At 40.9% G+C, this 211,598-nt stretch overlaps 4 protein-coding genes and 1 non-coding gene across 5 annotated transcripts; 3 read left to right on the forward strand and 2 right to left on the reverse strand.

Moving 5' to 3' along the window:
- Positions 1-8,020: 8,020 nt before the first annotated feature.
- Positions 8,021-35,126, forward strand: LOC134679256 (transmembrane channel-like protein). The gene is made up of 15 exons (XM_063538145.1): positions 8,021-8,143; positions 12,691-12,756; positions 22,577-22,721; positions 25,967-26,132; positions 26,801-26,939; positions 27,292-27,396; positions 27,922-28,110; positions 29,004-29,134; positions 29,544-29,645; positions 29,987-30,178; positions 30,592-30,834; positions 31,010-32,459; positions 33,030-33,626; positions 33,829-34,042; positions 34,511-35,126. Exons 1-15 carry the CDS (start codon positions 8,021-8,023, stop codon positions 35,083-35,085), a joined length of 4,437 nt encoding a protein of 1,478 aa, XP_063394215.1. The 3' UTR covers positions 35,086-35,126.
- Positions 35,127-41,148: 6,022 nt separating this feature from the next.
- On the forward strand, positions 41,149-144,801 carry LOC134679257 (laminin subunit alpha). Its single transcript, XM_063538146.1, has 69 exons — positions 41,149-41,340; positions 53,449-53,595; positions 62,742-62,869; positions 64,060-64,168; positions 66,921-67,091; positions 67,652-67,862; positions 68,582-68,791; positions 69,271-69,379; positions 69,995-70,079; positions 70,372-70,447; positions 70,732-70,869; positions 71,210-71,321; positions 71,632-71,807; positions 73,222-73,398; positions 74,848-74,970; positions 75,723-75,881; positions 76,446-76,699; positions 77,158-77,294; positions 77,940-78,078; positions 78,410-78,598; positions 78,917-79,252; positions 80,026-80,175; positions 82,079-82,217; positions 82,861-83,015; positions 83,210-83,369; positions 84,341-84,481; positions 87,446-87,538; positions 92,191-92,353; positions 92,805-92,967; positions 93,072-93,135; positions 93,189-93,349; positions 93,445-93,567; positions 95,411-95,585; positions 95,790-95,924; positions 96,627-96,795; positions 97,644-97,878; positions 99,286-99,404; positions 99,752-99,876; positions 100,935-101,108; positions 102,699-102,900; positions 103,812-103,891; positions 104,743-104,854; positions 105,019-105,133; positions 105,920-106,081; positions 108,253-108,472; positions 108,807-108,916; positions 109,812-109,933; positions 110,433-110,706; positions 111,245-111,403; positions 111,643-111,830; positions 113,730-113,926; positions 114,060-114,193; positions 114,836-115,033; positions 115,949-116,097; positions 117,500-117,609; positions 122,520-122,688; positions 124,257-124,467; positions 125,083-125,238; positions 126,622-126,792; positions 128,312-128,495; positions 129,999-130,131; positions 131,757-131,983; positions 134,976-135,089; positions 136,052-136,213; positions 137,700-137,872; positions 138,286-138,522; positions 139,215-139,376; positions 140,069-140,303; positions 144,535-144,801. Exons 1-69 carry the CDS (start codon positions 41,161-41,163, stop codon positions 144,795-144,797), a joined length of 11,139 nt encoding a protein of 3,712 aa, XP_063394216.1. The 5' UTR covers positions 41,149-41,160; the 3' UTR covers positions 144,798-144,801.
- On the reverse strand, positions 141,560-141,631 carry Trnam-cau (transfer RNA methionine (anticodon CAU)). Its single transcript has one exon. It is a non-coding gene; the product is annotated as a tRNA-Met (tRNA).
- A 3,380-nt stretch (positions 144,802-148,181) lies between the features above and the next one.
- On the forward strand, positions 148,182-187,730 carry LOC134679273 (protein lava lamp-like). The gene is made up of 23 exons (XM_063538167.1): positions 148,182-148,257; positions 148,824-148,907; positions 149,586-149,675; positions 150,981-150,993; positions 152,674-152,777; positions 154,025-154,247; positions 155,450-155,556; positions 156,729-156,814; positions 158,949-159,066; positions 160,500-160,538; positions 161,762-161,836; positions 165,752-165,886; positions 166,816-166,851; positions 167,377-167,427; positions 168,880-168,960; positions 169,762-169,926; positions 173,656-173,769; positions 174,169-174,279; positions 174,602-174,754; positions 175,452-175,606; positions 176,726-176,887; positions 186,999-187,086; positions 187,545-187,730. The coding sequence occupies exons 1-23, from the start codon at positions 148,252-148,254 to the stop codon at positions 187,728-187,730; spliced, it is 2,382 nt and encodes a 793-aa protein (XP_063394237.1). The 5' UTR covers positions 148,182-148,251.
- Positions 187,731-190,911: 3,181 nt separating this feature from the next.
- LOC134679507 (SET and MYND domain-containing protein 4) lies at positions 190,912-209,341 on the reverse strand. The gene is made up of 13 exons (XM_063538467.1): positions 209,150-209,341; positions 208,269-208,455; positions 205,647-205,826; positions 202,728-202,880; positions 202,010-202,089; positions 200,361-200,482; positions 199,869-200,002; positions 199,061-199,314; positions 198,294-198,432; positions 197,207-197,408; positions 194,169-194,384; positions 193,208-193,358; positions 190,912-191,258 (listed from the first exon to the last, which is right to left on the reverse strand). Exons 1-13 carry the CDS (start codon positions 209,339-209,341, stop codon positions 191,046-191,048), a joined length of 2,223 nt encoding a protein of 740 aa, XP_063394537.1. The 3' UTR covers positions 190,912-191,045.
- Between the last annotated feature and the right edge of the window lie 2,257 nt (positions 209,342-211,598).

Consider the following 211,598-nt stretch of genomic DNA (forward strand, 5'->3'; position numbering starts at 1 on the left):
TGAATATTAAGAAATAAACGTGTTATAATGATGAAGAGGCAAGTAATTAAATATGAAATATGTAATATTTTTCGTATTCTTACATTAACGGTAGGTTTTTATGCTGATTACGACGTTTAAAGGAAACTAATATTAACACTCATCAATAAGTATTAGTCGTGAATTGGAACAAGTATAAATTTAAAAAAATTGGAAAAGTAAAAAGCACTAGTTCGAGATAACCAACTTTCCGCACGCTAAACAGCTACGTAAAGTAGCACTTTTTGAGCAACTGTATTAAAATAGTACATTTCGATGCTAGTGCGGAAGGTATGTCATTAGTAATGACTCATTACTTCACGAGTACCGAGATATCTTGCCACGAGCCGCAGGCGGGCATTTCTCAGGAGGGCCATTTTTACGTGTCCGGGGCAGTAATTGATTGAATTTACTGTTCAATAAATCTGAATTAATTTAGGCATGATCTTCAGCTTATATTCTGTCTGGGACACTATCAAATTATTTATTTATTATTTATATAATACAAGAAAAAGAAATTCAAATGCCAAAAATGATGTTCGGTGGGCGTGTCCCGCACCCAGATGTTATGAAACAAAAAATTATTACTCAAGATGGAGCATTAGATCGGAGTTATTATGGGTATTCACGCATAGGGTATTAGTTAGCTTATCATATTCTTTATATCACAATAATGTGTTTGCTCAACACATTGAATAAAACCAAATTTACGATGTGTCCCGGGCTAGTGACTGATATCGGTGTAATTTGCAAAACATGTCAGTACTCCTTCAAAGTTGTAGACCAGGAACTCAGTGTCTCAAACATAGTATGCTTTTGTTGTGCCTTAACCGTTGAATAAAGTAGAGGTACAGTCACAGTACAATAAAGTGATTTTTTAAACGTTTCTCCGTCCTTCGCTGGGTTTGGTCCTATGTTTTTTTTGAGATCGGTGGTGCAATTTACTTCGAAAGTTTTAGTGCAATTATCGTTATGTAAGTGATTAAGAAGTCATCGAAAGTACGTAAATCCACCATTATTACATCTCCTCTGTATCGTTCATGCTATTTCTGTAATTGCTAAAAAGCGATTAATTTTGATATCGCTGGTGTTGATTTCCCTGGTTTCGGTGGATTTTTTGACCACCGATATCAAAAAAGTGATCACTGAATTCAAATCCTGCTTTGTAAACTAGTTTGTTGTACTAATTTATCATGTCTAAAAAGTGAAAGATACGTTGTACAAACGTAAAATTATGTTTGTAAGTAAATTATATCATAGTAGGTACACAAAATCACTAGTTCACTATGAGTAGTTTTTTAAACCAGACGTATAGACCCAATGTTTCTTTCTCTGTCTTGATATTCTTTTCCAACCAATTAAGTAAATTATGTTCGTTATCCTATGTATCACCAGAGGCCCTACACCTCGATACCTTTAAACATGTCAGCCATGTTAAATAAATGTAGTCAATTAGATCCCACTTCTTTTAAAATAACTTGTGTATGTAAGTACTATGCAAGGTGAACCCAAGGGACAGGATGTACAGAACAAAGGATTAAAAATAAAATAGCATTCTAATGTCGAGATCGCTTCAAAGGCACTGAGCGTACCTACTGATCGATATTTCTAAAGGATAGCCATAGACACAAATTGAACACAGCAAATGTTTTAACAATCCTCAATGTCTTATGTCTTTGTCAACAACTTTGTTACAATTTAGCTCAAGTGTTTGAGGGTGCTGGAGATCATAATTAATTGGTAATTGGATCTTCAAGCATTACTCGACTACTTCAAATATTATAGTTTTAAACTGACGGAGTTCACGCTTTTAAACTCATTTATTAAAAAAATACTTTTTGTCCGTATTGCATCACATTGCTTTATAAGTACATTAAATATTTAATGAGCATTGAACACCACTCAAGAGTGTATTGTTTATCGGGTGCAGGTAACATAAGTTTTTTTTAGATGCGTGTGCGGTCGGATTGCGTGAAACAAACATCTTCTCCTTCATGGATATAATAATGCAATGAATAAATGATTATAATTGTTACATCGCTTATCAACAAATAGGATTGAAAAATATGATTAAAATAATTAAATAATTGAGATATAAAACCTAAATGTGATTTTGGTGTAAGCATTATTGAATTCGGTGACGCAAATTGATTTCAGTGCCTGCACATGATTCCGGTGTTTTTTAAATCTCAAATATCTTGAAAACTATAAGGTTCTAATGGAGGCCTCCACTACCAATATTTTTTATATTAAGGGTAGATTTTAGGAAATAAACTCGCATATTATATAAGTAAAAAAAAAAATTTGGCACCGAAGTCAGGCACCGAATGTCATCTCTGAGAATCGCCCAGGCGAGTGGCAAGACTCGGGACGAGTGAAGAATGACATTTCCGCACGTGTATCGAACGACGTTTTTTAATACAGTTGCGAAAAAATAAGAAAAACATTGTTAATCGTACACTAAACAAAAGTGGTAACAGTGACAGCTCGGTTAGACGTCGTCTTTAAGTATATTATATCTATGGGCGCTTGGCAGCTATTCCGTTCCATTCAGTAAACTTATTAAGAACGGAATTTTCAATATTGAATATTAAAAAATAAACGTGTTATAATGATGAAGAGGTAAGTAATTAAATATGAAATATGTAATATTTTTCGTATTCTTACATTAACGGTAGGTTTTTATGCTGATTACGACGTTTAAAGGAAACTAATATTAACACACATCAATAAGTAGTCGTGAATTGGAACAAGTATAAATTTAAAAAAATTGGAAAAGTAAAAAGCACTAGTTCGAGATAACCAACTTTCCGCACGCTAAACAGCTACGTAAAGTAGCACTTTTTGAGCAACTGTATTAAAATAGTACATTTCGATGCTAGTGCGGAAGGTATGTCATTACTTCACGAGTACCGAGATATCTTGCCACGAGCCGCAGGCGAGTGGCAAGACTCGGGACGAGTGAAGAATGACATTTCCGCACGTGTATCGAACGACGTTTTTTAATACAGTTGCGAAAAAATAAGAAAAACATTGTTAATCGTACACTAAACAAAAGTGGTAACAGTGACAGCTCGGTTAGACGTCGTCTTTAAGTATATTATATCTATGGGCGTTTGGCAGCTATTCCGTTCCATTCAGTCAACTTATTAAGAACGGAATTTTCAATATTGAATATTAAAAAATAAACGTGTTATAATGATGAAGAGGTAAGTAATTAAATATGAAATATGTAATATTTTTCGTATTCTTACATTAACGGTAGGTTTTTATGCTGATTACGACGTTTAAAGGAAACTAATATTAACACTCATCAATAAGTAGTCGTGAATTGGAACAAGTATAAATTTAAAAAAATTGGAAAAGTAAAAAGCACTAGTTCGAGATAACCAACTTTCCGCACGCTAAACAGCTACGTAAAGTAGCACTTTTTGAGCAACTGTATTAAAAAATATTTTATTTTAAATACAGTCAAATACCCTATTGTAGTAAGAATGCGTTGTTTTGCCTCGTGTTCCCTTTTACCATAACAGCTCCATCTACCCGTAAAACAGTAGCGTGCCTAGGGTTTTGGAGTAGGGCAAGCCGAAAGATATGTTTTCGTAATAACTGTCCAATCTTCACTCTTCGGGGTCAAATGCATCTGCTAGCGTGACGAGGCGAGCTAATCATAGCGCACGTCTGCTACGGAATGAATAATGTCATTTTGTATTTTGTTAGACAAATAGCTCGAGCTTGGTTTGTCGCTTTGAACATGTTTTTCTAGAACGCCGTCATATTTTGATAGCAACGATACAAGTTCCAAAAAATTGCCCCTATTTAATGAAGTGCTTGACTCATCGTGTCCTCTAAAAGGAAGTTCTTGCTGTGCTAAATGGCACACAATATCGACTAACCTCTGAAAAACACTACGATTGTTGTCAACACGCATGTTATGTTTTGATATTTCTTCTGATAATTGTCGCGACAAAGAGGCCTCGATCCTTTGTTTCCCAAAATTGCTAAAAGAAATCACTGCACACATATGTTTACCGGAATTCATGTGCCTCTTTATTGCTCCAGATAAATTATTTAAATCGTTATAGCCAGAAGTATTCCAAACGTTAATATCGTTCGAAAAAAATATGCAACACCAGCAATACATCTTATTTGTATGGGAACAACCAACAATCCAATGAGTTTTGTAGACGGCCCTACAGAAATTTCTCTTACGCGACTGACTTGACTGAGAAATACACAAGTCGGGTGTTGGTTTTGCCGCGGAAATTAGGTCCCGTTTTTCGACAAAGGTCAAAGACTTTACCTTGTTTTGGTTGACTAAAACGTGGACGCATTTCAAACCGTCACAAGGAACCACTTCTTGATCCATTGTTAACACTTATTAAACTAAGCGCCACAACGATGAACAAATTCACATTCACTATTTAATCAAATTCACTTAAACAAACTTTCGTTACTTTCGACTCGACCACTGACTCGGCTCAACTAAATAATAATACACTTGAAGTAAACGCGAACGCGCGCTGTGCGAACTTATGCAGCTAACTTCACACAAAATCCAAGCATAAATCGTCTTATAAAATTGCTATACATACCAACAAATAGTTACATCGTTCTTTGACGGTTTGTAGGCTGATAGTGCCCAGAGCGGGACGAAAAAGCAAGCACGGTTGCAAGCCAACGAGTGCGAGTTCGAGCAGGATAGCTAGAACATCCTCCGCCTGATTTAGTTCGCGCGGACGAGGCGCCACGCCGCGGCATAATTTTGCAACACGCTCGTGCCGCGGTTCGAGGCCGCTGTGGCTTGAATTTAATAATACGGGTTCGTTTGGCGCGCGATTTTCAAAATAATCTTTATTGATCTTATCACTACGTAATTTCGGTAAGGCAATTAGTTGCCTTAGGGCAAGCCCGGCTTTTGGGCTTGTATGGAAGTCCCGCCACTGCCGTAAAACCGTGGAACTTGGATAAGGGTGTTTTGTTAAGGGTTGTTTCGTTGTATAAGCAAGTTTTTAAATCAAGCTGTCGCCGCAAGAGGTCGTTAGGCAAACTAGTAGCTCCTGCCAGAAATGTCTGAACGTAATTGGGATGTTTCCTCTTCTTAAAATAAATTATTTCATAGCAGGTACCTATTTTAGCAGCTATAATTTTCGGTACAAAATAGTCTACCGTTTTTTGTGGGGGAGGGGCACATCAAATGTATATGCAACGTCAACATAGCCATGTCAGATAAACGTCAGTCCATACATGTGTTTGGCATGTGGTTGACCATTGGCCGCCTATTTTCGACAGAGGGGACGCCTGTTAATGACCACTCCGTTGGTTATATTCTCTAAGTCTGCGACACAGGAACTTCGTATCGAAAAAAATCTATACAGCTACGTTTAACCCCTAGCCGCCCAGAGACCTATAAAAAGGTCTCCTGTTCCATTCTAATTTCAACTTTGTGTTGACAAAATAAAATTTAATTTTGCTTGGCAAGGTTTGACGTCTGGGCGGCTAGAGGTTATACTCACACTACATTTTGCGATGATAAATTTTTTCACACACAGATTTGGGACTATCTGCCATAGTAAAAGTAGTAGAACTTAGAATAAGCTATCCAGTGACATATTGCTTGTCCTTATTGGTCATATAGGCCAATTTGCCCACCCTCCTTTACATTTTTATTTCAAAGTAGGGTAAGTGCTTGGCCGTAGAAAAAGTATTTTATGCAACGTTGTTTAACTGAGTGCAAAAATACTCGTGGCGTCTTAATTAACAATTTTCGGCTTCGCGTCAAATTGTTCACGCCACTCGCCTTATTTGGACCTCTCTTAAACAACGGTTGCATAAAATTCTATATTAATAATCGTAGTAGGTACCTATGTTATAAGATTACGTTATCGTTATAAATTAAACTTAAATATTTTTTTCCGGGTAACCTCGCTTTCAAAATCTCTTGTTTATAATTTTGGGTGTTCCTCTTTCGAGATGTTGTCACGGACCAGGGTTCATTGACCCCTGTTATCAGTTTGGTGATGACTTCCGACACTTTGGTTTAAGATGCATGGCTGTAATCTGGGTAAAGTTGAATTACGACATCTATACCCTTACCACGAGAACACTCATGAGATGTTATTATGAAACGAGCTAAAAGCGAGTGCTGAGAGTAAAGTAGGTAACACTTAAGGGGCCCACTGATTAACAGTCCGCCGGACGGTATCGGCCTGTCAGTTGATCGGAACTGTCAAAATTTTGTTCTAACTGACAGACCGATACCGTCCGGCGGACTGTTAATCAGTGGGCCCCTTTAGGGTCGGTTGCACCAAACTGTTCGTATCGTTAAAGAGTTCGCTAAATTTTTATGTACATATGGAAAGTTTCATGGTAAAGCGCCGGGGCGCGCCGGCTGACGTTGATCAGTCTGTCAAATGTGGTTAGTGCAACTGCTTCTCTTATTTATTGCCTTTCATTAGTAGCAGTCACATACCGGGTGTGGCCTGTAATATGAGCAAAAAATTAAACTGTAGGCTGTACTCCTCATACTAACCAACATTTGTTCAGCAACTTTTAAAAATAACTGTTGGTTTGATTTTTAATACACTTTAAAGTTTATTCTAAGACGCAATGTATTGCGAATTCTGTTATGTTTAAGGCGTGGCAAGCAACGTCAATCACAATGATATGGCGTGGCAATGGCGTCCATTGAAGATAATATTTATTTTGTATGAAAAATAAGGAGTCTAAATACTTCATAATTTTTAAAAGTTGTTGAACAAAAGTGTCACCGTTTAAGGAGTACAGTTATGTTTTAATTATTTGCTCATGTTACAAGCCACACCCGGTATATTACGCTACGTATTGCAAAGTATTATTTAGTGTAAGTAGCGAACTGTGCAGTCGGCATCAGATATATTACCTACCGGAGTGGCCGAGATGCTCAAAAGTATCTGATCGTGTAATTTACTGCCTTGACAATAGAGGCGTGCACTGATATTTGTGAGCACTTCGCCCGCTTCGATCAGGCGGTCTAGCATAATTTTAGTACTCGCGCGCGAGTCCATACTTGAAGTCGCGCGCGAGAACGCAACTCATGCTAGGCCGTCTGACGGCGACTGTACCTGTCTACAGGGTGTTACTGACCATCGGGCTTTAAATCCAGGGCTCGATTCTACTAGCTAAACTGAGCTACTTTTATTATGGCACCAACCCCGAAATTCCAGAATTTATTTTTTTACGTTTTCATACATTTTGTTTGATCAGATGTCGACGTTTTCTATGGAAAAGCCAAAAAAAAATCCCCGATTTTAGGGTTGGTCCCATAGTAAAAGTAGCTCAGTTTAGCGAGTAAAATCAAGCCCTGGAATTAAAGCCCCATGGTCGGACACATTCTGTATAAATACACTTATTATAGTGTACGACTATATACACTAGAACAGAAGAGACACTGAAGCGTCGGTCTCATAGGAAATGTTTGCATTTCAATTAGAATAAAGTGCAGTAAACATAACCAGCTCGGGCTAAAGGACCTAAGTGCTATGCACTAGATCTGGACTCGAGTTAAGTGGCCCACTGATTAACAGTCCGCCGGACAGTAATATCGGCCTGTCAGTTAGAAGAAATTTTTGACAGTTCCAAACACTCGATACTGTAAAGATTAGGAAACTGCAATAGGTCCTTTGGTCATACAGTGTGTGTCTGACCATGGGGCTTTAAATCCAGGGCTCGATTCTACTCGCTAAACTGAGCTACTTTTATTATGGCACCAACCCCGAAATCCCGATTTTTTTTTTACTTTTTCATACATTTTGGCTGATCAGATGTTGACGTTTTCTATGGAAAAGCCAAAAAAAATTCCCCGATTTTAGGGTTGGTCCCATTGCAAAAGTAGCTCAATTTATCGAGTAAAATCAAGCTCTGGATTTAAAGCCCCATGGCCAGACACATCATGTATATTACGAAATGACAAATACCACCTCCTCCAGCTGATAATACAGGGGAAAATCCAGGGTAAACGAAAATGTGGAAGAAGACGAACCTCGTGGCTCAAAAACCTCAGGTGCTGGTTCAAGATGAGCACCAGATCGCTGTTTCGAGCTGCAGCGGCAAAAGTGAAAATAGCCCTAATGATAGCCAACATCCGGCAGGAGACGGCACCATAAAGGGGGCCACTGATTAACAGTCCGCCGGACGGTATCGGCCTGTCAGTTAGAACAAAATTTTGACAGTTCCGAACAACTGACAGGCCAATGGCCAGTGGGCCCCTTAAGAAGAAGAAAAAACTGATAGGCCGATACCGTCCGGCGGACTGATCAGTGGGCGTTTAGGCTTCGTGTAATAGTAGTTATGAATAATCTCAGGTGAATTTTTCGGGCTCGGACCCTAATCTGTTAAACATAAGATATTGTTTCCTTTATGCAGTGGTTACAATGCTTACTGCTAATAGCCCCGACGTAAGTAACGGGAACAAACCCATTTAAAAAGCAAATTTACCATTCTAATTATATGGTTCAAATTCTTGAATCAGCCCATTCGGAGAAAACACGTTTTTGTTATCTTAAAAAACAAGACCATTAATTTTGTCATATGAATTTGAACCTAAATACTATCACGATAGTTGCTTTTTAAACGACATGGTTGCTTTGGCACGTGGCTGTAGACCGCTCTTAAAAGAAACAAAGGCTTTTGTTTAACGAATTAGCACCCGAACTCGAAAAAATCATCTGAGATAATTCATACTATAGCTCACAAGAGACTTGCACAGGTCTAGAGTGTACAAGATTGCCTGTCAAAAATCAAAACTGCGAACAACATCGGTATGATTTCAAGTGTCATTATATATGTATGTGCCCGTACCACGAGTCCATAGACTAGGAATCCTCTAGACCGAGTTTAGAGCAATTATTTCGTGCAACCGATGATGCTAGTAGTGATTCCTATTCTTGTGCTCATTATGCTATTATCACAAAAACATGTTTTTTAAACTTTTTTTATTAAGTCGGTTAAAAACTGCCAAAATAGAACCATTATCACTTTAGTTACCCGAGATCGTTATTTAACCCGCTAAAAGCGCGTTATGCAGGATGCCCAATTCACCGATATATACAGGGTGACTGTGCCGATGGGGGTCTGTGGCGTTCCTACCCATAAATGGGTGGCGTAAACGAGCTCACCCCTTTTAACGGCTCGCTTTGCTTAGCACTCAGTAATTACGAGAAACGGTGAGAAAGGGTGTAACTGAGAAAACTATGTTATTGGTTATTTTGTTATAAGTAGCAAAAAAAAAATTATTATGTTACCTACTTGGGTGTTCATGTTAAAATTAAATGTTATGTTATCACAGAATGACGTTTAAAGCGTATATATTTATGAGAGCGTAATTTCGTATGGATGGCGGCTAGGTTCATGTCAATCAAGCCATTTACCCCGACCAAGTGTTCATAACACCGCTTTATTTATTTATATTTTGTAGTGTCTAATCTACTACCTTTAAACGAGGAATTCATTTTATATATATTTCGTTGATTTTTGCTACATAGGGGTTTTCGGAGTCGAAAAATCGATCTAGTTAGGTCCTATCTCTAACACACGGTAATAGAAATACCTACGTCATCTGTGAAAATTTCAACTGTCTAGCTATCACGGTTCATGAGATACAGCCTGGTGACAGACAGACAGACATACAGATAGACAGACAAACGGACAGACGAGTCTTAGTAATAGGGTCCCGTTTTTACCCTTCGGGTACGGAACCCTAGAAAGTAAAGAGTAGAGGAGCATTAACTTTCACACATACAGAATCATGAGCAAAGACGAGTACACAAAACACACCATTCAATTACAAAAAACCCTTAATTACTCAAAATGTATATAAATCAAGGTACACATTTAGCTTAGAGGCGGTAATTAAAATAGTTGAGTTACGCGGTTTTCCCACGTGGGTCGCAGTTGGCGTTAGTCTGCGGACTCGACACCATGGACAAGGTATTTTTTTTACAAGCTTTTATTTAACTTGTACTGTGAAATCTCGATAATCCGGCACTTTGATGGTCCGGTATACCCAGTAATCCGGCACTAAAATTTGGCTACAAATATTAATTCTATGTCCTATTTACTATCATTTATCTGAATAGACCACTTATGCATATCTTATCTGCATCGATATTATGCATTACAAATTGCGTTTATTTAATATCAGAACGCATTCGTTCAGCGGGCGTGCCAATTTATTTAAAATTTGAAAATAGAACACTTATTAACTTTTACCCAAAAGAAATAATCTTTGCATCCAGGAAAATGGCTACCATTTTGAACATTTACTGAAATAAAATAATTATCTTATTGTTAGGTTTTTCTTTTAATTACTTAAACAATATTGAAAATGTGTTCCTTGTGACTTAAGATTCGAACGATAAACAATAACAACGAAAAAACTTGCAGTTTTTATACCTAACATTGTTTACAGAGACTTCGACTAGGTTCGATTCCCGGTTATGTTATTATTAAAATATATATATATACATATATATATATATGTATGAGAGTTAAAAAAAAGTGTGAATGTCATTATTATTAAATCTAAAATCGAAGCCATGGTTCCTAAGAACAGATATCGCTATCTCTTATAGTTTCTGACTTCTCCCTACTGACCCATTTGGATAGATCACTCTGTATATTATATATTATTTGTCGTCTAGTACCAACAGCATAAACCTTATTGAGCTTACTGTGGAATAAGATCTATCTGTGTAAAGTTTGTCATATAATATTTGAAATGAAATGAATGAATGAATGATTTACTAGCGACCCGCCCCGGCATCCCACGGGTTACACAAAACCTTAATAAATTATACACCTAAACCTTCCTCAAGAATCACTCTATTGATAGGTGAAAACCGCATGAAAATTCGTGCAGTAGTTTTCGAGTTTATAACGAACATACACACAAACAGACAGACGCGGCGGGGGACTTTGTTTCATAAGGTGTAGTAATTTATAATATTCCGAGTCGTTCCTTGTGCAAAGGCTGTCCGTGGTGATCCAGCGTGGAAATGCTGCGAGCATCATGGGCACCTTTGCACCGGGAACGGCAGGGAGTGGTTTGTTTTCTTAAATTTATTGTTTTAATTTTTATTTGTGCTAGTTGTAATTTGTATGCCATACTATTAAATAATGCTTAAACATAAAAAAAAAAAATTATATTATATATTACGTTTATAGTACAGTCATTATATCCAAAAAATCGACCCTACCCGTGAATAATTAGTTCTTGGATTTTTTTTTCGTAGGTCCCTCGGGGGCGTCACTGGGAGTGTAAATTCAAAAAGTAGGCTTAATCAGGCTCCTGCGTATATTCGAAAAATGGTTTTTTTCCAAAAAAACGATTTATCTTCAATAACTCGGCCATTTTTGATTTTACAGTAAAACCGTAAGGACAAAAATTGTAGGAAATTTGATTCTCTACAAGTTAGTCCAGTCATTATATCCAAAAAACCGACCCTTCCCGTGAATAATCAGTTCTTGGATTTTTTTTTTCGTACGGCCCTCGGGGGAATCACTGGGAGTGTAAATTCAAAAAGTAGACTGAATCAGGGTCCTTTGTATATTCGAAAAACGGTTTTTCTTGAATAACTCGGTCATTTTTGATTTTACAGTAAAACCGTGAGGACAAAAATTGTTCAGAATTTGATTCTCTACAACTTCGTTTCCATTCATTTATGCCGTAAAGCGTGGAACATAGGAGATAATGATAATATTTTGAATTTGTCGCGTTTTTCAGGTTTAATTTCTAAAATATCGATTTTGGGGGAAAGAAGGTAAGAACCAAAATTGTTCAAAATTTGATTCTCTACAACAGTGGTTCTTAACCTAGGGGTAATTACCCCCGTGGGGGTAAAACTGGTATTTTACGGGGGTAATAAGCTAACCTAATATAACAATACAACAAACGTACACGTTTTAATTTTTATTACCATTGGGAGGAGGGGTAATATCAGGTTCCCTAGTTAGTCATAGGGGTGACCGGACTGAAAAGGTTAAGAACCACTGCTCTACAAGTTTAGTCCTCTTCATTTATGTCGTAAAGTTGAAAATAAACGAGATATTGAAAATATTTTGAATTTGTCGCTTTTTTCAAATTTTATTTCCAAACTATCGATCCTAGAAGAAAAATTGTGAGGACCAAACTTGTAGAGAATCAAATATTCTAAAATTTTTGTCCTCACGGTTTTACTGTAAAATCAAAAATGACCGAGTTATTCAAGAAAAACCGTTTTTGGAATATACACAGGACCCTGATTCAGTCTACTTTTTTAATTTACACTCCCAGTGATTCCCCCGAGGGACGTACGAAAAAAAAATCCAAGAACTGATTATTCACGAGAAGGGTCGGTTTTTTGGATATAATGACTGGACTAACTTGTAGAGAATCAAATTTCCTACAATTTTTGTCCTTACGGTTTTACTGTAAAATCAAAAATGGCCGAGTTATTGAAGAAAACCCGTTTTTTTGGAAAAAAAACCATTTTTTGAATATACGCAGGAGCCTGATTAAGCCTACTTTTTGAATTTACACTCCCAGTGACCCCCCCGAGGGCCCTACGAAAAAAAAATCCAAGAACTAATTATTCACGGGTCAAAATCTATAATGACTGTCCTATTATATTAATAGTTTATTATTTCCAATGACAGGGCAAAGAAAGAGGTATTTTGAAGTTGGAACCAAAAACATGGGAGCGCAGCGAGCTAACACCACAGGTACAGTCAGTTTATTTCACCGTTATGGCTCCTCTACACGATGGACCAACGCCGGCCACTCCAAGGGACGCATTTATACGTTAGAGGGAGCAAGTGATATCGCTTTCACATTCTACCGCATGGCTGCGTCCCTTGTAGTGGCCGGCGTTGGCCCATCGTGTAGAGGTAGAGGAGCCATTACATGCTTAGGGCCACTTGCACCATTCACTAACCCGGGGTTAACAGGTTAAACCTGGAGTGTCACCATGGTTACCAGTACAATTTGACACTGAGTTAACGGTTTAACCGGTTAACCCCGGGGTAGTGGGATGGTGCAAGTGGGCCTTAAGGGGCTCCCCCACGCCAATGACCTTCGATCTGAATCCCTTATTTTCTAATGTTTTTTGTAGCTTATCATATTAACAGCAACGGCTTTAAGCAATATAGTATCCCGAGATATTCCGAGATATTTGGCACCAAAGTTGAACAATTTTAGGCCAAGAAACTGGTTTTCTGGCCATAACTTATGTGTTAACTAGTTTATCAAGACGTCAAAGACGAACCCAAATATGTAGATTTCGCATATTTAAGATCCTCCACAGCAATCTAGATACGAAATAAGTTTTTTTGTCTGGACAATGTTTAAAAAAATTATAAAAAAATAAGTATTAATTTCTTTCAAAAACTGGTGGACTAAAATGGAAATAAAAGATTGAAGAACCGATGCCCGTTTGTTTTATAATTTTATATGTAGTGCAAAAGTAGGAGATACCTACAATACAAAAGTTTTCAAAAATCGATGAATGCCGGGTAGCCGCTAAACATTTTTCTTAACTTTACCACAAGGAATTTCGTACAACGATCGACGTGTTGCTACCTCTTTTGCACGCGCATAATTACATTGCTGTCCCGCTTGCACAGTGACATTGACAGCCGTCATCATGGGCGGGACAGCTATACCTATAATTACGCTATAGGAACAAACAAGCAAGTCAATGTACGAAATTCCTCGTGCCAAGCGTCCTTTCTTTAGTAATAAAAGTAAATGTGCAAATGTAGGAAAGTCCCTACTGATAATTAAAATAATGTATGTGATTTTCACTTGGTCGTGTTTTAATTAAAGTCATTTAATTGGTTCTATTGCGTGTTGTAATGACGTCACCGGACAGTTAGTAGAACTAGAAAGTATAAGCCACTGAGAGCCACTTGAACAATCCCACTAACCCGGGGTTAAGCGGTTAAACTGTTAACCCAGTGTCAAATTGTACTGGTAACCATGTTAACTCTAGGTTTAACCGGCTAACCCCGGGTTAGTGGTATCGTGCAAGTGGCGCCTATGCACGTACGGTCAGCCAAGAAAGTGGCCTACCACTTTTCGACTCTATCAATCTGATGAATAGAGTCGAAAAGTGGTAGACCACTTTCTTGGCTGACTGTACAAACAGCAACACTCTTCTGTCCATCGGTGGACCTTAATGAATGAATGAATGAATTTGAATAAATGAATGAATGAATTTTACCTATTTGATTTGCGGAATACGGGTTACATCTTATCAGCCAGAGGACGTCCGCTGCTGGACATTTTGGATTTTTAGGGTTCCGTACCCAAAGGGTAAAACGGGACCCTATTACTAAGACTTCGCTGTCCGTCCGTCCGTCCGTCTGTCACCGGGCTGTATCTCACGAACCGTGATAGCCAGACAGTTGAAATTTTCACAGATGATGTATTTTTGTTGCCGCTATAACAACAAATACTAAAAACAGAATAAAATAAAGATTTAAATGGGGCTCCCATACAACAAACGTGATTTTTGACCGAAAATAAGCAACGTCGGGCGGGGTCAGTACTTGGATGGGTGACCGTTTTTTTTTGCCGTTTTTTGCATTATGGTACGGAACCCTTCGTGCGCGAGTCCGACTCGCACTTGCCCGGTTTTTCATTTGTATGACTGGGCCTTAGGAGGTTAACTAATAATATGTATCTTTCAGTAGGAGTAGCAGCGAAAGCGCTATTGTTTGTCCTTGTCACAGTCTCACATTATTTTTATTCCCCACCGTAAATTTAGTATGGATTATCATCATCATCTCAGCCATAAGACGTCTACTGCTGAACATAGGCCTCCCCCTTGGACCTCCATACGTGCCGGATGGGGGGTGAATGCCATAATCGCCACGCTTGGCAGGCGGGTTGGCGATCGCAGTTGAGTACACCGAATTTGAGGGACGCTGCTGCCCGTCCAACGGTGGCCTTGGATGTAGTTTAGGGACATACCCGGGTCCCAGTATGGATTATGGTGGGCAACAAATAAATTCGACCAATCATAGTGTAACTATGTTTTGTCCCTCACCGTGGCACGCGTATAGCATATATACAGGATCCTGCCATCTATGCGTCTAAACTACTGAGCTGATTTCGATAAACGTGATGTCAAACGATGTATTCAAAGCACTACCAAACTGGTAAAGGTTCTATGAATGAATGAATGAATTAATCATATTTATGATGGGTATGTATTTTTTTTTCTGTATTTTATCCAGATATACATTTTGTTATATTTTTATGTAAGTAACCTATTTTATATAAATAAATAAAAAACAATACGTCGTGATTACCTATGACCCAAATAACAGTAACATCTACAAAAACTTACATATTAAAGAGCATAAGTACCCATTATCTTCCATTGTAATTTCAACCCAATGCGCGTGAAAATACGGTCTAAAATATAATTACTCGCTGTTATAGTTAATTTCGATCAAGATATCCAAATCACTAGTTAATTATAAGTAATATAGCGATACTGGGTTGGGATTTAATGGAATTAGCCGTCAGGGTTGTCAATTTCGGTTGCAACATTTTGAGGAGTTATTTTTGAAGTGAAAACTTCTTTAGCGGCGCTGTGCACTTTATGAGGTGGGGAAAAAATGATAAACTCGAGACAGCGTAAGGCGTAATGCGTAACCGTCTCTTTCTACCGCGCGGCGAAAATGTATGCCTGAGCCTGCTGTTTCGTTTTTATTCACCAAAGAACGTTAGTCAAAATGTATCATAATCAGGTCAATTATTTAATACTGGACTTTTATATTAAGCAATAAAGCTCAATGTTCTAATCTTGTACGGGCTGAAATACGAGAATCTCACAGTTACATTCTAACTTTATAGAACTCAGACATAATTCAATAAAACTAGCTACATCTTGATGAAATAGCTAATAAAAGTGAACTCTAGTACTGGTGAATAAAACTCAAAATATCATGACCAAATATATTTAGATGCGAGGTCTGCAAGGTAACTTTACAATTTCTATTCGATTTTTAAACAATGAATGCTACAAGTTTGAATTTCGAATTTTAAACAATTAATGCTACAAGTTTGAATTTCGAATTTGAAACAATTAATGCTACAAGTTTTAATTTCGAATTTTAAACAAGCTCACTGACCAGCAATTTCGGAACTAAAGTTTTTCTATAAATATTTCTATAAAGGAGGATGGGTCAATTTTATTGTAGTGCTGCAAACATTTTGGACTAGTCATTGAGTTTTCACTTCTGTCGGCACACCCGGAGTGCAACCCGTTGTTTTTTTACATTATAGGGTATTTGACTGTATTTAAAATAGTTTATTTTACACCATGGATGAAATAAGGCACCAGGAGATTAATAGAGAAACGTAGACACCAGTTATTTTTAGGCGTAATTTCTATTTTAAAACCCGAAAAAAACTATTTAAAGTGTTTCATATAAATTTCATACTAGCAAAATCGCTATGACAGTTCGAAAAAAGAACTGATTTGATGAGTATTGAGTAGTCAAATAAGGTAGAAGTACTAGTGCTCGACGCTACACTAGTATTCGACATGGGCACTTTATGTCAAAGTGACAAGGATTAAATTTGAATACCAGAAAAATCTTCGCCGTTCAAATTTAACTTTATGGGTGGGGGTGAGTTCAAGTCTCACTTATTCTAAGCTTAAAGCATTTCGCAGACGTTTCTGCTTGTTAAAAATTAAAAAAAAACCGGGCAATTGCGAGTCGGACTCGCGCACGAAGGGTTCCGTACCACAATGCAAAAAAACAAAAAAAAGAAAAAAAACGGTCACCCATCCAAGTACTGACCACTCCCGACGTTGCTTAACTTTGGTCAAAAATCACGTTTGTTGTATGGGAGCCCCATTTAAATGTTTATTTTATTCTGTTTTTAGTATTTGTTGTTATAGCGGCAACAGAAATACATCATCTGTGAAAATTTCAACTGTCTAGCTATCACGGTTCGTGAGATACAGCCTGGTGACAGACGGACGGACGGACGGACGGACGGACAGCGAAGTCTTAGTAATAGGGTCCCGTTTTACCCTTTGGGTACGGAACCCTAATAATAAACCTCCTTCGGCAGTCGGGTAAACTAATTAAAGGGGCAGCCCTAACCAGGACAGTTAATCAAGGCGTCGATTGGCATCCATTGGCGGAGACATTACCGCCCGCCGACACGACAGAGGTGGAGTCCGACTGGCTACGTGCGGCGCTGACTTAAATGCTAAGCACATGGAATTACCGCTTCTCACGGCGGCAGACTGACAAAACTTTTTTAAAATATTGTAAATAAGAGTAAACAATCAGTATTGGCTATGTGTACGCAGTGGCGCCAACCTGGTGGCTATTTAATGGTTGACAGGTGCTTATTTAATAATGTAATCTCACGCAAAATCGTTTCTTTTATTTTTTGCCATTTTATTTATTTTGACCTTTTTTGCCACTTTTGTGTTATTTCTAGTCGGAAACGCGAGCCCTTTTCATCCTTATAGGAGAAAAAAAGTGTCCTAAAATTTCCAAACATTTTTCATACTTTCCTTTTTGTTACCGCGATACAAAGTATATGGGGAAATGGTAACACAATACGAAAAAACTCTAGGATTTTTTTTATCTCATTAGGATCGAAAGAGCTCGTAATTCTGAGTAGAAATAACACAAAAGTGGCAAAAAAGGTAAAAATAAATAAAATGGCAAAAAATAAAAGAAACGCTCTTGTGTGAGATTACATTATTAAATAAGCACCTGTCAACCATTAAATAGCCACCAGGTTGGCGCCACTGCGTACACATAGCCAATACTGATTGTTTACTCTTATTTACAATGTTTTAAAAAAGTTTTGTGTATAAAACTGGTATAAAATAAAAGAAACGCTGACAAGATTATATTTTTGCTACGTCGAGTGCGATTGTAAAATCTAGTTCCCTCACCACGCTCATAGCGAATTCATTTTGGTAGCCACAGCGACATAGCGTGATAAAGAGAATTTAATCATCTTGGACAGACAGGCACGAAAGTTTTAGAGATAGGTTACCTATAAAAACATTTTTTTTAATAGCCTATATTGTGTCCCACTGCTGGGCAAAGGCCTCCCCTGTCTTTCGCCACTCGTCACGGCTTTGTGCATGCTCCCGCCAGTTGCCACAAAATGAGTCCAGGTCGTTTCGCCATCTCATCTTTGGTCTGCCTCTACCTCGAAAAAACAAAATAATAGAAAAATAACCGACTTCTTACAACAGTTTGAAATGCCATATAAATTATTGGCTGGCATTTAACTGATCACCAGATGTAGTAATCCACATCGTCACCTTTTTCTGGTAGCATTTCGTTTATGTAAGGGTCCCTAGTGACTATAATTAACAAGGTACGCAATGGTACTGAAATTAAATTCTTTGACAGTATCTATTTCATCATTTTGAAAACACGTAAGAAAACGCTCGTTTTTCTCACTAGTAGAATGATGACGTTTGTTTTCCGTTCCGGGCGCGAGTGTACACAATTCGACGTTATTTCTCGCCACGCCACGAATGGCGACGCTCTGTATTCATTTCCGATAATAAGGGGCGACGTACATGTAAACACTTATATAATAGAACACTACAAATAGAATAATAGCAGTTTATGTGACTGATACATAATGAAAGGTGACTCGCTTTCTGCTTGTTTCATAAACCCCCACTCGTGTTTTAATTCTAATAATACGCTGAGAAAAAAAAACGTTTAAAACAATTGAAATTGCAATATGAGCCTATTGAACCAAGCAGTAAACTTTACTTTTTGTACAGTCGCCATCAGATATATCGGAGCAGCTAAGGCGCTCACAAATATCTGAACACGCCTGTATAGTCAAGGCGTTAGAGTGCGTGTTCAGATATTGTGAACACCTTGGCCGCTCCGATATATCTGATGGCGACTGTACGTTACGTACGAATGAACGTACATTAGTTGATATTGTAAAAACAGTTAATCTTAATGAAATAATTTTGATGTGTGCTCGATAGCTCATATTTTTTTCAGTGTATACGGTTTTAAATACTGCTTTTTGTTCAAAATTAATATAAACCAATCCTTTTATTATATAACGTTTACTTTAAGTTACAACAGGTGGAAGAGGGGTGTTCTCTAAACACAAGTATTTATACTTAAAAAAAACAACAGGTTGCACTCCGGAAGTGCCGACAGAAGTGAAAACTCAATGACTAGTCCAAAATGTCTGCAGCACTATGTACTTATAATTGACCCATCCTCCTTTCTATTGAAAAACTTTAGTTACGAAATTGATGGTCAGTGAGCTTGTTTAAAATACGAAATTCAAATTTGTAGCGTTAATTGTTTAAAATTCGAATAGAAATTGTAAAGTTACCTTGCAGACCTCGCATCTAAATATCATGTCAGGTCATGATATTTTGAGTTTTATTCACCAGTACTAGAGTTCACTTATATTAGCGATTTCATCAAGATGTAGCTTTATTGAATTATATTTGAGTGATATAAAGTTAGAATGTAACTGTGAGATCCTCGTATCGTCGTTTCAACCCGTACAAGATTAGACTCTTTTTCATGTAATGTCATTTAGTTTTTCTTTATTGATTTAAATGCCATCTAAATGAGTGGCTATCTAAACGTTACGGTCACGTGATCGCGTTACGCTGTCTCGAGCTTATCATTTTTTCCTTACCTCAAAAAGTGCCCAGCGCCGCTAAAGAAGTTTTCACTTCAAAAAGAGGCACCAGATCAGACATTGTAATTTAATTAAGGTTGGTGGTGCGCTGAGGGTAAGTTCTTCCTCTGGGAGCTGGGTCGTCGCCTGCTTGAAAGGGGCCTTGACCCCCGCTCCGGGTTCTCCCTGATGGTTGTCCATCGCAATTCAACGCGGCAACGCAGCGAACGTGATGGGCACCTGTGCGTCGGGGACAGCCCGGGACGGGCTTCAGTAGTTCATTTATTTTATACATATTTAGTTTATATTTATATTTAAGTTTAGTTTGTGTTATTTTAATTATGAAATAAATTTCAAAATAGATATTCAAGTATTAAGATACTGAATAAATCATTTTTATTTTATTTTTTCTACCTACACACTTTGTATAAGCTCTCTATAATATAAATTCAGGAACGGCATGTTACGACCACCATTAAGGCATTTAGAACAAACATCTCGATCGATAGAGATCAAATCAAATGCCGTTGTTTTTAAAGATGTTTGAAATTTGAATATCATTACCCAAAGGGTAAAAATGGGACCCTATTACTAAGACTCCACTGTCCGTCTGTCTATCCATCTGTCTGTCTCCAGGCCGACAGCTGGACAATTGATATTTTTACAGATTATGTATTTCTGTTGTGCCGCTATAACAACAAATACTAAACAGTATACAGTACTAAACAATAAACAGTATAAAATAAATATTCTCTCTTTATTGAAAAGCTTACAACAATTAAAGAAAAACCTCGCGTTTCGTCAGCGGCCGCAAAGCGCTCCATTTCCTCATTAATACCGTCTAATCGTGATCACGGCAGTAAATAGTCTAATTTATGTGTCAATGTGCGTCGGTCCTCAGTCTTTAGTCGCCCCTGCAGCCCACCGGGTGGAAAGTTGCAGATTGTTGGAGTGTTTTTAGAACGTAAAAGTGCATTATTGGATGAGCAGGTTAACTTTTTATTGAATATGATTTGGAATTTTATTTATATAGGTACCTTATATTGGACAGATTGGCTTCTAAAGTAATTTATGTTTTAAAGTGATTTTTGATACATCGATTTTTGAATGATCCTAATCGTGTGTGTAACGGTGTGTGGTGGTCAAAAATGGGGGGTTCAAACCTCGGTTGTGCTTTAGGTAAAAAGCTACAGAAAAAATCTTTTCTGAAAAATGCAAAAATATGCAAAAAAAATCGGTCAGGATCCTAATCCTCTTATCAATACACAGACTATTCGAGATAGACTAGATTTTTTTTTAAGCTCAATATCTTTCATAATTGATACGTGTTATTTAAGGATAAAGATCTACAGAGTGATGTTCTCTACGGATATGATGGTCGTTCTTATCTACGTGACGGCGTGATAAAACGGCGTCCGTCACTTTCTATCCCACGGTGTTAAAAAGTGACAGATATTTTATCACGTGGATAAAGATGGATAAATCTATCCATAATACGCCGGCTGATGTTTATATCTGACCATTCTCTGACGGGTGAATATGTACAGTCAGCAGCAGAAGTAGCTAAGCGGGCCAGGTGTTCAAAATAATCTAGACGCGACTTTATTGTTAATAGTATAAGAGCGTGTCAAGGTAATTTTGAACACCTCACCTGCTTAGCAACTTCTGCTGCTGACTGTAGGTAGGTCATACTGAACAACTTTACTATGGGGCCAAAACTGTACACTTTGAAAAAACCTGTGTCATACATTTCGGCGAATCATAATGTCAATCTGTTGTTATCTGGAAAAGATCCCTCTTAGGGATAAGTTCGCCCTTGTACTATATTTATGTTCTATCTGATGTATTCCTCTCTTCCGTACAATAATGTGTTACTTACTTACTTAATGTTTTCTATAGAACAACAGATTTGTTTTGCGATTTCGGGGTTGGCCCCATAGTGATAGTTGTTCAGTATGACCTACATATATGACTGCAAGTAACTCTGTGTCTGTCTGTACCTCTTAAAGGCTTAAACCGATTTAGACGACATTTGGTGCCTATGGAGATAGTTTAATGAGGAGGAAGGACGAAGGATAGTACGAGGATAAAATCGCAGGCAGAAACTAGTGAAAAAATAAATAATGAAAACTCTCACTATCATGTTACCATTATGAAACACATTCCCTAAGTAAAATACCACTAAAAGTGATTAAAATCCTAATAATGGCTTAAGTGAAAATGATTACAGTGGCAAGCAATTGGCAAATGGAACAGTAATTAAACTACATATAATGAATATGTTTCGTTCACACGCACCTTTTTTTTACACCACGTCGGTGGCAAACAGGCATACGGCCCGTCTGACGGTAAGCAGTCACCGTTACAATCAATATGAAAGTTGCTAGGGACCTCATGGTATTGTCACTGTGACAAGATATAAATGGTAATGAAATTAAATTAATTAACATTACTAGAGTTATTAGACCAAGATAAGTCTGCAACGATTTTGATAGCATACGCAGTGCAAGTGTTAATATAGAAGTTTGAAGTGTGCTATCAAAATAACACTTGCACTGCGTGTGCTATTAAAATCGTTGCAGACTTATCTTGGTCTAACTACTACTACTGTAACTGATGTGCCGTCGGGAATCTTGCAATATTTTGCAAAAACTTCTCATCAGTAATACATCTTTAGGAATTAATATTTTCTATTTCCAAAACAAAAGTTTCCCTTGCTTCCTGTGAAAGGTTCCTGAAATTTCCGACTGCTACATTTATAACTTTCCGGTAACTTTCCTAAACACACCTTTTCACAGATACCTATTCAAGTTTCGGTAAAGCTAACGGTAGGTTAATCGCCTTTAAAATTGACTCCGATAATATTGTTCCCAGGGTTCATACGAACGCGTCCCATCCTCGCCCCAGCCTTCAGTGGACCGTCTCTCCGTGACTTGGGACCCCAGCATGACTTCCGGGGCCAACCTGTTCCACCTGCCAGAGGCAACGTCCAATGCTGAAGTGAAGTTCACTGCTGGAGGTATGATAAAGGGACCGGTATTAGTCATCAGCCTTCTTACGAAATTTCCATGTTCAAGATTGTTTAATCTGCTTCGGAGTGTATGTCTTATTTTAGAATTGAATATAATAAGTTTTTGAAGTGAAAACTTCTTTAGCGGCGCTGAGCACTTTTCAAGGTGGGGAAAAAATGATAAACTCGAGACAGCGTAACGCGTAACGCGCTGAGGTCCTGTGTGACGGACGATGTTATTCACCAAAGAACTTTAGTCATAACGTATCATAATCAGGCCAATTATTTAAACTTTTATATTAAGCAATAAAGATCAATGTTCTAATCTTGTACGGGCTGAAATACGAGGATCTCACAGTTACATTCTAACTTTATATTTATATCAATCCAATCTAATTCAATAAAGCTACATCTTGATGAAATCGCTAATAAAAGTGAACTCTAGTACTGGTGAATACAACTCAAAATATCATGACCAAATATATTTAGATGCGAGGTCTGCAAGGTAACTTTACAATTTCTATTCGAATTTATACAATGAACGCTACAAATTTCTAATTTTTAACAACTGACCAGCAATTTCGGAACTAAAGTTTTTCAATAGAAAGGAGGATTGGCCATACATAGTGCTGCAGAAATTTTGGACTAGTCATTGAGTTTTCACTTCTGTCGGCACTCCCGGAGTGCAACCCGTTCTTTTTTTTATTCGTTAACACACAGATAATAGACATACATAGAAAAAACATAATAAAGTGTCACGAAATGGCCCCATCTCAGCATGTTGCTGGCGACTTCCAGCGCTGATCTTCCGATGACACACCATCAAGTGAGAAATAATCAAGGAAGGTAACAGAAAAAAAAGAAACATAAAGGAAATAATTTTATCACTACATCTTATATAAAACAAAGTCCCCTGCCGCGTCTGGCTAAGTATTTGTGTGTATGTATGTTCGCATTCAACTCAAACACTACTGAACGGATTTTAGAATAGAGTGATTTTAGAGTTCTAGGTGAACCCATGCGAAGATGGGGTCGCCAGTATCTAAATATACCGTAAATGGGGTGAGTAGGGATTGCGAGTGCAGTTGGGTTATGAATGGGGTGAGGAGGGATGGTACGGGGTTAGATGGTATTTTTATTTAAATTGTATTTTTCTTAATTACTCGTAATGCATGTTAATTATAAGATGTAATAATGTTTTGAAAAGATGTGTCCCGCCGAGTTTGTTGCCGGTCCCATATTGGGATACCCTCCTCCAATTGAGGGGGGATTTAAATCTTCTCGGGGCAGAGGTGTACGGTTGGAGCCGGTAAAGGTTTATTTGACGTTCATAAGCGCATTGTAATATGCCTACTTGAATAAACTATTTTTTATCTTTATCTTATACCAGATTTGTCATATTGTTACGTAATATTGTGTAAATTCTAGCAATTGTCCCATCTCACTCATTTCCTATCCCCCATAACCCCAACTACGGGGTGAGCTGGGATTTCCCTCTATACAGTGTTTAATTGTTGAATTTATGAAATGAAACGACGGATTATATTATAATTATTTGACGACCACTCTGGCCTAGTGGGTAGTGACCCTGCCTATGAAGCCGATGGTCCCGGGTTCGAATCCTGGTAAGGGCATTTATTTGTATGATGATACAGATATTTGTTCCTGAGTCATGGTTGTTTTCTATGTATTTAAGTATTTATATATTATATATATCGTTGTCTGAGTACCTACAACACAAGCCTTCTTGAGCTTAACGTGGGGCTTAGTCAATTTGTGTAAAAAATGTCCTATAATATTTATTTATTTATTTATTATCATTAAAAACCGGATTACTTTTCAAGTAGGTATATAAATCATATTAAAATAAACTTTTTTTGAGGTTTGATCTCCGGATTTGTCCCAACCTCTCATTTTACGGTAACTATAAAAGTGACATTCCATTTCCAACTGCAGCTGCAATACTGTTCATTTTCTATGGAAATTGACACTGACAGCGACGCGTTTCCATAGTAAAATGAACAGTATTGCAGCTGCAGTTGGAAATGGAATGTCACTCTTATCCTCTATTATATGTAAGTGAAGTAAAATGAAAACGGAATCAGCCAATACTTCTTATAATAGCTTCCATTTCGCGCCTCCCGTGGCGTGTTCAAGTGCAATTATTTTCCCGTATTCGATTTGTCTGCCAAAGCGAATGTTCCAGTTGACCCGATTTCTGCATAGCTAATTATTTCATTATATTGCTAAGCGAACTAATCCGATGATTTCTATTCTAGATTTTTCTTGATTATTCAAATGGTGCCCTTTACATGCCTTTACGGTGGTTATCAAAATCTGAAAAAGTGTAAGGGGTCTTATTCGCAATGCCCTTTGTAATCTTTATACTTAGCTCGTCTAGGATACCTAAGGCAACACCCCGATTGTTCTTTAAGTAGTTGCCATCAGATATTTATTATATCTGAGCGGCCGAGGTGCTCACAAATATCTGAACACGCCTCTATCGTCAAGCCGTTAGCGCGTGCGTGTGATATTTTTGAGCACCTTGACCGCTCCGATATATCTGATGGCGACTGTACTTATATGTTTTGTCAAGTGTTGGGCGCACTTTAAATAGTCTACTGAATGCCATTTAATGACAAATTACGTGGTATTGGGCCACAACAGAAAAAGCAAGAGCGAATCGCCTAGCGTGGTACGGGCATGTGATGCGGAGGGATGAAAGATGAAAGTCATGTGACGAGAAAGGTATTACGAATGGATGTGGAGGGAATTAACGGGAGAGGAGAACCGAGGAAAAGGTGGATGGACTATGTGAGAGATGATATGAAACGAACGCAAGTGAATGATGAAATGACGGGCGAGGGAGAGGTATGGAAGAAAAAGACATGCTGCGCCGACCCAAAATGAATGGGATAAGGGCAAGCGAATGATGATGATGACGTGGTATTGGGCCTGATTTCTTATGGCTCCTCTACACGATGGGCCAACGCCGGCCTCTCCAAGGGACGCATTTATGTGTTAGAGGGAGCAAGTGATATTGTTATCTCATTCTACAGCATGGCTGCGTCCCTTGGAATGGCCGGCGTTGGCCCATCGTGTAGAGGAGCCATTAAAATAAGTATTTATTTATAAGATCGTCTGTAATGACTGTAATAGTCTGATGTTCATGTTTGCGGCGGTAATCGCTTACCATCAGGTGATCCCCTCATTGTCACTGCGATGTCTATAACAACAACATACCTTCTCCACAGACGGCTCCGAAGACGAGGACTACTCCAGCATCAGCGCAGTTCTTCGCCAACGGCGATGCAGCGTCCGACGGTCGCGGAAAGGCCGTCGTCGTACCTCCTCGCCGTTCCTGCCGGATGAGAGTCGCTCGCGACGGAGGAGTTCCGTGTTTACCACCAGCTCTGGAGAGTAAGGAATTTTGTTATTCATCATCCTTCTTAGGCTAGGGTTTTTATAATATGAATATAAAAGTAAAATATGATACACACAAAACAATACAAAACATATATAAAACCTAACCTAGGGTGCCGTCAGCAGTGGCGCAAGGCCCAAGCTGCCGGTGATCAGGGCCGCAGAGTGAGGAACCGGCGTACTATACGCACCGTGTCTAACACGTGTATTACAGAACGGATTTCCATGCGGTTTTCACCTATCATTAGAGTGATTCTTGAGGAAGGTTTAAGTGTATAATTTGTTAAGGGTAAACCCTGCGAAGCCAGGCGGGTCACTAAACTAGTAATAACAAGTCAATGCTTTAGGCCTAATTTAGACGGCGCGCGAACTCGCATGCGATTTTACTTACATTGCGGACTGTTGGTTACGTCCAATTCAACCGACCGATCAAAAACCGCAATGTGATGAAACCATAGGCGTACCCACGGTGGGGCAAGGTGGGGCAGTTGCCCCACCCTGGTCTCTGACCATAAGCTAAGAATTTCTGTTTTGACCGTACCCTGTTACAACGTACCCAGCCTCCCATACTTCTGCCCCACCCCTTAAAAATATGCTGCGTACGCCCATGGATGAAACTCGCATGCGAGTTTTCGCATCGTCTAAATGAGCCCTTATCTTTGCAGAACGGCGATCTCAATGGACGACCAAGGCGCGGTGACCCAAGAGGAGATCTTCAAGAACATCCGTATGCACAAGGAGGTCCTCAGTTCCGTGAAACAACAGCCATTAGATCTACGGAGGAAACTGAAACTCGTTCATTTGGTAGTGATTATTTTGGAGAATTTACTACGGGGTTTACCTACCAGACATTATATTTGCCTTAGATTTATCATCAAAAAGTTGAACGATTTGAGACAACTCACGATTTCTAGTTATGTTCGAGGTTCATGGTTCATGTTCTTTTTTACCACACCAACTGGTAAAATGATTGTTCAAAAACGAATGAGAATGTTGCATTTTCTATGGAAAACACCTCATATAGCAAATTTCATCGAAATCTTTAGAGCCGTTTCCGAGATCCGCGAAATATATAATATAAATAAATAAACAAGAATTGCTCGTTTAAAGGTAAATTTGTTTAAAAGTATAGATAAGATAAATGTTTTGGTCGCAGGCAAAACGCTACATCAAGTGTCACGAAGGGCAGCTGCAGGAACGTCTGGCGCAGTCCAAGAGCACCAGAGACATCTACGCGAGGTTCAACATCCTGCTGGCTGCGGTAAAGATACTCGCCACTAAAGGTTGTCTGGAAGAGATCGCTCGTTAGCGATAATACCACCTGTTTTCTGTCTCTACCCTTAATCTATTGTATTTTTTCCCTCGAGTTGTATCTTTTTATTTTTATTGGGGTGTGCAAATAATACTGATACCGATACTGATACTTGGGGTACTTAGCCCCAGCAAATCTTGCAGCTGCAGAGACTACGAGAGGGAGGCAAAGTTGAGGCAAAATAGCACTATGACATCTAATCCATATCGTTTCTAGATCTACTAACAAACGTATCTTAAAGTTACAATTGGGCCGTCAGTACGTTTTGTACCGAGGCTGGCCGAAATAGCAAGAAACGTTACGAATGTTTCCGTGAAAATACGATGGAAAATAATATTGCACAACATCTGTACGGCTTTACTTAGATCCAAGATACATAATTAGATACAGATTTATTAGAGAGATAGAACACGTCACTTGCATATAAAAGTGGATCACAAGCTAAGTTTTTCTGCTTATATCTTTTTATTTCAGAAATGGCACCAGCTAAAACGGGAGGCCGCCAACACTTCAAACCTCCTCATCCCCTGGGAGCTCCGTATCAAGGAGATAGAGTCCCACTTCGGCTCCGTGGTGGCCTCTTACTTCACGTTCCTGCGCTGGCTGTTCTGGGTCAATCTGGTCATTGGTTTCATCTTACTGGTCTTCGTAATAGTTCCCGAGGTGAACTTTTATAATTCTAATTTCTTTCTTCCCTTTCTTCCTTCCTTCGTCCGTTCCCTCCCTTCTCTCTTCCTTCCTTTCTGACTTTCTTTCTTCCTTTCTTGCTTCCTCCCTTCTTTCCTTCATTCATTCCTTCCTTCATTTCTTTCTTCTGTTAATTTAAAACCATTAGGTACTAGTGGCTCTTTACGCCGCCATTGGCCTCGCGAGTCCATATTCGCAAAATCCGCATGGACTAAAAAACCGTACCTATAACTATATCGAACTTGCTCACAGGATTGCATAGAGTTCTTCTGCATAAGACTGAAACTACTAAGACTGACCATTAAAAAATCATACCTTTGTGAACTATCAACATTTTCCAGTGTTAAAAATAATAAGTTTTTGGCAAAAATTTCATTTTTGGTACAAGCTTTTATCGCTGACTGTACTTTTCTTACGACAGACAAATAATACTCATCGAGACAATTCTAAAAACCCCTAACACAATTAGGTTGCGTTGTTTCATCACAGAGTTCCTATGCCCACCTCCTGTCTCCATCATCAGATCAGTTCGACAGTACCATATTATGGTATTGTCATCGAAACTACATACAGCTGCCAATTTTCATGTGGCTACGATCCTTGGAAGATGGTTAAATTAGTTTCCTTAGATTCCATTACATAGTTACATACAGGTCGAGGGTTCCTATGGCCACCTCCTGTCTCCATCATCAGATCAGGTCGACAGTACCATATTATTGTATTGTCATCAGAACTACATACAGCTGCCAATTTTCATGACGCTACGATCCTTGGAAGATGTTTAAATTAGTTACCTTAGATTCCATTACATAGTTAGTTACATACAGGTCGACCTAATAAAAGCTTGTTAAAAATATTATTAATTGTAGTATCTAACGGCTAACAAAAACGAAGATGGCGAAAGGAAGAGAATAACAGATGAAGAGAAGAAGAATGCAACTAATCTGCTCACTCTATGGGAATTCGAAGGGTTCTTAAGGGTGTCGCCAATCTTTTACGGGTAAGTTTCGTAAATTTTAATTTTTTTTCGAAAATCCATAAACTTTTAGATTGTTCAGAATCACGAGGAATATCGATTTAAAAACGAGAACAGTGTTCGAAATAAATGACCATTTTGAGACGCTTTGTCACACACGTTTTTGTGATTTGTACTCTGTGTAGCTGCAAGCCTATTATGGATCCTTTTATCCACATTTATCCACGTGATAAAACAAATATCACTTTTTTACTCTGCGAGATAGAAAGAGACAGACACCGTTTTATCACACTGTCACGTAGACAAATACGACCATCATATCCGTACTGGTTGCGTAATTAACTAATTATTCTCCTCAACGACCTCAATTCTGCTGGCGATAACGATATCTTATTATATTGAAATTATTAATGGCTATCAATTCAATCCATAGGTACTACAGCAGCATAGAACGTTCACAATACAGAATGCCTCTAGCATACTTCCTCACTGGCGTAGCGGTGTACATTTATGCGTTCGTCGCCATATTGAGAAAGTAAGTGTACAGTAGAAAAAAAATAGCAACACACTTTTATTCCTGACTTTATTTTCTCTCCTTTGCATATCTATCAAGTACTTGTCGAGACCTTTCTAAGTTTCTAATGAGTATAAACTTAATAAAATATTATTATGTTTGTTTTTTTCTTCCTTGTTCCTTTGACTTCCTTCTGATTGCATCATCAGATATCAGCTCCAAATTTAGCATATTATTACGGAAATGAGAAAGTATGACAAATTTCAACTGAAATAAACAAACCAATTTTATAACAAGCAGACTCGTCTGCGAGCAATACTTTAATATAAAAAGGTCAATCAACAATTATTTCTATTTTGCAGAATGGCCGAAAACTCCAGAATGTCGAAACTCTCAGAGAAAGAAGACGAGTGCATATTCTCATGGAAACTATTCACCGGTTGGGACTTCATGATAGGCAATACGGAGACCGCTCAGAACCGGACGGCCTCCGTCATTCTTGGGTTTAAAGAGGCCTTGCTAGAGGAAGCTGAGAAGAAGAAGGATGTCAGAAAGTAAGGCCTTGATAACAGTTGACTCTACTAATGTGCCGTTAATTTTTTTTCCAAAATTGAGAAAATTCCACATGTAAAATTTCGAAATCTTTTAACATTTTCGTATGGGAATTGTAATTATTTCATTTCCAAAATGAAAGTTTCCTTTGTTTCATGTGAAATTTTCGACAACTTTTCCAGATTTTTGGAAACTTGCCGCTATACGGCACACCTATGTTAAGAGCTAGACCCAGAAGCCTAGCTAAGATTATCATTTCTAACTTCTTACACCTTTTTTACAATCGGTCTCATATAAATTAACAGATCCTAACAAAACACTATTGATTTTACTACAATAAATTACAAACTTGATAGAAGGCCCACATCCTAAAGCCAGAAATTAAATGAAACTACAAAAAACCTTCAATTTCCAGCTGGCGCATAATCGCTCGCCGCGTCTTCGTCAACCTTGCCGTGCTTATCCTCCTCGCTCTGTCCGTCTTTGCTGTGCTCGAGGTAGTCTCTAGCGATACGAAGAAATCTGGCAGCTGGTGGCATGATAACTCCACTACGATCGTGGTCACCTTCGTGTCTCTTGTGTTCCCTGTGTTCTTTGAGCTCCTGGGCTATATGGAGAAATATCATCCTAGGACGCAGCTTCGATGGCAATTGTTCAGGTAGGATTAGTCATGTAACAAATAATATACAGGACATTATTACACAAATTGGCACGCCCAGTTAGGTCCAATAAGGCTTGTTTTGTGGGAACCTACTTATTGAAATTTCTTTCATTTAATTGAGAAATGCAAAATGTCTAAATTTTGCTAACATATCATTATCTACTTGTTTCAGGATCATGTTGTTAAATCTACTAAACTTATTCTCGCTTATATTTGGTTTATTCTACAAAATCCAAGGCATGTCCAAAGACTTGGAGTATTTGAAACCAAACGCAACTATAAACCCTAACATAACCGCTGTTAATAGTACCTTTGATGTTAACGAGATCATTTTTATAACGGAAGAGGTTAATTGTTCAGACGTTCAAGCTTGTCTGTCATGTGACATTTGCGTTATGCCTAGCGCAGCTGCTATGATGGCAGTAGCATCAACTATAGCACAAAATCTTAGAAGAGATAACAAGACACATACGAAAGTAGATAATATACCGCTACAACCTAAAATCGACTTAAATAATAAAACTACTTTATATACTACTAACAGTACAAGCAAAACTAGTACAGGAAGTGTTCTAACTGAAAACCTTATACTTGATGTTCCATCAAGTACGAGCCAATGGGATTTAATACTGTCTCTTTCAAAACAAACAAACGAAAGCGAAGAGATTGTTTACGATGATGACGATTATAATATTTACGACGATGCAACAACTGAATCATTTACAAGAACGCAGAGCACAGAAAATAGTGTGATAAATATGCGATCAACTACTGAAATTGTACAAGAAAACACCGATGAAATATCTACTGCACATGCTACCGACGTAACTGATAGTCGTTTTAATTACGACAATACAGAAATAGATTGGACTTTTAAAGACATTTTAGATTGGGATAATAAAAACGATGTGAGCACTACAATACAAGATGACGTAATGACATATGTGACAAATGGCACAGTTGACATGTCATCATATGAGACAACCGCTTCAATCGTTGAAAGCACAACTGACTCTAAAGAAATGAGTGCATCTACTACTCATTCAGAATCTGACTCTACAAATATTTATACTAATACTGACATTATTAACATAACCACTAACATTCTTGACAAAAATACTGATATTACTGACAAAGAAACGGAGACCGCCACAACTGCATATTCCAGTGATGATAAGACAACTGCAATTACCACAGAAACAACTCCAATAACAACAGAGACAACGCAAATGACCATTGAAACTACACCAATGACCTCTGAAACAACTACTGAGTTAACTCCCAGTAAATCAACAGGAGCAGTGTCGTACTGTCCTTTTTATATGGTAAACTGTACAACTATTTGCGGAGAAACTAACGTTACACAAGTGATAATAGTTTCAAACTGCCGAGTTGCTGCTGCAAAATGTTATATTACCAGACGCATCTCGATTAAGACTTTAAATCTCAAAAACGAAACTCTAAGAGCAAATATGACGAACTCTTCAGAAGTAGACATTGTATATTTCAAAAACAACTTGAAGATGTACAACTTGACAACGGAAACGAGATCAAAGCTGACGAAACTGTGTTGGGAGACAATGCTTGGTCAGGAGATGGTGAAGCTTACTATGATGGATTTGGTAATATTTTATATTTATGTATGTACTTCTGTTATTATGAAAACAACATAGGCAGGAACATAAATATCATTATAGGGTCGTATGTACTGCTCTTAAAAGTCATCAAGAACTTAGAACCTTAAATATGTTATTATATATGAACCATATCTGCCTGCATACAGTACTTGCATTGCAGTCTTGGCATTCATCGACATTGTATCATTTGTATCTATTTATTTATATTAACACAGTTTTAGTTTTAATGTTCGTTTTACGTGTGTGTGTGTGTGTGTCTTTTTTTAAATTATGTTTTTGACATGTACGTTTAAACCGTATTAAACGATCTGAATTTGAATCACAATTTCATCAATAATAGTCGCAAGAACATCATACATAAAGTAAGGACGCTAAGCACGAACAATTTTGGACATTGACACGCTATTTCTTATCTCTCCTAATCGCATACCTAATTATATTGTTGTCGACGGATATCAGCGGTCAATGCTACTATGCGGACGGGACAGCAATATAATTATAACATATACGTATAGTAATAGGAATAGCATTATCATCTCAAAACTTACTTTTCAGGTGTTCCTATTGCTCGGCACCCTCTTCATGGACTTCTTCCGCGCTCTCTTTGTCCGCTACATGAACCGCTGCTGGTGCTGGGATCTCGAGAAAACCTTCCCTGAATACGGGGACTTTAAAATAGCCGAGAACATTCTGCATTTAATCAACAACCAAGGCCAAGTGTGGATGGGCATGTTCTTCTCGCCCGGTCTCGTCTTATTAAACGTCTTCAAACTCATGATCATGATGTATTTACGCTCTTGGGCGGTGATGACGTGCAATGTACCCCATGAGGTGGTCTTCCGAGTTTCCAAAAGTAACAACTTTTATTTAGGACTATTGCTAACTATGTTGTTCCTTTGCGTTCTGCCGGTTGGCTATTCTATAGTCTGGGTCAGACCGTCATGGCATTGCGGTCCTTTTTCTGAATACGGGAAGATATACGAGATAGTTACAAAAAATCTCTCCAAACTATTGCCCCCTTCGCTGAATTTTGCTGTTAAATATATAGCATCACCAGCCATTGTAATTCCTTTGCTTGTTTTACTAATACTTATTATTTATTATTTGATATCGCTGACAAATTCACTGAGAGAAGCAAATAATGACTTGAAGGTAAGAATTTGAGAATATTGTATGATCTCTTGTCTTTGTATGATAAGGATCCTGGCCGAAATTTTAGTCATCATTTTGCATTTCATCCTATTAAGAACGGTTTAGATATTGCGCGTGTTCAGATATTGTGAACACTTTGACCGCTCCGATATATCTGATGGCGACTGTACATAATAAGTTTGTGATAAAAATACAATTACAGATCCAACTCCGCCGAGAGCGGACAGAAGAGAGACGGAAGATGTTCCAACTTGCTGACACTAGGCGAAAAGGGACGGCCATGGACAACACGCCCTTCGCCAGGTGGAAGAAAGCGCTGCCAGGTTTTCCTCTCGGCAAGTCTATTGACTCGGATGACAGGAAGACGGCCACTGAAGACGATGGGAAAGCGCCGATTAAACCACTGAAGAAGAAAGGTATGCAATATAAATATACAAACAGCAACACTCCTAACTGTACATCGGCGGACCTTATTTCAAAAGGCATAAGGCCCACTGATGTACAGTTGACAGTGTGGATGGTAGTACTCCCGTCGACCACGAACGCTGTAAAGGGTGCGAAACGTCGGGATGCATTTTAAATTCATTATACGCGATATAATCCATTTATAACGTTTTGTTTCAAGGAAGGTATGGATCTTTATATTAGGTTAAAATATATATAAAATCCCCGAATTGAACAACATCATTTATTAGTACCTACACTATCACTATATCACTGCGACACCCGGGATCATTAAATTACCTAATACTTGCCATAACATACAATTTGTACGAGTTTTTCTTCGATTAAAATCTAAACTAATTGCCAACCAAAGGTGAAGAATGGACAATAGTGCTGTTATGTGTACATATGTATAATTATTGATCTGTTTTTTAACACAGGTAACATCTTTGCCAAGATCGTCGGACAAGCTGTCGATAAGAAATCTGATCTCTCCGAAATCGACAACGACCCATCCATCTCTCCTAACAACGATGACGAAACTGACACAGATTTCCACGAAACCCTACCAAGAGACGTACTGAAAGCTAAAGATATAACTATAGTAAAAAGTGACAAGAAAATTGTAGAATTCAAAACGCAAGCGAGCGATGAAAATAAACTCAAAGTTAAAGTTGACAAAGAAGATCGCACAGATAAAGCTGCCGTTGAGAAAAGAAACAACGAAACTAAATCACGATTTGTTACCACACAAGTCGATGAAGTGAATGAAAAGACAAGCAAGAAAGATGCACTAGAAAGAAAACAGTCTGAAGTCTCAGTAATTCCTGTTATAACTATAAGTACAACGGAAAGTGATGAAGAATTGAAACGAGAAAACAAAAAGAGTGGAGATTCAAGTAAAAAACAGCAAGATTTAAGGTCGCTTAGGAGACAAAGCAGCGTCGATAGTGTGAAAGAGAAGACTGAGAAAAAGAAACCGGAGGATGGACATAAATATCAATATTCACTTTAAGATGAATGTTGTTGTATTCAAGCCGTATTGTAAAGGCGAGATTCCACTAGTGTTACCACATATTGTAGCACATATTCAGTACAAAATGCTAGTGCCGCACAGTGCCGTACACTAGTGGAATCTCGCCTTAACCGTTACATTACAAACATAAAAGGGAAATAGTACGCTACATTACAAACATAAAAGGGAAATAGTACGCTACATTACAAACATAAAAGAGAAATAGTACGTTACATTACAAACATAAAAGTGAAATAGTACGTTACATTACAAACATAAAAGGGAAATAGTACGTTACATTACAAACATAAAAGTGAAATAGTACGTTACATTACAAACATAAAAGGGAAATAGTACGTTACGATACAAGTGCGAAAAATACAAATAATTGACAACTAGTGATAAAATTAAACACGACCGAAGGCAATATTGGTTGTTTAAGTTTATTTTTTCTGCAGAATCAATAGATAGTGTCGCTTACGTAACGCTGCCAATATTGTCGGTATAAATTAATATATTGTTCAAATATTACTAAGTACTGTCTATAATATTAAAAAAATATAAAATATATTCGTTTTAAATTAACTACTTGTGTTGTTAAGCTTAGAATAAATTTAAAAGTGGAAAAATTACTGTCTTGGTTGAGACTTGAACTCCCGTAGCCGTTTAAGAAGTGTAACACTCTTACGGTAGATGTCGCTAAGGGTCCCCTTGACCTATAATATGGTGGAAAGATTTGCTGGCTAGAGATGAGGTCTTGGTGGCTCAGATGGCAGAGCGCTGGAGTATCGATCCAGAGGCCGTGATTTCAAGTCTCACCCAAGACAGTAATTTTTCCACTTTTAAATTTATTCTAAGCTTCATAGCATCGTTCGCAGACGTTTCTGCTTGTTAAAAATTCCAGCACGCGTCACGCAATAAGCAGTGTGCCGTCTCTTATAAGGGTCTGTAGATTACAACGCGCAAGTGCGTCTACGCGCACGCATCCGGTGTGCTCAGACATTTAAATTCGTCTCAGGAGGCTCTGATCTAATTGTAACAACAGGCCCCTATTTCACCACGGTGACAGGTGGGACAGTTCGACATATGTCTCTGTGCTGACGTCATCCACGGGCTACGGTTACCGCTTACCATCGGGCGGGTCGTATTCCTGTTTGTCACCATCATTGTATTATTTGAAAAACTTTATCGGCAAAAAACAGGTATTTCTCTTGCGATGTTTATGATGATGATGATAACAATTGTCAGGAGATTTAAAAGACCTTTTGGTAATTCTTGGCAGGAAATGAATTCTGTGTCGGAATTTCCTGACAATTTGTCGTGTTTCTTATGACAATAAAATTATCATTAGCTGCGCAAAATAAGTACTTATTTATTGGCGATATAACGGAGTTTTTTATTTTATTATACGTTGGTGGCAAACAATCACACCGCCTATTCGATGGTAAGCTGTTACCGTAGTCTATGGAGGCCTGTGACGTCAGTAACAGTGATGTCGACAGTTGTCGCACCTGTCACCGTGGTGGAATAGGGGCCAGGTTATAAAGATCTGGATATTTTATGGTCATACATCGCAGACTTTTGTGGCAACTAACCCCGGCTACTCACGTAACGATAAATCGTTGCGATAAAACTGTGCAGTCCGACTGTGCAGATAAATCGAACCGTGTGTATGACAAATCGTTACGATAATCGACATACACACGGTTCGATTTATCTGCACAGTCGGACTGCACAGTTTTATCGCAACGATTTATCGTTAATACGTGAGTAGCCGGGGTAAGGATGACCCACGCCCGGGTCGGGCCGCGTTCTCTATGGAAAGCACCACGTGTTCGCCAATCAGCCCTCATAAAAAATAAAACCGGGCAAGTGCGAGTCGGACTCGCGCACGAAGGGTTCCGTACCATAATGCAAAAAAAAGCAATAAAAAAACGGTCACCCATCCAAGTACTGACCACTCCCGACGTTGCTTAACTTTGGTCAAAAATCACGTTTGTTGTATGGGAGCCCCATTTAAATCTTTATTTTATTCTGTTTTTAGTATTTGGTGTTATAGCGGCAACAGAAATACATCATCTGTGAAAATTTCAACTGTCTAGCTATCACGGTTCGTGAGATACAGCCTGGTGACAGACGGACGGACGGACGGACAGCGAAGTCTTAGTAATAGGGTCCCGTTTTACCCTTTGGGTACGGAACCCTAATGACACGTCGGACGCCTTGGTCCGGGCCCGGCCGCCCCGGTCTAGCGTGTCTCATCCTTTAAGCAGCGCTAGTGATATATGAGACACATTTTTAACAACGAATAGAGAGAAAAGGCTGGTAAAGAGGTAGTGCATAATCTTATAATCATATTTCTGTGTGCATAATGTTTTCCATCGTATTTCCTCGGAAACGTTCGTATTTGTCATGTCAGTACCGAGGCATTATGAATAGCATGACTCGTTAAGGATTATGCACCATAGACTAGGTATCCTCTAGACCGAGTTTAGAGCAATTATTTCATGCAAGCGATGATGCCAAAAATGCGAGTGTGCGCGGGACGAGGTGAGCGAAGTCCCGTGTCGTGACTCGTGACTGGTCCGTTCAAAGAGACGGACGTCACACAAAGACACTTTCGACTCGAACATGGAGGAAAATTACCGTATGCGTGGCAGATGGGGTAGCGCGACTATGCTCAGTCTGGAGGATGTTTTTTCTGTGTTATGCACTAAATCTATAAATGTGACGTTCCACGCCAAAAGGTACCTTATGGCTGCTGGCGCTTACGTCGCATAGCGCCGCAATAATATTGGAGCGGCGTTAATAATAGCGTAAGCGCCAACACCCATAAGGTACCTTTACCCGTGGGACGTCACAAATCTAAGACACGTTCGTAAGCAGTTCGTACGTTTCCGTTAAAATACGATGGAAAATAATTACCTATGCACTATTACATCGTTCGTAGCCTACATGACTAAGTTGCTGTTGCTATTTTTACCCAACTACGAAATAAAAGGAGAGTGATTTTGATATTTACCGTTGCTATTTTGCCATCTCCTACAATATCATTTATCGTCACTTGATACCCGAGCTTGATAAACATATCGTTGTCATCACTATGTCTCTCGTCAGCGTTTATCGACAGATTAGTCTTGTCACCAGTTCTGAGGTTGTTTACATTATTGTGCTATTGTAACAACAACAATATAAAGGTAAGTATTATTGCAATTCACAACGTAGTGATTACTTATGTGCTCTTTGGCAATTGACATTATTTGCGTTGTTTGTATATAATTTGGTTAAATACATTATAATATTTATAATTATTTTAAGTTATTTTTATTTATTGTTTTTTGACTTGTTTTTGTACCATATATATGAATATATGCATGCTTATTTATACATTATTGATAAGTATTTGACAGCTGTCACTAAATTCATTATTCTGACATAATTCTGACGCAAAGAGTACCTATAATTAGAGGCGGAAAAAAGGTACTCTCAAAACAAAAAAACGTAGTGTAATGCCAGTGTAATGCACCGCGATTATATGGCACTGCCTTACTTTGTCTCTTCAAGTGGTGAAACGTGTGAGAATATCTATCTCTAACTTAAGCTTTAGAAGAGGTCAAAGAATTTGTAATATAATTACTATACTCTTTGGTGTTAGATTGGACTTCGAGCAACACCGGCTTCCGATATGTCGGACAAAGAGCATATAATCACTACGTTTATGTCGGAGTGAATGAATGACATTGAAGTATTTTGAAGTATTTGAAGTGGCAAAAACAGCAATTTATTTACTTCTATTCAAAGATACTATAATAATACATATTATGCTTCTACTACTTCTCATAATTGATACTGGAGAGAGTAAGTACATAAAAATCTTAAAATGATAAAAATAAAGAAAAACCTAACGTCATGTCGTATCAGGCTATCAAGGAGAAGGCAGAGGAGAAACTTGAAAGTACCATTGACTTATACTTAGGTATCCCAGCGACCTGCCCCGCCTTCCAATTGTTACACAAAAACTTAACAAATTATACACTTAAACCTTCCCTCTATTAAACCTATACTCTATATTATAGAGTCTATAAAGCCGCATGATAATCCATTCACTACTTTTCGAGTTTATCGCGAACTTACACACACACAGACGACGCGGGGGCCTTTGTAATAACCGACTTCCATTTCATAGAAGGAGGAGGTTCTGTATTCGGTTGTGGCTATTTTTTTATAAGTTGTAGTGACTAGTGATGAATTGATACTTATAAAAGTTTTCATCGTATAAACACGCTGTAAGTATCCATTCAGACTCCTAAGTTATTCGCATATCTATAAAATACCGTTAACAAAATGCATACTAAGAACACTCTTAATTTATTATCAACCTTTAGTACTTGTATTAGGGTTTAAAATTGACAGTTGACTATGTGGTAAGATACAAACCTGTTTTGAGACGACCCTTGTAGTCCCTGTTCCCAAAATTTAACAAAAAAATGGTCACGGGCCGCGTATACTGTTTTATTCCAAGTACCAAGTCCTACCGCGAACCACGTTCGACGTGTTGCCTCTCTGTCGCACTTGTAAATTCGTACGTAACTGTGACAGGGAGGCAACACATCGAACGTACAAAACAGTACAAAAACACACAACAGTAAAAAAGATCCTTCTTGACTTTTGATAACAAGAGGTCATTATAGGTGCAGAGGTAAGTTGACCCCCTGCAAATTTCTATGCACAGGGGTCAGTTTTTTCGGCAGCTAACTGTGGGTACCTACTTTTAGTTGAGTTGGTAAATAATCTTTTTTTTGTCTTATTTTAAAGTGCACATGAAGAGAACATTTTATTAAAAAAAATATTCGCAATATTTAGTTTTAGTTTACATAGTTTAATTCTTTACTTTGTAAGTAAGATTATAAGACAATAATTGTCTGTATCTATTCATTATATCTGTGTAGGTAGGTACTACCCTATTTTGCGTATAACGGCTCATCACGATTCGTGAGATACAGCCTGGTGACAGACGGACGGACGGACGGTCCCGTTTTACCCTTTGGGTACGGAACCCTAAAAAGTATAATTCAGATAAAGATTGTAGAGTTGGACCAATGTAACTCTGCGTGGCATTTGTAGTGATAAAGTGTGGTGTTATCATTATTATTTATTTATTTAAACTTTATTGCACACATTTACAAAAAAGAGTACTATTGGCGGACTTAACGCCTTGAGGCATTATGTCATATTTCTCAGGAAACATGACGTTTATTTTTATATTTGTATTTTATCGCGTTGTCCTGTTCAAATCAGTGCAAAGTTAAGTAAGTTTCTACACTATAATGCAATTTGCTTGAATGACAATACACAAAAATTCCAATCGCTCTCACATCTACACATCTCGACTCTTCGTACTCTGGCCGTACGCATCTACATAATTATAAAACCAAACATTTAAAACTATAAACCCCCTAAATTAAGTCCACAAATCGCATAAGAATGTTAACCTATTTCAAACCTTAATACTACGGAATACAGTCCACAAAATATCTTGAAAACGCAACATTATAAACCTATCATTTTAAACTTTAATACAACTGAATAAGGTCCACAAACAATCAGTAAGAGCGCAAAAGCGTGCCCGCGCGCATTCCATCCCCTCCAGTGTTGCCAACTTGGCATAAATGATGCCAGATTGGGCATATTTTCACTCGCTTTGGCACCAACATTTTCCATTTAGCATCAGGCATATTTTCTAGCATATTATTTAATCTAATCCAAGTTTGCACCAACTTGGCAGCAACAATATGCGCTATTGCCTTATGTGGTTCATATTTTCATAATTATGAATTACGACTTTTGTGGACGGATGGACGTTGACGGACTATATAAAGTTGTTCAAGCAGATCTTGTCAGTAGAAAAAGGCAGCCAAAGGCGGTTTTAAGTGTCTAATTTCAAGTGACATTTTAGCATATTTCAAAAAATCTTTGGCATAATTTTGGCATCAGTCTAGCATTTTTTCAAAAGCCGAGTTGGCAACACTGATCCCCTCAGGCCCTCATTCAACGCCGGACCGCCGCGCGCGCACCATGTGGCCGGCCATCTTTGCGCTGCTCCTCCACGGAGCGGCGGGGGAGATACTCACCCCCCCTTATCTTAATTTGGCGTTGGGGAAGAAAATTACTGCGACGGCAACGTGTGGAGACATTGGACAGGAGTTATATTGCGAGTTGACGGGGTCTACTGATGAGACCGTTATACAAGGACAGGTGAGTTTTTAAGGGTGTGTTTAGATTTTATTTGGGGCATTATCTATGAAAGGGGACCTTATTGTAGATGGAGCTTACGCCGCACAGCGTCGCGCGGCATTGTATTTATATCGGAGCATCGATAATAATAGCGTAAGCGCCATCGGCAATAAGGTCCCTTTTCATAAATAACATCACATTTAACACTCATTGACTTACACATAGAGTTAGACCAACGTAAGGCTGCAACGATTTTGATAGCACACGCAGTGCAAGTGTTATTTTAAACGTCAAACTTCTATGAAATTATGACTATTAACACTTGCACTGCGATGCTATCAAAATCGTTGCAGACTAATCTTGGTCTAAGTCTGTCCAAAGACGGGCCTTGACTCTGGATTCGATTTAAGAGAGAGACAACATTTTTACAAGCTTTTATTTAGTTTCACCTGATCGTTGTCTGTCTGTCGGTCTGTAATCAAATCTTGCAATTTAATTTGATCCACTTCCCGGTTTCCGATTGAGCTGAAATTTTGCATGCATATATAAATTGGATGACAATACAATATTATGGTGCCATCGAGCTGATCTGATGATGGAGACAGGAGGTGGCCATAGGAACTCTGTGATGAAACAACGTAACCTAATTTTGTTAGGGGTTTTTAGAATTGTCTCGATGAGTATTAGTTGTCTGTCGTAAGAAAAGTACAGTCAGCGATAAAAGCTTGTACCAAAAATGAATTTTTTGCCAAATTCTTATTTTTTGTTTTATAAATACTTTCCTGTTCAAATTTTATAGACATTTCAATGGCGTTTCTGAATAGTTATTTAAACCACAGAATAAATAATAATATGTACCTACTATATACCGTACAGAAAGGACACAAAGGGTGGCCATGTCATAGTTATTGTCAAATTTCTGTGTAAATATGAGGGTAATTATTAGAGACTAGCTGTGCCCGCGGCTCCGCCCGCGTGGAATTCGATCTGTGTCAGTAACGGCTAATTTCTAATCCTAATTTCTCTCCCTCTCCCCTGGAGGCGGAACTTGAAGTATAGTTGACAGATGGATATGCTAGAGGACTGCAGTCCAGATACAATATTTTACAATTAGGTACCACAAAATAAAACTACAATCCAAAATCAATAGGTTTGCGATATAAAAAAAAATCGATATAAAAACGCAATTTGATAGACATTTGTACATTTTTACTTTTAGTATGGAAATCAGTCACATCATTTTATCACGAAAATCAACAGTACTACAGTAGTAACGTTGCAACAGAGTAATGCTGCCGCAGTCGCCATAATCATAAAGTCATTGAAAATGCGAGCGAAGCGAGCGCGAAAATGTTTCGATATAAAAACGCAATTTGATAGATAGTTGTAAATTTTTACTTTTAGTATGGAAATCGGTCACATCATTTTATCTCGAAAATTGACAGTGCTGCAGCAGTAACGTTGCAATAGAGTAATGCTGCTGCAGTCGCCACACATCAGAAAGTTGTTGAAAACGCGAGCAGGCGTGTCTCACTCCGCGATTTCGTCGCTTTGCTACAGGTAGCTAAAAGTACATCCGTTCGGTCCCAATTTTGGGGTTTGCCATAAGAAAATTTTTCGATATAAAAACGCAATTTGATAGATAATTGTGCATTTTTACTTTTAGTATGGAAATCAGTCACATCATTTTATCACGAAAATCGACAGTGCTACAGCAGTAACGTTTAACAGAGTAATGCTGCTGCAGTCGCCACCCGAATGTCACTTTTATCGTAACTTATAATGTAATTGTAAACGCGAGCGAAGCGAGCGCGAAAATTTATCGATATATAAAACCCAATTTGATAGACAGTTATACATTATTTTTTACTTTTAGTCCCAACCAGGCGCGAATCCAGGATTTCATACAGAGAAGGGACGGGACAGTTTTCTATCAGCCTAGCTTCATAGGGCTCGACATTTAAGGGTCTCAGCGAGGTTGTTTTCATACAGAAAAGATGCAAGAAAGCAGAGCTTTGAATTGACCAAGTGAATTGAATTGGCGAAGTGTGAGCAAGGCAGAAGGCCCAGCTGCGAAAGAGGAAAGCTTGGATTTGGATCCACGCCCAAGTGTAATTAAGGGAGAAGATCAACTTTGCCATAAGGCAGAAGACCTCGCGTGAGACCTTACGCCGAACTGCAAAGGAGTGGCTTGAAATCGAATCTATGCATGTAATCACGACTCTTCTACTGCTCGCTCTTTGGCTTCACTCGAAAGCGCTACTTCATAGGATGCTTTTAGTTTTCGGCTTTCACGGGGTCCCTTGTAACACTTTGACAGTTAGGTCTCAGGATCGCGGCTAAGGAGCAACTCGGCTTGGCCGACAAATCTGGCGTGCAAGAGAGCAAAATTCGCTATAAAATCGGTAACCTATGTCGAACAAATCGGCTGGCCGCAAGCCCGAAAGCAAGATTTTTTTCCATGACTTTAAGGGCCTCCGCGTAAGGTCAAATCGAAAGCCTACGTTGGAGATGTTCTTACGTACCCTCACTCTCTTACTTGATCCCTATATACGGCCCTTCGTTATTAGATGGGTACTTGTATGTACACGTATAAAAGTTTCATGTAGGTACCTACTCCACGACGACTGCAGTGCTAATGCAGCCTGTGCTTTTTTTTGCCTACGGTTTTGGTGCCATAAGCAAGTGCTTATTTTGCTTAAAAGGGTTAATCCGGCACTGCAAATGACAGAGGTCAATGTTTTTTTTTCAAAGTACCCACCTTCGTGGTCATTATTATTAAGTGCTTAAAGTAGGCGATACGTATGAATATAAATTTGATATGGGTGCAATAATTACGATTAGGTATAATTCATGATAGAGAAAATTAATAATTTTAAATAACTATGCAATTATACGCGTGTTGATATGTGTGTTTATTTTACCTCTACGTAACTATGTAAACTCATTTTTAGTTTTCTTGATTACTTAATGTTTACTCAGTTCCCCAAAAGATGGCACTGTGCAATGAGGGGCAATTAATTTACTGTCGTTTAATTTTGTTGTATTATTAATTTATTAAATCAACATAATTATTCCATTATTTTTGTTGATATATCCGTACCCCCTTTCTAAACTTAGAGTTAATTTGGCAAAATCTTTCCTCGGTGGCTTATTCATGTCACAATGTACATATTAAATTCAGCGCCATCTGTTAGTTTACCAGGATACTCAATAGTTGTAGCACAACTATTGAGCAATAGTTGAAAAGAGTTTGCCCCTCTTTCCTAAGTAGCGCCATAAGATTCAGGGGCAAACTTAAGTCAATCGAGTGTTGTGGCTACCCCCCCTTTTAGGGGTTGAATTTTTATAGCCTATAACCTGGCCGGGGATTTTCTCGACAGATTAGTAAAGTTTTCATCAAAATCCGTTCAGCCGTTTTCACGTGATGCGCGTTCAAATAAACAGACAAACAGATAAACAGACAAAAATTCTAAAAACTGTTGGAACGTGTTCTGTTATCGATTCTAAGTATCCCCAGCCAACTTTTTTTCAAATATCTTCCAAGTACAGACTTTCGACCGTCTTCAGCTTTATTATATGTATAGATGCCCCGAATAGTGAATTTGGCCGAATACCGAATATTCGGTATGGCATGCGAACCTTTTGAGTCACAATTATTATGAAAACTGTTCGCCATCAAAGCACAACGTTTGCTAAGATATCTTTTTATGTTGAACAGAATTAAATGAATGTAATTAGAGTCAATTAAATCAAATGCTCAAAAACGTGCCTTCGTATGTACTTTCCAAGAATACATTTTAAATATTAAATATACCTAGTTTTTGGTTACTTTTTGTGTAATATTTCTTTTTAGGTAAGTGCAACAGATATTCCGTATTCGGCCGAATAGTAGGCAACATTCGCCCGAATACTGAATATTCGGCAAAGTGGCCGAATAGGCCGAATATTCGTGCCATCTCTAATAATGACACACTCAGTTTGGTCTGTTTATGTTTATGTGCAAGCGCAAAGTTACTCGTAGCTTAGAGCAACTCTAATTGTAAGTAAAAGCTTGTAAAAAGCTGCTTCGCGAATTTGTATTCAGCTAGTCAACACAGTAAAAGAGGATAACGACGCGTATGCGAAATTTACTCTCCATAGGCTATGGTGATCGCTTACTAGGGTTGTTTGCCACCGTCCTTGTATAAAAAAACAACGGGTTGCACTCCGGGAGTGCCGACAGAAGTGAAAACTCAATGTTTAGTCCAAAATGTCTGCAGCACTATGTATAATTCACCCATCCTCCTTTCTATTGAAAAACTTTAGTTCCGAAATTGCTGGCCAGTGAGCTTTGTAGCGTTAATTGTTTAAAATTCGAATAGAAATTGTAAAGTTACCTTGCAGACCGCGCATCTAAATATATTTGGTCATGATATTTTGAGTTTTATTCCCCAGTAACTACTAGAGTTCATCAAGATGTACCTAGCTTTATTGAATTATATTGGAGTGATATAAATTTACAATGTAACTGTGAGATCCTCGTATTTCGGCCCGTACAAGATTAGAACATTGAGCTTTATTGCTTAGTATATAAGTCCAGTTTCAAATAATTGACCTGATTATGATACGTTTATGACTAAAGTTCTTTGGTGAATAACATCGTCAGTCACACTTGACATGACGTCAGCGCGTTACGCTTTACGCTGTCTCGAGTTTATTATTTTTTCCCCACCTCAAAAAGTGCTCAGTGCCGCTTGCCGGTAAAGAAATTTTCACTTCAAAAACTGTATCCAGGTGTGGAGACTCAAAACCTGCCGTTAGCAACGCTTGTAGAGTTAGATTAAAAAAATAAGTCTGCAGCGATTTCGATAGCCCACACAATATTGTATTTTAAACATCAAACTTCTATGAAATTAGCACATATAAATAATACTTGCACTGCGTGGGCTATCAAAATCGCTGCAGACTTTTCTTGGTCTAACTCTAACATCTCAGTTCGCGTAAACAACATTGCCAATGGCTTACGCTCCGTAGCAATCGAAACGCAACTGTCACTGTCGCACTAATATGGAGTGAGGAGAGGCACAAAGACATATATAACGGTCATTAAAATTTCTTAATTAAACGCTTGAAACAATCTTTAAGATAAGGGGGCCTATATACCAGTGATAAGCTATCGCATCCTGCCCGCCATCCCGGCGATAACGGGTTCGATGCTCGCTTTTGTTACTTCTCAATAAAATTAGAATGAGATAAAGTCTTTGAGATGATATTTTAAGAGCCCTTCAACGTGCACACTAGCGCCACTGCTAAATAATCGTGATTATTTAAATTTACCGACAGGTATTTAAAAATGGGGGCTGCTACGGACACCTTTTGAATACATCAAACTAGTTTTTATGTTGCTGGATTCGTCGATCTAGGAACTCAAAACAAAAACGGCCGTTTTTACTTTAGACGCATAGATTAAGGTAGCGTCCGTAGCGGTAGTCCGTATTCAGTCCGTAGCGGCTCCCTTTTTAGGGTTCCGTGCCCAAAGGGTAAAACGGGACCCTATTACTAAGACTTCGCTGTCTGTCCGTCCGTCCGTCCGTCCGTCCGTCTGTCTGTCACCAGGCTGTATCTCACGAACCGTGATAGCTAGACAGTTGAATTTTTCACAGATGATGTATTTCTGTTGCCGCTATAACAACAAATACTAAAAACAGAATAAAATAAAGATTTAAATGGGGCTCCAATACAACAAACGTGATTTTTGACCAAAGTTAAGCAACGTCGGGAGTGGTCAGTACTGGGATGGGTGACCGTTTTTTTTTGCTTTTAATTTCGGTTTTTTTTTTGCATTATGGTACGGAACCCTTCGTGCGCGAGTCCGACTCGCACTTGCCCGGTTTTTAAATATCTTTCGTGAAATTTAAATAATCATGATTATTTAGCAGTGGTGCACTGTGCACGTTGAAGGGCTCTTAAGATGAAGTTTTAACTTTTTGAAATTCTTAGATTCCCCCTCTTTGCATTCAATGCCGGATGGTAATTATTAAACCTTACATTTAAGAAATAAATGATTTAGACGTACAATCATGACGTAATCATCAAAGATCCGTAAACAGTTTATTGCCAGGGTGTACTATAAGGGCTACCACCAGTTTTGACATTGACAGATACGCTCGCGTCTAAGTAACTTACTTTCTATGCATCTCGCTCGTACTCGCGTATTAGTGCAAGCGAGATGTATAGAAAGTAACTTTCGTAGACGCGAGCGTAACTGTCAATGTCAAAACTGGTGGTAGCCGTACAGTACATGTCATCTTGAAAGTTAAGTCAATAGGGCCGATTCGAACTTTAATATATGTCAGTTAATAGATCTAGAAACTAGATATGTCAGTGTCAGATGTGACGTTTCTTCAAACTAAAACGTCACTTTTGACACTGACACATCTAATCCATAATCGTTTCTAGATCTACTAATTGACGTATCTTAAAGTTAGAATCCGGAAGATGTCAATAGAGGTGACAGCAAGGCGTCATCTATTGGGCATTAGCATGTCGAGCATTAGGACGTTTACTTTACACACTTATAAAAAAATCCAAGCTAAGTACTATTAGTTGAACTCGTATGTATATGTTGTATTGTATGTAGGTACCTACACAATAAAGCGAGTTACATGTCATGTCTGAGGTCTAAAATACAACTATCAATGCTAACATAATAAGTTTAGGAGTAGTTACGCAATTCTATACGTATTTCGTACAACTATGAAGTGTTAGAAACAATTTTATCCTAATATTTAAGATAATGTTGCTAAGGTCATATAGCTTCAAATTTTATCACTGACCTATACTGTAACCCCGCTATCAATGAACGGGTAGTACAATCGTTAAATATGTATTCTAATACCTTTAGCGAGCAATTCTTACATATTTATTTATTTATAATATGTACATATATATTTCGGGGATCTTGAAAACGGCTCTAATGATTTCGATGGAATTTTCTATATGGGGGCGAAAATCGATCTAGGTCTTTTTCGCGCATTTTTGAATTTTTCTATATTTTTTCTCCCAGATATTATCTATCTTGTCTATCCAAATGGAATCGCAAACTGACTCAAGTAATAAGTACCTATACAATGTAGGTATATCAAAACAATACGTAAAAATGCCACGTTCACAAAATGCTAACATTGTACTTTTGGTATCCATCGGGCACTCTAACAAACTTACCAATGCAGCTGGCACATTGTAAAACTAACATGTACCGGTACATTTTATTGTTTACAAATGCCATATGGACCGCAAAGTTACGTTGGTGGCGGCCATTTACGTTCCATCTGGTCCGCAAATGGTTGTGCCGAAAATGAATGGATTCTCGGGATTGAAAAGATCTTTCTTTGTGTTTTTATGAAACAGTGGTCTTTTTAATATTTTTATTTTCTGTTAACCAACACGAGAGATGATGTTAAGAAGATCATTTGGACTAAAATAAGAGAATTAAATACACTAAGTAATGTAAGTATACTTACTTTAATAAAGTTTTTTGTCCGGTCGTTTCTCCATACAAACGTAGTACCCATTTTCCTCTCTGGATATTGACATTCTGGAAAATATTTCTTCATAATTTGAATAACCATATAGCCATGCCCCTTAGTTTGACTTTTTTCAATTTTTTGATTATTATAAAAACTAGGAGCGAAAAACAGATTTCATAAAAATTTTTTAATGCTCTTTTAATAATAAAAAAAAAAAACAATATTATAGGACATTGCTTACACAATTTGACTAAGCCCCACGGTAAGCTCAAGAAGGCTTGTGTTGTGGGTACTCAGACAACGATATATATAATATTATTGTCTTTATTCATCATTTCTCTTAGGCTAGGGTTTTTATAATATGAATATAAAAGTAAAATATAAAAACACTTACAAAACAATAAAAAATACATATAAACACATTATAAAAAACCTAACCTAGGGTGCCGCCAGCAGCGGGGCAAGGCCCAAGCTACCGGTGGTCAGGGCTGCAGAGAGAGGAACCGACGTACTATCCGCGCCGTGTCCAAGATCACCGCCTTCTGCATCTGTCCCTTGATCCAACCACCTAGCGAGAGTCTCTCGAGATGTTGGTCGAGACTCTTCGCTATTAAACCGTTCACTGAAACGACTATCGGGACAATGATCGTCGAATCAACATCCCACATGGCGGTTATCTCGTGAGCCAAGTCTAGGTACTTACTGGACTTGTCCTTCTCGGCCTTCACGAGATTCTCATCATGGGGGATGGTGATGTCAACGAGCACGGCCCGACGTTGCGGGCGATCTATTATCACAATATCAGGCTTATTGGCTACAATAGTCCTGTCAGTGATGATAGATCGATCCCAATAGAGCGTGGCACGACCATTCTCGAGAACAGGCGCAGGTGAGTACTTGTAGTACGGTACTTCGCGGTCCACAAGGCCATATAGAAGGGCAAGTTGCTGGTGAATAATCCTGGCTACGAGATTATGTCTGTGCAAGTACTCGCCGTTAGCAAGATGAGAACAACCGGAAATGATATACCTGAGTGACTCTCCGGGACGGCGGCATGCCCGACAAATGTCGACCGTACCGTCCTTCAGGATATATTTCCGATAGTTGTTCGTCATCATCACTTCGTCTGCAATTGCACAGGCAAAACCCTCGGTTTCTCCGAAGAGGTCCCCGAATCGTAACCAGTTCACCGACGCGAGCAGGTCCACATCGGGTCCCGTGAGGGCCTTGTAGAACCGCCCGTGTAGCACCTTACTCTCCCATGCCGCCTTGCGATCCGCAGTACTTAGTACCACAGGTTTGCGCCAGTTCTCGTTTGCCAAGGAAAGCGGCGTGAGGTTCCTATCTACTGCCACCACATCACGATGCATCCCACACTCGTTGTTAAGGAAATAGTTCCTGAGATTGTACACCTCGCGGTTGTGGAGATCCTTGGCGTTTAGGAAGCCTCGGCCTCCACACTTCCGTGGGATGTACAATCTCATAACTGACGAGCGTGGGTGTAGCATGCGATGTGTGGTGAGCAGTGATCGGACCCTGCGATCCAGGGCGTCCAGCTGGGTCTGAGTCCACCTTAGTATGCCAAAGGAGTATGTGAGTAGGGGCATTACCCAGGCGTTGAAGGCGCGCACTTTGTTGCCTCCTGACAAATATTATTATTATTATGAGCCTATATTGTCCCACTGCTGGGCAAAGGCCTCCCTCTTATTTCTCCACGTATCCCTATCACCTGAAGTCTCCCACCAGTCTCTCTCATATGTGTCAAGCTCGTCCCGCCATCTCCGACGAGGTCTGCCGTGACGCCTTACAGTCCGTGGGACCCAGCGGGTGGCTGTTTTCGCCCACAGATCATCCGGCATACGGCAGACGTGTCCCGCCCAGTCCCAGCTTGGCGGCAGTTTCAGCTACGTCAGTGATTCGCGTTTTGGAGCGTAGTATTGTATTTTTAATGCGATCGGTCAATTTCACGCTCAAAATACTACGCTCCATGGCCCGCTGACAAACCTTGAGTTTGGATTTTTGAACTTTTGTCAAAGACCAAGTCTGCGCTCCGTAGGTAAGGATGGGGAGAATGCACATGTCCATGAGTTTTCTTTTTAGCGGTATAGGAAGGTTTCCCTTCATGTACTCCTTCATAGACCAAAAGCTCTTCCAGGCATTCTCGGTCCGTCTTGCGACTTCTTTGTCTTGCCGTGCCTGGAAGGAGACTATTTGGCCAAGGTATATATACTCATGGACATATCCTATTTCTCTCCCATCTATTCCTATTCTTATTGGTGCACTATTGGTCATGAGCTTAGTCTTTGACATGTTCATCACTAATCCAACCTCAAGGCTTGCCCTGCTTAGGTCCTGTAGCATGTCGCAGAGGTCGGTAGCTGAAGATGAGAAGAGGACTATGTCGTCGGCGAAACGCAGATTGGTTAACTGCCTTCCGTCGACGCCAATGCCCCTCTGTTCCCATCCTGCCGCCAGCTTCCGGAATACTTGCTCAAGGGTACTGTTAAACAATTTGGGGGACAGAGGATCGCCTTGCTTGACGCCCTTGCTTATGTTAAAGGAGGGTCCGGGAGACTGCAGTTTGATACTGGCGGTGCTAGAGGCATAGATATTGCGGATAAGGTGAACATACGTGGATTCTATGCCTTGGTCTTGTAGTGCATCAAATATGGATGTGTGGGTTATACTGTCAAAAGCTTTCCTGTAATCTATAAAGGCTAAATAAAGAGGGAGGTCAAATTCGTGATACTTTTCAATAATCTGATTTAGGGTTTGTAGATGGTCTGTGGTAGAAAGTCCTGGTCGGAACCCGGCCTGTTCTGGAGGTTGGTTGCTGTCTAATTTACCAGCAATTCTACGTTCGATTACTTTAATAAAGGCTTTATAGAGGTGTGAAATAAGGAATATATAATATATAAATGCTTAACATAGAAACTATACATAGAAAACAACCATGACTCAGGAACAAATATCTGTATCATCATACAAATAAATACCCTTACCAGGATTCGAACCCGGAACCATACCTACTACTACTAGGCCAAGCACTAGGCACTAGGGCCGGAATTAAAAGTTCGAAAAAGAAACATACGTAAGTACGTCAAACTATTTTCAATAATGATAATATCCAGAGAGGAAAATTAGGACTACGTTTGTACAGTTTGTACAGTCGCATATATCATATATATCGGAGCGGCCAAGGTGCTCACAAATATGTGAACACGCCTCTATTGTCAAGGCGTTAGAGTGCGTGTTCCGATATTTTGAGCGCCTTGGCCGCCCCGATGTATCTGATAGCGACTGTACGAAAAGGCGATTTCGTGCGGGTCCTCAACTTTCGTTTTAATTTTCATACTAAACCACGTCATGGATTAAATAAATAAATATTATAGGACATTCTTACACAGATCGACTAAGTCCCACAGTAAACTCAAGAAGGCTTGTATTGTGGGTATGTACTCAGCCAACGATATATTAATTGTATTCAAAGTATGTAATATGAAGTTAAATAATATCACAGTTTTAAGCAATGTCTTGTAATACGACCGTTAAGGTAAAGAGAATTTGAAATAGAGAGTTACTGGCATGGTGAATTATGTTATGTAGCTACAACAGTACATTAACTGCCATCTTTCGACTGAAGATTAAAATGGTTAGAACGCCATTTGACTTTGATCATTATTCTTTCACTGATATGTGTTATTAAATATGAATATTAACGCCATCTACTCGAGAGTAGGCCAAAGGTATGGTGCAATCTTTTCGAGCGATGGTGCCATAACCTTTAGCCTACAGTCGACTAGATGGCGTTAATTTAAAAATTTAACAAATTAACACATTATCAGTGAAAGAATAAGGATCAAAGTCAAATGGCGTTCTAACAATTTTAATCTTCTGTCGAAAGATGGCAGTAATTTTACAGTGGCTACGTAATTTACTTTGACAATCCGCCTCTATACACTCTATTATCATTGGTTTAGGCTACGATTACTCATGATGATATCATTTTAGTCGTCTGTTTTTATAAAAATGCATAATAAACATAACATGTGCACAATGTGCGCGTTGTCTTACTACTTGTCTTTATATATTCCGTGATAAGTACGGCTAGCACCAGTTTTGACATTGGGCCCGATTCGGATTTTGAAATAGACATCTATTAGATATCTTTTAGACATCACCAAGATACGATAACGATATGTTTAAGATCTAACCTGTCAAATTTGAAATTTGCGCGATTCTGGACATACTCTTGAACGATATCCACAGAATATGACTTAGAGATCCAATTCACATCTAATAGATATCTTACTCTATCTAACGTAAAAGTGATATTGGTTGCCTGAATTGCGCTGCAAAAGAGAACTAGTTGATATCTAAACTATAACATAGCTAGAATGGATCTAGTACGTGTCGTCTCTTGTGAATATCTTGAAGTTCGAATACGGCAGATTGACATAATTAGCTCGCGTTTACGTATATTACTCTGATATTACTTTCGTAAAATACCTGAGGATGAAGATGAAGAAAAAAGCACAGTCGGCGAAAACTAAAACTGTTTTTTGATAAATGCATTTCAAATGATATTTACTACCTAACTAATATTTTCTACACCCAGGTCTGCGAGTACTGCGATGACACAGTCGAGAACCGCCGGCATCCCCCCGAGTACGCCGTGGACGGGTTGGAGACTCGGTGGCAGAGTCCGCCGCTCTCCCGAGGCATGAAGTATAATGAGGTCAACCTCACCATCGACCTTGGACAGGTGAGTTTATGATCAAAATCCGTGATGACAGTAGAAAACTGCTGCAATCCCCCCGAGTACGCCATGGACGGATTGGAGACTCGGTGACAGAGTCCGCCGCTCTCCCGAGACATGCATCTGGGACAGATGAGTCTGAGCTATTGTGTGTAATACATATTGACACAAGTACGTACAGTCAAAGAATTTAATTTACATTCCATTTCGTACCTTGTCACAGTGACAATCAATATGAAAGTCGCTAGGGACCTCATTGTCACCATGACAACTTGACAAGGTGTGAAATGGTGCTGAAATTGAGTTCCTTGACCGTACATAAGGGCAAAAGTGAAATCAATTTCTTAGGCATCAGTGCATAAAGAGAAATTGTTTGTACATAATATTCAAGCTCTAAAAATAACACTTCGTCTGGCAATATATATATGAAATGACAGATTAGGACATATTGGGGCAAACACAGACTAAGTCTGTGGGGGCAAATGAACTACTACTAAGGAACTACTAAGTTTGAACATTAGAATACCAGAACCGCTAGTGTAAATTTCATTCGATAGCGTGACGAGCGTTCGCGTTCGCGTTATGTCTTTAGTTGTATGGGATTTTGAACAGCGCACCATACGGGACGTTTTGGTAACTCGAAATCCCATACAAAATGACACTTAACGCAAACGTGTACGTGACGTCACGCTATCGAATGAAATTTGAAATTTACAATTATTATGAATGAAATTAGTATACGCGTCTATCCTGGTCTAAAATCTAAATTTAATTTTATGTCCTGGTGAAGTAACCGGGTTGAATGCACTCGGAACTATATTTGGAGACGTGCATTCGGCGCTACGTCCCTTTCTTTTCCTTTAGTCTGTTTTAAATGCAATGTAATACATAGGTAAAAAAACCCTATTTTAAGTACCTACTTACACACAGTTACTTAGTAATATTATGTTACTTAGTAGTTATTTTGTACGTATAATTTTTTAGATTTTTCCATATAGGTACTTGTAGTGTAAGACGATATTACTTGCCATATTTCATAGTTCTAGGCCAACGGAATGTAGCCTTTACATTTTGATTCCCGTGACAGTGTCGAAATACTTACTTTTATGCGACATACACGACTGTATCTTTTTTTTACGTCAACTTAGAAGTTTGATTTTTTCACAGCTTCAACGGGCTGTAGACCCGAGTATATAGTTTAAATTGCAACTCGATACCTCAACGCTAACCCGAGATAAAGGGTCTTGGCAGATAGACAACAGACAGATAAGGATTCCGTTTTTGCTTTTCGAGGAACGGAACCCTAATAAATAAATGAAGTTAGGATATAAGTACATTCCATTAAAACATTGTAATATCAATTGGTAAACCATTTGAGAATGCACTAAGGTCGATAATAGGCTGCAGTCGCGTATGTTCTGTTGACGTATTTGGTGGACTAATATAGATACTTAGGTACTTAAATAATTAATTATATATAACTATATTGATAGCAAAACTCTCGGAGCATCGGTGGATCTTACGGGTTTGCAATAAGATTCTCGGCTCGGAAAATGAATTAGATCTCTACTAGACTTCAACAAGTTACGATATGGATAATTACCCGACTACGGCAACGCAAAAGGAGGGTTATGATTTTGACCGGTATGTATGTGGGTATGTATGTATGTATGTATGTATGTTCATCTGTTCCCTCATAACTTCTAAAGTACTTATTATAATTTAATAAACGATGTGTCATTCGAATCGTCTTAATCGTCCGCTGGTTATAGGCTATATGGCGTCACAAAAAAATGAACACTGCGCCCTCTAGAGGTCATAAAGTCACGAACCAAAAAACTAAAATTAAGTAATGATGATGTGTTTATACATCATTGGAAAGAGCTCAATTAGCACATTTCAAATATATAAATATTGTTAGCGTTTGCACCTGGCTTTGCTTGCATGCGCCAGATAAAACATTAAATTTTCGGTTAGGTGATTCGAACTATGAATCTACAAGCGCTCTGGATTCTATCCGTGTGTTACGCGACTACGGCGATACAAGAAGGTTTTTGCAAAAGAAATTTGGCCGCTATACATGGTGTTTTTTTTAATGTCCTGCAACATTTTATAACGTGAATAGGTATAGAAGTCCTGATCAGCCAAAATGTATGAAACAGTCAATTTTTTTACAAGATACGTACGCGTTCCAATGCCGGGCGCCTTCGGCGCCCACATACTAAAAGAGTCGGGCGTAGCCCGACATACGCGTTCCAAAGCCGGGCGCCTTCGGCGCCCTCATAATAAAAGAGTCGGGCGTAGCCCGACATACGCGTTCCAAAGCCGGGCGCCTTCGGCGCCCTCATACTAAAAGTGTCGGGCGTAGCCCGACGTACGCGTTCCAAATCCGGGCGCCTTCGGCGCCCTCATACTAAAAGAGTCGGGCGGAGCCCGACGTACGCGTTGCAAAGTCGGGCGCCTTCGGCGCCCTCATACTAAAAGTGTCGGGCGTAGCCCGACGTACGCGTTCCAAAGCCGGGCGCCTTCGGCGCCCTCATACTAAAAGTGTCGGGCGTAGCCCGACGCACGCATTCCAAAGACGGGCGCCTTCGGCGCCCTCATACTAAAAGTGTCGAGCGTAACTAAAAGTGTCGGAGCCCGACGTACGCGTTGCAAAGCCGAGCACCTTCGGCGCCCCCATACTAAAAGAGTCGGGCGTAGCCCGACATACGCGTTCCAAAGCCGGGCGCCTTCGGCGCCCTCATACTAAAAGAGTCGGGCGTAGCCCGACATACGCGTTCAAAAGCCGGGCGCCTTCGGCGCCCTCATATTAAATGAATCGGGCGTAGCCCGACGTACGCGTTCCAAAGACGGCCGCCATCGGCGCCCTCATAGGCACTAAAGGAGTCGGGCGTAGCCCGATATAGGCGGCGCGCTCTGCGTGCATTTCTGTACTGAGGACGCCCTCGCAAAAGTAATATAAAGTGACTTCAAAAAGTTAGTAACGAAATCATGACCCCAAAATTAATTAAATAAAAAATAAGTTCAAAAACTAAAACCCGACTACTGCAAATCGCGCTCTAAAAAGTATGAAACAAGATAGAATTCTTATCTAAAATTATCAAGCAGGAAATATTATAAATGTTACCATTTTTTTTATATAAATTACAACGTAATATAATTTACTGATTTTTTTATATATTTACAGAGATTCAGAGGATAGCCGTGGTCGTATGCCTCATTACTTTTAAGTTTATAATCGTGGCATACGTCGGAATCGTCGCTTTTCGGTGAAGGAAAACATCGTGAGGAAACCGGACTAATCCCAATAAGGCCTAGTTTACCCTCTGGGTTGGAAGGTCAGATGGCAGTCGCTTTCGTAAAAGCTAGTGCCTACGTCAAATCATGGGATTAGTTGTCAAGCGGACCCCAGGCTCTCATGAGCCGTGGCGAAATGCCGGGATAACGCGAGGAAGAAGAATCGTGGCATACGACCACGGCGATCCTCTGAATTTCTGTAAATATATAAAAAAATCAGTAAATTATATTACGTTGTATTTTTATATAAAAAAATGGTAACATTTATAATATTTCCTGCTTGATAATTTTAGATAAGAATTCTATCTTGTTTCATACTTTTTAGAGCGCGATTTGCAGTAGTCGGGTTTTAGTTTTTGAACTTATTTTTTTTTAAAGATATTTTAAGATAGACATGTCAAATTTGACGTTTGCGCGATTCTGGAGGTCCTCTTGAACGAATTCGACAAGTTATGACTTAGATATCCAAGTCACATCTAGTCGATATCTAATGTAGATCTAGTTGATCTCTAAATCGTCTCTAGATCTTGTGATTATCTCGAAATCCGAATAGGCCTGCCAAGTACGAATTGTCAGTTAAAATTAATGGTATGTCGGTACCGCTACTATCATGAAATGTTAGTGTGTTTTAACCATCGAGCGGATGGCGTGGGTTGACTGATAGTTAATATTACTTGGAAATAAATTATCGCATACAACAGCAGGATTATTATTAAACTAGGTATCTAAACATCATCCTTCCTTCTATCTATAATATCCTCCTAAGGCCCAAGGTTCTACCTATAGTACTTATTCAGTTCAATGAAATTTAAATCATATTCGATTGGGACAGAGTTGCTTTTGCTTTGTTTCGTTCAGTTTTTGAACGACGTAAAATCAACTCTATTTCCTACATTGTAGGTTCAAATTTCTGTGGCTAATTTTGCATTTTCCATTTGTATGGCTGGGCCTTAGGAGGATAAGTATGGCCTGGGGCGCGAAATCCGTTCACCCCCTCCGTGCAACCGCGCTAGACGTCCCACTGCTGGGCACAGACCTCCTCACATGTGCGAGAGGGCTTGGGCTAAAGTCCCCACGCTAGCCTAATGCCGATTGGTGACTTCACATACACCATTGAATTTCTTCTCAGATCTATGCAGGTTTCCTCACGATGTTTTCCTTCACCGAAAAGCTAGTGGTAAATATCAAATGATATTTCGTACATAAGTTCCGAAAAACTCATTGGTACCTACAAGCCAGGATTTGAACCTGCGACCTCCGGATTGATAGTCGGACGTCATGTCTACTCAGCGACCACCGCTTATTTTTTACCCTCCTAAGGCCCAAAATCCTACCTAAAGTACCTCTTCAATTCGACGCAATTTAAATCCTATATTAGGATTGTTCATTTTTTTTCAAATGTTCTATTTCGAAAACCATTTCGAGATATAAGGTTTTTAAACAGTTTCCGACATTTGCTGCGATATAATAATTGAGGATTGAAGATATTTCAACAAATATCCTTATGACCTTAGTTTGACCTTCTCCTGGGCTGAATGTAAAGTCATTGCATAATAAAAGTTATCGAACCATAGTAAATAAATCCGTCACTCACGTATTGTCAAAGTTATCATACCTATTATAGAGTCTGTGCGGAAAGAGAAGAGTCGTGGGATTTGAGGGCGCGCCAGTGCTATTTTATGGTTTTTGCTATGCTGACAACACTGGTCACGTGATTATAGTACGACACTAAAGGTCATGATACTTGAATCCCTTTTGTTCCGGTTTTTTACCACGGCTTACTAAACGGAGCCTGGTGGTGGTGTCGGCTCATCAACTCAATCCCCTGATTTAGCGCAGGCACTAGTTTTCTTTTTAAAACACACTTGTTTTTATGTCTCAGATACTAAAAAGTGACAGTGCGATTGACAAAACTGCTAAAAGTGCTAAAACTAGTTAAGAATCTGCCCAATACAACTGTAATTTTAGTACCAAACAAGATAGAGTCTCATTTATGTACTGCCTAATCTGTGCAGTCCAACAGTTATTAAAACCGGGTAAATCGGGTAGAAATTGGGCAATAGAACTGTAATTTTATCTGGGATATATTTCACCCATTGTAAACTTGACTTGTAATGTATGTGTACATTATTAATAATAAATATGGATATGAATAAAAATAGTGCATAAGGAATCATCCATTAATTACGTCTCACGAATTTCTAGGTTTTTTGACCCCTCCCCCCCTCCTTGTCACACTTGGTCACATTTTGCAAATCCCTCCCCACCTTGTGTGACGTCACATTTAGGCAATTTTGTTTTCAACGAAATCGGCAATACTAACTCGGCTGTATTTTTTTTATAAAAAAATATTTTTTGTAAAAGAAATATTAGTAATTTTATAACGCAAAACCAATTAGGAACGAAAATTACATTCCTACCTACATCATTATTTAAATGTACAGCGATTAAAAAAATATAAATTAATTTTCGGTTACTGATGAATATTGATGAAGTTAAAGTGACGTCACAATGTTTGTGACTCCCCCCTCCCCTATGTCACAACACTGCTAAATATGAAATATAATTTCGTAACTAACAGAACCTACAAATAAAGAAATATTTTATTAGAAAAAGTTTTATTCTTTGTAATCGAAGTCTGAATTAAAATATTCAATGTCACTTATGTTTGAGCTAGCTTCAGAACAACCAGGGACACTCATAGAACTATCTTCATCTGAACTGGATGTGCTTGAATCCGGCACGTAGATTACGAATTCTTGCATATCACCTACTTAGCGGTCTTTTATTCGAGATGCCGTAGGTACTTTTACACAATCCTGAAAAAAAAAATTACATATAAATATGCATAAAATGGCAAGTATCAAGACTATTTGTCAGTTATTTTAAAGACCATGAATGACCTGCATATTTATGAAAATTAATATATTTTGAATGAATATACTTACCGATTATGTACCGGAGACAAGTTACTTAGGGGCCTTATTAAATAGGTAATTATTTAATATTAAATACAACATCAATACCCGCGAATAGCGGAAACACGTTCCGCGACTTTTTGTAAGTCGATAGTCGGCTTTTAGCCGTTTTCTTCCCGCTGACAAAACCGAACAATGTTAAATATAATTTTCCTTGTGGTTTTATGTACGGTTTTATCGTGTTTTGAAAATATATTATACATAAAACTTGCGGTTTTTGTTAATAAATATACAATGACAGAAGTTTGTTTACTTTTTACATGACAAGGTGTCAAAGGTTTGATTGCCATATAAAATTTAAAATGTTAGTTCCCGTTTCTGCCACGACTCTTCTCTTTCCGCACAGACTCTACTTACTTTACTCTTTGATTGTCATCGATTGTCATAACAAAATTTTTCAGTTAAACCGCTGCGCTTGTTTGTTACAATTTGATTTATAATTAATACCTAAACAGTAGATTTCATTGCTTAATAATATATCAAAAACCTTGTTCCTATGTGTGGGAATGATTCACAAAAATAATAGTTCGAATCCACGAAGACCTACGACGTGAAAGATGGTGCCGTGAATTAAACTTGGAATACCTACCTACTTCACGTGTTACACACAGTATTGCTGTGAGAATCACGTCGATGTAAGTATAAAATTAATATTAATTTACTACAATTAAGTATTTAAAAGCTCACTTTATTGGTAGGGTCGTGGTATCTATTTATTTTCTGTGGTAATGTAGCCAGAGTATCTAAAGGCAAACCGTTAAACAGAGATGGTGCCTACTAGAAAGAAGGAATATACAAGAATACATAGCCATACTCAAAATTCAGCCTGAAACTGCTTTAAAAAGATATAATTTCTAATTTCCAGGTACATGTTGCAGTTCAAGCTGCTGATATCATGGTGGACAAGACTTAATAAAGAGTTGTGAATAATAAAACATGTTTTTGTTTACCTACTTTTTTATTAATTTGGGAAATATGTTATATATGTTTCCAAAAAAAAATAGTAACTTTACATTAAATGTATGTTTATCATGTTCTGCACGAGCATCTGACAATGATGGCTTCTTGTTGACCATCCAGAAGAGAAGTGTATGGTTTGTTATTTACTCTGTTCCCAGGCATTATTTACGGTCGTAACGTATTACGACGATTAATAATTAATATGACGTTCGTTTCAATACAAAATGCTCAACTTTGTTCTGGGCCCAAGTGCAGTTACATATCTCACAGCTGTATCTAAATAGGAATCACGATGACCTGAAATAATAGAATATAATTAGCAAAATTGGCATGTTCCTAATATAGTAGTATAAGTATGTAGTACAATATCCAAACAATGGTGACAAGCCGGTAGAAAGCACCCACTGGGTGCTAAGCTACCTTTAGCAATGGACGCTTGTAACGATTTTATGAATCCAATCTTCTTACAAATCGAATCAGTTAAAATATAATATATGATGTAGGTAACTTACATCTGTATTTTTGCTCCCTTGATTTCAGCCAAGTTATGGTTGGAGTTGGATGCTATATGGATACATACTCCAATAAAACTAAGTTATATTATATAACTTAGGCAGATTTCTGGAATCAGCTTTCTCAAATTTATAGCGTAGGTATTTTGAAATTAATGATTCAAAATAAACGAGTTTTCCATTCCAGACATTCCAGACGATTGTTATTTATAGAAACACGTGACACTGACATTGTCGACAGGTGACATTACAATCAATTGACAATGACAACTATTTTTTTAATGCTTGTTGTTGCTTGTGCATTATCCTAATCAGCCGACGACATGTAATTTACGAGAAGTCGTATCTCATATTTTCAATAAATTATAAATATTCAACCGAGCCACGAATTACTAAATCATTCAAATTGGTGTCTTAAATTAACCTATATTTTCAGAAAATAAAATAAAAATGGGGGTCTAAAAAAAATGAACTATCCTAATTGGAACAGAGTCGCTTTTTGCTTTGTTTCGTTCAATTTTCCAACAACGAAAAGTCAACTCTATTTCCTATACTGTAGATTCAAATTTCAGTGGCAAATTATGGATCTTTCATTTGTATGGCTGGGCCTTAGGAGGTTACAATAGGTACCTACAAAATACATTCTCATTACAGAAAACATCGTCAAAATGTTAAAGATGTTAAAGGCCATTACAGAACACAATACAAAGATTACAGAAAAGACGCGGTTAGTCCTTTAAATCTCTGCTGCTGACTATACTTTTACTAAAAATACGAAGGGAATATAGAGACTCAAATCGTTATTTTACTACCTGCTGCCTGTGTAAAATGCGCTATAAAATGGATAATAAAATGTGCCTATTCGCAACCTCTGTTTATATGATCCAAACCTGTTGGAACTCGTTTGCTGAAAACCGAAACGTCTTAAGGCAATTTTATTTCCAGCGGTTATACAGGGTGAAATAATAATAACCACCAGCCATACTCTGCGTAGTGAACTTATATTTAGGTCATGCTTAACAACTTTTATTACGGGACCATGACGACGTCACTCGGTTGCTGTCTACAACCGAGTGACTTGGCTCGAAGGGAGCATGTAAAGTTCGTTGTTAAAATCAAGGAAGTCAACTAGGTTAACATAAGTTGGTAAAATTATACAATTAAATTGATTAAAAGTAAATAACACGCATTTATATTGACTAAGACACTTATTTGATATCAAATTAGTACTTGGTTAAAACAACCAAGAACTTTTTGCAATAATTGCTTGTTTGTCAATTACAAAGCTTTATTCCGCATTTTAAATAAGTCTTGTTCAACTAAATAAATCTTAACGAAGCCAAATTGGTAGTTTGCTAGAGCTTCGATTTCGACTCTTGATACTAATTTCATGTGTTTTCAGGAATTCCATGTGGCCTATGTGTTCATAAAGATGGGCAACTCCCCGCGCCCCGGACTCTGGGCGCTGGAGAAATCGACCGACTACGGGAAGACCTTCACTCCCTGGCAGTACTTCTCTGACTCCCGACAGTAAGCTTTCTCATAGTTACACCATCATGTTTTACTTGTATAGTTTCCTCTTAGAACAACTCCTAAGAGATGTAGGGTAAAACTGGGATAGATACCCCGGGGGTATAGTTGCGTTGATTGCAATTACTCTAGTTGCGAGAATGAAATAAATGTTATTTTATTTAACTATCGAGAGACTGCAACTACAACTACGTTGACCGTGTTGCATGTCTCTGTGCAATTGCATGGGACGGCTAGGTGCGATCAAAGTTTTTGCGGGATAAATATCCTTTTTCTCGACTGGATATCTGTCCTAGACGTAATTTACATGGATTAGGCAACTGTCTCCTATATGGGATAGTTGTCCCAAAATATTAAAGATAATGTTATTCCTTTACTATACTATACTCTGGAAGTATCAAAGATAATGTTTATTCCTTGCATAAATTGAAGATAATAAACCTAAGTACCTACCCGTTTTACAAATAAGGCATCTTGCTTTTTGTACTAAGAGATAACAAGTGATTTCAAAAAGTGGGGCATCTATCCACTTTTACCCTATAGTTATGCACAACCAAGCTCGTAAAGGCTCTCTTTATTCTTCAAAAAACTGAAACGAAAGTTGTGTTATATCTACAATAGTGGTAAAGTCCCTCATGTTTATTGGTATACTTGTCTCTAAAGTGATGATTTTCAATAATAAATATTTGACAATGACAACAGTTTAAGTTAATTTTTACTTCGCGTTGGTGTTGTGAAAAATTTGTATATTTCACTCGAGAGCAAAGTTAATTTACCCCACTAAGTTTTTAATTTCTTAACTGTAACTTATTTGGGTAAATAAATACCCCAAATCTTAGGATACCTTTGTACATATTCTTGCATAATTATTCTACAGTATGTATCTGACCATGGGGCTTTAATTCCAGGGCTTTATTTTACTCGCTAAACTGAGCTACTTATACTATGGGACCAACCCTAAAATCGGGGTAAAATTTTAGGCTTTTCCATAGAAAACGTCGACATCTGACCAGCCAAAATGTATGAAAAAGTAAAAAAAAAATTCGGGGTTGGTGCCATAATAAAAGTAGCTCAGTTTAGCGAATAGAATCGAGCCCTGGATTTAAAGCCCGATGGTCAGTAACACCCTGTATATAAAAATATTACTTGATTTTGTACCAAGGCAGTGTATTGATGTATTCATTTTTCAGGGACTGCGAAAGATACTTCGGAGCCCAGAGTTTGGAGCCGATCACGAGGGACGACTCAGTTATTTGCAGCACAGAGTATTCGAAGATCGTACCTCTGTCAGGAGGAGAGGTTTGTAACAGTCGCCATCAGATATATCGGAGCGGCCAAGGTGCTCACAAATATCTGAGCACGCCTCTATTGTCAAGGCGTTAGAGTGCGTGTTCAGATATTGGAAACACCTTGGCCGCTCCTTTATATCTGATGGCGACTGTACTTCAAAGACTTTTGCTATCAGCTTAGAGACTCAGCAGTAGTCTACTTCAATGAGCTGTAGTTTTCCTATTGGATATACAATGAGCCCCTATATCACCACTGTGAAGATGACAATTCGCCGTACATTATTTAGGGCGACTTTCACCATCCCACTAACCCGGGGTTAACCGGTTAAACCGTTAAGCTAGTGTCAAATTGTACTGGTAACCAATAGTAACTCCAGGTTTAACCTGTTAACCCCGGGTTACCTGTTAACCATGGGCTACGATTACCACTTACCATCGGGCGGGCCGTATTCCTGTTTGCCACCATCATTGTATTATTTAAAAAAACTTTATGATATCGGAAAAAAACAGATATTTCTCCTGCGAAGTTTCTGACAATTGTCAAAAATTTAGAAGAATTGTAGGTAGAGTCTGTGCGGAAAGAGAAGAGTCGTGGCAGAAACGGGAACTAACATTTTAAATTTTATATGGTAATCAAACCTTTGACACCTCTCTTGTAAAAAGTAAACAAACTTCTGTCATTGTATATTATATTAACAAAAACCGCAAGTTTTATGTATAAAATATTTTCAAAACATGATGAAACCGTACATAAAACCACGAGAAAAATTATATTTAACATTGTTCGGTTTTGTCAGCGGGAAGAAAACGGCTAAAAGCCAACTATCGACTTACAAAAAGTCGCGGAACGTGTTTCCGCTATTCACGGGTATTGAAGTTGTATTTAATATTAAATAATTACCTATTTAATAAGCCCCCTAAGTAACTTGTCTCCGGTACATAATCGGTAAGTATATTCATTCAAAATATATTAATTTTCATAAATATGCAGGTCATTCATGATCTTTAAAATAACTGACAAATAGTCTTGATACTTGCCATTTTATGCATATTTATATGTAATTTTTTTTCAGGATTGTATAAAAGTACCTACGGTATCTTGAATAAAAGACCGCTAAGTAGGTGATATGCAAGAATTCGTAATCTACGTGCCGGATTCAAGCACATCCAGTTCCTCACATCAGTCCCTGGTTGTTCTGAAGCTAGCTCAAACATAAGTGACATTGAATATTTTAATTCAGACTGCGATTACAAAGAATAAAACTTTTTCATAAAAATATTTCTTTATTTGTAAGTTCGTTTACTAGGTTCTGTTAGTTACGAAATTATAAGTATTTCATATTTAGCAGACTTTTCGGCGAAGTAAAATATCGTGAGATGAGAGAACCGGACATATCCCAATAAGGCCTACCTATTTATGCACTATTTTTATTCATATTCATATTTATTATTAATAATGTACACATACATTACAAGTCAAGTTTACAATGGGTGAAATATATCCCAGATAGTAAAATTCAGGGCTCGGAAACCGGTATTTGCTCCATACAAAAATACCGGTATTATTACGTTCTTTTTCGTTCTTTGGTTTATTATTTCTTTTTTAATTGGACAATCTGATAACACAAATTCGTAACCTAAATACATGATCCAGTCTTACGTAAAGAGCATAAAATAATTCTAAATATTGGTCTATTTCGGGGTTTTCAAAAAATACCGGGTCCGAGCCCTGGTAAAATTACAGTTCTAATGCCCAATTTCTACCCGATCTACCCGGTTTTGTATTAAAATAACTGTTGGACTGCACAGATTAGGTAGTACATAAATGAGACTCTATCTTGTTTGGTACTAAAATTACAGTTGTATTGGGCAGAATAATATCTTAACTAGTTTTAGCAGTTTTGTCAATCGCACTGTCACTTTATAGTATCTGAGACATAACAACAAGAGTGTGTTTTAAAAAGAAAACTAGTGCCTGCGCTAAATCAGAGGATTGATTTGACGAGCCGACACCACCACCAGGCTCCGTTTAGTAAGCCGTGGTAAAAAACCGGAACAAAAGGGATACAAGTATCATGACCTTTAGTGTCGTACTATAATCACGTGGCCAGTGTTGTCAGCATAGCAAAAACCATAAAATAGCACTGGCGCGCCCTCAAATCCCACGACTCTTCTCTTTCCGCACAGACTCTAATTCTTGACAGGTAATGAGTTATATGTCGGAATTTCGTGACAATTGTAGTGTTTCTTGTGACAATTGTCATAAACATAGCAAGAGAAATATCTGTTTTTTTCCGATATCATAAAGTTTTTTTTAATAATACAATGATGGTGGCAAACAGGAATACGGCCCGCCCGATGGTAAGCGGTAACCGTAGCCCATGGATGCCTGTGACGTCAGCAATAGTGATTTTACAATTCGTCGCACCTGTCACGTTGGTGAAACAGGGGCCTGGAGATGTAAGGACAATTGTCAGTGTCGGGTGTCAACTGTCAATAGTCAGCGTGGTGAAATAGGCACCAATTGATAGTAGCTTCTACAAGAAAAAGTGCCTGCGCCATATGGACTAACTCTCTCTCTCTCTTCCTTACTAGCTGATTTCGACCACAGCGACTGAATTATATTCCTTAGATGCGGATACTAAGCTTGTCTGCCCTCATGTGACTGCAGTAGCCAATCTTCGTCTGCTAGAATAACTAATGTATTTAGAAAGATAGAAGACAAAGGCGAATTTACATTAAATTCACATTTTCTCTCACAGATCCCAATTTCCTTGCTGAACTACCGTCCATCGGCGTTGAACTACTTTAACTCTTCCGTACTCCAAGCCTGGACCAGGGCTACCACCGTCCGCCTACGTCTGCTGAGGACCAAGAACTTGCTGGGTCATCTCATGTCCGTGGCTCGTCAGGACCCTACCGTCACTAGGAGAGTAAGTACCCCTTGGTGCTATTAGATTGGATCAGGGCCATGGCCGTCCGCCTCCGTTTGATGGACCAAGATCTACACGGTGTAACATGAGGGAACCGAATAATTTTAACCACACATTTCTAAGGTCAAGAGAAGTAAAAAATATAATATGGGTTTAGGTCAATTTCGCCAAAAAAAAATCTTTTATGTTTTATTTTTTAAATTTTTTGAATGTATTTGTACATACAAAATAAATGTTATTGGTAAACTTGTCACTTAAAATTGATTTTTACATTTTTTTTTGTAAAACTTATTTTTTGCATAGTGTTACTTGTCACTTTTTGATATCTATAAATGAGGATATTTAGACTACATCCATAGCAGCAACATTACCATCAAAAAGGCCTTTTACACTATGTAACAATAAAAACTTTTTTTTTTTTATTAATAATTAATATCTCTGAAACTAGCCGTATCTCAAAAAAGTTTATAGGACATTTTTGTCTGTGTTTAAAATTATTCGGTTTCCTCATGTTACACCAGTTCATCAAGCCAGTAAATTATTATCTCGTTTCCCCACAGTACTTCTACAGTATAAAAGACATCAGTATCGGAGGCCGCTGCATGTGCAATGGTCACGCGGACACCTGCGACCCGAAGCCCGACAGTGAGAACCTGCTGGTCTGCCGCTGCCAGCACAACACGTGCGGTCCTCAGTGCAACCAGTGCTGCAAGGGCTTCGAGCAGAAGAAGTGGAGGATCTCGCAGAATTGGAACCGGTTTGCGTGTGAACGTGAGTGAAGCGTGGATTGAAATATAACATTAAATGTATACATGGTGTGTCTGGACTTGGGGCTTTAAATCCAGGGCTTGATTTTACTCACTAAACTGAGCCACTTTTACTATGGGACCAACCCTAAAATCGATTTTTTTTTGGCGTTTCCATAGAAAACGTCGACATCTGATCAGCCAAAATGTATGAAAAAGTAAATAAATTTTTCGTGATTTAGGGGTTAGTGCCATAATAAAAGAAGCTTAGTTTAGCGAGTAGAATCGAGCCCTGGATTTAAAGCCCCATGGTCAGACACACCCTGTAGAAGTGATTTTGTCAGGACTATACCGACATTTTGAAGTGTGGCTATCGCGATTAAGAGGGCATGGACGGACATATCTTTGAAATCACCTCTGAATTGTACAAAAATATGTCTTCTATCCCTCTTTTACTATTAAAACGTCGTTGAACGACAGCCGTTTTGCAATTTTTGTCAAGAACAGCCTAACAATCACATAACAACGTCTTTCTTCTTGTGCGGTTTTCGGTTTTTTCTTCTGCACGGAACTCTTCTTAATGAATAATCCAATAACGCTCATGTGATATTTTGTACATTCATGAAAACACCAATGCTGTAACTTTAACCTGATGTGTCCATAATTATTATAGGCGATCTACCTTCCAGCTTAACACGATCCCTGCTGGTATGTTTATAATAATCCTAAAATCTTCTTCAACAGCTTGCAACTGTCACAACCATAGCACAGAGTGCGTATTCGATTCCCTCATCGATGAACAGCGTCTGTCGCTCGACATCCACGGACGTTACGAGGGCGGTGGGGTCTGCCAGAACTGCCAGCATAATACTGATGGCATCAATTGTAATAAATGTAAACCGACGTTCTACAGGCCCGTGGGGAAGAGATGGGATGAATATGATGTGTGCCAACGTAAGTAAATTCTCTTAGGTGATTACTTAATTAAAACAGTAGGTAATGCAAATACAACTTCTGATAGTCAGTCATTGTTACGATGATTTTTTGCGTTTGCGGCATCCAGTGAACGGGGTGCCATTCTAGAAGAGCAATTCAATTTCTAAATGTACGCGCGCTGCCAATGCTACCCGTTGCGTTTAGTACGCTTACATCTAAGTGTCGATTTCTGTAGTGTTCCTGTTTCGAAATAGTTTGAAACTATGCGTATCTAAATTCAGATCTACTTACCTTATAAATCTGTTGTACAATTTAGTAAGAACTACAAGTCCTAGTGCAGACGTGCTCATTTTAAGGCTTTTAATAAGATTCTGCAATCTTTTGAAATGGTTAAAGACGAAAATTAAAGCCAAAGCTTGTCTTCTGAGTACCAAGTTTACTTCGCAATAATACCAATTTGAGTTCATACCCATACTTATGAAATTTACGATTTCCAGCTTGCAACTGCGATCTCCACTACTCAACGGGCAACTGCGAGGAGGGCTCAGGACGCTGCGAGTGTCGCAAGGAATACAACCCGCCCAACTGTGACTCCTGCGCATATGGGTGAGACTGATTCTGAGAAATGGAATATTGGGCCTTAGCCGCGCACGTCAGTTGACGTCTTAGGGCCACTTGCACCACCCCACTAACCCGGGATTAAGCGGTTAAACCGTTAACCTAGTGTCAAATTGTACTGGAAACGATGGTAGCTCCAGGTATATCCGGTTAACCCCGGGTTAGTGGAATGGCGCAAGTGGGCCTTAAGCGGTCAATAAATAATGGTTAAAAATCGATGATGGTAAAAATCCTTCTATGTGCAATTCCTGCTGGCTAGACTCTATTTAATGTCATATGTGCTGAGAAAGTTTTGCGTGTATTACCAGGCGTGTCTCACTCCGCGATTTCCTCGCTTTGCTACAGGTAGCTAAAAGTACATCCGTTCGGCCCCAATTTTGGGGTTGGCCATAAGACGCGCGTGGCGCTGTCGCCATCTAGCGGCCATATCTGTGCTGATCGTAACAGACGCGTTTTGTTAGAGAGTGAGTCTTCTGTACTTAGTACTATTATTTATTATGTAGTATTACGTAGTTGGATGTGCACTCCGAATGCAGAGCGGCGAGGGACGGATGGCCTGGTATTGATGGTATAGACTTAACTTAACATCATATTTGTGTGCAGGTATTTCAACTATCCGAACTGCGAGCCTTGCACATGCAACCTGAATGGAACAGAAGGACAACACTGCACACCAGTAGAGGGCATTGTAAGTGTTTTGAACAATATTTGAAGGGCACTACGCCGACTACACGGAAAGAACAATGTCTAGTCACTCTGACAAGATTTTCAGTTATCGGTTCGGTTTTGAAATGGAAATCAGGTAGTTTTTTGTACGGTAGTACCTCCTATTATTTATTCTGTGGCAACGCAACATGGGTTTACCAAATGGTTCCTCGAACCCCTCTAAGCTTAATTACAAGTTAGCTGTACTTAAAATAATCACTTTAATTAGACATATTTAAAACTAAAATGTTGTTCTTTTCTTCTTCTTTAAACAGTGTCCGTGCAAATCTAACTACGCGGGTAAATCTTGTGAAATTTGCGCTGATGGCTTCTACTCACCGGAGTGCAAAGGTAATTTGGACAATATGTAGCCAAAATGTAGTGTATAATTAAGTATTATCCAATTATTTTCCAAAAAATGTCTGCAGCGGATTTGATAGCTCACGCAGTGCAAGTGTCATTTATACATCACAATTTCATAGAAGATTGACGTTTAAAATAACACTTTCACTGCGTGGGCTATCAAATCCGCTGCAGACTATAACTAATTCTTGGTCTGTCTCTAATATCAAATGCAATCTATAACTAACATTATATTGCAACATTGTGACAATGACTTTGTCTCTTACACGCAGACTGCGAGTGCAACACCATCGGATCTGTCTCCCAAGTGTGCGACAAGGATAGCGGCAACTGCACGTGCAAGAGCAAGTTTAGCGGACGAACCTGTGATCGGTGCGAGGCCGGTTATTTCAGCTACCCTACGTGTAGCCGTAAGTATTAATTATGATGATAATATCACTACTTATTTGCTTTTTAATAGTATATCTTGTTTGGTTCTCCTTATCAGTTGAACAAAATCATTGAGTTTCCTATGCCAAAATTTAATAAGTCCGGTTCATTTCTTTTTTATTTCTCTCATCCAGTTAAATTTTTTCTACTGTACAATGGACCCTTATCCTATATTTCACTTCCACTAATTATTTATTGTACAAATTATGTTACTCAATTAATTTTAATCAATAAATTAACAAGTTTAAATTAACCTGTTATTATATTTAGTTTTGTTATTAATTATTTTTTTATAATATGTTATATTGTGTCTTCGAACAGAATGTAACTGCGACACCACTGGAACGCAGTCAAGGATTTGCGACGATGTCTCTGGCGCGTGTATTTGCAAGGAAGGTTTCGGGGGAGCACGCTGTGACCAGTGTCTTGCTGGGTAAGCCATAAAACTTTTGGAACACTGCCACCTTTAGGGCTGGTTTAGACGGCGCGCGAACTCGCATGCGATTTTAGTTACATTGCGGACTGTTGGTTACGTCCAATACAACCGACCGATCAAAACCCGCAATGGTATGAAACTCGCATGCGATTTCTCGCATCGTCTAAATCAGCCCTTAGGGTGTCCGCTAGGTGGCGCGGTTGAATGGCAACGGTGAGCGGGTTAACGAAAAATAGTATGAGCGACGCTGAATGGCGCGGACGCGTGCGACGGATTTTACTCACAATGAAAAAATTTCCCTTTCCAGTTACTACATGCAAGTCCAAGGCCGCGAGCGTGCCTGCGTCCAGTGCGAGTGTTCCACTACTGGCTCAACTTCGACCAGCTGCGCGGCCGACGGCAAATGTAACTGCCTGACCAACTTCGGTGGCAAACGGTGCGACCAGTGCTCACCTGGATACTACAAGTATCCTGAATGCTTGCGTGAGTAGTCAAAGTTGTCTTTACTTCAAATACTTGTTGACGCTTAAATTTACCACACTCTTAGGCCCCGTTCGCACGGCAGCTTTTTCAACGCGCGTTAAAAAAGCGTTTGAATGTTGCAAATGGATAACCATGTATGTATGTATGTATTCACACGAAGGCGGTTTTTAAGCGCGGCGCTTTTTTATCGAGCACTGTTCGATTTTCGGCGTTGAGCGTTGGCGTCAAATTGAATAGAACATACGGAACTCTGTGTATCTGTTCTCACAAGCGTTAAAAGAGCGCCGACGCTGATGTCAGTTGGCTGTCAAGTGTCAATTTTTGGTGTCAATCGTCAAGATTATTATTAGTTTCACCTTAAAAATGTCAACTTATATATAAGCTTACAAATTCCTGAAATATTCAAGCTATATTCAAATAATACATCGTAATAGCAAATAAAGTATGGCTTTTGCTGAGATGCGTACGTGGCAGTACGACTCACAAGTGATTTTTAAGCGTTCATATGAACACAAATATTGGAAACGGTAAAAAAGCGCCAACTTTTTAAGCTGTCGTGCGAATGGGGCCTTAGTTCTTTTGTTGGTATATTTATCGTACAGTCGCCATCAGATATATCGGAGCGGTCAAGGTGCTCACAAATATCTGAAGACGTCACTATTGTTAAGGCGTTAGAGTGCGTGTTCAGATATTGTGAACACCTCGGCCGCCCCGATATATTTGATGGCGACTGTACTAAATTATATTTAGGGATCCAAGGAGAATAAAACTACATTACTTAATTGACCAATTTAAGAATAATTCGTACTTAACTGGCCTCCATTGGAGTTTTGAAGAAATATCTTGAATACAACCCCAAACTGGTTGTTCAACCGTCTTCTCCTTCATCTTCGCGTTATCCCGGCATTTTGCCACGGCTCCTGGGAGCCTGAGGTCCGCTTCACAACTAATCCCAAGAATTGACCTAGGCACTAGTTTTTACGATTTTTTTTTATTTTTACATGTGAAAACTGAATGATGTATAAGTATATAATATGTGGTTCGGACGTTTGTATTTTAGTTTGTATTTTATTTTGGGTAGTTCCATTTCATAACTTTGACGATAAAGAGGAAAACCCACCTCACCCCGTAGTGCCTCGTATTTGGGGTGAGAGGGTTTTTCATACAAAGGTGATTTTGGAAGATTGTTGGATCGATTTTTTTTTATTATGCGGCTTAATATTGTCCCCATTTTAAATTGGAATACATTATTTTTGTAGCAGTAGCCTTAAAATCCCTTCTCACCGTCTCAAACCTTCTCTCCCCATTCATAACCCAACTCACCCCGCGAAACCTACTCACCCCGTTTTACGGTATCAGGGTTGCATCTGGAGCGGATGGTCTGTCTAGATTTATAACGACTGACATATTTCAGCTTGCAACTGTGACGGATCCGGCTCCATCGGCTCGTCTTGTGACGATGCGGGCAACTGCCACTGCAAGCCCAATTTCAACGGCATCAAGTGTGACAGCTGCAAGGAGAGCTTCTACAACTACCCGGCGTGTGAGGAGTGCAACTGCGATCCTAAGGGCGTTATCGCTTCTTTTGCTGGTAAGTGCATTATCTATGCTATCAAGATTTCCTCTCTCTCCCTCTTAATCTCGTTACTTAGTTATTACCCTTTTTAGGGTTCCGTACCCAAAGGGTAAAACGGGACCCTATTACTAAGACTTCGCTGTCCGTCCGTCCGTCTGTCCGTCTGTCTGTCACCAGGCTGTATCTCACGAACCGTGATAGCTAGACAGTTGAAATTTTCACCGATGATGTATTTCTGTTGCCGCTATAACAACAAATACTAAAAACAGAATAAAATAAAGATTTAAGTGGGGCTCCCATACAGCAAACGTGATTATTGACCAACGTTAAGCAACGTCGGGCGTGGTCAGTACTTGGATGGGTGACCGTTTTCTTTTTGCATTTTTTCCGTTTTTTTTTTGCTTTATGGTACGGAACCCTTCGTGCGCGAGTCCGACTCGCACTTGCCCGGTTTTTTAATAATGAAGATTACGTTACATTTTTTAAAATCCTTTGCTTTCATGAGATGTATGAATCATTTACCCAACTGATGTGGATAGCAATTTAAGTAAGGGTCCAGATCTTGAATCAGATCAAGTCGAGTAGTTTCACTAGGGTGTGCTCTAGATTCTTAAACACAATCAGGAAAGTTCGGTACTTTCACATCATATAGTATATACTAGAAGCAGTATTTAATTTTAACGACCCGTTTAACTTTGTATTTTGAATGACACTGCCGATGCAAAGCCGATGGTCCTGTATATTTATGAATTGATATAAAATGGAATCTTAATAATCGGTGAGTGGCGACACCGCGGACCCCTATTCCAGAGGGCCCTGTCATCTGGCCCTCGCCTCTGTGCTTGCCTTGATTGGCCGGCCAGAGTGGAGTCACAAGAGCGGGACCTATGCTCCAGGTTGGAAGTGTAAAATGTCATAACGCCGGCGGCCTGCTGAACGGATCACCGGGATCTGGCTACCGCAGACTCACCTCTCGACAACCTTACAGCCGCTCCGAAGTGTTGCCCTATTGTCGCACTGTGCGTGCGGCCGTTGTAGGGCCCACTAAATGAGTAGGCGAGTCACCACCTGTCTTACACAATTTTGAGACTGATTGTCACGGCAGGTGTCCGCTAGTCTCTCCCATAGCCCATTATCCAGTCCATCCAACTTTTAAATCTATAGCCCATGACCTTAGTTCCCATCGCAGCACAAAAGTGCTGCACTCCAATAGTCTTTGCACCTGGCGGAGACCATCTCCGGATGTATCACATTGTGCGTTCGGGGATAGTATCCGCCACGTGTATCCCTTGCCTTTAGATTAAATTGTCTTAAAGGGCCTCTGCGCTGTTGGCTTCGGCCCCACGCACGCCTCCCAAAAGTCCGGGATCCCATGGTCCCGAGATGTGGAAAAGAAAAAATGTTATGAATAATTAAAGTCAGTCTTACTTTTAAAACTGCTTGATAAAACAATATTTATCCCAGGTTGCGGATCGGTGCCAGCAGGAGAGCTCTGTCAATGCAAGGAGCGCGTGCAGGGCAGAATCTGCAATGACTGCAAGCCACTCTACTGGAACCTGCAATATTATAACCCTCATGGGTGCGAAGGTACGTTTTCTGTTCTGTCCCTCGAGTCGCAAAAGCCTTTGAAAACCAATTAGAATTTGTTGCCTGAAAACACGGTGAATTGAATGAGTTTTTTAAATACTTGCAGTGCATCATATTATTGTGTCAAGCTACAGTTATCTATTGGAAGATAATTTTGAAACACCATTTAAAGCTGCTTCAGATATGACGAATAAACTTTTCTTGGTGTCTAATTTTCATCAATCATAACTTACACCATTTATCATCCAGCGACTATCTTATGATTATTGATTACGATGTTAGTGATATGTTTCTAAAATCGTAAAAAATTTCACACTGAACTTGGAAACTTCCTTTTATTCCTGTAAAAACGTCCAGAACATTCTCTGCTTTTTTAAATCTTTCTGCACCTTGCTTATCATGGTCTTCTTCTCTCTCGGTCGTTAACCGAGCATTTTGCCACGCTCACGGGAGCCTGAGGTCCGTTTGACAACTAATCCCATGATTCGATGTAGACACTAGTTTTTACGAAAGCGACTGCCATCTAATTCTAACCCAGAGGGGAAACTAGTCCTTATTGGGATTAGTCCGGTTTCCTCACGATGTTTTCCTTCCCCGAAAAGCAATCAAATGATATTTTGTACATAAGTTCCGAAAATTCATTGGTACGAGCCGGGGTTTGAACCCGTGACCTCCGGATTGAAAGGCGCACGTTCTTACCGCTAGGCCACCATCGCTCATCATGATAGGTGCTGACTAAAATTCCTCTTCAGAATGCAACTGCGACGTGAGCGGCACCCTAGGCGGGCTGGGGTCATGCAACACGAAAACTGGACAGTGCATGTGCAAGCCAAACGTGGATGACCGCCAATGTTCCGAGTGCGCTGATGGATTCTACAATCTTGATGCTGGGAACATCTTCGGTTGCTCAGGTAATGAGATTCTTAGCAAATTCGCCGATTCATAAACGTATTCTTACGGCCTGATGCGTTCATTAAGATACGTCAAATATTACGTCTAGAGTAAGACCAAGACAAGTCTGCAACGATTTTGATAGCACACGCAATTTAAGTGTTATTACCCTGCTAGCCTGCTACCTGTAATGATGTTTATGAAATCCAGAATTCTGTTACAATTTGTCAGTTCGGGACCCCATAGTCCCGAGATATGGAAAAGACATACAAATAATAATAGTAATAAAATAATTGATGTTTTGTTGACGAATGATGTTTGTATTGTATCTATCCTCCTAAGGCCCAGCCATACAAATGAAATATCCAGAATTTGCCACTGAAATTTGAACCTTCAGTGCAAGGAATAGAGTTGATATTGGTTTTATTTGAAAATTGAACGACCAAAACAAATGCGACTCTGTTCCAATTGATTATGATTTAAATTTCATCAAACTGAATAAGTACTATAGGCAGGACCGTGGGCCTTAGGAGGCTATGTAAGCAAACAAATAAAGCCCTTTAAACTCATTTCTCTTCCACCAGAATGCAACTGCGACGTTGGTGGCTCCACCGACAACAACTGCAACAAGACCACAGGTCAATGCTACTGCCACTCCCGTGTCGAAGGCCTCCGCTGCTCTCAGCCAATCAGAGCTCACTATTTCCCTACGCTCCATCAGTTCCGATACGAGCTAGAGGAAGGACAGACGCCGTCTGGTGCTGTCAGATACAGGGACTCACAGGAGGCGTTCCCGGGACACTCTTGGAAGGGCTACGTCATGTTTTCGCTTCTACAGGTAAGTTTTATTTGCTCCAAAGCTATCAGCCAATCAGAGCTCACTAAATCCCGTTACTTCACCAGCTCACATACGATCTAGAGGAAGGAGAGACGCTTTAAGGCGCTCTCAGATATATGGACCATCAGGAGGTGTTCGCGAGACATTCTAGGAACCGTTACGTTATGTTCTCTCTGTTATGAGTAAGTTTTTGTGGCCCCAGACCTAATTTCAAGGCCACCTAATCAGAGTCCACTGTTTCCCCAACGGGTTTGTTACTTCACGGACACCAGACCATCAACATATCCAGCATCTCCTGAGCAACTGTTAGAGACGAGACACTTGTCGACTTTTGTATTTTGGGTGGTGGTTTGTTATATTTATTTTTATTTTTACTGTTGGAAGCTGGTAACATTGTTTGCATTTAAGTACCAATAACAAAGAATAATGTCAAGACTACTAAAGTATTTATATTTCAGAATGAAGTCATCAACGTTGTACAACTGAGTAAGTCGTCTCTCTACCGCATGGTGGTCAAGTACGCCAACCCGCTCAAGGACCCGGTGGTCGCCACTATACTGGTCACCCCGGAGAACCCTGGAGATTCGCAACAGACGTGAGTACATTTCAAAAGCGTTATAAAAGAGAGTGCCTGTACCTTTCCTATGTGTTTCCTAATTCCATGCGACATCGCATGGACCCTGGGAGACTACCAAGCCAAGTAATGCTGGGTCAGGTATCGGACGTAAAAAGACCTGTAGGGCGCCCAACTCTACGGTTTAAGAACTCATGTAAGCGTGACAAGGACAGTTTTGGCATTCGGGCCGAGGGCTGGGAGAAACGCGCCGTAATGAGCGTTTTATGTGCGATCGATGTGGCAAGAAATGCCGCGCTGCTATAGGACTTTATAGCCATCAACGGCGATGCCATAAACACACAAGCGCCGCAACAAACATCTACAACAGATGATGTGGCCAATGATGTGTTTCCTAATTGTAGGTTCAAACCTCTGTTGTGCTGTATAGAGCACAAAAAATGCGTATGGAGACTTTTGTATTTTCATCAGAAATCAAGCATTTACATTAAATATTTCGCATTTGATGAAGAAACCCCTGCCTCGAAGGTCTCGGGTGCAACAAGTAAACGCGTTATCAGAAATACTTTGAACTCACAAATTGAAAACTAGGGGGGCTTTCATTTGCCCATGGTTTACAAAATCTAAATGTATATTTTCACTCTTAATACCATGAATGACTTTCAGGCATAATGTGCTCCTGAGGCCAACAGTGAAGCCGCAATTGGTAACAGTGGCTGGTGAAAAAGGAAACACCCCCTCACCCTTCGTCATGGACGCTGGAAACTGGACAGTGACCATCAAAACCAACAAGGAAGTGCTCATTGTAAGTATCTTCCCTGGTTGCGTACTAAAGGATAAGGAACATGGGGATAAGTTCGACCCTATGGTCCATGGTGGATATCCCTATCCTGTAGAAATCAGGATAGTAAGCGGCCACTGTGGACTCTTGTAACTCCAGGGGTGTTACATGAACCCTTTAAAAGTAGTGTACATTGTACAATCGCTTTTTTAAAGAGCCCCGTATTGTAGACTATTCTGCATTTGGCCTCATATCATAAAGCTAGCATTTTCTGAGCTGGTGAAGGCCTTAATTCTTAAAATAATCCTCGCTTATACTCTCAAAGGCGATAATTCTAACCTATAACTCTTCACAGGACTACTTCGTCCTTATACCTGAAGCGTACTATGAAGCTACAGTTCTCAAGAAGCTGGTAGACAGACCCTGCACCATCGGAGAGCAGGATCTGTGCCGCGAGTTTAGGTACCCGAAGCTCAGCTCGTACCCAACCGTTGATGCCAGTGGACTGACATCTGCTGCTAGCGATTACTTGGATGACAATGTGGTGAGTTGCTGTTTGATCTCTTTCTGGATTCTTTAAATGGTCATTTATATTGTTCTCACGGAAATAAGGACTTGTCTTAAGTTTGATAAGTTGAATACAGCTCATATAAAAATCTTTCGTACAAGTCAGATGAAGTCAAAAGAGTTTTACATGAGAAAGCTTTTCTCACATCATACACAGATCGATTTAACATCTCATCTTCTTTTCGTAATCCTTTTAATCCAATCAAGATATACTGCGCAGACATTGCTCTAGGCAGAGTGTAGAAATGCTTGCATAAATAAACGCCAAAATCCCATTTTCGAAATTCTCTTCCAGCAACTGAAAGAACTCGGCGTACCAGCATCCACCATACCCGTTCTAGGCACTCAATCTCTCACCTACAACTGGATTATCAAACCTAATGGCCAGTACATTATAGTCGTCGAATACGTCACACCTGTCGACCGAAACGCTGTCGACATGGTCGGAAATCGCGCGAAGATCAACAGCATAATCAATGTCAACTTCAAGACTGGCGGCCAGGAGTCGCAGGGGAGATTGGTCCTTAATGAATGTCTATACACGAAGCCATGTAGGCAGGTGGTGACTGATGATAAGGCTAGGGCGTTTGTGGCTGAGGTTTTCGATGAGAATAATGAAATTACACTGGAGGTGAGTGAAATTAAATGTTTTGTCAATTCAGATAAAGACACCTGTATAAGCAAACCGCCTTGATGCATCAATGTCATAGTAAAATGTCAAAAGACTCTTTAAGGCGTATTATGTATAAGTTACTCTATGGTTTACTTTATTATTTTTAGGTATATCTTTCATCTTAGGCTAGGTTTTCATAATATGAATATAAAAGTAAATAAAATACATAAATTATACAAAATGCAAATAAACTTATAAAAAACCTAACCTAGGGTGCCGCCAGCAGTTGGGCAAGGCTCAAGCTGCCGGTGGTCAGAGCTACAGAGTGAGAAGCCGACGTACTATTCTTCTCCAAAATCGCCTTCTGCATCTGAACCTTGATCCAACCACCCAGCGAGAGTCTCTCTAGGCGTTGGTCGAGACTCTTCGCTATGAGACCGTTCGCTGACACGACTATCGGAACAATGATCGTCGAGTCAACATCCCACATGGCGGTAATCTCGTGAGCCAGGTCTAGGTTAAAACAGCTGATGCAGTCTGTGCGGAAAGAGAAGAGTCGTGGAATGTTTAGGGCCCAATACTCTTCTCCTCCCGCATAGACTCTACGTAGTCTACGTGCACATCAATCACAAAACTTTCGTTGTTAGCCGCAGGTGCAAAATATTTTAGCTTTTTAGCAGCGTGTCAAGCCATTAGCCAAGTTCAAGCAAAGGAACTGGCTAGCCAGCGCCGAATCACTTTTTCTTTAGTAACTACATAATAACATTGATTTCGATTTTATATTTCTGCAGGGCAACGCAGACAACCTGGCTGGCATAAAGTCAATCACGGCGATACCACTATCTGAATGGCACCTGGCCTACATTACGCCCAAACCGTACACCCTGAGAAGAAATGGCGAGACTTTCGTCAATGGGTTCGACAACGCCAATACTAAGGAGGTATTTATACAAAGATTTGACTACTGGCTCGATTCGGAAAATGAATTAGATTTCTATCATACTAAACTTCAACATGTTACGATATGGACAATTTAAAGACATTTGTAAGATACTTAGATATGTCAAATTTGACCTTTCCGCGATTCTGGAGGTCCTCTTGAACGATTTCGACAAGTTATGACTTAGATACCCAAGTCACATCTAGTCGATATCTAATGTAGATCTAGTTGATCTCTAAATCGTCTCTAGATCTTGTGATTATCTCGAAATCCGACCATTCCTGGCCTGACCAGGCCTGAACCATTTCTCGGATTTAAATATGACAAGCAAATATTCAAGTTAGTTTAGTTAGGTTATGCATATATACACATCATATACATATATAATCAATCACGCCTATTTTCCGGAAGGGTAGGCAGAGACCACGGATTTCCACTCGCCACGATCCTGGTACATCTTTCGCTTCCTTCACTTTCATAACATTCCTCATACACGCTCGCCAGTATAGAGTGCTATTGACCTGGCCTTCCTTCAGGATTTACCCAGTTCTTCAGGTCTACCCCTTCCAGCTCCCACTTCTACTTCTCCCTTTTGCACTCTCTTTGTTAGCCTTAGTTAGGTTATATTATGTCCGTTTGCTATTGCGAAGCAAATTGCTTATAACATTTTGGTATTTGGAAAGTCATTAGCAAACAAGTGCGAGTCGGACTCGCCCACCGAGGGTTCCGTACTTTTTAGTATTTGTTGTTATAGGGGCAACAGAAATACATCATCTGTGAAAATTTCAACTGTCTAGCTATCTTACGGTTCGTGAGATACAGCCTGGTGACAGACGGACGGACAGCGGAGTCTTAGTAATAGGGTCCCGTTTTACCCTTTGGGTACGGAACCCTAAAAACGTCCCGTTTGGTCGATGTTCGTCCCCCTTTATTCTTTATTCAGGCAAACACTGAGTATAAGTTTACAGCAACAGCCAAGACAATTATACTGTTAATACATAACATTATATATGTAGTCAGTATCATAAAATTAGTACACTTGCACACACATTATACACTTTACGAACTATCTCTAAGGATGACTCACGCCTCACGCTAGACTGGGCCGGAAGCGGGCCGGAGCTTCCGGCGCTTCGTTCTCTTTGGAAAGCACCGCGTGATTACCGATTTCCGTGTCAGATGCCTCGGCCCGGGCACGGCCCGGTCTAGCGTGACTCATCCTTTACGCATATGCTTGTAGGATGGTGATTCTGAAGCATCAAGGACCAATATTACCTCTATCCCTTCTTTAGACGCTTCTTCTTTTAGGATTGAAAATGCTCGTGGTTTCTTGGTTTGTGGTGTCAACTTTTTCGGTGACGGTGTCAAGAGTGTTGCTGTTTGTATAGTAGAAATTTTTTGAACTGAGCTTGTTCACTTACCTGAGTAACAATGGCATTGTTTCATTACAATCATATTATCTGTTTTTGTTCTCGCAGGCGCTAACTAGTTTACTTACAAAATAAGCTAGAAGTATATTGTATGCATATTGAATTTTTAACCTTATTACTTGTTGAATGGGGGGTTAAAACGGTCTAAAAAGATAATATCATATTCAATCTTTTGTAAAGGCATATCCACCTTAGCCACGACAGGGGAGTAGTCTGGTGCAAAATGCAAAAAAAGTTATGTTAGCCATTATTTAGTTACTGTATTTTGTAGTCTATTGTTTAAAGAAATAGAGGCGTTAACCTATACTAACATTTCAAGGCGGTTATAATCTGCTTTTACTACGAGGTAAGTAGTAAATACCTAATTTGTGGTTTACCACTCAATGTTATTGTATCCTTGAGACTCTTTGAGTAAACTAGCTCAGTTCAAAAAAAAATCTACTATACCTAGGTTGACATTAAACTCATTTCCAGGTCAAAATAGAGCCATCGGACAACAGTACGACCCCTGCTTTCGTAGTGGCTGGCTCGAAGCCTGTGACTGTCGATATTTCTGTACCAACCCCTGGACCTTACGAGTTCTTACTGCACTACCATCAGCCTGATCATCCAGGTAACTTATACATATAACTCTTTCAGAAAATATTGAGCCGTCTCTAGAAAAGGTATAAGGAGACTCTAGTCTTAAGACTAACAAATAAAAAAATAATTAAGTCGGATCCTAAAAGACTTGTGCCTTCGAGCAACACCGGCTTCCGACACGTCTGAAGGGGGGAGCCCAAGCGATGTCTTACCGTATAAATCGTTCTGCCATTTCTTGCGGTGGGAAACGTGCACAGAGTCGCACTTCTCACTCAACATAGCACACAAATACATAATATAACAAATGACACACGTCAAAGACAAATCTTGTACACCTCGATCTCTTTTTGTGTACGGATGAGTCACAGCACGCACCGTGCTAGTTCTGTGCATGCCTAGTTTAGAACTGTGCTTCGGCAGAGGGTTATAGTCAAGTATAGTGTGAATGCCGACTCTTCATCCGGTGTTGCTTGTATGTACGTTATCAGTTTTGACAGTGACATATTCGCTGACGACTACGTAAATTACTTTCTATATATCTCGCTTACACTGACATGCGAGTACGAGTGAGATGCATTGAAAGTAAGTTACGTAGTCGAGAGCAAATATATATGTCACTGTTAAAACTGGTGGTAGCGGTACTGGTGGTACGAAAACTCAACTTTTTCTTCCAGAGAGCTCCATTGACGTGACCATCTCCTGCGGTAATAATATCCACGCTGGTCGTGTCACCCTGCCGTTCTGCGGCTCTTCATCAGGGTGCAGGGAACTGCTTAAACTACCGAGCGAGATATTTGATGTTACTGACAACTGCTCATTGACTTTTGAGGTAAGACTGATGGCTCCTCTACACGATGGGCTAGCGCCGAGTGGCCAGCGCTAGCCCATCGTGTAGGGGCATTTTCATTCTTTTCAATCTCGTACCTGACTTAGGCAACTCAGCAAGCTTCGTTGGCTAAACACGGTACTCGACTGAAAAGCTCTCTATTATATCACGATTGTATAAAATACTATAATCCACAGGGTGCGGACAGCAAGGGTGTGTCTCTCCAGAGCGTGCTGATCATCGAGCCCCGCTACTTCACGGAGTCGGTGCTGGTGGAAGCCAACATGATGGACTATACCAGGGAATTCATCACCAAGTGCGCCAGCAACCATTATTACATCGAGCCCGAGGTCACAGGTAACTTCTAACCAGGGATGTGGCGGATGCAGATTTTTTTAACATCCGCGGATGCGGATGCGGATATTTAAAGCCTCACATCCGCGGATGCGGATGCCAAGATTTGGTACTTAAAAACGTCATATATTAAATTTTTTATTTAAAAAAAGAAACGTTTAGTATTAGAGCAAGAATATATAGGTACGTTTTATTTAATAAACAGTAACTTGGCCGACTTTTCGGGATCTAGACGATTTCGTTATATATAATGACGAAATTACCTAGCACTTAGGCACTGGTCCCACCGCGAGCTAGTAAGCTATGATGAGCTATCGGCTATAAACACGAACAAAAGATAAGCACTCCCGTGTAAATAAGAGAGACACGGCGATATTTATAGTTACTCGCCCAGCGGTGAGCTATAAATATCGCCGTGTCTCTTTTATTTACACGGAAGTGCTTATCTTTTGTTCGTGTTTATAGCCGATAGCTCATAGCTTACTAGCTCGCGGTGGGACCAGTGCCTTACGCCGCCGGCGCCGCCGCTAATACGTTCCTGCCGGCTTGTTCGACATCCGCATCATGCGGATGCGCCGCATCGATTTTATGCGGATGCGGATGTTGAAAATAATGCGGATGTTCCGCGGATGCGGATGCGAATATTCGCAACATCCCTGCTTCTAACGCTTATTTAAAGAAGGAGAATGACTATTTTGAGAGAAAGTAGGGAGTATTACTGCAACGTTCTGCCGCCAGAGTGCAGCACTAATTTGTTTAGTAAACCATAGAGTAATAACTTAAGCTTAGAATAAATTTAAAAGTGGAAAAATTACTGTCTTGGGTGAGACTTGAACTCACGGCCTCTGGATCCACTTCCACTTAATTAATAATTAATTCCACTTATAAGTTTATTAATTTATCTAGCGATGTTATAAACTGACGAGTGTTTACTATTTTAGGGTGACATACGAGTATACATTGTTTTGCCCCAGGATTCTGCCGCGACGCCGTGTTCTCAATAACGGCGGAGTACAACAGCGGGACGCTCTCATGCGCGTGCGACGTCGAGGGCTCCACGGACTTCGAGTGCGAAACATTCGGTGGGCAGTGCACGTGCCGGGAGAACGTTGTTGGTAACTAACTTTTGTTTTTTTACACGACTGCCCAAACAAAAAGAGTGTATTGTGTTCAGCGTTCATGTTTGTATGTATATATTTATTTACTTATGTGAGTTTCTTTATTCCACCATAACTTCCGAATGCCTTAACCGATTTAGATGTATGATACATCATTAGAATCCTTACGTCATCCCGGGTGACATAGGCTATGTGACGTCATTATAAAACCAATATGGCGGACGCAATACGCAATATTGCGTGACGTTTAGAAAAAAATATCTTGCAAACCTATCGAGTGGGGTCTCAAAATGAAGAGCTTTGAAAGGCGATTTAAAATATATATGCAAAATAGGCGCTTAAATCTTATTTTGGTTCAATAAGGATTTACTAAATGTGCTAAGAAAAATAAATCTATCTATCTTATTTAGTGAGCTATCAAATAAAAGGGTATTTACCGCTGATCATAAAAATATATACAAATCATCCATATGACTTGTATAGGTATATTTTTATAAAGTAAATTTAGGAACTAAAGCGCCCTATAGAAATCTAAACGTGTGAACTTCGATTTAAGCGATAGGGTTTGAATAATACTAAAAGAGTCGGGCATAGCACGACATACGTGGCGCGCTGCACGTGGTCCAAAACCAAGCGTCTTCGATTGTCTCATACTTAAAGAGTCGGGCGTAGCCCGACGTACGTGGCGCGCTGTACGCTTACCAAACTCGGGCGCCGTCGGCGTCCTCATACTCAAAGCAGCCCGACGTACGTGGCGCGCTGTATGCGTTCCAAAACCCTCATACTGAAAGAGTCGGGCGTAGCTTGATGTTACGTCACACGCTGTACGCTAACCAAAGCCGGGCGCCTTCGGCGGCCTCATACTTAAAGCGTGGGTGGAAGAGATCCCTGAAAGGGATAAGTTCGCCTTTGTACTAATGATGTGTGTTCTTTCATGTTTTATGTTTCTTTTTGTACAATAAAGTATTTTACTACTACTACTACTACTACTACTACTAAGAGAGTTGGGCGTAGCCCGACGTATTTGACACGCTGTACGCTTACCATATCCGGGCGCCTTTGGCGCCCTCATACTTAAAGCGTGGGGCTTAGCCCGACGTATGTGGCGCGATGCACGCGTTCCAAAGTCGGGTGCCTTCGGCGCCCTCATACAAAAAAGCGATCCTTTTTGTATGAGGCCTTTTTCTATGCCCGATGGCATATCCAGTGTCTAAATGCGAAGCCCGTAGATCGAACTCCGCGTAAAGCCGAAGACCCGGAGCATCCGACAGGTACGCGCTTTCTACAATTTCCCCTAGTATCATAATTGAGAAGTCGCAATTCCACGCAAGGCCGAAGATCGAGCTGCGGCAGGTTAGTACTCGCGGAACTCGGTCAGATATTTGTAGAAATTACAGGAATTGCTAGAATCTCTAGCCCTTCGGCCTTACGCGGAGGTCGGTCTTCAGCTTACGTATTTTAACACATGTATTTCAGATATTTGTAGAAATTACAGGAATTGCTAGAATCCCTAGCCCTTCGGCCTTACGCGGAGGTCGGTCTTCAGCTTACGTATTTTAACACATGTACACAAAACCACTGTAGGCACCTACAGTGGTTTTGTGTTTCACCGCTAACGTCCCGCAGCTTAGCCTTCAGCCTCGCGTAGAAGCTCGCTTCTCTTGGACGCTTTGGGTGTTTGGCCCTACGCAGAGCTCGGCATTCAGCAATCTAGTCTCTCAGGGCTACCTACTTTTATTTGCAAGTTCATCACTTGTATGTAGGTAGGTATACTATACTAACACTTTTTAAAGTCATTAGCGTATTATTGATGTTTGAATTGGTGCTATTTTGCCAAAGGCCATGTGTGCGTCGTGCTGAAGTTGCGTTGCGACGAAGATAATGGGGACAAAATCTTTTTTAGTGACAGTTAAAATTATGAGTCTTTATTGTGGATCTTCAAACCCTCATGGCCATTATAACTCAAAATTCCACTTCTTTTTAAGAAGTTAAGAAGGTATATTTAATATCAAATGTCAAATGTCCCAAATTGTGAACACATTTACATATTATCCACAGAAAAGACGCCCGTATTCCGGAACGGTGAGCTTAATTATAAGGTCCCAGTCCCGGGAGCTAATACCTATCCGCATAAAAAGAACTTTGTGGACAAACTAAATGGCCGGAGGAAATCTTTATAAATGGTAGTTTTACTTAGTTTTTTCACTAAAATGTTTAAAATAAAATAAATTAATTAAAAAATTAAAAACACGACTGCTGCATTTTAAAGCGAACTGAAAAGCTAAAAATAATGTTAATATGTTAGTCACTAAATTTTATGAATCTTAATTGGAATGTAAATGTACACTCACGGTCATTCATAGTAAATACAAAGGGCTATGTACATTAATGACCGTGACTGTAGGTACGTTACATTTAATTTCAATTGCAGTCGGGGGACCTTTTGATTGAGATGCACTTAGGTACATCAAGGTCCCCCGATTGTAATTGAAATTAAATGTAACGTACCTACAGTCACGGTCATTAATGTACATAGCCCTTTGTATTTACTATGAATGACCGTGAGTGTACATTTACATTCCAATTAAGATTCATAAAATTTAGTGACTAACATATTAACATTATTTTTAGCTTTTCAGTTCGCTTTAAAATGCAGCAGTCGTGTTTTTAATTTTTTAATTAATTTATTTTATTTTGCTTCTTTAGCGGCGCTGTGCACTTTTTGAGGTGGGGATAAAATGTTAAACTCGAGACAGCGTAACGCGTAAGGCGTAACCCTCTCTTTCTACCGCGCGGCGAAAATGTATGCCTGAGCCTGCTGTTTCGTTTTTATTCAACAAATAACTTTAGTCATAATCATAACGTATCATAATCAGGTCAATTATTTAAAACGACTTTTATATCGGATCTACTTGACAACTTGTATCAGGACTCTGACATTCAATGTTTTTATTATTTCAGGTCGAACCTGCGAAGCTTGTAAGACCGGCTACTATGGATTCCCCAACTGCAGGCCTTGCCATTGCTCTCAAGCTGCCATTTGTGATGATAATGGTAAGATAAGAACCGGTATGGTAAGATAAGAACCGGTATGGTAAGAACCGTTTATGTTGGAAACGACCATCCCGCTAACTGGTGGTCCCCAGCATAGACAGGCGTGTCGCACTCCGCGATTATGTCGCTTTGCTACAGGTAGCTAAAAGTGCACCCGTTCGGCCCCAATTTTGGGGTTTGCCATAAGCCTCGCGTGGCACTGTCGCCACCTAGCGGCCATATCTGTGCTGATAGTAACAGACGCGTTTTGTTAGAGAGTGAGTCTTCTGTACTTAGTACTATTATTTATTCTGTGGCATAGATTTCTATGGAAAAGTTAGGGCACATAGAGACCCGATGTCAGCTTTTCTCTATCGCAAAACGTATCGTGTTTAAAATGCATCATTCCGTTGCGCCTTAAAATTTCGTAACCTTACTTTTATCTGATCCGAGTAAAATATTTTTTCGCAAAAAAGTCAGTGACATTTTGAGCTCTGGATAAATTCGTTTTGACCAAGTTTCATGTTCTGGTTGCATTCTTATATTTGATAGATGGATGCATATTAAATATCGTTAAATGTCGGCCTTTTCCAAGGCTAGCACCTCGTAGGGCGCCCGCTAGATGGCGCGGGTGCACGGATCGGGTGCACGCGTCCGGTAAGCCCGGTTCAGCCTGCCAGATCAGCTACCCTACACCCATATGCGTTCCTTTACTGAGAGGCACTGAGCACCTCTATAACTTAGTTATTTTTTTTAACATTAGAAAAAAGTTAAAAAATCTTGACGTGTCTTTTTATTGAAAAATTCTTTTGAAAAATAAGTCACGACCAGGGATCGGATATTCGGATCGATATTTACCTAAACTTTGGCGGCGTGAACGGCATGGAGACGGACTCGACTTTACTTTCGTAATAAATTTCCCGGGATTTCCCGGGATTTGTTAACTATGTAACAAGGCAATCTAAACTCATATTTGAACATTTTAATACGCTTATTTATTATGTATTTAATGTAATTTACTATGGAGAAATATTAAATTCAATTTACCTGAGATTTATTCAACTAGCGAAGTATCATTATCATAACTTAGTTTAACGGAACTTGTCGTGAGTACTAGTACTTTTAAAACTACGAGTACTTTAGAAATTGTTTTCCTTCGACATTTCAAGGACGACATTATGCCCGTGGTCTCAAATTTTTGCCCTTCCGCTATCTCTGCTACCGCCATTGTCTTACGCATAGCAGGTAAAAAAAGACGGGCAATACAAAGAAAATTCGTCACCACGTGTACTTTAGGTATGTACGTGGGCTTTATCTTAGAGATTAAGTGGGGTGTTGAGAGTAATATTAATACTATTCATTTAATAGTTTTCGAAAGTGCATAGATCATTCGTTGCTGTACTGTACATGCATTCGGGTGTATTATTTACTTTGGTTTTACGTTTCTACTCGGCTATTCAACAACGGTTTCGGCTTTGCTTTGTGATTTGAATTTTGGATTCTTTTTCAACACCGACTTGTGCTTTGGATTCCCGGACCTTTGTGTTTCCTGTGACCTGGACCGGATTATCTTCTCTGTTTAAACGGTAAGTTGTACCAATGATATTCAAAGTTAAGTAATAAAAAATAAGTAATTATGTTACTGTTGCTAAAATACTCATAAGATTATTTCCAAAATGTACCAAAAAAATGTGTCTATAGAATAACAATTGGTACTTTATAATTTGCACGTCTAATTATAGCAATCACGAGCTAATGTTTCGTTTACATATACTTTTAGTTAAGCACAACATTTTTATTCGTATGAAAAAAATATTTATATCGTACTTAATCGTTTTTTTTCTTAGCTAACAAGCTGCAACACTTTACATATAATACGAAATTAAGTTTTGGAAAATCTTTTATACAAATTAATGCATTCCAATGTTAAATTTAATAATTACTTCTGTATGAGGCTAGAGCCAAGTAGTAATATTAGATATTTTTATTAAAAATATCACAAAAATCACAACACAATTACACATAATCAGACTATTTTTTTTACTCCTCAGTCTGTGGCGTTTGCAATGGCGGATAGTACGAAGAAAGAAGATATAGCTCAATCATGGATTCGAGATCTCCCGGAGATGTCATACGATGCGGCAAGTGGAATTATAACATGTACTAAATGTGAAGTGCATTTAAAGGCTAAAAAGGGTATTTTAAATCGGCACTTGAAGTCAAAGAACCATCAAGGAACGAGAGTCGAGCCCCCAACTGATTTTTATTATGATCTCGCTTATTTATTCATTATGTGCAACATACCATGGACACAGGTAGAAAATCCCGTTTTTCGACAGTTTTTCGAAAAATACATCTGTACGTGCCAACATAAAGACAGAACGATCCCATGCGAGAAAACTTTAAGAACACATCTTGATAAAGTGTTTGATTCCAAAAATGATATCAAAGACCAGAAGTTGTGGATATCTTTAGATGAAACGACTGACTTCTTGGGAAGATACGTCGTGCATTTCTTGGTAAAGCCATTATATGAAGGACTTTCGGGACCAGTATATATGTTAGCCTGCAAGCCGCTACAGAAAGTGAATGGTCGTAGTATATATGAGTTCGTAATTGAGTGTCTAAGAGACTTGTGGGGCGACCAATTCCATAACAAAGTGCATAATGTTTTACTGTTCAGCTCTGATAGTGTCGCGTATATGTTACTGGCCAGAAAAATGCTGAAAGAAACCTGTCCTAACATGAAGCATTTTACTTGTATGGCTCATGCCTTACACAGATTGACAGAGACAATAAGATTAAATTATAGTGACGTAGATACATTAATAAATAATGCTAAAAAAATATTTTTAAAGGCTCCTAACAGGGTTAATCTGTTAAAAGAAATGTACCCAAATTTACCCATGCCACCAAAGCCCGTAATAACAAGGTGGGGAACCTGGTTAGAAGCTGCATCCCATTATTCTAAACATTTAGAAAAAATATCCAATGTGGTTTCAATGTTAAATAGTAACGAAGCTGTTTCTATACATATACTTATAGTCCTCCTCGCCGTGTCCGACGATGGCGATTCATCCAAATGTTTTAATTAGGACGATGGAACGCTCTTATGTGACTTGCGAAGCCAAACTTGGTTTTGAAGATGCGATCGCAAGGTCCGCAATGTTAAATAGTAACGAAGCTGTTTCTATACAAGAGAGAAGCGAAGAAAGTTTTAGCCAAACCAAATTTATGTGTTGATCTACAGTATATACATGAGAATTTTGAAATCATACAAATTGCTATAACAAAATTGCAAAGTAGGGATTTGTCTATAATTCAATCATTCGAAATATTCGATGAAGTAAGGATAGCCTTGGAATGGACGGCAAATAACAAATTCATAAATAAACTCAACCAAGTCATGGACAGAAATCCCGATTTTGATGTGCTCCGAGAAATGTGTGAGCAAATGAATAAGGAAAGTGACTCTTATATTTACAAATATGCAACGTTAACTTCTGTAGATGTAGAAAGATCATTTTCTATGTACAAATGGATACTCACAGCATCCAGAAACAGACTTAATATGTCGAATTTGGAAAAAATTGTAGTTATTTATTATAATTCTAAGCAAAGTTCAAATGAATAGATGATAAAGATCGTGCTTAAACTTCTTAACCTTTCGGTTAGACTTTTAGACGCAGGATGCACTGGTATTTGCTTACACATTCATTATTTATTTACGAACTACACCATTGCAACATTTGCAATCTGTATCGAAACATCGAATTGGAGTGAAAGGTACTAAAATAAGTTTATTTGCGACCAACACGTTTAAATATAATTTAGGTGTTCAAAACGCGTAGTGTTTAAGTTTGTAATATGAAACCAGTTCCATAAAACTCTTGCTGAATATGTAATTTATTAATAAACATATGTGTCATTTTCAAGCAAAAGGTACTACTTTGTCGCAAATCATAGTGTCGCGAATACCATCAAGATTTAACTAGACGTGAACCTTATGTACAAATGACAAAATTGTACCTTTTGCTTGAAAACGTCACATATATGTGTCATACAAAAAAAAATTGTTTCATTATTCTCTTATATTACAGAACCCTTGAATCTACTATAATAAGTAGTAAATAGTTATGTAAGATATGTATAGAGAAATGCTTACATTATTTTGCCAATTCACGCTGCGGCTACACTACATACACTGTTCTTGTTAGATCTATATAACAACATATTTCCTTACAAAAATAGTCAAAAATAGCCATAAACTAAACATGTAGGTAAATTTGTACCATCTTATGTCATTTCGTGCGATCCCGGAGTCCCGGAGCATATTTATTAAACTTATAATAAAAAAGAAGCCGACTCCATATTTTTCCAACAATTTCCGGGATTTTGCCAAGTTTAGGTAAATATCGATCCGAATATCCGATCCCTGGTCACGACAAATATGTAACAATTATGAATCATATGCGATTATTTACATTATTTTGCTTTCATAAGTAATAGTAATAGTTACTTATTTTAAAGCGTTTTTCAATTAAGAGACACGTCAAGACCGCGTAGGCTTTGTCTAATGTAAAAAAAACGAACTATATATAGGCATGTCTCTAAGATTGCCTAAACATTAATAGGTATGCTATACTGGTAGGCTAAACGCCACGTATTTTCAGGTCAATGCATCTGCCCTCGGAACGTGATCGGTGAGAACTGCAATGAGTGTAGGCCTCTAACGTTCAACTTCGACGAGTACCGCGGCTGTGACGATTGCAACTGCAATCCGCTTGGCGTCGTTGATGGGAATCTGGAGTGTGACAAGCAGAGCGGGAACTGCCAGTGAGTTTACTGTATCATACTGTATACACTTACAATAACTCACTTGCTTTTGGCATAGAGAAATATAGTAATACAAGAGTGCTCACTCCATACATCAGTTTTGGTACCAGAAATATTAGTATTTTCATAGCAACTGTCATAGTCGACATCTAGCATCGAGTAGCGGAATTATCAGTACTTTAAGTAGTAGTACTGTAAAGTGACAATAGATGTAATACCGACCGGAAAGTCTTATGTTGTTGAGGTTAGAGTTTCCGGTCGGTGCTACATCCATTGTCACTTGACTACTACTGCTACTTAAAGTACTGATAATTCCGCTACTCAATGCTAGATGTCGACTATGAAAGTTGCTATGAAAATACTAATATTTTTTTAATAAAATACTTAATATTTTTTAATATTTTTTTTAAGTTGGAGCTTGACAATACTAATGTTACTCCTAACTCCTCAGATGCAAAGAGAACGTGGTAGGCCGCGTGTGCGATCGGTGCGTGCCCGGACACTACGCGTTCCCCGACTGCGTTCAGTGCTCGTGTAATACGGATGGGACCACGGAGGACGTATGCGACCAGGACACAGCGCAGTGCTACTGCAAGAAATACGTGCGATCACAGGTACCTACCACCATTTATCTAAACCCACAGACAAAGAGAACGTGGTAGGGCGCGTGTGCGATCGCTGCGTGCCCGGACACTACGCGTTCCCCGACTGCGTTCAGTGCTCGTGTAATACGGATGGGACCACGGAGGACGTATGCGACCAGGACACAGCGCAGTGCTACTGCAAGAAATACGTGCGATGACAGGTACCTACGACCATTTATCTAAACCCACAGACAAAGAGAACGTGGTAGGCCGCGTGTGCGATCGCTGCGTGCCCGGACACTACGCGTTCCCCGACTGCGTTCAGTGCTCGTGTAATACGGATGGGACCACGGAGGACGTATGCGACCAGGACACAGCGCAGTGCTACTGCAAGAAATACGTGCGATCACAGGTACCTACCACCATTTTTATCTAAACCTCAGTCAGAAATAAACTCTATTCTATTCTACACAAGTATCGAGACTGATCCCTTAACTCCTTCCGCAGGCTTGTGACGTCTGCCAAGAGGAGTACTTCAACCTCCAGGCCAGCAACCCTGACGGATGCACCAAGTGCTACTGCTTCGGGAGGACAACTCGGTGTTCCAGCTCATATCTCACTTGGGTTAAGGTAAGCAAAAAACCGGGCAAGTGCGAGTCGGACTCGCGCACGAAGGGTTCCGTACCATAATGCAAAAAAAAACAAAAAAAAAGCAAAAAAGAAACTGTCACCCATCCAAGTACTGACCACTCCCGACGCCGTTGCTTAACTTTGGTCAAAAATCACGTTTGTTGTATGGGAGCCCCATTTAAATCTTTAGTTAATTCTGTTTTTAGTATTTGTTGTTATAGCGGCAACAGAAATACATCATCTGTGAAAATTTCAACTGTCTAGACAGTTGAAATTTTCTATCACGGTTCGTGAGATACAGCCTGGTGACAGACGGACGGACGGACGGACAGCGAAGTCTTAGTAATAGGGTCCCGTTTTACCCTTTGGGTACGGAACCCTAAAAATGGTGTATACCATGGTATAATAATATACTCCGCCTGGTGAGTAGGTACTTGTCCGTCTTCCCGTCTTTTCTAGGTCACCTGACTGACACAAGCCTACGTCATCATGCGACAGAGCTATATGATAATATGCGATAGCGCTATATATAGCGGCCATGTTATTGTGACGTAGGCTTGTGTCACTCTGGGAAGAGAAGACCATGTTTTATTAGACTATGCTGTATACATTTGTCATTTATTTTTCGCAAGATTCAAAGTCAGGGTCAAAGTCAAACGGCTCGATTCTGAAAATGAATTAGATGTCTACTAGACTTGAACAAGTTACGATACGGATAATTTAAAAATATTTGTAAGATCTCTCTCTCTTTGGTCGGTCCCTCATGTCTGAGGATCGTGGTCAGTATCAGGGTTGCATCTGGAGCGGATGATCTGTCTCCACCGGTTTCTGTCCAACGCGTCTATTTTATGTATTTCTGTTTTGTAAGATAGATATGTCAAATTTGACGTTTCCGCGATTCTGGAGGTCCTCTTGAACGATTTCGACAAGTTATGACTTAGATATACAAGTCACATCTAGTCAATATCTAATGTAGATCTGGTTAATCTCTAAATCGTCTCAAGATCTTGTGATTATCTCGAAATCGGAATAGGCCTGAAAGTCAGTGTTTTTATTTGTGAGTATAATTATGTCAAACTGATTACAGCAGTGGCAGTGGCGGTAAATAAATATTTGTAGGCTGTCAAGTCAAGATCGCTTACCTTCTTTCAAGTTCTCACTAATGCTAAAAAAACCGGGCAAGTGCGAGTCGGACTCGCGCACGAAGGGTTCCGTACCATAATGCAAAAAAAAAAAGAACGGTCACCCATCCAAGTACTGACCACTCCCGACTTTGCTTAACTTTGGTCAAAAATCACGTTTGTTGTATGGGAGCCACCCATTTAAATCTTTATTTTATTCTGTTTTTAGTATTTGTTGTTATAGCGGCAACAGAAATACATCATCTGTGAAAATTTCAACTGTCTACATATCACGGTTCGTGAGATACAGCCTGGTGACAGACGGACGGACGGACGGACGGACAGCGAAGTCTTAGTAATAGGGTCCCGTTTTACCCTTTGGGAACGGAACCCTAAAAACGAACTATAGTCTCGGTGATAATTCGGTTCGATTCCTATCTAGTACTATTATCTAGATATTCTGTACTTTAGAATTTTTTTTCCGGTGTATTATTTTTTCATTGTCATCGATGTATGTGATTATTCAATAAGGTACAGTCGCCATCAAATATATCGGAGCGGCCAAGGTGTTCACAATATCTGAACACGCACTCTAACGCCCTGACAATAGAGGCGTGCTTAGATATTTGTGAACACCTTGGACGCTCCGATATATCTGATGGCGACTGTAATAACATCCAAGGTAATGTTTATAAAATCTATAATCTAAACTTTTCTTCCAGCTTGAAGGCATGACCGGCTGGCACCTGGTTAACGTCGAAACCAACCGCACCATATCCGTATACCCGCACACTGCACCGCCTAGTCAAGTTAATGATACCATCATAGGCGTGGAGCTGGCTATTGATAAGGATCACCAGAAACTGGTCTACTTTGCAGCACCTGAACACTTTATTGGTAAGTAGATAATACAGTATGTATCAGAACGAAAGACAAAGAAAGAGACCCATTAATGTTTAGGTCATACTGAGCAACTTTTACTATGGGACCAACCCCGAAAACGCTTGCGCTGTGTCGAGGAAAAAGTTTATCTTCCTGTTTGGCATATACTTGGGTATAGCATAAATATTTCACAATAAATTATTTCTATTTCGTTCTCAGGCAAACGGCTGACATCTTATGGTGGTAACCTCACATACTCCATCTTCTACGTATCTCGAGAGACTGGGAAAGCTATTCTCGCTGCTGATGTAATCATTGGTGGACCAAATGGCTACATTTACCACAACAGTATCGGTAAGTATTCATCACTTCAGACCGAGCATAGTAGCTCTGCCCCCTCTGCCACAAATACGGTATTTTTACTCCATTTTCGAGTCGAAAGTGTCTTTGTGTGACGTCCGTGTCTTTGAACGGACCAATCACGGTACGGGACCTCGCTCACCTCGTCCCCCGCATCCCCGTAAGGCAGCATCGGTTTCATGAAATAATTGCTCTAAACTCCGTCTAGAGGATTCCTAGTCTTACGGCGCGATCCGGGAAATGCTTTAATGATTCACTAGATATGAAATAGTAAAGATATGTGACGTTCCACGGAAAAAGGTACCTTATGGAACCTAGCGCTTACGCTATTATTAACGCCGCTCCAATATTCAGCCGGGGCAATGGTACCTTTTGCCGTGGAACGTCACATATCTTTATTATTTCATATCTAGTGAATTTCTAATTCATTTCCCGAATCGCGCCGTATGACTTTGACACATATAATTTTAGATATAGGTAGTCGCACCAAACAAAGTCTGCAGCGGATTTGGTAGCCCACGCAGTGTAAGTGTTATGTATACGTCATAATTTCATAGAAGTTTGACGTTTAAAATGACACTTGCACTGCGTGGGCTATCAAAATCGCTGCAGACTTTTTACGGTCTGACTATAGGGTGTTTTAACTTGAACTAGTATTTGCCTTTCGTTGCATTTCATACATTTTTCAATTCACAGAAACACCAGCGCCACAAACGAACTGGATCCACAGCGTGCCTCTGACAGAAGAGTCGTTCACGAACCTCGACAACACTGCTGTCACCAGAGACCAGTTCATGAACACCCTGGTTAATGTCACTGCCATATATATCAGGGCTACGTTTGAGGATGAGTCCGTTACTACCAGGTTTATTGCTTTTTATTGTATTATGCTATAACAATGTTGTGTGATAAACAGTAGGCATTTAAAAACGAAGATATAAAGACAAACCCTTTTCTATTAACTTGAGTTTCAACAATAGTAGATTGTCAACCACGCGGGGCTCGAAACCGGTATTTTTTTTAAACCCCGAAATAGCCCAATATTTTGAATTATTTCATGTTCTTTACGTACGACTGAATCATGTATTTAGCTAACAACTTTGTATTATCAGATTGTCCTATTAAAAATGAAATAATAAACTAAAGAACGGAAAAGAACGTAATAATACCGGTATTTTCGTATGAACCAAATACCGGTTTCCGACCCCTGCAACCACGGGATGCAAGGCACTCATTTCTGCCGAGGTAGTTTGACGCTCGAACGCAGTGAGAGCGCCAATACTCCGAGGCGGAAATGATGCCTTTCACTAGAGTCAAACACTCTACTTTTCATTTCGAATATGAGGAAAGTAAAATACATGATTTTTTTTAAAACATGACTAAGTATAATTTTTATAGACATGATGTCAGTTAGTTATTAATAATTATCACCTACTATTAATACCTATACTTATTGCATATGGATTTTAAGTGCATAGCTTGTGATTTCAAGTATTTACTTTGAAATTAAATGAAATATTTGAGTTGACTTGACCGAGTCTTAAAGATAAGAGATTTTTTTTTCTACGATGATTAAGTTTAAGTATTTTCTTTTTATAGTTTATGTAGCTGTTTTCAAAAGTTGATGGTTGTAGTTTTTTTCTAGACTCTTTATATTTTATTTCTATGTGCGCAATATCGACAAAATTTTAAACTAAGCCCATTTTTCCCCAGGCTAATCAACGTGACTCTTGACGTCGCAGTCCAACCCGACCCCTACTCCCCTATAACTGACCGCGCGTTCTCTGTGGAACAGTGCCAGTGCCCCCCAGGCTACAAGGGGACATCGTGTGAGCAGTGTGCCTCGGGGCATTATAGGCTGAGTTCGGGCCCGCATGCGGGGTACTGTGTGCCCTGTGAGTGCAATGGCCATTCGCAGGAGTGCGATGTTAACACTGGAGTGTGCTTGGTAAGTGCTAGAAAATAAATTCCTTATAGTATTTTTTTAGCGTAATAGACTACCTAAACGATGGACTGACCAAATCAAATATGCCATGGAAGGACCCCTGAACGTATTTGCCAGAATAAATAATAATAAATAATAAATAAATATTATAGGACATTCTTACACAGATTGACTAAGTCCCACAGTAAGCTCAAGAAGGCTTGTGTTGTGGGTACTCAGACAACGATATATATAATATACAAATACTTAAAATACATAGAAAACACCCATGACTCAGGAACAAATATCTGTATCATCATACAAATAAATGCCCTTACTGGGATTCGAACCCAGGACCATCGGCTTCGCAGGCAGGGTCACTACCCACTAGGCCAGACCGGTCGTCAATGACCTGCAACCGCGGAAAATGGCGAGAATACGTACGACAAGCAACATCTGTGTCTGTTGTCAGCAGTTGACCACGACACTCTGCAAAGAGTCTTCTTTCTCGCGTTATCCCGGCATTTTGCCACGGCTCGTGGCATGGGATCCGCTTGACAACTAATCCTAAGAATTGACGTAGACACTAGTTTTTACGAAAGCGACTGCCATCTGACCTTCCAACCCAGAGTGGAAACTAGGCCTTATTGGAATTAGTCCGGTTTCCTCACGATGTTTTCCTTCACCGAAAAGCGGCTAGTAAATATCAAATGATATTTCGTTCATAAGTTCCGAAAAACTCATTGGTACGAGCCGGGGTTTTAACCCGCGACCTCCAGATTGCAAGTCGCACGCTCTTACCGCTAGGCCACCAGCTCTTCAGTGAGAGCGCTCCTATGAGATAATCATCATGTACGCATTGCCACGCATTGCCAAGTACCTACTGGCAAATTTAACGAGGTCAAAGTCTAAAGAAAGGACGCTAGCACAAAGAATTTCGTACATTGCCCCACCTGTTGATATCTCTATCGGACGCACGTATTTATGTTGCTGTTCCACCCATGACGTCGGCGGCAAATGATACTGTGCACATCAATATAATTATGCACATGCGACAAAGATACAAACAGGTAATGTACGACATTCCGCGTGCTTATTGTCCTTCTTTACCATTGGTCTTGAACTAAATAAAAAAATCAATTAGTAATCGGAAAATAGAATATATATTATCTGTCACGCAGCGTACTACGTAGGCGAACAACACGCGAACACGAAGCGAAGCGATGCGGCGCAGGGTGAATCAATCCTTTGATACCTATAGAAGTGTCCTACGTGGGCAATCTCGTTGCGAACGCGAACGCCTTGGGCGCGCCGCGCCGCGCCGCTTTCGCGAGTTGTTCGCTTACGTAAGACGCAGCGTTACAATCATTGGTAACAATAATTACCTACCTTCAAATTCAATTTAACGCATTCTTTTGATAATTTTCTCAGGACTGTGGTGGCAACTCGATGGGAGACCATTGCGAGATGTGTGTGCCCGGATACTATGGAGACGCTACCCGTGAGGACTGCGAGATCTGTGCCTGCCCCTTGCCGTATCCGTCTAACAAGTGAGCGTTTAAGACCTTACTTGTATCTCTCTCAAGCCAAAATCTTAATTAATGTTCCAAGTTAAATTAGTGACGCAAAGATGCGCATGTTTTTTTATAATTTTAAACCACATAGGTTCGAAGTTATTTAAGAAAATAGCCAAAAAATTATCATTGCCCGCTTTTATCTCTGAAACTACTGGGTCTAAATATTTGAAAAAAATATCCACAAAATAGTTCTTAACCTGTAGATAACAGCAAAACCTATTAGAAATCTGCAGTCGAGCGTGAGTCGGAATTATGTACGGAACCCCAAACGCGAGTCCGACTCGCACTTGGCGGTTTTTTAATAATATACTGTCTTCCAGCTTCGCTGTGAGTTGTGATCTGAGCGACAACGCTGAACTGATCTCCTGTCAGTGCAAGCCGGGCTACGGCGGACCTCGGTGCGAGTTCTGCGCCGCCGGTTACTATGGAGAACCTGAGGAGCTCAGTAAGTAGAATACTCTCTGTACCTTTACTGTGACTATTCTTTGGCCGTTTTTGTTAAAAACTGTATTAAACTCACCCAGACTTACCAATACAAATAATACATTTTTTCTACTCGAATTAAGATTTCGTAGGTATACCAAAATTTAATTAATCTATTTCATGTATGGGCTCCCAACTCTGAGATAATATTTATGTTATATATTTCAATCTTTATTGCACAATACATGAAGGCACAAAGTGCGGACTTAATGCCTTAAGGCATTCTCTACCAGTCAATATTAATTATTATATTTGAGATAATAGTCAAGTATAATGAAATTGACCATCAATCACAGCTCGCCACGGTCAAGACGAAAAAAAAAGATAACTCAAATTAATTACTTATTTATTTTAGGTCGTATAGTAGAAACAATTGCTTCTTAAGTAAGGAACGCGCATGTGCCACCCTTAATATAGCAACATCCGTAGACTACGAAAGCCGCTTAGCGTTGCTTGATAGTCTCTATAGGCTACGGTGACCAAAATCGAGAAAAAAACTGTCAAAAAATTGAATTTAGCAAGGAGCAAGTACCAAGGCCTCATGAGTTACGAGAAGGAGTCGTTGACCTAATGCCAAATGAATGAGTTTAGACAGTCCACTGTGTAAATGGCTGCAGTAAGGTCACTTGACGTCGACACCTTATTGCTGAAAATCTTGACCGCCGTATACGCACAATTCTGGGCAGGTGATCTGCTATTATAAACTCTTTGATTAATGAACCGCAAACACATTGGATTAGATTAAAGCACAACCGAAAAAGACCGGCATTGTTCCTCATGATCTAAACAGTCCTAGTAAAAATACAGGAAAATAGATTATCTTAGGGCCCCCACATCTAGCGTCTTTCGAGCGTCAGCGTCTGGTCAGCGCTATGGAAAATGACGTCGCTGCGCAGTTGAGTCGACGTTGCGTCGAGCAGCGGCCATAGCGTTGTAGACGCCGACGCTCGAAAGACGCTAGATGTGGGGGGGGGGCTTACAAATTTAGGTAACCATTTCAATTTCACCCAAAATTTTTAGATGACTACTGCAAGCCCTGCAACTGCTCTGGCAACATCAACCCACTGGACCCGTCATCATGCGACAGCGTGACAGGGAACTGTCTAAAATGCGTCAACAACACTGCTGGGGCAGCATGCAATCTCTGCGCGCCTGGATTCTACGGAGACGCTGTCTTCAGCAAGAACTGCACTGGTAAGTAATCAAGATGCCTACTGGTAACTTTGACACTTCTTGCAATGTCAGCCTCCTGGATTATCGTCAGTGGCATTACTTACTTACTTGGTTGGCGCGGTGACCCAAAATCCACCAACCAAATCCTCCAACACAAGAACACGCCACTTTGATCGGTCCAGAGCGGTATCCCGCATCCCACCAGCTTTCGCCGACGCCGAGCTCACGGAGATCTGCCTCCACTCTATCTGCCCAACGGTATTTAGGACGACCAACAGGACGTTAGCGTCAGTGGCGTTAGCGTGAGCTAATCTAGTCATGGGTGAAAACCACATCTACGAGGCCCTTTTCAACGTGTTTTCCCAAGGTAATAAAAACGTTGACTTTGCTAGCCCTCCTAAGGCGATTGGGGCCTTCGCCCACGCCTAGCCAAGCTACTGATTATCGTGGGGTATTGTACAGTCGCCATCAGATATATCGGAGCAGCCAAGGTGTTCACAAATATCTGAACACGCCTCTATTGTCAAGGCATTAGAGTGCGCGTTCAGATATTGAGAACACCTTGGCCGCTCCGATTGATAGCGACTGTAGTATGATAGAGAACCGTCTATAATGCACGAAAACACGGCGGGAGCGGGGTACACGGGGTTTGTTCTTAATGTCATTGGCCTTGTCATTGGTAATAAACAGGAACTGGTCTACGTTACAATGGAAATATAGAAGTAAAAAGATTGTACCGACATAGAATCATGACTCAAATAACAATGACAATTTTACAAATCTCTATCATTTTGACCCTTGTGAAGTAGAGCAATTACCCGTTGAATCCTGCCACTGGCATCAATGGTACTTTTTAGGGTTCCGTACCCAAAGGGTAAACGGGACCCTATTACTAAGACTTCGCTGTCCGTCCGTCCGTCCGTCTGTCACCAGGCTGTATCTCACGAACCGTGATAGCTATACAGTTGAAATTTTCACAGATGATGTATTTCTGTTGCCGCTATAACAACAAATACTAAAAACAGAATAAAATAAAGATTTAAATGGGGCTCCCATACAACAAACGTGATTTTTGACCAAAGTTAAGCAACGTCGGGAGGGGTCAGTACTTGGATGGGTGACCGTTTTTTTTTGCTTTTTTTTATTTTGTTTTTTTTTTGCTTTATGGTATGGAACCCTTCGTGCGCGAGTCAGACTCGCACTTGCCCGGTTTTTCACCAATATCTTTATTATCCAGCATTTTAGAAAGAACAATATCTAACGGAAAAATCTTTCTCAAGAGAGAAATGCCACTTTGACATCATTAAGCACTTCGAAATAATATTTTGACATGAAAATTAAAAAAATCTTTTGAATAATTTAGCCATTTCAAACCATTGATGATGGTGATGATGATGGTTTCCTGTTATCCCTCATTAGGGACATAAGGCTCGCAGAAGAATCCTCCATTTGTCACGATCTTGAGCGATCTCCAGCCGAGTCCAGTTAAGCCAGCCTCTTTCTCAACTCGATCGCCTCCATGTAATACAAGGCCTCCCCGACCGCCTGCCGCCATGCCAGCGGAGACCCTGCTAACTGCAAACCATCCAAACATAAAAACTTCTTCCACAGCCTGCAGTTGCGATGAATACGGCATGGACCACTGCGACCACACGACCGGCACTTGCGTGTGTAGACCCGGCGTTATAGGCGAGCGTTGCGACGCGTGCGCACCGGATCACTTCGGCCTGTCAAGTGGGCTGGGCTGCATGCCGTGTCAGTGTGGACTGGCCAGTGAGAGCAGCCAGTGTGACCTTGAGACTGGACAGTGCAAGTAAGTACCCCGTCCGTCAATAGTATAGGCCCGGTTAGAACTCCAGAGCGGCTACCGCGAAAACCGAAATTCGCAAATTGCGGGGATCTTTCTCTTTTACTCCAACGAAGGCGTAATTAGAGTGACAGAGAAAAATCCACGCAATTTGCGAACTTCGATTGGCATAAAGGGATTTGTTGGACCATTCTGTGGAATTTTGGGGTCACTTTGGGCTATCTAGTAGACTGGGCCGCATGCCGTGTCAGTGTGGACTGGCGAGTGAGAGCAGCCAGTGTGACCTTGAAACTGGACAATGCAAGTGAGTACTTCTTTTTGTATCTATAGTGGGGACCTGTGAGGTCCCTTGTGTAGACAAGAAAAAGTTCATTGGTTGTGTCTAATGGTCTGGGCTCTATGAGTTTTACTAGTCTAGTACTTACCCATTTTTTAATCTGTAGTGTGGACTCCTCAGATCCCATACCTACATAGGCCATGAAAGAATTCGTGTAGACTCGCCTGAAAGAATGTATCCTAGCAAGATACAGTCGTGTACCTATCTTTTGGCTGTAATGAGGCCTGGCATGGCATGGCTGATGACAGCACCCAGTGTGATCTGAAGACTGGACAATTCAAGCAAATGTTCTTCTTGAATTTTTGATGGAAATTTGTCAATCCTCTTGTAGGTAGATTTTGTCAATCTTTAGGACCCTTTAGACATCTTAGGGATCCATGGAGCCCTTAGTTATAAATGTTGGGTATGAGAAAGCTTCAGAATGACTTTCTTGGCTAGATAGCTACTAGAAGTTTAAGTACGGAAAACTATGACCCCCTTTTTAGGGTTCCGTAGCCAAATGGCAAAAAACGAAACCCTTATGGATTCGTCATATCTGTCTGTCCGTCCGTATGTCACAGTCACTTTTTATTTGTTATAGATGCGCGAAGGGTGTGACTGGCAGACATTGTGAACAGTGCGCAGCTGGTTACTGGAACTACACTAAATACGGATGCGATCGTGAGTTTACTTTAGCACCAAATTCTGGGGTAATTGCTTGGTTACTCCGTTAACCAATAGCAAAGACATATGTAACTTCGTATAAGATGAATAAAGTCTAAGAAAAAAACGTGCCTCGGAAATCAAGAAAAAGTCATTCTCGGGTAGATGGCGCACACACCTTTAGCCTATTCTCGGCTAGATAGCGTGATGACACCGTTTCATATTTAACAATTTTAACACATAGATATCAGTGAATGAACATGGGTCTAAATGATATAAAAATAATAAAATCATTTATCCATATATATTCACTTTTTTTATAATTTTATACGTGTTTATTTTGAGTTATAGTCGTGTGTCGATAGATGGCAGTAAATTTACAGTGACTACAACATTTACTATGACAGGACCCCTCTATATTTTGCCAATAGTGACAGTGCGCGTTTATTAGCAAATTTGCCACCCTGTAATCCAACTATAAGGCGGTGCTGTTCCCTGCAGTTCACGCGCTCTCCAAGGCTTTTTGTTAAAATAAAACGAAACGTTTAGTATTTGAGCAAGAATATAGGTGCGTTATATTTGATAAACAGTAACTTGGCCGATTTTTCTGGATCAAGACGATTTCGTTATAGGTAATGACGAAATTACCTAGCGATTATGCCGCCGCTAAGACGTTCCTGTACCGACTTGTTCGACATCCGCATTAAGCTCCGCATCGATTTTATGCGGATGCGGATTTTGAAAATAATGCGGAAGTTCCGCGGTTGCGGATGCGAATAACTATTAAGTATGGCCCCATAAAGTTCACGCACGCTTCCTGCGAGTACAAAAATAATTAGAAAGACTACTCACATTACTTTTATGTGCAGATTGCAACTGTAACAAGGGCTACTCGCTCGGATTCATGTGCAACGCTCAATCCGGCCAGTGCGAGTGCCTGCCCGGAGTCATTGGGGAGAAATGTGACCGCTGCCCGGAAAGGTAGGAAACTATGTCAAACAATTAAGAATTAAGAATGTTATAAATTACGAACGGTACGAAGATACACGAAGTTTTGTCTTATTTAACAAAACAACGGCAAAATGAGCCTGATTTTGTATGTCTCATATCGGTTAAAAGAAGCATTTTGAACCAATTGTTTGCAGATGGGTGCTGGTTCCCCAGCAGGGTTGTCAAGAATGCGACTCTTGCACCGACGCTCTCGTCATATCAGTGGAGGAGATGAGCGCGAGGCTTGCGAACGAAACTCAGGAGTTTAAGGTTCATTTCCATATACCCTTTAATATTTTAACGCAACGGCTTCATACCACGAAGAAATTGAACTGAGGGTGGTATTCCACTTGTCCAATTCCTTTGTCCGATGTCATTGCGTCTCAATCTCTCACTAAGAGCCAACAGGTGTGGTCACCTAGTTACGTAGATCAAGACATGTCTACACTTTTGTATGGAGACATGATCACTCCTGTTGGCTCTTAAGGTTCTCTTTACTTATTAACTTTGTGTTTTAAATGTAAGTACCTTATGTTTGTACATTTGTTGTTTCTATGCTCCTTAACTGATGCGCCTTTTCTCTCCTAGAGTCACCTAGATCAGGACAAGTCTACAACGATTTTGATAGCACACGCAATGCAAGTGTTATTTACTATTTTAAACGTCAAACTTCTATGAAAGTATGACGTATAAATAACATTTTCACTGTGTATGCTGTCAAAATTGTTGCAGTTATTTCTTGGTGTACCTAACTCTAATCGCGGACGACTTTGACGCCTTTCTTAACAACTGGCCGGAGGAAGCGCTAAATTGGGAGTCATGGAGAACCAGAGGGGAGAGGCCTTTGCCCAGCAGTGGGACACACAAATAGGCTAAGAAAAGAGCCCTTCAAACCTTCAAGAAAAGAGCGTACTCCCATCTTAAATGCCGGCAACGCGCTTGCAACCCTTCTGGTGTTGCGGGTGTCCATGGACGGCGGTATTCGGTTACCATCAGGTGATCCGTCTGCACGTTTGCCTCGTAGTTCATAAAAAAAACTCTAATCGTCTTTCACAGGACAAAGCCGACTCATTCTTCACCACGCAAAGGCTGAACTACATCTCGAACCAGGCGTCAACGCTGCGTCCCCGCCTAGCCGAACTACGCAGCGTCGACCTCAACGCTGCCACAAGCGCTGTCGACTCCATCGAGAACGCTGGCCGAGGACTGCTCAGATCCGTAAGTTTAGACAGCTAAACCGCAGACCGAAGAAGCAAGATTGATATTCCGCTTTCCACCAAAGTATATCATTTTTCTAAAACGAATCCCGCGTTTTTTCTTTGAAACGATGGAGCTTAACCGCGAACATTTGCGTGCTATGATATTTTATGATTTTAAGTTTGGTTTATATGAACAATTGTGTTTGCAACGATTGCAGTCAGCGTTAGGAGATTTTGCTCCTTCACGGGCAACAGTTTTTAGATGGTTCAACGAATTTAAAAGGGGTAAACCCAGCCTCGGAAGATGACCACGGAAGTGGTCGCCCGCAAACAGCAATATTTCTGAAAGTATACTTCTGAGAGAGTTGTGCCCATACAAAAAAATAATCAGAAGAGCCCATATTAACATTATGTTTTAATGTTTTAATGTTTTAATGTTTATTTGGGCACAAACGGTACATGTTTCTTATAACTAATGTCTATACAAACTTCATAAACCAATACAGTTGCCACCACTTATTAGCTCATTAAAGAAAAACAAAATACGGGATAACTAAAATTAAAAATTAACAACAACAGTCAAATTAGGACAAGGGCTTAATTAATGAAGATATAACTATTTTTATACATTAAATATACAATTAAAGTGTAAAGTTACAGTGTCTTTAATTCGATCGTTCATTTAAAACCAGAAGTACTTGATGTTTGAATTTAGTCAAGGAGTCATTAAATATATCAATTTTTGAGAAAAAATCATTGTGGAATCTACAAGCTCTTATCAGAAAGGAGTTTGATTTGTATTTCTTTTTAGTGAAGGGAATATGGAATAAAATATTGCTACGTCGTGTGTTCAAGCGGGGGGTTTTAAAGCTAAGACTACTTAACAAATAAGGGGAGTCAATTAAATTTCTTAATACTTTATACAAAAATATTTGATCTTTTAATGTGCGCCGGCTTTCGAGCGACACCAGTTTATCCAGGTTAAACGATTGGGTTGACCGAAGGTTTTTATACTTTAAATGTTTGATGAGCTTCTTTTGAATTCCTTCAATACTATGAATATAACATTTATAGTTAGGGTTCCATACTGTAGATCCATATTCTAGAATTGGCCTGACTAGCGAGTTGAAGAGTGTGAGTAAGGTGATAGCTTCTTTGAATTCTTTACAAGTTCTCAAGATGAACCCAAGTAAACTGAAGGCCCTATTTATTATGCTCTCAGTGTGGTCGCGCTGAATAATAATTTGCTATCCAAATGAATACCTAAGTCTTTAATGGTAGAAACTCTACATAATGACACGTTATTTATATGGTAGTCGTAGTAAATAATTTGTTTTTTTTCTACTGAAGGTAATTATATTACACTTATTTATATTTAAGTGCAAACGATTTAATTGACAATATGTATGAAGTCGGGTTAAGTCTTCCTGTAGAGCTTGACAATCACTAATGCTCTTAACAAGTTTCAGTATCTTTTTATCGTCGGCGTATAAAAGGCAGGTTGAAGATTTTAGATGGGAAGTCACGTCATTTATAAAAACATTAAAGAACAGGGGTCCCAAATGAGATCCTTGAGGAACGTCTGAACTGATAGGGACAAAACTAGAACTGAAACCCTTAACAGCTACAGCCTGAGATCGGTCCCGCAGATACGAGGTAACCCACCGTAGGAGATCGCCATGCACTCCGACTGACTCTAGTTTTTGTAAAAGTATAGGATGAGATATTTTGTCAAAGGCTTTAGAGTAATCGGTATACACAACATCTACCTGGTAACCATCATTCATGCCAGACAAGATTCTATCAACGTATTCGCAAAGATTAGTTTCGGTGGACTTCTTATCGATAAATCCATGCTGTTCTTGTACTAACAGGGGTCTGAGAACAGGAAAAATCTGATCATAAATGATTTTCTCAAACAATTTAGGCACTGTGTTAAGTTTAGAAATGGGCCTATAGTTCTGTACATCATGCTTATTTCCGCATTTGAAAACAGGAGTAACAAATGACTGCTTCCACAGCTTTGGCATAACACCAGAACGCAATGACATGTTAAAAAGCGCAGCAATAGGTGTAGAAAGCTGGCTTCGACAGAGCCAGAGCATTATACTAAAATTTCGTGAGATTTAATTGAAACCACTTTTTCCCTGTGTTTTCGGTGGGGTCCTTTTAAACAATTCTCCTTTTCAGGCGGAATTCGCAGCTACAGATAGCGAGAAGCAAATCACTCGTGCCGGCGTCCTGTCGTCCGACGCCGACATCGTGCTGACGTCCATACGCGACAGCGCTCGAGCGGCCGACGCGACGGTGCAGCACGTCGCTGACCTGGCGACCGGGCTGGAGCTGAGTCAGCAACCTAAGGTCGACAGTGCGCTGACTGAGGCGCAGCAGATCAGGGATGATGTTAAAGGTAACTGAAGCAGATTTCGCGTAAGCCACATACAGTGTGCGATAGTAAATTATCTGACACCGACAATATCATGTTGTCTGACGCCAGAAAGGTTATTTCTTCTTAAGCTGACAAAGTTCTATCTTATTTTATTGTCTGTCATAAGAGCTTGTTGCTAGGCCTACATGAATAAAGTATATTTTGATTTTATTTTGATTTGATTTGTCGTCTAACACCGACAAAATCTTTTCGTATCACGGCGAAAAAATTTATTTTAACTATTAAATGGTGACGGTTGATGATCTAGGATTCTATTCACAGGAATTTGTAATTAATTAACTAAATTTTGTTACAGAAAAAGACTTGACACCCAAGAGGACCCAAGCGCTCGACGTCCATACGAACGCGACGCAACAGCTCGAGAGGATGAGCCTTTTTGTTCAACCCGTTAACCAACAAGCCACGGTATGATACCTACTATATTATGTACACAACAATTTGAAATATACCAATAAAAAAAGTTAAATAAGGACGGATCTCGGGGCAGAGGAAGACCAAAACGGAGATGGCGGGACGATCTTGACACATTTTGCAAAGAGTGGCGGGAGTGTGCATCGGATAGGACCAAATGGCGAAAAAGAGGGGAGACCTTTTGCCCAGCAGTGAGACACTCCTACAGGCTAGATAAATAAAAAAAATCTTATTAACGAAAATTACACTCAAATATCAAGATCAGTAAGCGCAGGCGAGCGGATTATAAGAATATAAACTATAGTGAAATTGACACTTGCTTGACAGACTACGCTCTCCATATAGTGCATAATTGAAGGGATGTTTACAAAAACAATATACTGACTACACTGGTTGACACCTGAAACAATTAACAATGTTCTTAAAAAAGTGTCAACCGCTCTAAGCAGTTATGTTGTTTTTGTAAACATCCCTTCAATTGTTTTCAATCGTACTTTCTCGGAACCATTCGTATAGGTCATGCTACTTAGGTACTTTTTGTACCGAGACTGACTGAAATAGCAAGACACGTTCGCACGTTTCCGTGAAAATACAATGGAAAATAATCATGCATTACAACTGTACGCTTAGGTTTTGGCACTGTGAGAACTCTCCACATCTAAAATGCAAGAGCGTTTTAAATCATGTTTGAAGATAATGCCGAATACAAACGCTATTATTTTAGTTTTCCTGATAATAGGTCGCCAAGGTATTTGTTGTTATAGATTATCTTATATTTAAAACAAATATTAACTTCCATATTAAAGTGTTCATTATCAACACCGGTGCACTGCTTAACTCCTGGCTCCTTAACACCATTGACCAACATGAAATTTCACGATAACTGCAGGATTTCGAAAAGCTGGTGACCGAGGCGCGCAAGCTTCGTGTCAAGATGGAAGATATGATGGAACACACCGCCGCAGCCAATCAGCGGGCTGATGTGGCTGATAGGCTTAAAGCCAGCAACAAGTAAGTCTTCATCACTTCCAGTCTAGGCCTTTCTTCGAGTACCTACGAGATTCTGAGCTAATCTCTTCCAAACTCATAGTTTTAACTGTGAAACTCCCGTGAAAAGCGTCAAGACGGAAGACTTGATGGAGCGTGCGGCTGCAGCGAATCAGCTGCACTAGCAGCAAGTAGGCTACGGAAACTGCTTACCATTAGACCGTGTGCTTGTTTGCCACCAAAGTAGTATAGTAGGTATGTTTCATTACCAGCCCAGACACATAACTTTATGTTACTGTAGACATTCAGATCTGAATTCAGTTGTGTCTGGAGTTGCCCTGCCTGTTTCAAACCCCTCTCTATGACAGTTTCTCTTCCCAGCTGTGGGGTCAGCTTTCCTACTCCTTTACTTTGCCATGTCCACGACATCCTTTAGCACTACATTGTGTCTACCCTAAAACAGTAACAGACTGTAATTTAATCAAATTTTTCTACTTTATTCATAAAACCAATTTCGTTACAGAAATTCCAAGTTCAGCGACAAGGTTGCCTCCGTCGGCAACCTCAACTCCGAAGCCATGAAAGACCTCATCGACGCCGGCGCAGATATCGCCAACGCCACCAGACTGAACAACCTCGCCGCTGCCATAGTCACGAACGCCTCTGCAGCTTTAGAAAGCCTTAATGAGGAGAACAACAAGTTGGAACAGGCATTAAAAGAGCGTGGAGAGGAAATTCCAAGTCTGTACCATGCGTCGGACGCTGCTAGGAGCCATGCTGATGATTTGAAGAGTAGGGTAAGTTCTAAATAAACAATAGGCTACCTACAGTAGATACTGGTATTGATATAATATAACCACCTCCACGAAATTAGATAACCTCGCCGCTGCTATAGTCACCAACGCTTCTGCAGCATTAGAAATCTTGAATAAGCAAAATAATAAGTTGTAATAGGCATTGAAGGAACGCGGGGAAGAGATTGCAAGTCTGTACCATGCTACGGATGCAGTTAGAAGCCATGCTAATGATTTAAAGAGAAGTAAAATCTGTTAGATAATTCCTCCAAACTGGACAATTAAATAGTAAAATAGTAACTAATTAATAATAAAGGAAATTAAAAGGCTATACAATACCCTCAGGAATTCTAATGACTGGTTAATAGGTAAAAGTGGACTTTTGAATTATCCGACATAGTGTTGCTATTCATTCTGAGACTCGGTCAATCTGAAGTAAATATTCCGCTGAGGGACGAACTTCTATTCAAAACAGAATATTGTGTAGCCATTATGTGTGAAATACAACTTATTCTGTGGCTCATATATCTATCTCGTTCAGGCCAAGAATCTCCACGCCCTGGCAGAGCGAGAGAACGACACCCGCCGCCAGCACGCCTATAGCGCTGCCTCAGCTTACTCGAGCATCGTACAAGAGATCGGGGCCGCGAGGAAGGCCGCCGACGAGGCCACGGAAGCGGACACTAAGACCAATAGCATTGTAAGTTTAGCCAAGTGACAGAATTAATATATGACGACCGGTCTGGCGTAGTGGGTAGTGACCCTGCCTATGAAGCCGATGGTCCCGGGTTCGAATCCTGGTAAGGGCATTTATTTGTATGATGATACAGTATTTGTTCTGGTCGTGGTCGCGGCTGATAAAATAAATATGCGATAGACTCGTCTAAAAATGTGAGTTGAATAAGCTACAACTTAATTAATTACTATATTTTTCCGTAGAACACAAACCTAAACGAAAAGGTTGGCCCCGCCTTAAACCGCTCGAGCTCTCTCCGCGACCAAGCCATACAAGCGCTGGGCATAGTTAACAATGCTCTGGCCCCCAACCAGACTAAAGCAGAGCTAGCCCTCCAGCAAGTTAAGAAGACCATTGAGGAGTGTGATGATCGCAACAGCGCTATAGTCCTGTAAGTTGTTGCTTAGGTATTACTGCAATGTTCTGCCGCCAGAGTGCAGCACTAAGCTCTAGTAAACCAAAGAGTAACTACATACTCTGCTTTAAACTGTTTTTAACATGTTTACGCAGAAAATAAAATATATAAAAATCGTCGGGTGACAAGCAAAAGTCACTAAGTAGCTAAGTACTATCAAAATATTCAAGTAACAATGCACTTTATCACACTTCTAACACGGTTTATTGTCCAATAAATTAAATGGTGTTAGTGACTTTTGCTTGGCACTCGATGAAATGGTCAAGAAAATCTTGTCCGTACAAAAAGGGGCGAAATTAAAATTTTCTATGAGACGATATCCCTTCGCGTCCACATTTTTCAAATTTGCCGCCTTTTTCTGCTGACAAGATCTGCTTGACCAACTTTATATGACATTGATGCATCAAGGTGGTTTGTTAACAAGGGCCTACCGGGATACGCGAAAATCGAAATTTAGTTTTCAGCCTCTTTATCGCTCGAATATGTAAGAGTGATAACGAAATTTCGATTCTCTTCTTTCGTGGTAGACCCCCAGATTGCAATGGATTGTGGTAGTAGCGCCCCCTGCGCAGAGTTTCGCGTAATATTCCGTATTAAGCTGGCTAATTATTATCCTTCTGTACGCTTAAGGTTGAATTCATACAGGGTGTCCAGTAATTAATGGACAACCTTCTAACCATCGACAGGGCGGGCACCTTAGGCTGGTCCAGAAAATGCACTTATGGGTCTAGTAAAAGTTTCGTGGTTTTCGAGATAATCGAACTTTTCTGCCTTTTTTACTAGTTAGCACTATACTTCACTTTAATCACCATCTAGGCCATATCTTTGTTTGTAGAAATGTAAATAGCATGTCTGATACCATTTTAAAATCAGTATTAGATAAACAATTTTTAAGAAAGTTGGGCACTCTGTTTTCCATATTTTTTTTTTCACCACAAGCGACCAGACTTCTTGAAAATGTTAGAGTACAATGTAATTTTTTGGATTAAGGTCTTCTAAAAATACACCTTTGCTATGGAAAAACTGCATTACCTATCGGTTAGCGGGCCTATTTGAGAATATTTTTCAAAAAACAGAAAGTAATAATCTTATTCAATTACACAAACGGGTCTACCGCGATATAATTTCATTGTTTTTACCTTTAATTCCGACGTTTCAGCTGAGTTGCACCAGCTGTGGTCAAGGAAAGACTTTCCCGTTTGTGTAATTGAATATGTGTACAAAACGCGAGAGTTTAAAGTGTTATAGTAAAAATCTTTTCATTTGTGGCCTAAGCGATCATTACAGTGAAACAAGGAACCAAAATTAGAAAAGTGCGATTATCTCGAAAACCACGAAACTTTTACTAGACCTATAAGTGCATTTTTTGACCAGCCTCAGGTCCCTGTCGATAGTTAGAAGGTTGTCCATTAATTACTGGACACCCTGTGTATACCCTCATTTCAGGTTATTAAGGATTGAGGTGGATTGAAACAGCGTCACCCTGAGGGTTCAAACCACACAGCCCTCTGTAGTTACAATATTGTGCTTGAAATCTTCGCCTTTATTTATTTGCAGTTGAGTTTTGGCAATAAAATTTCCTAGGTGTCAAACTTACTTAGGGGTTGTCCACAAATCGCACGTGCACGCGCGGTATTTTCGGCTACTTTTTGACCTCCCCGCCCCCCATCTCCCTTGGTGATATTTGGTGAGGTTTTTAGCTGCTACCCACCCCTCCCTCAACATGATATCTGTCGCGATAAAATGCTACCTACTTTGTGTTTAATTAAGGTTGTCATTCCATCGAAACTGAGTGTACATCCTAATGTACATTGGGCGGCACGAGGCATCAGAAAGGCTCCAAGATTTTTACAACAGCCAATTTTTTTCCCTCAGCTCCTTACCGGCCATCACAAAAAGATCCCTTCAAGACGAGATGGACAAAGCCGAAAAGGTAAACCAGACAGTCAAGAGCACTCTCAAGCAGATGTCGGATCTTGGGAACGATCTGAACTCCAGCAAGCAGTCAGCTCAGACGCTGCCAAAGAAAGCTGATGAGGCCTTGAAGATGAAGGATAATGTTGAGACGTTGGGTGAGTGTCAAAGGTTAAATCCACTGGTTGAATGTATAGGATTGCCTGTCAAAAATAAAAAAGGAGACCAATGTTGCAATGAAAGTATCTAGGGCATTTAGATAATAGTTTCTCATCCATATTTTTCTTTCAGTAAACAACATTGACGGATTGAAGCCCAAGCTGCAGCAGAAATATGACGGAGTCAGAACGCAGCAGGAGGACTTCGAGAGACGTAAGGTTGAAGCCGCCAAAAAGCTTAGCAAGATTAAGGAACAAATCGAACAAGTACGTAGTAAGCAAACCCCGTTATTAATATTGCAATTTATTGAAAATCAGGGTTGGCAAAAGTATCTAAAGTAGGGAACCCTAAGACTCTAACTTTGCCGGTGGTGCCCCACTTCGCTCACGTAAAATATTAATATAATAATGTTTCCAACAAAAAGATATCTATTGAATTCACAATAAAAGGAGATATGTAAACATAGTATAAAGGTAAAAAAAAAATTTTTCGCCAGCTCCACTTTGCTTTGACCTACTGTTTTAATTAATATCTGGAAGACCGAGCTTTCCTCGGAAAATATATAAAAACTCAAAAATGCGCGTTTTCCCAGAGATAACACCTAGCTAGATCGATTTTTTGCCCCCGAAAACCTCCATATAGCAAATATTATCGAATTCGTTTGAGCCGTTTCCGAGATCCCTGAAATAAATAAATAAATATACAAGAATTGCTCGTTTAAAGGTATAAGGACTCATTTAGACAGTGCGAGAATTCGCATGCGAGTTTCATTACATTGCGGTATTTGATCGGTCGGTTGACTTGGACGTAACCAACAGTCCGCAATGTAACTAAAATCGCATGCGAGTTCGTGCGCCGTCTAAATCAGCCCTAAGATTATAATGTACTTAAGTATGCGATATTTGTAGGCACGCACCGTAGCCAACCGCGTCCAAGTTGGCGTTAATTTCGACCGCTTCGCGACGCTTCAACCACGCATCCCTGATACCATTGACGAGATGTCCACCTCTACCCATGTATCTGCCTACTTCAAGACCAGGTCTCCTGATGGCTTCCTCTTCTATCTTGGAAACCCTGAAGGCACCAGCCTTAGGAGGACTAAATCGGTAAGTCTTTTAAGAGGCTCCTTATAATTTAATCTTCTATTAAGAAACCAAGGAGTCTGGCATCCCGAACACCATTGAGGAGATGTCCACCTCTACCCATGTATCTGTCTTCTTCAAGACCAGGTCTCCTGATGGCTTCCTCTTCTATCTTGGAAACCCTGGAAGGCACCAGCGTCCAGCCTATATCTAGGAGGACTAAATCGGTAAGTATTTTAAGAGACTCCTTAAAATTTCGTCTTCTATTTAGAAACCTAGGAGTAGGAGTCTATCACCCCGAACACTGTTGATGAGATGTCCACCTCATCATCATCATCATCATCAATCTTGCTTGCCGTATCCGGCAATGGGGACTCCGTTAATAATTCTTATCCGGATTATGAAATGCCCGAATGTGGCTCGCAAATGTCCACCTCAACCCACCAGACCAGACCAGGTCCAGGACCAGGTCTACTTCAAGACCAGGTCTCCTGATGGCTTCCTCTTCTATCTTGGAAATCCAGAAGACACCAGCATCAAGATGCCTGATGGTATCTTTTACGAGTACCTTGGAAACTTAGGAGCCTCGCGTTCTGAACACCATTCATGAGATGTCCAGTTGTCCACCTCATGTCATCTTCTACCTTTGAAATCTAGAAGCCTCTTACTCTCGATGATCCTACTTCAACACAAACACCGCCTTCTAACCGTGTATATTATATATATCGTCGTCTAGTACCTACAACACAAGATTATTGAGCTTACTGTGGGACTAGGTCGTCTGTGTAAAATTGTCCTATAATATTTATTTATTTGTAGGTACCATCGGCCCACCCTCTTCACTATCCATCGGTGGACCTCTGCCTTTTGTAATAAAATAACGGCCACCGATGTTATATATAGTTAAGTACAAGTCACTAACACCGTTATTCTCCTCAGGACGACTTCATGGCAGTCAGCATCCAAAATGGCTACCCCTACCTGGTCATTGACATTGGAGACAGCGCAGAATCCGGCCGTGAGCCGATGCGAATCAACAGCGACAAGAGAGTAGATGATGACAAGTGGTACCAGGTCATTGTTGACAGGTGAGTTCCCTTTACCATCCGTGATCCAGCCGGCGTATTAGGGATGGCTTTATGCATCTTTATTCACGTGATAAAATAACTGTCACTTTTTAACACCATGGGATAGAAAGTGATGGACACCGTTTTATCACGCTGTCACGTAGACAAGAACGATCATCATATCCGTACTGATCATCAACACTTTATCATTTAAGGCTATCAATTAGAACTGTTAACGTTGATGTCGTTGGCCCGCCGACAAATGTGGAAAAATATGAAAAAGCGGCCAAGTGCGAGTCGGACTCGCCCATGAAGGGTTCCGTAGCAGCAAGTAACATAATAAAATTGCGGTTTACGATTTATGACGTATTAAAAAAACCGGCCAAGTGCGAGTCGGCCTCGCGTTCCAAGAGTTCCGTACATTACCCAATTTTTAAGAATGTTTTTTTTGACGTCCAAATTTTTTTTAGATTACTCACGTCGTGGGCTATCAGAATATACCCCATGTAACTATATCTGCCTATTTTTCGTAGTTTTTGAGTTATACTTTTTTAAAGTTATAACTTTTGTTTCAAAATTCCGGGGTGAAGCAGTGTGTGTGTATGTGTGTGTGCGTGTGTGTGTGTACATAAGAGGTATCTATGACTGTTCACAGGTGTGCTTGTGTGTATGCTATATACAAATATATAATATTATTTATTCTCATATTTTAGGGGAAGATTCTGGTTTTGTAACTCAAGAAGGTGTAATTTTACAAGTTTTTTTTTATATTTAATCAATCCAATTTTATATCGTGTCATCATCATCATTAACTTAGGAGTTATTCTCTTGTCGGTTGATTATCTTCCAGCTTTCCCTATACTAAGCCAGCTCTTTGACTTTTTGGTACGACACGACCCCCACTTTTTCTTTCACTTGCACCAAAAAGCTGCGTCTGGATTTTCCTCTTCCCCGCTTGTGTTCTATCCGCCCCTACAGGATAGTTTTAAAGAAGTGGTCGTGTCGAATTAAGTGTCCAACAATTTTTCCGCGTCTATTTTCGATGGTGTTCAGGACAGCTCTCCTTTCATTCACTCTTCTTAGCACCTCCTCATTCGTTATCTTGTCTCTCCAACTAATGCCTTCCATGCGCCTCCAGCACCACATTTCAAATGCTTCCATTCTATTTCTATCTCTTGGGTCATTGTGCACGTTTCACTTCCATATAGGGCTATACTCCAGTACGGATATGATGGTCGTATTTGTCTACGTGACAGCGCGATAAAATGGTGTCCGTCTCTTTCTATACCGCAGAGTTAAAAAGTGACAGTTGTTTTATCACGTGGATAAATGTGGATAAAACGATCCATAATAGGCTTGCAGATGTACACCTTAATCAGTAGCTTCTTGCAGTATTAATTTATAATTTATTATTCATTAACAGGGTCGGGGGCAATGTGAAATTCACGATCCGCGAAGCTCTGGAAGATGGGACGGAACAGAGCCATTCAAAGGAGGTGATCCTTCCAGGACAACACACCATTTTCAACCTGGGTACTTACATTATTGAGTATTCTTTACTACAAGCTGTTTACTTAACTTGCGTATGATTGTACTTACGTATACTTCGTTTTTTTTAGCATTAGAAATTAGGTAAACAATCTTGATGTGTCTTTTAATTGAAAAACACATTTTAAAAATAAGTACGGCAAATATGTAACAATTATGAATCTAATACGATCATTTATATTCGTCTGCTTTCATAAGTAATAGTTATTGATTTTTAATAAGCGTTTTTCAATTAAAAGACATGTCAAGATCGCTTACCTTCTTGCAAGTTCTTTCTAATGCTAAATAATTTTTAAGAAAAAAAAACCGACTTCCATGGGGGCCGATGAAAGATTATTGTAAATGGTACACTATGTAGAAAAGGAGGTAAAACCACCCACTTTTTTACTAGCATTTCGCTTCTGTATAATGGCTCCTCTACAGGATGGGCCAACGCCGGCCACTCCAAGGGACGCAGCCATGCACTATCACTTGTTCCCTCTAACGCATAAATGCGTCCCTTGGAGTGGCCGGCGTTGGCCCACCGTGAAGAGGAGCCATGAGGGTCGTAGTTCTAGCCTAACCTAATCCACTCCTCAGTTCGAACCTAATCAAACCCATTTTTCAAGTAGCATTTCGTTTCTGTAAGGCTCGCAGTTCTAACCTAACCTAATCCTTGTTCGGTTCTGTGAGGATCGCAGTTCAAACCTAACCTAACCCACTTAATGGCGCATGCCGTCAGCGAACTGATATACATGGAAGTATTCTGTCCGCTCAGTTATGACCCAACGTAAACTATTCGATTGTAGGCGGTGCTTACAAACTATTCGATTCGCAACTTCAGTTCGTCCGAGATGACAGTCAGTGACGGATGGCCAAATTGGTTTATAAAAACAACGTTTTTTTGTAATTAAAAATGTCTTCATGTGTCGTGAAGTGGTGCAGAAGTTATTTTAGTTCATACCAAGGATAGTGGAATCACTTTTCACTTGTAGTAAACAGATAACTTCAGTAAAATTTGGAATAAACATGACGATTTGTTTTCAATACTACCGTGCTAAGCTAAAACGTAACAACTGCATACGACTTTCATAACAACATACGACTTTTTAAATTGCGAGGATAATAGGGATGGTGTTATGCCAAATGAAGTAGACTATTTTATTAACTTGTGCTTGGTTTAGGTATTTTCTATATAATTATAAATGTAGTAGGTAATGAATTCTTTCTTACAGATTTGTATTTTCCTTTTTTATTTCATGAGACGGAGCTGTGTAAACTGAGCTGAATAAAACTACCTCATACTTTCAAATTCATAATCAAATTTGATATTATCATTTTACATTACTTTCCATTCAGATTCCCACAAGATGCTATTCGCAGAGAACTATGGAAAAAAGCTGTCCAATTATAGAGACATGAAATTAAGTGGATGCCTGGAAATATATCTAGAATATGTTCTATTCATGAGATATAACTCGTGGGATAATCATACCCGGTCTCCTATATGTAGATACACTTCCACTGAATTAATTTAACAAATACACACATTATCTGAAAATGTTGATCATTCGAATCCACCCTCTACCGTCACATATATGTAGGTTCTCTTTCAAGCCATTTCCGTCAGTATAAAAGAGCGGCAAATTTAGAAAATGTAAGCGCGCGAATGGGTGTGGTCCCATACAAAATTTTAAAATTGCACCTTTTTCTACTGACAAACTTGCTTGACCGGCTATATACATATAAAATATTTCCATTGGAACTGAAAGTGGGGATTTATTGTGACTCCGCCTATTCAAATATTTTTGACCCGATTCGTGTACCCATGTAAATTTTGCAGGCTGTATAGCCAGTCCGAATTCTAAGATCAAGTTTACCATACATTTACAATGGCGTACTTGATCTTAGAAAAACGGACAGACTATACCTGAACGTGACTTCGCACTGCCATACAAATTTATAATAAAATATACAAAATACTTATTATAGCGGAATACATTTATACAACAATGATATATTTACTTATGTTGAGTTAGTCTGTCATTTCATAACAACATTTTAACTAGTTATCTTTTAATCTGCATTAAATTATAATACGTGAATTATTTGACTGGTTCTTCAATGTATGGCATAAACCTATCCCTGTCCAAGTCATATTCTAATCAAATATGAACCGCAAACTCTCAGCGGCCAGTACGTACAGCAAGAAGGTTATTAGCGGATTAATGTCGCTGATTGGTAGTTATTGACATTATGTGCATTTCATCTACACTTAGCTATGTACCATTAGTGTAATGAAGATGACTATTATTTTGTTTACCAGCTTTGATTACAGGCTCTGTAAACGCGTCGTCTTATATAAATGTAGGCGTAATTTTGTATGTGTGCTAATTTGGCCCGAGAATTTGAACGGTAATGTTCCTAAAGGCGGTTTCCATACTAAATATATGCGTTCACTGCATGCCGTGCGGTGTACGGGGGTTTAAGCGGGAGGGGCTAGTAAGATTGGCATCATCGTACTTTATACCTACCTACATTAATTTTATGGTAGGTAATCATAGTTGTTTATTTAGTTAAGGTATCATAGTGGTTTTCTGGGTCAAGGTCCGGGTCCGAGTCCGGGTCAGAGTCCGGGTCCGTGTCTGGGTCCGAGACCGGGTCCGAGTCCGGATCCGAGTCCGGGTCCGAGTCCGGTTCCGAGTCCGGGTCCGAATCCGGATCCGAGTCCAGGTCCGGGTCCGAACCGGATCCGGGTCCGAACCGGATCCGGGTATGAGTCCGAGTCCGGGTCCCAGTCCAAGTCAAAATCGAAATTCGTAATCACCAAACGTGTACCATGCGTCATTGAAGAGTTCTGTTCTGGTCATCATCAGCAGTTCCACTTCATCAAATGCGACAGTTTTGAATGTAAATGCTTGATTTTATGATGACAATACAAAAAGATCTATACGTATGCCTTTAATATTTGAGGAGTTCCCTCGATTCCTTATGGATCCCATCATCAGAACTCTAGCTTGACAAAAATGTGGCTTAAAAACTTAACTTGCTTAACGAACATAACGAAAAGGAAAAATCGCCAAACGTGAACTATGCGTCGTTGAAGAGTTCTGTTCTGATCATCATCAGCAGTTCCACTTCATCAAATGCAACAGTTTTTGATGAAAATACTTGATTTTCTGATGTAAATACAAAAATCTCTATACGCATGCCTTTAAGATTTGAGGAGTTCCCTTGATTCCTCATGGATCCCATCATCAGAACTCGAGCTTGACAAAAATGTGGCTTAAAAACTTAACTTGCTTAACAAACATAACGACGAGGACAAATCGCCAACCATGAACTATGCGTCGTTGAAGAGTTCTGTTCTGATCATCATCAGCAGTTCCACTTCATCAAATGCAACAGTTTTTAATGAAAATGCTTGATTTTCTGATGTAAATACAAAAATCTCTATACGCATGCCTTTAAGATTTGAGGAGTTCCCTTGATTCCTCATGGATCCCATCATCAGAACTCGAGCTTGACAAAAATGTGGCTTAAAAATTTAACTTGCTTAACAAACATAACGAAGAGGACAAATCGCCAACCGTGAACTATGCGTCGTTGAAGAGTTCCGTTCTGATCATCATCAGCAGTTCCACTTCATCAAATGTCACTTTTTTGGATGTATATGCTTGATTCGTTGATAATAAACCAAAAATCACTATGTGTATGCCTTTAAGATTTGAGGAGTTCCCTCGATTCCTCATGGATCCCATCATCAGAACTGGATTTTGACAAAAACGGGACCAATCTGTATGCATATACATTCAATCAAAAAATAATTTTCAAAATCGGTCCAGTAATGACGGAGTTATGGAGTAACAAACATAAAAAAAAATAAAAAATAAAATAAAAAAAATAAAAAAAAACATACAACCGAATTGAGAACCTCCTTCTTTGAGATTTGGAAGTCGGTTAAAAAAACGAACTATAGCTATTAATGTATGTTTGGGTCAAATGTTGCAAGTTAAATTTGACCCGTTTCCCGTATTTGGATAAAGCTAAAAATTTGCATACGTGTTTAAATCGGGTGACAATGCAATATTATGGTACCATGGAGCTGATCTGATAATGGAGACAGGAGGTGGCCTAGGAACTCTGTGATAAAACCACACATTTGGGGTTTTTAGAATTGTCTCGATAAGTATTAGTTGTCCGTGGAAAGAAAACAGTCATCGATAAAAGCTTGTACCAAAAATGAAATTTTTGGCAAAAACTTATGGTTAGTGGGATTGGATGATCCTTATGTTTGGGACACTGAAGTCACCGAGGACATTTTAAAGTTAAAGCCATGTCTTCAGCATTAGGCTAAGCGCCAATAAACTTGCGCCATCCCAGTAACCAGGGGTTAACCGGTTAAACCGTTAACCCAGTGTCAAGTTGTACTGGTAAGCATGATAACTCCAGGTTCAACCGGTTAGCCCGGGTTAGTGGAATGGTGTAAGTGACCCTAACACATCTAAAGTGACAAAATAAACGTCAGAAAGTAGCAGCGGCAATGAAATTTTCTACTCAGCATGGCCTCAGTTTTATAAAATAATTTTTGTATAATTCTGTCTGTCTATTTATGTTTTTCCACCATTCAAGTAGAGATACCTACCCTTCAAGTCATCATCATCATCATAGGCCTTTCAGTCTATTGCAGACTATACAAACAGTCTCAGGCAGGGCGACAACTTTTTTCATGGCTGTATAAGCTAATACGCCAATACGCCAATACGGGAGCGGCAACCACGACCGCAAAACAGGCAGGTGTAGTGTGCCCGTGGCGGACAGAAGTCGGGCATAGACTGATAATTCGTGCTTCTCAACCTTTTGACAATCATGCAATAATTACAAAACCATGACATTTTGACACATTCCTTTTACAGACCGTCAGAAGTCCAAACTGTACGTGGGCGGTGTTCCATCCAATTCCAAGCTGCAAGGCGTCAGTTACCCGGCGTTCGAGGGTCAGATCGAGGAGCTTATGCTGGGCGACACGCCCGTCGGTCTGTGGAACTTCGAGGCCGCGCAGAAGCTGAAGGGCGCCAGGCAGAGGCGAGTTGCTAATATTCAGAAAATTGTACTGTCATATGTTTTAAACATCGATACGGACTGCCAAAAATTTTTACCCACTATAGTTCGTCTTATTAGCATTAGAAAAAAGAGGCCAAGTGCGAGTCGGACTCGCCCATGAAATATTCCGTAACAGCAAGTAACATAATAAAATAGGGGTTTACGCTTTATGACGTATTAAAAAAAATCTACTTACTATATCTCGTTCAAACCAATTTTCGACGGAAGTTTGCATGGTAATGTATATTTATTGTAATCATATATTTTTTTTAGTTTTATCATTCTCTTATTTTAGAAGTTTCAGGGGGGGGGGGGGGACATTTTACCACTTTGCAAGTGTCTCTCGCGCAAACTATAGATGTCAAGCAAATCTTGTCAGTAGAAAAAGGCGCGAAATTCAAATTTTCTATGAGACGATATCCCTTCGCGCCTACATTTTTCTAATTTGCCGCCTTTTTCTACTGACAAGATTTGCTTGACCAACTGTAGTATAGAAAAAAAATGATATTAGAAACCTCAATATTATTTTTGATGACCTATCCATAGCTAGCCCACACGTATGGGTTTGATGAAAAAAAAAAATTTGAGTTTCAGTTCTAAGTATGGGGGACCCCCAAACTTTATCGTTTTTTTTCTTTTATGCGGTAAGTACACAGAAAACTTACCAAGTTGCAACAGTATAGTTCTATTAGTTTCGGAAAAAAGTGGCTGTGACATACACGGACAGACAGACGGACAGACATGACGAATCCATAAGGGTTCCGTTTTTTGCCATTTGGCTACGGAACCCTAAAAAGGTTAACAATCTTGACGTGTCTTTTTATTGAAGAATACTTTTGAAATATAAGTCACGGCAAATATGTAACAATTATGAATCATATACGATTATTTACATTATTTCGTTTTCATAAGTAACAGTTACTGATTTTTAAGAAGCGTTTTTCAATTAAGAGACACGTCAAGATAGCGTAGCCTTTTTCTAATGCCTAAAAAACGAACTATATATCTTTTACAAATTTTTGGTAGGTACAGTCAAGGAATTTAAATTCCGACCCATTTCGTACTTTGTCACAGTGACAACCGTATGAGGTCTCTAGCGGCTTTCATATTGATTGTCACTGTGACAAAGTACGAAATGGGTCGGAATTTAAATTCCTTGACTGTACCTACTTTGTCCGATTTAATACGTTGACTGATAGTAATGCACTTATACTTACTTCCTTAGGTATAGTTTACTGACTCATGATTTGAGTAGATACAAATATAGGTAAATTGATTATAATGTTGGAAAGTGTCTTTGTAAACTAATATAATCTTGTTTATAGGTTACTGCATAAACGCACGTGGAACAGGTTTAAATATTTGAATAAATATACATCTTTTGTTCGCGTGCGTGATGCCGTTCGTTCACGCGTTGTTCGTTTAGACCCTGCTGAATAGACTAAAGTTGTATCAGCGCCTATTTCTTCGACAATATACTTCTTCATATAGATCATCATAGTTTCCTTTACGCCCACATTCAACATATAATCGTTTGCGTATGTTTGCAGAGATAAGCTGATAACTTCCCAATCCGGCCCTCAAGAGTACCGGTTCAATGGCCGCGCTCACGTCACCATGCCCGTCCAATCCCACGACCCACAGAAGAACCACGTACTCCTGTTCTTCAGGACTTACGCCAGAAATGGTCTGATCTTCCTAGCTGGAGATGATAGAAACTTCTTTTCGATTCAGATGCAAGATGGGAAGGTGTATCTCCAGGTAAGTTACACAGTTGGTAGGATCTCTGGGCCTAGATCTAATTGATGGATCCGGTCAAGCAAGTGACCATGTCCAATCACATGACCCGCAGAAGCACTACGTGCTCCTATTCTTCAGGACCTACCTATGCCAAAAACGGTCTTATCTTTTTGGCTGGAGATGATAAGAAGTTCTTCTCGATTCAGATGCAAAATGGAAGTATAATTGCAGGTCACCCCATATTTTATTTATATGGGGAATGTCTCTATGTCTCTTTGAAGGGACAGAAGGTCAAGTGACTATGCCAGTTCTATCCCAAGACCTAATCACGTTCTTCAAAACCAGGAGTGGCCTGATCTTTTAAACTGGAGCTGTTAAGAGCTAAATATTGAAGTATTTTAATTCTGGGATAAAAAGCTGATGGATTTGATGTCTAGTGAGCTGCGAAATTGCATGGAGAAATTATGAATGAATTCACTAGGTAATAAATTCCATGCACTTTTCTGGCTGATGGTACCTTTTGCTTCCCATGACGTCAATGGCGACTGACGTTTAGAGTCTACTGTACTACGCCTTCAATGTGGATTATAAAATATTCTGTTTTGATTTTTATTGAATTCTCTCCAATTTCCTTAGGTCTCCCTCGGCAACCCTGAAGAGCTGGTAATCGTCGGAACAACCAAAGAATACAACGACGGCAAATGGCACAAGCTGGACGCGAGACGGCATCTCAAGAGCTGCTGGCTCAGCGTTGACAATGAGAGCAGCCAGATGGTGTCTCCGTCTACACAGGTAGGTGTGACAGTGATGGAAGGCGGGTAAAAGATCCCCTAGAGAGAATTCAATTTTAATTAAACTTTCTGGTCTCCAAGGTTGTCAACTAAATCTTCTTAAAGTAGGCAAGCGTTGGGAATGGGGTTCTACTCCTATAGACACCCGTCCCCACTACTGCTGCAGACTATTTAGCTCTTATTGTGAAAAAGATAAAATCTACCGTTTTAAATATAAAATAATACATTGGAGCTATTGGAGCTATTTTTAACGCCCGGGGTGATGATTGCACGCGAAAGGGAAACTATATTAAAGTTTTAAAATAAATTAAGTAAAAAAGGACCCCCTACACTATATGGCAATTAAATCAATCTTATGCCTAAAATGCCTTATAATAATATCATTTTGGACAAGAGCTGAAAAAAGACACTGCAAAGAAACTCGCTTTCACGTAAAGAAAATCGCGTCAAAATTGGTTCATCCTTTGGAGAGCTACGGTGCCATAGACAGGCAGACATTGGCATCAAACATATACTAGTACCCCCCCCCCCCCCCTTTTAAAACTTAAAAAAAGGAATGTTAGAAGTGACTAGAATAGGTTTTGAAGTAGGTACATGCAAGCTAAAATCAAAACGCTCTTACATTATAGGTATAATTGCCCTGGTAAGCCAAAGAGCGCTATCTCAAAAGAAAATTCATTGCTAGCTTATACTTTAGTTTCTATTTCTGAGAATTCCATTTTCAAAATAATTTGTCTTTGATATAGCGCTATTCGGCTTAGGTCCACTTGCACCATCCCACTAACCCGGGGTTAAGCAGTTAAACCTAATAACCTAATGTCAAATTGTACTGGTAACCATGGCAACTCCAGGTTTAACCGGTTATCCCCGGGTTAGTAGAATGGTGCAAGTGGGCCTTAAGGTCACTTGCACCATCCCACTAACACGGTGTTAACCGGTTAAACCGTTAACCCAGTGTCAAATTATACTGGTAACCATGGTAACTCCCAGGGGTCGGAAACCGGTATTTGCTCCATACAAAAATACCGGTATTATTGTGTTCGTTTTCGTTCTTCGGTTTATTATTTCATTTTTAATGGAACAATCTAATAATACGAAGTTGTTACCTGTTGTGTTAAATACATGATTCAGTCCTACAGACAGAGCACAAAATAATTCAAAATATTGGGTTATTTCGGGGTTTAAAAAAAAATACCGGTTACGAGCCCTGGTAAGTCCAGGTTTAACCGGTTAACCCCGGGTTAGTAAATGGTACAGGTGGCCCTCAGGAGAGCAGAATTGTGCAAGTACAATTCTGCCCTCCTAAGGTATCAGTTGAACTGTATTTGTGTAACATCTAGATAACAAGATATCCAAAGAATATGATATATTATTTATTTTTTAGAGCGAAATCTACGCGGTGGACAGCATGAACTTCGGCGGTGATAATAAGGGCATCATCCAGATCACTGACCAAGGATTCGATGGTTGTATGAGGCAGATCAGTGTGAACGAGGCCAGCGTGGACCTTAGCAAGAACAGTGTGGAGTCTATCGGCGTTGGAGACGGGTGCAAGGTAAGTAAAGAGGAGGAAGGGGGATGGAACGGAGAATGGGAGGGGAGAATGAAAGAGAAAGAGTTAATGAGTTCGAATGACATTAGGTCGACGATTGAGATAAGGCTGTCAATAATTTCGTTTGCAACCTTTTTAAGAATACCTAGTAGTTGAATCTATAATTACTGCAATTTCTTGGAGCTGCGCAAAAAACAGACTTCTAAGTCGATTTTATCAAAAGATACGGCAGTTTTTGCTAAATAAGACTTATTTTCACATTTGCCAGGCAACCTAAACTTTCCGTTAGCTAAGAATGATAGCATTAATTCGCTCCATTTGACAAATTTTTTGAGCACACGTAAAACAAAAATTCAGAAAACAGTAATTTTTAATTACTTTTATAAAATGCTATAAACGTTTTTCTTTTTTAAAACTAACCGTCGTATTCGTATGTATGTGAAATATCAATAAAGAAATTGAAATGACAACAAATTTATATCGAGGACAGAAATCAAGTATTGAAATACTTATTATTACTTTTTCTGTGGCGTAGACGTTCTTTATATTCTCGACGCATTGCTATGCATTGCATTTTAAGGTCTCTGCCCACTACACCGTATCATACCATGACCATTGACCGTGCTGTGAACGTATCTGGCACGGAATGTAACGCGACACGGACTACTCGGTCCGCTAGAACGTGTCCACCTCGTTTCATATCCGTGCATAACGGGTTTAGTGCCCGTGGTAACCGCGTATCGTCCCATAGCATCCGCCTATAATCCCCGTAGCATCCGCGTTTCATCCCCTTAGTACCCGCGTTTTATTCGCGGGAGCATACGCGTCAGAAAGAGCGACCGAATAGTTATCAGACTGGCAAGAGCGAGCAAGAAATATGGCAACGCGTTTATAACGGGCTTAGAACGGTCACCGTACGCGGTTATAACCCATATGCTCACCGTTTCGCCGCCTGTAAGCACCGTTTAGGCAACGTTGCGTGCCGTGCACGGAGCGTTTCGGCACCGGCAAAATATCCTCGATGACAATTTTTGACGGTCCGTGCATTGCCAGGCGTGGCTCACTCCGCGATTTCGTCGCTTTGCTTCAGCTAATAGCTAAAAGTACATCCGTTCCATCCCAATATGGGGTTTGCCATAAGCCGCGCGTGGCGTTATCGCCACCTAGCGGCCATATCAGTGCTGATCGTAACAGACGCGTTTTGTTAGAGAGTGAGTCTTCTGTATTACCTATACTATTATTTATTCTGTGGCATGGCACGCGACGGGTATGGTCGGTGACGGGGCTAGTGGGCATAGTCTCATACTTTTTAATACAAAGAATATTTTTTTGCCTGAAACGTTCCTACTACGGTCATGGTATGATACGGTGTAGAGGGCAGAGGGCCTACCGCGGACCACGTTCGACGTATTGCCTCCATGTCGCACTTGTAAATTCGTATATACGTGTGACAGGGAGGCAACACGTCGAACGTGTTTCGCAGTAGACCTCAGAGACCTTTAACGGTTCGTTTTCTTTTCAGTTCGCATCACTGGTATCCCTGTCAGGTGGAGACAGCACCCTGCGCTATATGAACATCTCCACAGAGAACCTGCAGCTGACCTTGAAGTTCAAGACAGACCAGCCCGACGGCCTCATATTTGTCTACATAAGTAGAACACAGACGCCTACCATGCAGGACAGCTTGACGCTGTCTCTGACTAATGGTAAGGATACCAACCTTTATACAGCATTTAATAACTGAGTCCAATAAAGAGTAAAGGGTACCAGCTGCCCAACTCAGAACATCCATACCAAAAAAAAAGGAGTGGCCTTTAAGAGCTTACCCCTCTGTAGGCGTGGCTCACTCCGCGATTTCGTCGCTTTGCTACAGGTAGCTAAAAGTACATCCGTTCGACCCCAATTTTGGGGTTTGCCATAAGCCGCGCGTGGCGCTATCGCCACCTAGCGGCCATATCTATCCTGATCGTAACAGACGCGTTTTGTTAGAGAGTGAGTCTTCTGTACCTTAACTATTATTTATTATGTGCCCTCTGCCGAAAAACTTGCACAATTGTGCAAACTTTTGTATGGACTGACAGGGCTATTTGTACGTTACGTACAAATCATGTAAAATAGCAATTCATTTGACGTCCCCTCCCCGCAAAAATCGGCAGACTCGATATTAAACTTTCGTGAGACATATTTTAAATTGTTTATACGACAACGTAGACAATCGGCAGACTCGATATTAAACTTTCGTGAGACATATTTTAAATTGTTTATACGACAACGTAGACAATCGGCAGACTCGATATTAAACTTTCGTGAGACATATTTTAAATTGTTTATACGACAACGTAGACAATCGGCAGACTCGATATTAAACTTTCGTGAGACATATTTTAAATTGTTTATACGACAACGTAGACAATCGGCAGACTGTTTCGTACAGAAAAGGATAGCCACGACGTCTCTAGTTACTAAATGCTTTAAGATATCAACTCACGTGATTGGAAACCTAAATACGCACCACAAACTGTACTGGAGCGTAATAGGAACATTTGATTTACTCCACTAGGTCGATCCCAGGACGCCTCCCCAAACGGCATATTGCGGGAAACGCCGGTGTGGGTTTAGTGAGTAGGCTCTTCCCCTCTCTTCACAATTGAAAAGAACTGGGAGGTGCTAGTCCCAAATCCCCCCCCCATAATGGGCCCACCTCGGCGCCAGGGGGACGATGCGTAACGGCATTCCCACATCGACAAAAAAAAGGTATATAATCTGTAATGGCGGACTAATACATGCGCGACAGCGCGATATCACAGATTATATAATAGTTCTGCAATTTTCCGCTTTGGAGACGTGCAGACCACTAAATCACAGCATACATCACAGAAGTGGATCGGAAAAGCAAACCATACGTTGTCTTTCGTTAGGGTTCCGTACCCAAAGGGTAAAATCTTGACCGGGTAAGACTCCACTATACATCTGTCTGGGTTTCCTAAACACAAATAAGTCTGCTCTTGTAGTATGAGTGTTAGGCAACGCGCATTTAACAGTCTGGAGTCGGAAGCGTTTATAGGCTAGGGAGACTGCTTACCATCAGGCGGGCCGTATGCTTGTTTGCTAGCGATGTAGTATTAAAAAAACACTTTCAAGGAAAAATCCATTTTTGTTAATATATAACTTTACTTATTACAAAATTTAATGCTTCTTATGTTTCTCAGGAAAACTAGTCCTCATGAGTCCTCGAGACACACTGGACACGTCGCAGACATACAACGACTCTCAGTGGCACGTGGTGACTGTGAGTCATGGCGCCGCGCTCCGTATGAGAGTCGACGACTATGATCACTACAGGTAACTAATAAACTGGTAGTCGTAGACCCACTTGCACTATTCCACTAACCCGGGGTTAACCGCTAAACTAGTCCTAATGAGTCCCCGAGACACACTGGACACGTCGCAGACTTACAACGACTCTCAGTGGCACGTGGTGACAGTGAGTCATGGCGCCCCGCTCCGTATGAGAGTCGACGACTATATGATCACTACAGGTAAGTAACTAATAAACTGGTAGTCGTAGGCCCACTTGCACTATTTCTGCACTTGCTCTATCATCTGTGAAAATTTCAACTGTCTATCACGGTTCGTGAGATACAACCTGGTGACAGACGTACTAACGGACGGCCGGTTTTACCCTTTGGGTACGGAACCCTAAAAAAGGCTTCTAGACATGAGCTAACCCTAATCGCAACACTTAGTTGGCCATCGTTGGACCTTGTCTTCGAAATAAGGTTCAGTACTAATTAAAAGTTTAGACCTCAAATAAAACTTGTAAGGTAAACGTACGTAACGTAACGTAAAAATAAACTGGTAGTCGTAGGCCCATTTGCACTATTCCACTAACCCGGGGTTAACCGGTAAACTAGTCCTAATGAGTCCTCGAGACTCACTGGACACGTCGCAGATTTACAACGACTCTCAGTGGCACGTGGTGACAGTGAGTCATGGCGCCGCGCTCCGTATGAGAGTCGACGACTAGGATCACTACAGGTAACTAATAAACTGGTAGTCGTAAGCCCACTTGCACTATTCCACTAACCCGGGGTTAACCGGTAAACTAGTCCTAATGAGTCCTCGAGACACACTGGACACGTCGCAGACATACAACGACTCTCAGTGGCACGTGGTGACTGTGAGTCATGGCGCCCCGCTCCGTATGAGAGTCGACGACTATATGATCACTACAGGTAAGTAACTAATAAACTGGTAGTCGTAGGCCCATTTGCACTATTCCACTAACCCGGGGTTAACCGGTAAACTAGTCCTCATGAGTCCTCGAGACACACTGGACACGTCGCAGACATACAACGACTCTCAGTGGCACGTGGTGACAGTGAGTCATGGCGCCGCGCTCCGTATGCGAGTCGACGACTATGATCACTACAGGTAAGTAACTAATAAACTGGTAGTCGTAGGCCCACTTGCACTATTTCTGCACTTGCTCTATCATCTGTGAAAATTTCAACTGTCTATCACGGTTCGTGAGATACAACCTGGTGACAGACGTACTAACGGACGGCCGGTTTTACCCTTTGGGTACGGAACCCTAAAAAAGGCTTCTAGACATGAGCTAACCCTAATCGCAACACTTAGTTGGCCATCGTTGGACCTTGTCTTCGAAATAAGGTTCAGTACTAATTAAAAGTTTAGACCTCAAATAAAACTTGTAAGGTAAACGTACTGGTGCTCGACGCGGTCCCAGTAAATGCCATCTTGAAACTTAAGTCATTATCAATAGAGGTGACAGCAAGGTGTCAATCTATGGTAGCTTTCCATTTCTAACCGCAGCTGCACTACCGGTACTGAACGCGTCGCTGTCATTGTCAATTTCCATAGTAAAATGAACAGTAATGCAGCTGTCGTTGGAAATGGACTGTCACCTTTAGCATGTCGAGCACTAATACCACCTTATGTTTCAGCTCCGACTCAGCACCAGAGCCACTCAACATCCTAGACGGTGTCCTTCTCCTAGGCGGCACCAACAGCTACGTGGCCACCTACAAGGCGGCAACCAAGACCGCCTTCCGTGGTTGCATAGCCGACGCCACTATCAACGGACGAGTGCTGAATCTGCTCGAGCCTGCGAGTAAAAGAGGGGCTACGTTTGGACGTTGTGGGGACACTATCAGTGGATTCACGTCGTCAGGTTAGTTAATGGACTTGACGATTGCTTTTTAGAGTATGAACCGCACACAATTTGCTGGTAGGTTAACTGGCAGAGAACGCTTTACTCGTGCAACAGTAAGTAATACGTGTTACGGGACAATTGTACTAAGGTACATAGAAAACATTACAGACTTAAAGGGAAAAGTTGGGAAGAAGATCATTCGTCTGTTTTTGTCATTCGTCTGTCTTTATCATTCGTCTGTCAGAAAATCGATGTTATTCTGCATTCATGACAATCGATTTATGATTTTTGGCGTGTGTCGGTGGTGTCGGTGTCTTTGAATCGGTTAGCATTTCCATTTCCCATCACTGAATTGCGGCTGTGACGTCACAGTAGGTGGTAAAAAGTCGGCACGCTTGGTTTCAATACAAATCGTGATATTTGCTTCATCTATGTTTTATTTAATTCTGTGGAAAACATTTATTTATTTATTTATTTAAACTTTATTGCACAAAACATAAAAATAATGTACAAATGGCGAACTTAATGCCTAATGGCATTCTCTACCAGTCAACCATCGGGCCAAACAGAGACATGTAAAAATGGTGCAAGGAGAACAGGGGCATTTATTAGAACATTGAAAAACAACTGAGCAACGAACAACTAATAATTCTGATAAACTACATATAGAATACACAAATAAATATACTAGAATATATATAATTAATATACTACTACATATTTCATACATACTCATAATATATAATATATAATGATGGACACTACTCGAACTCTTGTTTCAGCAGATACTTATGTAGCAACCGCTTGAAAGCTAACTTGCTCGGGGCTTGTCTAATATTGAGAGGGAGTGAATTCCAGAGACGACTCGCCTGGACAGCAAAGGAGTTAGTCGTAAACCCAGTGCGGTGAGCAGGAATTGAGAGTTTGAGAACACGAGATGTACGCAGCTCACAGCCGGGACGAGGAGTATCAAACAGGAACTTATTCTTTAGGTATCCAGGAGCAGAAGGCTCAAACAAGATTGAAAATAGAGTACAAAGTATTCGAAGCGATCTACGGCGACGGATGGAGAGCCAATTGAGCTGGCGACGGTAATAGGAAACACGATCGTATTTACGCAGGCCAAAGATAAATCGTATGCCGTTGTTGAGGAGACGTTCAAGTTTATTAAGGGACTCTTGAGTGGCATTCGTTGTACACACATCGCCATAATCAATAATTGGCAAAATTAACGCCTGCACCAACATCTTCTTTGTATTTACTGGGAGAAAATTCTTAAATTTATACAAAGTCCTTAGTGTGCCTAAGACCTTACGACTCACATCAGCTACCTGGCTGCTCCAGGAAAGGGTAGAATCAAAAATTAATCCTAAATTCTTAGCCTTAGTGCACACGGGAATGACAGACTCATCAAACAGGATTGGTGCGATAGCGACTGTACTAAGCTTTGAGATTTGGCGCTGGCTCCCCAGAATTACGGCTTGACACTTGGATGGATTAACACTAACACCAAAACTGCCAGACCATTCAGCGATGTGTTCTAGATCAGCGTTTAGCAAAGAAATGGCAGAATTGATATCATTCACATCAGCTTGAGCATACAGCTGTAGGTCGTCCGCATACAAATGGTAAGAGCTACGAATATTGGTGGTAATCAAATTAATAAATACGGAAAACAAAAAGGGCGAAAGAATACCACCTTGAGGAACACCGGTGTTCAGTGCACACCAGTCAGATAGTGAGCGGCTAGCACGGACTGCCTGGACACGATCCGATAAATATGAGGAGAACCACTTTGTCGCCTCTACAGATACCCGCAAGTGAGTCAGAGTAGCGAGGAGTAGGTCATGGTCAACCACATTGAAGGCGTTCGAGAAGTCTATAAGCACCAGCACCGTGACCTTGGATGCTTCCATCCCAAGCCGAATGTCCTCGGTAACTTTAAGAAGAGCAGTGGTGGTGCTGTGACCGGATCGGAAACCAGACTGAAGTGGTGACAGAAGATTGTTTCGGTGTATGAATTGTGAAATTTGTTTATGGGCCGCAGCCTCGAGAATTTTGGATAGAAATGGAAGAATAGAGATCGGCCGAAAATGATTGAGAGAACTGGGGTTATTAACTTTAGGAAGAGGAATAACAAAGGCCTTACGCCAACAAGAAGGAAAAACCCCAGTACATAAGGATGTATTAATGATGTGTGAAAGTACCGGCAGTATTTCATCAAGAATGTGGATGACCATGACTCGACTCACATTGTCATGCCCTACAGCCTTAGATTTAATTGACAGAATAATTTTGCGGATCTCTTCAAGAGAGACAGGACTAAAGGTAAATGGGTCGATATCAGGAGAAGAGAGAGAGGTCCATAAAACATCCATAACTCAAGAACAAATGAGTCGCTTGACTTCAAACTCAGGTAAATCCATCTGTCAGATTAAGCGATTTTGGTATTAAGAAAAGGTAATAGGGTAGATATTTGCTGAGAGGGTCGAATGGATTTACCCGAGTTTGAAGTTAAGCGACACAAATATTCGTAACAAACTCAAACAACGACCCTTATCAAAAATACCCGTTACCCCTGGATCAACGTTAGTATAGTTGGTAGGTTTCTAATAGAGCCAGATGGCTAATCCTATTGTCTATTGTTAAGTAAAACCGCACGTGCTACTTACCTGCAAAAAAGGGTCTTAATTATTTTATTTGGCAGCTGAGCGCGTGCTAGTCCAACCCTCAAAAAACCAGTGTAGATTGTTACAATCTACAAAACAAAGGCGCGTTACCAGAGAAGGTCTACAGTAGACCCTCTCTGATAACGCGCCTTTGTTACGCATCTCGATGACACATTTTAGACTGGTTCTGTAGCGTTCGACTCGCCGGCACTCGGTAACCGAAGTACTTTTTGTGCAGGTGGTTGTGAGACGTGGCACGAGCGGTTTTACTTAACAATAGGATTAGCCGTCGAGTCTATTAGAAACCTACGAACTATACTTTAATAAGCATTTTGTTGTAGAAACGACGTGGGAGGAACACAGAGTGGAGCCGAGCAGCCACGTGCTGCCGACGGTACCTCCCCCCGCACCCGACAATCCGTTCCAGGGTGAAGTGGAGACCCAGCCACCACCAGGTATTTTACTTGTTTATATTGCGTATTATTCTCTACTTTTTAAATTAGTCTAACTCCGTAGTGAATTTGGCAACACCCGCTGCACACATCATATTTTCTTTAAAATTTCCCTCCGCCGCGTACGGTCTACATAAGTACGTTGTCGGGATTGTATTATTAATAGGCATGTGTCGTTCACGAGTGAGTGATTTAAATGAACTGTGTCATTTGACTGTAGGTATGAGTACACCTACTAATCATACCAGTCAAATGACACTCTTCAGCTCGCAGCAGATTCAACTCACTTAGAACTCATCTATCTCAGTGTTCCTTGCTCGCTCTTTCCCACTCATAATTTGAATGAGCCGGCCGAGCGTGACGAGCGAGTGAGACGATGCGGTCGTATCGCGTGATTCGCCATCTTGGTCGCACTTATGTCATCTGATTGATTGACATCTCTCTCTACTCACTCGTGAACAAGCTTACAGATTTACTGAGCAAAATGAACGAAATGAGTGATATATCACCGCGAGCGAAAGATTATGAATCAATCTTTTCAACTTAGTGAAGCGTTTTGGGCATCTCTAATTACTAATCTTTGTTTTTTTTTCGATCGGTCTGGCCCAGTGGGTAGTGACCCTGCCTGCGAAGCCGATGGTCCTGGGTTCGAATCCCAGTAAGGGCATTTATTTGTATGATGATACAGATATTTGTTCCAGAGTCATGGGTGTTTTCTATGTATTTAAGTATTTATATATTATATATGGACGGTGTTTAGCAAAAATGAGTCATCCCACATCCATTTTACAATAAAATGTCATCTTTAAGCATACATTTTTAGAGTTCACATCTTATTGAATAATTAATGTGGGTTGACACAATATAAAATATCGTCTGAGTACCCACAACACAAGCCTTCTTGAGCTTACTGTGGGACTTAGTCAATCTGTGTAAGAATGTCCTATAATATTTATTTATTTCAGCCCGGGTGGAACCAGTCACCCGACCGCCTGTCACCCAGGCACCAGCGCCTTCGACCTTGCGGCCGACGACGCCGCGACCGGCGCCGCAGCCCCAGCCAGGCTGCGCGTTGGCCCACGACAGACATTACACTATTGGAGACCCCACTGAGGGCTACAGGTTTGGTAAGTTAAAAAAAAAACCTGGCAAGTGCGAGTCGGACTCGCGCACGAAGGGTTCCGTACCATAATGCAAAAAACGGCAAAAAAAACGGTCACCCATCCAAGTAATACTGACCCCGCCCGACGTTGCTTAACTTCGGTCAAAAATCTCGTTTGTTGTATGGGAGCCCCACTTAAATCTTTATTTTATTCTGTTTTTAGTATTTCTTGTTATAACGGCAACAGAAATACATTATTTGTGAAAATTTCAACTGTCTAGCTATCACGGCTCGTGAGATACAGCCTAGTGACAGACGGACGGACGGACAGTGGAGTCTTAGTAATAGGGTCCCGTTTTTACCCTTTGGGTACGGAACCCTAATAATTAAAGACAAATCACAAAAGTGGTTTTCTAAGCTCCACGAAGACATTGCGATCTCACCGCCGGCCTCTCATCTGCTTTCAGATGCGCTAGTATGTACGTTTGTACGTAGTAACGTCTAGCCCACCGTACAAGAAAAAACAAAGTTTTGTACGGAACACTAAAAATGTCAGGCTTTGTTATTAGGTAGACATTAGAGTTGATTTTGCTTTGGTTTAATATCAAACGAAACAAAGCAAAAGCAACTCTGTTTCATTTAATAATGATTCAAATTTCATATGAGGTAATATGTACTAATATTAGGACATTGAACCCCAAGAGGGTATAGGTATACAATGCCTTACTTCAATCAAAGGGTATAGATTAGAGATGCCCCGAATAGTGAATTTGGCCGAATACCGAATACCTAATATTCGGCACCTCTTTCGGCCGAATACCGAATATTCGGCATGACATGCGAACCTTTTGAGTAACAATTATTAGGTTTAAAGAAATTTATTACTCATAAGAATATTACAATTCACTTACATGAGTTAAACATACTTATACTAAGAATTTATTATGAAAACTTTTCGCCAACAAAGCACAACGTTATCTAAGATATACTTTTATGTTGAACAGAATTAATGAATGTAGTTATTGACAATCAAATCAGACCCATGATAAAAATAAAATATTTTGTAATCAACAAATGTTCAAAAACGTGCCTTCGTATTTAACTACTTTCCAAGAATACGTTTTACATATGAAATATACCTATTTTTTTGGTTATTTTTTTGAGTAGTTTTTCGTTTTAGGTAGGTGCAACAGACATTCGGTATTTGGCCGAATAGTAGACAACATTCGGCCGAATACCGAATATTCGGCAAAGTGGCGGAATAGGCCGAATACCGAATAGTTGCCGAATATTCGTGGCATCTCTAGTATAGATACAGTTGGCCGTTTAAAGAAAAGATACACGTGAAAATAATCTTGTACAAAATAATTAAACTGAGCTGAAAAAGTCGGTAAGCGAGCAGCTTGGCCTCCGACGTTGTAGCTGAGAATGAAACCGGGATTAGCTACCATCTACATTCAGTTCTGATCATTAAGGAAAGAGGAGATTAATGGAAATTTGTTTATCATCAGGTACTCGTGAGGACAGCCGCATTGAGTACGCCAAGCTGCCTGGCCGGCAGTCAGATGAGCTGGATCTTATGGTGACCTTGAGGACCTTCGACAAGCATGGCGGTATCATCTTCTACGCTACAACCGAGAGAGCTCCGGACCAGTTCTTGGCTATTTACATGAAAGATGCTCAAGTAAGTTATGCGAAAAAAATACGCAAAATACGCGTCAGTAGACATAAGAGAGTAAACTTGCGTTTTAAGATCTTGTGCATCCAATATTCACATCCCTTTCCAAATTCTATGACATCTAAACTATAGTTGGTCAAACCAATTTGTCAGTCAGTAAGAACCAGGAAAACTATAGTCATTCTTTTCTTTTGGGTGTTAGTACAGTCGCCATCAGACTCGGAGCGGCCAAGGTGTTCACACAATATCTGAACACGCACTCTAGCGCCTTGACAATAGAGGCGTGTTCAGATATTTGTGAACACCTTGGCCGCTTCGATATATCTGATGGCGACTGTACTAGTATAAGACAAAGATAGTATGATTCTGTCTGTTTATGATTGAAATGAGACAGTCCTTTGACAAACTTTGTTTTCCAGATACACTTCACCTTCAACTGCGGCGGTGACACCGCCACCATCGTCTCCCCCGACACCTACAGCGGCACAGACTGGCACACGGTCACCGTCAGCCGCACCAGCGGTCATGGGAAACTTACCGTCGATAACCAGATGGTCGGGGAAGCGAGTGTTAGCTGTGACAATCCGGTGCCTTTGGCCGCGCCGTACTATTACGGAGGGTTGAAGAGCGCTGAGATTGCGAAAACACATCTCGAAGTGAGTATTGAAGACCCTTAGAAGTTTATGGTACAGATTGAACTGGCTTTGGTCATGGCAAGATGGTTAATAACTAGATGATTGGAGAAGCGAGTGTCAGCTGCAATAATCCGGATCCATTAAGGATCTCCATAACTCCTAGTCATATGCTGTCCTCATCCTGAAGAGTACTGACAGCGCAAAGACTTAAGTAACTAATGGTGCCTGAATAAATATAATTTTAATTCTATACTATAATACCATAATAATAGAGATTATAATGTCAGGCATCGACCCGTTATGTGGCCGATTTTAGTTCACATCTAAGAGAACCGTCTTAGATCCTTATTACATCAGCATCAAATCTAATGTTTAATTGGACTGTGTTATTCCATAACACAGTCCAATTTGTCTTTGGTTTTTATTTGTAGTTTCTTTGTATTGTATTTTTTTTGTAGTTTCACAGTGCCTTGGGTTTACTGTAATGCTGCGTTACTTATTAGACTAATAAAATAAAAATAAATAATCATCATAACGATCTTTTCGGTGGAGTAATTACCAATCTTTTCTTTCTTGTACCAGTTAATTTTCTCATACAACGTATTGTTTTTTATTTAGCTGAGATATGTAACTTTAGGCTTTCCTGCCTTCTAGCTCTTTAAGTGAGGCCTATGGATATATCCATATTAATAAGTCAACTCTTCTATTACCAGGACTTCTACCAACCCTTCAAGGGCTGCCTCAAAGGGCTCATCATGAACGGGCAGTACGTGACCGAGGTGCTGCGGAGAGTCAACGCCCTGCGCTGCACGGATAATATAGAAGATGGTATTTACTTCGGGCCTTCGACGAATACCACTAGCAATTACTTGAAGGTAAGTTGTTCCTTTTTTTAATGTTTCATTTTATACCTGCAGCTAGATATATAGGTATATACAGGGTGATTCAGGAGACGTGACCAGGACTAACACTGCGCATTTTGTAAATTATACACAACTGTTTCGTGTCAGTATTAGTGAGATTAACGTTAATTTTCTACTCGTGTTGAAAAAAAATTAATAAATTTATTTACGACATGCATGGTCACCCTAAAATTAGAATACTAAACTACCGATATTCTGTGTCAAATTGAATGTCATCACTGTCATCACGGTCTGGTTACTTTTGAAAACTCGTATCTCACTCAAGTTTGACAGTTTATTTTCTTCGTAATCAAAATGCTGTCATTACGGTTAAAGAGGTTTTATGTTTATTAATTAGGTCTTGAAGGGTAACCATGATTGTAGAGAGTTAAATTTGCCCTCACCAAAAAGTTAAAAAAGGAAAAAGTGTCGTTGTTTCACCTAAATACGACGGTGATCGATCAATTATCAGTTACTGAGTGTGCAGAATTAGTCCTGCTCACGTCTCATGAATCACCCTGTATATATATTATATATATAGTTGAAAAATGAGATATCCAGTTATACTTAAAAGTCTAGGTGGAAATCTTGATCTCACGCGCTTAAAATTGTCGTCAAATAACAATATGTTAAGTTAAATTTCAACCGATTTTTTCCACCATCAGCTCCAAGAATCCAACTTCCGCGTGGGCATCAGTCTGTCCATCTCGATGGAGATCAAGCCCCGCAACACCACGGGGCTGCTGCTGGCCGTCCACGGGAAGAAGGACTATCTGGTGCTGGAACTGCTGGAGCATGAGGTGGTGGTTAACGTGGAGAACGGGAAGGGGGAGTTCCATGCGAGCTACAAGCTCGCCGAGCCCACCTCGCTGTGCGACGGGAACTGGCACAAGATACAAGGTGCATACTTGGCTACACGATGGGCCAACGCCAGCCACTCCAAGGGACGCAGCCATGCGGGAGAATGAGATAGCAATATCACTCCCTCTAACGCATAAATGCGTGCCTTGGAGTGGCCGGCGTTGGCCTATCGTGTAGAGGAGCCATAAAACATATGTAACTCTGCGTCGTATAGTTCCTATACACTATGGGCCAACGCCAGCCACTCCAAGGGACGCAGCCATGCGGGAGAATGAGATAGCAATATCACTCCTTCTAATGCATAAATGCGTCCTTTGGAGTGGCCGGCGTTGGCCTATCGTGTAGAGGAGCCATAAAACACAACTCTGCGTCGTACGTAAGCGGACAACTCGCGAACGCGACGCGGCGCGGCGCGGCGGGCCCAAGGCGTTCGCGTTCGCAACGAGATCGCCCCCGTAGGACACTTCTATAGGTATCAAAGGATTGATTCACCCCGCGCCGCATCGCTTCGCTTCGCGTTCGCGTGTTGTTTGCATACGTAGTACGATGCGTAAGGTGGTGGTACTAGTGCTCGACATGCCAATAGATGACACCCTGCTGTCACCTCTATTGACAATTACTTAAATTTCAAGATGACATGTATTGGGTTCGCGTCGAACACCAGTACCACCACCTTATACACTCAAGAGCTATAAAAATGGGTCACCAAGTATGAAAATTTCTTTTAAAAGTGACCTTAATTCATTTGTCATAATCATAATGTAACATCATGAGGATTGGGGTAAGTTTTAACATAGATAATGTCATTGACACTGGAGAGCAACCGAAACGGGTCACCTAATATGAAAATTTTCATAAACAGTTACCTTTTCTCGTTGATCTTCAGTGTAATATTGTGACAAAACCAGATTAAGCTGAAATACACTCAAAAACAAAGAAAATAGGTCAAATTTATAAAAAATACCGGGACACACAAAAACAAATATTTTTATCAATTCATTCACAAAGAAAACCATTTTTGTAGTACGTATTTACTTGACTTATGTACAATATTCAAAAAATAATATCCGGGAGACCGAGCTTTGTTCGGAAACCATATACTCAAAACTGCGCGTTTGCCCAGAGATAAGACCTACCTAGATCGATTTATCGCCCCCGAAAACACCGATATAGCAAATTTCATCGAAATCATTACATCCGTTTCTGAGATCCCCAAAATAATGCTCATTTAAAGGTTATAGATTAGATATAGATTAATAAAAAAAAGTGACCAAAAAATAAAAGCAAAAAGTTAATAGCAGAGCGTGGTTTCGATCCACGGACCTCTGGGTTATGGGCCCAGCACGCTTCCACTGCGCCACTCTGCTCTACGAGTAAATGGGCGAAATTGTCGACCGTCTTCTAACAAAGGGTTTGGAATGGAATATAGATGACGTCATAGCAGTGTCGGGTTGTGCAATGTACAGTCCTTTGCAATAATACAAGTATCATGTTACGCAATTTTTTTTTTGTTTTTGTATTTTTTTCTAATTCATAAGGTTTTTATCGTGTAATGTAGGTATGTGTGTGTTGAAGAAATGTAAAAATATTAATTAAGCGCCTATTATTATACCTTATGTTCGATATTATTTAGTGTGAATTTAAATGTACGTATAAGTATATTATGTAAACTAGGTATTTACTTAATTAAATTAAATTATAATCTTACAATATTAAAACCAAAGTAATAATTTAGTGTGAAATTTATTTTAGTATGCTTTATTATGTTATTATTAACCCTTAAAACGTTTCTGTCACTTTTTTAGTACAGGTACTAAATGTGGCGCCAAGTTTAAACACTAAGTGCAGGCTAGAAAAGGAAGTACGTTATAGAAAGTGCGAGAATTGTGCTTTTTTTCCTAGTTTAAGAAAATATCAGACAAAATTCGGATTATGCGCAGGCGGCAGTTGAAATTTGAAATTCGCTGAATTTGCGACGGCGTGTGTTCCTGAGGTCATAGAATATAAAGTTAGTAGCCAAATTGTTTTCTTTGTGTTGATATTATTACTAGATGAGTTTAACATTGTTATTCTATATAAAGCTCATTAAATCATAGATTAATTCTAAGTCAAAAATTGCGAAATATTTCTTGTCCCATTTTTGTGACATTGTCGATAGTACTGGTAACAAGGTACCATTTAGCACGTACTAAAAAACGGACAGTGCCGACTTGTGCGGAGACAAGATTGTGACAGAAAACGGACATTGCCATACTTAGGGTACATGCTTTTTTTTCATTTATCGTCATTTTATAGGCTATTGTTGCATTGGGGTTATGTTATACATAAGTATATGTATATATTTATTTATGTTTTAGTTTCAGGTGGTTCCACCATCCGACTCAGAAGAGTGAGATAGCAAAAAAAAACGACGATGACGAAATTTTACTAGAGACAGATTGTACATCTGCCTTGCCCCAATCTGACTCTTTTTCAACCAGGTCACTCACGAGGATGTCAAATATGATGGACAAATATATGTTCATTTACGAACACGCGTGCTTTTATTCTTATTGTCATGCTATTAAAGTTTAGTGGGCCTCATTGTGAATGGCACTATCTGTATTTAAATGTAATTTCGAAGTCTAACGTAGTCATTGTGGGAAAAAAGTTGTTCATAATATTCGACCTGATGACCTAACCACGACCTGTCCTCTAGTACTCCATCCACAAAACTTAATTCCTCGCCATTAAACGCAGAACTCGCTTCAGTATCCAAATTATTGGCATTTCTTGAAATGTCCTACGGTTAGAACCTAATTCAAGTCGATGATGAAGATGCTACAATTCCTGAGGCCTGTAAAATATAATCTCTACAAATTTCAGAAGAGTAAATAGCTAATTTCTCTAGTCTAGAATAGAATCTAGTCTTTCATATGTCGGGCAGACGAAGCAAAGCATTTCTACTCGTGTACAAGAACATATGACATAGCTGATGTCAAGCACCGCCAACTAAAGTCTGCGGTCTGGGAGCATGAGGAGCCATATATTCCCAGAATGTTGCCAGAGGCCATTGAGACTGAAAAATATCTAAACTTTTACAGGAACTACAGCTATTCTTTACCACCAGCTTAGGTTCCAGATACTCCGGGTAATAAAAAAACAAGCAATACATAGAACTGTGAGACCATAGTGATAAATGGCGTGGTCATTTACGTAAAGTAATGTTACTTACAATAATTGTAATGTGTAACTATCTTTATGAGCCTATTTTGCATGTATACGTAGCTTTATAATGTATATTTTTTGTTTATTATATCTGTACGTGGGTCGTTTTATATATAAACACTAGAAGTAAATATAGTATTATTATATTTCTCATTACTTTTTCTTCTTTATAATATAATTAAAAAAAAAATTCCAAACATTCACTAGTGTGTTATTGAAATAATTATAAATTTTCTTGCCCTGTAATTCTTTAATATTTTTTATTTTGTGAAACTGTATAACGGCATTGTCCATTTTTTAGGACAACCTTGAGAGCAATCAATCTATAAGGTTCGTGGCAATGTCCGTTTTAACGGACGTCCTGAAAACCCTACTTTCAGAACGCTTTTAATTTTTTTTTCTTAAATTTAGTATTTTTTTACTCATTACTATCCCCAAAAACATTCCACGAAATAGGTGGATACATTATTTCATGTCTTGCCATGTTAAGGGTTAAAGCTATGTGACTTTGTAGTGAATTACCTACCTACTTGTATTTATATCTAATTAACTATGATAAAAAGTAAAAAGTAATCAACATAAGATTCATAACTTGGCTCTTATTTTTAGTTTGTTTAAGTGAAATTTGATAAATTTTCCAATGCTCAAATGAGCTAAAATTTAGCTTAGGGTAAAATAGTTTAGGTTAAATTTAGTTTAGGTTAGGTTAGGTTTAGGTTAAAATTTACCTACTTAATACGTTCGTAATCTCAATGACAATGTAATATTATCACAGAATAACGGTACAGAAGATTCACTCTCTAACAAAACGCGTCTGTTACGATTAAGACAGATATGGCCGCTAGGTGGCGACAGCGCCACGCGCGGCTTATGGCTAGCCACCAAAATTGGTGTGGGACGGATGTACTTGTAGCTACCTGTTGCAAAGCGACGAAATCTCGGAGTGAGCCACGCCTGTTATGAGATAAAATGACTCAATATCATTGCGCAATAGATGCGATAACTGTTAAAAAAAAATATTTTACAAAAATAACCGGAATTAACAAAATCCTTTTCTTTTCAGTGGCTAAAGCCCGTCACGTGGTCTCCGTAGGCGTCGACAACCATTTCGGCGACGCCGGCCTCGGTACCGGCCCCTCCACCGACACCCGCTCGGCCCTCTACATAGGAGGCCACGAGAAGGCCGTCGCGAGGGTCCGCGGTGTGAGATCTAAGCGCGGCTTCACCGGGTGTATAAGGAATATACAGATTCGGGAGCAACCGATATCTATACCGCTATCGGCGGCGCATAGGGACACGCATGTTGGGGCTTGTCCAGTTGACTAAAGACCTTTATGGCACCTCTACACGATGGGCCAACGCCGGCCACTCCATGGGACGCAGACGCAGCTATGCGGTAGAATGAGATAGCAATATCACTTGCTCCCTCTAACGCATAAATGCGTCCCTTGGAGTGGCCGTCGTTGTTCCATCGTATAGAGGAGCCATTACACGATCGAAGTAAGAATTGATTCAAATCTTCTTTAATATGTATCTCCAATTTATACGATTTTACAGAAATCGACATGACTCGAATATTAATACGTTTACCTACTCAAATACAAAAAAGCCATATTAATATGATTTACCTAAAGTAGATAATATTGAATACATTTCTAGACTTTTTTTTTATTAAATATACATATATTTTTATTTTCACTCCATTTTAAAACTTGACCCGTGGAAAAAAATCTTACTTCGAATTATATCTTTACTTTATTCGAATCTCTTCTATATAGTAGGTATGTATCAAATATGAATATTTTATGTATTTAAACAGTGAACGATATGGCACATAATAATTATATTCAAAACCAAAGCAGTGACAATTTGAAGATCAATAATTAAAAATTAAATGTAATTTATAAAATAGTACCTGTATTGTGTGGTACTCAGATATTTGTGAGCACCTTGGCCGCTCCGATATATATGATGGCGACTGTACAATAATACTCATGAAAAACATAAAATTGTACCTATATTATTTAAAAATTCGGTAATAATTCGTTGTTTATTGTGAGCCAGCAATTTACTTTTTCTCGAATTACGTCAATATTTTCAATGCTACAAATTTTTTATGTTTTTTTATCTGGATAATAGTGATTTGCAGTGGCAAATCCAGTATAGAGTTAGACTAAGATAAGTCTGCAACGATTTTGATAGCATACGCAGTGCAAATGTTACTTGCAAACTTCTATGAAATTGTGACGTAGGTACTTAAAAAAAAACACTCCCATTGCGTATGCTATCAAAATCTTTGCAGACATAACTTGGCCTCTGTCTATTTCTTACCTGTTTATAATTATTACTTATGTATTAATATAAGTTTATGTATTAGCGAAATATATCTGCCTCCATCACCAAATCAATAGAAATAAATAGAACCAAAACTAAGTGTTGTTTCGTTTTCTATTTCTTCTACCCTTTTAATGGTAACATAACATTTCTAACCGCAGCTGGACTACCGGTACTGAACGCGTCGCTGTCATTGTCAACTTCCATAGTAAAATGAACAGTAATGTAGCTGTCGTTGGAAATGGACTGTCACCTTAACGCCAAACAATAATGTTTCAGATTTCAATAGGTACCTATTTACAAAAAACCGTATCCCCAACACTCACTTTTTTTGCTTTTACCTACTCAGAATCGTTCTCGGCGGATCGTCGGGCTTAAATTAAATTTGACACTTTACAAATACCGTATAGTGGGGTAACTGAGGACAGGAGGGGTAACATTAGACAAAGGAAACATTCCTCAGTTAAGTATATGAACGGGTCTGACAGCAGTGTACTACAATTAACAATTTTAGAATTAGGATTTAAACCAAATTTTGGGTATTTTTTTAACTAAGTAGATAATTTAGTTCAGAGTCAAAAAAATTCTATTAAAGTTATTCGTCTGTCCCAATCTACTCCACTTGGCAGTAATGCTAAATTAAAGAGGCTAAAGCAAGTAAGGTGATGCCTATAGTAAAAGCGTGTAAAACAAAAACTAATAAAAAAGTACTGCAACAAAGTATTTAAAGAAAGTATTTATAAATATGAACATTTCACCTTTGATAATACTGCTGACTGTACTCTTTACCGAATCCAAGAATCGTAAAGCGAGTGCCATCTATCGCTCACACATTGCAGCACTAGCTGGCTCAAAGGGTATACGGACAAACCACCCTAATTCACATTCTAGTACACCTTTATCGCAAAAGAGGGCGTTAAAAAATATTTTTTACAAAATAAGGGTTTGTAGCGCACTGCGCAAATATGACGCCAAAGAGAAAGAGCGCGGCGCGCTCATTCTTTCTTCCGTGATAACCACTATGATGACGTCTATGTTACACTAGCTACCCGCCCCAGCTGCACACGGGTTACACAAAACCTTAACAAAATATTTTTTGGTGAATATCCTTTCAACAGAGAATAACTGTAGCTGCCCTAATATTTCACCCGCCAGTAAGGTAAAGTATCTAGGCATAATTGTTAATGACACTCTATCTTTTAGACCGCATATTGAAGCGTTGAGTGGTAAAATTCGTAAACTGATATTTGTTTTCAAAAGACTTCGTACCATTGCAGACCTAAAGTTAATTACCCAAATCTATTATGCTCTATGCCAGTCATTAATAACATACTGCATTACGTCATGGGGAGGAGCAGCCAAAACACACCTGTTAATGGCTGAAAGAGCTCAACGAGCTATTTTAAAGGTCTCTTTCTTTCGACCCTATCAATACCCGACTGACCTATTATATAAATCCTGTAAAGTCTTAACTGTTAGACAATTGTTCATATTAAACACAGTCTTAAAACAGCACAAAGTACTTCCTTACAGCATGCAAATTACTAACAAGAGGCGAAAGGATCTAGTTTGTAGCCAATTGACTGACACAAAACATGCGTTTTCAAATAACTTCTTTATGTATCTAGCTCCACGACTATACAATAAACTAAACGCAGATTGCTGTATTTACCACTTAAGTTTGGGTGAATGTAAGAAGGTTGTACAAAAAGCCTTGGAAAGTAAATCGTATGACGACACAGAAAAATTACTAACGAACCCTAAATAAGTAAATAATTATTAAGTTCCTTCTCGTTTACTGATGCACTAAGCGGAAATCATGTTTTTGCTAAGTTGCTTTATTTTGTTATTAGCATAAATCACGTATTTAAGTCTTAAACTGTAATATATGTAACATACGCCACAAACCTAGATTAGTCATTACTCATTATTGCCATGTAATTAATTTTAGAATTATAGGTATGGTTTGTTTTTATAGTAAGCACATAATCATTATTTAGCCATATTTCTAGAATGTAAACATATCAAACTGATACCTACCTAAATGAACACAAATTTAACTCATAAGTTTGCCATTATGTTAGTTATTATTTATTTAAGTAGTTTTATTTTTTCAACCTGAGATACAGGATTTTCCTAGTTCAGGTAGAAGTCATTAAAAAGCCTTACTTGATAAGATATTATTAACCTAATGTTAAATGTATAACTATGTTTTCTGAATAAAAATTTTATTTATTTATTTATTTATTTTAACATACAGACAGACGCGGCGGTGGAGTGATGACGTCAAATTAAACCTACTTGTAAAATAAACCTACAAAATTTAAATAAGTAAAACCTCAAATGTTTAAATTATATTATTGACAGGTCTCTTGTCAGTTGACATTTTAGTATTTGATATTACGCAATTTTGCAATTTCTTTGCATTCTTACAAGATTTACAGGAATGAAGGTAAGTAAGTACTATCAGCGTCAAATCATCTTCATTATACTTTTGTGACTATCTAAAGATGATTTTGTTCCGTGTGAGTAACAGTACATGTAGGTATAAACCATTTCCATAATGTTCTCCAGCTAGGTACAGTCAGCAGCAGAAGTTGCTAAGCGGGTGAGGTGTTCAAAATTACCTTGACACGCACTTTTTCTCTTAACAATTTTTTTAACTTTTTTACCATTTTTACCGATCGGTCGCAATGCATGATTTGTGTATCCATCCTTCCAAATTCCAGCTATCTATATAGCACTAACGATCACGCAGCAAAGCCTCAGACAGACAGACAGACATGGCGAAACTATAAAAGGGTTTCTGTGACTACGAAACTCTAAAAAGATGCACCCAATTTGGGATTTTATTGCCATAGTCTAACCATATTCTGGCTAATCATAAACCATAACCATAACCGCGGAAACTGGCGCATACTCCACCGACAAGAGCCATACTCCTAAATTATGATGATGATGATGAACCATATTCTGAGCTAAGATAAGAATGCATCATAATGAAAGAGCCGTTTACAGAAAGTGTGTGCCACAGCCAGCGACCCCGCCGTTCCTTCTCCCCGCGTTCCAGTAACTGACCGTACTGCCTCGGAGACTAAACTAGTAAGTACTGGCACAGAGTAATAGTACCAGGTACAGAAAACTCACTCTCTAACAAACCGCGTCTGTTACGATCAGGACAGATATGGCCGCTAGGTGGCGACAGCGCCACGCGCGGCTGATGGCTAGCCACCAAAATTGCTGTGGAACGGATGTACTTTTAGCAAAGCGACGAAATCGCGGAGTGAACCACGCCTGGTACTGGCTGCAACGTACCTAGCTGATCAAGGGTATACTTTATCTCGTTGCTGTAAGGTTCACTTTAGGGTAATTCCACGTAATTAGGGACATGATGAGGCAATATATGTATATATTATATTTATGCGTTAGAGGGAGCAAGTGGACATTGCTATCTCATTCTAACGCATGGCTGCGTCCCTTGGAGTGGCCGGCAGTGGCCCATTGTATACAGCTAGGGGCCTTTAGGGGAAATAGTGCAAATGCCAACTCCCTACCCGGTGTTGCTCGAAGGTTTCATATCAACGGGGTTGGCCGGTGGAAGTTTTTAGCAGATGGCGCCATCATAGCTTGCCCTGTCAATCCCTAGAATTGTGTCAATTTTTTGTTTTTTTAATACCCTGGATGCAAGCTCTTTAAGCCAAATCTCATAGAAAAAGGGGCAAGCTATGATGGCGCCATCTATGCAAACCATTGACAGTTGCCAACCCCATTGTGTTACAGGCTCGGCCATCGAGTGTGACTGTGAAGCGCGCAGGAGCAACGAAGGGTGCCAAGGATGGCGGCGAGCAACGACCTCGTAAAGGATATAAGGTTTGATTCATACATTTTGGTCTATTTCAAAATAAAAGCCAGGCATGACAGACGGACAGACTCATAAAAGTTTTAGAGGTTTTTTTATCTGACGCGCTTCCTCTCCGACGCAGGCGGCAGGGTCGAAGGCGAAGAGCATACGCTCGCCTCGAGCCCTAGTGCGGCCAGCGGGTACCGAACCCGCATAGCACGGCCCCACACACGTCGTAGGGGTAGGGATCAGGCGTTTCTGATCCCCCCCTGTAGTGTGAGGGTGCCCTGGCGATAAGCCGGGGCTGCCGGAGGGCGCCGTGGTGGAATGACATTACGATCCCTGTGCGCCCTCACGAACGGCAAAGAGGGTGAAACGCTGGAGTGGGTTTAGTGGGTAGGGCCAAATTCTCCCCCCCTCTCGCCAAGAGAGGGACACGGAGCGGCGAGTCTCACACACCGTGCGTAAATGCATTCCCACTCCGAAAAAAAAAGGTATTTATAATTTTTTTGTCGTTTTCAATAAAGAAGGAAGTTTGAGAAAATTTTGCTAATTAACAATTGCCTAAATTGTTGAAAAAATAACTTAATTACTTAATAAATTTCTACAAGTTTAGTATTACATGTGTTGACATGTTTGAAATACACCAAATTTAAAAAAAAATCAATTAATATTTAATACCTTTAAAATTATATTTAATGTTACGTAATCGATTTTTCACGCCGCGCGCGTTTCTTGAAAACGAGGCGCGGAGGGCTGTGTTCAGCGTTGAATAAAGAGTTTAAATAATGGAGATACAGTTCTGCAAGTATGGAATGTTTGATTGGAAATATCCTCCTCTTTTATAATATTAATTTTGGTTTCTTAAATATTAATACTTTTTGAGATATTGGGGAAATAAAAAATAACTACTTTTTCCTTCCTTTTTTGTTTATAACTTTTGATATTTTTTGTGTGCTAATACACGCTTCGAATACATTTTTCTAGACATCATGAAGAACCTAATGAGGTATCACACGTATTTTTAGGAGTAGTATCTTTATTTTTCAAGGTTTTCAGGATCTCGAACAGACTACCAGTGCACCCTACATAAGTGACGCGGCCTTGGATACTTTGGATAGTACCGGAATTATCTAAGAGGCATCGCATATTGTTAATGATTACCTACTTCGCCGTTTCTAAATTCAAGAGATACGTTTATTAAAATACCTTTCTTCTACAAGAGAGTCTCAAATCTTGGATGTAAACTCTTGCCCCAGCCGATAGAAGTCGGAGTTAATATTTTATTGGTTTAAATTATTTTATAAAAGTAACGCAATATTTTCTTGTTCCAGAACCAATCTCCACGTGAGTATCTCCAGTAAAAAAATTGCATGCAATATTAAGCAAGATGCCCATCACTCGTCTAGTGAGCTCTGTGAGGTTGAAATAAGTTAAGAGATTTAAACTAGTTTTATTTTGGGATTCTGTGAATTGACAACATTGTTTGTTAGTATTTTATTATGTTTTTTAGGGTTCCGTACCCAAAGAGTAAAACGGGACCCTATTACTAAGACTTCGCTGTCCGTCCGTCCGTCCGTCCGTCCGTCCGTCCGTCCGTCTGTCACCAGGCTGTATCTCACGAACCGTGATAGCTAGACAGTTGAAATTTTCACAGATGATGTATTTATGTTGCCGCTATAACAACAAATACTAAAAACAGAATAAAATAAAGATTTTAGTGGGGCTCCCATACAGCAAACGTGATTTTTGACCAAAGTCAGTACTTGGATGGGTGACCGTTTTCTTTTAGCATTTTTTTTTTTTGCTTTATGGTACGGAACCCTTCGTGCGCGAGTCCGACTCGCACTTGCCCGGTTTTTTCAATTGCCACAACTTCAGTCTTTTTGACATTTATTTTTAGGCCAAATCTTTGACATAAATCATCAAGACTCGATGTAAGCTGTTGTAGAGCACCTGGAGATTACAGATTTTTTTTTTGATATGATGTTTTACTGTCCACCACCTGGGGCCAGTTACAGTTTAGGGTGTGAGTGGGGTCAGTGCCGCGGCGCTGCCAAGAAAGAAAGGAGAGAGAAAGAGATAGTATAGAAGTGAAAGATTATAGAATTGAGAATAGAAGAGAGTAGTATACAATTTTTACAGATGCACATCAACTCCCTATGCTACGTCAGTCATCTGATGGCTCCTCTACACGATGGGCCAACGCAGGCAAATCCAAGGGACGCATTTATGCTTTAGAGGGAGCAAGTAATATTGCTATCTCATTCTACCACATGGCTGCGTCCCTTGGAGTGGCCGGCGTTGGCCCATCGTGTAGAGGAGCCATGAGAGCGCACCAGCGACGCTCTCAGCGGTAGAAAGCAGTCGTTGTGGCCAAAAAGATGGCTAGGAGATGATGACACATATATATACACCGTGTTTTTTTTTGTTTTCCGTTAATTTCAAGGGTGCATTCCTGAGCTTAAATCAAGTAACTTTCTTCGACACCGATATTCTAATTAACTCCATTTCGGAGATAATAAATAATTTATTTTTTTCCTATAAGGCCTCTACAAGCGTGTACACTTGCCTTAGGGCCGGTTTACATATTGATTAGTGTTTAGAATGAGTTCATACATTTGCTACTAAACTTAAGTACAATCTCGGTCGATCGATGTTCGAAATGACATTGATATGTCACAGATTTCAATTGTTACGTTGAGTTAAATGTAATGCCCGTGTTACAACAACGCTATATGCTACATTTAATTACTTTTTAAAATTATTTTTTTGTTTTAAAAAAAGCAAAAGAAAATATTTTTTTTTTAAATTAACTATGCCATTTAGTTCTCTTAAACGTTCTTAATCATACCCCTAAGTTAACGGAATTCAATAAAAACACGGTGTATAACACTTTAAACTCTCGCGTTTTGTGTACATATTTAATTACACAAACGTGTCAACCGCGATATTATTTACCTTGGTTAAATTCCGACGTCCGTTCCGATGATGATGATTTTTTATCATTTCGATTGCGTTTTCTAGAATCTTCTGGCGACGCTGAGCCGAATGCAGCTTGGCGCACGGAGATGCGACGCGGCACACGCGCGCTCAGGGATGTGAAGAACCATCTTGCAGATCTACACCAGGTTTCCATTAGAGATGCACCAGATATCCGGTTACTATCCGGTATCCGGACTATCCGGCCATTATTTTACTATCCGGCCGGATACCAGATAGTGGTTTACTATCCGGCCGGATACCGGATAGTAACATTGTTTGATGATTTCGGAGTTAACAAATTGGATTTAAGAAACTGACACAGTCATAATCATACTTGTTTATTATTTTAAAACAATTTAATCATTCCACTGACTTGCACGCGCACTCTTTTCGAACCTTGAAATGTGTCCGCGAGAACGTTCACTAGGAAACAGGTCAAACCTGTAGAATGCGCACCTGAAAAACCGAAATGTAGGTATAGTTCCGCTGGCCGAATATTCGGCGGCCGGATACCGGATATTCGACCGATGATCTGGCCGGATATCCGGTATCCGGTATCCGGCCAAACAACTATCCGTTGCATCTCTAGTTTCCATCTTCTATTGTCAGCTGAGCAATAGGACTGTTATCATTTACAATTGGATGCTGCAGGCATCAGCCAGCTACTGTCTAGCTGTCCTTCTTAGGACAATATAAAATTACCACTTTTAGTGGCAACAAGAACTGCTCTAATCTTGTCAGAGCAACCTGACGGTTGGTCTGTTTATCGCAGAGTTATCAGTCGAAATATTCTTATACTGTGTAATACTGTTATTTTCAGAACAACTTCTAAGTTTTATTGATGCATACGACTTAAATCAATGTGGACCTACAGATATTATGTGGTGCATAATTGTTTTCCATCGTATTTTCTCGGAAACGTTCGTATTTGTCATGCTACTTCAGTCAACCTCAGTACTTTTTAGGATTCTGTACCAAAAAGGTGTACCGTACCGAGATTGAAATAGCGAGACACGTTCGTACGTTTCCGTGAAATACGATGGAAAATAATTCTGCACTACATCATTTTGTATTTAGAGTAGTGAAATAAAAACTGAAATTTTCTTGCCATTTATATACAGGGTGTGTCCGACCATGGGGCTTTAAATCCAGAGCTCGATTCTATTCGCTAAACTGAGCTACTTTTATTATGGCACCAACCCCGAAAACCCGAAAAAAAATTTCACCGTCTCATACATTTTGGCTGATCAGATGTCGACGTTTTCTATGCAAAAGCCAAACATTTTTCCCCGATTTTAGGGTTGATCCCATAGTAAAAGTAGCTCAGTTTAGCGAGTAAAATCAAGCCCTGGATTTAAAGCCCGATGGTCAGACACAGACTGTACTTCCACAGAAAGCTATATCAGGCACTTGGGGCGCCGAAGAAGTACGTGCAGCGACAGCGCGGGCCACACAACTCTTGCGCGAAGCCGAAAGACTTCAAAGAAGGGCCGCTGAGCTTCAGAATAGCAATGAACTGTCTAGGAGCCCTGATCGAGTGTCTAGAAGTCCTAATCGTCCAGATCCTGATGGACGCCGGCATTGCCCGGAAGGCTATCAACCAGGAGATGCTTATGGTACCTATGTGACTTTGCAAACTTATATTATACCTATACTCCGTTACAAAAAAGCTATATTCAAAATTTCTATGGATGTACCTTTCAAAATAGTCGCGTTTTTAGTGAAGAATATGGTTAGAAAGACCATTAGATTAAATAGGTAATATTAATTTGGCTCTTCTTTTGTATACTGTACATGCTCTACACGGGATTATTATGCGATTTAGAGTTTCTGCTAAATTTGAAATTCTATAGCGTATGTATTTAACAACCAATTTATAGCTAGGACCGTAAATGGCGCAACAATCGCGGAGCGAGATAGTACATGGATTTACCAAAAGTATTAGGTATTTGACTAAAGAAATGATGACTTGAGAAGACGACTGTGGTTGAGGCGACTTAACCCTAGTCTCAACACTAGCATCAACTAGCATGACGACAAAGGCTTCATAAAAAAGCCAAACTGGATCACTAAACTCTCCTGATCAAGAAGAAGCAGCCCTGATCATGTATCTAAGGAGACCTAATAGGGTTGTAAACATGTCGGCGGCCGATCGTAAGATCAGGCATATCGTGAAATTCCTAGGCATATCGTGCAACATGAAAATCTTTGACTCGTCGACGGAGCCCCGCTACGAGGGGCTCCTATTTCTGGGCAGTTTGCCCTTCGGGCATCTGAAGCAACCTCACGAACCTATCCTGCCTATATATTGATTTAATGTGACTATTGTCAAAACATTACACAGGAAGATTATGATCTGCCTGATTTTACGATCGGCCACCGACAGACACACGTTTAATTGTATAAATAAATCTAGTTCAATGGATAGAAAATGAGCAATTTATCACAATAAATTGGAAACTTCAATTTTATAGTAGGGGAATAATAAAATAATACAAGACCTCAAAGTTTAAAACATTTTTTTTTTCAACGTCCTAATAGGTAAAAAATAATGGTACCATTCGATTACTTACATTTTATTTAAAAAAATATTGTGACGTCGCGATGTATTGCCCATCTGACCATTTGACCATCATTTGTGACTTTTGTATTGCCTAAAGACAATGGATCCTATATAGACATTTGATCTTCAAAACAAAATTCATAAAAAAATTGTCAAAATAATTACCCTATTGCGTAAAGAAGTCCTACATAAGATGTAATAATATTTGTTTTGCCTATTTGATAATAGTAATGATACAAAAACATGTGTCTGCAGAACCGCCGTTAGTCCACGAGCTGCGTATGGTCCCTCCAAGCTCTCTGCTGGCCTCAGCGATGCAGCGTCCGGCATCTTACGGCCCCGGCTCTTTGAGGAGCAAGTCTGTATGTTCCTTTTATAGTTTATACAGCCCAAGAACCTTTTAGAGACCCCCCGCACTAGCGTTGGCGTTTAGTCTCCATGGCTGCTGGTCGACGCAACGTTGACGCAACTGCGCAGCGACATTTTCCATAGCGCTGACTAGACGCCAACGCTCAAAAAAAATAAACTTCGGAAAATCCACTATAAGGTCAATGTGACGAAGACGGGCCTATACACTTGTGAATTGAGAATTGAGAACACTGTCATAGGCCAAGAACTCTCGCATTTGTGAACGTAGTACTTCACTGGACATGTGTCGTTCATGAGTGAGTGATTTAAATGAACTATATCTTTTGATTGAACTCACTCTTTAACTCACGCGATGATTTAACTCGCTCAGTAACTCAGTCGCTCAGTGTTCCTTGTTCGATCTTTCCCGCTCATGATTCGAATGAGCCGGCCGAGCGTGACGAGCGAATGAGACGATGGGAATAGGTTTGGGAGCGGTTCGGAAGAATTCGGAGGGTGTCGGGAAAACATAGCGGGATTGTATCGCGTGATTTGCCATCTTGGCCGCGAGCGAAAGATGTGAATCAATCTTTTCAACTCATTGTCAGTGAAGCGTTTTGCGCATCTCTATACTTCACTCAGACACAGAAAGAAATAGCTTCTCTCCTTCTTTTCTATCTACCTACAATATGTGGAGTATGCTGTGTAATTGTGTATAAGTTTTAGAAAGCAAGAGTTAGAAGAGGCGGAAGAGCTTGATTGATCTTACCATTGACGTATAATATCTGAGGACGGGCTAATGGGGCACTAAAAATGGTACTAGTTCAGCGGTATTTCTCACGAATTCCAGCCAATCGTGCATTCTAACGCAACTACTCGTAGTTGCGACCAATAGCGCGGGTAATGCGAACTCGTCAACCAATCGCGCGCGTGATGCGAACTCATCAACCAATTGCGTTGTAGCGGTGTCACACCGCTGTACTGGGCTCTGTCATGCCTCATTATTATTGCCCGTAAAGCCAGAGGGCCTACCGCGAACCACGGCCGACGTGTTGTCTACCTGTCACACTTACTCGTACGTACGAATTTACAAGTGCGACAGAGAGGCAAAACGTCGAACGTGGTTCGCGGTAGGCCCTCAGTCCCTAGATATCTATGTCAATGGATCTTACATTATTATACACAGGAGCTGGAGCTCTCGCGCCGCCTCAGTGAGAGTCTGGATATGCAGGAGAGATTGGCTGCTGACAATGCAGACCTTGACGTCAAAAGGTCAGTAGAAGCAATACAGATGTAGTGCATAATTATTTTCCATCGTATTTTCACGGAAGCATAAGAAACAAATCTTGCTAATTAAAACAGTCTCGGTACAAAAAGTACTGAGGTTGACTGAAGCAGCTTGACAAATAGTTACGACCGTTTCCGAGGAAATACGATGGAAAACATTTGAGTACTACATCTGTAGTTATAATCATGTCATGACACTGGGGTCTCGTAATGTTTGATCCAGACCAAACCCTGTTAATATTCATTGAAATTACTTATGGGTTGGCAAAACCTATCAACCGTATGGAACCCTAATATTACTAATAGCTGGTGCTATTAATAAGTATGAAATAAATAAAAAAAACTCTAAAGTACCCTACACCAACCGCCCACAGCTTCGCCTACCTATAAGTATCACATAGTAGATAGTATTATTCCGTGGCCTATACATTATTTTATTATTATTATTTTTTGAGAAAACTCATTAATTGTAAAATAAGTGTTATAAAATGAATACAAAACTAACATTAATTACAACTAAAAACTAAAGCTAAAAAATTAAAAATACCTATCAAAATTTTGCGCCCTTGGTAAGGTGCCCAACACGCAGGCAGCGTTCCCGCGCTGGATTTGCTATGGCCAATCTTTGCGCGAGAAAGCTGCCCGCGCGAGGGTCACCTAGGCGTTTGCTGAACTCCTTGAGCATTATTAAAATTATACTTTAAAACTTATACCAAATCCTAAATATTGAATTAAATAACCCCCATGATACAATTCATTGTGGGTTTATGATTTGATCTTATACCTTTAAACGAGCAATTAAATAGAATAGAACGAGCAATAATAGAAGCGCTGGTGGCCTAGCGGTAAGAGCGTGCGACTTTCAATCCGGAGGTCGCGGGTTCAATTTTCAAACCCCGGCTCGTACCAATGAGTTTTTCGGAACTTATGTACGAAATATCATTTGATATTTACCAGTCGCTTTTCGGTGAAGGAAAACATCGTGAGGAAACCGGACTAATCCTAATAAGACCTAGTTTCCCCTCTGGGTTGGAAGGTCAGATGGCAGTCGCTTTCGTAAAAACTAGTGCCTACGTCAAATCATGGGATTAGTTGTCAAGCGGACCCCAGGCTCCCATGAGCCATGGCAAAATGCCGGGATAACGCTAGGAAGAAGAGTCCTTTAAACGAGGAATTCATGTTTATTTATATACATATCGGGCATCTCGGAAACGGTTCTAACGTTTTCGGTGACTTTTGATATATGGCGGTTTTAGGGGGCGGAAAATCGATCTAGCTAGATCTTATCTCTAGAGAAAATGCACATTTTTGAGTTTTTGTAATAATTTTTAGTTAAACAAAGCTCGGTCTCCCAGATATTGCTAGTTTGGTGAACATCACTTCAAACCCGTTATAGTCGCACGAAACAAAGTCTGCCGATTTGATAGCCCACGCAGTGTAAGTGTTATGTACTTATACGTCATAATTTCATAGAAGTTTGACGTTTAAAATGAAACTTGCACTGCGTGGGCTATCATAATCGCTGCAGAGTTTTTACGCTCTGACTAGGGTTATTTTGTAGGTGAAATGTGAATATTGATATCTAACCTTTTTTATATTATTCACGACACACAATAAACCTTATTTACTACTGTCAACGTCACCCCATAGCCACACTGAAAACCTCAACTGTCTAAATGACGTCCATGACTTGTTTATTATGCAAGATTAAACAATTATAAACAGAAAAACTACAAAATTATGGATAATGGTAAATCCTAGTAGCTAACACAAATTATCTATAAATGTAGAAAAAAATAACTAAAACCCGGAAAACCGTAAAAGGATATAAGCAGCAAAATCTAACAAGCTTTCGAAGGAAGTTAACATAATTTTCAACCGACCTAAAGGCATGAAAGGAAGGAAGTTAACATAATTTTCAACAGACCTAAAGGCATGAAAGGAAGGAAGTTAACATAATTTTCAACAGACCTAAAGGATGCCTAAAGGCATGAAAGGACACAAAAATTCAAGCAGTTAATAAAAACATTTCGATTTAACAACGGTTATTCAGAATCTTAAGGGTAACACAGCTGACATCAGGCATACGTAAGTACTCAGAGTAACATGAGTGTTTTAGGTACATTCTATATAAGGAGCTGATGGTGAAAGAACAGAGGTTGGAGACGGCGCGCGCGCAGGCGGCACGGCTGCAGGCGGAACTGAAATTGTTGACCAGGGACAACGCTAGGTTGCAGGTAAGGGCTTTCAGGGAACTTTTTGGACTTAGAAAACTATTCAGGACTTATGCATTATTTAGAAAAAATATTCCTACGGCTTATTCTCATAATTTTATTACAAGAATAGCTCGACTCTGGTCTTATTAATACTTACTTTAAAAAAATTATGCGACTTTTTTAGGTAGGTACTTATGATTTTTTAAGACCATAATATATACCTAGTCTATTTATTTATTCAGAAGCAATGCTCGGTGCAGGTATATTTTTAAACGTCAATATTTCAAGGGGATTCTCAAAGATTTGTCGAAGGCGGCGATGGACTCATTTTGAAAATACTTCACAGTTGGTTCCAAATCTCAGGATTTTAATGAGATCCTGGAGAAGTTAAGGAAACTCTTCAAATACTGCAGGAAGTAAAAATAAAAATACTTAGTAAAATCACTAAAAAAAAAACAATTTTTCGTATATTTGATCTCGGAAAGAAGCATTAGGTAAAGAGGAACTGTTGATGAAGTAGAATTGATAGTAGGCCTAGTAGGGTAATAATTGGCCAGTAACTGCATGGCCGCCCTAAACTAAAAATGAATTCTATTCACCTATAAACAGAATTCATTTTAGTATAAGGTTTCAGTAGCTGGCCAGACTTCAATAACTAGTCGCCTTATACTAAAATGAATTATGTTTACCTAATAGGTAGGGCTCGGAACCGGTTTTTTTTTAATCCTAAAATAGCCCAATATTTTTATATATTTTATGCTGTATCTGTAGGACTGAATCATGTATTATTAGATTGGCCCATCAAAAATGAAATAATAAACCAAAAAACGAAAAAGAACGTAAAAATACCGGTATTTTTCGTATGAAGAAAAAACCGATTCCGAGCCTTGCCTATAGGTGAACAGAATTTATTTTTGTTATAACGTATAAACTCATATAATAAGAGTTTGGCTTATAACGTGTTTCTTGAATTTAAACTAACATTGAGACATACCAACATTGAATAATTTACGGTTTAGACTCACTTGTTTTTAGTCACTCGCGCGACATGTTTCGGAGAGCCTAGGGGGCTATTCCTAAATTACGTCATTTCAAATTAGGGGGGGAGGGGCTGGACATCGGATGACGGTAGCATGAAGTAGGAGGAAATGGGGTCATTTGAAGCATGGTTTTTGGATGATTATAGGGGGGGGGGGGGGGTCAAAAATCGATGACGTAATTTATGGACAGCCCCTAGGTCTCCTTTTTCAAGCACTAACAGTGCGAGCAGCGTTCACGACGGCCGAGTATCGCGTACTGCGGCTAGTGCGCCTCGCCTCGTCGCACAACAACAAGTGAGTGACTAAAAACAAGTGAGTCTAAACCGTAAAATTATTCAACGTGTTTCTTGTTTTTTTTTTGTAGTCAAATGCTACCTATCTGAACATTGAGAATTTGTAAATTTTCCATTCCAGGCTGCAGTAAATGCTCAATCCAATTCTGAGATACCTCAGGTAACAGAGTGGCTACCGCGAAAGCCGAAATTCGCAAATTGCGGGGATCTTTCTCTTTTACTCCAACGAAGGCGTAATTAGAGTGACGGAGAAAAATCCCCCCGCAATTTGCGAACTTCGATTTTCGCGGTTATAACCCAGAATTATTGTTGACCTACATACCTATTAAGGGGTTATTCGCGGACGGTTTAGAACGCAAAATGACTAGTGTAACATTTTGCCTATATCGCTCTCAGTCTACATCGCGAACGGTCCAGAACGCAAAATGCCTACATCATTTCCCGTCGTTTTATGCTTACGTTAGCGATGTCGACGGAGCCCCGCTGCCGCGGGGCTCCTATTCTGTGCGGTTTGGCCTTTGGCCATTTGATGATAACTAACGATCCTAACCTAACCTACCTGTGTGATATAAAAAGGTGGTCATTTTGCGTTCTGGTCCGTTCGCGATGTAGACTAAAAGCTACATAGGTAGGCAAAATATTACACTAGTCATTTTGCGTTCTAGACCGTCCGCGACTACACCCTATTAAGTTATAGGTACCTACTTCTAAAGGCGGACCACAGGAGGGAAAACTTTATACAGTTTCAATGAACACACAAGTTTTCTCTCCTGTGGGCAATAGTCAACAGCTCGTGGGCATGTAGGCAATGATTTTATCATACTTATCCTAATAACAGGAATACCTTTTCATGTGGATAAGGGTTATGGCTCCTCGACACGATGGGCCAAGGCCGGCCACTCCAAGGGACGCAGCCATGCGGTAGAATGAGATAGCAATATCACTTGCTCCCTCTAACGCATAAATGCGTTCCTTGGAGTGGCCGGCGTTGGCCCATCATGTAGAGAAGCCTATAAATAATAAATAAAAAAATAAATATTATAGGACATTTTTACACAAATTGACTAAGCCCCACGGTAAGCTCAAGAAGGCTTGTGTTGTGGGTACTCAGACAACGATATATATACCTAATATAAAAATACTTAAATACATAGAAAGCAACCATGACTCAGGAACAAATATCTGTATCATAATACCAATAAATGCCCTTACCAGGATTCGAACCCGGGCCCATCGATCGGCTTCATAGGCAGGGTCACTACCCACTAGGCCAGACCGGTCGTCAAATAAGAAAATTAACCTTCATAGCCCAACATTTGGGTATGTCTACAGGAAAGACGTGAACATAGTTTTGAGTCTGACCTTGATACATATTTGTTGTAGCGACTAGAAGAACCGGAACGGGAAGTTAAGGACAACACAGCGAGCGGCGAACCGGCGGAGAATTACATCGAACTGGTTAGTATAACCACAGAATAACCTCGAGTCGCCCACCATACAAAATTATAGCCAAGAAGGTTAGGTTAGGTTAGGTTTATTGTATTTTCAATTAGGTTGCTTTTCATTTGTTAGAAACAAATTAAACGCTACCTACTTTGTTTTCAATTAAGGTTGACATTTCCATCGAAATTAAGCATACATCCTAATGTACATTGGGCGGCACGAGGTAAGAGTCTAATAGTAGTACCGTACAGAAAGGACACTTGCTACAAAACCGAAGTTTGACAGCGATTCAGGGACGATCCATGCTGTCTTTTTCTAATGTATCGCACTATCCCTTTCGGCTATTTAGGGTTATTATCTTATTATCATACCATTATCTTATGCGTGGCCGGACACGCAAAGGGACGTCAAGTTATGCCAACCCTATAATAATTGCTCGGAGCAATACTGAGCCGAACGGAGCCGAGAATGACCGAAAGGAGGAGTGTCGCCCCAACGGTTCTTATTACCAACACTATTTGTGATGTTATCTGTGAAAAGGGACCTTATTTCAGGGCTCGGAAACCGTTCTCATTAGTCAAACCGGTTTCGTTCATTCGCCCGGGAAAGAAAAGGATTTCGTTTCCGTTTGTGGTTACCGGTTAAAGAACTGTTCTTTTGAGATAACGGTTTATGCCATATACGTTCTCATTACCCGACTACGGCAACGCAAAAGGAGGGTTATGATTTTGACCGGTATGTATGTGGGTATGTATGTATGTATGTATGTATGTATGTATGTTCATCTGTTCCCTCATAACTTCTAAAGTACTTATTATAATTTAATAAACGATGTGTCATTCGAATCGTCTTAATCGTCCGCTGGTTATAGGCTATATGGCGTCACAAAAAAATTAACACTGCGCCCTCTAGAGGTCATAAAGTCACGAACCAAAAAACTAAAATTAAGTAATGATGATGTGTTATACATCATTGGAAAGAGCTCAATTAGCACATTTCAAATATATAAATATTGTTAGCGTTTGCACCTGGCTTTGCTTGCATGCGCCAGATAAAACATTAAAATTTTCGGTTAGGTGATTCGAACTATGAATCTACAAGCGCTCTGGATTCTATCCGTGTGTTACGCGACTACGGCGGTACAAGAAGGTTTTTGCAAAATAAATTTGGCCGCTATACATGGTGTTTTTTTTAATGTCCTGCAACATTTTATACCGTGAATAGGTATAGAAGTACGATCAGCCAAAATGTATGAAACAATCAATTTTTTTACAAGATACGTACGCGTTCCAATGCCGGGCGCCTTCGGCGCCCACATACTAAAAGAGTCGGGCGTAGCCCGACATACGCGTTCCAAAGCCGGGCGCCTTCGGCGCCCTCATAATAAAAGAGTCGGGCGTAGCCCGACATACGCGTTCCAAAGCCGGGCGCCTTCGGCGCCCTTATACTAAAAGTGTCAGGCGTAGCCCGACGTACGCGTTCCAAAGCCGGGCGCCTTCGGCGCCCTCATACTAAAAGTGTCGGGCGTAGCCCGACGTACGCGTTCCAAAGCCGGGCGCCTTCGGCACCCTCATACTAAATGTGTCGGGCGGAGCCCGACGTACGCGTTCCAAAGCCGGGCGCCTTCGGCGCCCTCATACTAAATGTGTCGGGCGGAGCCCGACGTACGCGTTGCAAAGCCGAGCACCTTCGGCGCCCCCTTACTAAAAGAGTCGGGCGAGCGTTCCAAAGCCGGGCGCCTTCGGCGCCCTCATACTAAAAGAGTCGGGCGGAGCCCGACGTACGCGTTCCAAAGCCGGGCGCCTTCGGCGCCCACATACTAAAAGGGTCGGGCGTAGCCCGACATACGCGTTCCAAAGCCGGGCGCCTTCGGCGCCCACATACTTAAAGTTTCGGGCGTAGCCCGACATACGCGTTCCAAATCCGGGCGCCTTCGGCGCCCTCATACTAAAAGAGTCGGGCGGAGCCCGACGTACGCGTTGCAAAGTCGGGCGCCGAAGGCGCCCTCATACTAAAAGTGACGGGCGTAGCCCGACGTACGCGTTCCAAAGCCGGGCGCCTTCGGCGCCCTCATACTAAAAGAGTCGGGCGTAGCCCGACATACGCGTTCAAAAGCCGGGCGCCTTCGGCGCCCTCATACTAAAAGAGTCGGGCGTAGCCCGACGCACGCATTCCAAAGACGGGCGCCTTCGGCGCCCTCATACTAAAAGTGTCGAGCGTAACCCGACGTACGCGTTCCAAAGCCGGGCGCCTTCGGCGCCCTCATATTAAATGAATCGGGCGTAGCCCGACGTACGCGTTCCAAAGACGGCCGCCATCGGCGCCCTCATAGGCACTAAAGGAGTCGGGCGTAGCCCGATATAGGCGGCGCGCTCTGCGTGCATTTCTGTACTGAGGACGCCCTCGCAAAAGTAATATAAAGTGACTTCAAAAAGTTAGTAACGAAATCATGACCCCAAAATTAATTAAATAAAAAATAAGTTCAAAAACTAAAACCCGACTACTGCAAATCGCGCTCTAAAAAGTATGAAACAAGATAGAATTCTTATCTAAAATTATCAAGCAGGAAATATTATAAATGTTACCATTTTTTTTATATAAATTACAACGTAATATAATTTACTGATTTTTTTATATATTTACAGAGATTCAGAGGATAGCCGTGGTCGTATGCCACATTACTTTTAAGTTTATAATCGTGGCATACGACCACGGCGATCCTCTGAATTTCTGTAAATATATAAAAAAATCAGTAAATTATATTACGTTGTATTTTTATATAAAAAAAATGGTAACATTTATAATATTTCCTGCTTGATAATTTTAGATAAGAATTCTATCTTGTTTCATACTTTTTAGAGCGCGATTTGCAGTAGTCGGGTTTTAGTTTTTGAACTCATTTCGTTCTTGAGGAACGAAATTAACCGGTTAAATTGAAAATATCGAAGCGAGATAGAATGAATAAGCATTGCTATCTCTTTCACGTATGACAACGGATTTAACCGAGAGTCTCCGAAAGCCAAGAGTAACCGGTATTATATTGTTCCCTGCGAACCATAAAGTTCCATTCCCTCTTCTTACCGGTTAGGAGAGAGAACGTTATTTGTTATATCGCGTTCCATCAATTAACCGGTTTTTTGATGAACGAAATAATATAACGGTTTTGGAACGATATACAGGTATTTCAATACCGGTTCGGAGCCCTGGCACGTACTTGTAGGTCCATGTTGCTCTGTGGTCTGTGACCGATTAATCCGTCTTTGGCGTTGGACCTGCGGTGTGGATATATCGGTCATTGGCGTCCAGAAGGTTAATAACATCATCGATTCTCCTCCGTTAAAACACTCTCTTTCTTTTAGGCGTTGTGAGCGAGCTTGTAGAATCATAATCATAATCATAATATATTTATTGTGACTATATAGATATACATAAAAGGTGTTACATTTCATACGTACTAAGACCATAGCCTACCATCTTAAGGCACTGGTCCCACCGCGAGCTAGTAAGCTATGAGCTATCGGCTATAAACACGGACAAAAGATATAGCTCACCGCTGGGCGAGTAACTATAAATATCGCCGTGTCTCTTTTATTTACACGGGAGTGCTTATCTTTTGTTCGTGTTTATAGCCGATAGCTCATTGCTTACTAGCTCGCGGTGGGACCAGTGCCTAATGGTGTACAATACAATATTTGTTACTAAAAACAATATTTAATGTCAATAGACAACATAATAAGTATAGGTATAATAACATAATTACATTTGGCTAAGCATAATAAATTATTACTAAAACTAATTGACAATTGATTTCAAGTAAACAATTTCATTTTATATACCTAGTATATGTAATAGTAATTACAAAAAGCCTTTATTATTTAAAAAGTCGTTAATTGTGTAAAACATACTATGCAGAACTCTTTTTTTCAACAGGTGAAACAGCTGACCGAGTTAGAGGAGCAAGTGCGAGTGGTACAAGAGATGGCGACCACCACGCACGCTGACGGCCCCTGCCACGGCCCGCCTTGTCCGAGCGGCGGCGGGACCAACATATGCTATGAGCCGCAGGCGAGTGCCATCGTCCACAAGTTATCCGTCTTGGGTCGTCCCATTCGTTTTTCGAATTCTTAAATTAGTCCTATTCTGCTTTCGTCACCCATTCTATATTCGTCACAATCGTCGGTGGCTTTCAATGTAGAATGAGTGACGAAAGCAGAATATAACTAATTTAAGAACTTGACGAATAACGAATGGGACGACCCAAGACGATACCAGTACTTTTTGTACCGAGACTGACAGAAATAGATGAACAATGGAAAATAATCATGTACTACAAATGCGCCCAGTACGGATATGATGGTCGTATTTATCTTAGTGACAGCGTGATAAAACGGTGTCCGTCTCTTTCTATCCCGCAGAGTTAAAACGTGACAGTTGTTTTATCACGTGGATAAATGTGGATAAAGCGATCCATAATAGGCTTGCTGAACATGGGCCAAAGTAGCCACGGCCTGGGTCCCATACAGGATGGATCTCGGGGTAGAGGAAGACCCAGACGGAGATGGCGGGACGACCTCGATACATTCTGTGTGGAATGGCGGGAGTGTGTATTATGGCTCCTCTACACGATGGGCCAGCGCCGGCCAGTACAAGGGACGCAGCCATGCGGTAGAATGAGATAGCAATATCACTTGCTCCTATAATAAATGCGTCCCTTGGAGTGGCCGGCGCTGGCCCATCGTGAAAAGGAGTCATTAGACAAATACAAGTCGCGGGAAAGAGGAGAGGCCTTTGCCTAGCAGTAGGACTCACTAAGGCCCACTTGCACCATTCCACTAACCCGGGGTCAACCGGTTAAACCAGGAGTTGCCATGGTTAGCCATACAATTTGACACTAGGTTAATACCCCGGGTTAGTGGAATGGTGCAAGTGGGCCTTATAGGCTAAATAAAAAAAAAACTGTACTTATAATGTATAACACTACTTTTTGTGTGCAGGCGGGTATGCCACCGATGCCACCAACGCAACGCGATGTAAGTGTTTAGTATTTAGTAGGTACACGCTTGAAATTTTTTTTTTAACATGGAAATCTGAGTCGGCCGGAATAATCCGGCCCTATTTCTCATTACCCTAAAGGCTCCTCTTCACGTTGGACCAACGCCAACGAGGGACGCAGCCATGCGGTAGAATGAGATAGCAAAATCACTTGCTCCCTCTAACGCATAAATGCGTCCCTCGTTGGCGTTGGCGTTGGCCCAACGTGAAGAGGAGCCATAAGAAACAAGATAGGCGCATAATAACAATGTATATGCTTACCACGTTAAGGCCCAAAAGATTCGTGTTCTTCTCTCGCTCCCACTGAGCGTAAGCGAGATGGATGTGCTTGCTCGGGACCGCAGATATCATGTTTTTTAATTTTATTTGCCCCTGGTAATCGTATGTCCCTATCCGTCATTTGGACAGTTGTGGTTGTTAGAAAGGGACAAAATTTAACAATTCTGCTAAGTTTTATATATAAGGAGAAAGTATATATTTTAATATTATTGAATTCTTCACAGTGTCACAAATGCCCCCCGTGTCCCGCACCCTGTAACCCAAATGCAGCGCTGGTGAGCCCTCATTCATTATGGCTCCTACACGATGGGCCAGCGCCGGCCACTTCAAGGGACGCATTTATGCGTTAGAGGGAGCAAGTGATATTGCTATCTCATTCTACCGCATAGCTGCGTCTCTTGGAGTGGCCGGCGCTGGCCCATCGTGTAGAGGAGCCATTAAATTTAATATATTCATACGGATCTCTTCTTCGCTATGTCACGGCATTTTGCCACGGCTCATGGGAGCCTGGGGTCCGCTCGACAACTAATCCCAAGAATTGGCGTAGACACTAGTTTTTAATATATTCATACGGATGTGGTGCATAATTATAATTTCCTTCGTATTTTCACGGAAACCTACGAACGTGGTCTGATATTTTACTACTCGGTACTAAAAGTACTGAGGTTGACTGGAGTAGCATGACAAATACGAACGTATCCGAGAAAATACGATGGGAACAATAAAATTATGTATTCACTGCATCTATTCTGTCCCCCAAAATTAGAATCCCAGAAACAAAACAAGTCTTTTATTCAATAAACGTCAGTACAACAATATAATAAAACAAAAACTTAAGACTATTAGCTTAAGTCTAGTCAAACAGTCCCCCCCGAGTTGTCCCCGGCGCAAAGGTACCCATCACACTAGCCACGTTACCGCGTTGAATGGCGATGGACAACCTTTGCACCAGGTACGAACCCGCGCGGATTAGAATTGAGAGGATGAGAGATGAGAGGAAGAGGATGCCAGCCATTTTGAACATTGTATCAAAATAAGAGTTAATCAAATTGGCACTTTTTTATACCACATCGGTGGCAAACAAGCATACGGCCTGCCTGGTGGTAAGCAGTCACCGTAGTCTATGGACTCTGGTAACTACAGTAGTGTTATTGGGACAAAATTGTTTTCGTTGTCTTGTTTTTGACCCTAAGATAAGATATTAAAACGGTTTCCATCTTGCTGGGTATTAACCTTTTCGACGCAGTGTCAAACACAAAAGCTGTCACGCTGACGCCACGTCACCGAAGTGTCAAAACTGAAATTGAACTTCATGCATATACACGTAGGTCTATGTTGCTCTGTGGTCTGTGACCGATTATTCGGTCTTTGGCGTTGAACCTACGGTGCGCATATATCGGTCATTGCCGTCCAAAAGGTTGATAATTCTTCGAAATAATCAAATTAATTTGGCCCATTAGTCTAGTCACTACCGGTAAATATGTTTACAGTACATATGGTCCTATTTTCCCGCACTAGTGCGTAAAATAGCACTTTTCGTGCGATGTCAAAAGTTTAAAGGGCCATAATGTACTGTAAAACGTTGTACGATACACGTGCGAATAGGTAATTCGCAACTCGTGTCGATTTAAAACACTCCCTTCGGTCGTGTTTTAATTTATCGCCACTCGTTTCGAATTTCCTCTTTTTCGCACTTGTATCGTAAATAACTATTTTTTTTTGTGCAGACACCAGCAGAAAAAGAAGTTATCCAACTGAAAGAGAAGCTTCAAAAGTCTGAAGATGAATGCAAGAGCTACATAGCAGAGGTTTACCGTTACACGACATTATTTAACTATAAAAAACCGGGCAAGTGCGAGTCGAACTCGCCCACCGAGGGTTCCGTACTTTATAGTATTTGTTGTTATAGCGGCAACAGAAATACGTCATCTGTGAAAATTTCAACTGTCTAGCTATCACGGTTCGTGAGATACAGCCTGGTGACAGACGGACGGATAGCGGAGTCCTAGTAGTAGGGGTCCCGTTTTACCCTTTGGGTACGGAACCTTAATAAAGTAAATGATAAGTATATTGCCGTCAAGGGCGTACATTGAATCCTGATAAAGCGATGGATTCTAAAGTAGAATCCTGAGTGTAATGAGGGATTCAAATGTTAACGCCCAAGGCGAAATAATTTAGATACCGCGTGACACATACTGCTTTTCACATCAACTATGAGGTAATTATTATGTTCCAAGCTATGTATTATTTGACCAAAAAAAAGTAAGTATGCAAAAAAGAAAAAAATCGTGTCCTAGAATAGAAAAGTACAACTTTGATCCCTCCTAGCGGGGAAGAAAAAACTTTTTTCGAATAGGTGATGTGAAAAATATTTTAACAGCCTCCTAGCCTATCCTATAAGTCGGTAGTGACCCTGCCTATGAAGCAGGAGGTCACGGGTTCGAATCCTGGTACGGGAATATAATTGTCTTTATGACATATATTTTTTCTACATTTACGGATGTTTTGCTACCCGACTTTTTCGTTTGACAACTAAAATCGCTCTGTAAACATGTCAAACTGTTCACATATTTATGACCACAGCGCTCGTATAAACATTTCTGTTCCAGTGCGCACTGCTCCGCTCCGAGGTGCTCAAGCGAAAGGAGGAGGCGGAAACGGAGCGGTGCGTCGCCCGCGAGACTAAAGCGAGATTGAGGAAGCTGGAGATGAAGTTTGAAGGTCTGACGCCTAAGACCAACATGCAGGGACCGGCGGAAAAGGTTTTTGAGACCGTAAGTAATTTACTCAGTTTATTTATCACTCTGGGATGAAGGGTCACCAAGAAAGAGATTGCGGGACGACTTGGATGCGTTTCAGTGGGATTGGCGGGATCTTGCTCAGCGCAGGGAGGATTTGAAAGGGAGAGGGGAGGCCATTGTGAAAAAAAATAATTAAAAACGCGAACTGCAGTTTCAAAGCGAACTCAAAAGCTAATAGTTATTTACGATACAAGTGCGAAAAAGAGGAAATTCGAAACGAGTGGCGATAAATTAGAACACGACCGAAGGGAGTGTTTTAAATTGACACGAGTTGCGAATTACCTATTCGCACGTGTATCGTACAACTTTTTACAGTACATATGGCCCTTTAAACTTTTGACATCGCACGAAAAGTGCTATTTTACGCACTAGTGCGGAAAAATAGGACCATATGTATCTTAATAGTACATTTCGATGCTAGTGCGGAAGGTATGTCATTACTTCACGAGTACCGAGATATCTTGCCACGAGCCGCAGGCGAGTGGCAAGACTCGGGACGAGTGAAGAATGACATTTCCGCACGTGTATCGAACGACGTTTTTTAATACAGTTGCGAAAAAATAAGAAAAACATTGTTAATCGTACACTAAACAAAAGTGGTAACAGTGACAGCTCGGTTAGACGTCGTCTTTAAGTATATTATATCTATGGGCGTTTGGCAGCTATTCCGTTCCATTCAGTCAACTTATTAAGAACGGAATTTTCAATATTGAATTTAAAAAAATAAACGTGTTATAATGATGAAGAGGTAAGTAATTAAATATGAAATATGTAATATTTTTCGTATTCTTAAATTAACGGTAGGTTTTTATGCTGATTACGACGTTTAAAGGAAACTAATATTAACACTCATCAATAAGTAGTCGTGAATTGGAACAAGTATAAATTTAAAAAAATTGGAAAAGTAAAAAGCACTAGTTCGAGATAACCAACTTTCCGCACGCTAAACAGCTACGTAAAGTAGCACTTTTTGAGCAACTGTATTAAAAAAATAATTTTAGATATGTTAGTTACTCAACTTGCATTTATTATATTTCGATTGCTTTTAATTGGGAAAATCTCAATACATGAAACTTCCCGAGTGCAATCGAAATATTATATGCAGAGGTATATTAACTCACATTTATAGACGGGTCTAACGCGAATTTTATTCAATTACCTTGATTTATCGGCGTTTCAACACAGGTTTCACTGGTCGGGTTCGCAGCTGACTGATGTCCCAGCAAACGAAACGTAAACGTACCCGACGAAAAGTAAATAAATAATAAAAAATAAATTAATAAAATAATATAATTATACATATATATATATATATACGAGGGCTGGTTGAAAAGTTCGCGGCCTGACCATTAAAAAAAAAACTTTTTAATTTTTTTCTGCCGCCATTGTGAACTGTCATTATTCAGTTGTCATCCCGCGAAATTTCAATTGTAAGACATTGTAAAAATAAATTATACGTCTGATTTAAAAATAAGAGTCAACAGATTTTTCATAATGGACAATTTGGAGCAACGTGCTGTAATTAAATATCTTCATAAAAAAGGATTGACTCCAAAACAAATTTTTGAAGATATGCAGTGTACATTGGGGCAATCCTGTCCATCATATACGACAGTAAAAAAGTGGGCAGCTGAATTCAAGCGGGGACGAGTCAATATCGCAGATGACCCTCGCCCCGGGAGACCAACCACTGCGACCAATCCACATAATGTGGCAATTATATGCGAGATGATAATGCAAGACCGACGATTAAAAGTAAGGGAAATAGCTGACATCGTAGGCATCTCCTATGAAAGAACCCAAAACATTATAGTCAACGAATTAGGTTTTTCAAAGGTGTCGGCGAGATGGGTTCCGAAGCTCCTTTCAGTGGAACAAAAAATCACTCGTGTAACAATTTCACGCGACTGTCTCGACTTGTTCGAAGCTGACCCTCAAGACTTTTTGGACAGATATGTTACTATGGATGAGACATGGGTCCATCACTACACGCCCGAGACTAAACAGCAATCAAAGCAGTGGGTTCGTGCTGGATCTTCGCCACCCAAAAAGGCAAAGGCCATTTTGTCGGCGAATAAAGTCATGGCATCAGTCTTCTGGGACGCAAAGGGAGTAATAATGGTTGACTATCTCCAGAAAGGTACCACTATAAACTCTGACTACTATTGCGACCTTTTACGCCGATTACGAGAAGATCTGAAAGTAAAAAGACCTGGATTGTTGACAAAAAAAGTTCTCTTTCACCAGGACAATGCACGTGTGCACACGTCAATAAAATCGATAGTAGAAATTCACAACTGTGGGTTTGAATTATTGCCCCACCCGCCCTATTCGCCTGATTTGGCACCATCGGACTTCCATCTATTTCCAAATTTAAAAAAACACATGGGCGGTAAGAAATTTTTTACCAACGACGAGGTCCAAGCAGAAGTGGACACCTATTTTGAAGGCCTGGAGGAAAGTTTCTTCAAAAGTGGTATAATGGCTTTGGAATTCAGATGGAACAAGTGCAAAGAGCTCGACGGGGACTACGTAGAGAAATAAAAATATTAAATAAAATCTTTGGATTTGATTTCATACTTAGGCCGTGAACTTTCCAATCACCCCTCGTATATACACCGTGTTTTTATTGAATTCCGTTAGCGTTTTAGTGAGCGTTAAGTACGTTTAAGAGAACTAAATGGCATAGTTAATTAAAAAAAAATTTTTTTTAAGTTTAAACTGTAATTAAATGTAGCATATAGCGTTGTTATAACACGGGCATTACATTTAACTCAACCAAACAATTGAAATCTGTGACATATCAATGTCATTTCGAACATCGGTCGACCGAGATTGTACTTAAGTTTAGTAGCAAATGTATGAACTCATTCTAAATACTAATCAATATGTAAACCGGCCCTAAGGCAAGTTTACACGCTTGTAGAGGCCTTGTAGGAAAATATTAGATTATTGATTATCTCCGAAATGGAGTTAATTAGAATATCGGTGTCTTTGAGAAAGTTACTTGATTTAAGCTCAGGAATGCATCCTTGAAATTAACGGAAATCAAAAAAAACACGGTGTATTTAATTATAAATGTGAGTTAATATGTGTTTAGTGTATGTGTATATGTGTAAGAATAGGAATAAGAATAAGAGATGTTTATTAGCACAAATAATAATAACTAATAACACAAAACTAAAATTCAATTACATAAATATTTGTGCCAAAAGTCCTCACTCAGCTTATTGTCACGTTGTGTATCCTAGGACACAAAACGTGACACTGATTTTCAGTGAGGCCTACTTAAAGATTAAAGCTAAAACTAAAACTACATATATGGTGGCAGAACCAAAATAAGAATTCAACAATGAATATAATAAAAAGTCTATTGATTTTATATATACCGATGTATCTACTTTTGTCGAGCGCGTATGTGTATATGTGTGTGTGTGTGTGTGTGAATGAGTGTGATGTTTATTTGTTGGCACGGTTGCCTAAGTGCTACATTTTTTGTTTATTTAGCAGAAAGTGTGTAAAGGTGTGTGTGTGTGTAAAGTTTAAAATATTATATTGCAGAGGTATAGTCACGATTCTAAATGAGCCTAAACTTTTGCTTATGCTGTTTATGACCCTGACTGAACACTTAATACTGGACACAGTGATGATAATATTCATTTGTGTTATTGAAGCATAGTACCCGTTTTATTTGTTTCCCAGGAGGTGAACGTGAACAATCTCAGGCAGATGCTCCGCGAGGCAAACACTGAGATCGACGAGCAACTCACCCTGATCACTGAGATGGAGAAACAGCTCCAGGACTATCGTCTGAAGGCAAGTAGCTCCATCATCCTTGCGACGTTTCCCTCATTGCTGAAGGTTGTTACCGATTGATGATGCTCCTCCTTCGCGTAATGGAGAGCGTCATGTAGCTTGGTGTCCGGGAGTTGAGCGGGTTTGGTCCGACTGCGAACGCTCGGACTCTTTTTTGATTCGGATTCATCTGTGTTTTTAGTGTTAAGACCGCTAGCTGATGTAGCGTGGGATATACTATCCAAAATTGCGATATTTTCACATGGAATAAATTCAGAAATTTCCCATTTTAATCATTTTCATTAGACTGAGAACTTTTTTCACAATTTGCACATTTGCATTCATAAATCACAAATTTCAAATACACCCCCGCTGCCCTATTTGATAAGGGCTTGTATTAATGCTGATATAATTGTCCAGTACCTTCAAGCTCAGCAACTGTCAGAAGAGCAGACGAGGCAGCTGGCGGCGTTAGACGCTGATAACGTCCGCATATCAGAACAGATCAACTATGAGATACAGCGCGTCAAGGTACGTACGTCAGATTTTCCTTCAGTACACAAGTTGTGTTCCAAGTAGTCAAAAACTAAATAGGCCGTTAAAACATCTGTATATTTATACATAATGATCAATTATGAGATTCAACCTGTCAATGATCCTGTCTATTTCAGTCTTTACGTCATATTTTATGCAGGCTAGTTTTGGATATGGCTACAGAATTATTTTAGTTTCAATAGGTAGGCGTTTTCTAGCCCCCTAGGCTAGGCCCCCAGAAAAGTTAGATCGAGTTAAGTATCGTGATCATATGCCTTTTATAAATCTCGTCGGATGATTTGATTGTTCGATATTTCAGATCAAGTTTCAAGAGAAACTCCAGGAGTTGACCCCTCTACCCAAGCTGCTGCAGGCCACGCACAGGCAGCTCCGAGACGCTCAGCAGCAACAAGCTCTTGCTGAACATAGGACCGAGCAGCTGGCCAGAGAGCTCATGTGTGCCAGAGATAAGGTACTGACTAAAAGAGGTGTGAAGGTAAGGTCTTGACTGCTAAAATGTCTAAAAGTAAAAGACAGGCGATGGAATCGTAAGTCACTCATTTTAATTTTAGCTATACTACTTACCTTAGAGCATTTAGTAACTGGAGATGTCATCGCTGTCGTTTTCTTCACGAAACAGTCTGCCGATTTTTGCGGGGGACGTCAAATGTATTGCTATTTCTACATGATTTCTATGTAACGTACAAATAGCCATGTCAGTCCATACAAAAGTTTGCACAATTGTGCAAGTTTTACGGCAAACCTCTTAAAGGCGACTCCAGTTATTAAATGCTCTAAGACTGCTACAAGTACACTTGCCCCCTAACAAGTGTATTTTCTCTGTAATTTGGCAATTAGCCACTTTTAGTGTTTAACAGTAACACTGGTTTACTGTGACTTAAACGCATATTGCTTGTGTCAGCGCAACCTAACGTGTATATATAGGCAGGAATTTAGATTTAGAGAATATACTATCACACATAAGGTATTTCACTTCTACTGCTCCATCACTTGCTCGAAATCACGCGTAACAAGTATATCTTGTTATTTGATGGCGACCTTGCCAGCATTTTCTTGTTTCGCGGTAGACCCTGAGATTGTGATGGATGTGGTAGTGTGGTAGTGTTTTGGTCTAAAAACTGTAATGAATTATTCAATTTCGTTTATAGATTGCCGTCCTGGAGTATCAGCTGAACAAGCCGGCGGAGAAACAGCAGGGGGTAGACCGCGTCGCCGAAGCCAAGCTTCTGACTGCCACGCAGCAGCGGGTCACGCAGCTCGCGGACGAAAACACCAAGATGAAGGCCGAACTAGAGAGAGCTAAGTCAGTAGCAACCTCTTGTCTATTATAGTTCGTAGCTTTCTAATAGAGCCCGACGGCTAATCTTATTGTCTATTGTTAAGTAAAACCGCAAAAAAGGGTCTTAATTATTCTATTTGGCACCTGAGCGCGGGCGCATCTCGATGACACATTTTAGACTGGTTCTGTAGCGTTCGACTCGCCGCCACTCAGTAACCGAAGTACTGTACTTTTTATGCAGGTGGTTGTGGCACGTGGCACGAGCGGTTTTACTTAACATTAGACAATAGGATTAGCTCGGGCTCTATTAGAAACCTACCAACTATACCTAAGGACTTCGAGCAACACCGTCGGATACACAACTAGCGCGGATGCGTGTTGTGACTCATCGGTACACAAAAAGTGATGGCGGTGTGCAAGATTTGTCTCTGACGTGTGTCTCTATGTATTTGTGTCGTCATTATAGATTGGATTTTGTATGTGGTGAGTGAGAAGTGCGACTGTGTGCACGTGTCCCTCCGTAAACCGTATCGTACCGTTCTGCTGTTAAGCAGAACGGTAAGATATCGCTCGGGCTCCTCCCTTCCGACGTGTCGGAAACCGGTGTTGCTCGAAGATTGTGTATCATTCAAATAAAGAATGTTGTGAAATGATTTGTGAACGACTATTACTCGTATACTCGTACAAGGCGTACGTAGGTACAATATTGCCATAATGTAAACTGATTGTAGTAACACCATAGAGGTACAATAACATAGAGATGACACGGGGGAGGGGCCAAACGACCGAACGAGATGCACTTATGGAAATTTCAGTAGGAGTAGCAGAGAAAGCGGTATTATTGCTTGTCCTTGTCACAGTCTCACTTTTTGTTTGTTCCCCACCAAAAATTTACTATGGTTTATGGTGGGCAACAAATAACCCGACCGAATTACGTAGATTGTTTTTGGTATGTTGTCAGGAGTGTTAAAGCGTGTTTTAATATTGTCGCTTTGCATATGTTTTGTCCCTCACGGAGGCACGCGTATAGCTCATCTATGTAATACTAGGTCTATGAGTAACACTAACTCAGGGACAAAAAAAATTGTCAAGCTTCAAACAAAAACTTTGCTCCCTTGTCAAAATATTACATTTTTGTTACAGGAACAGCGTCATCCGTCTCGAAGAGTCCCTAGTGGCCTGTGGCAGCCGGTTCCAGGAGAAGATTGATGAGAACCGGATACTCTTGGGAGAACAGCAGACGATAAAAGAAGAAGCGGAGAGAGCGATCGCTCGTGCTAACCAGCGGACTGAAACTGTTCGGAAGTAAGTTTCTTTTGGCCTCAACAGTCTATAAAACAACTACAGTCATGCGACGAAGCCGTATAGATGTCGGCGGCCGATCGTAAGATCAGGCATATCGTGAAATTCCTAAGGCATATCGTGAAACGTGAAAATATTTGACTCGTTCCCTGAGTCGACGGAGCCCCGCGTAGCGCGTAGTCCTATTTCTGAGCAGTTTGCCCTTCATCTGAAGCTACCTAACGAACCTATATCCTAGCTATATATTGGTTTAATGTGACTATCGTCAAAACATTACACAGGAACATTACGATCTGCCTGATCTTACGATTGGCCGCCGACATAGACAGGGCAATCGTGCGAAGTGCGAGGGGTGGGTCGCGCGCACCCGAGCTGCATACATCGCCATTGTTAGTAGCTCGGTACTACTTACAGGGCTAGCGTGTCTTATTTGAAATGTTTATAATTTTTGGGCAGTTGTGTAAAAGTCTGTGACAACCCTACGGTGTTCTTTTTCGGTGTCGGCATTTACGCAAACTTAGAACGCGTCGGTCCACGTTACTGTTACTTTTTACACTGTGCGTCGCGCTAAGAAAATAAACTGCAATATAATGAAGAATTACCAATTAACTTTAAGCTAACGCTAAAACCATACAGAATGTAATAATCGGCAAATGATACAAGCTTTTTATCAATACCTATGTATGTACGAGTCAAATCTTGCAAAGTTAAAACTGATCCACTTCCCGACTTCCTAATACGAAGCTGAAACTTTGTAAGTTGGGTCATAATTAATGCAATATTATTATGTGGAAAGAAAAGTACAGTCAGCGATAAAACCTTGTACCAAAAGTTAAATTTCAAATATGATTACAAGATCAATTGGAGAGAACGAAGGTAAGTATAACATTTTTGGTTGGGAAGGAAGAGCGTTATCTGTAGGGCAAGAACTCTCGTATTTATATACCTACTTTCCTCTAGTGATGTGCCGATGAGAACGTTCTCGTTTCTGAAAATTCCTTTCCGAAGAAATATCCGGAAAATTTCCAACATTTTAGAGAACGTTCTCTTATTAGCATAAATAAGTTATGATGAACAAGCTTATTTTTTTTTTAATGGAATGAAATATTTACTTTTATGTTTATACCTTTTGCCTCAAATAACTTTTTTGGGCAATTTTGTGCTGTTTTTTACCCGACTACGGCAACGCAAAAGGAGGGTTATGATTTTGACCGGTATGTATGTGGGTATGTATGTATGTATGTTCATCTGTTCCCTCATAACTTCTAAAGTACTTATTATATTTTAACAAACGATGTGTCATTCGAATCGTCTTAATCGTCCGCTGGTTATAGGCTATATGGCGTCACAAAAAAATGAACAATGCGCCCTCTAGAGGTCATAAAGTCACGAACCAAAAAACTAAAATTAAGTAATGATGATGTGTTATACATCATTGGAAAGAGCTCAATTAGCACATTTCAAATATATAAATATTGTTAGCTTTTGCACACGGCTTTGCTTGCATGCGCCAGATAAAACATTAATTTATCGGTTAGGAGATTCGAACTATGAATCTACAAGCGCTCTGGATTCTATCCGCGTGTTACGCGACTACGGCGATACAAGAAGGTTTTTGCAAAAGAAATTTGTTTGGCTGCTATACATGGTGTTTTTTTAATATCCTGCAACATTTTATAACGTGAATAGGTATAGAAGTCCTGATCAGCCAAAATGTACGAGTATGAAACGGTCAATTTTTTTACAAGATACGTACGCGTTCGAAAGCCGGGCGCCTTCGGCGCCCTCATACTAAAAGAGTTGGGCGTAGCCCGATATACGCGTTCCAAAGCCGGGCGCCTTCGGCGCCCTCATATTAAAAGTGTCGGGCGTAGCCTGACGTACGCGTTCCAAAGCCGGGCGCTTTCGGCGCCCCCATACTAAAAGAGTCGGGCGTAGCCCGACAAACGCGTTCCAAAACCGGGCGCCTTCGGCGCCCTCATACTAAAAGTGTCGGGCGTAGCCCGACGTACGCGTTCCAAAGCCGGGCGCCTTCGGCGCCCTCATACTAAAAGAGTCGGGCGGAGCCCGACTTACGCGTTCCAAAGCCGGGCGCCTTCGGCGCCCTCATACTAAAAGTGTCGGGCGGAGCCCGACGTACGCGTTGCAAAGCCGGGCGCCTTCAGCGCCCTCATACTAAAAGAGTCGGGCGTAGCCCGATATACGCGTTCCAAAGCCGGGCGCCTTCGGCGCCCCCATACTAAAAGAGTCGGGCGTAGCCCGACAAACGCGTTCCAAAACCGGGCGCCTTCGGCGCCCTCATACTAAAAGAGTCGGGCGGAGCCCGACGTACGCGTTACAAAGCCGGGCGCCTTCGGCGCCCTCATACTAAAAGAGTCGGGCGGAGCCCGACGTATGCGTTGCAAAGCCGGGCGCCCTCATAATAAAATAGTCGGGCGTAGCCCGACGTACGCGTTCCAAAGCCGGGCGCCGAAGGCGCCCTCATACTAAAAGTGTCGCGCGTAACCCGACGTATGCGTTCCAAAGCCGGGCGCCGAAGGCACCCTCATACTAAAAGAGTCGGGCGTAGCCCGACGTACGCGTTCCAAATCCGGGCGCCTTCGGCGCTGTCATACTAAAAGAGTCGGGCGTAGCCCGACGTACGCGTTCCAAAGCCGGGCGCCTTCGGCGCCCTCATACTAAAAGAGTCGGGCGGAGCCCGACGTACGCCTTGCAAAGCCGGGCGCCTTCGGCGCTCTCTTACTAAAAGAGTCGGGCGGAGCCCGACGTACGCGTTGCAAAGCCGGGCGCCTTCGGCGCTCTCATACTAAACGAGTCGGGCGTAGCCCGATATACGCGTTCCAAAGCCGGACGCCCTCATATTAAAAGTGTCGGGCGTAGCCCGACGTACGCGTTCCAAAGCCGGGCGCCTTCGGCGCCCCCATACTAAAAGAGTCGGGCGTAGCCCGACAAACGTGTTCCAAAACCGGGCGCCTTCGGCGCCCTCATACTAAAAGAGTCGGGCGGAGCCCGACGTACGCGTTACAAAGCCGGGCGCCTTTGGTGCCTTCGGCGCCCTCATACTAAAAGAGTCGGGCGGAGCCCAACGTACGCGTTGCAAAGCCGGGCGCCTTCGGCGCCCTCATACTAAAAGTGTCGGGCGTAGCCCGACATACGCGTTCCAAAGCCGGGCGCCTTCGGCGCCCTCATAATAAAAGAGTCGAGCGTGGCCCGACGTACGCGTTCCAAAGCCGGGCGCCGAAGGCGCCCTCATACTAAAAGTGTCGAGCGTAACCCGACGTACGCGTTCCAAAGCCGGGCGCCGAAGGCGCCCTCAAACTAAAAGAGTCGGGCGTAGCCCGACGTACGCGTTCCAAATCCGGGCGCCTTCGGCGCCGTCATACTAAAAGAGTCGGGCGTAACCCGACGTATGCGTTCCAAAGCCGGGCGCCTTCGGCGCCCTCATAATAAAAGAGTCGAGCGTGGCCCGACGTACGCGTTCCAAAGCCGGGCGCCGAAGGCGCCCTCATACTAAAAGAGTCGGGCGTAGCCCGACGTACGCGTTCCAAATCCGGGCGCCTTCGGCGCCGTCATACTAAAAGAGTCGGGCGTAACCCGACGTATGCGTTCCAAATCCGGGCGCCTTCGGCGCTGTCATACTAAAAGAGTCGGGCGTAGCCCGACGTACGCGTTCCAAAGCCGGGCGCCTTCGGCGCCCTCATACTAAAAGAGTCGGGCGGAGCCCGACGTACGCCTTGCAAAGCCGGGCGCCTTCGGCGCTCTCTTACTAAAAGAGTCGGGCGGATCCCGACGTACGCGTTGCAAAGCCGGGCGCCTTCGGCGCTCTCATACTAAACGAGTCGGGCGTAGCCCGATATACGCGTTCCAAAGCCGGGCGCCCTCATATTAAAAGTGTCGGGCGTAGCCCGACGTACGCGTTCCAAAGCCGGGCGCCTTCGGCGCCCCCATACTAAAAGAGTCGGGCGTAGCCCGACAAACGTGTTCCAAAACCGGGCGCCTTCGGCGCCCTCATACTAAAAGAGTCGGGCGGAGCCCGACGTACGCGTTGCAAAGCCGGGCGCCTTTGGTGCCTTCGGCGCCCTCATACTAAAAGAGTCGGGCGGAGCCCAACGTACGCGTTGCAAAGCCGGGCGCCTTCGGCGCCCTCATACTAAAAGTGTCGGGCGTAGCCCGACGTACGCGTTCCAAAGCCGGGCGCCTTCGGCGCCCTCATACTAAAAGAGTCGGGCGGAGCCCGACGTACGCCTTGCAAAGCCGGGCGCCTTCGGCGCTCTCTTACTAAAAGAGTCGGGCGGAGCCCGACGTACGCGTTGCAAAGCCGGGCGCCTTCGGCGCTCTCATACTAAACGAGTCGGGCGTAGCCCGATATACGCGTTCCAAAGCCGGACGCCCTCATATTAAAAGTGTCGGGCGTAGCCCGACGTACGCGTTCCAAAGCCGGGCGCCTTCGGCGCCCCCATACTAAAAGAGTCGGGCGTAGCCCGACAAACGTGTTCCAAAACCGGGCGCCTTCGGCGCCCTCATACTAAAAGACTCGGGCGGAGCCCGACGTACGCGTTACAAAGCCGGGCGCCTTTGGTGCCTTCGGCGCCCTCATACTAAAAGAGTCGGGCGGAGCCCAACGTACGCGTTGCAAAGCCGGGCGCCTTCGGCGCCCTCATACTAAAAGTGTCGGGCGTAGCCCGACATACGCGTTCCAAAGCCGGGCGCCTTCGGCGCCCTCATAATAAAAGAGTCGAGCGTGGCCCGACGTACGCGTTCCAAAGCCGGGCGCCGAAGGCGCCCTCATACTAAAAGTGTCGAGCGTAACCCGACGTACGCGTTCCAAAGCCGGGCGCCGAAGGCGCCCTCAAACTAAAAGAGTCGGGCGTAGCCCGACGTACGCGTTCCAAATCCGGGCGCCTTCGGCGCCGTCATACTAAAAGAGTCGGGCGTAACCCGACGTATGCGTTCCAAAGCCGGGCGCCTTCGGCGCCCTCATAATAAAAGAGTCGAGCGTGGCCCGACGTACGCGTTCCAAAGCCGGGCGCCGAAGGCGCCCTCATACTAAAAGAGTCGGGCGTAGCCCGACGTACGCGTTCCAAATCCGGGCGCCTTCGGCGCCGTCATACTAAAAGAGTCGGGCGTAACCCGACGTATGCGTTCCAAATCCGGGCGCCTTCGGCGCTGTCATACTAAAAGAGTCGGGCGTAGCCCGACGTACGCGTTCCAAAGCCGGGCGCCTTCGGCGCCCTCATACTAAAAGAGTCGGGCGGAGCCCGACGTACGCCTTGCAAAGCCGGGCGCCTTCGGCGCTCTCTTACTAAAAGAGTCGGGCGGATCCCGACGTACGCGTTGCAAAGCCGGGCGCCTTCGGCGCTCTCATACTAAACGAGTCGGGCGTAGCCCGATATACGCGTTCCAAAGCCGGGCGCCCTCATATTAAAAGTGTCGGGCGTAGCCCGACGTACGCGTTCCAAAGCCGGGCGCCTTCGGCGCCCCCATACTAAAAGAGTCGGGCGTAGCCCGACAAACGTGTTCCAAAACCGGGCGCCTTCGGCGCCCTCATACTAAAAGAGTCGGGCGGAGCCCGACGTACGCGTTGCAAAGCCGGGCGCCTTTGGTGCCTTCGGCGCCCTCATACTAAAAGAGTCGGGCGGAGCCCAACGTACGCGTTGCAAAGCCGGGCGCCTTCGGCGCCCTCATACTAAAAGTGTCGGGCGTAGCCCGATATACGCGTTCCAAAGCCGGACGCCCTCATATTAAAAGTGTCGGGCGTAGCCCGACGTACGCGTTCCAAAGCCGGGCGCCTTCGGCGCCCCCATACTAAAAGAGTCGGGCGTAGCCCGACAAACGTGTTCCAAAACCGGGCGCCTTCGGCGCCCTCATACTAAAAGAGTCGGGCGGAGCCCGACGTACGCGTTACAAAGCCGGGCGCCTTTGGTGCCTTCGGCGCCCTCATACTAAAAGAGTCGGGCGGAGCCCAACGTACGCGTTGCAAAGCCGGGCGCCTTCGGCGCCCTCATACTAAAAGTGTCGGGCGTAGCCCGACATACGCGTTCCAAAGCCGGGCGCCTTCGGCGCCCTCATAATAAAAGAGTCGAGCGTGGCCCGACGTACGCGTTCCAAAGCCGGGCGCCGAAGGCGCCCTCATACTAAAAGTGTCGAGCGTAACCCGACGTACGCGTTCCAAAGCCGGGCGCCGAAGGCGCCCTCAAACTAAAAGAGTCGGGCGTAGCCCGACGTACGCGTTCCAAATCCGGGCGCCTTCGGCGCCGTCATACTAAAAGAGTCGGGCGTAACCCGACGTATGCGTTCCAAAGCCGGGCGCCGAAGGCGCCCTCATACTAAAAGAGTCGGGCGTAGCCCGACGTACGCGTTCCAAATCCGGGCGCCTTCGGCGCTGTCATACTAAAAGAGTCGGGCGTAGCCCGACGTACGCGTTCCAAAGCCGGGCGCCTTCGGCGCCCTCATACTAAAAGAGTCGGGCGGAGCCCGACGTACGCGTTGCAAAGCCGGGCGCCTTCGGCGCCCTCATACTAAAAGTGTCGGGCGTAGCCCAACATACGCGTTCCAAAGCCGGGCGCCTTCGGCGCCCTCATAATAAAAGAGTCGAGCGTGGCCCGACGTACGCGTTCCAAAGCCGGGCGCCGAAGGCGCCCTCATACTAAAAGTGTCGAGCGTAACCCGACGTACGCGTTCCAAAGCCGGGCGCCGAAGGCGCCCTCATACTAAAAGAGTCGGGCGTAGCCCGACGTACGCGTTCCAAATCCGGGCGCCTTCGGCGCCGTCATACTAAAAGAGTCGGGCGTAACCCGACGTATGCGTTCCAAATCCGGGCGCCTTCGGCGCTGTCATACTAAAAGAGTCGGGCGTAGCCCGACGTACGCGTTCCAAAGCCGGGCGCCTTCGGCGCCCTCATACTAAAAGAGTCGGGCGGAGCCCGACGTACGCCTTGCAAAGCCGGGCGCCTTCGGCGCTCTCTTACTAAAAGAGTCGGGCGGAGCCCGACGTACGCGTTGCAAAGCCGGGCGCCTTCGGCGCTCTCATACTAAACGAGTCGGGCGTAGCCCGATATACGCGTTCCAAAGCCGGGCGCCCTCATATTAAAAGTGTCGGGCGTAGCCCGACGTACGCGTTCCAAAGCCGGGCGCCTTCGGCGCCCCCATACTAAAAGAGTCGGGCGTAGCCCGACAAACGTGTTCCAAAACCGGGCGCCTTCGGCGCCCTCATGCTAAAAGAGTCGGGCGGAGCCCGACGTACGCGTTGCAAAGCCGGGCGCCTTTGGTGCCTTCGGCGCCCTCATACTAAAAGAGTCGGGCGGAGCCCAACGTACGCGTTGCAAAGCCGGGCGCCTTCGGCGCCCTCATACTAAAAGTATCGGGCGTAGCCCGACATACGCGTTCCAAAGCCGGGCGCCTTCGGCGCCCTCATAATAAAAGAGTCGAGCGTGGCCCGACGTACGCGTTCCAAAGCCGGGCGCCGAAGGCGCCCTCATACTAAAAGTGTCGAGCGTAACCCGACGTACGCGTTCCAAAGCCGGGCGCCGAAGGCGCCCTCATACTAAAAGAGTCGGGCGTAGCCCGACGTACGCGTTCCAAAGCCGGGCGCCTTCGGCGCCCCCATACTAAAAGAGTCGGGCGTAGCCCGACAAACGTGTTCCAAAACCGGGCGCCTTCGGCGCCCTCATACTAAAAGAGTCGGGCGGAGCCCGACGTACGCGTTACAAAGCCGGGCGCCTTTGGTGCCTTCGGCGCCCTCATACTAAAAGAGTCGGGCGGAGCCCAACGTACGCGTTGCAAAGCCGGGCGCCTTCGGCGCCCTCATACTAAAAGAGTCGGGCGTAACCCGACGTATGCGTTCCAAAGCCGGGCGCCGAAGGCGCCCTCATACTAAAAGAGTCGGGCGTAGCCCGACGTACGCGTTCCAAATCCGGGCGCCTTCGGCGCTGTCATACTAAAAGAGTCGGGCGTAGCCCGACGTACGCGTTCCAAAGCCGGGCGCCTTCGGCGCCCTCATACTAAAAGAGTCGGGCGGAGCCCGACGTACGCGTTGCAAAGCCGGGCGCCTTCGGCGCCCTCATACTAAAAGTGTCGGGCGTAGCCCGACATACGCGTTCCAAAGCCGGGCGCCTTCGGCGCCCTCATAATAAAAGAGTCGAGCGTGGCCCGACGTACGCGTTCCAAAGCCGGGCGCCGAAGGCGCCCTCATACTAAAAGAGTCGGGCGTAGCCCGACGTACGCGTTCCAAATCCGGGCGCCTTCGGCGCCGTCATACTAAAAGAGTCGGGCGTAACCCGACGTATGCGTTCCAAATCCGGGCGCCTTCGGCGCTGTCATACTAAAAGAGTCGGGCGTAGCCCGACGTACGCGTTCCAAAGCCGGGCGCCTTCGGCGCCCTCATACTAAAAGAGTCGGGCGGAGCCCGACGTACGCCTTGCAAAGCCGGGCGCCTTCGGCGCTCTCTTACTAAAAGAGTCGGGCGGATCCCGACGTACGCGTTGCAAAGCCGGGCGCCTTCGGCGCTCTCATACTAAACGAGTCGGGCGTAGCCCGATATACGCGTTCCAAAGCCGGGCGCCCTCATATTAAAAGTGTCGGGCGTAGCCCGACGTACGCGTTCCAAAGCCGGGCGCCTTCGGCGCCCCCATACTAAAAGAGTCGGGCGTAGCCCGACAAACGTGTTCCAAAACCGGGCGCCTTCGGCGCCCTCATACTAAAAGAGTCGGGCGGAGCCCGACGTACGCGTTGCAAAGCCGGGCGCCTTTGGTGCCTTCGGCGCCCTCATACTAAAAGAGTCGGGCGGAGCCCAACGTACGCGTTGCAAAGCCGGGCGCCTTCGGCGCCCTCATACTAAAAGTGTCGGGCGTAGCCCGACATACGCGTTCCAAAGCCGGGCGCCTTCGGCGCCCTCATAATAAAAGAGTCGAGCGTGGCCCGACGTACGCGTTCCAAAGCCGGGCGCCGAAGGCGCCCTCATACTAAAAGTGTCGAGCGTAACCCGACGTACGCGTTCCAAAGCCGGGCGCCGAAGGCGCCCTCATACTAAAAGAGTCGGGCGTAGCCCGACGTACGCGTTCCAAATCCGGCCGCCTTCGGCGCCGTCATACTAAAAGAGTCGGGCGTAGCCCGACGTACGCGTTCCAAAACCGGGCGCCCTCGGCGCCCTCATAGGCACTGAAGGGCGTAGCCCGATATAGGCGGCTATCTGCATGCATTTCTGTACTGAGGATGCCCTCGCAAAAGTAATATAAAGTGACTTCAAAAAGTTAGTAACGAAATCATGACCCCAAAATTAATTAAATAAAAAATAAGTTCAAAAACTAATACCCGACTACTGCAAATCGCGCTCTAAAAAGTATGAAACAAGATAGAATTCTTATCTAAAAATATCAAGCAGGAAATATTATAAATGTTACCATTTTTTTATATAAAAATACAACGTAATATAATTTACTGATTTTTATATATTTACAGAGATTCAGAGGATCGCCGTGGTCGTATGCCACGATTATAAACTTAAAAGTAATGTGGCATACGACCACGGCTATCCTCTGAATCTCTGTAAATATATAAAAATCAGTAAATTATATTACGTTGTATTTTTATATAAAAAAATGGTAACATTTATAATATTTCCTGCTTGATATTTTTAGATAAGAATTCTATCTTGTTTCATACTTTTTAGAGCGCGATTTGCAGTAGTCGGGTATTAGTTTTTGAACTTATTTTTTATTTAATTAATTTTGGGGTCATGATTTCGTTACTAACTTTTTGAAGTCACTTTATATTACTTTTGCGAGGGCATCCTCAGTACAGAAATGCATGCAGATAGCCGCCTATATCGGGCTACGCCCTTCAGTGCCTATGAGGGCGCAAATCGCCTAGCGCGGTACGGGCATGTGATGCGGAGGTATGAAAGTCATGTGACGAGAAAGGTATTACGAATGAATGTGGAAGGAGGTACGGGGTAAGGAAAACCGAGGAAAAGGTGGATGGACTGTGTGAGAGATATGAAACGAACGCAAGTGAATGATAAGATGACGGGCGACAGAGAGGTATGGAAGAAAAATACATGCTGCGCCGACCCCAAGTCTGATGCAAGCGAATGATGATGATAATGATGATGTTCACAGATGCATGCAGTCGACCATCGCAGAGCTCGAGATGCAACTGGCAGCAAGCAGGGCGAAGATGGCCGCCGCAGACAGGGAACGGGATGAGGTAAAACGCATATTAAGTAGACACTGTACTGACAATACGCGTCTATAGGTACTAAATTTACTTGTACTTTGATATTAATGACAATTGTCACAAGAAACACGACAAAGTATTTTTCTTTATAATACAATGATGGTGACAAACAGGAATACGGCCCGTCCGATGGTAAGTGGTAACCGTAGCCCATGGGTGCCTGTGACGTCAGCAACAGTGAGATATGTCGAATTGTCGCACCTGTCACCGTGGTGAAATAGGGGCCAGGGTTTTGATCTGCTTCGACTCGGGTCATCTACAGTGTAGATTCTACACGATGTGCCAGCGCCGGCCATTCCAAGGGACGCATTTATGCGTTAGAGGGAGCCAGTGATATTGCTATATCATTCTACCGCATGGCCGCGTCTCTTGGAGTGGCCGGCGCTGGCCCATCGTGTGGAGGAGCAATGAAAACCACTCTGTTTCAGCTCCGTGTCAACATGGAGACCCAAGTTGGCCGGTTGCAAGATAACTGCGAGATGGCGCACAGGCGCGTGCGCGGGCTCGCCACGCAGGTCGCCGCGCTGCGCAAGATCGCGCCGGACACGGAACCGGACTCACGGCAGCCGTGCTTATGCAAGGACTTTATCGAGACGCTTGCTCCTACAAAATAAATTTAGTAAATTTAGGGTATCGTCTTGGGTCGTCCCATTCGTTTTTCGTCAAGTTCTTAAATTAGTCCTAGTCCTAGTCACGATCGTCGGTGGCTTTTCAATGTAGAATGAGTGACGAAAGCAGAATAGGACTAATTTAAGAACTTGACGAAAAACGAATGGGACGACCCAAGACGATACCAAATTTAGGAAATACATGTAAATTTAATTTACATGTATTTCACTCACTAACACGCGTATTCGGGAAACGAGATAATCACAAGATCTAGAGACGATACAGAGATCAACTAGATTTACATTAGATATCGACTAGATGTGACTTGGATATCTAAGTCATAACTTGTAGGACCTCCAGAATCGCGGAAACGTCAAATTTGACATATCTATCTTACAAATATCTTTAAATTATCCATATCGTAACTTGTTGAGGTCTAGTAGAGATCTAATTCATTACCCGAATCGCGCCGTAAATCTATCGCTGTTGCATGTTTATTTTTCTTTTATTGTATTGTATACCACAAAGTATGTCACAAAGTTTTTAATGGTAAACAAAACTATATAATCAATTAATCAGTGTCTTTTCATTGACTCCTGCGCCATTAACAATTTAACTACACAGTGTGTCTAACTACACAGTTTTTAAGCTTACTCCATTACTTAAGGGCCCCCCCACATCTGGCGTCTTCCGAGCGTCGGCGTCACAATTATATGGCCGACGTCGACGCAACGTCGACGCAACTGCGCAGCGACGTCATTTTCCATAGCGCTGACTAGACGCCGACAGACGCCGACGCTCGAAAGACGCTAGATGTGGGGGGGGGGGGGGGCCTAATTTGATAACGTTCGTATTTGTCAAGCTAGTTCAATTTAATCAATGTCAGTACTTTTTATACCGAGACTGACTGAAATAGCAAGACATGTTCGTAAGTTTCCGTGAAAATACGATGACAAACAAGTATGCACTACATATGTACAGTCGCCATCAGATATATCGGAGCGGCTAAGGTGTTCACAATATCTGAACGCGCACTCTAACGCCGTGACAATAGAGGCGTGTTCAGATATTTGTGAGTGCCTTGGCCGTTGCGATGTATCTGATGGCGACTGTACTAGTCGTGCCCACAGCGTCAGAGGCAAGAGACAACTATAGGCATAGACTAGGAATCCTCTAGACGGAGTTTAGAGCAATTATTTCATTAAACCGATGCTGCCAAGAATACTGGGGTGCGGGGGACTAGGTGAGCGAGGTCCCGTGCCGTGATTGGTCCGTTCAAAGACACGGACGTCACACAAACGGCTCAATTCGGGAAATAAATTAGAGATTAACTAATCACGATATAGTAAAGCTATGTGACGTTCCACGGCGAAAGGTACCTAAGGTGGTGGCTGGCGCTTACGTCGCATAGCGTCGCAATAATATTGGAGCGGCGTTAATGATAGCGTAAGCGCCAACCGCCATATAAGGTACCTTTACCCGTGGGACGTCACATATATTTACTATATCGTATCTAGTTAAACTCTAATTCATTTCCTGAATCGCGCCGAAAGACACTTTCGACTCGAAAATGGAGTAAAACTACCGATATATTATGGCAGAGGGGGTAGAGCTACTATGCTCAGTCTGTATGATGTCTTGTCTGTGACTATAGGTGTCGTTACGTAGCGTACGAATGTAAAACGTTCAAAACCGCCGGACGGTATCGGCCTGTCAGTTGTTCGGAACTGTCAAAATTTTGTCCTAACTGACAGGCCGATACCGTCCGGCGAACTGTTAATCTGTGGGCCCCTTTATATGTAATTTTGTATTTAAATTTAATATAGTAAGGCCCACATGCACCATTCCACTATCCCGGGGTTAAGCGGTTAAACCGTTTACTGAGTGTAAAATTGTACGGGTAACCATGGTAACTCCAAGTTTAACCGGTTAACCCAGGGCTAGTGGAATCAAATGGTGCAAGTGGTTCTAGATGTTATAAATTATGAGTAAAAGCCCACTAACACATAATTGTCTTTTATTTTACTACATAACATAAAAAAACATAATCAAGTTAACAAAACGAATATAACATAATAACAATAACATAGGTTTAATGAGACTAGGACTAATCATATACACCATGTTTTTATTGAATTCCTTTAACTTCGGGGTATGGTTAAGTACGTTTAAGAGAACTAAATGGCAAAAAATTTGTTTTCTCTTTTCGATTTTTTTTGTTTAAAAAGTAATTAAATGTAGCATACAGCGTTGTTGTAAAACGGGCATTACATTTAACTCAACCAAACAATTGAAATCTGTGACATATCAATGTCATTTCGTACATCAATCAACCGAGATTGTACTTAAGTTTAGTAGCAAATGTATGAACTCATTCTAAACACTAATCAATATGTAAATCGGCCCTAAGGCAAGTGTACACGCTTGTAGAGGCCTTATATGAAAAAAATAAATTATTGATTATCTCCGAAATGGACTTAATTAGAACATCGGTGTCTTTGAGAAAGTTACTTGATTTAAGCTCAGGAATGCACCCTTGAAATTAACGGAAATCAAAAAAAACACGGTGTATAATAGAAAACTAGAGTACAAAGCCGGATATAACAACCGAAAGTGGCATAACAATATCAAAAATTTTAATAAAAATTTCAAAAACCGCCTAAACTTTTTATTCAAAAATGTCATCATTATGGAAAAGACCCAATACTCTTCAAACTGCCGGATCGATTTTTATCAGACAAAAGTTATTAACCACCGCAAGGAAATTAGCTTACATTAAAAAAAAACCGCATTGAAATCGGTTCATCAGTTTGAGCTACGATGCCACTGACAAACATGGTTATTAACACTTAATTAATTTAATTTAATAGCTGAGTACCTAACGCACAAAAGTAAGGACAAAAATCAAACATCTAGAAGAGCGCGATGCATTCTTACTATATCTATCTCACTCTAACCTATTGTCTTAAGCGCATTTAGAGTCAGACCGAGAAAAGTCTGCAGCGATTTTGATAGCCCACGCAGTGCAAGTGTCATTTTAAACGTCAAAATTTATATAAAATTGTGACGTGTTATAACACTTGCACTGCGTGGGCTACCAAAATCGCTGCAGACTTTTCTTAGTCCAACTTTATCAAAAAGCGCGTTGCGTACTTACTATATCTGTCTCACTTATCAATTGAAATCACACTTATTCTATGCTTGTTTCCATCGTCAAAACCAGTTGCTGGTCTACTCTGCCTCTTTCTTGTCATTATATACTCATTATCACTTTAATGTATACTGAATCCTCGTGGAAGTCAACTTCTCTTCCTCCAAATCTATTTCTGGCTCGCTTCTACGTCTGTCTCACCCTCTTTTACCTTGACGAGGTGAGAGTTGCCAACTGAAGTGAGTAGGGCTCTCAAGGCCTCGTGAGCGAGATAGGCGGCTCGGCGGGGAGCCGCCGCGGCATCATGGTACCGCTCCAGGGCTCCGCAGAGCACGGATTTCGCTTCGTCTACTAGCTGCTCATCCATAAGCCTGGCTCCTTCCTGTTAAAATACTAAAATTAGGTGGGGTAATTCGCCAGTAACTGGCGACTTTTATGTACTATAATAACCCAAGAACACCCCTAAACTCTAAATATTTTTAATAAGTTTTTTTTTCAAATGCCATGTCATGTCATGTGTCTGACCATGGGGCTTTAAATCCAGGGCTTGATTTTACTGGCTAAACTGAGCTACTTTTACTATGGGACCAACCCTAAAACCGGGGATTTTTTTTTGGCTTTTCCATAGAAAACGTACCGTCGACATCTGATCAGCCAAAATGTATGAAAAAGTAAAAAAAAAATTCGGGATATCGGAGTTGGTGCCATAATAAAAGTAGCTCAGTTTAGCGAGTAGAATCGTACCCTGGAATTAAAGCCCCCTGGTCAGTAACACCCTGTACTACTAAACGAAATTAATAACTAACTTAAATCTAAAATAGAATGCAGTTTTGTTTCTTTAAAAAAATAAAGGAATGTCCCCTTTAAGTAAAATGAGCCAGCTTAAGGATTTCAGGTAGTTTCCTCCAGGGCCCGACTTATTTTTCCACACTGTATATTTTAATCACTACATATTATAAAATGAAGTCTCCCGCAGCGTCTGTCTGTATGTTCGCGATAAACTCAAAAACTACTGAACGAATTATCATGCGTATGAGTAATTTGTTAAGGATTTGTGTGAATTTATTGAACTAATACCCGTGCAAAGTCGGGGCGGGACGCTAGTAAAACTGGTGACTGCAATATAGTTATTGGCAAGTATAATTAATAATTATAGTAATTGGCCACTCTTTATATTGGCCAATAAGTATAGCACCCACCCTATGTATGTTCGCGATAAACTCAAAAATTACTGAACGGATTTTATGCGGTTTTCTCCGTGTTTTAACCGTGGTACCACGGCTTTTGTACCACAGGGGACCACGGGTAATTTTTTTTCCCCGTAGACCCACTGCACCAAAATGGGACTACGGGTAATTGAAAAGAACTGTCTCTTACCCGTGGACCACCTTGTCATATTTGGAAGGTTATAATTATATATATAGGTAGGTTTAATTATTACATTATCTTACATTTAATTATTACAAACGGCGTCGTCATTTTACAAATGTGAAACGTTATGTAAATTGCCGTAAGCAAATTGCAAATTTAGTGTTTCTTCTCCAAAAACATTGTCTTCACAACGTAACTAGACGGAGCCCCGCTTCGCGGTCTTTTTGGGCATCTGAAGCTACCTAACGAACCTAACCTATGTAATACCTACTCGTACCTTCCAACCTACGCTTAAATTGAAGTGGGTCTATGGGGAAATAAATTATCTGAGGAATGACCCGTGGGCCCACGGAAAGTTTCGTATTCAAAAAGATAACTTAAAACTGGAGCAGTGGGTCTACGGGGAAAAAATATTACCCGTGGTCCCCTGTGGTACAAAAGCCGTGGTACCACGGTTAAAACACGGTTAAGATTTTGTGTAACCCGTACTAGCGACCCGCCCCGGTTTCGCATTTGTAACAAATAATACACTTAAACCTTCCACAAGTATCACTGCCGGATTCGAACTTTAAGATACGTCACTTAATAGATCAGCAAGCCTATTATGGATCGCTTTATCCACATTTATCCACGTGATAAAACAACTGTCACTTTTTAACTCTGCGGGATAATAAGAGACGGACACCGTTTTATCACGCTGTCACGTAGACAAATACGACCATCATATCCGTACTGGAAACGATATGCATTAGATGTGTCAGTGTCAAAAGTGACGTATTTGTTTGGAGAAACGTCACATCTGACTCTGACATACCTAACTGCATGAAAATCTGCATCCTACCCAAGTAGGTAGCTTTTGAATTTATCTCGAACCAGCATATAATAATATAACCTACACACACAGACAGACGCGGTGGGGTACTTTGTTTTACAAGATATAGTAATGTATTTAATCATTACCTGAAACAGCTTATGACAGTCTTCAATAACGTCTATTCTCTTCTCAAGCGTCATGGCGTCAAAAGTGACGCCACAGGCTGAGCAACGGGCGCCCTGCTTAACTGTCTGGCGTGATCCTGACAGCATACCGGAGCACTCTGGCGTTGGACATCTGCAATTTTAATTTAGCTTTTGTAAGGCACTGTAGCAGGCGTGGCTCACTCCGCAATATCATCGCGTCGCTACAAGTACATGCGGCCTACACCAATTTTGGTGTCTAGCAGTAGTGGTTGCCGCGCAAGTCTGCGGGACGGTCACCCTGCGGTCATATCTGTCATAATAGATGCGTTGCACTTCAAAAACGGATAGCAAAGTTGCACTTTGCTATCAGTAATTCACATGTGAGGCAAAGTAATCAAATGCAAATTTTGAGTTGTTTTCTTATGTTTGCTGGTAGAATTGAATTTTAAATGATGATTTTGGTTTTGGACTCGTGTTTTGGATGATAAATATTTAATAACATTCATTTGAATTTGATTTGGTTTGATTATGTATGATATTTTACATTTAGGTAATAAGTATTTGCTTCAGGTTGGTGTGGTGAAAAATTTTGTGTTTCACTCGGGAAAAGGTTTTATGTATAGGTAATATATGTCCATGTATTATAAAATATAATTGTTATCGCAATTGTAATTGCATGTATTTAATTAACAAACGGGTCTACCGCGATATAATTTCATTGTTTTTACCTTTTATAAACAAATTTCGGGTAGTTTAGTGGTGTTTTATTAATATCTCCGTTGACATTTGTTGGAACGTCAGTCTTTCCGTGACCACAGCTGGTTCAACTCAGCTGAAACGTCGGAATTAAAGGTAAACACAATGAAATTATATCGCGGTAGACCCGTTTGTGTAATTAAATATGTGTACAAAACGCGAGAGTTTAAAGTGTTATATTGTAATTGCATGGTCAGCCACATACCTTAGAGGAGGGTCCCCGCTCTCCTGCATAGTGGGCCATGCACTTGGCCGCTCGCATGCGTCGCACGCGCACGTGAACCAGTACCGCGCCGCGAGGGTGCGCTGCCGTGACGTCACGTCGCGCAGCGCGGCCGCGGGGCCGTAGCACTCGGGTACTGGGGCCCCGGGGGGCAGGGACCGAGTGCAGGCTAGGATGAGGCGGCGGCCGATGAAGTACCTGAAGAGATTTTGAGTAAGAAGTGAAAGACGGGTATAAAATGGAAAAGGCAGAGATGGCATGTAGGAAGTTGAATGGAAAGATGGGATAAGGAAGGATGTCGGTGACAGTGATAGAGCGATTGTGCGCTACAATGAATTTTACTGTCCGGCAGTCCGAGTTTTCACGGTCCCACATGGCATGAAAAAAAAAACGGATGATTGGCACTTGTCCGTCTTTTTACTCGCAGGTGCGGCGCAGTCGCATGAAGCAATTCCAGATGCAGTGCACAAGCTTAAACAAGTTTTTCTTAGCTGACATCTCGGACCGGAAAAAAACTGTCCGGAATGCGGAAAAGTAAAATGTCGGACGGTAAAATTACGTCTAGTGCACAAGCTACTATACTTGGTGTGTCTGACCATTAAATTGGCTTTAAATTCAGGGCTTGATTCTACTCGCTAAACTGAGCTACTTTTACTATGGCACCAACCTTAAATTCGGGGAAAAAAAATTGGCTTTTCTATAGAAAACGTCGACATCTGATGAGCCAAAATGTATGAAAAAGTAAAACAAAAGTTTAGCGAGTAGAATCAAGCCCTGAATTTAAAGCCCCATGGTCAGACACACACTATATACATTTAATGGCGTGCCGTATCGGACCGTAAAAACTCGGACTGCCGGACAGTAAAATTCATTGTAATGCCCATAGTAATCGTGATATACAGTGTGTTTTTTTTAAGTGGGACAGTATGGGGAAATCCTAAAGTATAAGAGATACAGGGAAACTGTCTTAGGAAACATTAGGTACTTTTTTGTGAAAAAAAAATTGGTATAGTCAAAATTTTGGTCAAGTGTGAGTTGTCCCTAAAAATGATTAATTTTGATGAAATTTTTTTTTGACGCACATCTACTCAGTTTCATGAGGGGATCATTTTATTGTATGGGAAGAAAAAAATCGGGACAGCAGAAGTTAGGTAAATTTAATAAAATAATTTTACATTAAAGTAAATGTTCAAAGTGGCCTCCCTCTTGTCGAATGCAGGCACGAGCGCGTTTCAGAACACCTCTGGTAGCTTTAGACAAGGCGTTGTGATGTATGTTGTTCAAATGATAATGCACTGCGTCTTTTAACTCTTGTACCGAGTTGTAAGTATCTGCATAAATTCGACCTTTAAGGTACCCCCAAATGAAAAAATCCAACGGTGTTAAATCGGGTGAACGTGGTGGCCATTTAATAGGGCCATTTGTGCCCATCCAGCGATCAAGAAAATGTTCATTTAAAAACTGTTTCGTAGCGATACTATTGTGGGCAGGGGCGCCGTCTTGTTGGTAGATGATATTATTCAAATTATTTAATGGAATTGCCATATCTACTAAATCCACAGCCATGTTTAATATTTCCTGATATTTTTGACTATTCAATGTTCCATGGTAAATTTTAATGGCAAAGATTTTATTATCTAATATTGCACACCAACAATTAAAGGAAAAGCGGACCTGGTTATGGGTTGCCGTAGTTCGGAAGGGGTTTGTACGTGCCCAAAAATGATTATTTTTTCTATTGTACATGCCATTGTTTGAAAAATTGCATTCATCTGTCCAAATAATCCGGCTTGGAAAAGACGGGTTTCTAATCGAGCATGCTACAAACCACTGGCAAAATGCTAATCTCCGGTCAGTGTCTCCTGGAAGCAATGCTTGTACAAGATGACCTTCTATGTAACACTTGTACTTGTAAGCCTTCAATACCTTTCGTACTGTAGATTTATGCACACCGATAGTGTTAGCAGCTTCCCTCAATGAGGCTTTTGGGTAGGCTTCAAAATATCCTAAGATTGCGATAGTTGTAAATTCATTTATTACTGTGGCTCGTCTCTTCCGTTTTAATTTAAAACAGCCTCCCTTTCTTAAATTTTTCACCAGTTTGTCAAAAATTTTGCGGTCCGGTTGATCGCGGTCCGGATAACGTTCCCGATACCACTGTAACGCATTCACAGAGCTACGATAATTTACAAAATACGCTTCAATTAAATCTACTTTATGCGAGTTTGGTAATTCCATGACGAAAACTTAACATAATGTTAACTTTAAACAATGAAATATCAAGTAAAATACTGTTTGTTTCAAGAAGTTCCAAATTTAAAATTTGTTTTTTTTTTAAATTAGATTTGTAAGGTAAGGCTCGCGTAAGAATATCTTAAAGTATTTTAATCCTTTTTAAACCAAATAAAGTGTTCCAAATTCAAATGTAAAACTGGAATAGGCAATATTTTTTAAATAAAAACCTTGCAGTGGGCAGTGGTTTTCAATTTACACGGGTTGTAAAAATGAAAACGATTTTATTAAATTTGACTAACTTCTGCTGTCCCGATTTTTTTCTTCCCATACAATAAAATGATCCCCTCATGAAACTGAGTAGATGTGCGTCAAAAAAAAATTTCATCAAAATTAATCATTTTTAGGGACAACTCACACTTGACCAAAATTTTGACTATACCATTTTTTTTTTCACAAAAAAGTACCTAATGTTTCCTAAGACAGTTTCCCTGTATCTCTTATACTTTGGGATTTCCCCATACTGTCCCACTTAAAAAAAACACACTGTATAGTAAAAGTGGTAGTTACTGATAGTGATAGTAGAGATATAGAAAGTGGGACAGTGGAATGAGAAAAGGAGGAGTATAATGTTGGGAATAAGGAAATTACAAACAAAGCAATGAGGGAAGGAATAAAATATATTGAGTAAGTCAAATTTGAAGAAATCGAGTTCAAAAGAGACAATAAAAGAAAACACGACGAGGTCATGGGTTATGGAACTTATGGAATAGAAACAGAAAGAATACCTAGCAACTGCAGGGAAGCAATCGTGATTAAACAGCGCTCCAGTAGGATATATGGCGACGGCGATGTGCTGTGCGCGCGCGCCTCTGAAGAGATGTCCCTCCCCCTTCCCGTCTCCGCTGCGCAATGTTTCAAACACTTCGTGCGCGTTGAATTGGAGCAGTTGAAGATTGCGTATGATCACGGCTGTCACTGACCAGCGCGCTGTGGAATAATATTTATATTCATAACATTTGAGACCAGAATAAAGTCGTACAGTCTCCATTATGGCTCCTCTACACGATGGGCCAGCGCGGCCACTCCAAGGGACGCTGCCATGCGGTAGAATGAGATAGCAATATCACTTGCTCCCTCTAACGCATAAATGCGTCCCTTGGAGTGGCCGGCGTTGGCCCATCGTGTAGAGGAGCCAATACATGTAGTAGTAGTAGTAGTAGTAAACTCTTTATTGTACAAAAAGACATATGAAAACTGACATACAATTAATATAGTAATAAATTCAAAGGCGAACTTATCCGTTTGAGAAATCTCTTCCAGTTAACCTTTTGGAATTGAAATTGTAAGTCTTTAATTACTTCAGGTCTGTCGGCCCATATGCCGTTAGTTTAACACTGCGCTGACTCGTAAATATAATGTTACTTGAGTAGGTACATTTTGTAAAATGAATAAATTAAATTAAAATTAAATTACATTTATAAATTATAAATGAATTAAATTCAATTAAAGTAGGTGCAATAAAAATTTTAAAATATTTAAAAAAACACAAATCATTTTACTTGACATATCGAGGGGTGCGTGGTCAAACCCGATAAGTCGAGTAAAAGGGTTTTTGAAATTAGAACTATATGTGACATGCGTAGAATTCTTATTTTAATGATAAAATATTTGGATTTATCGGGTTTGACCTCCAAACCCTCGATATTGCCAAAACGATTTGACTTGCCCAACCGAATACCTTCGAGAAGATGAGAGTAGAGAGTGAAAAGGCGTACTTGTAGTTGGACATGAGAGTTTTCTACAGAACTGAGTTATGTACTTCTATTCTGTGAAAATGAAATTAATTGGACAGAGAGATCTTTAGGGATTTACCATTTTCCATATCGTCAGCGGGCACTGAGTGGAAGAACCCGCTCTTCACCAGGCATTCGGTCAGAAAAACAGCAACAACCATTCTCTTCACGTAATCTTCTCCGGTGCGCTGCTCAGAGTGCGTACAGAGGGAATATATCTGCGGAAATAAATCTATACTATTAACATTATACAAGGAAGTCTGTCTGTCTGTCTGTTACCTCTTCACGCTTAAACCGCTGAAGCGATTTAGATGAAAGGTATAGAGATTGTTTGAGTCCCGAGGAAGGACAGGATAGTTTTTATCCCAGAAATCATCACTTAAAGGGGTGGAATTTTGTATGGGGACTTAACAACTGCACAACAAACTTTGTCAATAGGAACTGACAGGAAGGAGAGGTTGCGGGTTCAAACCCCGGCTCGTACTGATGACTTTTTCGAAACTTATGTACTTACGAAATATCATTTGATATTTGCCAGTTGCTTTTCGGTGAAGGAAAACATCGTGAGGAAACCGGACTAATCCCAATTAGGCCTAGTTTCCCCTCTGGGTTGGAAGGTCAGATGGTGGTCGCTTTCGTAAAAACTACGTCAGTGCCTACGTCAAATCATGGGATTAGTTGTCAAGCGGTCCCCATGCTCCCATGAGCCGTGGCAAAATGCCGGGATAACGCGAGGAAGAAGGAAGAAGAAGGGGGCTAAAAGAACGCCGGCGTGACATGCAAAGACTACAAGAGTACCAAAAGCACCGGGCTTTAATTAATCAATATTGTTTATCAGTAAATTACCTGTGCCGTCTTCAAATCAAAATTCTCCTCATTTTCACATTTTTCCTTTTCTTCCTCAACCATCTTCAAACCCTTCTTGCTCCTATTCAGCCGTTCCTTTCTCGATTTCATCTTGGATTTCTTTCCGTCTATGTCGTCGTGAGCTAAAGGGACGTCGCCGGAGACGTGACGTGTATAGACGTCAAGGGTGCCCGAGAGGCCGAGCTGCGTGACCATGCGGAGGGCGATGTGACTGAGGATTGACATGCCGGAGCCTGAAATTGTTTTGATCTCAAGTTACACAGGGGAAAAGTGATGAAATGAATGAGGTAAATACAAAAATATCGCTCAAATTGAACCCCGGCTACTTAATATGTATAAAACAGTCCCCTTATAAAGGATGTGCGAAAAGATGGAAAAGAACTGATTATAAACTCTTAGTTCATATGAACACGACCACTGTAACAGACGTCGGTGCTAACGAAGAAAATTACGCTGGTACGACCCCTTTGTTCTTTTGTCACTCTCTCCTCTCATCTACTCAAAGGTATTTGACTGTCCTATTCTAAATCGCTGGGTTGGGCAACTCAAATCGTTTTGGCAATATGTCAAGCAAAATGATGCGTTTTTTAAATAAAAATTTTTAATGTAACTACTTTAATTTAATTTAATTGATTTATAATTTTAAACTGCTCGTCAAAGACCTCCCGCTTCGTTTACCATACATCCATGTCTTGTGTTACAAATTTCCAATCTCTTAAAAGTAGGGCAAAATGCGCCTGAGTCCATAGGTAATATCGGCTTCCTATAGTTTGGGACGAAGACTTACCGATAAACAAGTCTTGGAAACTGCACTCATGTTGGTGGTATACCATGCCTTTCTCCCGGCAACTCAACGAGCAGAAAGCCACGCCTGCGCAGCGCGGGCACCATACTGGTGCCTCTTCCGAGCAGAGCGATAACCTGTAAGTTCATATCATAATAAATATCATTTATCATCATTTATCATTTATCATAGTAAGTACTCGTACTGGCGCGGAGTTCTAATAAATACACATTCCCCAGAATTCATAAGAAAAAAGTTCAGTTAAGTACAGACCAAACAGAAGGGATCTCGGGACGAAGGGATACCACAAGACGGATCTCGGGCAGAGGAAGACCAAAACGGAGATGGCGGGACAACCATGACACATTTTGTAAAGAGTGGCGGGAGTATACATCGGATAGGACCAAATGGCGGGAAAGAGGGGAGGCCTTTGCCCAGCAATGGGACACTCCTATAGGCTAAAAAAAAGAACATAATGTTTTTTATTAACTTTACCTGGTGAAGCAGTGTAGACAGTGTGTTCCGAGATGGTCAGGCAGCAGGCATGCTGCGTACGGACTCTCGGCCAAGACAATGTCGCCCGGGTGGAGGGGCGCTCGTGCCGCTGCGAAACGACCCTGTCAACATTTATAATAGTCAATATTCAGTGGCGGATTTTCCCTAAGGCCCAGTAGACCTGGGCCTATTATTATTATTATTCAGAGCTCACTGTGTCCCACTGCTGGGCAAAGGCCTCCCCCCTCTTTCTCCACTCGTCTCTATTTAGTGCAATATCTGGCCAGCCTCTCAAGAAGGAGTCCAAGTTATCCCGCCATCGCCGACGAGGCCTGCCGGCTCCCCGGTTAGACTCGTGGGGCTCCCACTCTGTGGTTAACTTGGCCCACAAGTCGTCCGGCATTCGGCAGACATGACCAGCCCATGGACCTGGGCCTAGGGCGGCAAAAATTAGAGGCGGCAAATTCACTGATGATAACAAGAAATAACTTAAAATGTAGTCAATATGATGGGTGTTGCTAAAGGGGCGGCTACAGGGCCTGGGGCCTAGGGCGGCAAAGACTGCAAATCCGCCACTATCGGAATTATAAACAACTTATAGCCGATGTTCGAACAATTTCCATCGTATTGGATTTGACTCTATAGCATGCAGAGTGACGGAGGTGATAACGGAATCTTCTCTCGACCACCAGGCCACTTTTGAAGAAGCGTATGGAGTCCTTGGGTCGTTGGGTGGACGACGTTTAGAAGATTGCGGATCACTTCTGGATGAGATTAGCTTTGCACTGGCACAAATGGCGAGAAGACCTATGCGCAGCAGTGCCGATTTGGTGATAATGATGATGATGATAGTCTGTGTACACATATGTCTACTGTAGGCTTAATAGAATACCGACATCGAATTTAATTATAGAATATACTTGCGAACCGTCCCGACATCGCACGGGTTACACGAAAACTTAACATTTTATACATCTAAACTTTCCTCAAGAACCCTACTGATAGATGAAAACCGCATGAAAGTCCGTCCAGTAGTTTTTAAGTCTATCGCGAACATACATACTTACATAAAGATGCCGCGGGGGACTTCACTACACTTCATAAAACAAACCCCGCTGAGTCTGTCTGTTTGTGTGTATGTATGTTTGCGATGAACACAAAAGCTGCAGAACGGATTTTCATGCGGTTTTCACCTATCAATAGAGTGATTATTGAAGAAGGTATATAATAATGTTAACCTGCCGTATTTGAACTTCAAGATATTCACAAGAGACGACACAGATACTAGATCCATTTTAGATACGCGATAGTTCAGATATCAACTAAGTTCTCTTTTGTAGCGCAATTCGGGCAACCAATGTCACTTTTACGTTAGATAGAGTAAGATATCTATTAGATGTGAATTGGATCTCTAAGTCATATCCTGTGGAAATCGTTCAAGAGTATCTCCAGAATCGCGCAAATGTCAAATTTGACAGGTTAGATCTTAAGCATATCGTTATGGTATCTTGGTGATGTCTAAAAGATATCTAGTAGATATCTATTTCAAAATCCGAATCGGGCCCAAGATTTTGTGTAATCCGTGCGAAGCCGGGCGGGTCGTTAGTTGTTTTATAAGGTGTAGGATTATAGAACATGATCAATGCTACCTTTCCTTCTTCTTCGACAATCTTAATATGTTTGGATATTGCAGGCATGTTAGGTTTACAGCCTCCCGCGAGACTGATTTCTGAAATGCGAAAATCTGGGTTTATTTCTTGTCAAATGCCGGACAGGCGGACATAGTTTCAATAGGTACCACTAGAGATGCATCGGATATTCGGTTACTATCCGATATCCGCCCTATCCGGCTATTATTTTAACGTCCGGCCGGATACCGAATAGTGGTCTAATATCCGGCCGGATACTGGATAGTAACATAGCTTGATTTCGGAGTAAACAAAATTGGAAAAAGAAAGGGTCGCGGTCAAAATCGTACTCGATTGTTATTTCAAAACAATTTGAACATTCCACTCACTTTCGCGCACTCATTTCGAACCTAGAAATGAGTCCGCGCGAACGTTCACTACGAAACAAGTCAAAACACAATGCGCACCTGAAAAACCGATATGTAGGTATAGTTCGCCCGCCGAATATTCGGCGGCTGGAATGCCGGATACAGAATATTCGGCCGATGGTCAGGCCGAATATCCGGTATCAGGTATCCGGCAAAACAACTATCCGGTGCATCTCTAGTTCATCATTCATCATTTTTTTATCCGGCGGACTGTTAATCAGTGGGCCCCTAAGGCCTGTACATACGTCGAGTATGTGTGGAAATTGCTTCTATAATTAAAAAAAAAATTCGATCTGTGTTCAAATCTTTACCTAGCACTTTCTTAGCGGGTTCAGGCGCCTGCTGGCTAAAATCCAACGAATCCAGGTCCTTCTGGAGCCGCTCCCTCGACGTGTTGTCATCGGCCCGGAGCAGACGCAGCGCCAACTCGTAGGACACCTTCGCGCGGGTTGGCTCACCACAATCTGCGATAAAAATTGTGCACCTTTATATTGTGTAGGTATTACGTCATGGCCACGACCGGTGGCGGCGGCGGCAACTATAGGTGAGAAAGAAAGGTCCGATCGCTGTGTCTCGCTCCAACGTATGGTTGCTGTGGTAATGTCGTGGCCGGGCGGTTAAGATGCAGTAGGTAGAAAAAGGAGTTTTCGAAAAAACAGAGTGTTAGACCAAGAGAAGTCTGCAACGATTTTGATAGCATACGCAGTGCAAGTGTTATTTATACGTCATAATTTCATAGAAGTTTGGTGTTTAAAATGGCGTTTAAAATGCTTTTTTAGGCTTTTAAGTAGAGTTGGGTTGGCAAGAATAGCGCCGCCAACCCACCACGCAAAATAGGCGCAATAATATGACGTCGAGTTGCCGAAACCAAGCCCGCGAGAACCTATAACCTATAACAGCTATAACCCTATAACCTATCATGGTCGGAAGTCTAGCTCTTTTTAACTGCCAAATATTCATTCTTGAGGCCTTTCCCGGGACTTCATCGATTCGAATCCTGCGTATGACTTTCGCTCGATAGAAAAAAATCACGAACATCTTAACACGTTCGCGGACGCTCAGTCACACCATTTGGACACCTAAATTTTGTATGGAAATTTTGCGACTGTTATAGCATATCTGTCACTACAAATATATCTTTTAGGTTTGTATATGACGCGTAATGCTATGCAAGGCGGATGCTATGCAATCCGCGTCAATATGAAGTATATTTTTTATACGCTATGTGACAACAAATGCTATACAATTCGGATGCATAAGCATGTCCGTCACATGACGTGGTCAAGATCTGATCTTATATGACATCGCATGTTATAGCATTCATTCATCGTACTCGATGGACTTAATGGCTGAGACTTCTGACTTCGTAGAGGCGAGATTTTTGCCCTAAAGACTCATTGCTGACCTCTTCAAACATTTTTCTACTTCTGTTTTGTTCCCCCATTTCTTATCATTGTAATATTATGTCCTTCTCATACATGCCCCATCCCAAGCACGTTCCTCATTCATTGGACCTAAAATTATGTGATACTACACATCATGCGTTGGAGACCGCATAATATGTCTGAAGAATCTAAATGCCCACTCATGGCATGTTGCAGAGAGCCGAGTGGAGCCGGTTGAGCTCTCATAAAAGAGAGAGGTTTTTTCTTCCAGCTGTCCAAGGTATACGCAGCATTTACGCCACCACCACTTTCAAAATCGTCAATCTCTACCGCATTACACTTTTTGAGTTCCCTGTAAGTCACCGCCGCTTTAAGTTCTGGACGTAAAGCGTCCACCACTTTTCCTGTCAAGCGATGATTCACCCAATTTCATATTCTTTTTCGGATGCATCTGCACCAAATATAAGACGTGAAATATACAAGAATTATGCCACAATACTTGTCATAAACGTTCTTACCTTGTAAGAGGTGATCATCGAGCGCCAGCAGGCTTATAATTCACAATTATATCATCAAAACTATGACTAGTAACGTAATTACTTGAATGATAGGTATACACATTCATGCTTCACTTTTTCACATTCACCGTTATCAAAATTTGAGTGTAGCACAATAAACCACAAGTAAACATGTTTGTTTATTAAAACACATTGAAACACTTAAAGCAATTGTAAGAAAAACATTAATTATGATGTTATAAACAATCCGTAAAAATGGCTATCGCGCACGAAAATCACCCAAATTGCACGTGTCTACTCCCAGACGCACCTGCCGGGCTACTAAGGGAGCTGCCATACAAAGACGAATGCTATAACATCTGCGTCACAGAAAGGGGGGCCCAATTGGAGACGTCACAGGATAATTTTTAACTTCGATAAAAGTATGTAAAATGGCAGTATGCAAACTTTGAATCTGGTGACTGGTAGAGGAAAAGTTGGTGAATAATATTATACTGTGGTAAAGCGGATTGATAAGCATTTCAATGCAGAAATTTAAAACGAATAACGGATGCTATAGCATACGCGTCACCAGGAGTAGTGCAAAAACGGATGCTATGCAATCCGCGTCCGCGAACGTGTTAAAAAAATTGTCTTCTTTTAGTAGGTACAATTGACGTCAAAAATAAGTATACACTTTTGCACCTTAAGCTTTTGTAATTAAGGCGAAAAATGTAAAAACATATCTTTGGACCTGGGCCTCAAACTATCTTCATACTAAGTTTCATCTAAATCAACTCTGCGGTTTAAACGGGAAGAGATACAGACGGACAGACTATAGAATTTATCGTATAAATATTTACTTTATAGTATGCAATGGCAAAGACAGACTTTAACCAGGCGTGGCTCTCTCCGCGGTTTCGTCGCTTTGCTACAGGTAGCTAAAAGTACACCCGTTCCGCCCCAATTTTGGGGAAAGCCATAAGCCGCGCGTGGCGCTGTCGCCACCTAGCGGCCATATCTGTGCTGATCGTAACAGACGCGTTTTGTTATAGAGTGAGTCTTCTGTACCTAGTCATCATCATCATCATCATCTCAGCCATAAGACGTCCACTGCTGAACATAGGCCTCCCCCTTAAGGGGGGTGAATGCCATAATCGCCACGCTTGGCAGGCGGGTTGACGATCGCAGTCGAGTACACCGAATTTGAGAGACGCTGCTGCCCGTCCACCGGTGGTCTTGGACGTGGTTTAAAGACATACCCGGGTCCTGGACGTAGTTTAAGGACATATCCGGGTCCTGTACCTGTACTTAGTACTATTATTTATTCTGTGCTTTAACGTGGTACCTCTGTAGCAGTGTCCGGTCCTCCAATAATAGTGCGCGCGCATCTTAGCGGGCAGGCGCGAGCGCAGCGCCAGCCTCAGATCTGCTAGTGCGGCAGCCGTCCCTTTCCGGCGTGGGCGCGCGAGCAGGATGGCGCTACGCGTCCAAAGGGCCAGGGCTAGGGTTGCTTCGTCGTCGTCATCTGAAATTGTAAGGATTTTGTAACTGACGGGAAGAGGTATTATATCTTATCTTATCGTATCTCTTAATCTTCTGAACCAACGCTAAATCCGATTTTTCACTTCTCTTGCTCGTAAAGTAACTGTAGCGTCTAAGTGTAAATATGTACTTCCTTACAAATTGTTAGGAAAATATGTACTATATAAAAACTTTTTACAAAAAAAAGAAAACCGACTTCAAAAAGGATGAAATAAAATATTATCCTTTTTAAGTCTATGCGTTACCAACTGATATGTTTGAAGTCGGTGCCAAGCCAACTTTTGAAGCATAACATGATTTTGGTGCGATTCGATAAGGATGTACGTTGGATTGCCTTACACGACGACAATGAACGTACTTTTAGTAGGTACAGTCGACGTTAAAAACTGTACATGTTCGTACATGTTTTGTGATCGTCACGAATAAAAATCTTTTATCTTTTTTATCTTTTTTTTAAATATGTTTACACACTTTTCGTCTTATTACAAAGGAGTAAGGTGCAAAAGTGTAAACATATCTTTGACGTCGACTGTACCTAAGAACACACCTCGTACCATGTTTGTCGGCACGCAAGCGTGGGATTGGGACTGAAGTTATTTCCCGTCCCTTATTTAGAGGACTACATTTCAAAATATAAAACAATTCAAGGATTTGTTGCCAAATTTCACCTAAAGCGGTTCAGTTGTTTAGCCATGAAAAGGCGACAAAGAGGCAGACAAAATTACTTGCACATTTATAATAGTTATTAAGTACAGTTCTAATGGGATTTATAGTCATAAAGCTGATTATTTTTGACGGGTATTGTTACTACTTGGCTTGGCACCGACTTCAATTATATCAGTTGGTAACGCATAGACTTAAAAAGGATAATATTTTATTTCATCCTTTTTGAAGTCGGTTTTCTTTTTTTTGTAAAAAGTTTTTATTTTTCCATTTTTAGTTTTAACGCATTGTTAAGAGCACGACGCATGAATGAAAAACAACATCATGATTAACACTAAATTCGTGGACCTACTTTAATCAATATGTAATCAGGAATTTTCTCGAGTCCGTCTGGGAAATTATAATTCCTGTCACTACACTAAATCCATCCTCCGCCCCGCCACTGACCCAATCCCTCAACCCCCCCCGATCACTCTACCTCACAGCGCATCAACCCCTGATCCATGTACCCCTCGGCCCTGAACCAACAGCCCTTCAACCACCATTACCCGACCCCTTAACTCCTAACCCTAACCCCCGATCAGTACCTATCCTTACCAAGAGTTTGACATTGATTTATTCGCTAGCGTGTGTGTAACTTACCTACTTTCTTTGCATCTCGCTCGTACTGGCATATTAGTGCGAGCGAGATGCATAAAAAGTAAGTTACGAAAGCGTTAGCGTCGCTAATTTAGCGAATATGTCAATGTCAAACTCGTGGTAAGGCTACACGTGCACTACATCAAATTGGCGGTGTTCGGAAGCAAATGCTCAAGTTACTTTAGAAAACACCGAAATCACTTTACATGTGCCTTTAAAAATTGAGGAGTTCCCTCAATTCCTTATGGATTCCATCATCAGACCAGAACCAAAAATAATACGGAAACACCTTGGAGGCAACTCCTTCCAAACAAAAAAAGAATTACTCAAATCGGATCACAGGTGCCGAAGTAATCGCTGAACATACTACATTTAAAAAATCATCATCATTATCATCAAAACAATCATCATCATCAGGTCTATTTCATCAAAGTGGTGGTTTTCGGGAAAAAATGCTCGAGTTGCTTAAGAAAACACCCAAATCACCATGCATGTGCCTTTAAAAATTGAGGAGTTCCCTCAATTCCTCATGGATCCCATCATCAGAACAGAACCAAATTAAAATGGGACCAACTCGGAGGTAGCTCCTATCAAACAAAAAAAGAATTACTCAAATCGGACTACGGATGTCGGAGTAATCGGTGAACGTACATAGAAAAAAAAAATAAAAAAAATAGCCACAACCGAATACAGAACCTCCTCCTTCTATGAAATGGAAGTCGGTTAAAAACTTTGTACAATAGACGTGCGAAAAGGTAATTCGCAACTCGCGTGTTTCAATTTATTGCCACTCGTTGCGAATTTCATACTTTTCGCACTTGTATCGTAATGTAGGTACTATTTTTTAAAGCATGTTTATCTATTGTCTGTTAAAAACCTTTATAATACTTAGGTACGAGCTTTAAGGACTGCCTCACTGGCCAAAGCTAGTTCCCTCTCTATAGCATCTTCATCGTCTTCGTTCGGGTCTAGTTCCCTCTCTATAGCATCTTCATCGTCTTCGTTCTGATCCAGTTCCCTCTCTATAGCATCTTCATCGTCTTCGTTCAGATCTATTTCTGCAGCTCTTTACCTTACTATGAAAATGTTAGAATGGAGTCAAAAATACAGTCGAAATTCTTACCAGTAGTGGGTGCTTTCAAGACAGCCTCACTGGCCAAAGCCAGAGCTCTCTCAATAGCATCTTCATCTTCATCATGTTCCTTTAGTTCTAGTTCTGCAGCTCTTCTCCGTTCTCTTGATAGCCGTGCGTCTTTGCCACGGTAGACGGGGGCGACGCGGGATACCACTTCTCGGAGGGCTTCCATTAACTGTAACAATTTTGGACAGCAGCCATTTTTTTTCACAATTGACATGACCTGGAGCGGTATCGGTCGCATTTTTATCACCTGTCATGCCATGCGTCACTTTCGCACTTACATATTGATTAGAACTTGACAGGCATGGTAACAAATGATAAAGAGCCGCGACCATCTTAGCCCTTCTGACCTTTATACCGTGGTTTCCACCCGTTTCCACCCTCCTGCACCGATCCCTTAGCATTGAAGATAGGGGTATTGATACTCCGTCTCCATTGGTTATCGAACCCGTGAGGCGTATCATCGGTATCGTATATTGAATAGGCAGAGAAAGTCGCGGGCAGCGCTGTACTCGTACTGTGTTTGAGTAGGGTAACATTCCATTTCCAACGACAGCTGCACTACTGTCAATTTTACTATGGAAATTGACAATGACAGCGACGCGTTCAGTACCGGTAGTGCAGCTGCGGTTAGAAATGGAATGTTACCAGCATGCTTATTTGATTTCTAAACATTCATAAGTTCATAAATTGAACAATGTTTTTGTCATTCTTTTCGCATACCTCACGGCTCGTCTACACGATGGGCCAACGCCGGCCACTCTAAGGAACGCAGCCATGCGGTAGAATGAGATAGCAATATCACTTGCTCCCTCCCTTGGAGTGGCCGGCGTTGGCCCATCGTGTAGGGGAGCCATCAACGATACCTCATCATGGTCCCTGCAGGCTTGCAGCCTCCCCGCGTCGGATAACGGTTCGAGCGCACGTAGCCACTCCGGCGCGGGTATGGCGGCCAGCTCTGGTAGTAAGGCTCGTAGGAAGCCGCGCCCGGCGCTGCATAGTGTTTGGGCAGAGCATGCCGCAGCGTAGGCTGCGTCTGGTTGAGGGCACCGGGACATTCTGTAATGAATGCGTACATAATCGGACCAAGCTAACTCTGCAGCATACTTTACAATGGCACCGGTTGGGTTGAGGGCACCGGGGCATTCTGTAATGAATGCGTACATAATCGGACCAAGCTAACTCTGCACACACTTTACAATGACAAAGCGTGGAAATGGCACATCACAACATCGGAATTTAGGAGGCAAAATGAAATCACAGGTATAGTTCATATAACGATATAAACGTAGGGTACTCTATCTATGTTTTCCCATATACTAGTGATAGTTCCCATATTTCTTTGAAAGTGTTTTTATGTACTTACAATTAGTTAGTATTATTTTAGAGAGAAAAATAGGTTTAACAAATTATACCTCAATTAAAAAGCATTATGAAAAAGTTATTATTTGGTATCTGTTTACCAACACTAACTGTAGAATATTACTAATAATACTAATAGGCCAATTAAAAGATTTTTTCAAGAATTAAATCCTTAGCAAGCTGGAAGCCGGGGCGGGTCGCTAGTATAACAGGCACACATGCGTTGACTGCGACTAACAGCATGTATCACGCAATTTGATATAGTTTGATACGTTCCCAATGCGCACGAGTTTATTTCTATCCCTTCCGCATCTCCAGACCAATCACATGTACTGTACACAATGTACACAACTACACATCACGTATAGATAGCCACATATAGTCGCACCAAACAAAGTCTGCAGCGGATTTGATTCCCCACGCAGTGTAAATGTTATGTATACGTCATAATTTCATAGAAGTTTGACGTTTAAAATGAAACTTGCACTGCGTGGGCTTATAAAATCGCTGCAGACTTTTTTTTTACGGTCTAACTATATACAGGATGGACTACAATGGGGCGGTGAAAAAAAAGCAAATGGAATGAATGTTGACCCAATCACTATTAGCGACCCGCCCGGCTTCGCACGCTTAACAAATTACACACCTGAACCTTCCTCAAGAATAACTCTATTGAGAGGTGAAAACCGCATATAAATCCGTTCAGCACCTAGTTTTTGAGTTTACCGCAAATGTCATGTACATACAGACGCGCGGGGACTTGGTTTTATAAAATGTTATAGCCTGTCCGATTTCTAAGATCAAGTTCGCCATAGATTTACTTATATATGTACAGGTTGTTACTGACCATGGGGCTTTTAATTCAGGGCTCGATTCTACCCGCTAAACTGAGCTACTTTTATTATGGCACCAACCCGGAAATCCCGAACAAAATTTTTACTTTTTCATACATTTTAGCTGATCAGATGTCGACGTTTTCTATGGAAACGCCAACAATTTTTCCCCGATTTTAGGGTTGGTCCCATAGTAAAAGTAACTCAGTTTAACGAGTAAAATCAAGCCCTGGAATTAAAGTCCCATGGTCAGACAAATAGTGTAGATATTTTGCATATTTTTCGCGAACCATTTTCTAGAGTATGACCTTTACAACCGAGGCTTGATTGGACCCACGATTATGGATCACAACACCACACTCATATGAAAGGTTAAAGACATAAGTTATCGTACAGTATGTTAGAATTTTCAGTTTAAATAGTTAAAGATAGTATTTGTCTGTAATGTACCTGCTTCAACGCCGGTCCCCCACTGTAGCTAAAATTAAACTGCCGGTTCGAAGCAGTTTTAGAATTGTCAAAATGTTACACCATTCTATCGGTAGATGGCGCTAGTTTTCACTTAACAATTAGACTGGTTTATTTTTAATTAAGATTTCAATTTAGTCGCAATTTGTTTTTTAGAGAAAAATTTAGAAGAAAACGTCATAAAAATAACGGAATTTTGTAATAGTGACTAATTAGGCTTAGCCCTTAGGGCCGAATTGGTGGAATACCGGATGTGGCCTGTAACGCGAGCAAATATATAAACATAGATTGTACTCCTCAAACGGTGACACTTTTGTTCAACAACTTTTAAAAATTATGAAGTCTTTAGACTTCCCATTTTATCATACAAAATAAATATTATCTTCAATGGATGCCATCGCCACGCCATATCATTGTGATTGACGTTGCTTGTCACGCATTTAAACATAACATAATTCGCAATACATTGCGTCTTAGAATAAACTTTAAAGTGTATTAAAAATGAAACCACAAGTTATTTTTAAAAGTCGCTGAACAAATGTTGGTCAGTATGAGGAGTACAGCCTAAAGTATAATTTTTTGCTCTTATTACAGGCCACACCCGGTATATAATAAAAAAATCGTAGGTAGCTATAGTAATATTAGACTAAGT

This window comes from Cydia fagiglandana, chromosome Z, assembly GCF_963556715.1.
Source record: "Cydia fagiglandana chromosome Z, ilCydFagi1.1, whole genome shotgun sequence".
Classification (NCBI taxonomy): domain Eukaryota; kingdom Metazoa; phylum Arthropoda; class Insecta; order Lepidoptera; family Tortricidae; genus Cydia; species Cydia fagiglandana.

Coding starts and splice junctions, on each gene's coding strand:
- LOC134679256 (XM_063538145.1), top strand. CDS start 8,021: ATGTGGAAGAAGACGAACCTCGTGGCTCAAAAACCTCAGGTGCTGGTT. Junction 29,135..29,543: donor GTGTCGCCAATCTTTTACGG/GTAAGTTTCGTA, acceptor TTCAATCCATAG/GTACTACAGCAGCATAGAAC. Junction 30,835..31,009: donor CTTCGATGGCAATTGTTCAG/GTAGGATTAGTC, acceptor TACTTGTTTCAG/GATCATGTTGTTAAATCTAC.
- LOC134679257 (XM_063538146.1), top strand. CDS start 41,161: ATGTGGCCGGCCATCTTTGCGCTGCTCCTCCACGGAGCGGCGGGGGAG. Junction 104,855..105,018: donor TGTGACCGCTGCCCGGAAAG/GTAGGAAACTAT, acceptor AATTGTTTGCAG/ATGGGTGCTGGTTCCCCAGC. Junction 108,917..109,811: donor CCGTTAACCAACAAGCCACG/GTATGATACCTA, acceptor CGATAACTGCAG/GATTTCGAAAAGCTGGTGAC.
- LOC134679273 (XM_063538167.1), top strand. Junction 159,067..160,499: donor GGGACAACGCTAGGTTGCAG/GTAAGGGCTTTC, acceptor TTTCCATTCCAG/GCTGCAGTAAATGCTCAATC. Junction 165,887..166,815: donor ACATATGCTATGAGCCGCAG/GCGAGTGCCATC, acceptor TTTTGTGTGCAG/GCGGGTATGCCACCGATGCC.
- LOC134679507 (XM_063538467.1), bottom strand. CDS start 209,341: ATGTCCCGGTGCCCTCAACCAGACGCAGCCTACGCTGCGGCATGCTCT. Junction 197,409..198,293: donor CGCTGACGATATGGAAAATG/GTAAATCCCTAA, acceptor ATTATTCCACAG/CGCGCTGGTCAGTGACAGCC. Junction 191,259..193,207: donor ACTGTCATAAGCTGTTTCAG/GTAATGATTAAA, acceptor GTATTTTAACAG/GAAGGAGCCAGGCTTATGGA.